Source organism: Mus musculus, chromosome 7 (assembly GCF_000001635.26).
Source record: "Mus musculus strain C57BL/6J chromosome 7, GRCm38.p6 C57BL/6J".
In the NCBI taxonomy this organism is placed as follows: domain Eukaryota; kingdom Metazoa; phylum Chordata; class Mammalia; order Rodentia; family Muridae; genus Mus; species Mus musculus.
This window is the reverse complement of record NC_000073.6, coordinates 84,614,665-84,903,022: the sequence shown is the minus strand read 5'-3', so window position 1 is coordinate 84,903,022 and position 288,358 is coordinate 84,614,665. Positions and strand designations below refer to the sequence as shown.

The following is a 288,358-nucleotide window of genomic DNA, read 5'->3' as shown; positions in this document are numbered from 1 at the left end:
GGCAGGCCTCCTGGGAGACAGGAAGACTGTGGGATGTGAGGAAGGAATAGTCACACAGATCTGCCCTGGAAAGAAGTACATACAGGAAGGTAGATCTCAGTTGTACAGAGTGGAGGCATCCCAAGTACACTGGGCTCCAAGGGTACCAGTTGGGGTTATTATTTGGGAAGGGTTTTAACATGTGTGCCTAGTTGTTGGGGAACTCTTGGGAGAGCAACAGGCTGAGGGGTAAGGAGAGAGACAAACATAGGAAACAGCCCTAGAAAAGGTGCAAGCCAGAAGACCCTCCTGTATTTCTTTAGGAATTTATTCATTTTCTCTTTGAGACCTCTACAATCATAGAGTCACTGTTTATCATAGCTGACTAGCATGTCATTGTGCAAATTTGCCACATTTTCTGTATCCATTCCTCTGTTGAGGGACATCTGGGTTATTTCCAGCTTCTGGTTATTATAATGAAGGCTGTTATGAACATAGTGGAGTATGTGTCCTTGTTATATGTTGAAGCATCCTCTGGGTATATACCCAGGTGTGATATATCTGGGTCTTCAGGTAGTACTATGTCCAACTTCCTTAGGCACTGCCAGAATAATTTCCAGACTGATTGTACCAGCTCGCAATCACACCAGCAATGGAGGATTCTTCCTCTTTCTCCATATTCTCACCAGCATCTAGTGTCAGCTGAATTTTTAATGACACCATTCTGACTACTGTGAGGTGGAATCTCAGGGTAATTTTGGTTTGCATTTCCCTGATAACTAGGTATGTTAAAGATTTCTTTATGTGCTTCTTGGCCATTCAAGATTCCTCAGTTGAGAAATCTTTGTTTTCCTCTGTATCCCATTGATAATAGGGTTATTTGGTTCTCTGGAGTCTAGCTTCTTGAGTTCTTTGTATTATTTGGATATTACCCCTCTATCAGATGTAGAGTTGTAAAGATCTTTACCCAATCTGTAGATTGCTGGATGAAACTAGAATATATCATCCTGAGTGAGGTAACCCAATCACAAAAGAACACACAATGTATGTACTCAAAGACCAGTGGATATTAGAAGCAATACTTAAAATACTCATGATACAACTCACAGAACATATGAAGCTCAAGACGAAGGAAGACCAAATGTGAATGTTTGAGTCCTCTTTGGAAGGGGGAACAAAATAATCAAGGAAGGTAGAGGGTGGGAGGGACTTGGGAGTAAGAAAGGAGGGGAAGGAAAAAGGGGGCAGGATCAGGTGTGGGAAAACACAGGGGACAGATATACAGAGGGTCAAGAAATTGAATAGATGTGTGTAGAAATGGTAGATGGTGAAGTGGGGGTAGCCACCAGAAAGTCCCAGAAGTTAGGAAAGCAAGAGGCTCCCAGGATGGAACAGGATGACACTAGCTGAAATATCCAACAAAAGAAAGAAAGATCTTGCAGAGATTATATCCAGTGTTTAGGCATGGCCCCTGGTTGAGGGATGGGGCCCCACACTCATCTCAAAAATTTTAAGCTCCTGTCTAAAGGAAATCCAGGGAAAAACAGTGGAGTAGAAACTGAAGGAAAAGCCATCCAGACACTGCCTCACTAGGGGATCCATCCCATATGCAGATACTAAAATCAGACACTATTGCTGATGCAAAGAAGTGCTTTCTGACAGAAGCCTGATATAGCTGTCTCCTGATAGGCTCTGCCAGACCCATACAAATACAGATGCTTTCATACAACCACTGGACTGAGCACAAGGACCCCGTGGTGGAATTAGGGAAAGGACTGAATGAGTTGAAGGTGTTTGCAATCCCATGGGAAGAACAGCAATATTAATCAACCAGACCCACAGAGCTCCCAGGGACTAAATCACCAACCAAAGACTACATATGTAGGGACCCATGGCTTTCACAGCATATGTACCAGAGGATGGACTTATCTGGCAGTAATTACAGGGTAGGCCTTTGGTCCTATAAAAGCTTGTTGTCCCAGTGTAGGGTAATACTAGGGCAGTGAGGCAGGAGTAAGGTCTGGGGGAAAGCACCCTCATGGAAGAAGAGGAGGGAGGTTGGGATTGGGGATTTGGTGAGGGGAAACCGGGAAGATAGATAACATTTGAAATGCAAATAAATAAAAATAACCAATAAATACCTCTTTGATCTTTAAAAGATTAGATTTAAGGTCCTTTTCTCCTGATTCATATGTGTTAGTATATGCTGGCTTTGCTGTGTCCTGGATGTTCTTGATTATGTTCTATTGAGAGTCTTTAGGCTTCTGGATGTTTTCAGTGTCAGGATCCACTTCATGCATGAGAAGGGGGTGAGCCTTGATGGTCCTGTTTTGGCCTTCCTCTGATGGATATGCTTGGGCTGTGGATCCAGATCTAAAGTTCTCTATGGTTCAGGAGCCTCAGGTCCTATGAAGGTGGGAAAAGAAGTGCGAGGAGAATGCATGTCCCCTGGGATGGCAGGCTGATCAGGACAACTTGACTTATCCCAGAGCATTCAGAGAGCAGAGAAGATCGCTGGGGGAAGGAAAGCTTACCTATATGGCTCAGAAGTCTCATAGAAGTAGAGAAGAATCAGCAAGATAATGGAGGTTCTGTTGTAGTAACAGGATGCTCAGGGCCAAATATGCATCCTTTAACTGGACTGCTAATGGATCATTAAATTTATGTAGACATGGCACACATAAGAATAGATATATGAGAAAGAGAGAGGTATGAAATTACTGAAACTCGACAAATTAAATGCATACAAGTAAAGCTATATTGCTTCTACTTTGCAACATAAAAAGAATAGCAAACACAAATGTTAAGATAATGTTGGATACTGCTATCTCTATTGTGCATCATAAATCATATACCTATGGGAGTGTGTGCTTATATCTGAAATCTAAACACATTTACACACTACAGTCTTACTCCTGCATGAATTCTTTCCTGTAGTTTTAGGCAAGATTTATATGTAAAGCTTTACCATTGCTTACATTCACAGGGTTTTTCACCAGTATGAGTTCTTTAATCACTTTGAAAATTATAATAGCATGTAAATGCTTTACCACATTGACTACATTGATAAATCTTTTCTCCTGTGATAGTTTTCATGTAATTGATATTAATATGGACATAAAAAGGCTTTATCATAAATTTTCATTCATAGACTTTCCTCCTAAATGATTTATTTAATGTAAAATATGGATATATTCTTTTGGAAAGATTTTACCACAACATTTATATTCATGTGGTATCTCAATAATATGATTTCCTTCATCCCTTAGAACACAACTGTAACTTCTGAAAGCTTTCCCATATTGTTTATACACAAAGGGATTGACTTCTAAATAAATTCTTTCAAATTGAATATAAGTTTTACATACAACATTGTTTACATTCCTAAGGCTTCTCCCCAGTATGAGTTCTCCCGTACCTTAGAAGATGTGTCGGATATATAAAATCTTTATCACATTGTTTACACAAAAAAAAATGTTTTACTTCTATATGAATTCTGTTATATAATTAAAGGTAAGCTTTACACACACAGGTTTTATCACAAAATTTGCATTCATATGGTTTTTTTTCCCTTGGTGAGAAGAACCCCTCCTTCATGTTTCTGAAGAAGACTGGCACATATAAATTCTATATCACAATGTTTACACTGGTAAATCCTTTTTTCCTGTTTGAAGTCCTTCATAAATCTGAGTCTAAAGGAAATTTGATGTGTAAGGGATTTACTACACTGTTTATATTCGCAGCCATTTCCTTCTCTATGAGTTCTTTGTTATAATTGTAAATATTCACATGGTTCCTCTTCACTCTGACTTCTTTTGTTTGTTTGAAGATAACTTTTGTTTCTTCTAGAACTTTGACAAGGTTCTTCAATATTGCAATCTTCCTATTCATGTCAATGTTATTCATTCCAAGCTTACCAATTCTTCCCTCACAGATCTGGGCAGCAGCAGTCACAGCTCAATAATTATACCTGCTCATGCTGCCCTCTGCCAATTTGTAAAAACAGCAGATTGGATCCTCAATTCTATTACATTGATTAATGTATCTATTTTTTCTTCAAGTAGCATGCTGTTTTATTATTGTAGATAAATATTATCCTTGAAATCAAAATGTTTATAGCTCCAGCAGAAATTTTATTGTCCAGGTTAATTTTCACTTTTCTGAATCTTTCTGTTTCCATATGAAATGTAAGCTATTTTTCATATTTCTATGAATAATTTTATTAGACCTTCTATGGATATTGTATTAAATCTGTATATTGATGTATTGTGACAATTTTCAGGTATAGCTACTATGGAAATTAGTGTGAAGTTCCTCTGCTATATGTCCCACTTGTACAACAACTGGGTATATACCCAAATGGCTCTATCAAAAGTATCAAAGATACTTGCTCATCCATGTCAACTGCTGTTTACGTCTTAGTACTCAAAAGTGAAAACTGCCTACATGTCCATCAAATGGTTGACCAATGATGAAACACAAATGCCAAATGTTCTCTCTCACATATGTATTTTTTAATTTTTTAATATATATGTTTAAATTAGAGTTTCTGTGGAAATTGAGAAACATTGAAGGACATATGTAGAGGAGATTTAAAGGACACTGGTGAGAGTGTGGAAGGAAGGGGTAAAAAAACAATGGAATAGGAGAGGTTACATTGGGTAAAGGATGAAACACTCGTGTAGAATATAGAGTAAAAGGACAGTTATCATTACATACCTTTGAAAATTCTACATGAACACATATTTTAGAGGCTTCCTAAAGTAAGTATGTAACCAAACATAAAAATAAGTTTCAATGGAATAGTCCCCTAGTGGGAAGACAATATCTCCCAGAATTCATAAATTCCCTTGCTCAAACTTCTCAGGCTATTGTCATTGCTCTTGGTTTCCCTCCAGAAGTGGATAGTAAGACTCTGTTGACAAAGACATCACATGTTTGGTTCATGGGGAATCAAGCTGGTACTGACTTGAAAACCTCACTCCTTTTTCTAGCTTTCGTGGGCCCAAAAGATGTTATAGCCAACATAGGACATGCTAAGACCTAGCAGGTGACCTTCCTGAAATGGCATACCTTGGATTTAAAAAAAATCCCTGATGGATTTGCTCTGATAGACAAGGCCCTGTAGAAAATAATTTTGGGAAATATTCCAGCTATTAATATGTTATCCTGGCATTATTAAGTATATTAGGTTATTATTAAGTATTATTAAGTATATAACAATCACTAGGTATTTGCCCACCCTTTTGAGCAGATCTCTGCAGAACAGTGAAGATATACTGTCTTGTAGTGATGTATAGATAAATAGATAACTTCTTAAATTCTAATGATTCTATAAGAATTCCTAAAATTATATCATTATTTACTGAGCTTTTTTATAGTAGAACTGATATTAGGTTCTCTATGATAATTCTAACTACAATGAGAACTCTGCCAGTCTCCAACCATCACCAGTTAATCCCTTCTAAGATAGTAAGCAGGCATTCTACTACTCAGAGCACATTTTTAAAGGTTGTAAAACCATTAACCAAAGGTCATAACAAAGGAACTAATGATTTACCACAGGTGCTACGACAGAAGATAGAATATTGACTGGGTTTATCTATACAAAACTGTACTAATAATTTAGGTATGGTTTTTAATTCACCATGAAACTTGGAGTTGTGGCAGAAGATGAATGTTTGGCTACATAATTACTTCTAAAGAATATGCAAGTAAACATTCTCTGTTGTATACATCATATTCAATTTTTGATTTGAATTTATGTGTAAACTTGTGATGAACTTTTTACCATTTGATCATGTATGCTAAAAGATATGTGAATGCTGAGGACAAAGAGCTCTCTCTCTCTCTCTCTCTCTCTCTCTCACACACACACACACACACACACACACACACACACACACCTTATCACCATTTTCCTTAGCCTAGTTCCCTTTTTCTTAGAGTTTTCACACGAAAGTTTTTACAACTTAGAAATAAAGACTAAAATCACTTTTCAAAGTGCCCCTTTTTCTCCCTGTGACTTCAACTAGCAGGCTCAATTTTAGACCCTCACAGTTTCTCAGAGGCTACTGTGTGTGTGTGTGTGTGTGTGTGTGTGTGTGTGTGTGCATATATGAGTACACTGTAGCTGTCTTCAGAACACCAGAAGAGGGCATATGATCCCATTAGAGATGGTTGTGAGCCACCATGTGGTTTGCTGGGAATTGAACTCAGGACCCCTGGAACAGCAATCAGTGCTCTTAACTGCTGAGTCATGTCTCCAGACTAATCTCTTGCTGTTTTAGGGTAAGGTGCTAAACAGTTTCTCACCTCAGAGTAACTCAGAAGGCATGTCAGCTACTGAAGCAAAGTGACTTAGAACTGACATAGGAAAACATTTTATTATACAGCAACCCTAAATTTCTTGTATGACTAAGTCTTATCCATGCCAATGTTCTTTCCCCTCTGCTGCCTCAAGAAAAATGGATGAGAAAGAAGACCCCTGCACCTCCACGCCTCACCCTTTACTACCCAACCTCCACCCCCAGAAAAATGTTTTGTTTACAAACTGGTAGATAAATGTAATCATCAATCTTGTCTGGAAGTGAAACATAACAACAATTGGCCTATCAACATATGTCCATTGGTGAAACAGTGGCACAAATGTTATGGAAATAACCTTTCCCTTTGTTTGGATTTAAAGCCAACATGAAACTTGTGCCTGGTACTGTGAAATGACTCAAACCCAAGACTAAATCAGTTATAGCTCTTTGTTCAAAAGTCTAGTAGAATTCTGCACTAAAAATATCTGGCCCTTGGCTTGTTTGTTTGTTTTTTGTTTGTTTGTTTGGAGATTTTGGAGATTTTGATTACTGCTTCTACTTCCTTAAGTGTTATAGGACTGTTTATATAGTTTATGTGGTCTTGAGTTAACTTTAGTAAGTGGTATCTCTCTAGAAAAACAATCCATTTTGTTTAGATTTTCCAATTTTGTGGATTACAAGCTTTTGAAGTAAGATTGGATGGATTTTTGAGTTTCCTCGGTGTTTGTTGTTATGTCTCCCTTTTCATGTCTGATTTTGTAAATTTGAATACTGACTTTGCCTTTCAGGTAGGTTGGCTAAGTTTTTGTCTATTTTGTTGATTTTTCTCTAAGAACCAGCTCTTGGATTTGTTGATTCTTTGTATAGTTCTCTTTGTTTCTAATTGATTGATTTTAGCTCTGATTTTGACTATTCACTGCTGTCTTCTCCTCTTGGGTGTATTTGCTTCTTTTTGTGCTAGAAATTTCAGGTGTACAATGAAGTTGCTAGTATGAGATCTCTCCAATTTCTTTATGTAGGTAATTTTTGATTGTTTGTTTGTTTGTTTGTTTCTCATGGATTGATTTCTGCTCTGATTTTGATTATTATTTACCTTCTACCACTCTTTGGTGTGCTTACTTCTTTTTTTCTAGAACAGTCAAGAGTACTTCAAATTACTGGTAAGAGAACTTTTTAATTTCTTTATGGAAATAATTAGTGCCATGAACTTTCCTCTAAGTAGTGCTTTCATTTTATCACATAAATTTGGGTATGTTGTGCCTTCATTTCCATTGAATTATGGAAAGCCTTTCCTTTCTTTCTTTATTTCTTCCCTGACCAAGAGATGATTGCGTATAAGATTGTTCAGTTTCCTTGAGTATGTAGGCTTTCTGGTGTTTCTGTTGCTGATGATCTCCAGCTTTCCTCATTGGTGGTCTGATAAGATACAGGCATTATTTCAATACATTTGTATCTGTTGAGACTTTCTTTGTGCCTGACTATATGGTGAGTTTTAGAGAAGGATCAGGAGGTATTAAGAAGAAGGTATATTCTTTTCTGTTTGCATGAAATATCCTGAAGCTGTTTGTTAAGTTCATGTGATCATAATGTCAGTTAGTTTCATCACTTCTCTGTTTAGTTTTTGTCTGGAGGACCTGTCAGTTGGTGAGAGTGTAATGTTGAAGTCTCCCACTATTAATGTGTGATAAAGGAGATAAAGGAGAAAACGTGTGATAAGGGAGAAAATTACAATAATTGTAGTTAAAGTAATACAACTGAACTTTCTGTGACATAGATAATAAAATGATTACTCTCATAAATGATGTTTACTAAATCTGAAATTAAATACCATTTTAGCATTTACCATTTAAAGGAAGAGTAGTACAAGCCACTCCAAATAACCACTTATACCAGAAATGACCCTAGAACTTGGTGTGCTTTAACAATACGGCTCCTGATAGACCAACAATGCTCCAATGGATGGTTCCACGTGCAGAAATATATGGATAGCACACTTACTAATTTTTCACTAAATCAATTCATTTTGTTCTTAATATAAGACATAAATTAAGAAGAGGAAATGGTGATATAGTTGATTTGGGACAAGCCAAGGGGAGAAGTTTGTGTTAATATGGTCAAACTGTACTGAGAAAAATCCCAGAGGATTGGTAAGCATGCTTTAAAATAGTTCTCTAAATAACATAAATTCACTAATGGTGTCTGTTATAAAGAAAAGGAGATGGGGGGTCTGAATTCCACCTCACTGTTGCGGTGTAGGACATGCTGCTTGGGCAGGCAGAATTTGGAGGAGTGCTTGACTGCTTTCCCTGTACTGCAGCTGTCAGATGCTGGGCTTTAGGGAAGTTCTCAGGGGTGAGGGAACACAATCTAAGATAATAGGGACAAAGTTGGGGTTTCCCAGCCCCCAGGCACCCAGTCACCACCGAGGTGCCACACTGAGGAATCAGGAATGAAGGCTCAGGGGTCCACAAGCCCATAATGAGGCCGGGGCTATTGAGGAACTGTGGGCTGAGGACTAGCCTGGAGCTGGGAGAAATGGAAACTCTGACTTAGCTCATTGGGGATTGTCCTTAGCTTGGTGTCAGTTGTCTGGAAGCACAAAGATGCCTTCTATATGAGAGTTAGGCTGTGGATTTGTAGACAAAGGCCTTCTCTCTGCTCATCATGCTGGTTCTTGATGAAAGAAAGAGTCCATGTTTTTCTATACCGTTTATTGACTGTTATCATGGAAAATGGATGCATACCAACTTCTCAGAGTGGAATAGAGTTTAAATACCTTTTGCAGGGAGAAAGATCTGGGAAGGGAAGCTAAACCTTCAGGACCTCTAGATATCCCATTAGCTGGAAAACTCGGTTTTGACCTACATGACCGAAGTGGGGAGTGTGGACACGTGTTCAAGGCCAGGAATTTGTCAGGGACCTAGGAGGTACCTACCATCTCACATGTGTAGAGGAGTGCCAGGAACTCAGACCCACTTTACCTCATCAGGTTTCCTGATCTGGTTCATTGTCCCACAGGAGGGCACTTTACCTCAACTTCAATGGGCTTCTATTAGTGAAGGACTCAATTAGACTGAAATACTGAATGTGTCTGATAGCCCTGTACATTATTCACTACATATGGATCAGTGTGAGAAGTTTCCAGATCATCAGTATGCCAATAACCAACTTTTTAAAAGTTTTAAAAAACAACTGATTAGAAATGTCTGTCATGGGACTGGTTTAGTGGGTAAGAACACTGACTGCTCTTCCTAATGTCCTGAGTTCAAATCCTAGCAACTGCATGATGCCCTCTTCTGGTGTGTCTGAAGACAGCTACAGTGTACATATTTAAAATAATAAATAAATCTTTGGACCACAGCGAGCAGGGACTGAGCCAGCAGAGTTGACTAGACTGAGCTGGGATCCAAAAAATAAAATAAAATAAAATAAAATAAAATAAAATAAATCCAGTTCCCACAACCACATGAAGTATATATAGAGCTATATTGTACTCATATACATAAAATAAATAAATGAATCTTTAAAAACAAAAATCCTGTCACTTTCATACCTTATGAAGACTCCCTGGAAAGGATTTGGCTTGGAACAGCCCTGAGTTTACTGTTCTCACAGCTGCTGTACTTGGGTATATTCCCAAGAGTGGTACTGCGGGGTCTTCAGGTAGATCTACTTCCAATTTTCTGAGGAACCTTCAGATTGATTTCCAGAGTGGTTGTACCAGTTTGCAATCCCCCCAGCAATGGAGGACTCTTTCTCCACATTCTTAACTACATGTGCTGTCACCTGAGGATTTGATTTTAGCCATTATGATTGGTGTAAGGTAGAAGTTCAGAGTCATTTTGAACATTTACTTAGGTTCTTCTCAGCCATTTAATCTTCCTCTGTTGTGAGTTCTCAGTTTAGTTCCATACACCATTTTTTAATTGGGTTGTTGTTTTTTTTTGTTTTTTTTTTTTTTGTTTGTTTGTTTTTTTGGTGGTTATGTTGGAGTCCTGTGGGCTGCAGTACTAACTTGTGTGGCGCACCTCAGGGTAAAGCAAGCATGCCAGTGATCTCTGGTGAGGACTGCTCCACAACCTTAGTTGGGCCCTCTGGGGCTTCGGAGCCAGCAGGCATTGGCAGCCTGCCTTGGTTCTCTTGTCAGCGGAGGCTTGGAGGGGGGCAGGCTGACTTTTCAGCACAGAGGCAGTGGCGAGTGGCAAGTGGGGGTGGCTGTGTGCTCTGTTCCCCTTGCCTCACTCTTCTTGCTAGCAGCACAGCCCAGAGGTGCGTGCTAGGGGGATGGGAATGGGGGCGGGGCCGCCCAAGAATATGGAGGAGCATGGTGCCTGCTGAGATGGGCCACTGACATCTCAGGGACCGCTCCTCATCTACAACTGGTCCCTGCACTAGCAGTGCTCAAAACTGGCTGTGCTTAAGCACCTTGGTGTAGGTGGCGTGGCTCCACCTCAGTCTGTTCCCACATGCCACACAGCCCTAAGAGGAGCACAAAGGGGATGGTACCAGAATTTCTGGCAAGTTCTGGGGGTATGGGAGAAAAGGGGGAAGACCAGGAAGACCCTGTGATCACCTGGGGTTCCAAAACCCCAGGCAGGCTGGGCAGGATGCAGGGAAAAGTGAAGCATCATTAGGCAAGTATGAGAAGCAGCCAAGGCGATGAAAGAAGACAGGGTAGGGCAGGGCAGGTAAGAGACAGACACCCCCCTGTCCCCCCCCCCCAAAAAAAGAGCAATATGACGAATTCCTGCCTAGTAGGGTCAGTAAGGGTCCAAGTCTCTCACCAGAATGCTTCATTCAGCACCAGGCACCATAGGACACTCCTGGCCAGCCACACCAACACCAGGGCTGCCTGCATCCAGCTCAACAGAGGCTCATAAGAGCCCAGCACCTCCACCAGCACCTGCTGTGCCGCCTCAACCTGCCAACCCCGAACCTGGGTCCAGGGCCGCAGTCACCGCTTGTGGGAAGCCACATGTGCCTTTGCAGGGTGGCGCTGGCTTCCACTGGCCACCACACATACACAAGCAGTAAAGTTTTCTTGCCAAGATGAGGTTTTGAGAATTAACCAATCAGATGAGAGACAAGTTAACCAATCAGATGAGAGACAAGTTAACCAATCAGATGAGAGACAAGTTAACCAATCAGATGAAGGCATGCAAATGAGGTGGTAAGCATAACCCATGCATAACCAATCCGGGTGTAAGACACACCTCTCCTAGGCCTACATAAGCAGCACCAGTTCTGGGCTTGGGGTCTCTTCGCCTCTGCAATCAAGCTCTCCCAATAAACGTGTGCAGAAGGATCCTGTTGTAGCATCGCTCTTGCTGGTGAGTCAGGCGTGCGCAAGAAGTGGTGCCGAAACCCGGGAAAATAAACATCTTCAGGCACTAGCAAAGACCCCCTGCTACAGGGAGGATTCAGAACTGCATCACGGGGAAGAAGTGGTTAATAAAGTGTTCCCGTAAAACATACTGCTGAAAAGGATCCGGCATGGATTCAGAACACTTCATCTGGGGAACAGTGGTAATGAAGTGTTCCTGCAAAACAGACTGCTGAGAAGGATCTGACTGCATGGATTCAGAACTCTTCAGCTGAGGAACGGTGGTACCGGTAAGTCTCCCAAATTGATCCCCGGGTTAAAGGGGGATATGCTTTTTAAGAAAAAGGAAAAGAAAAGAGAGGAAAAATAAAAGGAATCAGGGATAAAGAAAAGGAAATAGTGAAGGAAAGGAAAAGTGAAAGGAAAGGAAAGGAAAGGAAAGGAAAGAAAGGAAGGGAAAGAAAGGAAGGGAAGGGAAAGAAAGGAAAGGAAAGAAAGGAAGGAGAGAAGGGAAAGAGAGAAGAGAAGGAAAGAAAGGATTGAGACGATAAGGTTCCCGGCTTTGGGACAAGTTAAGGTTCATGAGTTATGCTTTTTTTCTCCCATTGACCATTTGTGGGAAGGTCTGATAGTTTTGGTCTTGTTTGTTCTGATATATGGACTCTGTTACTGTTTGAAACTGTGTGTAGAGGCAGTCAAGACAGGTCAGAAAATCCTTACAGAGCAACAAGAGAGTATGTCAGAAGAGGAGAAGGGCTTAAAAAGAAAAAAGAAAAAGAAAGGAGACACGGTGTTATCAGGTGGACAGAAAGGAAAAAATAAAAGAGCCGAGGCAGAAGAGGAAGGCGAATTAGCTTCTGCGCCCCCTCCCTATGCCTCCTTGGCAGCCACCTATAGGCAGACCTTCTGTTCGGAGGTTTGGAGACAGATTAGATTCTCCTTGCTGGGATGTCCTATTTTCACCGACCAAGCAGGGCGGAGATATCATGAGCCTCTAGATTTCAAAGTAATCAGTTATTTGGTTGAATCCATGTGGACGTAAGGCTTAACTGCCTCCTATATTGTGGCTCAAGTAAAGGCCTTGAATAGCTGCATGACGCTGTCCGATTGGGCAGGCTTGGTAAAGGCATCCTTTCACCTGGGCAGTATTTAGATTGGAAAGCCTTCCTTAATGAATTTGCAAATGAAAAGGCAGTGGCTAACTCTGCTGCAGGAAATCCAGCATGGGATAGAGATATGCTGCTTGATCAAGGTCTCTTTGCACAACAACAGACAGGATATCCAGTGCAGGTGTTTGAGCAGGTGAATCAGATTGCCATAAGGGTGTGGAAATCATTGCCCACCGGTGTTGACAGTGTTGCAGAACTCCAGAGAGACAATGAGGCACTGAATCAGGTAAGAGGAGCACTCTCGATTGGTTTGGGAGAGAGGGTCTGTTTGTGTTTCCCCAGGATCACCGACAACTGCTGCAGGTCCTGGAGTGGCTGACCAGAGCAATTCAAAACAAGCAGAGCTGAGGACATGGATGTTCCTGTGGCTGGGGTGCTCCTGCTAGTGAGAACTGAAGAGCTCTGTGTTCCTGAAACCATGCTGTTGACTTATTCGGGTGTTTCCTCAATTTTTTGGTATTCAAGGCCCATACCAAAACATAATAAAAGCAATATACAGCAAACCAGTAGCCAACATCAAACTAAATGGAGAGAAACTTGAAGCAATCCCACTAAAATCAGGGACTAGACCAGGCTGTCCACTTTCTCCCTACCTATTTGATATAGTACTCGAAGTCCTAGCCAGAGCAATTCAACAACAAAAGGTGATCAAGGGCATACAAATTGGAAAGGAAGAAGTCAAAATATCACTATTTGCAGATGATATGATAGTATTTATAAGTGACCCTAAAAATTCCACCAGGAAACTCCTAAACATGATAAACAGTTTCAGTGCAGTAGCTAGATATAAAATTAACTAAAAAAAAAAAAAAAAAAAAAAAAAAAAAAAAAAAAAAAAAAAAGACAGTGGTCTTTCTCTACACAAAGTGTAAACAGGCTGTGAAAGATGTTAGGGGAACAACACTCTTCACAATAGTCACAAATAATATAAAATACCTTGGTGTGACTCTAAGGAAGTGAAAGATCTGTATGATAAGAATGTCAATTCTCTGAAGAAAGAAATTGAAGGAGATCTCAGAAGATGGAAAGATCTCCCATGCTCATGGATTGGCAGGATTAATATAGTAAAAATGGCTATCTTGCCAAAAGCAATCTACAGATTCAATGCAATCCCCATCAAAATTTCTTCAAAAAATTAGAAAGAGCAATTTGAAAATTCATCTGGAATAACAAAAAACCTAGGATAGCAAAAACTCTTCTCAAGGATAAAAGATCCTCTGGTGGAATCATCATGTCTGACCTCAAGCTGTACTACAGAGCAATTGTGATAAAAGCTCCATGGTACCTAGACAGACATGTAGATCAATGGAATAGAATTTAAGACCCAGAAATGAATCCACATACCTATGGTCACTTGATCTTTGACAAAGGAGCTAAAACCTTCCAGTGTAAAAAATGCACCATTGTCAACAATTGGTGCTGGCACAACTGGTGGTTATCAAGTGGACGAATGTGAATTGATCCATTCTTATCTTCTTGTACAAAGATCAAGTCTAAGTGGATCAAGGAACTCCACATAAAACCAGAGACATTGAAACTTATAGAGGAGAATGTGGGGAAAAGCCCCGAAGATATGGGCACAGGGGAAAAAATTCTGCAACAGAACAGTAATGGTTTGTGCTGTAAGATGAAGAAACTGCAAAGCTTCTATAAGGCAAAAGACACTGTCAATAAGACAAATAGGCCACCAACAGATTGGGAAAGACTTTTTAACAATCCTAAATCAGAGAAGGGGATAATATCTAATTCATATAAAGAACTCAAGAAGATGGACTCCAGAAAATCAAATAACCCTATTAAAAAATGGGCTACAGAGCTAAACAAAGAATTCTCAACTGAGGAATACCGAATGGCTGAAAAGCACCTGAAAAAGTGTTCAAAATCCTTAATCATCAGGGAAATGCAAATCAAAACATCCCTGAGATTCCATCTCACACCAGTCAGAATGCCTAAGACCAAAAATTCAGGTGACAGCAGATGCTGGAGAGGATGTGGGGAAAGAGGAACACTCCTCCATTGTTGATGGGAATGCAAGCTTTTACAACCACTCTGGAAATCATCTTGGCTGTTCCTCCAAAAATTGGACATAGTATTACTGGAAGATCCCAGCAATACCACTCCTCAGCATATACACAGGAGATGTTCCAACTGGTAATAAGAACACATGCTCCACTATGTTCATAGCAGCCTTATTTATAATATCCAGAAGCTGGCAAGAACCCAGATGTCCCTCAACAGAGGAATGGATACAGAAAATGTGGTACATTTATACAATGGAGTACTACTCAGCAATTAAAAACAATGAATTTATAAAATTCTTAGGCAAATGGATGTATCCAGAGGATATCATCCTGAGTGAGGTAACACAATCACAATAGAACACACATGATATCCAATCACTGATAAGTAGATATGAACTCAGAAACTTACACTACCCAAGATACAATTTGCAAAACACATGAAATTCAAGAAGAAGGAAGACCAAAGTGTGGATACTTCGTTCCTTCTTAGAATGGGGAACATAATACCCATGGAGTGTGTTACAGAGAGAAAGTTTGGAGCTGAGATGGATGAAAGGACCATACAGAGACTGCCCCAACCGGGGATCCATTCCATATACAACCACCAAACCCAGACACTAGTGCATATGCCAGCAAGATTTAGCTGACAGGACTTTGATATAGCAATCTCTTGAGAGTCTATGCCAGTACCTGGCAAATACAGAAGTGGATGTTCAAAGTCATCTAGTGGATGGAACACAGAGCCTCCAATGAAAGAGCTAGAGAAAGTACCCAAGGAGCTAAAGGGGTCCAGAAGGGTCAACAATATGAACTTACCATTACCCCCCCAGCACTGTGTCTCTAGTTGCATATGTAGTAGAGGATGGCCAGGTCGTCCATCAATTGGAGGAGAGGCCCTTTGTCTTGTGAAGATCATATGCCCCAGTACAGGGGAATGCCAGGGCCAGGAAGTGGGAGTGGGTGGGTTGGGGAGCTGGGCGGGGAGAGGGTATAGGGGACTTTCGGGATAGCATTTGAAATGTAAATGAAGAAAATATCAAATAAAAATGCCTTAATTAAAAAAAATAAACCAAACAAAGCATGGAAAGAATCTCATCACGGAAAGTGTAGTGTGTCACAGTGTGTCCTACAGCATACCCCTGTGTCCATATATCTTCTTTTGCCATGTTCATTACAATGAGTTTGGTTCAAGGTCTGTTGGACCATCAATATTGGAGCCTTACCAAGACTCCTCTGGGTTATCCTGTTGTTGTCATGTGTCATGGAGATACTGCAGTTTTTGATAACTGGACCACCCTTTTAACATGTTCCAACAGTTCACAGATGATGTAGATTTGGGAGTGGAGCAATTTAGATTCCTGGATCTGGGTCTGCGTGTTCCCTGAACTGAACAGCTCTCCGCACCACCAGGATGAACTCTCCACCACTAACCAAGCTGGCCACCCAGTGCTGCCACCAGTGAGAGGCAGGGTCAGCTCTTCTGCTCTCTTGACCTCAGGGCCAGCTTACCGACACCTATACATCCAAAGTCAGCTCCAGTGTGCTGCCCAATAAAAGCATGAGGCCCAATCTCCTAAGTGTTGCAGCTGAAAACAAACTGGACCAGCTGCCGTGCTCTCACAACCTCCACACTCTCTTGTTTGGCAGCAAAAAAGGCTCTCCCACAACCATGTCCATAAAGCCAGGTCACCTGCACATTCAACTTCAGGGCCAGCTCCACTATTCTGCCCAGGAAAGATGGAGAGCCAGCTCTCCCAAGTGCTGCTGCTGCTGAAAGATAGGGCCAGCTCTTCAGAGCATTGCACCCAGTGAAGGGTGAAGCAAGTTCTGTATAGCCCCTGGAGATCCATGTGATCCCTGGTAGCTGCCCAGACTAGGGATGTCCCATGATCTAGTAATGTGAGCCACAGACTTCAATACCAACCACTATTATTGCACAGTAGGCATGATCCTGAGTGGTAGCAGTGGTTGGGACTTCACCATGTCCTCAGGTATTGGGGTTGGCTACTAGTAACAGGCTATTCCTCTACAACCTTGGTCTCCAGTTCTATCTCTCTGCTTAATGTTCAAACTGTTCCACTTCTTTTTCTCTCCTATATGTCCACCACATACTTGCACATTGTAGTGGTTCCTCTGCTGCTGGCAAGCTATTCAGCTCTCTGTGCTCCATGTGCAAGTGCGTGTGCATGTGTGTGTGTGTGTGTGTGTGTGTGTGTGTGTGTGTGTGACTGTCAGCGGCTGTAGGTGTTTGTAAGCTGCCCATGTGGCATGGGGGTGGGTCTATGCACATCACAGAAACACCCACACATACACACCATTCTGTGCCATGTAGCATGACAATCTGTAGGCCTATGACTGAACTTGGGATTGCCTTTTCTATTGGTTATTTTATTTATTTACATTTCAAATATTATTCCTCTTCCCCCTTTCCCCTCCACAAGCCCCCTATTCCCCACTCCCTCCCATTGCCTCTATGAGGATGCTCCCCTGCCCACCCACTTCTGCCCAAGCAGCCTAGTGTTCCCCTACCCTGGGTCATCAAGACTCCACAAGAGCAAGGGGCTCCCCTTCCTTTGATGCCAGATAAGGCTACATATCCAGCTGGAGCCTCAGGTACCCCTGTGTACTCTTTGGTTTGTGGTTTAGTCCCTGGGAGCTTTGGGGAGTCTGGTTGGTTGATATTGTTCTTCCTTTGAGGTTGCAAACCCTTTCAGCTCCTACAGTCCTTGCCCTAATTCCCCATTGGAGTCCCCACACTCAGTCCAATGTTTAGCTGTGTACATCCATATCTGTATTGGTCTGGGTCTGGCAGAGCCTCTCAGGGGACAGATATACTGGGCTCCTGTCAGTAAGCACTTCTTGGCATCAGCAATAGTGTCTGGGTTTGGTTTCAGCAGATGGGATGTATCTCTAGGTGGGTCAGTCTCTTGGCGGTCTTTCCTTCAGTTTCTGCTCCACTCTTTGTCCCTGCATTTCCTTTTGACAGGAGGAATTCTGGATTAACATTTTGAGGTGGGTGGGTGGCCCCATCTCTCAAGTGGGAGGCAAGCCTGTCTACTGGATATGGTCTCTACAGGTTCTATCTCCCCTTTGTTGGGTATTTTGGCTAAAGTCCTCCCTGTTGTGTCCTGGTAACCTCTTGGGTCCCTGGTATTTGGGACTTTCTAGTGGCTACTCCCAGTCCCCCCTCCCCTACTGCTACACACCTACTTTCAAATTCCTGACCCTCTGTACTTCTCCCCTATCTCCTTCCATATCTAAAATGGTCCTCTCTTTTTTCCTCCCCTTCCTCCCTCCCTCCTAGATCCCTCACTCCCTCTACTTCCCAGAGATTATTCTCTTCCCACTACTGAGTAAGACTGGCGCATCCACATTTTGGTGTGATCTTCTTTCTTCCTGGTTTCATATGGTCTGTGAGTTGTATTCTGGATATTCAGGATAGCCTTTTAAATAGATGATTTCACTTACCTGTTGTAATAGGTGGGACAGACTGCCACCTAGTGGCTTTACTTTACCCAACTCCAAACAAAAGAGTGAAAAGGAATGTTGGCTTAGAAGTCAGCAAGAAATTCAACCTGTGCTTACACCTCAGATGTAATAAAAAAAAAGCTGATGAATTGGCTTCTGAATTTGTTGAAAGTTTTTCAGAGTCTGAAGCACAACAATAGCCCTTGTTTCTCCACCATCAATCATGAGAATCTGAATTCCTGTTCCTTTCACTGGAACTACATAACAAATTAAGGTAAAATTTTCCCTAAAATGCAGCCTGAAGATTTTCATCCTTAATTTGTCTCATCCTAACTTCATGATGAATATGCAATATTTTTTTCCATAAAAGCCAATCTTGTGTGTGTGATTCGGGAAATTCTAGAAGATGAAAAGTCAGTTCTTCAACCCTAGTAATACAGAGATTTGTGTCTGTTGTTGTTAAGGCCTGAACTAGGACTCTAGTTCTGTTACCAATATTCTCTCTTGCAATAATCTTTACTGATGAATACACATGTGCTTTTTCTCCTGTGTCTTCTTGTCAGTACTCACGGCTTGTTTAGTTTTAGCAAATCCCCCAGTGTAACCACCAACTAAGGCTTGTACACCTTGTGTGGGACAATAAAGAAGGTTAGCAATACTATATTTTGCAAGCATACAGGTAAGGCTGAAAGGTTTGTCCCAACATCTAGGGGAGATCCTGAGTTTGGTCTGTCTGTCAGCATGTCAGGGCCAGGAGAACTGAATTTTCCTTCCATCTTAGTTAGGGTTTTATTATTTTGAAGAGACTTCATGACCAAAATGCTTATGTAAGCAAACATTTAACTGGGGCTGGCTTACAATTTCAGTCCATTATCATAATGGTGGGATGCATGGGCATCGTGCAGGCAGACTTGGCACTGGAGGAGCCAAGAGTTCTACATCTTGAACCAAAGGCAGCCACAAGGAGACGTTCTTCCCCACTAGGGCAGAGACTAAGTACTATAAGACCTCAAAGCACCACCGCCACAGTGATATGCTCCTTCTAACAAGGCCATGCCTCCTGATAGTGCCACTTTCTATGGGCCAAGCGTATTCAAACCACCATACCTTCTTCAAGGTCTAATTTCTCCTGAGAATGTTTATCTTCCTTTATTTGAGACACTGTTTTCTCCTTACACTTGAAGTATGAATTGAAATGTAAAATGTCACTAAAATGTATAATGACTCTCCAAATTTGGTGATCACACCGTATGTGTAATGGGAAAGGCTTTGATTCACCTGTCTGCTCTTTTTTTTTTCTTTTCTTTTCTTTTTTTTTTTTTTTTTTTTTTGGTTTTAAATATCTTTATTGGAACAGAAGCACAGGCTGAAGACAGGTCCATCTGAGGTCACCTTTCCTCTTGGATTGTCCATGGCATGGCATTCTGGTCACATCCATGCCAGTTAACTACAGCTAGAGGTATAAAGTGACAGGCCAGCATCTGCAGTGCACTTTCAAGGCTAAAGCTACAGTGGCAAGCTGCATGTGGCTGGCATGTTGAAGCCCGGCAGTACTCAGTGAGCTTCAGGATGCTCATCTGTTTAAAGGCATGCACTTTTAAAACACAACTATTTAGTCCCTTTTAAACAGAGACAGGATGATAGAAACCCAACACCATGACTTCTGGAAGGGGCTAGCTTATGTTATGAGAGTAAACTTGTGGGCCTAGGAAAACTGCTGTATCAACACAACCTGGATTAATTTATAAAGTGTGATTCTCAGTAAAACATATTCATAGATATGTAAGTTCACTAGGAGCTGCCAGGAAGACTGTCTTTCTTAGTGACTGTCTGCTGGCTGCTATTGTATTCAGCTTTAAAAAAAAATGGGCTGAATTTTAAAATACAGCACTTGATGGGGAGAGTTAATATATGTACATGTGCAGAAGGCACTCACTGCACTCAGATGTATTCAACAGTCTACACAGCACATGTGAGCAGGTACATTGTGCTCAGCATGATGGAGGGAGAACATGGAGTTACAGAAGGAACACTGGTATGGGGGCAGCTGAATCTGCCTTTGTAAGATCATGTTGCTAAGGTGTCCAATATCCAACTAGATATACATAATCCACTTGACTATTCTAACCAAACACATAATGGGATAATGCCCTTGTTCCCTCCAGCCAGTGGGTGTCATGTGGTGGCACATGGAATCCCCATCACCTTGGTTTCCTGGGACACAGTTGTCTAGAAACCTATCTTATCCCTGGTCATGTAGTTGCCCAGGTTGGCTTCCTTGTTAATGAAGGACATCAACCCTACGGAGGTCTTGATGAGGAAAGGGCTCTGTAGCACTAGCACTGCCCTGGCAGTGGGCTTTCCTTCTGGGCTTTCTTGGCAGCTTGGATTAGGAGAGCCTTAAAGCTTTCCAACTTTAAAGAGAGAATAAACATGGAACCTTAACCTCAAGCTAAGACAATAGTACTCCACGGGGAAATGAAGATTCTGATATCAAATCTTTCCAAACATCACATACTGATGATATCACTGATGACAAGATGGGTCCTACAAGCTGTGTCATCAGGTGGTTCATCCTGCACAAACATCATGATGGGACATGCTTTAAGCTCAATCTTGAGAGTACCAGTCTATTTCTAAAGATGAAGACAAGGAACTTGGCAGCCTGAGACAAGGTGCTGCCCGTGCAACAGGCATTAAATCTTTTTTACAGACACACATGCTGTGAACTTGAACCTCACTAAGCATGTGAGGTTTTAACAGCACATACTGCCTGCACTGATGTGCTGAATGACAGGTAGCATCACAGATGGAGGAATTTATGAGAACTATGGTGTAACCAAGTGACAGGGCTTTCTCAGCCCTACTGTAACTGTCCAGAGTGCTCAGTGCTCCCTCAGCACCTCTCCCTAGTACTTCCAGAGTACCTGTGCCACCAGCAGCACCTGTCAAGCCCCACCAGCACTGTGGGCTTTTCCCATGCTCACTCATTCACCCAATCCAGACCGAGCATCCTGCAATGGAATAGGGACTCTCTGTTCTTTTTTTTTTTTTTTTTTTTTTTTGGTTTATGTAATATAAATAATTGGCTTTTATTTTTATTTTTTAATATTTTTATTACATATTTTCCTCAATTACATTTCCAATGCTAACCCAAAATTCCCCCATACCCTCCCCCTCCACTTCCCTACCCACCCATTCCCATTTTTTTGGCCCTGGCGTTCTCCTGTACTGGGGCATATACAGTTTGCGTGTCCAATGGGCCTCTCTTTCCAGTGATGGCAGTCTAGGCCATCTTTTGATACATATGCAGCTAGAGTCAAGAGCTTTTTGGTACTGATAGTTCATAATGTTGTTCCACCTATAGGGTTGCAGATCCCTTTAGCTCCTTGGGTACTTTCTCTAGCTCCTCCATTGGGGGCCCTGTGATTCATCCAATAGCTGATTGTGAGCATCCACTTCTGTGTTTGCTAGGCCCCGGCATAGTCTCACAAGAGACAGCTACATCTGGGTCCTTTCAATAAAATCTTGCTAGTGTATGGAAGCTGATTATGGGGTGGATCCCTGGATATGGCAGTCTCTAGATGGTCCATCCTTTCATCTCAGCTCCAAACCTTGTCTCTGTAACTCCTTCCATGGGTGTTTTGTTCCCAATTCTAAGGAGGGGCATAGTGTCCACACTTCAGTCTTCATTCTCCTTGAGTTTCACGTGTTTAGCAAATTGTATCTTATATCTTGGGTATCCTAGGTTTTGGGCTAATATCCACTTATCAGTGAGTACATATTGTGTGAGTTCCTTTGTGAATGTGTTCTTAAACAGCACCGTCTAATTTCCCACTGTCAGGAGTTGCAGTTCCAGGCTTCACACTTGATAGTGGCCTACAGCTGTCACTGCTGGGGCTACAGGCCTTGGTCTGCTTACATGTCCCAGAGACACTGTCTTCTGGTCCATGCCTGCCATCAGGTGTTCTATGAAAGTGGCATAGGGCATGTTTGTAAACCAGGGGTTCCATTTGTTGATGAAAGAAGGGCAGTTCTGCTTATCCCACTGAATGTGAACCCCCAAATCTCCTTGCGTGATGAGGGAGGGGGTGAAAAACCTTTACATACCACAGAAATACAACATTGCTCCCAGTATCAGGGATGGCTGGGGAAGTTGTGGTTTGGTGTAACAATGAGCTCCACTAACAGCTTCTTACACTTTAATTCGTAAAAAGTTAATGCCTTGGTGATGCTGAGCCTCATTATAATCTTGAAACACAGGCATAGTTCAATATGACCAAATTATGGCTATTTGTTCGTAATGTTATTGAATGATGCTTAAGTCTGTAGCCATTAGCTTCCTGGAGGTTCTATTCAAATAATTCTTTTATAGCAAGTTCACTAGCCCCTGAAGACTGACTGTTAGGTCTTTTATGATGTATCAAATTTTTAGTACTACTGAACACATGCCCTGTTGTCTCCCTCCTCCTGGAGGTGAAATTCCCAGAGTCCTTACAAAGCTTTTGACAGTGTGCTCTGCTTCCATGTATCTTATCGGTATTTAAATGAATGGTTTTCAGTGAGGGAAGAGTGACCGATTGTGCTAGCATCTCTTTCAAGAAGGTACTGGCCCACTCTGAAATCACGAGCCTTTAAGGTCCTTTCCCCTGGTCCTTCAAAATGAGACCTTTACCTCACAAGAGAGTGGAACAATATTACTTACAGGATTGGCTGGGGCCCTCATGTGTAATGCACGGTTGCACCTATTTGTTGAGCGACTTTGGAGGAAACTGAAATTCTCCACAGGAGATGGTGTCTACTGAGCTGAGCACCACCCTGACCACCTGCTGGCACTAATAGTTGATGAAATCATATTTGCAGATGAGCAACCATTGTTAGGTGACCAGCACCAGCTGCTCCTTCTCGTTGTCTAGTGGTCCACCTTGGTCAGCAGCCACAACCTCTGGATCGCCCCATCCTCCACTGGCCTTACCACAGTGCAAATCTCCTCCACTGCCTGCACGATGGTACAGGGCCAGAACACTAAGTACTCCTTGATGGGGGCGTGGTGTGTAGGGTCATGGAGGACCAGTGGCTACAGGGTCTTAAGTAGCTGCATGCCTGCTAGTGGCTGGCCCTCACCTGCATCCTCGCCAGCTGCTAGCAGCGCCATAGGACTAATTCCAGCAGAGTCCACCCTGTCGCGCAGCTACAACATCTCACTGCCACCAGCGGGCTCCAGCCCAGCCACTCCCTGCCCCCTGTCTGTTCTTCTTTATCTGCAAGGCAACATTTTTGTTCCCTAAAGAATTCTTTTCTGCGGATTCATCACTATAGTTTTTCAGAGATTCAATGGCTTATTTAACACTTTATGTTTGCTTTAACTAGCCCCTATCTGGTATTTGACAACTTGGCTAAATTGGCTAATCACAAAACACTTTCAATTTGACTCCCCAAAATAGATTTTGAAACAGGATCAAAAGTGCTTTTAATGAATAATATATGAATACTCACTTTTATACGTACCTTGGGAGCAGAAGTGCTAAGTTTCAAAATTCCAATATGTAAGTCATGCTTGGAGAGTATCAGTGCTTACTGGAATGGGCTTCACTTTTTTACTTGAATGAAAACCCTGTGCACATTGATATGCGTGCCCATGAAGGCTGGAACAGGGTGTCAAATCCCCTGGAACTTAAAAGCTGTTGTGAGCTGTCAAATATCTCATATGACCTTCACTGTTCTAAAATCAACTGGTCATAAGATGTAATAAATCCTCTTGAATTTAGAAGAGCAATCTGTGGGAGCTATTTGCTAATTTAAAAAAAAAAAAAACCTGGCTGATTTTGTGTCAACTTGACACAGCTGGAGTTATCACAGAGAAAGGAGCTTTGGCTGAGGAAATGCCTCCATGAGATCCAACTGTAAGGCATTTTTTCAATTAGTAATTAAGGAAGGTGGGCCCCTTGTGGGTGGTTCCATCTCAGGGCTGGTAGTCTTGGGTTCTATAAGAAAGCAAGCTGAGTAAGCCAGTAAGTAACATTCCTCCATGGCCTCTGCATCAGCTCCTGCTTCCTGACCTGCTTGAGTTCTAGTCCTGACTTCCTTTGCTGATGAACAGCAATGTGGAAAGTGTAATTTGAATAACCCTGTTTTCCCCCAACTTGCTTTTTGCTCATGATTTTTTGTCCAGAAATAGAAACCCCGACTAAGACAGAGGTTATATTTGCTTATTGAAGTGAATTCTATATTGAGATGTAATATCTAAATTGAAAAGTGATACAGATTTGCTACATTTGTTCCATGTAGTTCCATGTGTAGGAAACACAAAACATTAATATGAATATACTCTATTTCATCTAGTGTGAGTTTTATCTCTGAGTTCAGGCAAAGATTTCCTGACTTAAAATGATATAGTACTTAGGTAAAAAGATAGACTTTAGTACATTTCACTGGAGACCAAGATTAAGGATACTTCTGTGGCCACCATGAACTTTTTTTTGGTGTGATAGACAGTGAGGAAAGTAAATGAGACACTACAGAACTCTAGCATGCTTAATGTCAGAATCTTGACTTCATCTTGGGGTAACTCTAGCCAAACAAATTAAAGACCTTTATGACAATAACTTCAAGTCTCTCAAGAAAGAAATCAAATAAGATCTCAGAAAATAGAGAGATATCCCATGCTCATGGGTCAGCAGAATTAATAAAATGGCCATCCTCCTAAAGGCAATCTACAGATTCAACACAGCCCCCATTAAAGTTCCAACACAATTCTTCAAAGACATGGGAAGAGCAGTTCTCAAATTCATCTGGAAAGGCAAAAAGCCCAGAATAGCAAAAACAATTCTTAACAATAAAAGAAGTGCTGGGTAAATCACCATCCATGACCTCAAGCTTTACTACAGAGCAGGTGTGATAAAAACTGCATGGTATTGGTACAGAGACAGACATGTTGATCAATGGAATAGAATTGAAGACTCAGAAATAGAACCACACACTTACAGACAATTGATCTTTGACAAAGAAGCCAAAAATATACAATGGATAAAAGAAAGCATCTTCAGTATATGGTACTGGTCTAACTGTCTGTTGGTATGTAGAAAAATTAAAATAGACCCATATTTGTTCCCTTGCACAAAGCTCAAGTCCAAGGAGATCAAGGACATCAACATAAAATCAGATACAATAAAAAATACAGATCTAATAAAAGAGAAATTGGGAAAGAGCCTTGAACTCATTGGCACAGGGGGAAATTTCCTAAGCAGAACTCCAATGGCTCAGGGTCTGAGATTAAGAATTGATAACTGGGACCTCATGAAACTGGAAAGCTTCTGTCAGGTAAAGGACATAGTCATTAAGACAAATCGGCAACCTACAGATTGGGGGAAAAAATCACTGCACATTCGATAGAGGGCTAATATCCAAAATATATAAGAAACTCAAGAAGCTAACTGTAGAATCCAAAATAAGCTTAAGACCACCCAGCCCCTTCCCCCTTTGAAGGGATTTCCAAACTATATAGTTTTAGCAGTCAGAATGACCATGACTTTTGTGTTTTGGTTCAGATAGTGCCTAGATTATCATTCCATCCTTATGTCTAAGTTTATTGATCCTGAATAATGACCAGACTAAGCTGCAGCTGCCAAAACAATATTAACAGTTCCCAGAAAAATTCTCCTGCCCTGCCTCACACTAAAGACCACAAATGACCCTGACCTTGTCGCTAGAATTCCCCTGACATTAATAGTCATGATGTTAATAGTTCTGAACTTAATAGCTGACCCATAAGTTCAAAACCACAAGGGAATGCAGAGTGAGGGACTAAGCCAAAGGATTACTTACTCACCCTATACAAATCAACCAATGCCTAAAAAGGTTACTTGCTACACCAATTAGAATAAGCCAGCTAGTCCTGTTGCCTAAATCCTCACAGGGTATAAAAAGTGTGTTCTTTGTTCATTAGGGGTCTATCCTCTTGCCTGCGTGCTGAGGGGGAGGGTGGTTCCCAATGCGTTGGAATAATAATAATAATAATAATAATAATAACCCTCCTGAGGTTTGTAGCGATGCTGGTCTCTGTGGTCTTTGTGAATGAGGGTCTTTTGGTGGCCTCCAACATTTCGTGTGTTGGCCGGGAAGAACCTCCTCAAGAGGACCCAGACACCGTGCATCAGAGAGCTGCTTGAGCAAGGTAAAGTGTGTCTGTCTGTTTGTGTCTGTCTGTCTTGTTCACTTGTGTATCCTCCACTAGACTGCCTTCTGATTCTGCTTTCAGTTTGTCTGTCTGTGTCTGTTAGGTCCTGGGAGGGGACAACTGGTTTAAGGTTTCAGGTTTGATTTTGGACAAGTCCCAGGTTCTGAGGTTCTCGTAAGAGACCCCATCTGGGTGGTTGCTGTGATGGGCAGATGTACTGGGGAGCTACAGGCCACAGGAAACTGGAGGATGCTCCAGATTCCCGCTGGGAGGGTGGATCAGAAGCTGTCCTCCTGGTCCGAGCAGTAGTTCAGAGTGGGCTACTGCCTGGTATGGTCGTATCATGCTACTGTGGGAATTTCTTCTAGGACGCTCTGTATTGGTTTGGTTTTGTCATTTTCTGTGGTATTACTGTGATTCTGTGGTGGTTGCCTTGAGGACGGTTTCTGTGTGTGTCTTGTGTGTCTCTTTGTGTTCAGACTGACGACTGTTTTGAGAATCCTCTGTCGCTGCCCTACCTATCTGCCTTTTATTATTGTGACTTCTGGTCTGGCCGTGGCCCTGGATTTTGTGGCTGCTGAAGGTGAGATGGAGGAGGCTGAAGGGTGTCACTGTTCTCACCGCCCACAGGGACAAAAACGACATGGACACCAAGGCGGGTTCACAAGGCAACTTGTTTACTTGCGGCAATATTCTTTACAGCTCTCTCCCCCAGCAGCTTCTTCTTCTACTCCTTCTTGCAGCTTTTTCTTTCCAACAGCCCCTTCTACTTAGGGCAAGGCTATATTCCTATACTCGTGGCGCTGACCTCATCTCCTGCCACCCTACCTCATCCAATCAGAAATCACACATGCTCCTGGCACAAGCTCAGGTCGTCATGATAGGCTGACAGGTCCGGATCAGGAATAGGCATGCTTTTTTACTGTGCAGGCTCAGGCAAGGCAGTAAACATGTGGGGTTCACGGGCCTGGCTTCCTGCAGAAGGGGCTCTTGTGCGCGCCCTGACTCACCAGCAAGAACAACACTGCAACAGGATCCTTCTGCACATGTTTATTGGGAGAGCTTGATTGCAGAGGCGAAGAGACCCCCAAGCCCAGAACTGGTGCTGCTTATATAGGCCTAGGAGAGGCGTGTCTCACACCCAGATTGGTTATGCACGGGTTATGCTTACCACCTCATTTGTATGCCTACATATGATTGGTTAACTTGTCTCTCATCTGATTGGTTAACTTGTCTCTCATCTGATTGGTTAATTTTGGTTAATTCTCAAAACCTCATCTTGGCAAAAAAAAACTTTACAGCCAATGTATGCATGGTGGCCAGCAGAAGCCAAGGCACCCTGCAACGGCACATGTGGCTTCCCACATCTCCCCCCTTTTGTTTTAATAAAATGAGGCTGGACTAGGCCTGTGCAATTATGTCCATCCGCCGTGGCTCCTGTTTTAGGTCGTTCCTCTAATGTCACAGCCTTACCCGTCATAGGGTAACCCTATCACCACAGGGCCCCATGTCTTAGGTTGGTCTGTGCATGAGGAAAGTTGCCCGTCTCTGGATACCACGGTGCTGTGTGACAGTAACTGCTAAATGACCTAGGGTGAACTCTACAAAAGAGGCCAGCCAAGTTTTAAAAATGAATTAGTGGGGAAATCATGATCACCCTATCACGTGCAATGAGGAAAACTCAGCGATGTGCAAGGGCTGATCAATGATCCTTGAGTCTCTCTCATCCCAGTGCAATGGATCCATAAATCCTTGGGGTGCAAGAGCAGAGAACTCAGATGCCGACTAATTCTTGAGCATAGATAACCAAACTTCAGGGGAGGCGCCATTTTCAATAGCTAAAAGTGCCTGAGTTATAATCACCTTGACACGTTTTTGTTGGGTTCTGAATTTCCATACCAACCAGAGCATGAACACCAGTCCACAGCATATGGCAGCACCAAACAAAAACACTCCCACCCATTCCTTAAAGTAAGAAAAAGCAGAGGTAAGCCAAGAGGAAAAATTGCCAACAATGATGGGTCCTATTCGAGTTCCATTAAGGCTTAAAATCTGGCATTAGATGTAAAGAATTGAGGAAACACCTGAATTCATCAACGGCATGGTTTCAGGAACACAGAGCTCCTCAGTTCTCACTATCTGGAGCACCCCCAGCCACAGGAACACCCATGTCCTCATAGTTCTGCTTGTTTTGAATTGCTCTGGTCAGCTGTTCTGGGACCCACAGCTGTTGTCAGTGATCCTGGGTAAACACACAAACAGACCCTCTCGCCCATGTCAACACCACTGGTGGGCAATGATTTCCATGCCCTTATGGCAATCTGATTCACCTGCTCAAACACCTGCACTGGATATCCTGTCTGTTGTTGTGCAAAGTGACCTTGACCGAGCAGCATATCCCTATCCCATGCTGGATTTCCTGCATCAGAGTTAGCCACTGCCTGTTCATTTGCAAATTCAATAAGGAAGGCTTTCCAATCTAAACACTGCCCAGGTGAAAGGCATGCCTTCACCAAGACTGCCTAATCGGATGGTGTCATGCAGTGTCTATTCAAGGCCTCTACTTGAGCCACAGTATAAGAGGCAGTTAAGCTGTACATCCGCACTGACTCAGCCAAATTCCTGATTACTTTGAAATCTAGAGGCTCATGATATCTCTGCCCTGCTTGGTCAGTGAAAATAGGACATCCCAGCAAGGAGAATCTAACCTCTCTCCAAACCTCCAGACAGAAGGTCCACCTATAGGTGGCTGCCGTGGAGGCATAGGGAGGGGGCGCAGAAGCTAATTTGCCTTCCTCCTCTACCTCGGCTCTTTTATTTTGTTCTTTCTGTCCACCTGATAACACTGTGTCTCCTTTCTTTTTCTTTTTTCTTTTTAAGCCCTTCTCCTCTTCCTACATACATTCTTGTTGCTCTGTAAGGATTTTCTGACCTGTCTTGACTGCCTCTACACACAGTTTCAAACAGTAACAGAGTCCATATATCAGAACAAACAAGACCAAAACTATCAGACCTACCCACAAACGGTCAATGGGAGAAAAAAGCATAACTCATGAACCTTAACTTGTCCCAAAGCCGGGAACCTTATCGTCTCAATCCTTTCTTTCCTTCTCTTCTCTCTTTCCCTTCTCTCCTTCCTTTCTTTCCTTTCCTTTCTTTCCCTTCCTTTCCTTTCTTTCCCTTCCTTTCCTTTCCTTTCCCTCTTCCTTTCCTTCACTGTTTCCTTTTCTTTATCACTGATTCCTTTTATTTTTTCCTCCCTTTTCTTTTCCTTTTTCTTAAAAAGCATATCCCCCTTTAACCCAGGGATCAATTTGGGAGATTTACCGGTACCACCGTTCCTCAGTTGAAGAGTTCTGAATCCATGCAGTCGGATCCTTCTCAGCAGTCTGCTTTGCAAGAACACTTCATTACCACCGTTCCCCAGCTGAAAAGTTCTTAATCCACACCAGATCCTTCTCAGCAGTCTGTTTTACGGGAACACTTTATTAACTGCTCCTTACCTGCAATGCAGTTCTGAATCCTCCCTGTAGCAGGGGGTCTTTGCTCATGCCTAAAGATGTTTCTTTTTCCCGGGATGCAGTTCTCAGATTTAGGCACCATTTGTGAGCGCCTGACTCACCAGCAAGAACGACGCCACAATAGGATCCTTCTGCACACGTTCATTGGGAGAGCATTGAATGCATAGGCGAAAGACCCTGAGCCCAGAAATGGTGCTTATATAGGCCTAGGAGTAACGTGCCCATACCTGATTGGTTATGCTACCAGTACCTCATTAATATGCGTCGGGCCAGGCAGTGACTCAGCAAAAAAACTCTTATGCACATGTGCACATTGGTTGTTTACCCATAATCATGGGCGGTGGTCAGTGGTAGCCAGTGCCATCTTGTGATGGTATTTGTGGCTTCCCACATGCCCCGGCCAGGAGGATTTTGCCTCAGGATCGGCGGGAGACATCTTGGTTCTGAGACTCAGCCAAAAGTAATCTGCACAGGTGAGAATGTGGACTACAGAATCTAACAGCTTCTGTGACAGGCCAAAGCAACACGGCTTCTGGGAAAGGTCTTGTTTTGGGCCATCATCTTTGGTCAGGAGGAGGTCCAAATGCCAGATATCTGTGCACCTTCCCTGTAAGAGGAGAGCTTGCCTGCAGAGAGTGCTCTGACCACTGAAACTCAGAGGAGAGAGCTAGTGTCACAGGTCTGCTAATAGAGGGTAACAGAATCACCAGAGGAACAATCTCTAAACAGAGACAACTATAAAAACTAACTCCAGAGATTACCAGATGGCAAAAGGTAAACGTAAGAATCTTACTAACAGAAACCAAGACCACTCACCATCATTAGAACCCAGCACTCCCACTTCGCCCAGTCCAGGGCACCCCAATACACCCGAAAAGCTAGACCCTGATTTAAAAGCATATCTCATGATGATGGTAGAGGACATCAAGAAGGACTTTAATAACTCACTTTAAAAAATACAGGACTTCATTAACTAGGGAAACAGATAAAACGGCCTGATCAGGGGCACAAGTCCCTTCTGGTCCACTCCAGCACCGGGGTGCCTTGCCCGCGGAGTATCCGGATACCTGCAAGAACCCGCACAGGATCCCCCACGGGATCCTAAGACCTCTGGTGAGTGGAACACAGTGTCTGCTCCAATCCATTCGCACAGGACCTGAGACTGCATTAACTATGGAAGCAGAAAACCCGGCCTGATCAGGGGCACAAGTCCCTTCCAGTCCACTCCAGCACCAGTGTTCCTTGCACGCAGAATTTCCAGATACCCCCAAGGTTCTCACAGGACCCTCCACGGGATCCTAAGACCTCTGGTGAGTTGAACACAACTTCTGCACCGAAGCAGGTTCAAACACCAGATATCTGGGCACCTTTCCTGCAAGAAGAGAGCTTACCTGCAGAGAATACTCTGACCACTGAAACTAAGGAGAGAGCTAGTCTCCCTGGTCTGCTGTTAGAGGCTAACAGAGTCACCTGAGGAACAAGCTCTAACCAGAGACAACTATAAAAACTAGCGTCAGAGATTACCAGATACCGAAAGGCAAATATAAGAATCCTACTAACAGAAATCAAGACCATTAACCATCATCAGAATGCAGCACTACCACCCAACCTAGTCCTGGGCACCCCAACACACCCGAAAAGCAAGACATGGATTTAAAAGCATATCTCATGATGATGGTAGAGGACATCAAGAAGGACTTTAATAACTCACTTAAAAAATACAGGAGAACACTGTTAAAGACTTACAAATCCTTAAAGAAAAACAGGAAAACACATCCAAACAGGTGATGGAAATGAATAAAACCATACTAGACCTAAAAAAGAGAAGTAGACACAATAAAGAAAACCCAAAGTGAGGCAACGCTGGAGATAGAAACCCTAGGAAAGAGGTCTGGAACCATAGATGTGAGCATCAGCAACAGAATACAAGAGATGGAAGAGAGAATCTCATGTGCAGAAGATTCCATAGAGAATATCGGCACAACAATCAAAGAAAATAAAAAACTCAAAAAGATCCTAACTCAAAACATCCAGGAAATCCAGGACACAATGAGAAGACCAAACCTACAAATAATAGGAGTTGATGAGAATGAAGATTTTCAACTTAAAGGGTCAACCAATATCTTCAACAAAATTATGGAAGAAAACTTCCCAAACCTAAAGAATGACATGCCCATGAACATACAAGAAGCCTACAGAACTCCAAATAGACTGGACCAGAAAGGAAATTCCTCCTGACACATAATAATCAGAACAACAAATGCACTAAATAAAGAGAGAATATTAAAAGCAGTAAGTGAGAAAAGTCAAGTAACATATAAAGGCAGGCCTATCAGAATTACACCAGACTTTTCACCAGAGACTATGAAAGCCAGAAGAGCCTGGGCAGATGTTATACAGACACTAAGAGAACACAAATGCCAGCCCAGGCTACTATACCCGGCCAAACAATGAATTAGCATATATGGAGAAAACAAAGTATTCCACGACAAAACCAAATTCAAACATTATCTTTCCACGAATCCAGCCCTTCAAAGGATAATAACAGAAAAAAAAAATACAAGGACGGAAATCACACCCTAGAAAAAGCAAGAAAGTAATCCCTCAACAAACGAAAAAGAAGACAGCCAGAAGAACAGAATGCCAACTCTAACAACAAAAATAAAAGGTAGCAATAATTACTTTTCCTTTATATCAATGGACTCAACTCCCGAATGAAAACACATAGACTAACAGACTGGCTCACAAACAGGACCCAACATTTTGCTGCTTACGGGAAACTCATCTCAGAGAAAAAGATAGACACTACCTCAGAATGAAAGGCTGGAAAACAATTTTCCAAGGAAATGGTATGAAGAAACAAGCAGGAGTAGCCATTCTAATACCTAATAAAATCAACTTCCAACCCAAAGACATCAAAAAAGACAAGGAGGGGCACTTCATACTCATCAAAGGTAAAATCCTCCAAGAGGAAGTATGAATTCTGAATATCTATGCTCCAAATACAAGGGCAGCCACATTCATTAAAGAAACTTTAGTAAAGCACAAAGCACACATTGCACCTCACACAATAATAGTGGGAGACTTCAACACACCATTTTCACCAATGGACAGATCATGGAAACAGAAACTAAACAGGGACACAGTGAAACTAACAGAAGTGATGAAACAAATGGTTCTAACAGATATCTATAGAACATTTTATCCTAAAACAAAAGGATATACCTTCTTCTCAGCACCTCATGGTACCTTCTCCAAAATTGACCACATAATTGGTCACAAAACAAGCCTCAACAGATACAAAAATATTGAAATTGTCCCATGCATCCTATCAGGTCACCATAGACTAAGGCTGATCTTCAATAACAAAATAAATAATAGAAAGCCAACATTCACGTGGAAACTGAACAACACTCTTCTCAATGATACCTTGGTCAAGGAAACACTAAAGAAAGAAATTAAGGACTTTTTGGAGTTTAATGAAAATGAAGCCACAACATACCCAAACTTACGGGACACAATGAAAGCATTTCTAAGAGGAAAACTCATAGCTCTGAGTGCCTCCAAAAAGAAACAAGAGAGAGCACACATTAGCAGCCTGAAAACACACCTAAAAGCTCTAGAACAAAAGGAAGCAAATTCACCCAAGAGGAGTAGACAGCAGGAAATAATCAAACTCAGGGGCGAAATCAACCAAGTAGAAACAATAAGAACTATTCAAAGAATCAACCAATGGAGGAGCTGGTTCTTTGAGAAAATCAACAAGATAGATAAACCCTTAGCCAGACTCACTAGAGGGCCCAGGGAAAGCATCCTAATTAACAAAATCAGAAATGAAAAGGTAGACATAACAACAGATCCTGAAGAAATTCAAAACACCATCAGATCCTTCTACAAAAGGCTATACTCAACAAAACTGGAGAACCTGGATGAAATGGACAAGTTTCTAGACAGATACCAGGTACCAAAGTTAAATCAAGATCAGGTTAATAATCTAACCAGTCCTATATCCCCTAAAGAAATAGAAGCAGTCATTAATAGTCTCCCAACCAAAAAAAGCCCAGGACCAGATGGTTTTAGTGCAGAGTTCTATCACAACTTCAAAGAAGATCTAATCCCAGTTCTTCACGAATTATTCCACAAAATAGAAACAGAAGGTACTCTACCCAACTCATTCTATGAAGCCACAATTACTCTGATACCTAAACCACAAAAAGACCCAACAAAGATAGAGTACTTCAGACCAATTTCCCTTATGAATATCGATGCAAAAAAAGCCTCAATAAAGTTCTTGCTAACCGAATCCAAGAACACATCAAAACAATCATCCATCCTGACCAAGTAGGTTTCATCCCAGGAATGCAGGGGTGGTTCAATATACAGAAATCCATCAATGTAATCCAATATATAAACAAACTCAAAGACAAAAACCACATGATCATCTCCTTAGATGCAGAGTAAGCATTTGACAAAATCCAACACCCATTCATGATAAAAGTCTTGGAAAAATCAGGAATTCAAGGCCCATACCTAACCATGATAAAAGCAAACTACAACAAACCAGTAGCCAACATCAAAGTAAATGGAGAGAAGCTGGAAGCAATCCCACTAAAATCAGGGACTAGACAAGGCTGTCCACACTCTCCCTACCTATTCAACATTGTACTTGAAGTCCTAGTCAATTAGACAACAAAAGGAGATTAAGTTGGAAATTGGAAAGGAAGACAAATTGGAAAGGAAGAAGTCAAAATATCACTTTTTGCAGATGATATGATAGTATATATAAGTGACCCTAAAAATTTCACCAGAGAACTCCTAAGCCTGATAAACAGCTTCAATGAAGTAGTGGATATAAAATTAACTCAAACAAGTCAATGGCCTTTCTCTACACAAAGGAGAAACAGGCTGAGAAAGAAATTAGGGAAACAACAACCTTCTCAATAGTCACGAATGATATAAAATACCTTGGCGTGACTCTAACTAAGGAAGTGAAAGATCTGTATGACAAGAACTTCAAGTCTCTGAAGAAAGAAATTAAAGAAGATCTCAGAAGATGGAAAGATCTCCAATGCTCATGGATTGGCAGGATCAATATAGTAAAAATGGCTATCTTGACAAAAGCAATCTACAGATTCAATGCAATCCCCATCAAAATTCCAATTAAATTCTTCAACGAATTAGAAGGGGCAATCAGCAGGTTCATCTGGGATAACAAAAAACCTAGGATAGCAAAAACGCTTCTCAAGGATAAGAGAACATCTGGTGGAATCACCATGCCTGACCTAAAGCTGTACTACAGACCAAATTGATAAAAACTGAATGGTACTGGTATAGAAACAAACAAGTAGACCAATGGAACAGAATTGAAGACCCAGAGATGAACCCACACACCTATGGTCACTTGATCTTTGACAAGGGAGCTAAAACCATCCAGTGCAAAATAGACAGCATTTTCAACAAATGGTGCTGGCACAGCTGGTGGTTATCATTGTAGAAGAATGCGAATTGATCCATTACTATCTCCTTGTACTAATGTCAAATCTAAGTGGATTAAGGAACTCCACATAAAACCAGAGACACTGAAACTTAAGGAGGAGAAAGTAGGGAAAAGCCTCGAAGATATGGGTACAGGGGAAAGATTCCTGACTAGAATAGCAATGGCTTTTGCTGTAAGATCGAGAATCGATAAATGAGACCTCATAAAGTTGCAAAGCTTCTGCAAAGCAAAAGACACCGTCAATAAGACAAAAAGACCACCAACAGATTGGGAAAGAATCTTTACCTATCCTAAATCAGATAGGGGACTAATATCCAATATATATAAAGAACTCAAGAAGGTGGACTCCAGAAAATCAAATACCCCATTAAAAATGGGGCTCAGAGCTGAACAAAGAATTCTCACCTGAGGAATACCAAATGGTTGAGAAGCACCTGAAAAAATGTTCAGCATCCTTAATCATCAGGGAAATGCAAATCAAAACAACCCTGAGATTCCATCTCACACCAGTCAGAATGCCTAAGACCAAAAATTCAGGTGACAGCAGATGCTGGAGAGGATGTGGAGAAAGAGGAGCACTCCTCCATTGTTGGTGGGATTGTAAGCTTGTACAACCACTCTGGAAATCAGTCTGGTGGTTCCTCAGAAAATTGGACATAGTACTACCAGAGTATCCCACAATACCTCTCCTGGGCATATATCCAGAAAGTGTTCCAACTGGTAAGAAGGACACATGCTCCACTATGTTCATAGCAGCCTTATTTATAATAGCCAGAAGCTGGAAAGAACCCAGATGCCCCTCAACAGAGGAATGGATACAGAAAATGTGGTACATTTACACAATGGAGTACTACTCAGCTATTAAAAAGAATGAATTTATGAAATTCCTAGCCAATTGGATGGACCTGGAGGGCATCATCCTGAATGAGGTAACCCAATCACAAAGGAACTCACACAATATGTACTCACTGATAAGTGGATATTAGCCCAGAAACTTAGGATACCCAAGATATAAGATACAATTTGCTAAAAGTATGATACTCAGGAAGAATGAAGACCAAAGTGTGGACACTGTGCCCCTTCTTAGAATTGGGAACAATACACCTCTGGAAGGAGTTACAAAGTTTGGAGCTGTGATGAAAGGATGGACCATCTAGAGACTGCCATATCCGGGGATCCATCCCATAATCAGCTTCCAAACGCTGACACCATTGCATACGCTAGCAAGAGTTTGCTGAAAGGACCCTGATATAGCTGTCTCTTGTGAGACTATGCTGGGACCTAGCAAACACAGAAGTGTATGCTCACAGTCAGCTATTGGATGGATCACAGGGCCCCCAATGGAGGAGCTAGAGAAAGTACCCAAGGAGCTAAAGGGATCTGCAATGCTATAGGTGGAATAACATTATGAACTAACCAGTACCCCAGAGCTCTTGACTCTAGCTGCATATGTATCAAAAGATGGCCTAGTAGGCCATCACCGAAAGAGAGGCCCATTGGACAGGCAAACTTTATATGCCCCAGTACAGGGGAATGCCAGGGCCAAAAAGTGGGATTGGTTGGTTAGGGGGTTGGGGGGAGGGTATGGTGGACTTTTGGGATAGCATTGGAAATGTAAATGAGGAAAATACCTAGTAAAAATATTTTAAAAAAGAAAAAAAGAATGGAGAACAAAATACCCATGAAAGGAGTTACAGAGACAAAGTTCGGAGCTGAGACAGAAGAAAGGACGATCCAGAGACTGCCTCTCCCAGGGATCCATCACATATACAACCACAAAACCCAGACATTATTGCATATGCCAGAAAGATTTTGATGATAGGGCCCTGACATAGCTATCTCTTGAGAGGCTATGCCAGTGTCTGGCAAATACAGAAGTGGATGCTCAAAGTCATTTATTGGATGGAACACAGGGCCCCTAATGAAGGAGCTAGAGAAAGTACCCAAAGAGCTGAATGGGTCTGCAACCCATTTAGGAGGAACAACAATGTGGACTAACCAGTACCCCCCACCTCCCGAGCTGTATCTCTAGTTGCATATGTAGCAGAGGATGGCCTAGTTAGCCATCAATGAGAGGAAAGGCCCTTGGTCTTTTGAAGATCATATGCCCTGAGTACAGGGGAATGCCAGGGCCAGGAAGTGGGTGTGGACAGGTTGGGGAGAAGGCCAGGAGGAGGGTATAAGGGGCTTTGAGGAAAATAATTCTTAATATTTAAGAACTTCTGGGGGATTTACCATCCCTGACCTCAAGCTGTACTACAGTCCAATAGTGATAAAAACTTCATAGTATTGGAACAGAGACTTCTTCTTTAACACCCCCCCAACCCCTACCAGCTCAACATCTTAGCTGAAGTTTAGTGCCAAAATACTAAACGAGCTAGACACTAGGTGGAGCCCTAGAATTTTCTTTTTTTTTTTCAATTTTTTATTATTTTCCTCATTTACATTTCAAATGCTGTCCTGAGAGTCCCCTAAACCCTCCCCCTGCCCTGCTCCCCTACCCACCCACTCCTACTTCTTGACCCTGGCATTCCCCTGTACTAGGGCATATGATCGCAAGACCAAGGGCCTCTCCTCCCATTAATGGCTGACTAGGCCATCCTCTGCTATATATGCAACTAAAGAACTGGTTAGTTCTTATTGTTGTTCCCCCTATAGGGTTGCAGACCCCTTCAGCTCCTTGGGTACTTTCTCTAGCTCCTCCATTGGGAGCCCTATGTTCCATCCAATAAGTGACTTTGAGCATCCACTTCTGTATTTGCCAGGCACTGGCATAGCCTCACAAGAGACAGCTATATCAGGGTCCTTTCAGCAAAATCTTGCTGGCACATGCATATGATCAGTGTCTGCATTTGGTGGCTGATTATGGGATGGATCCCCAGATAGGCTAGTCTCTGGATGGTCCATCTTTTCATCTTAGCTCCAAACTCTGACTCTGTAACTCCTTCCATGGGTGTTTTGTTCCCTATTCTAAGGAGAAATGAAGTATCCACGCGTTGATCTTCCTTCTTCTTGATTTTCGTGTGTTTTGAAAATTAAATCTTGGTTATTCTAAGTTTCTGGGCTAATCTCCACTTATCAGTGAGCGCATATTAAGTGAGTTCTTTTGTGATTGAGTTACCTCACTAAGGATGATATCCTCCAGATCCATCCATTTGCTTAAGAATTTCATAAATCCATTTTTTCAATAGCTGAGTAGTACTTCATTGTGTAAATGTACCACATTTCTTGTATCCATTCCTCTGTTGAGGGACATCTGGATTCCTTCCAGCTTCTGGCTATTATAAATAAGGTTGCTATGAACATAGTGAATCATGTATTCTTATTACCAGTTGGAACATCTTCTCGGTATATGCCCAGGAGAGGTATTGCTGGATCTTCCGGTAGTACTATGTCCAATTTTCTGAAGAACCACCAAGCTGATTTCCAGAGTGGTTGTACAAGCTTGCAATCCCAGCAGCAATGGAGGAGTGCTCCTCCTTCTCCACATCCTCTCCAGCATCTGCTGTCACCTGAATTTTTGATCTTACCCATTCTGACTGGTGTGAGGTGGAATCTCAGGGTTGTTTTGATTTGCATTTCCCTGATGATTAAGGATGCTGAACATTTTTTCAGGTGCTTCTCAGCCATTCGGTATTCCTCGGGTGAGAATTCTTTGTTTAGCTCTATACCCCATTTTTAATGGGGTTATTTGAATTTCTGGAATCCAACTTCCTGAGCTCTTTGTATATATTGGATATTAGTCTCCTATCATATTTAGGATTGGTAAAAATCCTTTTCCAATCTGTTGATGGTCTTTTTATCTTATTGACAGTATCTTTTGCCTTACAGAGGCTTTGCAAATCTATGAGGTCCCATTTGTCGATTCTTGATGTTAGAGCACAAGCCATTGCGGTTCTGAAATCAACATGTCTGACCTCAAGCTGTACTACTGAGCAATTGTGAAAAAAAAAAAAAAAAAACAAACTGCATGGTACTGGTACACCGACAGACAAGTAGATCAATGGAATAGAATTTAGACCCAGAAATGAATCCACACACATATGGTCACTTGATCTTTGACAAGGGAGCTAAAAATCATCCAGTGGAAAAAAGACAGCATTTTCAACAAATGGTGCTGGCACAACTGGTGGTTATCATGTAGAAGAATGTGAACTGATCCATTCTTATCTCCTTGTACAAAGCTCAAGTCTAGGTGGATCAAAGAACTCCACATAAAACCAGAGACACTGAAATTAATAGAGGAGAAAGTGGGGGAAAGCCTCCAAAATATGGACACAGGGGAAAAATTCCTAAACACAACAGCAATGGCTTGTGCTATAGGATTTTCTAAGACAGACAAAGACTAGACTGTTGTTCTGTACTGAACTTGCTGTTTTTTCTATTAACTCTCCAGCTTGGTCTTTCTGGCTTTTCAGGGAAGGAGGGAGGATCCTCCTGGTTTTAAAATGCCTTGAAATTCGTCCCTACTAAAGTAGAAAAAGAAGTCTCAGGTTCCTGATATAATTTTTCTGATATCTATACATATTATTTGGCTTATAAAATATGCACCCAAGATGGCCTGACCTTCTTAACTCTCAAGGTCTAGCTCAGCATAATTGCAGATGGATCCACTATACTGGACCAAAAAAGAGGAGGTTTTCAGAAGCTCCCTGTGTTATCTTCCATGCTTGTCATAATTAGCACACTAATAGTAGACTTTTTATGTCCTCTAATAGACCAGTTACTGTATAGTCTAAATTGCTTCTTCCTACTGTAATTTTCTACATGAGGGGCCTGGTAGGAACATCAAAGTATTATCTCATCAAGTCCAAAGAAATCTCCACTTCCCCAAACTCTAAAAGGCAGAAGGGACAAATGGTGATCTGTGGTGCCTAGTAGCACACCAAATCTTCTGCTGGCCCCTAGGCTCATTCAGTGTCACAAGCACCTGTTACACATTTCAAAGTCCATGCTTCTTCTCACCCCTCCAAAACTCCTTCTAGTTTACAGGCTTCCCCACCATCAGCTACTCATTCTCCTTATAACCCTGATATTTTAGCTATGGTTCTTTCTATCTATCTATCTATCTATCTGTCTGTCTGTCTGTCTGTCTGTCTGTCTGTCTATATATCATATGTACAATAAAAACCTTCCCTTTATCAGTTCCATGAAGTATTCATATCATCAATCTATACATATCTAAGACACTTGGATCCTGGGCAAGTTGTAGTGGGTTACAGACTTGTGTTAGCAGCTATGGCCACAATGATATGGATGCCTGGTCATTTAGGGTCAAAGGTCCCAGTAAGCCTTTTTAATTCTTTAAAGTATGTGGAATACCCAGAGACCAGGTTTATATTGTATTTGGAACAGGTCAGATATGAAGAAAAGTGTTTTTGTTGTTTGAATTAAAAATGACCTCCATAGGCACACATGTTTGAGCACTTAGTCTCTGGTTGTTTGTAACCTCAAAGGAATGGAAATTACTAGTACCACAAATAGAGTGGAGATAAGTGCTATGCAGGAGGAAATAATGAATGACCAGCTTGGGGGTGAACTGTTTTCCTCCTAAGAACAATCCCTGAATTTAACATTTGCTGGCCTTTTATGTAACACTTATATTTGGCATATCTTAAACAATACAATTCTGCCTTCCCAGATACATTAGCAAATCCTTGAGTATTGGAACCTTACCTCTGCAGGCCTAAAGTAGTATCTAAAGTGAAATAGTAGCTCAGAAAATGTCTGAGGCAGAAGCATGAGAACTAAGAATCTGAGGAAAGTCTGAGATACAAATACATCAGATCTTATTTTTAAAAAGAAAGGAGAGAGGGGAGGAGAGGAAGAAAGAAAGAGAGAGGGGGGAATATTGAGAGAGAGAGAGAGAGAGAGAGAGAGAGAGAGAGAGGGAGAGAGAGAGAAAGTGAGAGAGAGAGAGAGAGAGAGAGAGAGAGAGAGAGAGAGAGAGAGGAAATATTTATCAACCCAGAGGAAGAACAACATCAACCAACCAGACATTCCATAGCTACCAGGAACTAAATCACCAACCAAAGAGTACACATAGAGAATCCCATGGCTCTGGCCACATATGCAGCAGAGGATGGCCTCGTCAGACATCAATGGGAGAAGAGGTCCTTGATCCTAGGAAGTCTCCATGCCCCAGTGTAGGGGAATGCCAGGGATGGTTGCCAGGAGTGTGTGGTTGGGTAGGTGAGCACCCTCATAGAAGCAGGGGGAGGGAGGATAATATATAGGGTTTGTGAAGGGGAAATCAGGAAAGGGGCTAACATTTGAAATGTAAATAAATAAAATATTCAATAAAAATATAAAATATTCAATGAACAAGGAGAATATCTCAAAATAATAAATTTGCCTTCCTTGCTTAAACACATTAGTTACTTTCCTACTAACCATCTCCTGTGTGGCAATGATGTCCTTAAAGCCCACACATAGATGATTTTTCTAATTGACTTGGACGGGATTTATATCAACTGGAAGCCCCACTCAGAAAAAAGTTTGAATTCACTCTTCACCCTGAGGAGCTTGGAGCTAAGCAGATGCAAAAACAATGGAAAGGATCATGTTTTAACACAATTCAGGAGGATCCTTACAGAGGTAGGAATGTTCTGAAAGGAGTAGTTTCCTCTCAAATAAGTGCTTTCAGAGAAAACAAGGATTCCCTGGGAATCTCTGGCTGGTGGTGCACTGAGATGGACACATGGTATTAAAAGATGAATGTCATCATGATTCAATATCAAATGTGGTGCCCGCTTAGTGTGGTGTGGTGTGTATGTGTGTGTGTGTGTCCATGTAACAGCTAAGTAGAAACAATTGGAATTTCAACTAACACACATTATAGAATTATGTAAGTGAATTCAATAATAATTAGGATAATAATATAGGCTCTGCTGCCAAGCCAGAGAATCTAAGAGAAATGCATTAAATTTAAGCAATGCTACAGCCTATAGCTTCCTCTGTTCCTCATTCCTAAATCTCAGCTGTCCCTACTTTTTAAGACAAGCCACTTTTCTCATTGTTGCACTAAACTGAAATGCTTGAATATACAAAAATCTCATAATGCTGGCATGTTTTTTGTCTGCTGATTAAGGCTTGAAGGGGTTATATCTGTGTGTACTTATGGTTCCTAAACATCCAAAAAATTCCATTTTAGAAAAAATGAAAAATTAAAGCAGCAAAATAGATAATAAGTTAAGTCTGTTCCTCTCACTCCATCTACTGATTTTCTAGGTTATAGCATTTTTTGGAAGAGACAGAAGTGGGGCTAAGACTGCAGATTGTTGTGTTGGGAGTTCAAATTTTAATTAATATCATCCATATTGAATATGAAATGAGTCAGTAACATATAAATATTGAAGGGTCCTCAGAGTTGGCACAAAACACACTAAGATACCAACTTCTCAGATAAGTGGGCAGCCTCTGGATCCCACAAAGACAGCAGCAGGAGGCTCTGCAATAGTGGCTTTTAAGGAGAAACTAGGATGAGTTGGTTAATTCTGATTGGTCATGTTGGTCATTGTAGCCAAATATGTATTTTGATAACTGGACTATGATGGTCAGATTTAGGAATAAGGATATGGCCAAATAAGAGAGTCTAGTGGTTTAACAAAGGGATTGGGGGTGGGTAGAACCTGTAAGCACCATGTTTTGCCCTGTTAGAGCCATTTATTCCCACCCTTTTGTTTTATTTTTGGGTCACTGTGTATTGTTCTTCTGGCTACTTCCTGTTGTTCAGGGGCAAAGATCAAGGACAAGGATTATTAGTCTAAAGGGATTGAAGGTGGGTCTAGTAGGGAAGGAGGAGGTAGGAAGAGTAAATGGCTCAAGAGGAAAGAATAAAATTCAATGAGCTCTGGGTTGAAGAGCTTGAAGGACTCACAGATCAGTAATTGCCTCATAAAATCAGTAAAAGCCTATAGCTGTGATAAAAACACTTACTACAACAAACTTGGGATGGAATGGCATTTATTTCATTTTACAGTTAACAGTTCATAATCAAGAAAACCCAGAACAGGAACTCAAGTCAGGAACCCAGAGTTAGGAAATGAAGCAGAAACTGTAGATAAATGCTACCTATTGATTTATTCCTCATGGCTTTCTTGTCTTAATTCCTTTTACAACCCAGGATGACCAGCTCAGTAGTGGCACTTCCCATTGTGAGTTACAAATAGCTACACCAAACATTAATTAATAAAACATCTGGTGAGTCTTCCTGAAACTCTATCCAAGGCATCTCCCCAACCTATGAGATCTCACCTGGGTCTAGATCCTCAATCAAATCTGGCATCCACTGCCTGTACCACAAATAATCTCTAGGCTTCTAGTAAGGCATGCTTTACCTTTTCCCAACAAAAAGGCCATTTAACACAACATTCAACCTATCCACATAGGTATATATACCTACACACTGTGGGAAATGCATCCTGTTCAGAGGTCAATATGCCCACCTGACTTCATTAACCCAAGTTGTTTCCAACATATAGGCCCAGCTTGCCCATGAATCTGCTCTTCTAACTGAATCTGATCTGTCTATATCAGACTCAAAACTAATAAAAGAAGTTTACATACCCTAATTTCATCACAAAATACCAACAATATGTCAAATTAGGCCACTATCTTCTCTCCAAAATGTACCAGTACTATAGAAATGTTTGCCAAAGAAGATTATTTAGATAGGCACCAGAAGACAGAATTTAAAAGAGCAATCATGAATGTGATCAAAGATTAAAAGTAATTTAAAGAAGACACAAAGAAATACAAAAATGATTCTTAGAAAGAGAACAAAATACTCACAGGAGCAAATATAAAGTGTTGAGCAGAGACTGAAGGAAAGGACACCCAGAGACTGTCCTACCTGGAGATTCATCCCATATACAGTTACCAAACTCAGACACCATTGTGGATGCCAAGGAGTGTATGCTGAAAGGAGTCTGATTTGGCTGTCTCCTGAGAGACCCTGCCAAAGCCTTACAAATACAGAGACAGATATTGGCAGCCAACCATTGGAGAGTGGGGTCCCAAAGAGGAGTTAGAGAAAGAACTGAAGGAGTTGAAGAGATTTGAAATCCCACAAGAAGAACAACAATATTAACCAACCAGACCTCCCAGAGCTCCCAGGGACTAAACCACCAACCACAGAGTACACATGACCCCGGGTGCATACACTGCAGAGGATGACCTTGTCATGCATCAATGGAAGGAGAGGTTCTTGGTCCAATGAAGGCTCGATAGATGCCCCAGTGTAGGGAAATCAAAGGTGGGGAGGTGGGAGTGGGTAGGTGGGTGGGTGGAGTAACATCCTCATAGAAACAGGGGCAGGGAGGATGTGATAGGTTGTTTCTGGGAGGGAAGGAAACTGGGAAAAGGGATAATATTTGAAATGTAAATAAAGAAGATATCCAATTAAAAGAAAAAGAAGAAATAGAACAATGAAATTAAAGAGAATGACCTTGTTGGACATAAATGGAAGGAGAGGCCCTTGGTCCTGGGAATGCTAGATGCCCCAGTGTAGGGGAATCAAGGGTGGGGAGGCAAGAGTAGGGGGGAGGGAGCAACACTCATAGAAGCAGAGGGAGGGAGGATAGGATAGCTGGTTTCTGGAGGGGAAACCTCCAGAAGAAAGAAGATAACATTTGAAATATAAATAAATAAAATATTCAATAAAAATAGTTTTTAAAAAAGGAATTAAAGAGAAATAATTTGCATAGAACAAATGTGTAAATGATACCCAAGAAAAACACAACAATAATACTGATAGAAATGACAAAAACAACATAGAATTTAAGAGCAAAATTCCATGAGGATAACAAAATAACAGCAATTAAGTTGATATAAAAATTAAATTAGAAAATTCAATTAAGAACAGTCAGAGAAAACCCTTTCAAGTAGAATGAATCGAGCAAAAGATAATTATCAGGACTTGATAATAATGTACAGGATCTAGATAAAATGAATATGTAATATGGAAATTGGTTTTTTCTTATTTTTTGGAAATTGATTATAAAATAAAACAAATCAAATTAGAAGAGCACACAAAAAATGTGGATACACAGTTGATAACACAAACAACAACCAAAAATTAACAACAGAATGACTACAGACAACACACACATTTCAAAAACTTTAAGCACAAATGACCTCAATTTACTAATCAAAAGACACAGATCAATTGCATGAATCAAGAAACAAGATCCATCTGTCTTGGATCTACAAGGAATACATCTTAGCTTGAGAAGTCTTACATCATGCTGTCTGTGAACATATCCGAAGATGTAAAACTTTTCTTAGAGCTCCTTTGACTTCTGTGTTTCTCAGGCTGTAGATAATGGGGTTTAACATGGGAGTAATGACCCCATACAACATAGAGATGAGTCTGTCTCTTCCAGGAGAGTGTTGACTGGAGGTTGGGCGCATATAGGTAAATATAGTTGTACCATAGAACAAGAAGACTACAAGAAGATGGGAAGCACATGTGGAGAAAGCTTTGCGCTTTCCTTCTGCTGACCGGATCTTTAGGATGGTGGAGACAATGTATATGTAGGAGATCAAAGTGATCAGAAAAGCACCAACCCCAAAGATACTTGCTATCACTAAAAGAAGCACTTCTGCCATATAGGTGGATGAGCATGACAGGGCCACCACAGGTGGAATATCACAATAATACTGGTTAACTCTATTAGACTTGCAGAAAGAAAGGCTAAAGGTGGACATTGTGTGGACAAAAGAGTTCAGAAACCCAGCTGCCCAAGTCCCAAACAACAGCTGCACACAGCGAACCTTGGTCATAATGAGAGAGTAACGTAGAGGAAAGCATATGGCCACATACCGGTCATAAGCCATCACAGCCAGCAAGAAGACTTCAGTCCCAGCTAGGGCCACCAGGAAATAGAGCTGTAAAGCACACCCAACAAAGGAAATGCTGTGATCCTCAGTCAAGAGATTCTTGAGCATCTTGGGGACAGTAGCTGATGGGCAGAATATGTCCAGTAAGGACAGATTTGCCAACAAGTAATACATGGGAGTTTGAAGCTTTTTCTCAGTCACAATGGCCAAGAGGATGAGCCCATTTCCCAGTAAAGTGATCTGATAGATGATGACAAAGGCCACAAAGAGTGGATAGCGCACTTCAGGGAGGTCAGAGAGCCCTATGAGGATGAACTGAGTCACTGTGGTAAGATTGTAGACGTCCATCTCCATTATCCACAGGATGTGTCTAATTGAAATGAGAGCACAGAATACAGATTAGACTGATAAAGCAGGGATCCTGCTTGTGAGAAACTAGGAATATATCAGAACATGGTTGAAGGTGGTATGTGTTACCTCTATCTTTATTGTTATTATTGCATCAGAGTGGATCATGATCTTTTTTATATGTTTTTGATTCTATTTGCAAGTATATCATTGAGTATTTTTGTGTCTATACTTTTAAGAGATATTGGTCTGTAATTCTCTTTGTTGAATCCTCAAGTGGTTTGAGGGGCCTCATAGCATGAATTGGGCAATGTTACTCCTGTTTCTATTTTGTAGAATAATTTCAGAGGTATTGGCATTAAATCTTCTCTAAATGTCTGGGAGAATTCTTTACTAAAATCTTCTGGCGCTAGGCATTTTCATTGTTGTTTATTGTTGGGGGAATTTTAATGATTGCTTCTAATTTACTAGGAGTTATAAGTCCGTTTAAATTGTATACCTGATCTTGCTTAAACTTTTAGTAGGTGGTGCCTATCAAGAAAATTATTCTTTTCTTTTAGATTTTCCAGTTTGATGGATTACATGTTTGTAAAGTACATACTCACAATTTTTTAAATTACCTTGGTGTCCATTATGTGGATTTACCTTTTAGACATTCTAAAACTTCTGTGTATTTATACTATTTCTGAATATACAAAATCCCCATTCCATCTCTGGAGGTAATTCACTGAGTAACTAAACAGACCTTGAAAATTCATGACTTTATTCATCATATAGAATCCTTAATTTTTAACTTCATAATTCATTAAAAACTGATGTAATTTTCACATTACCTTAAACATTTGTTTTACGCTTTTATGCCTTATTTTAATGTGTATAACACTAGACACTTCTTCAGTATAAATTAAGGTAGAATTACTGTATTACACAATTGCTTACTTCATATATTCTACTATATAATCATATTATATATACAAGTATATTCAATAGTAGATAAGACTTTAATGCTAAAAATTATCAAAATTATAGGAAATCATTTCACCAATGAAATCATGAGTGTATGAATGACCTATGACTTCTTCAACATATATTTTACTTGGAAGAACTAAATGCAGAAACTGTCCTATTACTTTGATACCATATCTCTAAGATATAAACAATAGCATTTTCATTAATGTATGTATAATAATGATGTTAACTAAATTGTTCAGAAGAAATTAATCAAAGTTTTAAAAATTAATATTGTGATTGGTGGTTTTGAAAACAAATTTTCTATAATTCCACATATTAGACAATTGGTAGTACAAGCTTATTAGAAAATAAATGAAAATTAACATTCTAATGTGTACTTTCTTCAGTAAGTTAAAATCCACAGAAATAGAGTATGAATTATGTATAATGGTTTTGTCCCCAAAAATGTAAAAGTTTTTTATCTTTTCCCCCATATAATAAATCTCTACATTTAGGAGGCTAAGACCAGGAAATTGTAAATTTGAGGCCAACCTGAACTACAAAGCAAAACCCTGTTTCAAAATAAAAGAAAAAGAGAAAGCACTGCAATTTGCTCCTCTTCATTCCTCAAGCAACAACAGATTTGGAACATAACTTCAGAATAAATAAACTTCTATTGCTATTCTTTTTATATCAGGAAATATGAAAATTATTGCAATCGCCACAAACATATGTTTGTCATTATAAAGTTAATGAAGGATGTTCTTAGATAAATAGCAATGAAACAAAAATTAAATCGTATCAACTATTAGTGTCTCTAATTTTCACAACCCTATGGAGCTCTTAAATTTTATCCTATGTATTAATCTTTATAAATAAAAAAAATGTGCAAATAAAATATGGCACTTTTATTGCAATAGCAACATCTTCAAGCAACAAATGTTTACTTGTACAATAACTCACTCTTTCCTCACAGAAATTTGGCTCTTTCAAACAAGAATTAAAAGAAATATATTTTAGAATATTCTGATTAAATAAACCTATCCTAATCTCCAGACTATATAATCAATGTATACACAACAAGACCTAATTATACATTTTTCTTAATTTTACACATCATTGTTTTAGTTATTCCATGAAACTAGTGATCTTTGCTACACAGAACATTGTCATTTGCTCACATGTAAAGATTTCATATATTTATCAACCTTTATATTCTAGTATTAACAAAACTTATTAACAATTTGTGATGCAATTAAAAGTGAATATTTTTATCAATTACATACTTCTCAGAAACAAGTTCAGAATCCTATGGAAGGATCGAGTGTCCTAACTAGAGATTTAGGGAAGCTCTAGTACATTCAATCTCTCCAAGTGTATTTTATGATTAGTTGATGTACCTAAAAAATATAAATATACAGATGGAAATTAATAACAATATATATGGAAAACATATATACTATATTAATTACATTTCAAATATATGTTATATTAATTACATTTCTATTTAAAATGCCTACAATTCAGACTTCCTTACCATTTCTAATGTAAACTGTGCATATGACAAATTCTAAAAATACTATACAGGAAAATATTCTCTTTTTAGAATATTCAAGTTTCTGTCACATAGGAAAATATAACAGATACAATTTAGCACATATAGACAATATATATAGCTTATATTGTAGCACTTAATGAACTGTAATTTATTAGCATATGTATCAATAGCAATAAAATATTGCATTTAAATTATACTTAAAATAGATTATGTTACCAAAAAATAGTTCGAGAAAGATAAAGTAGATGATCCAGCAACAAATTACATCAGTGGGTAAAAACTGTATTAACACTTGTTCTTAGGACTTACACCAGGGGTTAGTCTATAACTTATATATTCCCATTCTATCCTTAGGGAAGCAGGATAATAAGAACTCTAGAGAGAATAACTACATTACTATCAAGTTAGGAATAGGGACACAAAACTAAATAATTTGATATAGGTTTTAATATAATTCTATGTTATATGAGTGCCATTTTCATTCCTTATAATAGCCCGTGGACATGGCCCACCTGGAATAAACTTGGCCAATAGTAATTATGTAATAAGATATTTATTTTGTGATTTTCAAGATGTCTTCTGTAAATAACAATGACTTTCCCTGATGTAGAAGTTTGAACTTGACTATGGTAAAATAGTTTTATAGTAATCATATTGCCAAAGTAAGGAATACATTGGTGATAGAAAACTACAATTTGTGATTACAAATATCCTTCATTGAACACATCTCATTTTTTGTAATTAATCTCTTTTCATTATAGAGCAAAATGTTACTATATTTATTCATTAGCACACAAGATATCTTATGAAAACTATGTGCCATCAACATGAGAGAACTGCTGTGAACATAGACACAAACTTATTTGAATATGAAACTTTTTAACTGTATTCGTTTTATGATTTTTTTTACTTGTTCACATTACATCCAGATTACTGCACCACTTCATGTCACGCCCTTCCACAATCCTTCCGGAATTCCCCTCCCCTTCTCCTCCAAGCAAGAGGGGGTATCCCTGGGTATTCCCCCCACCCTGTCACTTCAAGTCTTTGCAATCCTAGGTGCTTACTCTCCCATTGACATCAAACAAGAAAGTTTGGCTAGTAGAACATATTCAAAGTACAGACACCAACTTTGGGGATAACCCATGTTCTAGTTGTTCAGGACCCACATAAAGGTCAAGTTGCCCATCTGCTACATGCAAACAGGGAGGCCTAGGTCCAGCACTTGTATGTTCTTTGGTTGCTGGTTCATACTCTGTGATCTCCAAGTGTCCAAGCTGACTCTGTTGGTCTTCCTGTAAAGTCCCTATCCCCTTCAAGACCTGAAATCCTTCCTCCTATTTTTCCATAAGAGTCTACAAGCTCCATCCACTATCTGGATGTAGGTGTCTGTATCTGTCTGAATCAGATGCTGGGTGGAGCCCCTCAGAGGACAACATACTCATGTCTGCAAGCAAAAGAAAGTATCATTAGTAGTGTTAGGGATTGGCATTTGCCCATAGAAAGGATATCAATTTGAGTCAGTTAATGGTTGGCCATTTCCTTAGGCTCTGCTCCCTCCTGCATGCCTGCAATACTTGTAGACAGAATAAAATATGAGTTGAAAGTTTTGTGAGGGGGTTATTGTCTCTATCCCTTCACTTGGTTTCCTGTCTGGATACAAAGGGTGGCTTCATCAGGTTGCATATCACCAGCGTAGTGAGTTACAGTTCAGGTCACCCCCATTGATTCTTGGGCACCTCTCTTATGTCAGGTCTCTGTCTCATCCTGGAGATATCCCCTACATATTCACCCTTGTCAACTGCAGATTTTCATTCATTTTCATGGTCATCTAGCAATCTATCCTGTCCTACCCAACACCAGATTCTGAATACCCCATTCCCTTCCCCATTTCAATTCCCTCCCAATTACCTCACACAACTTGCCACTAATGACTATTTATTTCCCCCTCATAAGTGATATTTAAGCTTCCTGACTTGGTAATTCATTCTGGTTTAGCTTCTCGGGATCTGTGGATACCATGTAACCTGTTATGTGTATTTTATGTCTATTATCCACTTATAAGTTAGTACATACCATAGATGTCCTTTTGGGACTCGGTTACCTCACTCAGGGTAATAGTCTCAAGTTCGATCTATTTGCCTGCAAAATTCATGATGGCCTTATTTTTAATTGCTGAACCATTTCATGGTTCAGAATACTGTTTTTTAAATTCATTCTTCAATTGAGTAACATCTAGGTTGCTTTGACTTTCTGGCTATTACGTATAAAGCTGCTATGAACACAGTTGAGCAAATGTCTTTGTGAGATGTTGGAGTATCTGTTAGGTATATTCCCAGGAGTGATGAGCTGGGTCTTGAGGTAAAACTATTCCCAGTTTTCTGAGAAAATGCCAAATTGATTCCCAAATTGGTTGTAGAAGTTTTCCTCCTACCAGCAATGGAGGATTGTTCCCCTTGTTCCACATCCTTATCAACATGTGTGATCTCTTTGAGTTTTTGATCTTAGCCATTCTGATGGGTGTAAGATAGAACCTCAGAGTTGTTTTGACTTGTGTTTCCCTGATGACTAAGGACCTTGAACATTTCTTTAAGTACTTCTCAGCCATTTGAGAATCCTCTCTTGAGAATTCTCTGTTAATTTCTGTACTGTTTTTAATTGAGTTATTTGGGTTGCCCATGTCGAATTTCTTGAGTTGTTTGTAAATTTTTATTGTTAGCGCTCTGTCAGATGTAGAGTTGGTGAAGATCCTTTTCCAATCTGTGGGCTGCCCTTTTTTTTCTATTGACAGTATCATTTTCCTTTAAAAAACAAAAAACAAAACAAAAAAAATAAAATAAAATAAAAACCTTTGCAGTTCCATGAAGTTCCTTTCATCAACTGTTAATCTTAAAGCCTGAGCCATTGGTGTTCAGTTCAGGAACTTGACCCTGTACAGATGCATTCTATTCGGTGTTATTTAGTGCATCTAGCTTTATGTTGAGGTTCTTGATCCACTTGGACTTGAGTTTTGTGCAGGGTGATAGGTATGGATCTATTTTCATTCTCCTACATGTAGATATCCAGTTAGTCCAGCACCATTTGTTGAATATGATTTTATTTTTCTTTTATGTGGTTTTGGCTTCTTTATCAAAAATCAATTGTCCATATATGTGTGGGTTTAGTTCTAGGTCTTTATTCAATTCCATTGATCAGCATGTCTATTTCTATACCAATACCAGTCAGGTTTTGTCACTGTTCCTCTGCAGTATAGCTTTAGGTGAGGGATGGAGATTCCTCTCATAGTTTTGTTGTTCAGGATTACTTTAGCTATCCTGGGGGTTTGTTTGTTTGTTTGTTTGTTTGTTTTGTCTTTGCATATGAAAATAAGAATTTCTCTTTCACCATTTATAAAGAATTGTGTTGGAAATTTGATGAGGATTGCATTAATCTGTAGATCTCTTTTGGAAGGATGGCCATTTTTACTATGGTAATCTGACCAATACATGAGTGTGAGAGATATTTCCATCTTCTAAAGTCTTCTTCAATTTTTTTCTTCATAAACTTGAAGTTCTTGTCATGCTGACCTTTCACTTGTTTGATTGAAGTTACACTAAAACATTTGACATTATTCATGGCTATTATAAAGAGAGTTGTTTCCCTATTTTCTTTCTCAGCCCATTTACCATTTGTATAAAGGAAGGCAACTGGTTAGTTTGAGTTATATTTTATGCAACCACTTTACTGAAGTTGTTTATCAGCTGTAGGAGTTCTCTGGTAGAATTTTGGGGTTTGTTTATGTATACTATCATATCATCCTAAAATAGTGATACCTAGACTTCTTTTTTTTTCCAATTGGTATCCTCTTGGTCTCCTTTTGTTTTCTTATTGTTCTAGCTAGACGTTAGAGTGCTATATTGAATAGATAAGGAAAGAGTGGGAAGGCAGTCTGATTTTAGTAGAATTGATTCATGTTTCTTTCCATGTAACTTGACATTGGCTGCTGGGTTTTTGTTTGTTTGTTTGTTTGTTTGTTTGTTTGTTTGTATATTCTTTTTATTACATTTAGGTATGGACCTTGAATTCCAAATCACTCCAAGACTTTTAACATAAAGAGGTGTTGGGTTTTGTTGAAGGTTTTTTAGCACCTAATGAGATGATCATGTGATTTTTTTTTAAGATTGCTTATAGAGTGGATTATGTTGATAAATTTTCATATATTGAATGAACCCTGCATCCATGGGATGGAACTTACTTGATCTTGGTGAATGATGGTTTTGATGTGGTCTTGGATTCGATTTGTGAGAATTTTATTGAGTATTTTTTGCATCAATATTTGTAAGGAGATTAGTTTGATATTTTCTTTCCTTGTTGAGTCTTTGTGTGGTTTCAATATGAGAGTATCTGCAACTTCAGAAAATGAATTTTGTTGTGTTCCATCTGTTTCTATTTTGTGGAATGGTTTCCAGAGTATTGGTATTAACTTTTCATTGAAGGTCTGATAGAATCCTGCACTAACATCTGGCCCTGGGCTTTTGTGGGGAGGGATTTTTAATGACTGCTTCTGTTTCATTAGGTATTATGGGACTGTTAAAATAGTTCACTTTCTCTTGATTTAACTTTGGTTTGGGTTATCTGTCTAGAAATTCATGCATTTTTATGGAGATTTCCCAGTTTTGTTGAGTATAGGTTTTTGTGATAAGATCTAAATATTTTTTGAATTGCCTAAGTTTCTGTTGTTATGTCTCCCTTTTCATTTCTGGTTTTGTTAACTTGGAATCTGTCTCTTTATCCTTTAGTTAGTTTGGCTAAGGATTTATCATCTATATTGTTGATTTTCTCAAAGAACTAGCTCTTTATTGATGCTTTGTATCATTCTTGTTGTTTCTAATTGGTTGATTACTGCCCTGAGTTTGATTATTTACTTCTGTCTACTCCTCTTGGGTATAGTTGTTTCATTTTGTTCTAGAACTTTCAGATGTAATGTCAAGTTACTACTGTAGGATCTCTCCAGTTTCTTTATAAAGGCACTTAGTGCTATGAATTTTCCTCTTAGCACTGTTTTCGTAGTGTCCCATAAGATTTGGTATGTTGTGTCATCATTTTCAATGAATTCCAGAGAGTCTTTCATTTCTTTCTTTATTTCTACTCTGACCAAGTTACTATTGAGTAGAGGGTTTTTCAGTTTCCATGAATATGTGGACTTTATGTTGCTTTCATTGTTATTAAAGTCTAGACTTAGTCTATGGTGATCTGATAGGATCTGTTGAGGCATATCCTGTTACTGATCATATGCTCAGTATTGGAGACAGTCCAATGAGATGCTGAGAAGAAGGTATATTCTTTTATTTTTTGGTGAAATGTTTTGAATATATATGTTAAATCCATTTGATTCATGACTTCTATTAGTTTCACTGAGTCTCTGTTTAGTTTCTGTTTCCATGATTTCTCCACTGCTGAGAGTGTGATATTAACATCTCCCACTATTATTATGGGAGGTTCAGTGTGTGATTTGAGCTTTAGTAAGATTCTTTTGTGAATATGCATACCCTTGCATTTGGAGCATAGATGTTCAGAATTGAGACATCATCTTGGTGGATTTTTCCTTTGACCAGTATGAAGTGTCCTTCCCAATCTCTTTGATAACTTTTTGTTGAAAGTCTATTTTATTGGATATTAGAATGGCTATTCCAGCTTGTTTCTTGGGACCATTTGCTTAGAAAACTTTCTTCCAGACTTTTACTCTGAGGTAGTGTCTGGCTTTGTCACTGAGATGTGTTTCTTTATGCACCAATATGCTGGATCCTGCTTTCATAATCAGTCTATTAGACTGTCTTTTTTTATTGGGAAATTGAGTCTATTGATGTTGAGAGATATTAAAGACCAGTGATTGTTAGTTCCTGTTGTGGACAGCCCTAGGGCTAATTATATTTGATGTCAATTCCATTCTCCTGAGGGGCTAGGAACAAGGAATGAGTCAGCACCCAGGTGATTTCCTGTAAAACTGCTTCCCAACTTAATCTGTGAAATAAAGGAGAGCTGAGGACTGGGCAGATAAAGGGAAGGTGGAGCAGAAGGTGGGAAGAGAGAGAAGAAGGAGAAAATGGAAGAGGGAAAGAATGCAGAGGAAGAGGAAGAAGAAGAAAAGCAGAGAAGAAGCACATGGCCTGGAGAAACCGCAAGTTCTAAGGGGTCTCATAGATGGAGAAGATGGTAGTGTAGTGGTAGATATGCCCAATCTACACAGCATATATTCTTATTAATTGAGTTTTTTTTCATTGTTGGGGCATATTTGTGTTAGGGATTTACAACAAAATGGTGCCCAATGTATTGATTTGACCTCAACCAACCTGTGATAAAAATTCACTACCCACCCACCACCCACCCCTGAATGGGGCTTGGGCAGTGATCTAGGCTGCAGCAGTATGGATTCAAATCTAATAGGGTTTGAGAGGCCTACGTGGCAGAAAGACATCTATGCCCATGAGAACCTTTCTGTGTTTGCTTCTCTGTATCCTTCACTCCCCACCCTTCCTCCCCACCCCCAAACAGGGACACAGACAATGCATGTCTTTCTACACTCAGCTCCTCCCTGTGAATAAAGAATCAGGAGACAAAGGTACAAAGGGCTCTAGACCAGGTAATTCATTGATATGAAGAGAGAAATAGAACTTTTTGATATTTAATTATGGGAAATGTCACCTGTGGTTTAGAACTAAATAGGGAATATTAGTCACTGACTCCAAATAGAAAGAACAGTGATAATCGCCTGCTATGAACAGGTATTAATTAATAGAAGTCAGTGGCTCTAGGTAGAGAGCATAACAGATAGATATAATAGGTATTAATTAAATAAATATCTGTGGCTCCTGGTAGAGAGCACAACAAATAGATGGTATAACAGAATGGCTGCTCTAGGCAGACAACTTAATAGTTAAAAACTATTTGCTTCCTATAGTCATATATTAGTGGAAGCTTGAATTAATTGCTTTAAAGATGGTATAAAGACATATTGCTCTAATAACTCTTACAGGATAATCATATTCTCTCTAATGTGGGCTCCACAGGAATTTTAGTTTTAAAATCTGGTTGGACAAGCTGCCTTTTATTATCAGGTTTAGAAAGAAAATGAAAGGAGAGAGAAAAAGAAAGGGAAGGGAAGGAAAGGGAAAAGGAGGGGAGGGGAAGGAAGGGGAGGGGAGGGAAGGGGAGGGGAGGGAAGGGGAGGGGAGGGAGGGGAAGGGAAGGGAAGGGAAGGGAAGGGAGGGGAAGGGAAGGGAAGGGAAGGGAAGGGAAGGGAAGGGAAGGGAAGGGAAGGGAAGGGAAGGGAAGGGAAGGGAAGGGAAGGGAAGGGAAGGGAAGGGAAGGGAAGGGAAGGGAAGGGTGAAGAGAAAAAATTAGGAAAGAGAAAGGAAAGGGAAAGGGGGAAAGGATAAAAGGAAAAGGGGGAGAGAGAAGGGGAAACTGGAAGAGGAAAGGGGGAAAGGGAAGAGGAAAGAGGGAAAAGGAAAGAGGAAAGGGAAGGGAAGAGGAAGGGGGAAAGGGAAGTGGAAGAAGAAAAGGAAAGGGGAAGAGGAAAGGGAAAAGGAAAGAGGAAAGGGAAAAGAAAGAGGAAAGGGAAAAGGGAAGAGGAAAGGAAAAGGGGAAAGGGAAGAGGAAAGGAAAAGTGGAAGAGAAAGGGAAAAGGAAAGGGAAGAGGGAAGGGAAAGGGGAAAGGGAAGAGGGAAAGGGGAAAGGGAAGAGGAAAGGGAAGAGGAAGGAGGAAGGAGAAAAGGGAAAGGGAAGAGGAAAAGGAAAAGGAAAGAGGAAAGGGAAAATGGAAGGGGAAAAGGAAAGAGAAAGGGAAAAGAAAGAGGAAAGGGGAAAGGGAAAAGGGAAGAGGAAAGGAAAAGGGAAAGAGAAGAGGAAAAGGAAAGCAAAATAAAAGTGTCAATCAATTGTTTTAAAAATGGTATAATAAAGTCTGCAGGAGACACATATTCTCTAACATGGACTCCATGGGAATTTTGGGTTAATATCCTGACATGACAAATTAGAAAGGCCTATTAGGCTAAAATGTGTGTGGTTTTTAGTATTGTGATTGTTTTATTTTTCCTCTGGGACAAAGGGCAAGCTACAGGTTTTCCTGGTTACTGGCTGAATAATATGCTGATTTGGGGGGAAAGTTTTGTCTTTGTGTTTTTGGAAAAGGTGATTAAGGAACTTACATGTTTCAGAGTTATATGGATCAAATTTGATAGACAGAGACCCCCTGACAACTAGATTCCAGAGAATCAAACAAAAAGGTTATCTTTATGATACTAAAATTTTGTTTTGAGATTTATACGTTACAGAATATACAGCTTTGGTGAATTTCATCGTCAGACATGCTGAACTGACCTGCCTGAACTCCTGATGTCTTGGTTTTTCATCTAGATGCAGTCAAGATACAGACATCAGAGACTAATACAACCATTGGTGTGGCCTTCTTAAGGCGAACCAACTCCCCCATTTCCCTACCCTTCTCCCTCCACTCAAAAATATCTCAATACCCATAGTCACCTTGAAGAAGTTATAAAGAGTCATCATCCCAGTTCCCTAAGCTTTGGGGCTGGGGCTGATTATTGTCTTTGATACTAAAAATTTTGAAATACAGGGCTTAGACCCAGTCCTTCTATTGCTCGTATTATAAACAGATCTATGATATTTAAGTCTGTGAGTTTAGAGCCAAATAAGAAATGGCTATTTCATGGCTCTGAGTTTATTGTTAGGGTGTTTTCAGTTATTTTAATCACAAATGACTGAGAGTAGATAACAGAGAATAGTCCAGATCACTTCACATAGATAGCTGGTTTCTAAAACGTCAGAAGTCCACAGAATGTGATGTTTAATGCTATTTACTCAATTGTTGTTGAGACTAGTCTGCTCCTGACAGCATTTTTTGTCTTGGATTCAAATAAGAAACTAAGCATCTTTGAGTTACTCCATTCTGGTGAAACAGCCACTAGGCAAGAATTGCCTCATTTCATCTACAGACATAATACTGTCCAATCAAAGGACACAATTACAGATTAGGACAGCTTGATTCTACTGAGACACAGTTGGCTAGTCCTTAATATTCCTGTTTCTCTAAGTCTGTCAGATGACCCTGGCCAGTAGGCTGAACTCTTCAAACCTATTGAAGTAAGGAACTGTCCAAGTGATCAGAGGTCTCTATAAATTGGCTAAGTTTTGGAAGCTGTGTTAGGCTTCCTATATGTTTTCAGTTAATACCAGTTATTGGATTTCTGATGATGGGGTTGAAAAACTACAGAGTGCCCTAGCCAACCCAGGCTTTTTACTTTGAGAGGAACATATTTAAGAGGATGGTTTTCAGATGGCGTTCAATCTAAAGCCAAGACATAGCCAGGTGCAGAACTATAGTCTTTTAAGTAAGAATAGATGACAGAGGTTCTGTTTAATTAACAAAGATGACAGACTGGGTGTTAGGTCTCTTGTACTTTATAAATTACAAAAGAGTAATAGTTATGTTCAATTGTAACTGAGATAAAATAATATTTTAATTGGACAGAAAAGGGCAAGTGTTGTGGACAGTCTTGGGACTAATTATACTTTATGTTAATTCCATTCTCCTGTGAGGGATTAGGAACAAGGAATGAGAACTGTTTCCCACCTTAATCTGTAAAATAAAGGAGAGCTGGGGATTGGGCGGATAAAGGGAAAGTGGAGCAGAAGGTAGGAAGAGAGAGAAGGAGAAAATGGAAGAGGGAAAGGACGCAGAGGAGGAGGAAGAAGAAGAACTGCAAGTTCTAAGGAGTCTCATAGGTGAAGATGGTAGTGTAGTGGTAGATCTGCCCAATCTAGGAGTACAGCATGTATTCATATTAATTGAGTTGTGTTTTCATTGCCAGGGCATATGAAGATTTGACAGGGAGATTTACTGATATTACTGTACTGATTGTACTGATTTACAAGATATGAAGATGCCAGGGAGATTTACTGCAACAAGTTCCTATATTTTTGTTGTTGGAGGTCGTAGTGTGTGTGTGTGTGTGTGTGTTTCTCTACTTTTGGGTTTGTTGTGAGATGATTAATTTTTCATGTTTTCTTTGCTGCTGTTTTCCTTCTGGAATCATCTGTAGGGCTGGACTGGTAGGAAGATATCATTTAAATTTGATTTTGTCATGGAATACCTCGATTAAGAGTTTTGCTGAGCCAGGCATGGTGGCACACTCAGGAGGCAGAGGCAGGCAGATTTCTGAGTTCGAGACCAGCCTGGTCTACAAAGTGAGTTCCAGGACAGTCGGGGCTATATAGAGAAACCCTGTCTCAAGAAAAAAAAAAAAAAAGAGTTTGCTGAGTATAGTAGCCTGGGATGAGGATGACATTTGTATTCTCTTAGGGTCCATGTGACACCTTTCCCGGATTTTCTGGCTTTCAGAGTCTCTGTTGAAAAGTCTAGTTTAATTCTGATAGGTCTTGACATTTTTCCCCTGCTACTTTTAATATTCTTTTTTTTTTTTTTTTGTTCTGTGCATTTAGTGTTTTGATTTTTTTTGCTACTGGAGAATTTTCATTTCTGGTTCAAAGTATTTGGTGTTCTGTAGGCTTCTTGTATGTTTATGGCCATCTTTTTCTTTTAGTTAGGGACGTTTTCTACAATGATTTTGTTGAAGGTGTTTTCTGGTACTTTGAGCTGGGAATTTTCACTCTCTTCTATTCCTATTATTCTTCCATTTGGTCTTGCATTGTGTCCAGAATTTCCTGGATGTCTTGGATTAGGGGCTTTTTATGCTTTGAATCTTCTTTGATCAATGTGTTGGTATCTTCTGTGACCAAGATTCTCTCATCTATCTCTCATATTCTGTTGCTGAAACTTGCATCTACAACTCATTATCTCTTCTAGATTTCCCATCTCCAGGGTTGCCTCAATTTTTTTATTGTTTATTGTTTCTAGTTCCATTTTTAGGTCTTGGATTGCTTTGTTCACATCTTTCACCTGTTTGATCGTTTTCCTGTATTTCTTTGAGAGATTTATTTGTTTCCTCTTTAAGGGCTTTTATCTGTTTGCCTGTATTTTCTTTTATTTCTTTAGGTGAGTTACTTATACCTTCCTTAAACGTTTCTATTATCTCCATGAGACCAGATTTTAGGTCAGTATCATCCTTTTCAGATGTGTTATGGTATTCAGGGATTGCTGTGGTAGAAAAGCTGGATTCTTATGGTGCCAAAACACATTGGCTGCTATTGCTTATGTTCTTGAACTTGCCTCTCACCATCTGGTTATCTCTTGTGTTAACTGGACTGGGTGTCTCTGTCTGGAGCCTGCCTCTTTGGAGGAAAGTAGTGCTGATAGAACCTAGTGGGGAAATCCCCACTCAATTCCTGATTCGACGTGCACCCAGAGAATCACGAAAAGACCATCTTGATGGAAATACAAGAAGTAGTTTAATGACGGAGCTCCAGGCCGACATGTATCCCACACAGGAGATAACAGATGTTGGCCACGAGGCTCGAAAGCTAGGAGTTTTTATGGGGTAAGGGGCTTAGGGGTGTGGAATTCAGCATAGCAACACACTATTGGCTTATTCAAACATCAGCAGAAAAATTATGTGTATGTGCAGGGTGTCAGAGTTCTGTGAGTTGTTGACTCTGTTTAGATGGCCCTGATATGTCCTCACATTCCTCTTTATCCTTATGGTCAAGCTGTTCCCAGGAATGTTTTAACTATGGGGCATGCCTGGGTTTGTTTTTCTTTTTTCTCAGCCCCAGGCAGCTTCTAGGCTCACAAACAACCAGCAATTTCTGAGTAATTTATATGACTTACAGGTCTTGAAATTTCATCTTTCATTCAGTGCTATGTGAACTGGGTCACAGCAGACCTCCCGGGAGGCAGGAAGTGCTGCCTTTAGTTGTGTGTGTGTGTGTGGGGGCGGGGGGGAGGACTTCTATGTCCCTGGTTAGAGAAGGCCTCCTGTGTCATGGTTTAAAGAAGTCCTCCTATTTTTCTGGTTATGGCAGGCCACCTGGGAGACAGGCAGACTGTGGGATGTGGGGAAGGAGCAGTCACACAGATCAGCCCTGTGCAGAGGTATAGACAGGAATGGAGATATCAGTTGTACAGAGTGGAGGCATCCCAGGTACACTGGGCTGCATGGAGATCCCAGTTGGGGTGGTTATTTGGGGGTGACTCTTACCTGTGTGCATAGTTATGGCGGATCTCCTGGGAGACCAGCAGGATGAGGAATATGGAAAAGGGCAGACACAGGAATCAGCCCTGGCAGAGGTTCAGACCAGAAGAGTTCCTTCATTTCCTTTGGGACTTTTTCATTTTCTCTCTAAAACCTCTATGATCATGAAGTCACCACTTTTAATAGTTGAGTAGCACTCCATTGTGTAAATGTACCACATTTTCTGTATCAATTCCTCTGTTGAGGGACATCTCTGTTGTTTTCAGCTTCTGGATATTATAATGAAAGCTGCTAGAAACATAGTAAAGCATGTATCCTTGTTATATGTTGGAGCATCTTTTGGGTATATGCCCAGGACTGGTATAGCTGGGTCCTCAGTTAATACAATGTCCAATTTTCTTAGGAACTGACAAATTGATTTCCAGAGTGGTTGTACCAGCTTGCAATCCCACCAGAAATAGAGGAATGTTCCTCTTTCTCCACATCCTCGCCAGCATCTGCTGTCACCTGAGTTTTTGATCTTAGACATTCTGACTGGTATGAGGTGGAATCTCAGCATTGTTTTCCCTGATAAGTAAGGATGTTGAACATTTCTTTAGGTGCTTCTTGGCTACTCAAGAATTCTCAGTTGAGAAACCTTTGTTTAGCTCTGTGCCCCATTTTTAATAGGGTTATTTGATTCTCTGGAGTCTAACTTCATGAGTTCTTTGTAAATATTGGACATTAGCCCTCTATCAGATGTAGGGTTGGTAAAGATCTTTTTCTGATCTGTAAGTTGCCGGATGAAACTAGAAAATATCACCCTGAGTGAGGTAACCCAATCACAAAAGAACACACGTGGTGTATACTCACTGATAAGTGGATATTAGGGGAAAGGCTCAAAATACCCATGTTTCAATTCACAAGCCATATTAAGCTCAAGGAGGAGGAAGACAAAAGTGTGAATATTTCGATCCTATTTGGAAGAGGGAACAAAATAATCAAGGGAGGTAAAGGGTGGGAAAGACTTGGGAGGAAGAAAAGAGGGGAAGGTAAAATGTGGTCAGGATCAGATGTAGGAAGAGACAGTGAGATGATGGAGGTCCCCATAGATATTAGGATGCTTAGGGCCAAATATGCAACCTTTAACTGTACTCTTGATGGTTCATTAAATTTATCTAGACATATATGGTACATAGACAACTAGATATATGAAAAAGAGAAAGAGGTCTGCAATTACTGAAAACAGATAAATTATATGCATACAAATAAATACTATATCGTTTGTACTTTTCTTTTTTTGAGGCACAATATTTTTTTTAATTAGGTATTTTCCTCGTTTACATTTTCAATGCTATCCCAAAGGTCCCCCATACCGACCCCCCCAAACCCCTACCTACCCACTGCCCCTTTTTGGCCCTGGCATTCCCCTGTACTGGGGCATATAAAGGTTGCAAGTCCAATGGGCCTCTCGTTGCAGTGATGACCGACTAGGCCATCTTTTGATACATATGCAGCTAAAGACAAGAGCTCCCGGGTACTGGTTAGTTCATATTGTTGTTCCACCTACAGGGTTGCAGTTCCCTTTAGCTCCTTGGGTAATTTCTCTAGCTCCTCCATTAGGGGCCGTGTGACCCATCCAATAGCTGACTATGATCATCCACTTCTGTGTTTGCTAGGCCCTGGCATAGTCTCACAAGAGAGAACTATATCTGGGTCCTTTCAGCAAAATCTTGCTAGTGTATGCGATGGTGTCAGCATTTGAAAGCTGATTATGGGATGGATCCCTGCATATGGCAATCACTAGATGGTCCATTCTTTCGTCACATCTCCAAATTTTGTCTCTGTAACTCCTTCTATGGGTGTTTTGTTCCCATTTCTAAGAAAGGGTAAAGTGTCTACACTTTGGTCTTCGTTCTTCTTGAATTTCATGCGATTGGCAAGTTGTATCTTATATCTTGGGTATCCTAAGTTTCTGGGCTAATATCCACTTATCAGTGAGTACATATTGTGCAAGTTCCTTTGTGATTGGGTTACTTCACTCAGGATGATACCCTCCAGGTCCATCCATTTGCCTAGGAATTTCATAAATTCATTTTTTTAATAGCTGAGTAGTATTCCCTTGTGTAAATGTACCACATTTTCTGTATCCATCCCTCTGTTGAGGGGCATCTGGGTTCTTTCCAGCTTCTGGCTATTATAAATAAAGCTGCTATGAACATAGTGGAGCATGTGTTCTTCTTACCGTTTGGGACCTCTTCTGGATATATGACCAGGAGAGGTATTGCTGGATCCTCCGGTAGTACTATGTCCAATTTTCTGAGGAACCGCCAGACTGATTTCCAGAGTGGTTGTACAAGCTTGCAATCCCACCAACAATGGAGGAGTGTTCCCCTTTCTCCACATCCTCGCCAGCATCTGCTGTCACCTGAGTTTTTGATCTTGGCCATTCTGACTGGAGTGAAGTGGAATCTCAATGTTGTTTTGATTTGCATTTCTCTGATGATTAAGGATGTTGAACATTTTTTCAGGTGCTTCTCTGCCATTCGGTATTCCTCAGGTGAGAATTCTTTGTTTAGCTCTGAGCCCCATTTTTTAATGGGGTTATTTGATTTTCTGGAGTCCACCTTCTTGACTTCTTTATATATATTGGATATTAGTCCCCTATCCGATTTGGGATAGGTAAAGATCCTTTCCCAATCTGTTGGTGGCCTTTTTGTCTTATTGACGGTGTCTTTTGCTTTGCAGAAGCTTTGCAATTTTATGAGGTCCCATTTATCGAACCTTGATCTTACAGCACAAGCCATTGCTGTTCTATTCAGGAATTTTTCCCCTGTACCTATATCTTGGAGGCTTTTCCCTACTTTCTCCTCTATAAGTTTCAGTGTCTCCGGTTTTATGTGGAGTTCCTTAATCCACTTAGATTTGACATTAGTACAAGGAGATAGGTATGGATCGATTCGCATTCTTCTACATGATAACCTCCAGTTGTGCCAGCACCATTTGTTGAAAATGCTGTCTTTTTTCCACTGGATGGTTTTAGCTCCCTTGTCAAAGATCAAGTGACCATAGGTGTGTGGATTCATCTCTGGGTCTTCAATTCTGTTCCATTGGTCTACTTTTCTGTCACTATACCAGTACCACGAAGTTTTGATCACAATTGCTCTGTAGTACAGTTTTAGGTTCGGCATGGTGATTCCACCAGAGGTTCTTTTATCCTTGAGAAGAGTTGTTGCTATCCTAGGTTTTTTGTTATTCCAGATGAATTTGCAGATTGCTCTTTCTAATTCGTTGAAGAATTGAGTTGGAATTTTGATGGGGATTGCATTGAATCTGTAGATTGCTTTTGGCAAGATAGCCATTTTTACAATGTTGATCCTGGCAATCCATGAGCATGGGAGATCTTTCCATCTTCTGAGATCTTCTTTAATTTCTTTCTTTAGAGACTTGAAGTTCTTATCATACAGATCTTTCACTTCCTTAGTTAGAGTCACGCCAAGGTATTTTATATTATTTGTGACTATTGAGAAGGGTGTTATTTCCCTAATTTCTTTCTCAGCCTGCTTATCCTTTGTGTACAGAAAGACCATTGACTTGTTTGAGTTAATTTTATATCCAGCTACTTTATTGAAGCTGTTTATCAGGCTTAAGAGTTCTCCGGTGGAATTTTTAGGGTCACTTATATATACTATCATATCATCTGCAAAAAGTGATATTTTGACTTCCTCCTTTCCAATTTGTATCCCCTTGATCTCCTTTTGTTGTCTAATTGCTCTGGCTAGGACTTCAAGTACCATATTGAATAGGTAGGGAGAGAGTGGGCAGCCTTGTCTAGTCCCTGATTTTAGTGGGATTGCTTCCAGGTTCTCACCATTTACTTTGATGTTGGCTATTGGTTTGCTGTGGATTGCTTTTATCATGTTTAGGTATGGGCCTTGAATTCCTGATCTTTCCAAGACTTTTATCATGAATGGATGTTGGATTTTGTCAAATGCTTTCTCAGCACCTAACGAGACGATCATATGGTTTTTATCTTTGAGTTTGTTTATGTACTGGATTACATTGATGGATTTCCGTATATTGAACCATCCCTGCATCCCTGGGATGTAACCTACTTGGTCAGGATGGATGATTGTTTTGATGTGTTCTTGGATTCGGTTAGCAAGAACTTTATTGAGGATTTTTGCATCGATATTCATAAGGGAAATTGGTCTAAAGTTCTCTATCTTTGTTGGGTCTTTTTGTGGTTTAGGTATCAGAGTAATTGTGGCTTCATAGAATGAGTTGGGTAGAGTACCTTCCGTTTCTATTTTGTGGAATAGTTTGTGAAGAACTGGAATTAAGTCTTCTTTGAAGGTCTGATAGAACTCTGCACTAAACCCGTCTGGTCCTGGGCTTTCTTTGGCTGGGAGACTATTAATGACTGCTTCTATTTCTTTAGGGGATATAGGAGTGTTGAGGTCATTAACCTGATCTTGATTTAGCTTTGGTACCTGGTATCTGTCTAGGAACTTGTCCATTTCATCCAGGTTTTCCAGTTTTGTTGAGTATAGCCTTTTGTAGAAGGATCTGATGGTGTTTTGGACTTCTTCAGGATCTGTTCTTATGTCTCCCTTTTCATTTCTGATTTTGTTAATTAGGATGCTTTCCCTGTGCCCTCTAGTGAGTCTGGCTAAGGGTTTATCTATCTTGTTGATTTTCTCAAAGAACCAGCTCCTTGTTTGGTTGATTCTTTGAACAGTTCTTCTTGTTTCCACTTGGTTGATTTCACCCCTGAGTTTGATTATTTCCTGCCTTCTACTCCTCTTGGGTGAATTTGCTTCCTTTTGTTCTAGAGCTTTTAGGTGTGTTTTCAGGCTGCTAATGTGTGCTCTCTCTAGTTTCTTTTTGGAGGCACTCAGAGCTATGAGTTTTCCTCTTAGAAATGCTTTCATTGTGTCCCATAAGTTTGGGTATGTTGTGGCTTCATTTTCATTAAACTCCAAAAAGTCCTTAATTTCTTTCTTTATTCCTTCCTTGACCAAGGTATCATTGAGAAGAGTGTTGTTCAGTTTCCACGTGAATGTTGGCTTTCTATTATTTATTTTGTTATTGAAGATCAGCCATAGTCCATGGTGATCTGATAGGATGCATGGGACAATTTCAATATTTTTGTATCTGTTGAGGCTTGTTTTGTGACCAATTATGTGGTCAATTTTAGAGAAGGTACCATGAGGTGCTGAGAAGAAGGTATATCCTTTTGTTTTAGGATAAAATCTTCTGTAGATATCTGTTAAGTCCATTTGTTTCATCACTTCTGTTAGTTTCACTGTGTCCCTCTTTAGTTTCTGTTTCCATGATCTGTCCTTTGGTGAGAGTGGTGTGTTGAAGTCTCCCACTATTATTGTGTGAGGTGCAATGTGTGCTTTGAGCTTTACTAAAGTTTCTTTAATGAATGGTGCTGCCCTTGTATTTGGAGCATAGATATTCAGAATTGAGAGTTCCTCTTGGAGGATTTTACCTTTGATGAGTATGAAGTGCCCCTCCTTGTCTTTTTTGATGACTTTGGGTTGGAAGTCAATCTTATCAGATATTAGGATGGCTACTCCAGCTTGTTTCTTCATACCATTTGCTTGGAAAATTGTTTTCCAGCCTTTCACTCTGAGGTAGTGTCTATCTTTCTCTCTGAGATGAGTTTCCTGTAAGCAGCAAAATGTTGGATCTTGTTTGTGTAGCCAGTTTGTTAGTCTATGTCTTTTTATTGGGGAGTTGAGACCATTGATATTAAGAGATATTAAGGAAAAGTAATTGTTGCTTCCTGTTATTTTTGTTGTTAAAGTTGGCATTCTGTTCTTGTGGCTGTCTTCTTTTAGTTTTGTTGAGGGATTATCTTCTTGTTTTTTCTAGGGCGTGGTTCCCGTCCTTGTATTGGTTTTTTTTCTGTTATTATCCTTTGAAGGGCTGGATTCGTGGAGAGATAATGGGTGAATTTAGTTTTGTCGTGGAATACTTTGGTTTCTCCATCTATGGTAATTGAGAGTTTGGCTGGGTATAGTATCCTGGGCGAGAATTTGTGTTCTCTTAGTGTCTGTATAACATCTGTCCAGGCTCTTCTGGCTTTCATAGTCTCTGGTGAAAAATCTGGTGTAATTCTGATAGGCTTGCCTTTATATGTTACTGACCTTTTTCCCTTACTGCTTTTAGTATTCTATCTTTATTTAGTGCATTTGATGTTCTGATTATTATGTGTCGGGAGGAATTTCTTTTCTGGTCCAGTCTATTTGGAGTTCTGTAGGCTTCTTGTATGTTCATGGGCATCTCTTTCTTTAGATTTGGGAAGTTTTCTTCAATAATTTTGTTGAAGATGTTTGTTGGTCCTTTGAGTTGAAAATCTTCATTTTCATCCACTCCTATTATCTGTAGGTTTGGTCTTCTCATTGTGTCCTGGATTTCCTGGATGTTTTGAGTTAAGATCTTTTTGCATTTTCCATTTTCTTTGATTGTTGTGCCGATGTTCTCTATGGAATCTTCTGCACCTGAGATTCTCTCTTCCATCTCTTGTATTCTGTTGCTGATGCTGGCATCTATGGTTCCAGATTTCTTTCCTAGGGTTTCTATCTCCAGCGTTGCCTCACTGGGTTTGTACTTTTCAAGTGAAAAAGAATAATAACAAACACAAATATTAAGGTAAGGCCTCTTTGTCAAAAATCATATAGCTGGCCCCAGTCACTGAGCCGCCACTGAGGACTCAGCTGCCTCCCCCTTGAGCCCCCTCACTTCCCGACACTCCGTCGTCCCCCCCCACACCTGCCTTCTCCCGCAGCCGCCTTCTGCAGACCATTTCCACCGAGGAAAAGGAATCGGAATCGTATTGTATGTCCACTATCAGAACCTCCACTCTTTCGATCCCTTTACTGATGCAAGTAAGGGTGATGACCTGCTTTCTGCTGGCACTGAGGATTATATCCATATAAGAATTCAACAGAGAAACAGCAGGAAGACCCTTACAACTGTCCAAGGGATCGCTGATGATTATGATAAAAAGAAACTAATGAAGGCGATTAAGAAGAAATTTGCCTGCAATGGTACTATAATTGAGCATCCAGAATATGGAGAAGTAATTCAGCTACAGGGTGACCAGCGCAAGAACATATGCCAGTTCCTGACAGAGATTGGGCTGGCTAAGGACGATCAGCTGAAGGTTCTTGGGTTTTAAGTGCTTGTGGCTCTCTGAAGCTTAAGTGAGGATTTCCTTGCAATGAGTAGAATTTCCCTTCTATCCCTTGTCACAAGTTTAAAAACCTCACAGCTTGTATAATGTAATCATTTGGGGTCCACTTTTAACTTGGACTAGTGTAACTCCTTCATGCAATAAACTGAAAAGAGCCATAAAAAATCATATAGCTATAGGAGTGTGTGCTTATATGTGAATATATATTACAACTTTATTATATTTCTACTAGATAGATAAAATTATAGGAGGTATTTGATTATTCAGATATCCTTTTTATTAATCATTTTAATATTTACTTTATAAAAATGTATGAAGTGAAGAGAAAACATCTCTATATCTTCTTTCTAAATATTCATGGGGATTGACACATCAGATCATAAGTTTAAATGTAGCCTTGACTAATTAATGACATCCAAGACAGACTTGAATACACATGAGACATCTCAAAACAATTTATGAGAATATAAGCAAACAATAACAACAGCTCACAATCTTTTCAAAGCACTCCTGCTTGAAAAATGATCACAAACTGTCTAATATGTACATAAACAATGAACCATTTATAGAATGAGTATTCCATTCTATACATGGTAGCTGTAAAATACCTATCACCAAATAAAAGAACAATAGAAGAGGAATGTAAAACACAGAAGGCATATAAGAATCTACAAATGAAACTCAATAGAGGAATTTGCCAAACATTGCATATGTCAATGGCTATGCCAAAAGTTTTAAAATACCAGTCACAACTCAGTGACGCCCAACATCAGACATAGCCAAACTTTAAATTATTTAATTGCTTCAAGACTATGATGCAAAAAAGATGAAACAAGAGTTCTTTTATAATTGAAGGCAATTGTAATGTCTAATGTTTTAACAAATTATTTATACAAATGGAGTCTGTCATAAAATTTATTCTCTATTTCTTGATATCAAGATGTATAAAGACATAAAATATTATTAATGGGGCTAGAGAGATGATTCTTCAACTAAGAAAAGTATACTCCCAGGACCCAAACTATGTAATTGGTAACCTCCTGTACTTCCTGATAAGATGATGTTACTATGCCTTTCGCCCCATTGGGAACACACATGTACATGTACATGACTAAAGTCAGACAAACTGATATCACATAATTAGAAGTAAAATAAATCTTTAAATATATTGCCACATTATAACTTTTTTCTCTGGTAAGAGTCCGTTTCTGTAATTCAGATGTTGTAGTATCTAAAGGCTTACTTACAGAGTTGTTCTTCATCACTAATTTTTTCATGTAATTGAAGGCATGTATGTAGGATAAAGGTTTTTATACATATCATCAAGTTTCTCGCCAACATTTTACTCACATCATTAAAAATATCAGTAACATGTAAAAATGTTACTACTCTATAAAAATTCTATTGTGGTTTGAAAGAGAAAGATATTCCACAATTTCAGGCATTTGAACAATTGGTCCACAGTGAGTGGCATTGTTTGGAATATTTGGTAAATTCCACCTTTCTGAAGGAAATTATTACTAGGGCTGGGTTTCAAGAGTTTAAAGCCTCACACCACTTCCAGTTCCCATTCTGTTTAATGGTTTAATCTGAGGAGGTATTCTCTCCACTTCATGCTTCAGCCTGATGGCTGGCACTTACTTCCATGCCTCCCTGTCATGAAAAACTCTTGTCCCTCTGGAAACATGAGCCAAAATAAACTCTTTGACAATCTGCCTAAGGCACAATGTTTTACCACCACAAAAGAAACTAGTACAAATCTGTAAAATTTATTTTCACGTGAATTATTTCAAGTAATAACCAAGCCCACTCAGTCAGTCAACAGGTTCTCCAGCGCAGGAGTGAAAATTAAAAAAGGAAAAAGACAGACAACATTGTAGTGTGACCCCAGTCAATTGTGAGACTGAAGGCAAATTTTTGTTTTTCAACCTACTTTTTATACAATTTTAATTACATGCAAGTATTTTGGGCAAGCAGTACAATAAGAAACTACTAACAAAGCAAGTAAAGTCCCTTGATTACTCCCATGACAGTTGTTAAAAAAGGGCTTGTCATAATGACCAAAATACTTGGGCCCACTTCCTCGTCCAAGCCCAAAATCTTTCCTGAAGCCTAGTTCCACCCTAAGACTAAAATTCCTGCCTTATCCTACTTCCCTATTACAGCCTAAAGTTAGATTGTTGTCAAAACTTACTTCCTTATTGTGCCCTAATGTCAGATTCCTTCCTGAGCTTATTTCCTTGTCCTTGGCCAATGTCAAATTCATGTCTGAAGCCCATTTCTTTGACCTTAGCTGTCGTGTCCCACTCGACCAGCAAGAAAGACGCAACCACCGGTTCTTCTTAAAGCAGTTTTACTCAGGCAGCTTCTTTCTTCAAATCCCCCAGCCTCTCTGGTTACAAGTGTTTTTCTCCACTCCAGCCTTACAAGTGTTTTTCTCCACTCCAGCCACAACCACGCCCCCACCAATCACCACGGATCACATCACCTCACCAGGCAGGCTTGCTCAGCCAATCAGGGATTAAGGGCGGGCCATCCACCAAACATGGGCTTGTTTACTACCTGGAACAAATTTCCATCTGGCTGGCCTGTTTACAGCCTGGAATGGCTCCCTACACTTAGCCAATGTCAGACTCCTGCCAAGCTGTAACCCAGAAGGCTTTCCACAAAGTAACAGAAGATAACTTAGACATCAAAAAGGTTTAACTTGGTTCTTCCCCATATGAGTTTATACTAGCAATCATAGCAAAGACAGATATGACAAATATTAAAAAGCTGTAGATATAATTTATCTACTTAAATAGATAAATTATATTCATCGTCTATATTCCTTCAAAAACAATCTTTCATTGAATTGATGAAAGAATCCCTTTAGTATGAGGGGCATTTTTTTGTCTACTGCAGATAGTGTGAAATATAAACACATTTACACACTACAGATTTTACTCCTGCATGTATTCTTTCCTGTAGTTTTAGGCAAGATTTACATGTAAAAGTTTTACCATTGTTTACACCCACAGGGTTTCTCACCAATATGAGTTCTTTAATGGCTTTGAAAATTATAATGGCATATAAATGTAAATATTGTGATCTTCCTATTCATCTCTATGTTATTCTTTCCAAGCTTGCCAATTCTTCTGTCACAGATCTAGGCAGCAGCAGTCACAGCTCAGCACTTATACCCACTTATACTTCCCTCAGCCAAGGAGTTAAAACTGCAGATTGTATCCTCAATTGTATTCCATTGATCAATGTGTCTACTTTTTTTTCTTCAAGTATCATGCTGTTTTGTTATTGTAGCTAAATATTAAACATGAAATCAAAATGTTGATAGCTCCAGCAGAAATTTTATTACCCAGGTTAATTTTGACTTTTCTGCATCTTTGTGTTTCCATATGAAATTTAAGCTATTTTCATATTTCTATGAATAATTTTATTAGAACTTCTATGAAGGTTGTGTTAAATTTGTATATTGAGGTATTATGGCAATTTTCTGGTATAGCTACTTTGGAAATTAGGGTGATGTTCCTCTACTATATGACCCATTGTACAACTCCTGGGTATATACTTAAATGGCTCTATATTCTACCACACAGACACTTGCTCATCCATTTCCACTGCTGTTTAGTCATAATACTCAAAAGTGAAAACAGTCTACATGCCCATCAAATAGTTGACCGGTAGTGAAATACAAATGCCATATATCCTCTCTCACATATATATTTTTAAATTATTAATAATTAAATATGTATGTTTAAATTGGAGTATCTGTCGAAATTGGGAAACAATTAAAGAACATGTGTAGGGTATATTTAAAAGTCACTGGTGAGAGTGTGGAAAGGTGAGGTAAAAAAATAGTGGAATAGGAAAGGCTAAGTTGGGTAAAGGATGGAACACTCATGTATAATACAGAGTATAAGGATAATTAACACTACATACCTTTGAAAATTCTACATGAAAATATAATTAGAGACTTCCTAAACTAAGTACATTATCAAATATAAAAATAAGTTTCAATGGAATAACCCCCTAGTGGGAAGACAGTATCTCCTAGAATTCATAGATATCCTTGCTCAAACTTCTCAGACTATTGTCATTGCTCTTGCTTTCCCTCCAGAAGTTGATGGTAAGACCCCATTGACAAACACATCACATATTTGATTCATGGGCAATCAAGCTGGTACTGACTTGAAAACCTCACACCTTTTTGTGGTTTTCTTAGGCCCACAAGGTGTCATAGCCAACAGAGGATAAGGTAAGAACTACCAGGTGACCTTCCTGAGATGGCCTGCCTTGGATTAAGAAAGTCCACAATAGATTTGCTCTGATAGGCAAGGCCCTGTAGAAAATCATTTTAGAAAATATTCCAGATATTGTTTTTCCTGTTATTAATAAATATATAACAATCACTACGTATTTGCCCACCCTTTTCAGCAGATTTCTGCAGAACAATAAATATGTACTGTCTTCTACGAATGTATAGACAAATAGATAACATCTTAAATCCCAATAATCCTATAAGAATTCCTAAAATTATATCAGCATTTATTAGAACTGATATAAGGTTCTCTCTCATAGTTCTAACTGCAATAACACTGCCAATCTCCAACTGTCACCCATTCATTGCTTCTGAGATAGTAAGCGGGCATTCTACTACTCAGATCACATTCCAAAGCTTGTAAAACCATTAACCAATGGTCATTAAAAAAGGGACTAATAATAAGGTGCTAGGATAGAAAATAAAATATTGACTGGATTTATCTATACAAAACTGCACTAATAACAGGTATGGTTTTTAATTCTCCATGAACCTTGGAGATGTGACAGATGATGAGTATTTAGCCAGATAATTACTCCTAATGGATATGCATGTAAACAATCTCTGTTGTACACATCTTATACAATTTCTGATTTGAATTTTTGTGTAAACTTGTGATGAAATTATTACCATGTGATTGTGTATTCTATCCCCTTTTTCCTTAGCCCTGTCCCCTATTTCTAAGAGTTTTCATAAAAAACTTTTTACAACTTAGAAATAAAATCTAAAATCACTTTTCAAAGGTGCCCCTTTTGAAAAAGACAGACACTACCTCAGAGTGAAAGGCTGGAAAACAATTTTCCAAGAAAATGGTATGAAGAAACAGGCTGGAGTAGCCATTCTAATATCGGATAAAATCGACTTCCAACCCAAAATTATCAAAAAAGACAAGGAGGGACACTTCATACTCATCAAAGGTAAAATCCTCCAAGAGGAACTCTCAATTCTGAATATCTACGCTCCAAATGCAAGGGCAGCCACATTCATTAAAGACACTTTAGTAAAGCTCAAAGAACACATTGCACCTCACACAATAATAGTGGGAGACTTCAACACACCACTTTCATCAATGGACAGATCGTGGAAACAGAAACTAAACAGGGACACAGTGAAACTAACAGAAGTGATGAAACAAATGGACCTGATAGATATCTACAGAACATTTTATCCTAAAATAAAAGGATATACCTTCTTCTCAGCACCTCACGGGACCTTCTCCAAAATTGACCATATAATTGGTCACAAAAAAGGCCTCAAGAGATACAAAAATATTGAAATTGTCCCATGTATCCTATCAGACCACCATGGCCTAAGACTGATCTTCAATAACAACATAAATAATGGAAAGCCAACATTCACGTGGAAACTGACCAACACTCTTCTCAATGATACCTTGGTCAAGGAAGGAATAAAGAAAGAAATTAAAGACTTTTTAGAGTTTAATGAAAATGAAGCCACAATGTACCCAAACCTATGGGACACAATGAAGCATTTCTAAGAGGGAAACTCATAGCTCTGAGTGCCTCCAAGAAGAAACAGGAGAGAGCACATACTAGCAGCTTGACAACACATCTAAAAGCTCTAGAAAAAAAGGAAGCAAATTCACCCAAGAGGAGTAGACAGCAGGAAATAATCAAACTCAGGGCTGAAATCAACCAAGTGGAAACAAGAAGAACTATTCAAAGAATTAACCAAACGAGGAATTGGTTCTTTGAGAAAATCAACAAGATAGATAAACCCTTAGCTAGACTCACTAGAGAGCACAGAGAAAGCATCCTAATTAACAAAATCAGAAATGAAAATGGAGACATAACAACAGATCCTGAAGAAATCCAAAACACCATCAGATCCTTCTACAAAAGGCTATACTCAACAAAACTGGAAAACCTGGACGAAATGGACAAATTTCTGGACAGATAATAGGTACCAAAGTTGAATCAGGATCAAGATGACCTTCTAAACAGTCCCATATCCCATAAAGAAATAGAAGGAGTTATTAATAGTCTCCCAGCCAAAAAACGCCCAGGACCAGACAGGTTTAGTGCAGAGTTCTATCAGACCTTCAAAGAAGATCTAATTCCAGTTCTGCACAAACATTTTCACAAGATAGAAGTAAAAGGTACTCTACCCAACTCATTTTATGAAGACACTATTACTCTGATACCTAAACCACAGAAAGATCCAACAAAGATAGAGAACTTCAGACCAATTTCTCTTATGAATATCGATGCAAAAATCCTTAATAAAATTCTTGCTAACCGAATCCAAGAACACATTAAAACAATCATCCATCCTGACCAAGTAGGTTTTATTCCAGGGATGCAGGGATGGTTTAATATACGAAAATCCATCAATGTAATCCATTATATAAACAAACTCAAAGACAAAAACCACATGATCATCTCGTTAGATGCAGAAAAAGCATTTGACAAGATCCAACACCCATTCATGATAAAAGTTTTGGAAAGATCAGGAATTCAAGGCCCATACCTAAACATGATAAAAGCAATCTACAGCAAACCAGTAGCCAACATCAAAGTAAATGGAGAGAAGCTGGAAGCAATCCCACTAAAATCAGGGACTAGACAAGGCTGCGCACTTTCTCCCTACCTCTTCAACATAGTACGTGAAGTATTAGCCAGAGCAATTCGACAACAAAAGGAGATCAAGGGGATACAAATTGGAAAAGAGGAAGTCAAAATATCACTTTTTGCAGATGATATGATAGTATATATAAGTGACCCTAAAAATTCCACCAGAGAACTCCTAAACCTGATAAACAGCTTCGGTGAAGTAGCTGGATATAAACTTAACTCAAACAAGTCAATGGCCTTTCTGTATACAAAGGATAAACAGGCTGAGAAAGAAATTAGGGAAACAACACCCTTCTCAATAGTCACAAATAATATAAATTTCTCGGCGTGACTCTAACTAAGGAAGTGAAAGATCTGTATGATAAAAACTTCAAGTCTCTGAAGAAAGAAATTAAAGAAGATCTCAGAAGATGGAAAGATCTCCCATGCTCATGGATTGGCAGGATCAACATTGTAAAAATGGCTATCTTGCCAAAAGCAATCTACAGATTCAATGCAATCCCCATCAAAATTCCAACTCAATTCTTTAATGAATTAGAAGGAGCAATTTGCAAATTCATCTGGAATAACAAAAAACCTAGGATAGCAAAAACTCTTCTCAAGGATAAAAGATCCTCTGGTGGAATCACCATGCCTGACCTAAAGCTTTACTACAGAGCAATTGTGATAAAAAACTGCATCGTACTGGTATAGAGACAGACAAGTAGACCAATGGAATAGAATTGAAGACCCAGAAATGAACCCACACACCTATGGTCACTTGATCTTCGACAAGGGAGCTAAAACCATCCAGTGGAAGAAAGACAGCATTTTCAACAATTGGTGCTGACGCAACTGGTTGTTATCATGTAGAAGAATGCGAATCGATCCATACCTATCTCCTTGTACTAAGGTCAAATCTAAGTGGATCAAGGAACTTCACATAAAATCAGAGACACTGAAACTTATAGAGGAGAAAGTGGGGAAAAGCCTTGAAGATATGGGCACGGGGGAAAAATTCCTGAACAGAACACCAATGGCTTGTGCTGTAAAATCGAGAATTAACAAATGGGACCTCATGAAACTCCAAAGTTTCAGCAAGGCAAAAGACACCGTCAATAAGATAAAAAGACCACCAATAGATTGGGAAAGGATCTTTACCTATCCTAAATCAGATAGGGGACTAATATCCAACATATATAAAGAACTCAAGAAGGTGGACTTCAGAAAATCAAATAACCTCATTAAAAAATGGGGCTCAGAACTGAACAAAGAATTCTCACCTGAAGAATACCGAATGGCAGAGAAGCACCAGAAAAAATGTTCAACATCCTTAATCATCAGGGAAATGCAAATCAAAACAACACTGAGATTCCACCTCACACCAGTCAGAATGGCTAAGATCAAAAATTCAGGTGACAGCAGATGGATGTGGAGAAAGAGGAACACTCCTCCAAAGTTGGTGGGATTGCAGGCTTGTACAACCACTCTGGAAATCAGTCTTGCGGATCTTCCTCAGAAAATTGGACATAGTACAGCAATACCTCTCCTGGGCATATATCCCGAAGATGCACCAACTGGTAAGAAGGACACATGCTCCACTATGTTCATAGCAGCCTTATTTATAATAGCCAGAAGCTTGAAAGAACCCAGATGCCCCTCAACAGAGGAATGGATACAGAAAATTTGGTACATCTACACAATGGAATACTACTCAGCTATTAAAAAGAATGTATTTATGAAATTCCTAGCCAAATGGATGGACCTGGAGGGCATCATCCTGAGTGAGGTAACACATTCACAAAGGAACTCACACAATATGTACTCACTGATAAGTGGATATTAGCCCAAAACCTAGGATACCCAACACATAAGATACAATTTCCTAAACACATGAAACTCGAGAAAAATGAAGACTGAAGTGTGGACACTATGCCCCTCCTTAGAAGTGGGAACAAAACAGCCTTGGAAGGAGTTACAGAGACAAAGTTTGGAGCTGAGATGAAAGGATGGACCATGTAGAGACTGCCATATCCAGGGATCCACCCCATAATCAGCATCCAAACGCTGACACCATTGCATACACTAGCAAGATTTTATCGAAAGGACCCAGATGTAGCTGTCTCTTGTGAGACTATGCCGGGGCCTAGCAAACACAGAAGTGGATGCTCACAGTCAGCTAATGGATGGATCACAGGGCTCCCAATGGAGGAGCTAGAGAAAGTACCCAAGGAGCTAAAGGGATCTGCAACCCTATAGGTGGAACAACATTATGAATTAACCAGTACCCCGGAGCTCTTGACTCTAGCTGCATATTTATCAAAAGATGGCCTAGTCGGCCATCACTGGAAAGAGAGGCCCATTGGACATGCAAACTTTATATGCCCCAGTACAGGGGGACGCCAGGGCCAAAAAGGGGGAGTGGGTGGGTAGGGGAGTAGGGGTGGGTGGGTATGGGGGACTTTTGGTATAGCATTGGAAATGTAAATGAGCTAAATACCTAATAAAAAATGGAAAAGAAAAAAAAATAAAGTGCCCCTTTTTCTTCCTGTGACTTCAACTAGCAGGTTGAAATTAAGAGCCTCACAATTTCTCAGAGGCTACTTTTCTTTTTTAAAAAAGAAATTAGATAGATAAATAGATAGATAGATGATAGATAGATAGATAGATAGATAGATAGATAGATAGATAGATAGATAGATAGATAGATTGTAGCTGTCTTCAGAACACCAGAAGAAGGCATCAGATCCTATTACAAATGGTTGTGAGCCACCATGTGGTTGCTGGGAATGAACTCAGGCCCTCTGGAAGAGCAATCAGTGCTCTTAACTGCTAAGCCATATCTCCAACCCTTTCAAAGCTACTTTTCTTAATCGACTGCTGTTTTAGTATAAGGTGCTAAACAGTTTCTCACCTCAGAGGAACTCAAAAGGATGGTCAGCTACTGAAGCAAAGTAACTTAGAATTGACGTAGGAAAACATTTTTTTATTATACAACAACCCTAAATTTCTCATAAGACTAAGTCTTACCTCTACCAATGCTCTTCCCCCTCTGCTGCATCAAGAAAACCAACAAGAAAGAAGACCCACCACCACCACCCTGGCAAAAAGGTTATATTTATAAACTGGTAGAGAAAAGCAATCGGCAATCTTATCTGAATATGAAACATAACAACAATTGGCCTATCAACATATGTCCATTGGTGCAACAGTGGCACAAATGTTATGGAAGTAACCTTTCCCATTGCTTGGAATTAAAGGCAACATGAAACTCATGTGAAATGACTCAAACCCAAGACTAGATAAGTCATAACTTTTTGTTGAAAGTCTGGTAGAATTCTGCACTAAAACCATCTGGCCCTTGGCTTTATCTGGGTTGGAGAATTTTAATTTCTGCTTCTATTTTCTTAAGTGTTATAGGACTATTTATATAGATTGTGTACTCTTTATTTAACTTTAGTAAGTGGTATCTGTCAAGAAAAACAATCCAATATTGTTTATATTTTCTAATTTGAGGGGTTATAGGCTTTTCAAGTGAGATCAAATGTTTTGTTTTGTTTTTTGTTTTGTTTTTGTTTTGTTTTTTGTTTTTTTTAGTTTCCCCAGTATTTGTTGTTATGTCTCCCTTTTTTCATTTCTGATGTTGTTAACTTGAATACTGACTGTGCCTTTCAGGTAGTTTGGCTATGGTTTTGTCTGTTTTGTTGATTTTCTCAAAGAAACAGCTCTCTGTTTTGTTGATTCTTTGTATTGTTCTCTTTGTTTCTAATTGACTGATTTTAGCCCTGAGTTTGACTATTCTGTGTAGTTTTTTCCTCTTGGGTGTATTTGCTTCTTTTTCTGCTAGAAATTTCAGGTGTTCTATGAAGTTGCTAGTATGAGATCTCTCCAGTTTCTTTACTGTGAACTTTCCTCTTAGCACTGTTTTCTTTGTGTCCCATTGGGTATGGTGTGCCTTTCTTTTGATTGGATTTGAGAAAGTCTTTAATTTCTTTATTTCTTCCCTGACCAAGTGATTATTGAAGAGTTGTTCAGTTTTTGTAAGTATGTGAGCTTTCTGTTGTTTCTGTTGTTAAGTCCAGCCTTAATCCATGGCAATCTGATATATTGCAAGGAGTTATTTCAATCTTCTTGCATTTCTGGAGATTTGCTTTGTACCTGATTATATGGTCAAATTTTATTGGGGGGAGGGGGCACCCATGAGGTGCTTTTAAAAAGGTACATTCTTTTCTTTGGGGGTTAAAGATTCTGAAGATATTTTTCTATTTTATTAGATATTGCAATAGCGACTCCAGCTTGCTTCTAGGGTCTGTTTGCTTGGAATACTTTTTCCAGCACTTTACTCTGATGTAATGTCTATTTCTATTGCTGAGGTATGTTTCTTGTATACATTAGAAGGATAGATCTATTTGAATCTATACTGTTAACCTATGACTTTTTATTGAGGAATTGAGTTCATTGGTGTGATGGTTTGTATATACCCAGCCCAGAGAGTGCTACTATTAGAAGATAATATGCCCCTGTTGGAGTAGGTGTGTCATTGTGGGTGTGAGCTTTAAGACACTCACCCTAGCTGTCTGAAAGCCAGTATTTTCCTAGCAGCCTCCAATTGAAGATGTAGAACTCTCAGCTCTTCCTGCACCATGCCTGCCTAGATGTTGCTGTGCTACCACCTTGATGATAATGGACTGAACCTCTAAATCTGTAAGCCAGCCCCAATTAAACATCATTCTTATAAGAGTTGCCTTGGTCGTGGTGTCTGTTCACAGCAGTAAAACCCTAACTAAGACAGAAGTTAGTGCCAAAAGTGGGGAATTGCTGTGATAAGGCTGACCATGTTTTTGTTTAGAAGAATATGAATTTTGAGACTTTGGATTTTGGAAAGTGGTGGAATGCTTTAAATGGACCATAATGGGCCATCCTAGTAAAATACAGGAGACTTTGTTGCTGAGAGTAACTTGAACTGTGCAGACCTGGTCCAAGAGGTTTCAGTGGAAAAGAATTTTAGTATGTGGCATAAAGACTATTTTTGTGGTATTCTGGTGGGAAATGGGGCTGCTTTTTGCCCATTGGCCAAAGAGTCTACCTGAGGCTAGGATGAAGAGATTTAGATTTGAAAAGGGAAGTCTCAAAACAGCCTTGTATAAATTCTGTCATGTGGTCACTAAAGTTCACTCTTATGAATAGCATTTTAATGAAAAGGAGCAAGCTGAATAGGGAAAAAATATAAAATATATGGTTTAAGTACTAAAGGAACAACAAGAATTAGAATGGAGCTGAATCCTATGTTCTAGGAGATAGCAGATTAAGGGAGTGGGACTTTGGAGCAAGATACTATCCATTAAAGTATAGATCCAGGCATGGTGGTATACAACTTGAATCCCAGAAAGCAGGCATGGGGATGTCTGAGTTCAAGGTCAATGTCCAGAACAAAATCCAAAACAGGCAAACTTAGGTAGTGAAGGAGTTAGAAACAGAAAGTTAGTAATACTGTAATAGAACAAGGGGACCATGTTCTAGCTCCTGCAAGCAACAGAACTCAGGAGCTGCAGCCATGTGGCTCTGTCTTTGGAATGAATAATAGAAGGGACTACTGTGACAAATGGTGCTGTTCAACTGAAGCTAAAAAAAAATAGTGATTATTAAGAAGGGACAAGCATCACTTGGGTGAAATCTTCTGGGAAGTGTTTTCTGAGAGCACAAAGAAACTGTGTTCCAGAGATAGCCTAGATTCTACCTTGTGCTGCAGCTATACTTGGTAATGTATAGAAATCACCCAAGCGGTACTGGGTTTGGAGGTATAAAGGGGTCATGGAGAGCAGCTGAGGCTTGGACTTGTAAGAGGCCAGCAAAGGCCATTGGTGAAGGTGCAACCTCAGTTGCAGTTGATGGTCCAGGACAAATGGGGTCATGCAAAGAAATTGGGGTTTTACACCATGAAGAGAATCTATGAGAGGTTATTGTTGAAGTCTGGTTGCAGCAGAAGATCCCAATGATTGGAGAAGCCAGTACTATGGGATGATTATCAAAAACAGCAGCAGCAATGGAATAGAGTCAACCAGAGCCTATAATGCTACAGAGGACAGCCTAGAGATGTGACTCAAGCGCTTTGGAAGCACTTAGAAGATCATGTGTGGAGTCCAGACATTGGAACAAGAATCTGTAATGTTGACGTTGCTTTGGAGACCTCAAGATGTTGGAGATGCCAGAGCCATGGGGCTATCTGCTGAGGAATGCTGCTAACCATGAGTAAAACCACTCCAGGAGAAAGAAATTTGTTGCATTCAACAAAGATGAAAAAAGAACTGGAGATCTGAAGAGCGCTTTGACATCAGAAATGTAGATGCAGCATTTGGAGTTTGCACAGCTGCTTTCCTGTTTTCCCTTGGGTATTTAAGTAAAGTGATTGGATGAATCTCAGAAGAGACATTATACTATGGGGATATTTGAAGATGGACTAAATGTTTTTTGCATTATGCTATGTTTGAGTATGACCCCAATAGACTCATGTTTGAACAAGCCTACAGGGGAGAGGGAGTGGTGTTTGATGGTTTATATATACCCAGACCAGGAATGGCACTATTAGAAGGTGTGCCCCTGTGTCACTATGAGTGTAGACCCTTATCCTAGTTGCTTGGAAGCCAGTATTTTCCTAGCACCCTCCAGATGAAGATGTAGAACTCTCAAGAGCCTCCTGCACTTTGCCTGCCTGGAAACTGCCATGCTCCCACCTTGGTGATAATAGACTGAACCTCTGAACCTGTATGCCAACCCCAATTAAATGTGTCATCCTTTAAAGAGTTACCTTGGTCATGGTTCTGTTATAGCAATAAAACTCTAAGACAATATTAATGACAGGTGATTTTTATTTCCTGGTTTTTTTATGTTGGTAGTGGTTGTATGTGTTTGACATTGTCTTCTTTTGGTTTCAGTGGTGTGAAATTATTTATCTCTTATGTTTTCTTGAATACAGTTATCTTCATTTCGTTGGAGATTCCCTCTAAAATCCTTTGTACTTCTGTGTGGAGAGCCGTGCCGTGAGCAATCGCCATTATAAGATGGCGCTGGCTTCCACTGTGCCTAACTAGTAAACAAGCCTTATGTGCAAGTGCAAGAGTGAACTCATGCCTAGTCACTGCCCATCTCGCGGCATAGTAATGGGGTGATGGGCGAGCAACAAATCAGGAGCTGTCACACCACATCAGGTGCTGAAACATCACGCTGCGGGCTATATAAGCAGAGCCATTTTCCCGGTTCGGGGTCTTCCCTCCTGATAAGTAAGCAATAAAAGCTTTGCTGCAGAAGATTCTGGTTGTCCTGAGTGTGTTCTTGCCGGCGGGGACAAAGGGTTGGGCAATACTTCTGTAGTCCTGGCTTAGTGTAAATATATTGTTTAAATTTGGTTTAGTCATAGAATATTTTTGTTTCTCCATCTATAGTAATTGAAAGCTTTGCTGGGTATAGTAGTGTGGGATGACATCTGTGTTCTCTGAAGTTCTGCCCAGGCCCTTGTTGCTTATAGAGTCTCTGTTGAGAAGTCAGGAGCAATTCTAATAGGTCTGCATTCATATGTTACTTGACTTTTTTCCCTTGCTGCATTTAATATTTTCCTTTGTTCTGTACACTTAGTGTTTTGATTATTATGTATTAGGGGTACTTTCTTTTCAGTTCCAGTCTATTTAGTGTTCCTTAAGCTTCTAATATGTTTATAAGCATCTATTTCTTTATGTTATGGAAATTTTCTTTTATGATTTTGTTAAAGATGGTTTTTGGTCATTTGAACTGGGAATATCTAGTTCTATTATTCTTAGGTTTGTTCTTTTCATAGTCTGCCCAGTTACCTGGATTTTGTTTTTGTTTTGTTTGTTTGTTTGTTTTTTTGTCCTGGACTTTTAGATTTTGCATTTTCTTTGGCTGATGTATCAATTTCTTCTCTCATATCTTCTATACCTGATAGTCTCTCTTCCATCTCTTGTATTCAAGGGGTGGAGGAGCTATGGTGCAAGTTTCTACACACACTATCAACAACCTCACATGAACCAGAAAGTTTTGATATCCCTCTTGAGCCTTACCTAGGGGAAATGCTTTGTCATTTTTCTATGAGTCTAATTACATAGTTCTTGACATAGCCAGCTCTTGCAATTTTGGTAGTTTCATAAATATATATATATTTCTTTTTCATATATTTCTAATCTACATACCTTTAATTTTCTTCTCTTACATTCTCTTACTTTATTGTTCTGATTGGTGCTTCCAGAACTGTATTGAAAAAGGAGTCGAGAAAATGAACAGTCATCATTTTAATGGATTGATTTAAGGTGCTTTTTTTTTCATTTAGGATGATGCTTCCTGTAGTTTTGCCATATATAGCTTTTATCATAATGGTGTATTCCACCTCCAATCATAATCTCTCTAGGACTTTTACCTTGAAGATATGTTGGATTTTGTCAAAGGTCTACTCTGCATCTATTAAGATAATAATGGGATTTTCTTACCTCAATTTATGTGCTTTATTATATTTATTCATGTTGAATCAATGTTGAAATTCCCCTATGTCTCTAGAAAACAATTGATTGTTGTGGATAATCTTTTTTAATATGCACTAGTTTTGAAAGCATGTTATTGATGATCTTGCACATTTACGCATAGGAATATTGGCCTATAAGGTTTTCTTGATGTGTTTTTTTAATGTATCTTTGCATGGTTAGGATATTAGAGTGATACTGGCTTTGTAGAGGGGTTGGAAGTGTGCCTTCTGTTTTTGTTTTTGTTTTTGTTTTTGTTTTAAATAATTTAAGTACTAATTGTAGTTCTTTAAGAGACAATTAGAATTCTATTATGAATCTATCAGAACCTGGACTTTTTGTAGTCAGAATGCTTGTTACTACTTTTTTAATCTCTTATTTATTACTCTTTTTTTCAACATGACATTTTTATTGAGTCTTTGGGAATTTCACAACATACACACCCTTCCTAGTCCTTTCATGTCTATCTCCCTACCTTTATGGACTCCTCCCAAAAATTAAAAAATAAACATAAATAATTGTAACTTTCATTTTTTCAAACCTTATTTTTAATGATGGTTCTTAAATGTTTTAACCTCCTTTGTAGCCCACAACCCACCAGAGGTAGTGGCAAAGAAAGGATATAGTAAAAGTGGACCTCTTTAGAAAGGTTCCCTGGAGCAACTCCCATCTGTGTTTTCTGGAAATCAGCACTCTGTTCACAGATTAGCAGACAGTGACAGCTCAATCCACTAGCAAACCCTTCATGGCCACCAGCAGTCCAGTTCAGTAGAGTCAGGTTAGCCACAGTGGTGACACAACCTAGCAGAGACAGCCAAACCTCAGTCTCCTCTAGAGTCATTGGGAGGGACTAGCAGGAACACCAGGAAAAGTTCTTGGCTGTTCCTCTCTCAGGAAGTGAAAATCAGCAAAGACTGAGACACACAAGTGTTGCACAGTAAGTGACTTTATCAGTAAGCCAAGATCTCTCTCCTTCACTCTGTTGAGTCATATTTGGAAGATAATATTGAGAACAGTGCAGAAGATGGAGGTCTGGTTTGTGAAATTTCAGAGGGAAAATTAAAGACTCTTTTCAGGGCCATTGCTGTTTTGATTGTGAAGATTCTGTAGTTCTGGTTAGCTGGGGCTGAAGAATCAGCTGTGATTAACAAGATACCAGAACTACTAAAGCAAAAACTTTGCATTACTGGGACTATTGATACTGGTTAGCTGGAGCTAAGAAATTAGCGGTGATTAAGAAGAGACCAGCATCATTGAGGTGACATCTTCTGGGAAGTGTTATCTGAAAGCACAAAGAGGCTGTGTTCCAGAGATGGCCAAGGTTGTACTCCTGCTGCAGCAGGACTTGGTAACATATAAGGGTCACCCAGGTGGTACTGGTTTTGAAGGCATGAAGGGGTCACGCAAAGCAGCTGAGGCTCGGCACTGTGAGAAGCCATGGAAGGCCATTGGTGAAGGTGCAGCCTCAGTTGCAATTGAAGGCCCAGGACTGAAGGGGTCATGCAGTGTTTTGGAGATGCCAGTACCATGACATGACCACCAAGAGCAGCAGCAGCAGTGGAGTACAGGCATCTGGAGCCTAGAGGATGACGCATGTGCTACAAAGGGCATGGCTGGACAAGTGACCCAAGCCCTTGGAGGAGCCCAGAAGATCGTGAGTTGGATCCCAGACATTGGACGGTTGGAGATTGATTTTTGCTTTTGATTGTGACTGTGCCCTGATATTTTCCCTCTTGAAGGAAGTAACTGTTTAAGTGGAGCCCACAGTTAAGAGATTTTTAATTGTAAAAAGACTTTGGATTTTAAAAGAGATGGATATTTTAAAGAGATTGAAATTTAAGAATATGTAAAGATTGTGGGACTTTTAAAGTTATTTAGATCTTGGGGATGAATAAGATTGTAAGGGTTGAGGCGTACTAGTGATGTTTTTGTGTGTCAAGTTGACAAGGGGTCAATTGTACTGGCTAGTTTTGTGTCAACTTGACACAGCTGAAGTTATCACAGAGAAAGGAGCTTCAGTTGAGGAAATGCCTCCATGAGATCCAACTGTAAGGCATTTTCTCAATTAATGATCAAGGGGGAAAGGCCCCTTGTGGGTGGGACCATCTCTGGGCTGGTAGTCTTGGGTTCTATAAGAGAGCAGGCTGAGCAAGCCAGGTGAGGCAAGCCAGTAAAGAACATCCCTCCATGGCCTCTGCATCAGCTCCTGCTTCCTGACCTGCTTGAGTTCCAGTCCTGACTTCCTTTGGTGATGAACAGCAGCATGGAAGTGTAAGCCGAATAAACCCTTTCCTCCCCAACTTGCTTCTTGGTCATGATGTTTGTGCAGGAATAGAAACCCTGACTAAGACACCCTCCAAATATTACATGTCCACCATGTGTCTTGCCTAAGTATGTGTCTTGCTTTAACATAGATCTTGCCTCAGCACAGGTCTTACCTTAGCATCTGAATCCAATCATTCCAAGTCTGTAGAATACTAACAAATGGAATTCAACTACACAGTGTAAGGCAGACCAATACATGTGTGTTGTTAGCAATGAATCCTTCAATGTGTGTCCTTTCACATGTTTGTTTTAGCAGAACATGCTCCCTCCTCTGTCTGCTTCAGTGAAACATTCCTTCATGAGTCTGCCTTAGTCTTTCACCTGTGTCCAATTCAGAAAAATACTTTTTCACGTGTTTGCCCAGCAAAACACCATCCAACACAACTGACTCTCCAAAGAACCCTTAAGTTTCCACTTCAAATAATTTTTTTTAAAATACAGGGTAAAAACCTCCAATTTGTGTTATTTGTATACTCACTGGAATATGGTCAAATTCTCAGTGTCCTGCCCTTAAATAAAATTAAGTCCTGCCCATCCTACACCCTCATCAGAAGTCATCAATTGTGGAGAGCTACATTTCACCATCCTTCTCACACGTTTCACACATGGTAATAAATATGGTTCTATTTGCATTATCCTACATGCAGACATTCAGTTAAACCAGCACCATTTGTTGAAGATGCTTTCTTTCTTCCATTGTATTATTTTGATTTCTTTATCATAAATCAAATTTCCATAGGTGTTTAGGTTTATTCCAGGATCTTCAGTTATATTCCATTGGTCATCTGTCTATTGCTATACCAATGCCATGAAGTTTTTATTACTATTGCTCTGTAGTACAGCTTTAGGTCAGGGATGATGATTCCTCCAGAAGTTCTTTTATTGTGCAAGATTGTTTTACTTATCGTGGACTTACTGCTTTTCCATATGAAGTAGAGAATTCTGTCAAGGTCTGTAAAGAATTGTGTTGGAATTTTTATGGTAATTGAATTAAACGTGTAAATTGCTTTTGGAAAGATGAACATTTTCATTATGTTAATCTTACCTGTCCATGCTCATGAAAAATATTTCTGTCTTCTAATATCTTCCTCAATTTCTTTCTTCAGCAACTTGAAATTTTTGTCATATACATCTTTCACTACCTAATTTCAAGTTACACAAAGATATTTTCTATCAATTGTGGTTATTGTAAGGGTTGTTCATTACCAAATTTCTTTCTCAGCCTATTTATCATGTGTTTAAAGGTGGGCTACTGATTTTCTGAGGTAACTTTTCTGAAGGTGCTTATCAGCTGTATGAGTTATCCAGTAGAATTTGGGGGGTCACACATACATTTCCATATCATGTGCAAATGAGGATACTTTCACTTCTTAGTTTTGAATTAGTATCTCTTTGAATTAGTTTATCTCTTTTAGTTGTCTTATTGCTCTATATAGAAATTCCAATACTATATAGAATAGACAGGGAAAGTGTAGACAACCTTGTCATGCCCCTGATTTTAGTGGAATTGCTTTAAGTTTTTCTCCTTTTAATTTGATGTTGACTTCCTATATTTTTTGTCATTATGTTTAGGTGTGTACCTCGTATCCCTGATCTCTCTAAGATTTTTAACATGATAGGTGCTGAGTTTTGTCAAAGACTTTTTCAGCATCTAATGAGATAATCATGTAATTCTTTTTCTTTCAGTTTGTTCATATAGTGGATTACATTGATTATTTTTATATATTGAACCATCTCTGCATCCTTGATATTAAGCCTAGTTTGGAGCATATTGGTAGGAGCTCTGCTTTGAAGGTCTGGTAGAATTCTGCACTAAAACCATCTGTCCCTAGGATTTGGGGGGTGGAGGATGCTTTTAATGATAGCTTCTATTTCCTTAGAGATTATGCAACTGTTAAATATTTTACCTGACTTTGATTTAACTTTGGTGAGTGCTTTCTGTCTAGAAAACCATCCATTTTGTTTGGACTTTTGAATTTTGTAGGTACAGGCTTTCAAAATGAGACTTAATTGTTCTTTGAATTCTTTCAGTGTCTACTGTTACGACTCCCTTTTCATTTCTGATTATGTTTATTTGGATAATGCCTCTGTCTTTAAGTTAGTTTGGCTAAGGGTTTGTCTATCTTGTTGATTTTCTCAGAGTCAGCTCTTGGTTTCATTGGTTTTCAGGGGAATGTTTTGTTTGTTTGTTTGTTTGCTTGTTTCTCATGGATTGATTTCTGCCCTAATTTTGATTATTTCCTACCTTCTACCATTCTTTGGTGTGCTTGCTTCTTTTCTTCTAGAACTTTCAGGTGTACTTTCAAATTACTGGTATGAGAACTGTCTAATTTCTTTATGGACATAATTAGTGCTATGAACTTACTTCTTAGTGTTGCTTTCATTGTGTCACATAAATTTGGGTACGTTGTGCCTTCATTCTCATTGAATTGTGGAAAGCCTTTCATTTCTTTCTTTATTTCTTCCATGATCCAGAGTTCATTGAGTAGAGGATTGATCAGTTTCCATAAGTATGTAGGCTTGCTAGTGTTTCTGTTGTTGATGATGTCCAGCTTTCATCCATGGTGGTCTGATAAGATACAGGCATTATTTCAATGCCTTTGTGTCTGTTGAGGCTTGCTTTGTGTCTGACTATATGGTTGGTTTTGGAGAAGGATCAGGAGGTGCTAAGATGAAGGTATATTCTTCTGTGTTTGTATGAAATATCCTGTGGCTGTCGTTTAGGTTCATTTGATCATAATGTCAGTTAGTTTCATTACTTCTCCATTTAGTTTTTGTCTGGATGACCTATCAATTGGTGAGAGTGGAGTGTTAAAATCTCCTGCTATCAATGTGTGATAAAGGAGATAAAGGAGAAAATGTGTGATAAAGGAGAAAATTACAGTAATTGCAGTTAATGTATTACAACTGAACTTTCTGTGACATAGATAACAAAAATAGTACTCATTATCCTTACTATCATAAATTATGTTTAACAAATATATAATGAAATGCCAATTTGGCATTTACCATTTAAAGAAAGAGTAGTACAAACCACTCCAAATAACCACTTCTACAAGAAATGACCCTGGAACTTGGCGTGCTTTAACAATATGGCTCCTGATAGATCAACCATGCTCCAATAGATGTTTCTACATCCAGAATTATATGGATAGCATACTTACTAATTTTTCACTAAATTAATTCATTTTGTCTTTAATAGAAGACACAAATTAAGAAGAGGAAATGGTGGTGAAGTAGATCTGGGACAAGATAAGGGGAGAAGTTGGTGTTAATATGGTTAAACTATACTGAAAATATTCCCAAAGGATTAATAAGCATACTTCGAAGTAGTTCCCTAAATAACATAATTTCACTAATGGTATCTAGGATAAAGAAAAGGAGGGTATTAGTCTGAGTTCCATCCCACTGTTGGGGTGTGGGACATGCTACTTGAGCAGGCAGAATTTGGAGGAGTGCTAGACTGCACTCCCTGTACTGCAGCTATCAGGTGCTGGGTTTAGGGAAGTTCTCAGAGGTAGAAGAACACAATCTAAGATAGGGGAGACAAAGTTGGGGTTTTCTAACCCGCAGGCACCCAATCACCACTGAGGTACCGCACAGAGGAACCGGGAATGATTATCAGAGGTCCACAGGCCCACAATGAGGCTGGGACAACTGGGGTCCATCGGGCTGAGGACAGTGACTAGCCTGAAGCTGGGAGAAATAGATGCTCTGGCTTAGCTCATTGGTGATCGTCCTTAGCTTGGTGATGGTTGTCTAGTATCCCGAGCTTTTGTCCCCACCAACAAGAACACGCTCAGGAAAACCGGAATCTTCTGCGGCAAAAGCTTTATTGCTTACTTCTTCAGGAGCAAGAGGAGAAGAGGGACGAATGGCAAAACCCTGTACCTTTTATGGAGGATTGTCCTCCACCTCGGACGTGTCGCTCCCTGATTGGCTGCAGCCCATTGACCAAGTTGTCGTCACGGGGAAGGCAGAGCACATGGAGTGGAAAACTACCCGGCACATGCGCAGATTATTTGTTTACTACTTAGAACACAGGATGTTGGCGCCATCTTGTAATGGCGAATGTGAGGGCGGCTCCTCACAGTCTAGAAGTACAGAGAGGCCCTCTATATGAGAGTTAGGCTGTGGATTTGTAGACAAAGATCTTCTCTATGCTCATCATGGTGGTTCATGATGAAAGAAACAGTCCATCTTTATCCATACCATTTATTGACTGTTTATCATGGAAAATGGATGCATACCAACTTCTCAGAGTGGACCAGAGATTAAATACCTTTTGCACGAAAAAACATCTGGGAAGGGAAGCTTATTGGCTAAACCCTCAGGGCCTCTAAGTATTTCATTACCATGGAAAACTCTTGTCTTGAGATACATGACTGCGGACCAGCCTCAGTCAGCCTCCCTCAATCCGTGGGAGAAATCGGGTTCAGGTTACAGGTGAGCAAGGAGTTGTCGATGAATGATAAACAGACGCAGATACAGAGAGAGTGTGTATCTGAATGTATTTTTTCCAAGCAAACACCAGGCTTTTAATACAGAACAAAAACAAGAAAGCTAGGCGAATACATATTTTTTCCAAGCAAACACCAGGCTTTTAATACAGAAGAAAAACAAGAAAGCTAGGCGAATACATCCGCCAAGGTACATCGACACAAAGCAAAGGAAATGCATACATAAAAGTCTAGGGGAAGCCAAGCCATGTTTACAACTGAGAATAGGAACAACCCTTAATTAAGATCAGCTAAACACAGGAGCCAGGTGAATGCTCTGATGCAATGCTAGTCTATTGTTAAACCCACCACCAGGGGTCCTTTAGTAAATACCTGATTATGCTATTTCTCTGGGCCTAGTGAAAAACATGCACCAGGGGAATTCGTTCTACTAACCCTTTCATGAATAATACTACAGTTCCTCCTAAAACCACAACCCACCTATTTCCTAGGACATGGTAAATTCTTGCATATGGGAATGCCAAGGTTGCAGGAGGCTAAGTTTTTGTGAAACTCTTTGCCTTGGGACTGCTTCCAAGCTTTCTAGGCCTGTCACGCAAGTCACTACTGGAGCAGTTGTAGCAATGACCAAAGTGGGGAGTGTGGACACATGTTCCAGTCCAGGAATCTGGCAAGGAGCAGGGAGGCACCTACCATCTCACATGTGTAGCCAAATGCCAGGGTCTCAGACCTGCTCTATCTCATCAGGTTTCCCGGCCTTGGTCATTGTCCCACAGGAGGGCACTTTGCCTTAACTACTTCAGTGGACTTCTATTAGTGAAGAACTGAATTAGACTGAAATACTGAATGTGTCTGATGATCATGTACATTTCTGACTAGATATGCATCAGTGTGTAAAGTGCCCAGATCATCAGTATGGCAATAACCAGCTTTTTATAAATCTCCACAAAAAAATAACTGATTAAAGATGTCTGTCTTGGGGCTGGCAAGATGGCTTAGAGGGTCAGAGCACTGAGGTCCTGAGTTCAAATCCCAGAAACCACATGGTGGCTCACAGACACCCAAAATGAGATCTGACACCCTCTTCTCAAGTGTCTGAAGAGAGCTACAGTGTACTTATTTATAATAATAAATAAATCTTTGGGACAGAGAGAGCAGGGACTGAGAATGCAGAGTTGACTGGAGAGAGCAGGGATCCTAAAAAAAGAAAATTCATTTCCAGCAACCACATGAAGGCTCACAACCATCTGTACAGCTACAGTGTACTCATATACATAAAATAAATAAATAAATCTTTTTTAAAAAAAGGTCTGTCACTTCTGTCACTTTCATAGCTTATGAAGCCTCCCTGGAAAGGCTTTGGCTGGCAGAACCCTGAGTTTACTGTTCTCACAGCTGCTATACTTGGTCTCCTTATGAAGCACCAAGACATTCTAATAGCCAAGGCCAATAAGCTGGATCTCAGTTATGTCCTGCTCATCTCCCTCATCATCTCTTTCATCTGCTCCTTTCTTTTCATTGGCCATCCCAACATGTTGATATGTATCCTACAGAAGACCACACTGCAGCTATGTTAACTATACTATCCAAAACCGTAACTGTGGTTCTTGCCTTTTAGGTCACCGTTCTGGGAAGAAGAATGAGACAATTGTTGGTCTCAGGAACACTTAAGTGCACAATCCCTATGTGCTCCCTCATCTATCTCACCTTATATGAAGTCTAGATGAGAACTTCTACCTTTATTCACATAGATGCATACTCTGAGCATGACCACACGTGGTATTGTATGACAAAGATTCCATCACAGACTTCTACTGTATCCTGGAATACCTGGTCTCTCTTACCCTTGAGATCTTCTCTGTGGCTTTCCTGGTCAGAACCCTGCCTGAAACTTTCTCTTTTTTAATATTTATTTATTTATTTATTTATTTATTTATTTATTTTACACTCCAGACCCCATCCCCCTCGCAGTCTACCCTCTGACAGTTCCATATCCCATACCTACTCCCTGGTCCCTGTCTCCACGAGGATGTCCCCACCCCCTACCCCATCTGACCTCTAAATTCCCTTGGGCCTCCAGTCTCTTGAAGGTTACGTGCATCATCTCTGATTGAACATAGTCCCAGCAGTCCTCTGCTGTATATATGTGGGGGGCCTCATATCAGCTGGCACATGCTGCCCAATTGGTAGTCCAGAATTTGAGAGATCTTGAAGGTCCATGTTAATTGAGACTGCTGGTCCTCCTACAGGGTTGCACTCCTCCTCAGACACCTCCAGCCTTTCCCCAAATCAACCACAAAGGTCAGCAGCTTCTGTCCATTGGTTGGGTGCAAATATCAGCAATGATTCTTTCAGCTGCTTGTTGAGTCTTTCACAGGGCAGTCATGATAGGTCCCTTTTTGTGAGTGCTCCATAGCCTCAGTAATAGTGTCTGACCTTGGGACCTCCCCATAAGGTGGATCCCACTTTGGGCTGGTCACTGAACTTTCTTTTCCTCAGGCTCCTCCCCATTTCCATCCCTGCAGTTCTTTCAAACAGGAACAATTCTGGGTCAGAATTTTGACTATGGGATGGCAACCCCCTCCCTCACTTGATGCCCTGTCTTTCTGCTGGAGGTGGGCTTTATAAGTCCTCCCTCCCCATGGTTGGGCATTTCATTCAAGGTCCCTCCCTTTGAGTACCAAGAGTCTGTCAACTCCCAGGTATCTGATGAATTCTGGAGGGTCCCCCCAACCTCCCAACTTCTGAGATGTCCTATTTCCATTCTTTCTGCAGGCCCTTAGGGCTTCAGTCCTTTCCCCTCACCCAATACCAGATCAGATTCCCCTCTCCCCACCCTGCCCCTCTGCTTTCCCTCCCCCATTGTGTTTGCTTTCTCCTCCCTCCCAAGTGGACTGAGGCATCCTCACTTGGGCCCTTTAACTTGTTGACCTTTTGGAGTTCTGTGGACAGTATCTTGGGTATTCTGCATTTTGGGTTTTTTGGGTTTTGGGGGGTGGGTTGGCTAATAGCCACTTATTAATGAGTAAATGCCATGGATATCTTTTTGGGCCTGAGTTACCTCACTATTCTCTAGTTCCACCCATTTGCCTGCAAAACTCAGAATGTCCTCATTCTTAATAGCTGAGTAGTATTCCATTGTGTAAATGAACCACATTTTCTGTATCCATTCTTCTGTCGTGGGACATCTAGGTTGTTCCAACTTCTGGCTACCACAAACAAGGCCTCTATGAACTTGTTGGAACACATGCCCCTTTGGCATGGTGTGGCATCTTTTGGGTATATTCCCAAGAGTGATATTGTTGAGTCTTCAGGTAGATCTATTTCCAATTTCCTGAGGAACCTCCAGATTGACTTCCAGAGTGGTTGTACCAGTTTGCAATCCCACCAGTGTAGGAAGCCGCCCTCACATTCGCCGTTGCAAGATGGCGCTGACATCCTGTGTTCTAAGTGGTAAACAAATAATCTGCGCATGTGCCAAGGGTAGTTTTCCACCCCATGTGCTCTGCCTTCCCCGTGACGACAACTCGGCCGATGGGCTGCAGCCAATCAGGGAGTGACACATCCTAGGCGGAGGATAATTCTCCTTAAAGGGGACGGGGTTTCGCCATTCTCTCTCTTGCTCTCTTGCTCTCTGGCTCCTAAAGATGTAAGCAATAAAGCGCTTGCACTCTTGCTCTCTTGCGCTCTTGCGCTCTGGCTCCTAAAGATGTAAGCAATAGAGCTCTTGCTCTCTTGCACTCTTGCTCCTGAAGATGTAAGCAATAAAGTTTTGCCGCAGAAGATTCTGGTTTGCTGCGTCTTTCCTGGCCGGTCGCGAATGCGTGTAAGACACCAGCAGTGGAGGAGTGTTCCTCTTTCTACACATCCTCACCAGCATCTGCTGTCTTTCACCTGAGTTTTGATCTTAGCCATTCTGACTGGTGTGAGGTGGAATCTCAGGGTTGTTTTGATTTGCATGTCTCTGATCACTAAGAACTTTGAACATTTCTTTAAGTACTTCTCAGCCATTTGGTATTCCTCAGTTGAGAATTCTTTGTTTACCCCTGTACCACATTTTTTAATAGGGTTGTTTGTTTCTCTAGAGTCTAACCACTTGAGTTCTTAATAAATTTTGGATATTAACCCTCTATCAGATGTGGGGTGAGTGAAGAGTTTTTCCTAATGTGTAGATTGCTGATTTGTCTTATTGACTATGTCCTTTGCCCTACAGAAGCTTTCCAGTGTCATGATGTCCTGTTTATCAATTCTTAATCTTAGACCCTGAGCCATTGGAGTTCTGTTTAAGAAATTTCCCCCTGTGCCAGTGAGTTCAAGTCTCTTTCCCATTTTCTCTTCTATTAGATTCAATGATTCTGGTTTTATGTTGAGGTCCTTGATTCACTTGGACTTGAGCTTTGTATAAGGTGACAAATATCTATTTTAATTTTTCTACATACCAACCACTATGATTGCATAGCAGGCATGACCCTCAGTGGTAGCAGGGGTTGGGACTTCACCATGTCTTCAGGTGGTGGGGTTGGCTACTCATAAAAGGCTATTCCTCTACACCCTTGGTCTCCAGTTCCATCTCTCTGCTTTATGCTCAAATTGTTCCACTTCTCTTTCTACCCCATATGGTCACCACAAACTTGTACATTGTAGTGGACCCCTACTGCTGGTCAGCCACTCAGCTGTCTGTGCTGTGTGTGTGTGTGTGTGTGTGTGTGTGTGTGTGTGTGTGTGTGTGAGACTGGCAGGGCCTGTAGGTGTTTACAGCCTGCCCATATGGCATGGAGGCAGGTCTGTGGGAATCATACAAACACATACACACCATCCTGTGTCATGTAGCACGACAATATGCAGGCCTGTGGCTGACTTCACGACAGCCTTTTTATTTGTTATTTTATTTATTTACATTTCAAATGTTATCTCCCTTCCCAGTTTCCCCTCCATAAGCCCCCTATCTCCTCCTCCCTCCCTTGCCTCTATGAGGGTACTCCACCACCCGCCCACCTGTGGGGGCCATGACAGGCAGCCTCTTTTGGTTGAATGAGGCTTTCTTCGATGACCCAGTAGAAAGCTCTACAAGAGACGGAAAAGCGAGCCACGTTCCCAGAGTCGGGTGCTTGACACCACAGAGCCCCCAACTCCATAATTCTGTGACTTTAAGTCACACAGACAATGTCCCAAGCCTCTGTCATTCTGGCTAGACTCCACCCCCACAGTTACCCGGCTGTAGCCAGGTATGCTCCTCCTCACAGTTACCTGATAGCCCAGACCACTATAAATGGAGCTGCTTGGCCCCTCCTCACTCTCTTTAAGCTTTCACCTTTCTTACTCTCATCTCTAGCCCTCCTTCTCTCTCTCTCCCTTCCCTCCTCTCTCCACGGGGCCATGGCTGGCCTCTCTCCTTCTTTCTACCTTCTCTCTTTCTCCCTGCCTTTCTACAATAAAGCTCTAAAATCATAGACTGTCTCTGCTCATCAAGGCCAGCCATGCTTGAACAATGGGATAGGCTTTCTCCTAATGAGCTGTGTCTAACCTCCTGGCAGAAGGCCTTCCTGCACTCCATCCAAGAACTCTCGCCCTCATGGGAACCACACAGTGCCCTCTCCCCCTGCCCTCTCCTCCCTTCGGCCCAAGGGCTAGCTGACCTGACCCTGGAGCCCCCATTCTGTACTCAGCTCCTCTGCAGTGTCCAGAGGTGAACGGGATGCCCGAGGCTGAGAACCTGGTACCCAGGACTGCCCCTTGTCCACTACCCACCGAGATGGGGTCCAGTGACTTCCCACAGCCAGACAACCACCTGGGGCCGCATGGAAAGTGTGCAGCAGTCCTCCAGCACTTGCCCACCCAGAGCACCAGAACTCTGGCTGGACTCAGGGTTTCACCCACTCCCTCTTTCCCCAACACCCACTGTCCAAACCCACCCACTTCTGCCTCAGCAGCCTAGTATTCTGCTGAGTCATCAAGTCTCCACAGGACCAAGGGGCTCCCTTCCCAGTGATGCCAGATGAGGCAATCCTCTGCTACATATCCAGCTTGAGCCTCGGGTACCCCCTATGTACCGTTTGGTTCTTGGTTTCGTTCCTCAGAGCTTTGGGGAGTCTGGTTGGTTGATATTGTTGTTCTTCCTATGAGGTTGCAAACCCCTTCAGCTCCTACAGTCCTTGCCCTAACTTCCCCATTGGAGTTCCCATACTCAGACCAATGTTTGGCTGTGTACATCCACATCTGTATTGGTCTGGCTCTGGCAAAGCCTCTCAGGGGACAACTATACTGGGCTCCTGTCAGTAAGCACTTCTTGGCATTAACAATAGTGTCTGGGTTTGGTGTCAGCAGATGGGATGGATCACTAGGTGGGACAGTTTTTGCTCCACTCTTTGTCCCTGCATTTCCTTGTGACAGGAGGAATTCTGGATTAATAGTTTTAAGGTGGGTGGGTGGCCCCATCCCTTAACTGGGGGCCGTGCCTATCCACTGGATATGGTCTCTACAGGTTCTATTTCCCCTTTATTTAGTCTTTCACCTAAAGTTCTCCCTGTTGGGTCCTGGGAACCTCTTGGGTCCCTGGCATCTGGGACTTTCTAGTGGCTATCACCAGTTTCCCCTCCTCCACTGCTACACACCTACTTTCAAATTCCTGACCCTCTGTACTTCTCACCCATCTCCTCCCATATCTGAACTGCCCCCCCTTCTTCCCTGCCCCTCCTCTCTCCTCCCAAATACCTCTCTCTATCTACTTCTCAGAGATTATTCTCTTCCCACTACTGAGTAGCACTGTAGCATCCACACTTTGGTGTGATCTTCTTTCTTCCTGGTTTCATATGGTCTGTGAGTTGTATTCTGGATATTCAGGATAGCCTTTTAAATAGATGATTTTACTTCCTGTTGTAATTGGTGGGACAGACTGCCACCTAGTGGCTTTACTTTACCCAACTCCAAATAGAAGAGTGAAAAGGAATGTTGGCTTAGGAGAAGTCAGCAAGAAATTCAACCTGTGCTTATACCTCAGATGTAATAAAAAAGCTCATTAGCCAGTTCATTAACTGGCTCCTGAATTTGTTGAAACTTTTTCAGAGTCCGAAGAACAACCATAGTCCTTGTTTGTCCACCATCAATCATGAGAATTTGAATCCCTCTGCCTTTCACTGGATCTACATAACAAATTAAGATAAAAATTTCCCTAAATCAGCCTGAAGACTTTCATCCTTAATTTGTCTCATCCTAACCTCATGATGAATATGGAATTTTTTTTTCATGAAAGCCACTCCTGTGTGTGTGGTTCAGGAAATTCTAGAAGATAAAAAGGCAGTTCTTCAATGCTAGCAATACAGAGCATTGGGCCTGTTGTTATTAAGGCCTGAACTAAAGCTCCAGTTTGTTATCAATGCTTTCTCTTGCAATAATCTTTACTGATGAAAAGACACATGCTTTTTCTCCTCTGTCTTCTTGTCTTTGCTCACAGCTAGCTCAGTTTTAGTAGCTCTTCCTGTCCTTCTGGCTGACCCTTTGAGTCAGATTTTGATTTGGGTACAAGTCCACCACAGTACCCACTGACTAGGGCTTGCACACCTTCAGTGGGACAATAAAGAAAGTTAGCAATGCTATATTTTGGAGGCACACATGTAGGGCTGGAAGGTTTGTCCCAACATCTAGAAGAGATCCTGAGTCTGGCCTGTATGTCAGGATGTCAGGGCCAGGAGAATTGGATTTTCCTTATTTTAATTAAGGTTTTATTGCTTTGAAAAGACTCCATGACCAAAATGCTTATGTAAGCAAACATTTAAATGGGGCTGGCTTACAATTTCAGTCCATTATCATCATAGTGGGATGCATGGGCATCCTGAAGGCAGACTTGGTGCTGGAGGAGTCAAGAGTTCTACATCTTGAACCAAAGGCAGCTACAAGGAGCCTCTCTTCACCACTAGATTGAGCACTAGGAGACCTCAAAGCCCCACCTCCACAGTGACACATGCCTTCTAACAAGGCCACACCTCCTAATAGTGCCACTTTCTAAGGGCCAAGAATATGCAAACCACCATACCTCCTTCAAGATCTAATTTGTCATGAGAATGTTTATCTTCCTTTGTTTGAGACATTGTTTTTTCCTTACACTTGAAGTATGAATTGAAATGATTCACTAAAAAATAGAATGACTTCAAACCTGGTAGTCACACTGTAAGTGTAATGGGAAAGGCTTTGATTTACCTATCGTCTCTTCCTCCTCCTCCTCCTCCTCCTCCTCCTCCTCCTCCTCCTCCTCTTCCTCCTCCTCCTCTTCTTCCTTCTTTTGGTTTTAAATGTCTTTACTAGAACAAAAGCACAGGCTGAAGACAGGTCCAAGTCGCCTTTCCTCTTAGACGGGCCATGGCATTCTGGTCACATCCATGCCAGTTAACTAAAGCTAGAGATATAAAGTGACAAGCAAGCATCTGCAGTGCACTTGCAAAGCTAAAGCTACAGCAGCAAGCTTCCAGTGGCTGGTGCGTTGAAGCTCAGCAATGCTCAGTGAGCTCCAGGATACTCATCTGTTTATAGGCATGCACTTATAAATCACAACTATTCAGTCCCTTTTAAACAGAAACAGGATGATAGAAACCCAACACCATAACTTCTGGAAGGGGCTAGCTTATGTGATGAGAGTAACTTTTGGGCCTAGGAAGAATGCTGTGTTAACACAACCTGGATTAATTTGTAAAATGTGATTCTAAGTCAAACATATTCAAAGAAAGGCAGGTTCACTAGGAGCTGCCAGGCAGACTGTCTTTCTTAGTGACTGTCTGCTGGCTGCTATTGTATTCAGCTTTTTTTTTTTTTAAAATGGGCTGAATTTTAAAATACAGCACTTGATGGGGAGAGTTAATATATGTGCATTGCAGAAGACACTCACTGAACTCAGATGTATTCAAGAGTCTAAACAGCACATGTGAGTGGGTACATTGTGCTCAGCATGCTGGAGGGAGAATATGGAGTTACAGAAGAAACACAGTGGTATGGGGGCAGCTGAATCTGCCTTTGTAAGATCATGTTGCTAAGATGTCCAATATTCAACTAGATATACATAATCCACTTGACTATTCTAACCAAACACATAATGGGACAATGCCCTTGTTCCTCCAGCCAGTGGGTGTCACACAGAGTCCCCACCACCTTGGTTTCCAGGGATGTAGCTGTCTAGAAATCTATGTTGCCCCTGGTCATGTAGTTGTCCAGCTTGGCTTCCTTGTTAATGAAGGACATCAACCCCATGGAGGTCTTGATGAGGAGGGGGCTCTCTAGCACCAGACCTGCCCTGGCAGTGGGCTTTCCTTCTGGGCTTTCTTGGCAGCTTGGATTAGGAGAGCCTTGAAGCTTTCCAACTTTAAAGAGAGAATAAACATGGAACCTTCACCTCAAGCTAACACAATAGTACTCCATGGAGAAATGTGGATTCTGAGTTCAAATCCTTCCAAACACCACATACTGATGACATCACTGATGACAAGATGGGTCCTACAAGCTGTGTCATCAGGTGGTTCATCCTGCACAAACATCATGATGAGACTTGCCTTAAGTCCAGTTTAGAGAGTACCAGTCTATCTCTAAAGATGCAAACAAGGGGCTCGGCAGCCTGAGACAAGGTGCTGCCAGTGCAACAGGCATTAAATCTTTTTTACAGACACACATGCCCTGAACTGGAACTTCACTAAGCATGTGATGTTTTAACAGCACACACTGCCTGCACTGGTGTGCTGACTGACAAGTAGCATCACAGATGGAGGAATTTATGAGGACTATGGTGTAACCAAGTGACAGGGTTTCTCAGCCCTATGTAACTGTCCAGAGTGCTCAGTGGTCCCTCAGCACCTCTCCCTGGTACTTCCAGAGTACCTGTGCCACCAGCAGCACCTGCCAAGCCCCACCAGCACTCTGGGCTTTCTGTTCTTAAACAGCACCATCTAATATCCCACTGTCAGGAGCTGCACTTCCAGGCTTCACACTTGAGAGTGGCTGGCCTACAGCTGTCACTTCTGGGGCCACAGACCTTGGTCTGCTTACATGGCCCAGAGACACTGTCTTCTTGTCCATGCCAGTCATCAGGTGTTCTGTGAAAGTGGCATAGGGCATGTTTGTAGACCAGGGTTCCATCTGCTGATGAAAGAGGGGCGGCTCTACTTTGTCCCACTGAATGTGAAAAGCTTTCTCTCCTGATAGGAGAGGGGGAGAAAGCCTTTGCTTACCACAGGAATACAACATTGTACTCAGTATCCTGAGTACAATGCTGGGGAAGCTGTGGTTTGGTGTAACAATGGGTTCCACTAACAGCTTCACACACTCTAAAAGTGTAACAAGTTAATGCTTTGGTGATGCTGAGCACGATGCAGCCTATGAAACATAGGCATAGTTCAATATGGCCAAATTATGACTGTTTGTTCTTAATGTTATTGAATGATGCATAAGTTTGTAACCATTAGCTTCCCGGAGTCCCTTTTCAATTTTTTTTTTTTTTTTTTTTTTTTTTGGTTTTTTGAGACAGGGTTTCCAAATAATTATTTTATAGCAAGTCAACTAGCCCCTGAAGACTGACTGCTAGGTATTTTTGGATGTATCAAATTTTTAGTTCTACTGAGCACATGCCTTGTGTATTGCTCCTGCTGGAGGTTAAATTCCCAGACTCCCTATATAGCTTTGGAAAGTGGGCTCTGCTTCCATGTATCTTAACAGTATTTAAATGAATGTTTTTAGGGTTGGCAGAGAGGCCGACTGTGCTAGGATCTCTTTCAAGGAGTTACTGGTCCACTCTGAAAGCAGAGAGACTTTTACCTCACAAGAGAGTGGAACAATATCACTTACAGGATCCAGTTGGGCCCTCATGTGTAATGCACTGATGCACCTATTTGTTGAGCGACTTTGGAGGAAACTGAAATTCTCCATAGGAGATGGTATCTACCGCGCTGAGCGCCACCCTGACCACCTGCTGGCACTGAAGGCTGATGAAATCCTATTTGCAGATGAGCAGCGACTGGTTGGTGACCAGCACCAGCTGCTCCTTCTTGTTATCCAGTGGTCCACCTCAGTCAGCAGCCACAACCCCTGGATCTCGCCTTCCTCCACTGGCCTTACCACAGCGCAGATCTCCTCCACCGCAAGCTCAATGGTGCAGAAAATGAAGTACTACTTGATGTGGGCGCTGTGGGTCATAGACACGTGCCCGCCCCCTAGACAGCCCACTCGTGGCCAGCCCATGCCTGCATCCTCACTGGCTGCCAGCAGCGCCCTGGGGCTCATGCCCACCCAGCCCACTATGTCCTGCAACTGCAGCATCGCACTGTAAGACCCCGACTTAAAGCATTTCTACCTGAACGGTAAAGCCCCTAAACATTCCCCCAAGCTTGTTTTCCCTGATCTCTAAAAATACAGCCAGAAATAAGCTCTTTGTTCTCTATAGCCAGCAAAAAGCCTTTTTGTTTCTATACCTTTCAACCAGAGATGCAATAATTGTAAAAAGACCTAGCCAGGCACTTGCCTGGCTCCCTGTGCCAAGGACACAGAGATAAACTCCACAAAGAGCTACAGCTCACTCCCCACTCCTCATGCCTTGTAATTTTACCAAGGACACCAGACAGAGAAGAGCTGTAGCCAAACTCCTCCCAACTCCTCCCAACTCTCCTCCCAACTCCTCCCAATTCCTCACTTTTTCCTTTAAAAGCAAGCCCCCTACTGTTATCGCTTGGGATCAAACTCCCCTGCCCTGTGCAGCGAAAGAAGTTGGTCCTCAGCTAGCTGACAATAAAGCCTCTTGCAGTTTTGCATCAGGTGTGGTTTTCTCCTAGCTTCAGCCTGGCTGCGCACCTGCCCCCTGTCTGTTCTTTATCTGCAAGGCAACATTTCTGTTCCCCAAAATAATTCTTTTCTGTGGATTCATCACTATAGTTTTACAGAGATTCAATGGCTTATTTAACACTTTTTGTTTGCTTTAACTAGCCCCTATTTGATATTCGAGAACTTGGCTAAAATTGTGCTAATCACAAAACCCTTTCATTTTGACTCCCAAAAATAGACTTTGAAAAAGAATCCGAAGTACTTTTAATGCATAATATATGAATGCTCACCTTTATACATACCTTGGGAGCAGAAGTGCTAAGTTTCAAAAATCCAATATGTAAGTCATGCTTGGAGAGTATCAGTGCTTACTGGAATGGGCTTCACTTTTTTACTTGAATGAAAACCCTGTGCACATTGATATGGGTGCCCATGAAGGCTGGAAGAGGGTGTCAAATCCCCTGGAACTTAAAAGCTGTTGTGAGCTGTCAAATATCTCATATGATCTTCACAGTTCTAAAATCAACTGGTCATAAGATGTAATAAATCCTCTTGAATTTAGGAGAGCAATCTGTGGGAACTATTTGCTAATTTAAAAAAAAACTTGTAAATGCACAGTACTAAGGTTTCTCTTGCATGGTCAGTAGATCACAACAGCAGCTCTCTCACAATTCTTTTTTTTTTTTTTTTTTTTTTTTTTTTTTTGGTTTTTCAAGACAGGGTTTCTCTGTGTAGCCCTGGCTATCCCTGGAACTCACTTTGAAGACCAGGCTGGCCTCTAACTCAGAAATCTGCCTGCCTCTGCCTCCCAAGTGCTGGGATTAAAGGTGTGCACCACCACGCCCCGGCCAGCTCTCACAATTCTTAATCCCATGTGTGTTCTTTATAAAGTCCTAAAGAAAAGCTTACAATGACCATTTACTATTGAATGCAAGCATAAGATGGATTGTATGCTAACTTCTTCTGCTAGAAATTACAGTGGAAGTCCTGGTTATGGCAGTATTGTCTTGGAAAACCAATTGTCCACCATAAAACATATTAAGAGAATTTATGATCACTAAGCCAGCTCTGCGGAAGATAATCAAAAGAAAATACCAAAAAACAACAAAATAACAGGAATTTATACATATCTTTCAATAGTAATTTGAGATTTATTTTTGGATAACCTGCAGCCAAAGTTGGTGTTGTCTTCAGCAACAGAGTCTAATAGACCAGGTAGCCCTGGTCGGATGACCAAGACAAGATCAATAGCATGTTCTTTTGTGTGCTTCTGGGGGAGTTATCCTGTGCTAGGCATGTGGAGTTTCATTAACTAACATGTGTCTTTTAGGTACAGTATTGTCCACCCACCTGAAACACTTCTTATCACACTCTTTCTTAGATTTTAATTTTCCAAACATTACCATTTAAAAATTTAGCAAATAAGTAAAAACTTCACACACCTAAATTAACCAGACCTAAAGCACATATAATTTAATGAACTTATATATACAGTTAGAATTGATGTTCTAGATGGAAGCTGTGAAGATTCACATTAAACTTTAATTATGCACTTATCCACCACTGAAATAAAAAAATCCTTGACAGAATTAGAACTGGAAAAACAATTAGTTTTATATCTTTTTAATTAACTTGCAGACCAATTCTAGTCCAAAAGTTACTATATATATATATATATATATATATATATATATAACATAAATATACAATATAAAATAATTTAAATATATAATATAAAATACTACTCGATTTCTATCAGCCTCCTTGGTACATCCCTTTAGTTAACCCACAACTTACACCTGCTCTCTTTCCCCTTCTCCCATCCCCATTTATAACTCTAACTCAGAGAATCCACCTCCAACTCTGGTTCTTTCATGTAACTTGAGTTCTACTGTCCCCTCTAGTTATACTTTTTTGTATTTGTATTCCAAGATTTTACATTTCCATGTATCTTTTTCACAATCCTTCATTTTGGTTGAGCCTTCCCCATCTCCCTCATTTGCCATCCTTGCCCCTCCGTGCCTGAACAATCCCACCCCTAATTATCCCCGTTTCTTCTTTCATTTCCCTATGTTTCACTACATCCTCTCTATTAATAGGTTCACGCTCAATGTCTTGTTTCTAATTTCCTGGCTTCCTCATCTGTGCCAAATTGAACATACAAAAGATTGGAAGCTAATATCCACACATGAGAAAGAGAAGATGAATCATTTGTCTTTCCAAACCTGGGTGCCTCTCTTAGTATAATTCTTGCAGTTCTGTCCATTTATCTCCAAGTTTCATGATGACTTTTTTTTTTTGAGCTGAGTAATAGTTCCTTGTGTGTACACACCTCCATTTTCCTTAAGAGTTCCACAGTTGATGAACATCTAATTTGATTTCATTTTCAAACTGTTGTGAATAAAGCACCAGTGAATACAGACGTGCAAATACCTCTGTGATAAGAAATACAGTATTTTCAATATACTCCTAGGAGCACTAAAACTGGGTTATACAGTAGGACTATTTAGAGTTGGGTTTTGTTGTTGCATGTTTATTTATCTTGGGAAGGGAATTTTTTGGCTTTGTTTTTGAGACTCTCTATAGTGATTTCTGGGATACCTGTAATAGTTTACATGACCAACAGGGTATAGGACTAAATTAAATTCAAGAACACATTAAGATCACAAACCATAAAAGTCAGTTTTTATTCCAAAGGCTCTAAAGTTAGATCAACATCTGCAAATCAGCATGTGTAAATTCATTACATAAAAACAGAAGCCATATATCAAAGAATAAAAGACCTTCAATAAATGTCTGTGTCCTTTCATAATAAAAAATGCCTGAAGAAATTTTAAATGGGGAGAAGAGTTGTATAGAATATAATACACACTACATGTGACACACCAATAGCAATCATTGTTCTAAGTAGGGAAAAACTAGAAGCATTTTCTCAAATTCTGGAATGAAACAAATAATCCTACTCTCTATGCTTTGTTTTATTTAATTTTTTTTAATTTTTGAGACTTTCACACATGAATACTATATTTCCATAATCTGCACCCCTCTCTCCCCGAAGCTCCTCCCATGTACACACAAACTTGTTTTTGTCTCTCTGTCTATCTCTCTATCTCTCTGACTCTCTCTTTCTCCCTCTCTCTCAATTCGTGGCCTCTTCTTTTTTTATTATATTTTTTTACACTCCAGCCATTGTCTCCCTTCCTGGTCCCTCTCCCACAGCTCTTCATCCCATCCCTCCTCCCCCATGTCTCTAAGAAGGTGCTGCTCCCGCCAGGCCTCCCCACTCCGTGGGGCCTCAAGTCTCTTCTCCCATTGAGAACAGACCAGACAGTCCTCTGTTATATACATGTCTGGGGACTTGGATCAGCTCCTGTATGCTGCCTGGTTAGTGGCTCAGTGTCTGAGAGGTCTCCAGGGTGCAGGTTAGTTGAGACTGCTGGTCTTCCTATGGGGTTGCACTCCTCCTCAGCTTCTTCCAGCCTTTCCCTAATTCAACCAAAGGGGTCCCCAACTTTAGTCTATTAGTTGACTGTAAGTATCTGCATCCATCAGCTGCTTGTTAGGTCTCTCAGAGGACAGCTCGCCTAGACTCCTGTCTATAAGCATATCCCTACTTTGGGGCATCCCAGAGTTTTCACAGGAACTAGGGCTTCCCCTTTCTTTGATGCCAGATAAGGCAATCCTCTGCTACTTAAGCAGCTGGAGTCATGGGTCCCTCCATGAGTACTCTTTGGTTGGTGTCCCCGTAAGCTCTGTTGGGGGGGTGGGGGTCTGGCTGGTTGATACTTTTGTTCTTTCTATGGGATTGCAAACCCTTTCAGCTCCTTCATTCCTTCCTCTAACTCCTCCATTGGGGTCCCCTTGCTCAGTCTTGCTCAGTTGGCTACAAGCATCCAAATCTGTATTGGTCAGGCTCTGTCAGAGCCTCTCAGAGGATAGCCATACCAGGCTCCTGTCAGCCACAAGCAATCTAAGATTCAATAAAATCCCCAAAATGTGAACTCAATTCTTCACAGAGATAAAAGGAGCGATTCTCCAATTCATCTGGCATAACAGAAGCACCAGGATAGTTCTCAACAATAAGAGACCTTCTGGGAAAATCACCATCCCTGACCTCAAGCTATACTACAGAGCAATACTGATACAAACAAACAAACAAACAAAGACAGCATGGTATTGGCACAGAGACAGTCAGATAGATCAATGGCATGGAATTGAAGACCCAGAATTAAATCTACACACCTATGGTTAAGTGATCTTTGACAAAGAAGCCAAAGCCATCCAGTGGAAAAAAAGACAGCATTTTCAACAAATGGTGCTGGTTCAACTGGTGGTTAGCATGTAGAAGAATGCAAATTGATCCATTCTTATCTCCTTGTACAAAGCTCAAGTACAAGTGGATCAAGGACCTCCACATAAAACCAGATACACTGAATCTAATAGAAGAGAAAGTGGGAAGGAGCCTTGAACATATCAGAACAGGGGAAATTTCCTGAACAGAACTCTACATACCGACTGCCCATTAGACCAGCACAATTTCCTAAAGATGCTTTCTTTTTTCCATTATATATGTTTTTGGCTTCTTTGTCAAAGACCAAGTGTCCATAAGTATGTGGGTTTATTTCTGTGTCTTATTCTATTTCATTGATCAATTTGTCTGTCCCTGTACTATCCATTAACGTAATCCACTATATAAACAAGGAAAAATTCACATGATCATCTCATTATATGATGAAAAAACATTTGCAAAATACAACAACCCTTCATGTTAAAAGTACTGCAGAGGTCAGGAATTCAAGGCTCATACCTAAACATAATAAAAGCAATATTCAGAAAACCAATATCAAATTAAATGGAGAGATATTTAAAGCAATCAGGGACAAGACAAGGCTTCCCATTCTTCCTGAATCTATTCAATATAGTACTCAAAGTTCTAGTTAGAGCAATCAGACAACAAAAGGAGATCAAGGGGAAACAAATTCGAAAAAAAGAAGTCAAGGTATCACTATTTGCAGATGATATGATATTATACATAAGCAACCAAAAAAAAATTCTACCAGAAAACTTCTACAGCTGATAAACAACTTCAGAAAAGGGACTGGATATAAAATTAACTCAAACAAATCAATAGCCTTCCTTTATACAAATGATAAACAGGCTGAGAAAGAAAATGGGGAAACACCCCTCACAATAGGCTCAAATAACAGAAAATATCTTTGTGTAACTCTAATCAAACAAGCAAAAGTTCTGTATGACAAGAACTTCAAGTCTCTCAAGAAAGAAATTGAAGAACTCAGAAAATGTAGCAATCTCCCACACTCATGTATTGGTAAGATTAACCAATAGCCAAAGTAAAAGTGGTCATACGACCAAAAACAATCTACAGATTCAATGCAATCTCCATGAAGATTCCAACACAATTCTTCACAGATGTGAAAAGAGCAAATCTCAACTTCATATGGAAAAACAGAAGACCCAAGATAGTGAAAATAATTCTTAACATTAAAAGAACTTCTGAAGGAATTACCATCCCTGACCTCAAGCTATACTGAAGACCAATAGTAATTAAAAACTGCAGAGTATTAGTACAGAGACTTCTTCTTTAACACCCCCTAACCTCCACCAGCTCAACATCTTAGCTCTAGTTTAGTGCTCAAATTCTAAAGGAGCTAGACACTAGGTGGAGCCCTAGGATTTTCTAAGACAGACAAAGACTAGACTGTTGTTCTGTACTGAACTTGCTGTTTTCTATTTAACTCTCCAGTTTGGTCTTTCTGGCTTTGCAGGGAAGGAGGGAGGATCCTCCTAATTTTAAAATGCCTTGAAATTCGTGCCTCACATTGCACCTCACACAATAATAGTGGGAGACTTCAACACACCACTTTCATCAATAGACAGATCGTGGAAACAGAAACTAAACAGGGACACAGTGAAACTAACAGAAGTGATGAAACAAATGGACTTAACAGATATCTACAGAACATTTTATCCTAAAACAAAAGGATATACCTTCTTCTCAGCACCTCACGGGACCTTCTCCAAAATTGACCACATAATTGGTCATAAAACAGGCCTCAACAGATACAAAAATACTGAAATTGTCCCATGCATCCTATCAGACCACCATGGACTAAGGGTGATCTTCAAAAACAACGTAAATAATGGAAAGCCAACTTTCACGTGGAAACTGAATAACACTCTTCTCAATGATACCTTGGTCAAGGATGGAATAAAAAAAGAAATTAAAGACTTTTTAGAGTTTAATGAAAATGAAGCCACAACATACCCAAACCTATGGGACACAATGAAAGCATTTCTAAGAGGGAAACTCATAGCTCTGAGTGCCTCCAAGAAGAAACTGGAGAGAGCACACACTAGCAGCTTGACATCACATCTAAAAGCTAGAGAAAAAAAAGGAAGAAAATTCACCCAAGAGAAGTAGACGGCAGGAAATAATCAAACTGAGGGGTGAAATCAACCAAGTGGAAACAAGAACTATTCAAAGAATTAACCAAACGAGGAGTTGGTTCTTTGAGAAAATCAACAAGATAGACATCCCTTAGCTAGACTCACTAGAGGGCACAGGAACAAAATCCTAATTAACAAAATCAGAAATGAAAAGAGAGACATAACAACAGATCCTGAAGAAATCCAAAACACCATCAGATCATTCTACAAAAGGCTATACTCAACAAAACTGGAAAACCTGGACGAAATGGACAAATTTCTGGACAGATACCAGGTACCAAATTTAAATCAGGATCAAGTTAACGATCTAAACAGTACCATATCCCCTAAAGAAATAGAAGCAGTTATTAATAGTCTCCCAAGCAAAAAAAAGCCCAGGACCAGACAGGTTTAGTGCAGAGTTCTATCAGACCTTCAAAGAAGATCTAATTCCAGTTCTGCACAAACTATTTCACAAAATAGAAGTAGAAGGTACTCTACCCAACTCATTTTATGAAGCCACAATTACTCTGATACCTAAACCACAGAAAGATCCAACAAAGATAGAGAACTTCAGACCAATTTCCCTTTTGAATATCGATGCAAAAATACTCAATAAAATTCTCGCTAACTGAATCCAAGAACACATTAAAGCAATCATCCATCCTGACCAAGTAGGTTTTATTCCAGGGATGCAGGGATGGTTTAATATATAAAAATCCATCAATGTAATGCATTATATAAACAAACTCAAACACAAAAACCACATGATCATCTCGTTAGATGCAGAGAAAGCATTTGACAGGATCCAACACCCATTCATGATAAAAGTCTTGGAAAGATCAGGAATTCAAGGCCCATATCTAAGCATGATAAAAGCAATATACAGCAAACCAGTAGCCAACATCAAAGTAAATGGTGAGAACCTGGAAGCAATCCCACTAAAATCAGGGACTAGACAAGGCTGCCCACTTTCTCCCTACCTCTTCAACATAGTACGTGAAGTATTTGCCAGAGCAATTTGACAAAAAGGAGATCAAGAGGATACAAATTGGAAAAGAGGAAGTCAAAATATCACTTTTTGCAGATGATATGATAGTATATATAAGTGACCCTAAAAATTCACCAGAGAACTCCTAAACCTGATAAACAGCTTCGGTGAAGTAGCTGGATATAAAATTAACTCAAGCAAGTCAATGGCCTTTCTCTACACAAAGAATAAACAGGCTAAAAAAGAAATTAGAAAAACAACACCCTTCTCATAGTCACAAATAATATAAAATATCTTGGCATGACTCTAACTAAGGAAGTGAAAGATCTGTATGATAAAAACTTCAAGTCTCTGAAGAAAGAAATTAAAGAAGATCTCAGAAGACAGAAAGATCTCCCATGCTCATGGATTGGCAGGATCAACATTGTAAAAATGGCTATCTTACCAAAAGCAATCTACAGATTCAATGCAATCCCCATCAAAATTCCAACTCAATTCTTCAACGAATTAGAAAGAGCAATCTGCAAATTCATCTGGAATAACAAAAAACCTAGGATAGCAAAAACTCTTCTCAAGGATAAAAGAACCTCTGGTGGAATCACCATGCCTGACCTAAAGCTTTACTACAGAGCAATTGTGATAAAAACTGCCTGGTACTGGTATACTGACAGACAAGTAGACCAATGGAATAGAATTGAAGACCCAGAAATGAACCCACACACCTATGGTCACTTGATCTTCGACAAGGGAGCTAAAAATATCCAGTGGAAAAAAAAAAGACAGCATTTTCAACAAATGGTGCTGACACAACTAGTTATCATGTAGAAGAATGCGAATCGATCCATACCTATCTCCTTGTACTAAGGTCAAATCTAAGTGGATCAAGGAACTTCACATAAAACCAGAGACACTGAAACTTATAGAGGAGAAAGTGGGGAAAAGCCTTGAAGATATGGGCACAGGGGAAAAATTCCTGAACAGAACAGCAATGGCTTGTGCTGTAAGATCAAGAATTAACAAATGGGACCTCATGAAACTCCAAAGCTTCTGCAAGGCAAAAGACACCGTCAATAAGACAAAAAGACCACCAACAGATTGGGAAAGGATCTTTACCTATCCTAAATCAGATAGGGGACTAATATCCAACATATATAAAGAACTCAAGAAGGTAGACTTTAGAAAATCAAATAACCCCATTAAAAAATGGGGCTCAGAACTGAACAAAGAATTCTCACCTGAGGAATACCGAATGGCAGAGAATCACCTGAAAAAATGTTCAACATCCTTAATCATCAGGGAAATGCAAATCAAAACAACCCTGAGATTCCACCTCACACCAGTCAGAATGGCTAAGATCAAAAACTCAGGTGACAGCAGATGCTGGCGTGGATGTGGAGAAAGAGGAACACTCCTCCATTGTTGGTGGGATTGCAGGCTTGTACAACCACTCTGGAAATCAGTTTGGTGTTTCCTCAGAAAATTGGACATAGTACTACCGGAGGATCCTGCAATACCTCTCCTGGGCATATATCCAGAAGATGTCCCAACCGTTAAGAAGGACACGTGCTCCACTATGTTCATAGCAACCTTACTTATAATAGCCAGAAGCTGGAAAGAACCCAGATGTGCCTCAACAGAGGAATGGATACAGAAAATGTGGTACATTTACACAATGGAGTACTACTCAGCTATTAAAAAGAATGAATTTATGAAATTCCTAGCCAATTGGATGGACCTGGAGGGCATCATCCTGAGTGAGGTAACACATTCACAAAAGAACTCACACAATATGTACTCATGGTAAGTGGATATTAGCCCAAAACCTAGGATACCCAAGATATAAGACACAATTTGCTAAACACATGAAACTCAAGAAGAATGAAGACTGAAGGGTGGACACTATGCCCCTCCTTAGAATTGGGAACAAAACACCCATGGAAGGAGTTACAGAGACAACGTTTGGAGCTGAGACAAAAGGATGGACCATCTAGAGACTGCCATATCCAGGGATCCACCCCATAATCAGCTTCCAAATGCTGACACCATTGCATACACTAGCAAGGTTTTATCGAAAGGACCCAGATGTAGCTGTCTCTTGTGAGACTATGCCGGGGCCTAGCAAACACAGAAGTGGATGCTCACAGTCAGCTATTGGATGGATCACAGGGCTCCCAATGGAGGAGCTAGAGAAAGTACCCAAGGAGCTAAAGGGATCTGCAACCCTATAGGTGGAACAACATTATGAACTAACCAGTACCCCGGAACTCTTGACTCTAGCTGCATATGTATCAAAAGATGGCCTAGACTGCCATCACTGGAAAGAGAGGCCCATTGGACTTGCAAACTGTATATGCCCCAGTACAGGGGAACGCCAGGGCCAAAAAAATGGGAATGGGTGGGTAGGGAAGTGGGGGGGAGGGTATGGGGGACTTTTGGGATAGCATTGGAAATGTAATTGAGGAAAATATGTAATAAAAAATATTTAAAAAAAAGAAATTTGTGCCTACTAAAGTAGAAAAAGAAGGAGTTCCTGATATAATTTTTCTGATATCTATACATATTAGTTGGCTTATAAAATGTGCACCAAAGATGGCCTGACCTTCTTAACTCTCAAGGTCTAGCTCAGCATAATTGCAGATGGATCCACTATCCTAGACGAAAAGAGAGCAGGGTTTTCAGAATCTCCCTGTGTTATCTTCCATGCTCGTCATAATTAACACACTAATAATAGACTTTTTATATCCTCTAATAGACCAGTTACTGTATAGTTTCATTAGCTTCTTCCCATTGTAATTTTCTACATGAGGGGCCTGGTAGGAACATCAGAGTTCCATCTCATTAAGTCCAAAGGAATCTCCACTTACCCAAACTCTAAAAGGCAGAAGGGACAAATGGTGATCTGTGGTGCCTAGTAGCACACCAAAGCTTCTGCTGGTCCCTTGGCTCGTTCAGTGTCACAAGCACCTGTCACACATTTCAAAGTCCATGCTTTTTCTCATTCCTCCAAAACTCCCTCTAGTTTACAGGCTTCCCTACCATCAACTACTCATTCTCCTTATAACCCTGATATTTTAGCTATAGTGCTCTCTATATCTCTCTCTCTGCCTCTCTGTCTCTGTTGTTCATAACTGCAAAGGAATGGAAATTACTAATACCACAAATAGAGATGAGTGCTATGGAGGAGGAAATAATGAATGACCAGCTTGGGGATGAACTATTTTCCTCCTAAGAACAATCCCGGAATTTAACATTTGCTGGCCTTTTATGTAAAACTTATATTTGGCATATACTTAAACAATTAACACAATTCTGCCTTCTCAGATACAGTAGAAAATACTTGAGGACCAGAACCTTATCTCTGCAGACCTAAAATCATGTCTAACATGAAATAGTAGCTCAGATAATGTCTGAGGAAGAGGCATTCGAACTAAGCATATGAGGAAAGCCTGAGATCAAAATACATCAGCTCTTATATTTAAAGAGAAAGAAGAGGGGATAGCAGAGAGAGAGAGAGAGAAAGAGAGAGAGAGAGAGAGGGAGGGAGGGAGGGAGGGAGAGAGAGAGAGGGGGAAGGGAGGGGAAGGAAGGAGGGAGGAGGGAGGGAGGGGGAAGGAAGAAAGGGAGGAAGAGAGAAATAAAAGAAAGAGAAAGAAAATATTTATCAACCCATAGGAAGAACAACAACATCAACCAACCAGATCCCCAATAGCTCCCAAGAATTAAACCACTTTAGCAAAGTAGCTGGAAATAAAATTAACCCAAACAAATCAGTGGTCTTCCTCTAAACAAAGGATAAACAGGCTGAGAAGGAAATTAGGGAAACAACAACTTTCACAATAGTCACAAATAATATAAAATAACTTTGTGTGACTTTAACTAAGGAAGTGAAAGATCTGTATAAAAACTTCAAGTCTCTGAAGAAAGAAATCAAAGAAGATCTCAGAAGATGGAAAGATCCCCCATGCTCATGGATTGGCAGGATTAATATAGTAAAAATGGCTATCTTGCAGAACGTAATCTACAGATTCAATGCAATCCCCATCAAAATTCCAACTCAATTCTTCACAGAGTTAGAAAGGGCAATTTGCAAATTCATCTGGAAGAACAAAAAACCTAGTATAGCAAAAACTATTCTCAACAACAAAAGAACCTCTGGTGGAATCACCATCCCTGTGACCTCAAGCTGTACTACAGAGCAATTGTGATTAAAAACAAAAAACAAAACAAACAAACCAAAAAAAAAAAAAAACTGCATGGTACTGGTACAGCAACAGACAGATAGATCAATAGAATAGAATTGAAGACCCACAAATGAACCCACACATCTATGGTCACTTGATCTTTGACAAAAGAGCTAAAACCATCCAGTGGGAAAAAGATTGTCTTTTCAACAAATGGTGTTGATTCAACTGGTGGTTAGCATGTAGAAGAATGCAAATTGATCCATTCTTATCTCCTTGTACAAAGCTCAAGTCCAAGTGGATCAAGGAACTCCAGATAAAACCAGAGACAATGAAACTTATAGAGGGAAGACTGGGGAAGAGCCTCTAAGATATAGGCACAGGGGAAATTTTCCTGAAAAGAACAGCAATGGCTTGTGCTGTAAGATCAAGAATTAAATGGCACCTCATAAAGTTACAAAGTTTCTATAAGACAAAGGACACTGTCAATAAGACAAAACAGCAAACAACAGATTGGGAAAAGACCTTTACCAATCCTATGTCCAATAGAAGGCTAATATCCAATATATATATATATATATATATATATATATATATATATATATATATATATATATATATATATAAAACACAAGCTGGGCATGGTGGTGCACGCCTTTAATCCCAGCACTTGGGAAGCAGAGGCAAGTGAATTTCTGAGTTCGAGGCAAGCCTGGTCTACAGAGTGAGTTCCAGGACAGCCAGGGCTACACAGAGAAACCCTGTCTCAAAAACAAACAAACAAAACAAAACAACAAAAAAACCACAAGAAGTTAGACCCCAGAGAAACAAATAGCCCTATTTAAAAAGGTGGTACAGAGGTAAACAAAAAATTCTCAACTGAGGAATACCAAATGGCTGAGAAGAACCTAAAAAAAAAAAAAAAAAAATGTTCAACATCCCTAGTCATCAGGGAAATGCAAACCAAAACAACCCTGAGATTCCACCTCACACCAGTCAGAATGGCTAAAGTCAAAAAACTCAGGTGACAGCAGATGCTGGTGAGGATGTGGAGAAAGAGGAGCACTCCTCCATTGCTGGTGGGATTGCAAGTTGGTACAACCACTCTGGAAATCAGTTTGATGGTTCCTCAGAAAATTGGACATAGTACTAACGAAAGATCCAGCAATACCACTCCTGGGCATATACCCAGAAGATGATCCAACATGTAATAAGGACATGTGCTCCACTATGTTCATAGCAGCCTTATTTATAATAGCCAGAAACTAGAAAGAATCCAGATTTCCCTGAACAGAGGAATGGATACAGAAAATGTGGTACATCTACACAGTGGAGTACTGCTCAGCTATTAAAAACAATGAGTTTATGAAATTCTTAGGCAAAATAAGAGAATGCTGACAGGAGCCTGATATAGCTGTCTCCTGTGAGGCTCTGCCAGTGCCTGACAAATACAGAAGTGGATGCTCACAGTCATCCATTGGATGGAGCACTAAGTCCCCAGTGAAGGAGCCAAAGAGCCAGGGAGCTGAAGGGGACTGAAGCCCCATAGGAGGAACATCAATATGAACTAACCAGTACCCCCAGAGCTCCTTGGAACTATACCACCAATTAAAGAAAACACATGGTGGAACTTATGGCTCTAGCTATATATGTAGCAGAGGATGGCCTAGTTGGTCATCGATGGGAGGAGAGGCCCTTGGTCCTGTGAAGGTTCTATGCCCCAGTATAGGGGAATGCCAGACCAGGACTGGGAGTGGGTGGGTTGGGGAGAGGGGGTAGATTTTTGGAGGGAAAACTAGGAAACGGGATAACATTTTAAATGTAAATAAAAAATATCTAATAAAAAATTCTTAGGCAAATGGATGGATCTAGAGGATATCATCCTGAGTGAGGTAACCCAATCACAAAAGAACACACATGATATGCACTCACTGATAAGTAGATATTAGCCCAGAAACTCAGAATACCCAAGATACAATTTGCAAAACACATGAAACTCAAGAAGAAGGAAGACCTTAGTGTGGTTACTTCTATCCTTCTTAGAATGGGGAGCAAAGTACCCTTGGAAGGAGTTACAGAGACAAACTTTGGAACAGAGACTGAAGGAATCACCATCCAGAATTTGCCCCACCTGGGGCTCTATCCTATAAACAACCATCAAACCCAGACACTATTGTTGATGCCAACAAGGTTTTGCTGACAGTATAGCTGTCTCCTGTGAGCCTCTGCCAGTGCCTGGCAAATACAGAAGTGGATGCTCACAGCCATCCACTGGACAGAGCACAGGGTCCCCAATGAAGGTGCTAGAGAAAGTACCCAAGGAGTTGAAGGGGTCTGCAGCCCTATAGGAGGAACAACAATATGAACTAACCAGTACCCCCAGAGCTCTCTGGGCCTAAACCAGCAATCAAAGAAAACACATGGTGGGACTCATGTCTCTAGCTGCATATGTAGCAGAGGATGGCCTAGTGGGCCATCTATGGGAGGAGAGGCCCTTGGTCTTTCGAAGATTCTATTCCCCAGTATAGGGGAATGCCAGGGCCAGGAAACAGGAGTGGTTGGGTTGGAGAGCAGGGGGAGCGAGGAGGGGATAGGGGATTTGCGGAGAGGAAACTAGGAGAGGGGATAGCATTTGAAAGGTAAATAATGAAAATATCTAACTTAAAAATAAAAAGAGGGTGGGTAGCAAAGAGATGGCTGAGGTGGGTTGGGTTCAGTTGAGTCTTGTAATTGAGTGTGTAGAATTTTTTTCAAGCATTTGATGTCCAAGGACACCTAGGCAGCCAATGTAGTTAGGGGAACCAGTTAGTAGTGAACATTGATTGTGGCCACAGGTGTCCAATATTTAAAGGGGTTAACTCTTTTTCCATTATAAAATGCACCTTGAATCCCATTAGCCCATCTATCTTTCCAATGGCCTTTGATGTATATTTGAAAGATGTTGACCTTGGTGCTTTGGAACAGTTCAGAGTAGATCTGCCCATTGGATGTTGTCAATGGATTTTGCACACCAAACTAGGATTTCCCTCATATTTTGTGAAGCATGCATAACTTTGGGAGGAATTGATCCAAGGTGAAGCAGGTGAAAAGTAGTTGATTGTGTTTGCTGAAATAGAGTGGGACTTAATAGAAATTGTAATAGGAGCACTGCACCCAGGTTACTGATAACTTGTATAGAGTCATTTAGGGTTATGAGGGTGTCGCTATTCTTAAATTTCCAGACGTACTAGCAGTCATGTGGGCAGAACAGAAGCTGGAGTGATAGGTGGGGGATAACATTCATCTATTCAGAAATAAGAAGCAGAGGGTAATGCATAATTTTAAGGTAACAGGGGCCGAAGGATATGGACAAATATGTAAGGTGGTAGCTAGGAGAATACTGAGGGATTGAAGGAGGAGGAGAAAAGGAATAAAAAGGGTTTAGATGAGACAGATTTCCTGGAGCCTAACCTCAGTCATGGTCGTATGCACCATGGAATAAGGCCTTTGACACTTGGGTTGGAGAGTCAGAGTTTGTTGGTTGGGGTGTACAATCTCCTGGCTATATAGGACAAGTTGGGGATGTTGTAAGAAGCCTAGAAAGGGGCCTAGACAGTGAGAATGTGTCCAGACCCATGATCTAATTGACTGTAAGAGGTAAGAGAGGAAGCAGAAGTTCATTAGAGATGGAGAAAGGGGAGGGACTTAAGTAATAGAAGGGGTCTCCTGAACATCAACTCAAAGGGAGAAAGATTGAAGGGTTTGAGAGGCACAGGGCAAAGATAAAGGAGAGCTAGACAGAGAAGTGTAATCCAACTGAGATGAGGTTCTAGGGTAAGTTTGGTTAGTATTTCTTTTAGGATACTGTTTGTGTATTCTACTTTATCAGAAGATTGTGGATCATATGGGATATGAAAATGCCAGGGGATTTGTAAATCCTGAAGCCCTGTATAACTTGAAAGGTGAATTCTGGGCTGTTATCTGAAGGGAGGGAGGAAGGGAGGGAGGGAGGGAGGGAGAGAGGGAGGGAGGGAGGGAGGGAGGGAGGGAGGGAGGGAGGGAGGGAGGGAGGGAGACTGTCTGACTCGAAAGACTGTCAGCAGAGAATTGACGAAAGGTCAATGCCCTTTTGTTTATTGTTGGGTAGTCCTCAACCCATCCAGAGAATGTATTAATGCAAAGTAACAGTATTAAAGTGTTTTACAGTGGTCACGTGAATGAAGTCAGTCTGCCAATTACAGCCAGGAATCAGTCTCCAAGGCTGTTGGGTGGGACAGGTAGAGGATCAAATAGTAGAGATGAAGTTAATATGCAGACATTCATTGTAGGTTTAGGCTAGGCTATGTAGAACAGTCTCTTATCTGCCAGGGTGAGGACCAAGTAGGTTTGGAGAAAGGAGAGAAAAGATTTAGTATTAGAGTGAAATGTATGTCATAAGTAGTAAATGATGTCCTGTGTTCAAGGAGATCTGGGTATCTTGTAATCTTAGTCATGCAGTAGAAACACTTGGGAGGAAGTTGAGTAAGTTATAGGGAACAAAAGGGAAGCCTGATGGGCTGCCATGTCAGCATGATTACTGCCTTTACTGACAAGGGAAATATCAGTCTGATGTGCTGTGCAATGAAGTCAATCAATTTGAGAGAGTAAGAAAGAAGCCTCAAGGAGGTTAAAAATATATGAAGAGTTGGTAATTGTGCTGCCTTTTGTGTTTAGAAATTCTCATTCCTTCCAGATATCGAAGTGTGTTGGCAGGATATGTAAAGCCTATTTGGAGTCTATGTACAACATTAATGATGTATTTTGGGCAATATAGAGGAAACTGGTAAGCTGTTCTGACAACCATAGTATAGCGTAAAAACATCAAATAAACAATCCTACTAATAGAGAGACTGAGACAGGGGAAGCATGATTATTTATACAGCCAAAAGAAATGTAGACAATTAATTTGGGAGGTGGCTTGTAAGAGAACAGCAAAGATTGAGACTGAAGACTTTGCTTGATATTTATAATTATTGTATCAATTTTGAAGAAGAGGACTTTATAAGTTACTCTTATTCTGAGATGAATGCTTTTCAAAATCATCACAGCCAATGAACCAGAATCTTACCCTCACCTAACGTCTGTGCCACCCTCCAAGCAGAACCATGACTTCATGGATAGACTGTCTTGATACACACACCATTTCTTAAATGAATGTAACCTGTTCCCTGAGGGCAGAGAATGATAACAATCAGCCAAGGTAAATAGCTTTGACCATAGCAGGAAATCTGTATCCAAAAATTGTGCCTACAATTCATTCCTTGCACAGCAGTACTGTCAACTCTTAGCTTACCTACTATGGGGGTAAAATCCTTTGGTAATGTGAGGAACATTGAAGTACAGCCTTATTACAATGAACTCCAATGTCCAAAAATTGTTCTTATTTTGTGTTTGTACCACAGTAAGAGCCAAGATTTTAAGCTCTACTAAAAACAAAACAAACAAACAAACAAACAAACAGTTAATATATTTGGAGTGATTTAAATTTATATTGAGAAAAACATGTATTTTCAGTATTGCTGTAGACAAGCATCTACATAAGACTGTTCAATTGACTTGTTTTATATAAAACAACTTTTATAATACTCATTTTATTGTTACAATATTTTACAAATTTTAAAGAATATGATAAGAAAACAAGAGGTATTGCATGTTTTGAAGGGATCTCCAGGAGGAGTTGGGGTACAAAAGGGAAAGAAGAATGTGATGTAAGTCTATTTACTCAAAATATGTTTTTAAATGTTAACAAATTCAGATAAATTGAAATTATGTATCTTTTCTCATCATAATACGATAAAATTTAAATTAAAAAATAATTTAAAAGACTATAGTAAACCAAAATAAAATTAAGAGCAAGAGCTTAATGCATGAGGCACTTTGGCAAGTGAATGCAGGAGCCATTTAGAAGAAAAGATATACCTTAGATTTCTAGGGAGTTCTAAACAGAAAAAAATGAAATGAAAAAGAGTTAATGTTGAATATATACAGTTATTTAAACACCTAAAATGCCAATTAAGCAACGATGGGTTATTTACTTTTAGAAAACATATTACATATCCAAAATGGCATAATAGAAAAAATAGCAGAGAGGATAGTATAAGGGTTGGGGACCACCTGGTGTAGAGGGATAATGGCAACATTAATTGAGTGAAGGTCCTAGACCAAGTGAAAACTTCTCTTAGGATTTTTGACTGCCAATATGGGGATATTGTAGGGTAAAGAGGTAGGGCATAGAAGCCATTTGGATTTACAAACAAATGAATGATAGGTTTGAGGCCTTTGAGGCTGGTTGGGGGTAGGGAGTATTGAGGTTTTGAGATGTAGGCAGAAGGGTCTTTGAATATAATTGAAGGGGTTTGTGATGTGTAGCAAGAGAAGAACACGTGGTATCCCAGGTGGCAGGATTGACTAAAAAAGGGAACAAGGGACAGGAGTGGTCTGAGGATTCAGGAGAGAGAAAGAGTACAAGTGGAGGTCAAAGAAAGGAGGATGAGGGACACAGAGTTGTGGCCAGGTTGGAAGGCATATTTATTATTTCAGAGAGGACATCTCTCCCTAGTAAAAGAATAGGGCATGAAAATATAAAGAGGAAGGAGTGGGGAAAGAAAAAGCCTTTAAAAGAACAAGTTAAGGGAGGGGTCTGGAAAGGTGGCTATGTACTCCAGCTAAGTGGGAGGGATATGAAAGAGGGAAAGGGGGTGAGTGGACCCCCCAGAATTCCATCATGACTGAGAAAGTGGACCCAGTATACAGGAGGAATGTGATGAGGCAACCTGACAGAAGTGAGACCCTAGGCTCCTAGAGTTTAATGGACGTGGTCAGAGCCCAGGCCCTGTCAGTCCTCAGTTGCTAGGCCAAACAGGTCCAAGAAGAATTCAGGAAGGCTGGATGGAACCCAGGGAAGTTGTGCCCTAGTGATCCCCAGTAACCCTGTGGACACTTAGAACAAGAACAGGTAGGCCTTCAAAGATTTGAACAGGTGCAGGCACAGTGACCTTCCTTGCCACACTTGAAGCAGGGACCTAGTGGCTCCTTCTGGGAATTCATTAGAGATCCTGATCCAAGAGTTAGTACTTGTGTTGCACTCATTACAATTATGGAAGACCTTAAAAGCCAAGGCCAGAACCTTGGCTTGGGGTAAAAGTAGGCCTTGGTCATTTGAATTTGGCCCTTATGTCTGAGTAGAACTGAGCAAAACATAGATCATAAAAAGTTGTTGGTCAACTAAGGTGTCTAGGTCTATGTTTGCATGTTCAAGTAGGGACTGTGTGGTGCATCAGAGGAAATGAGAGGGATTTTCAGGCTTGCCCAATTATCTCATGGACTTTTTGAAAGTTAATTGGTTTTAGGGTAGCTCTCCTCAGGCCAGAAAGGAGACAAGTAATAAACCAGTCCCTGGCCTGATAATCATCACCGTCATTGTAATCTCAATGAGTATCTATGTTAGAGGCTGCTGCAGCTCTGGCAAGGTAGGTCCTGTGTGTTTGGTGTATTTGATCTGCATGGTCACAGGCCTTTTTCCATACATGTATGCATTACCCAGAGAGGAGGTTATTGGAAAGGAGCATAGAGACGTCATGAAAGGTATGGTCACAAGATTGTGTTATAAAATGTTTGATAAAGGTGGTAAGGTCTGAGGTAAAGGAAACTAGACATTTTTTAACCTATTAACAGGATTTTTGGACGTTTAATAACAGACACCAGATTTTGAAGGGGAATCCACAAACAATGCCAAACTCAACAGAAAATGCCTACGAATCATCCATACGAGTCTGCCCAAACCAATAAAGTTTGTGGCTCGGTGCAGTCTTTCTGGTCCCACAAGACAGAGCAGGGACAATAGAACAGAGCAGGAATGCTCAATGATCTATCAAAACCCAAAAAACCTAGGGGATGCTTGAAACAGCAAGAAATGGGGGATAAGAAGTTGAGGCAACAGAAGGACCAGAAAGTGTAGAAGGGAGGGCAGAGCTACTAGCCAATCTTAGTCACATCACCAAAATGAAAGGACCTCCAAGTCTACACAAAACACACCCATACACCAAACCCTTACTCCAAAGGAGATTTATTTACCCTAGAAGGATCAGTGGGCTGCTCTGCACCCCACAAAGACAGCAGCAGGAAGCACTGCAGGAATGGTTTTTTAAGAAGAAAGGGGGGAGGGAGTTTATGCTAAGATGAGTTGTGTACTATGTGAACTGAGATTTAATATTAAGAGTAGAATAAAAAAAAAAACTGTGTTTACTTCATCCAGGGTTGCCAAGGAAAGCAGAAATATCTTCCAAATAGCTGCCATTAAAACCTCTATACATTGTCAATTTATTGCAATAGTAATATTAATAATAAACTCTGACGTAGAAAAACACAAACATGTCCAATCATGTTTCTGACATAGTAAACCCAGACAATAGAGCTGCTATTCCAGGATGCCTGGGGCCCTAGTTTCCCATCCCTGGCAAAACAAAAACAGAAAACAAAAAGAAACAAAAGCAAAACAGAAAAGCAATCTGCTCCTTTCAGGGACTATAAGGATAACCCTGAATGCTAACTTAGCCAGTACAGGAAGAAAAAAAAAAAAAAAAAACGTTCATCCTACCTCTCTTTCCACAACTCTAACTCTCACCATGGGTTTGCAAGGGTAATTTTATCTATTATTATCTTGATAAGGAAACAGGTTCAGAATTAACCAGTACAAAGATGAAGCTAATGCAAAAGCAGAGAAGCCAGATTAAATCCAGATGTGTCTTCCAAGGCTCCATCACTCTGCTTTCCTTTGAAAACATCACTTGTTTCCCTCGTGTAAACTCACCTGATCATATTCCTTTAGAAAATGTTCCAGCTCTCCCATCTAGGTTGCCACATACATACATACATACATACATACATACATAGGTACATGGCTGTTGTTTTTGTATTCTTCGTCTTCACGATTTTCTCTTGCTTTATAGGGAAGATATCATCTTTTTTCATCCCTCGGGTACTACTAGATGTTGAATAATAAGTAACCTACATTTACCGTGCTCTATCTAAAACACTGACAAAGTCTTCCTCTTAATGGGACAAGGGTTTCATTCTGGAAAACAAAATCCACTACCAGACAGGCCAATGCTCTCAGAGGAGCTAACTACAAGTTTGTGCGCCCCCAAGTGGCCAGAGCGACCATCGGATCAAAAGCGCGCTCCCAAAATGACTACGCGTTATAAAAGAAGACTTGAGTCTCACTGTGGACGTGAGCAACACGGGAGGACCCGGCCCCACCGGATGACACGTACCCACCTGAGAGGCCGGGTGCGCGCCGGAACTGCGCCTGCGCAGATTAAGAAAAAGAAAGAAAGAAAGAGAAAAAAACGTGTGTATTGGACTTTCAAAACCGTAGTTTCTGTGATGCGAGGTACACAGGGCTTATACAATCGCCTCAGAATTTGGGACCTCCAGCCATGGGGGCTGCAGATGCTGCCTCATCTATACCCATCGCTCAGCGTCCTTCGATTCTGAAAGAACTGAGATCACAGGGGCCAACGCTATCCAGCCTCGCCTGCGGCACACGCTGTCTCCAGCAGGGGGCGATGAGGTGTCTGGTGCTGCCCACTGCTAGTGGTGCTGCAGCCCAGGTTCCTGTTGTTGGCTCCTTGAGGACTGCTAGATTGAGGTGGCAAGATAGAAAAAGACCTGCTGCCCCCAGGTACTAATTCCTATAGGTTAAAGAACAAAAGACTCCCTCGACCTACAAGGCATCTTCCTCCATTTGAGTGGGTACCTTGGCTGGTGAACCACATGGACCACATACAGAAATAGGCCCTGCCTAGAGGACGTTGTTCTCTTACCTCTGGAGAATTTAGAATTCAGAGAGAGTCATCCTGATCTTTATTGTCACAGAGTTCGGCAGTCATGTCACTGTAGAATAACTCGAACTTGGTTCTCCTGTAGGAAGTCTTCACAGAAAGCTTATTGGAAAGTGGAGAGAGACCCTGGGGTACTTCTGTGTTGGGAGAGTCTGGTAACAACACTGTCGCACATATAGAGAAGAGCACTACAGTTACCCTATATGAACAACCAGGAAATCCAGTGGATTAAGAGTTCATTTTCAGCCTATAAAGGTCTTAAATCTTTTAAATAACAAGCTGGATTCTAAAATTTTACAAGGTAATGTGAAAGTTTGGTAGACCCATGTTAACAGTGAGTTCATATGAGAATTCAAGCATTTCAAACTTTTTAAAAAAAAAGCATTGAAAATAAAGATCACAGGTGGAGATTATGGCTTCCAGATATTAAGTCAGACTGTAAAGCCTGATTTATAAGGCAGTGCTGATGCTGTAATACTCAAAGGGACTGTGGACTAACGGAAAGGCAGAAAATAGATCTAAAGCCATCTCAAACCACTGGGACATTCTTTTTTTTTAATAAATAAGTGTTGAAACAACATTCATAAGGAAAAAAACCTAAATTAATTAGAGATATAGTGTAAAAACTGACTCTATAAGTTCCAAAGAAAATAAGACAATAACCTTATTGAGAAAATCTTTTCTCAGAAGCATAGGTAGTGAAGCAAAAGGTAGATAGCTTTGCTAACAAAATACTTTAAACTGTCACAGCAAAAAACAAAATGATATCTAACAAGCTGGGGAAAAATTATAGCATATACTGCAAAGACTTGTATTTCTGTGGATAAAGGTCTAAACAACTGGCTTCCATAACAGAATACCTGTTTATAATAACCAGAAATTTATAATGGGTAATTTACAATAGACAAGAGTGTGTTCACCCACAGTTCTGGAAGCTGGCAATTAAGGGTTCTTCCTCACCATTTCTGGATAATCAATTTAATGACAAGACTGTTCAAGATAAATCTTTATATACACATATATACTTGATAGATAGATAGATAGATAGATAGATAGATAGATAGATAGATAGACAGATAGACAGACAGATAGACAGATGATACATGAAGTGGATGGCATGTGTGTGTACCACTGGCATGCAGTGCCCAAAGGGGCCAGAAGAGAGCATCACATCCTCTGGAATTGGACAGAGGCAAATGAATTGTCATATGGGTACTGGAAATTGAATCCCCATATTCAGGAAGAGTCAGGAAGAGCAACCAGTGCTCTTAACCACTGATCCATTTCTCCAGCCCTCAAGATAATTCTGTAAGGGCTAATCTTCAACAAGTGATGCCAAGACAAGTAAGTGTTCATAGGCCAAAGAGGAAAGATGGACCTCTCTCTAGCACTGTATTCACATTTTAAATCAAAATAGATGCCAAGTCTAAATATAGGAAGCAAAATAAAGCCTTTAGAAGGAAAAAAATCATAAATTTGTAAAGTTGATTCAGGAAAGACACAAGATATAAGTAAATAAAGGGAAGTTTGGACTTAGATTAAAGCATTTCATTGATTGTCAAAAGATAATCAAGAGAACAAAAGGACAAATTAAAGAATGGAAAAAATAGTTGAAAATTATATGAGAAACCTTTACCCAGATTATGTATAGAACTAATAACTAAGCAATAAATAATCAAGTTTTCCAAATGGGCAAAGGGTTTGAATACACATTTTTGGCAAGTCAAAATAGAATACAAGCACGAGCAAACTGAGGGCATTACGTTATGAATTATTAACGTGACTACAACAAACTAAGTAGCAAAGAACACAACTGATTTAAGCAACCTTGGAAAACAGTATTTTGACTGTATATGGTGCATGCTAAATAGAAAAGAATCATATGTAGATATTGTGTTTGAGCTGATATTTTTGTTTTTCACAGGAGTATAAATTATCAACAGTGAAAGAATTTTGTCTGTATTTTAGGACTGAAAAAATAAGCACTTGCATTGTGAAAAATGACAAGTTTGTTTCATGTTGGAAAAAGAACTACAAAAATAGATATGGAGGTAGAGATAAGCTAACACACACAAACTGGATTCCACTGTGAGAGGACTTGGAGCAATGACAATCCTGGCAATACAATGAGGTGTAACATCTAGATCTTAGTTCCTAAATGTCATCCTACATTCAAAAACAAAACAAACAACTCCCCCCACACACACACACAAACTAACAAACAAAAACAAACCCTGGGCTTCTGGAAGAAAGCATTCATTCAGAATTTGAGGCTAAGGGAAAAAAAAAAAAACTTTGAATAATCCATGGAGCCACAAAGAATGTTTTAAAAGGGAAGGAGTCCAGGAGCCAACTTGGGAGTCCCATGCTAGGAAATTTTGAGCAAGATAATAATGATAATCTCAATTTATAGTCCATGCAATCAAGTGTAAGTTCATTAATCAACATTAATAGGAATAAGTGTTGAGGTCCATGAAGCACTGAAGAATGATACCCCAGACACAAATGGTATACAAAAGGAAAGAGCATTTATTCTGCAGAAATCCAGCATGCAAGGGTCTACAATTCATAAAAATGGTAACCTCAAGGTGAGCTCTGTAGGCTCAATTTAAAGGTTATTAGGGGGAATTCCAAGAAGAGGTAGGTGACCCAAATGGTTGGCTCTAACTCTAGGGGTATGGGTAACTCTGGGATTGGCTAGAGTTCTGTGGGCTTTCCAAACTCATCACTGGGGGCCTGGGGACTTTACAAGAACCCTTGCTGACTAACCTTGGCAGGGCAGCTTCTGATTGGCTGTTCATGGGCTGTGGTTTTTCCAAGAACTGGTCTGCTCAGTTCTGGGAAACAGAAACTTAGGCCTAGTCTCCTGAACTGGCATCTTGCAGCCTCTCATGGAGTCAGCTTGGCGCTCATTCCCTCCTTGAATAATGGCCTAACCTGAAACCTTAAGATGGGCTGGTATTGCTGCTTGTGAATCACCAGTTGGATTCTCAATCATCAGTGGAAATCCGTTCCTTAACAAACCTGACTAAAGTATTAATAATGCATGCACCACAAGTCACCATATATAGCAGATGAATTCGTATCCCCAAACAACCCAAAAGTAATCAGAGGACCCTCCACACTTATCTCTCTGAGCCTTGATGCAGCAGTGGCCTGGGCAAACATAGAATTGGCCATTTTTGGTCCAATGGTACAATTCCAAGACCTCAAACCCAGAGAAATCATCCAACCATAGCTCAAGATCCTTTCTAGCACTTGTTTGGAGACTTGGTGAAGTATTTCACCTCTTCCAACATCTATAAGCATCCAGGTTAGACTGAAGGGTTGGTGAAGGGTGCAGCAGGCATGCATGATCAGGAGTGCCAAAGTTGCAGCCCTATTGGATCAACAAGATGTGGGTATGCTTCCATTGCTCTTGGTGGAACATCTGGAAGTCTCTCCCTGCCAGATCTCCACTGCTGTGTTGTCTCTCTTCTGTCAGGCTTAACATGGGAGTAGTGTATCCACGTCCAGATCCCATCCACCTATACAGCCATTTACATGGTCAGGATCATCGTATGAGGTTCTTTCCAGCAGAGTTCCAGAGTCTTGTGTGTATGTCTATTAATCCAAACATTGTCACCTGGTTCAAAGTAATGAGGATTAAAGGGAGTTGCAGATTGATAAACCTAGCAGATGGCAGGCTGGAGTTACTTCTGGAATCTTTGGAGGACCTTCAAAGACTCCAAGAACATGTGTTGGTCATATTCAGCTAGAATATCAGTTTGGAAGTTAAGCAGCATAGGAGAGAGCCTGCCATATAGGATATCAAAGTGGGATGAGAACACCTGAAAGACAAGCTGTACCAGAACACAAAAAACTTGAGTCAGATTTAGGACCAGGGTAGTATGCATAGGTTGAGCCCTTGAAGTACAAGCCCACTTTAGATACTGGGGGCAACCAGTATTCTACCATGATAGGGGTGTTCCTGCCCATATATAAGACATAAAGTAGGAGAGATAACCCATTACTGTCAGTTTCAAGGGTTAATTTGGTTAAGGCCTCATTCAGGGTTCAATTTATTCTCTCTACCTGTCCTGAACTCTGGAGTCTGTATGCACAGTGCAGTTTGCAATGGGTGCCTAAGACACGTACTAAAGACTGACTTACCTGAGAAATGAATGCTAGTCCATTGCTAGTCCATTGTTAGACCCAAGCAGGGTAGGTAGTCCATACCTGGGTATGATATCTTTCAGAATCTTTTTTGCCACTGCACTGGCAGTCTCCTTTGTAGGGGATGCTTCCACCCATCCTGAAAAGGTATCTATAAAACTAGCAGGTATTTTTATCCATACATTCCTGGCTTTACTTCTGTGTAAACTATCTCCCAATCGGCCCCTGGCTTTTGGCCTCTAATTCTGATTCCTGGTGTTCCTTGACTGGGGCCTGCGGTGGGTTCGCAGCTGGCAGGTTCGACAATGCAAAATTACCTGATCAACCAAGGCTCCCAAGTAAAATGTTTTGCACTTTACCCCTCAAAACATTTCCTTTAATTTTTGGTGACCTCATTGTGAGTCCTGATGGATTTAATGGATGAGTTGCCTAGCAAACTCCTTAGGTAGGATTGTACAGCCTTCAGAAGTATGAAATCATCCATCTCTTCTGTAGATTCCCTTGCATTTGGCCTGATCTTGTTTGTCTTCAGCAGCATACTCTGGGACTGGCCAGACATGCAGGAGGAGGTGGGTCGCAGGGTGACCAGGATGTGAGCAGTGGAAGCCTGGGTGGCCTCCCTTGCAGCTTTATCACCTAGTCGCTTTTCTCAGGCTATTTCTGATGTCCCTTTTTGATGCCAGGGGGAATAAATTATGGCCATCTTGATTTGGAACCATAATGTCTCTAGTAAAGCATGTATTTCATCCTTATTTTTTTTCCTTAAGCAGTCAGCAGTCCCCTCTCTTAGTATATGGACCCATGCACATGAGCTGTAGCAAAGTTATATCTGCTACCAATGTAAATGTTGGCTATGATCCCCTTCACCAGTTTGAAAACCTGGGTCAGAACCATTAGTTTAGCTTACTGTGCTGAAGTTCCTGGCAGCAAAGCAATTGCACAAATGACAGAGTCCAAGTCTACCATAGCCACCCCAGCATACTTGGGTCTGTTCTGGCTGAAGCTGCTTCCATCCATGAGGTAGATGCACTCAGCATCTGGCCACAGTATGTCAGTTACATCTGGCCTAATGTTTGGAACATGCCTCAAAACTATAGATCAATCATTGCTGTATCTGAGGATGGGTCCAGTAGCAGGGTGGCTGCATTTAGGGCAGATGAAGGGTTATATCTAATATGAGGGGTATTCAAAAGCAGAGCCTGGAAGTGCACCAGTCTAGCACTGGGTGGCCAAAGGCTGGGTGAATTCTTCAGGGTTACCTCTATAGCATGGGGAGTTGTGACAAGTTCCTGCCCCATGGTTATTTTGTTTGCATCCTTGACCAGCAGGGCAATAGCAGATATGATCCAGAGACAGGCAGGCCATCCCTGGGGCACCAGATTCAGCTTTTTAGGTAAATAGGCCATCGGTCTTTTCCATGGGCCCAATGTTTGGGTGAGCACTTCTTTTTCTATTCCCTCTCTTTCATCCACATATAGGTAGAAAGGTTTGTGAAGGTCCAGGAAGGCCAGGGCTGGCACCATCAAAGGTTTTTCTTAGGGTCTTGAAAGCCATGTGCAGCTCAGGGGTCGATTCTATTTTATCTCCTTGGCCCTTGGTAGCCTCATATACTGGCTTTGCTATCTCAGTGAACCCTGGCACCCAGAGACTACAATACCTAGTGGATCCCAGAAATTCTCATATTTGCCTCTGGATTGATAGAACTGGGATGCTGAGGATAGGTTGCTTCTGGGTGCCCAACAGCATGCATTTGCTCTCCTACCCCCCACCTTGAGTATGTACCCCAGATAAATAACTTCAAGTTGGCAAAGTTGGGCCTTCTTAGCAGACACCTAGGTCTTGTAGCAAGTAGGTCTTGTGTGGCCTCCTGGCATGTCTCCAGGTCAGTGGCCACAATCAGGAAGCCATCTATGTACTAGAGTAAAGGTGTTTGAGGGTGGTCCCACTGGTCCTCACCCAAGTCCTCATGCAGTGCCTTGTCAACGACTGTGGGTGGATTCTTGAATCTTTAAGACAGATGTGTCAAAGTCAGTTGTCCATTGAAGTCTCTCTCCAAATCTTTCCATTTGAAGGCAAATAGGTATTGGCTTTTGGATGACAGATGCAAAATGAAGAAAGCATTCTTCAGGTCGAACACAGTGTAAACAGTATGTTTGGGAAGAAGGCTTTTCACCAAGGTGTAGAGATGTGAAACTGTAGGGTGGATGTCCTCTACCCACGTGTTTACGTCCCTCAAATCCTGCACAAGTCAATAGTCACAGGAATGAGGTTTCTTAACTGGAAAGAGAAAGGTGTTACATGCCAATTGGCAAGGAATCCGAATCCCTGCTTCCCGGAACTCGTTGATATGTGAGGTGATGCTCATTGTGGCTTCTCTGGGCATTGGATAAAGCCGGATTCAAACTAGGGTTGCCCCAGACCTTAATTGGATTTGAACTGCAGTTGGATGACAAGTGAGTCCTATTGGTTTCTTTTCTGTTCATGAAAACACTCAGAGAATATCTAGAGAGGCTTTTTAAAGCCCTATAGAACCTATCTCCTTTTGACTCAGAGGTCAGAGAGAAGCAATCAGCTGTGAACATGGCTTTTGTTAACCAAGTTGCCCTAGGACATCTGTCAGAAACTTTAATGCCTAGATGGCTTTGTGGGTAAGCAACTGACTGAATTAGTAGCTATAGCTGAGAAAGTTTCCAACAATCTAGAGACTCCTGAGGACTGACAAACCAGAGGACTGGCAAAGGTGCTGCTTGCTGCTGTGAACTGTGGCTGTCCCAATGAAAGAAAACTGAAAACCCTGGTTCACAGAAGGGGCAGAGGTAATCCAGTCCCCACAAAAAGAGAAATCCACCCTCAGTTACAGCAGGACCAATGTGTCTATTACAAATAAAAAGGCCTTTGGAAAAATGAGTGACCTAAGAAAAATCCAAGAGAGGGCCCAGAACATCTGGAATTGGAAGAACTAGATAACTGAGGGAATCAGGCTCAACCCCCACTCCATGAGCCCTGATGTACTAGATTTTTTTTTCCAACATGACACAGGCTGGAGTTATCAGAGAAAGGAGCTTCAGTTGGAGAAGTGCCTCCATGAGATCCAGCTGTAAGGCATTTTCTCAATTAGTGATCAAATGGGGAGGCCCCTTGTGGGTGGTACCATCACTGGGCTGGTAGTCTTGGGCTCTATAAGAGAGCAGGCTGAGCAAGCCAGTGGAAATAAGCCAGTAAGTAACATCCCTCCATGGCCTCTGCATCAGGTCCTACTTCCTGACCTGCTTGAGTTCCAGTCCTGACTTCCTTTGGTGATGAACAGCAGTGTAGAAGTATAAGCTGAATAAACCCTTTCCTCCCCAACTTGCTTCTTGGTCATGATGTTTTGTGCAAGAATAGAAACCCTAAGACATAGAACAGCAATGGCTTGTGCAGTAAGATCAAGAATCGACAAATGGAACCTCATAAAATTGCAAAGCTTCTGCAAGGCAAAAGACACCGTCAATAAGACAAAAAGGCCACCAACAGATTTGGAAAAGATCTTTACCTATCCTAAATCAGATAGGGGAATAATATCCAATATATATAAAGAACTCAAGAAGGTGGACTCCAGAAAACCAAATAACCCTATTAAAAAATGGGGCTCAGAGCTAAACAAAGAATTCTCACCTGAGGAATACCGAATGGCTGAGAAGCACCTGAAAAAAAATGCTCAGCATCCTTAATTATCAGGGAAATGCAAATCAAAACAACCCTGAGATTCCACCTCACACCAGTCAGAATGGCTAAGATTAAAAATTCAGGTGACAAGCCGGGCGTGGTGGCGCACGCCTTTAATCCAAGCATTCGAGAGGCAGAGGCAGGCAGATTTCTGAGTTCGAGGCCAGCCTGGTCCACAAAGTGAGCTCCAGGACAGCCAGAGCTATAAAGAGAAACCCTGTCTAGAAAAAAAAAAAAAAAATTCAGGTGACAGCAGATGCTGGCAAGGATGTGGATGAAAGAGGAACACTCTTAAAACTTTTAAACACCATTTTCCAGGTTTGGATCTTATAAATGATTTTATAGCAAAAAAAAAAAAAAAAAAAAAAAGAAAAAGAAAAAGAAAGAGAAGAAAGAGGAACACTCCTCTATTGTTGGTGGGATTGCAAGCTTGTACAACCACTCTGGAAATCAGTCTGGTGGTTCCTCAGAAAATTGGACATAGTACTACCGGAGGATCCCGCAATACCTCTCCTGGGCATATATCCAGAAGATGTTCCAACTGGTAAGAAGGACACATGCTCCACTATGTTCATAGCAGCCTTATTTATAATAGCCAGATGCCCCTCAGCAGAGGAATGGATACAGAGAATGTGGTACATTTACACAATGGAATACTACTCAGCTATTAAAAAGAATAAATTTATGAAATTCCTAGGCAAATGGATGGACCTGGAGGGCATCATTCTGAGGGAGGTAACCCAATCACAAAAGAACTCACACAATATGTACTCACTGATAAGTGTATATTAGCACAGAAACTTAGAATACCCAAGATACAAGATACAATTTGCAAAACACATGAAACTCAAGAATAACAAAGACCAAAGTGTAGACACTGCGCCCCTTCTTAGAATTGGGAACAAAACACCCATGGAAGGAGTTACATAGACAAAGTTTGGAGCTGAGATGAAAGGATGGACCATCTAGAGACTGCCATACCCTGGGAGCCATCCCATAATCAGCCTCCAAACGCTGACACCATTGCATACACTAGCAAGATTTTGCTGAAAGGACCCTGATATAGCTGTCTCTTGTGAGGCTATGCCGGGGCCTGGCAAGCACAGAAGTGGATGCTCACAGTCAGCTATTGGATGGATCACAGGGCCCCCAATGGAGGAGCTAGAGAAAGTACCCAAGGAGCTAAAGGGACCTGCAACCCTATAGATGGAACAACATTATGAACTAACCAGTACCCCAGAGCTCTTGACTCTAGCTACATATGTATCAGAAGATGGGCTAGTAGGCCATCAGTGGAAAGAGTGGCCCATTGGTTTTGCAAACTTTGTATGCCTCAGTACAGGGGAAAGCCAGGGCCAAGAAGTGGGAATGGGGGGAGGGGGGGCATGGGGGACTTTTGAGATAGCATTGGAAATGTAAATGAAGAAAATACCTAATTTTAAAAAAAGAAAAAAAAAAAAAAGAAAAAAGAAACCCTAAGACATCTGGGAAATAGTAACCATGAAGAGGAAGCCCATAGACTTTCTAGTGGACATAGGTTCACAACACTCTGCTTTAAAACAACCATCAGGAGCACTGTCAGAGCAGAAAACATGGGTGCAAGGAACAATGGGCACCAAGCCCTATCCATGGACTACCTGAATAAAGGTGACCTTCAGAATGGGACAGATAACCCACTCATTTGTTGTCACCCCTGGATGTCCATACTCCCTGCTTGGAAGAGATATTCTCATCAAAATGGGAGCCCAAATCAATTTTGACCCAGAGGGAGTAAAAATTCTGGTAAGAATGGCCCCATCCATGCCCGATCTTGGCCCTAGAAGAGGAATAGAAATTGTTCCCACATCCAGCCTCATCTCTGAGCCTGCAGCTCTAGAAGTTTCTGGCAGAAGTCCCCTTGGGCTATGGCCACAGCAAGGAGGTAGGAAGAGACACAGTGCTGTGGGAGAAAACCTCTAGAGCAAGGACCAGCCTGGGCTCAGAGAGGCTCAAGGCTACCTCTGACCCCTCACCCAACTCTTACTACAGTCAGGTTCTTATTGACTATAAGCCTGTGTCTTCAACAGCAACATGGTAATAGTACCCACTTCAGTTGGCTATAATGAGGATGAGAGGAAAGATTATGTATCTTAAACTCTGAGTATGTGTAAGGCCTAGAGTCCAAAATAAAATAATAGAGTTAAAAGATTCCTCTCTTACTCTCTTGCTCTCTTACCATTTTACACTCTTCTCTCCACATCCCCTCCCCCATCTCTCTGCATATGCTCATGGCTGATCTCTACTTCTCTAACTCCTCTCTCTCTCTCTCTCTCCCTATCCCTTTAATTCCCCTCCCCATACCCTAAATAAACTCTATTCTAACTTAAAAAAAAAGATACCTAACACACAAGAAACAACCCATAATATGACACTCTCATCCATTTTCTTACTGAAAACATGGTATTCTGTTTCATCAAGCCTCACATTGCAAAAAAAAATAAAAATTAAAAATTAAAAAAATAAAAAATAAAAAAATCAAGCTTACAAGCTTAAGAGTGGCTCAGCATTGGATCATTTACATATTAACATCCAAAGTACCTAGAGCTTCTGGCTGCTGGAACAGAAAGGAAGAAATCCTTTACTGCCTATCACAAAGGATTGTATTAGGCACCACTATAACAAAAGTCAGAACAACCACAGAAACAAGATAGATTTGATCATAGTTTTTACATGACACAGTAACATTCAAGTTGAAAACACAGGACCCAGAGTGAACTATTTGTTTTGATACTTGGGTTCAACCAAGAATGCACAGCCATTGAAAAGAATGTGATCTAATTGTAACACATGGAGGGGGAGTGTTAGACTCTAGACTTTTTCTTGGCCACTCTGCAGCTTAACGTCCTTCCAGGTACACAACAGAATCTTCTTGAATTGGAGTCCTGTGACTCACAATCAAATGAGGTTAGTCTCAGAATTCATGAATATCTCTTAAAAATAAAACAGAGGAAAGATAGAATGGGGTTTAATAGCTGAATCTGGGCAAAGAAGATCCTGTTTTCTAAACCTTGGAGAAAATGAACTCTATTATCTATAATCTAAGGTTTAAGTGAAGGGTGAGCTATAGGAGATACCTTTGTCAGACACAGACTGCTAATGAGGGCTTCACTCTGGAGTATCATTTTCTGAGCTGTATAGAAGGCCAAGAAATGAGTTGGGGAGGGTAGAAAACTATAAGCATCCAAGACACTGGGAATACAACAAACATAGACCTCAGTAGAGTGATAGACCTTGGTCCCTGCGTGGTCTACACTAACCACAATAACAAAACAGATTAACTCTTGCTTGATGCATAAACCTGTTAAAAAAAAAAAGTTCATCGAAGTTTCTTAAAATTAGAAGAAATGTATATCGCAATAGTTCTCATGGGAGCAGGTCCTTTTGGTCAGTAGTATTGCTTAAGGATGAAGGCATTTCCAGATCTGTCCTGTGACTTCCAACAAAGTCAGCCAGCCAACTTAAGCTCAGACTTCTTTCCAAATTCATTTTTTTTATTAAATTTCTGTTAATTATTTTATTTGTTTGCATTTCAAATGTTGTCCCCTACCCCATTCCCCTCCCCTTTGCCTCTAAGAGGGTGCTCCCCCACCTACCCACTCTGCCTCACCTCTCTAGCATCCCCCTTCGCTGGGTCATCAAGCCTCCACAGGACCAAGCAGCTCCCCCCACTGATGCCACATAAGACAGTCCTTTGCTACATATATATGTAGTGGAAGCCATGGACTAGCCCATGTATGTTCTTTGGTTGGTGGTTTAGTACCTAGGAGCTCTGAAGGGTCCAGTTAGTCGATACTGTTGTTCTTCCTATGCCCAGCTCCTTCAGTCTTTCCCCTAACTCTTTCATTGGGGTCCCCGGGCTTAGTCCAATGGTTGGCTCTGAGTATCTACATCTGTCTTAGTCAGATGCTGGCAGAGCCTCTCAGAGGACAGCCATACCAGGCTCCTGTCTGCAAGCACATCTTGGCACCAGTAATATTGTTGAGGTTTAATGTCTAAATGGGATGGATCCCATGGTGGGGCAGTCTCTGGGTGGCCTTTCTCTCAGTCTCTTTTCCATTTTTGTCCCTGCATTTCCTTTAGAAGGAAAATTCTGGGTTAAAATTTTTGAGATGGGTGGGTGGTCCCATATCTCAACTGGGGGCCATGTCTATCTACTGGTCTCTTCAGGTTTTATCTCCCTACTGTTGGATATTTCAGTTAATGTCATCCTCATTGGATCCTGACAGCCTCTTGAATCCCTGGTGTCTAGGACTTTCTAGTGGTTCCCACATTGCCCTCTCCCCACTGCTACGTATTTCTCCTGGCCCTCTGGACTTCTCTCCTGTCTCTTTCCATACCTGATCCCAAACCCCCTTTCCCTCCCCATTCCATATCCCATCCAGTCCCCTCCCTCCCTTTCTGTCTACCCTGATCATTTTGTTCCCCCTTCTAAGTGGAATTGAAGCATCCACATTTTGGCCTTCCTTCTTGTTAAGCTTCACATGGTCTGTGAGTTGTATCATGGTTATTCTGAGCTTTTGGGCTAATATTTTTCTATGACAGGATGCATTTAACATATTTAAAAAACAGTCTAGAATAGAATTTTCCCTGAATAAGTAGAGATGTAAGTCACAAGACAGTCTCTGTTTTCCCTTTTTTTTTTCTGTTCAGATTGTCTTCATGATTATTCTAGACTCATTTGGGGCAAAATTGCATGAAAAATACTTAGTTTGAGGTACACACAAAGTATTTTTGTTTTTTGGGTTTTTTTGTTTGTTTGTTTTTTGTTTTTTGTTTTTGAGACAGGGTTTCTCTGTATAGCCTTGGCTGTCCTGGAACTCACTCTGTAGACCAGGCTGGCCTTGAACTCAGAAATCCGCCTGCCTCTGCCTCCTGAGTGCTGGGATTAAAGGTGTGTGCCACCACGCCCCGCACACATAAAGTTTTAACTTCTTAGCATCATTATGTTTGTTTAAGGCAAAAATTATTTTTATATCGAACTCAATGCATCTCTGATATATCCAAATTATTACAGTATAAAACAGTATAAACAGTATAAAATCAGCAGTGACATATTCAATTCTTTCTGTATACCAGATCTTTAAAACCCAATGAGTATTGAACACTTCCATCTTAATTCAGTTGTTTGGTGCCTACAAATAACCGCCCATTGAACTGCAAGCAAAACTTAGAAGGCAACATATCTAAATTTTTTTCTAAAAATGAAAATATATATTTATATGATAAGGTATCAAGAATTATGAGGACTCAGTGAAAGTCCAAATGAAGCCATTGTATTAGGGCCTATGGAAAAAAACAGAAAAAGAAAAGGTTTGTTCCTATTATAATTCATTGTTTTAAAGACTAGATATAGTTTTATAAAGTGATAACCTAGACAGGTGCATGTACTTGCCTAGTGTATGCAAGGTCATGGGATTGGTCCCCAGTGCTGTAAGAATAGTAATAATAAATAACAAGAAGCATTATACGATAATTAATTTCCCATTAATTACTATAAAATGTCTCTGCTGGACATTGCTTCCAAAGGTGAGCATAGTGATTCATGACTATAAGTCCAAAACTTGGGAGTCTAAGGCAAGAGGGTTAACATAAATTTGAGGCTAGACTAAGCTGTGACTCAAAAGAAAAAAAACTAAAATAAAGATATGGAGAGATAGAATCAATTAAGAATGATTTGCTATGCAATTATGAGGATCAGAGCTCAGGTCCCATCATCCACATAACAACAGGCATTCTGCAAAAAATAGAATATAATATTTTTTTAAAAAATGGACCTCAGAAAAAGCTATATGAATATGGGGTTCTTTTTTTAAAAAAGAATTATCAAAAACTAAAAGAACCGTAGACTAAGAAAGCAACTTACCATGAAACAGTCCTCCAAAATGAAGAGGGAAGGCCACTAAAAAGAAAAACATAGTCACCAGCAGGTAAGTGGGGAAGGCTTATCACGAGCAATTAAACACATTTCAGGAAATCACTGCTTTTAATCGCCCTTGTCGTGTTAAGTTTATTAAACACTAAAAGTTATATTTAGTTAGTACTGGGATGCTAAGGCTGTGACATCATCTCATCAATACAACCTTTTCCTGTAAGCAGTGCATTCTAATGCATATGAGCAGTGCAAATTTTCTCCTATCTTGTAAACCCACATGAAACACAATCCCCAGAACCAGTAGAAAAAAAGGGAGGGAGGGAAGATAGAGGAAAGGAGAGAGAAGGGAATGGGGGTGGAGAGAAACAAACATACTGTTACTCACGTGTTCTGTTTCATCAAAAAACTGTTCTAATAGGGAAAAAGAAGAAACAGATCCAGTGTCAACAGCTGAGAACTGGCTAGGTAAATTATGCTACATTAGACTAATGCTATAGGCATTAGAAATGTCAACCTGGACCATAGGAGGAAACACTGAAGATATAACAATGAAAAAGCTATTGCATACACCCTAATTATAACTGCATATAATGTCTTCGTCTGCGGAAATGAGTGATTTTTTTTCCTTCTCAGCATTTTTCAAATACATTCCTTGCAAAATATTTTTAATCATGCTATTTGCGTTTAAGGAGCATTATATAAAAATAAATATACAAATAGGATTCATCATCCTGTCAGTCATGCAGTAGTGAACACAGAAGCCCAGGCCTGCTTCTTTTGGAGATGAATGGCAGTTTGTTGAGATACTGTGGTTTCATGAAAGCATATAGCATAAGCAGTACACTGTACTTCTGTAGTCTGCCCATCTTCACAAATCACACATTTTCAGTTCCCTTTGATAATACTGGAAGGCAAGACTTAAGAGAGAATTATATATAATGCATAGCCCACAGGACTAGGTCAACACTTTTATGGCAAAATCAGTAATCAACGTGGAAAATTGGCCTCTTTTCTCCTCTCCCTTCTCTCTAATCCCTCACATATCTTCTTCACACTCTGTCTCTTCTTCATCCTCATCTTAGTTATGTTTTTATTGCTGTAATAAAACACCATAACCAGGGCAAATTATAAAAGAAAACATTTCATTTAGCACTCATGGCTCCAGAGGATTAGAATCCATGACCATTACAGCGGGGAGCATGGCAGCAGGCATGCAGGCAGGCATGATGCTGGAGCAGTAGCTGAAAACGTACATCTCAATCCATTAGGAATGGCATAAGATTTTGAAACCTCAGAACCTACCTCGAGTGACATACCTCTTCCAACAAGGACACAATTTGTGATCCTTGACAAACAGTTCTACCAACTAGGGACCAAGCATTCAAATAAATGGGTTTATGGGGACATGGCCATCCATCCTATGATTAATTCAGAGTGTAAGGAGGTGGAGAGATGAGAGTCTCTGTGTGTTACAGGTAGGAACATAAACTGGTGTATTTCCCATGAAAAAAACCTTGGCAATTCCTCAAAAGGTTAAGTATAGAATTCCCAGAACACACAGAACCACTCAGAGGTGTCAGAGAAAGAAAAGACATACATCCCAAGACATATCTCACTGTTGTAAAAACTTATCTTGAGCAGCAATCACAGGAAGAACTAACCAAGAGCCACTTGGCCTGCCTTCCTACATGCACAGAGCCAAACAAGTCTCTCTTTTTCCTGTGGTTTTTATTAGTGTCTATTAATTGAACACATAGTGGGGTTTCACTCTGATAATCTCATATATGCATATAGTGTGTGTCAACTATAGTCCACCTCAATATTCTTGCATTCCTCATTTCCCTGTTTCCCTTCTACTTCTCTTCTCCCTCCCTGACCCCCTTGCCTCAATTCCACATATGAGTGAAAATAAATGACACTTGTCTTTCTAAGTCTGGCTCCTTTTGCTTAACTTGGTAGTCTTTAGTTCTATACATTTTCCTGCAAATATCATAAACTTGTTCTTCTTTAGACTGCAATCACTCTTTGGGGATGAATATCCTTCACATACCAGGGCATCATGACATTTTTGGTTACCAGAGCCGGGCATGGGATGCCATGGGCCTAACATATTCTGAAGTATCCTGGTCATCTGCCAGCTTTTACACCATCTCACCACCTCCAGTCTCTTCGTTAATATTTACAATTTCCACTCCAGTATGGAGACTTTAGTGTGCTATCAGCCCTGCATGTATAAATTGTTATTTGTCTAAAAAAAATACAAAACCATTATGCTTCAGACATTTCCTCAAACTTTACTTGTAATGATTCCCATATACACAGAAATTTAATAATAACCTTTATTATTTTCTCTTGTAAAATGGCTCCTGTACTGTTTAGGATCCTAGATTCAGTAAGGGACACAAATAAGCAACAAAGAGAGAATAAAAGGTGTATCTGTTTTTCTTACAGCTTATGCCCAAATAACTGAAAACAGGTATTCAAAGACATACAGGAGTGTTTGTGGCAATATTATAATAGCCAATGGTTGTAAACACCTGCAATGTTCCTCAACAGATAAATACACAGGTTATTTAGGGAATACCATTCTACCATAAAAAGAGTGAAGGCCTGACATAACCACAGTGCAGACGAACCTGGAACAATATGCTGAGTGAAAGAAAACTGAAAGTCATATATGTTTTTTATATAAAAATAAGAAAACAGATGAATTTGGGGACAGAAGACATAGCGCAGCAGTTAAGATCACTGGCTACTCTTCCAGGGGACTTGAGTTCAATTCCCAGTTCAGTTCACAACTGTCTGTAACTCCAGTCCCAGGGAATCCACCACTTCCATCAGGCTTCTGTAGGCACTGCACACACTGTGAGCATATATGCAGACAAAATACTCATCCACATTAAATTAATCTTTTTCCAACACAATAATTTTATTAATTACTTAGGAACTTCATACAACTCACCTCAGTCACAGTTCCCATTCGTCCTATGACTACCCTCCCACCCTTGTACTCCCCACCTTCCAAAGTACAATTTGTGTTGCCAATCCACTCATTGGAGCATGGTCAAATTCCCAGTGGCTAGCCGCTAAAAGAAAACTTGAGACCTGCCCCACCCACTCCATACCAGAAGCCATCAACTGTGAAAAGCTACACTTCAGTATCTTTATCACAATGTTTTAGGACTCTCTTTAATAACTTCCTATCTGGATTGTTTCTTTTGAGGGTAGAAAGGGAGGTGACCAAGGAAGCCTTCAATCTCTCCCATTCTCAGTTATGAGTCTTTAGTCATTAATACCATTATAAAAGAAGCTTGCTTATCTGTAGCAACATTGACCTCCAATGCATACGGTTTCCAACAGCAGCACAGATCATGGACATCAACCTGGTCCCTGCTAGCAGCACAGATCACAAATATTAACATGCCCCTGTTGGCAGCCTCAATCATGAACATCACCATAGTCTCCAGCTATGGAATAAATCACAGACACTGTGGTGGCACATGGACCATGGATAACAATATTGGCAGCATGGATCACAGACATCAATATGTCCTCTGTGAATTGTCTTTAGAAGGATATTTTTTTAAAAATAGGTAAATAGTTAAGGAAAGCAGAAATACCATTGTCACAGGTTGAGTGGAACACCTGCTTAATGGATAAAGAGAGGCAGGCAGATCTCTATAAATTCAAGGCCAGTGTGATCTACATAGTGAGTTCCAGGCCAGCCAAGTCAACATAGTGAGGCTCTCTCAAACAAAGAGATAATCGCTGGATCACAAGCTAAGGTCATGCAATAATTTTGAGGCTCTAGGAAATACACATGTGTGACCCTGACCTATATAGCTGAAGGACAAGCTGATTGAGAAAGGGGTGATAACAGGAATGAGTCACCATATCTCTTCATAATTATCAAGTTCCTACGGTAGATGGGGGTGGGATAAGTTTAGTGATATAACCCTTGCTTAGAATACCCTGGGTTCTATCTCTAGCTCTATTGGGGGGGGGGGGGATGGAGGAACAGTAACCTGACCAATGATTTCTCCATGCTACATCATCCTGAAGTATCTATACAGAAGCATGAAGCCACAATAGGACTGAAGGAATATCTAGTATCTGTCATGAGAACATCATGACATCATGAGAACATCATGCATCATCCTTGTGAAAAATATGAGTGAGAAACTTCTTCCACTTGTGAAATACTTTGTACTTTCCTGTCAACACTGATGTCATATATGCAATCACCATTCTTGCATAAATGGCCACCTCTATACACACGTTCCATTTATCCATTGATTGTAACAAAGTACCTCCTCAGAATTCAAGGGCAATTGTGAACTTTCCTACTAGCTGTCATCTGAGCAGGTCTCTCTCTATAGGTCAGAAACCACCTGAGTACTCCCATAATCTCCCTTAGTCCTGTGGGGCCAAGACTGTCAAGAAAACTAACTAAAAAAGAAGCTAGTGGTCCAGTACTACAAAGCTCCTTATAGGAGCTTGATTTCTACCTAAAGAGACTAATCTCCAAAATATATTGTGTGTGTCACAAGCAAAGTGGAGTCTTCCTGCTGTCCTGCTGTGATCAAAAGCAGAGCTTAAGAGAGTACTAGCAAGCTGGTAGGCTGTTGTCACACACCTTTAATCCAGCACTGGGAAGCAGAAGAAGGCAAATCTCTGAGTTTGAGGCCAGCTGGGACTATACAGAGAAATCCTGTCTAGAAAAATAAAAAGGGAGGTGGGGTACTGGCAGGGCTGGAAAGATGGCTCTGGGGTACTTGGCTGCTTTTCTAGAGGACTAATGTTCATTTTCTAACACCTATAGGGTAGTTCACAACTGCCCAAAGGTTCAGACATTAGATCCCAGGATCTAATGCCCTCTTCTACACCCTGGGGGCACTAGGCATGCAAGTAATTCACAGACATGCCTGCAAAAACACATGTAAACACATAATATAATTACTATTATTCATTAATATATAAATATAATAATTGATATTTTATTGTTATTACTTTAAGAGGTTTAAGGAAAGAGGAACTAGTTGTGACCCATGTGAGCAGAGGGGCACTGGAGGAAGCTGAGATGGAAGCTGACCCGTCCAGCAGGTCCAGTTATTCGAGGGTCTCGAGGGGACCTTCTCCTAAGAACCAAATGGGGGGAAGGAGAGACGAGAACCAAGTGCAATGAACGACACACGGAAGCAGTCTGATTAGCATCAAGGTCTCACTATATTCAGGAAGGCTCAAGGCTTAAATGCACAAGCAAAAGGGGAAGCACTTCTCAGCAGGAGGAATGGGGCAGTGGAAATGCACAAGCAAAGGAGGAAGTACTTCTCAGCAGGAAGGATGGGGCAGAAGAAATTTTTCTTTTGGCGACTACACAGGGAAGCAGGAACTTGGTGGTATCAGGGTACATCTTGTGGTGAGGACATCCGGCGCTGACTTAGGGCTGGAACAATCTGTGGTTGTTCCCTTTTCTTCTCGGGGGTGGGAGGAGGCCCAATTCAGAGATCAGGACAATTGTGTTGTCTTAATAGCTCCCAACAGGAAGCCATCTTTCTTTTTCATCATGTTATCATCACGCATTCTGCTCCCAGCTCAAGAGCCTCTAAAGGCCTCGGTTTCTGAGAAGGGGAGTCCAGGCTCATTAAAGGCTCTTCAGGCTCTGACTCAGTCCCTACTCCTTCAGGTATGCCTAAGCTCAGTTCCATCCACTTCCCAGCAGTGTCCTCCTAGACACTGCCAGATGAATTCCACTGTCATTCATTCTTCCTGTTTTCTACTAAAGCTTTCTCTTTTGTTTCGGTATTTTCAAATCTCTGCTCTTAGTTCCTAGTCAAGCACTGCTGTCCCTGTTCCTGCCAAAAAGGAACGTTCACTTCCTCTGTACTAGACGAGTATAAACAGGGCAGAAAGTGTCACTTAAAAGTGTCCTTCACTAAAGCCTTTATGCTTTATCCTAGGAGGAACTATCTTGCTGACCTTTGACTCCTCCAGAAGGTCCACACAGACTGGTCAAGCAAAGGCAAGATAATGCTGCCTTAGATGTCATCATGATTGTTGCCAGTCATACTATTTTACTTCTTGCTTCATAATGGGGTTGATACTGTGGCCAAAACTATGTTAGCTTTTCTGTTAAGTTTTACTTAACAAAGCAAAAACGAGATTTCCATCTTTCCCAAAATGTCATATCCGGGAGCATACAGGAGGGAAATCTGTCTGACTAGGACCACAATCTTTAAATGATTGGGCCACAGGAAATTGAACTTTCTGGTGCCCTGAATATTGAAGAAGCAAAAGTACTCAGTGAGAGCAAATGAAATCTCGCCCCTCAAGTGCAATTCTCAGCAAAAGTCAAGGCCTCAGAACACATCAGAGGACTGACAGATACTCATTCAGTCAACTGCTCAGTCAACTCGACTGAATGCTTCCCACATCAGGGCATAGATTGAGCCGGGCTTCATGAGTCTGTAGACCAGGGTACTGTTTCACCAATAGAATGCTCCACTGGAAACCAATGGAAAGTTCAACTGCAGGACATTAATTTCTCTACTACAAATGATATGAGTAATAGCTCAGAGGAGGCAGATGTCACCCTGGACAAAGAGCAGCTGTTGAATGCACAGGTGTGTGTCAAGAAGCATGCTTTTGGTGAGCCAAAATGTGGCCTCCAGGTGGAAATGAACTGAGCAGCTTCAGGTCACAGCAACCCTGAGTACTGACACAGAAGCTTGGGACTGACTGAGGAGCTCAAGCGTGGACTCCAGTGTTGATGCATTTCAAGGACAAAACAGAATTCAGACTGAAGCAGGTTTAAGTATAGCTTTGAAGCTTAAAACTGACTAAACAAATGATGAAAGCATCTGAGGGTTTAAAGCTGGAAAATTCTAAGGCAAAATCTGCATTTAACAAAGGATGGGTTGTACACAACTTGGAGTGGATTGCATTTCTTGTTGCTGTGACCAAATAAGTGACAGGAAGCAATTTGGGGAGAAAATGTTGATTTGGGCTTACTCAGGGAGACATACTCCATCAAAGTCCTGGCTGCTGGAACAGGAGGCTAGCTAGTCACATTGCATCTATAATCAGCAAGCAAGTGAACAAGACATGGCAGAGGAAACCTCAGGTGCTACCCAGCAGTGACACACTTACTCCAGTATGGCCCCACTTCCTAAAGGTTCCACAATCTTTCCAAACAGAGCCATCAGCTAGGGGACGAAGTTTTCAAAATCACAAGCCTATGGGAGACACCACAACACTAGGGGAACTGGAATCAGGATTAACAACTTTTTAATATATATTATTGGGATATAATTTCCAAAGCTAAAATCTAATGAAGGGTACCATACAAGAGGCTTTGACAAATGTAAAAACATATTTAAACATCCTCACCAAAATACAAATTATTTCTACCACCCCCCAAAAAAGTTCTCTTATATCCCTTTATAGTCACTCTTTCCCATCCCCTGACCATAAGCAACTTCTGATCTGCCAAGGATCAGAAGTTTCCCATACTAGAATTCAATGTAAAGGAAACCCAGCAGTATGACCTCTTCTGTCTAACTTTTGTTTAACATAGATTTCAAGATTCATCCATGCCTCTGCTTACTTTGTAACTGAGTGGTATCTATTATTGTATGGCTCTTCCATAGTTTACTTATTCATTCTCCCATTGATAAGACTGGGGTTGTCCACAAAATGGGTATTTAGGTGCTGTGTATATAAATACCTGACAAGAAACACATTACAGAAGAGGCTTTCTTCTTTTATTCTCATTGTTTCAGAAAGCATGATCCAGTGAAGGCAGGAAGGCATGGCACCAGAAGCTCCGTGGTGGCAGGAACATGAGACAGATTCTTGCCCATAGCTCAGAGTACCAGGAAACAAAGACCAGATGAAAAGCAGGGCCAGTCTATACAACCTTTAAGACCCCTAGAGATCCACTTTTCTCCACTAGGCTTTTCCTCCCAAAGGTTCCACAACTCACAAAACAGCTCTACAGCTAGGGACTAGGTATTCCAATGCATGGTTTGTGGGACAGGTTTTACATACAAACTATAGCAACTATACTACAATGATACTGCCTGATGGTTTCCTCAGAACCCAACACCAATGCTTCAGTGTCACACCTACCAGTTTGCAGATCAAGTGTAACAGTAGTGCTTCAAGCTCCAGAGCTGTGGGTCACCTTGCCTTGCTATGTTCCACATGTATCTCACTCCTGTGGCACTAGCATCCCACTACGGACATGTTTCTTTCATGGAGACATCAAAGATAGAAGATCAAAAGCCCAATGACAGAATCTCACTCAGGTCTCCAACTGAATCCCACCCATTAATATCCACCTTGTATGAAGCAGTCACCGGATAAAACTAGGCAAAAGAGGAGTGTATTTTTGTTGAATAACCCAAATTATTATGATAGCCACCAAGAAAGTCCTTCCCTTGGTAAATAAAGAATGGGTCTTCCCTGTCTGGCTATTGTTAGCATATGTACTGTTTGTCTTCTCTGCTCTTTCCCTTAATTTAGACACAGCACTTGTGTTTTTATGACAAAACTCCCATTCACTAATTCCAACAATAGAGCTCTCACTCCTCATCAAAGAAGCTTCTTTTAGCAGTAGATGGAAAAACTATTACAGAAAAGCCTCAACTGGCCAAAATGCACAGAACATCTGACTATAAGGTTATGCAAGTACCGGCAGACATGTGGCTTACATTGAAATACTGCCTGACTAATATTTGAACACCTGTCATGTACACCAAAGGTGTGAAAAGTAAACACGATATATGTACTTTAGGCTAAGAGGAGCTCTCTACAGAAGCTTGCCTTGAGGTTAGTGGCATGATGCACACCTTGAGGTATTACATGTCAAACAGACATGCTAGGACTGGCTGTCAGCAAAGCTTTTCAAGCAGAAGAGCTATTTGACGTTTGTGGCAAAATATACAAAATACAAAATTTAGAGGGTTAGCCATGTAATTCAGTGATGGAGTGTTTACCTGTCATGTGTGAGCTCCCAGGATTGATTCCCCAACCCCCCGTGCTATACCACTGCAGCCATTTTCAGGAAACCCCATAGCATTAAGTAAACACACACATTGTTGTGCAACAATCATTACCATCTCTTCCTGGAACATGCTGTCATGCTAGACTGAAATTCTGTGCCTCTTACATAAAAATCCACATACTGCTTACATTGGTCCTTTGTAACCATGATTTTGTTTTGTTTAGTGTCTCTGGGTTCTACTATTTCAGATACTTCCTATACATAGAATCATAAAAGTACTTGCTTCTCTGTTTGGTGTATTTCACCTACCAAATGTCCTCCAGGTCTGTGCAAGTTGTGGCATGTCATTTTAAGCCTAGTTGAGTCCTGATACAGGGATGTTCCAGTTTCTGTCACCTAGTGTCTTCTTATGTGTACTTGAGTTGCCTCTGCTCAGGTTGTTATGGGCAAGCACTGGGCACATCTCTGCCTCCATTTTCATTGGTAAGTGTGAGCCCAGGCCTCTATCTATTTCATATGCAGCTTTTGACTCCTTTGAGCAATTATCTAGCAACTGAATTACGGGATCATACCCATTTTAATTTATAGAGGACATTTCACTGGAAGAGGAGACTAACTTTTTTTTTTAGATGTTTTCTTCATTTACATTTCAAATGCTATCCCCTTTCCTAGTTTCCTCTCCGAAAATCCCCTATGCCCTCCCCCAACCCACCCACTCCCACTTCCTGGCCCTAGCATTCTCCTATACTGGGGCATAGAATCTTCGCAAGACCAAGGGCCTGTCTCCTGTGAGGCTATTCCAGTGCCTGGCAAATATAGAAGTGGATGCTCACAGTCATCTCTTGGATGGAACACAGGGTCCCAATGAAGGAGCTAGAGAAAGCACCCAAGGAGCTGAAGGGATCTGCAGCCCTATAGGAGGAACAACACTAGGAACTAACCAGTACCCCCAGAGTCTCTAGCTGCATATGAAGACTAACCTTTTAAAGGAGGGCAGTATGCTTTAGTGAGTTCTTCTGCCTGTGCTGTCTCTCTGTGTCTTTCTCTCTGACTCTCTATCACATAGAGAAAGCGCTCTTCCACAGTTTTGTACTAACATTCTACATCAAGGAATAAGGATTTCTGCCTGGGATCACATTTGTCATTGGCATTACTGGAAGGCAAAGATTATATTGAGACTCTACCTTACTAATGTTTGAACACTTGCTATGCAAACCTTAGGTGCCACAGACCAGGCTCAGTCAGCTGTGGGAATTAGGGATTCCGACAGGTGGGCATGGAGTTAGCAAGAATTGATAAACGGACACAAGGGAGTAGTGAATCTGAATGTAATTTTTCACAAAGGGAACACCAGTCTTATGTAATACAGAAAACAAAGGAGTAAGGTGTCACAGTAGGCAAGGTACATTAAAGTATCTGACACAAAACAGAGGAATACCTACAAAGGACTGACAGGAAACAGGTAATGTTTACAGTAAAGATAAAACAGCCCTGCCTAGGATCAGCTAATGTCAGGTAAGAATTTCACACACTAGTCACAATTTATGCTACTCCTTTGAGCCTTGTGAAAACTAGCACCAGGGGTTCTGCTCTAGCAGACCTTATCATAAATAATGCAATACCACAACCCATCTATTTCCTAGGCCTTGGTAAATTCTTGCATATGAGAGTAACTTGGCTGTTCTTTTAAGTATCTGTGGGGAGTCTCCATTTGTCAGAAGAATTCACCAACTTTCTTCTAATATGCAATGTAGTCTGCCATACCTGACTGTAGTGAAGATTCTAAGTATACTTTGCTAAGCTTGCCTTGAGATTTCTAACTCTTATCCAGTAAAATACTGTAAGAAAGCATGCAAGACCCTCCACAATATCGCAGGGACAAATCTGGGGCATTCTAGCTATGGGAATGCCAAGGTTCCAGGAGGCTAAGTTTCCTTGAAACTCTTTGCCTCGTGACTGCTTCCAGGCTTTTAAACCTGTCACACAAGTCACTACTCGAGTGGGTGTAGCAATGATGTATGAAAAATAAATTGGATTATACCCATTGCATTTCTGAAGTGCCCTATGTATAAAAACAGCCAGCGTTGATGTGCTGAAAGAAGTGCTTGCTGGTATACAGGAAGCCCAGCACTACATGAACTCACCCACTCTCTCTTTTCTTCTCTCTGTCATAGAGACTATTTGCAACTTTGCTGATATCTCATAGTGAGGAAGTCAGAGAGAAGGGTTTACCTTAAACATAATAAGAGGTAGACCTTGACCTGAGAGTGTAATAGGGGAAATGTACTTTACTGGCTTGTTATGTTTCTGTGCATCTTTGGGAATCAATGTGGTGGCCCAGTTCCTTCATCTTCGCAGGCAGTCTGCCTGATAATGACTACTTGCAACTTTGCTGACATCAATCTTGACTACTCAAGGGGAGGGGAGGTCCACAGCTAGTTTAATCTGGCCTCAAAGTAAGGAATAAACACTTGGTCACTACTAGGTAGATTTAAAAAAAATCAAATTAGAAGATGTCAATTTCATTTCTACAAAGCTGACTTTAAAGTCTTCAGTACATCATTTAATAAAGCCCCCCCCTCAATTTATGTGTATGTGTGCATGTGTACCACATGTGTATGGGTACTTCAAGAGGCCAGAAGAGGATACTGGATCCCATGTAGCTTGGCCTTGGCAGGAGATGCCTTGGGCAAGAGAAGGCCAGAAGCATGGAGCTGGTGGCTCTGTCTAGCCCCAGTGCAGTAACCTGAGAATACAGGCATGGAGGAACTCCAAATTCTGTCCCAGCATTACTTCTTTGATGCTAACTTTAGATTTCCGTAAGGGCTTTGCAGCCTTCTAAGTCATGTTAAGAGTTGCTTATGATCTAGAAAATAATATGTAGAAGGTGGGAGAGAACAAAATAATGGGTCAACATGTTGGCAATTGATGAAGGAGGTGAGTTGGCCAGGAGCTGATACAATTCTATTTTGAGTATGTTACAATTTCTCCATAAGTCTTTTTTAAAAAGAAATTCCCCAAAGATACAATATCTTCTATGAATTCAAATACCTTTAGAGTCTGTTTTCCAGTGCCACTGGGAAGCTTCCATCTGTCTAGTAACTTGTCACTTTCAAGGGAAAGCCCCTCTCTTTGTGATCGTTGATGTCCCTGCTCCATCCTCATATACACTTTCAACACCCACTCTATTCTAAAACCTTAGGTTTTAGAAGCTTCTTTTAGAACCTACCTTTCATTCTCAGACTCCAGCTATTGAGTGACAACACTCAGAGTTCCATCAGTTGCCTTGCTGGCAACCATGAAAGGCTTCTCACAGTGAGCCAAGCCCCATCTGTGGAACCCTGCAGGAGTCACCCTTACCACCTTAATGCAGAGGAGTTGAAGGTCAAAGGCTGATCTTCTTTCTCCTGTCCTGCAACCTCTTCTCTCATCCCCTCCCCTCCTCCTTCTTAATTTTCAAATAGGGTATAGTGTATCTCTAGCTGTCCTTAAACTGCCTTTATAGCTGAAAATGACCTCAGACAAACCTCTGATCCTCTGCCTCTGCCTCCCGAATGATGATATTGCATGTGCTACCATAGTTGATTTACATCGTGCTGGATATCAAATTCAGGGCTTCTGATATACCAGGCAAGCACACTATGAACTAGTCCACATCCCAGATTCTCTCATTCCATCAGGAGGATTATGCTGTCATATGTGGGATCTCAGGCAGAAGTGAAGGGGCCCAAGATGAAGCCAAAATGAAGGGCTCCAGGTTTGCAAAGCACCGGCAGGTCCTTGTATTCCAAGAGCAGCCCCCTGGGCACAGTCCACACTTAAGACCCTAAGCAAATCTCCTGGTAAGTAGCAGCAATTGTCTCTGATTTCTGACTGAGGGTCCTGCATGACCTTTCGTCCCTGCTGACGTGACATCCCTGTCTTAGTGAACTGTACTCTCTGAGCAAAATAAACTTTTCCTTCCTCAATCAGCCTTTAACACTGAGAAGAAAAGCTAAACAGAGTCACTTCAGGCTCTTTTGAGGGAGTGGTGTTTGGTTGTTTTTTTTGAGACAAGGTTTCTCCATGTAGCACTGGCTGTCCTGGAACTCTCTGTAGACCAGACTGGCATGGGATTCAGAGATTCACCTGCCTCTGCCTTCTGAGTGCTGTGACTAAAGTCATGAACCAACATTCTAGGTGGGGTTTTTCCCCCTCTTTTTTGTGAAGAATATTTTTTTTTATTAAATAGCATTAACTCTTTGGAGGGAAGAATGAACAAATACCTACTCATTCCAAACGGCACCAACAACAGACCAAAAAAATTATTCCATTCAAGCCTAGATGGGTGAGACAATGAGCTAATTGGGTTTACTTACAGGGTGATGGAATTATCTACAGTAGTGGTTCTCAACCTGTGAGTCTTGACACTCTGGAGGCAGAGGATACACATCAGATATCTTGGATATTCGATATTTACATTACAATTCGTAACAGTAGCAAGCTATGAAGTAGCAATGAAAGTGATTTTATGGATGGGCTCACCACAATGTGAGGAAGGTTCACAGCGTAAGGAAGGCTAAGAACCACTGATCTACAGGGAATCCAACAACTTATCTACGGCTATACCAGTTTATACATCCTCAGGGAAAGGCAGGGTCCTGTTAAGACCTCCTTGTCCTCATAAAAAAGGGTTAGTGGGCCCAATGTTTGGTGTAGATAATCACAGGTGCTCTGACAGCAAGACTCCAATACCCATGTGTATTAGTCAGGGTTCTCTAGAGTCACAGAACTTATGGATAATTTCTAAATAGTAAAGGAATTTATTGATGACTTACAGTCGGCAGCCCAATTCCCAACAATGATTCAGTCGCAGCTGTGAATGGAAGTCCAAGGATCTAGCAGTTACTCAGTCTCACGCAGCAAGCAGGCGAAGGAGCAAGAGCAAGAGCTAGACTCCCTTCTTCCAATGTCCTTATATTGTCTCCAGCAGAAGGTGGAGCCCAGATTAAAGGTGTGTTCCACCACACCTTTAATCCCAGATGAAAGGCGTAGCCCAGATTAAGGGTGTGTTCCTTAAACTCGGAGATTCAATCTTCTGGAATCCATAGCCACTATGGCTCAAGATCTTCAAACCAAGATCCAGATAAGGATCTCCAAGCCTCCAGATAAGGGTCACTGGTGAGCCTTCCAATTCCGGATTGTAGTTCATTCCAAATATTGTCAAGTTGACAACCAGGAATAGCCACTACACCATGCTTAGAGAGCAAAGTTTCACAGCACAGAGTTTTAATTTTAGCTTTTAAGCAAAAATAACTCTTTAGAGCTAGATAGCTCAGGTTTTCTTTTGTACAGGAAGAGGATAGAAAGTGAGTTTAGGGAGAGAGAAGGGAAGGTGTCAGAATAAATTGTGGTTCATCATCTCAAATTAGTTGCATATAGACTAATCCAGAAAAGGAAAAAAGAAAGAAAGAAAGAAAGAAAGAAAGAAAGAAAGAAAGAAAGAAAGAAAGAAAGAAAGGAGGAAGGGAGAAAGAAAGAGAGAGAAAAGAAAGACAGAAAGAAAGAACGAGAGAGAGAGAAAGAGAGAAAGAAAGAAAGAAAGAGAAAGAAAGGAGGAAGGGAGAAAGAAAGAGAGAGAAAAGAAAGACAGAAAGAAAGAACGAGAGAGAGAGAAAGAGAGAGAGAAAGAAAGAAAGAAAGGGAAAGAGAGAGAAAGAAAGAAAGAAAGAGAAAGGAAGAGAGAAAGAAAGAGATAAGAAAGAAAAAGAAAGACAGAAAGAACGAGAGAGAGAACGAGAGAAAGAGAGAGAGAAAGAAAGAAAGAAAGAAAGAAAGAAAGAAAGAAAGAAAGAAGGAAGGAAGGAAGGAAGGAAGGAAAGAAAGAAAGAAAGAAAGAAAGAAAGAAAGAAAGAAAGAAAGAAAGAAAGAAAGAAAGAAAGAAAGAAAGAAAGAAAGAAAGAAAGAAAGAAAGAAAGAAAGAAAGAAAGAAAGAAAGAAAGAAAGAAAGAAAGAAACTGTCCAGGGCCAGCCTAACAGCTCTTCCTCTTCACGGGTGCCATCTCGTGTTCTCAAGTGGAAGTGCATTAGAAGAGCGCAACCTTTTCAGATCAGGGTCCTTTTCAGTAAGAATTCCTGAACGCCGGACTGGGAAATGCTTCAGGTCAACACCAAATGCTTGGTCGGGAACAAAAATCCAGAGAAGACAACTCTTCTCTGGAAACACCTGCAGGCCAGTGAGGGCTGTGTCTGCAACAAACGTCCTCCGTCACAAAGAGCTCTTTCACTGGAATTTGGGGAGGGACGGTACAGCCCTTGAATTACTCCCTCTAGTGAAGGAGACAGGAAAATGCCTGAAAATCCTATCCGCGTGTGCCAAGTTAGCTGATAGCCAGGAACACCTTGGGCGAGTTGGAAAGCTTCTCGGAGGAGATTACAGGGAGCTGACGCTTCAGCTTGTGTAGGAGTTTGCCAGGCTGGAAGCGGGCATGGATAAATGATCCAGGCATACGGATGAGGGAGGAAAGCAAACAGAATCTGGGGGGAAAAAAAAACGCCCTGTTTCAAATTGAGTAGAATGTAATCAACAAGCAGGCAGAAAGGGAGCGGGTGGAAGACTGGCAGGACAGGTCACTGAGGGTCATTCAAAGGCTCAGTAAACCCCAGCCTGTGAGCCCTGGGGCTTGAGGCAAGGCAAGTCTATTCTTTAGAAAGAGCCGCCTGGACTCGCTCAGCTCACCTCTGGCATATTTCCAAGCTCATTTGTTTCTGTTTCCTTAATAAACTATCCTTTTTCCTACTGGGAAAAAAAAAAGTGGAAAGACGGGAATGGGAGACAGAGAGGATGGGAGTGGGGAAGAGTGAGAGAGGGAGGGAGAATGGGAAATGAACATGAAAAGAATCTGTCTGCCCGCAGTAACCAGTGGTCCGTGAATGGGGAACCTCAGAAGTAAGTAGGTGAGAGACACAATGGCTCTGGTAAGAAACACTAGAGAGACATGTTAAATGCCAGATAGCCAAGGATCCTGCGGCTTGAGATGCATTCTTTCCAGGGAGCCAAGGCAGTAGGGCCGGAACATTGGCAAGGTGTGGGCTGGAGGTAGGGAGTCATGAATCTTTTTATGGCCCTGCAGTCTTGGAAGAGGTTGAACTCAGTCCTGAAGGGTGGGGGTAAAAGATAGTAAGTAGATGGGCATTGGACAGTCCTAACCCAAATCCTAGATTTTGACTTTAAGCTTCTAACAGTGGACCCTGCAATACCATGAAGAAGTGCCAAGGACTTCTTATAAAAGCCAGGTGCAGATATAACCCAAGCTTGTAAGGGTACTAAGACATTCCACTAAACCCTAGAGGGTCCCCACGCAACTTGTTTTGTCATGCCTGTGAATGAGCCAGTGTATAAAAAGCTGAATAGTAGTTTTCTTTTCCCGTGTTCTACTCCACATCTGAACATCTTGATATCTTCCCTTAGAGGCCTGGAACTTTCTGGATGCCAAAGCAAAAGAGAGTTCCCTGTTTGAGCACACACCAGGATGACACTAGGAACCAGTCAAATAATAAGTGGATAATCATCAAAAGCAATTTTGTCATTATGGGAAGTTTTCAGGGTTTTTGGTTTTTGACAGATTATCAATTAAATATAACAAAACTTCCATTCTTGTTTCCTTATTTAGTTTTTTAAAAAAATCTCACTGCTGATCATAAAAAACAGAATGAGAATTTATGCTAAACCCTAGCAAAAAAATTAAAAACTTTACCCATGGACATATAAGTAAATAAAATATTAATAATGTTTACTGTTCCACCTATCTCATTCAGAGATGTATTTCCAATAAATATGCATTTTATAGTAGAGATATGCTAAGAATAATTGTAATGAATCAAAAATTTTTTATTGTGATTGTGTGTGTGTGTGTGTGTGTGTACAAGTGTACACATATGAGTACCACAGTGCACACATGGAGGTGAGGGTATAAACTGTGGGAGTTAGTTCTCTCCTTCCACCTTTATGTGAATTCTGAGAACAGAGCTCAGATCATCAGGCTTATACTGCAAGAGGTTTTACCTGCTGAGCCTTTGTTCTGGCCCCCAAAGAAATGTTTACCTTAGTGAGTTATTGTAGGAAATGCAGATAGATGCCAGGTATTTCAAGGATTTACTTGTGAGCCCACATCCTCAGAGTGTCAGACCAAACCTCAGGGTGACTCAGACTTGGTGTGACTGGTCAGGGGAAGATGGCAAGGGAAGCAGTGCCAGAGTTCTGAGAAGCCAGCTGCTTGTTTACACTGGACAGAAGCAGCGTGATCCCTGAACTGAATCAGTTATCTTAAGGCAGACAGTCTGCATACAGCAGGTTTTCCCAACTTCCCTGTTCCACCCCAACCTGCCTGCCTCAGGACAGAGAGCAGAGGCTCAGAGCATCAGTGAGTCAGCCCCAGGCACAGGACAGGAGCTATGGTGTTCTCGCCCCCCAGGATGGATTGCCTCTTTCTCCTTATGCCTCCACATTATTGAGGACAGGACTACTACCCTAAACAGATTGTTGTCTTCATTTTGACTCTTCATGGCCTGACAGTTGAGAGTATGGGCTTCTGACTTTTTCCAGTTCCTCTTCCTGCCCTCGGCTTCTCATCCTTAGCCTTTTTACTTCACTTTTCATACTATTCACTCTCCACAGGTAATAGATGAGCCCTTAGTTCAGTCGCTGTTTGGCTTGGGTGGGGTGGGGTGGGGCTCCCTAATCTACAACACTAGGCGAGATCTAGAACCAGGACTATCCATGGGTTCTGTATAGCAACCAACCTACCCTCTGCTGGGATATTACTATGGTTGAGTTTCACATATAGTATTGTGGTAATAATGGGGAAGCCTTGGTGTGTTCAGGACTGTGGGTCTTAGAAAATAAGAAGTTAGGCTTTGTCTAATTAGTTGGCAACATCTACTCTCAAGAGTACTTTTTGTCTGGTTTTTTGGTCTCTTGAAACATCATCTCCTATAGCCTAGCCTAGCCTTGCACTGACTATGCAACTGACAATATCCTTAAACTTCTGCTGCCCCGGCTTCCCCAGGGATGACATACACAGCACAAGATTAGTTTTGATCATTTAAAAGTTTTACTTCCTTTATAAATTCATTATAAATTAGTGTTTGTCCATCTGGCTTTTGCCTCTGTCAAATAATCACTTTGCTAAGTCACCGCCACTGTTGTAGAAAGACCCATGTCTTAGAAACAATGCATCTTCTTATGGGCTTTTTAAGACAGGGTCTTGAGTAGCCCAGCCTGGCTACTTGCTGTATCCCTGAGAATGACCTTGAACTGATCCTGCCATCACCTCTACTTCCTGAGTTCTAAACTTACAGGAATGTACTACCAGTTTCATGAAGTCCTGGGGACCACATCTGGGGCTTTGAGACTGGTGGGTGTATCTTTCTGACTTCTACATTCTCAGTCAGCATCGTTTTTTTCCCCCTGTACTTTGTATGGTTTGTTTGTTTGTTTGTTTGTTTTTTCTGTACTACTATAGAGATATGAGCCTTTTTTCTGGGGTCACTGCTAAACAATAACATGTACCAGGCATCCCTCCCCAAACCAGACTTCGTCCGTGGGTGTGTGCAGTGCTTCCCTCTAACACAAACTAGGATGCACTGGAAGGAAGACACAGAACCTCTCTGACATATCTGCCATCCTTCCAACTGCCTGGTGTACAGTGTGCCTGAGAGGGCTCCTTACACAGTGCAGACTGCCTGGCTCCAGGCTTGTTTTCAGCACCATTACCAAGGCTGGGTCATGGCTGGCAAAGGACCCAACAATTATGGTCATTATCAAGATGAGGCAATCTCACAGGTAAGACAGGTTCCAGCTGCTTCAAAATATAGAAATGTCAGATTGTTTACAGAGGTTTCCCCTAGCTTTGTGATGGCAGTGTCAAACAAGATGACAAATGCCTTTGGCAGTCCAGGTGGCTTTTTTTCATCCCTCCTCCCTCTCCACACCTAACTCTTTATAACTAAGTGCTTGGACTAGCTAGCAATCTTGGGAAACCTCCTCCTATTCAGTAAGAAGATGTAATAAAAACAAAGAAAGGAAAACAAATATCCCTCGAACATGCTGACAGGTGAGCTAATGCAGGAACATGTAACAGGAAGCAGGAAGTTCTATCTCAGTGACCATTTGTCTTTTGGGTACATAAGCCACAGTGCTCCTCCTTCCCAATACTCCTTTGGTATGAGAATGGTTCTCCGGCTTCAGTATGCAGGCTTTTCTCTATACTATGCTCCAAGACAAGAGACAGGCAAGGAACCACTGAAAACAGGACCTCTGTAATAAGGCTCCTTGGTTGTTGGTCCCTGGGTTACAGAGGCGTGGATCCCTTTGTGTCTGCTCCTCTGTCCTGATGGCCTGCCTGGATTTCAGGGTAGAGCTAGTCTGATCTTCCCATGCTGGTGTGCTTCACTGGTACAGAATTCTTTCTGTTTCTTATAGGCTTTCTTTGGCAAACTATGATGTCCAGAACTTATCTCTGCTTTCAGTTTTCACCCTGACTGAATTTAAACAGAAATTTGGAACTGTTACAGTGACCAGCAGGTAAAGGTGCTTGGTGACTGTTAACAGGTGCAAAAGCCCAAGACCCCATACAGTGGAAAGGGAGAATCAACTTTGGCAAGTTGTACTCTAGGCGCCACATGAATGGCATAGTACAAATATACACACACACATACACTAATGAAAAACAAAAAATGGGTCATTTTCACTGTAGTTAATACCACTATCCAGCTGCATGTTGAGATATCATATCCTATCATATTTATGTCTAACCACATTCTTTGCCAATACACTCCATCCCTGTTCTAGAAATCAGGCTATTGGTGTGGAATGGATAAACTAATCTGAAATATTGAGAAAGCCATGTTACTATATGGATCTGGATATGTGAAGCCTGTCGCTGTCATTCCACTCATCCCAGAGGCCCACCACTCATCTGAAGCTACCCATGGATATACACTAGGAAACACCCTCTCAAGTTTCTCAGCCTGGTGTCCAGTAAGCCTATCTAATTGCAGACTCTCTGTGCTTCTGACCTGCTCCACTTAGTTGGAGTTAATTGCTCCCTACTCAATCATGTCACAAGAAAACCCAAGGTGGTATTTACTGTACCCTTCCTAATTTGATGCACTAATGCATTTTGAATAACACTGGGCACAAATGGCTCCTAGGTGGTTCAAAATGAAACTCAGTTGAATATAATCAGCAAAAAGAATATAATTCAAAACTATTAAATTTTTAATTATTGACCACACTTAAAAGTTAAGGATCTTCCATTTAAGATAAATCTTAAAAACATATGAGTTAGGATGGCTTTGGGAGTCTTGCTTAAACCACATCAAACTGACTTCCACTAAAAGTTCAACCAAGTTGTGTCAACTCTTTGACTTAGTAATGTTTTCCGTGGCTCGTTGTTCTCATTTTGAGTCCTTGAGATTTCAGCCCAGTCAAAGTATTTTTTAACCTTAGATCTTTGACGCGAACTTACTAATGATATGCAATCAGTTTCCAGTTCCTAAGGGTCTAGTCTCTCTGTTATCATCAGCAGTATGGCTGCAAACCTTTAGACATGCCTGTTCTGCGATGAAGAAGCAGTCAGATCCCATTTGACACTCTGAAGATGACTAAGCTCAAAAGGTACCCATTTTTCTTATAAGTTAAGAGGTAACAGAGTTGGGGGTGTAGATCACTGGTGTTTGCTTAAACCCCATGAGGCCCTGAGGCCTTGGCACACTCAAAACAAGATAAAAAGTTTTCTTTCCTCCAGTGATCTTTTGAAATATGTTCACCAGGCCCCATGTTTTCAGCTTTTGTAAAGAGAGGCTGGAAACTTAGCTCATTAGGTACAGCACTTACCTAACAAGAACTAACTCCTGAGTTTTATTTCCAACTTCATTAAAAACTGGTTCATTCTTGGCTACCTGTTGATTTTGAGGCCAACCTGGGGCTATAAGAGACCCAATCTCAAAAAAAAAAAAAAAAAAAAAAAAAAAGCTTTAAAAACAAGCAACTTAGCTGGGCGTTGGTTTCAAAGGCCTTTAATCCCAGCACTCGGCAGGCAGAGGCAGGCGGATTTCTGAGTTCGAGGCCAGCCTGGTCTACAGAGTGAGTTCCAGGACAGCCAGGACTACACGGAGAAACTCTGTCTGGAAGGGAAAAAAAAGCAACTTAACCTATTGAAATGGAAATGCAAAATCTATCTGACATCCACTTGCTTCTCCCAGCTTTCAGTCTCAGGTAGTGAGTAATGAGTTGAAAGGTTCCAAGGAGGTATCCCAAGACTGGAGGACAAAACAAAGACAAGGGGACAAAATGTCATTTAAGGGCAGGGCATGCATGGAGCAGGAGGCAGAAGACACAGGGGTGCTATGTCCAGGACTAAGGGAGGGACCTAGCAGGAATAGGAATATTCCTATCCAGAATTCTTTATTTCTGGAGAACAGATATCCAAATTCTCATTTTTTTTTTTTTATCTTTCAAGGGCCTTGGAGTTCATAAAAGAAAGAATGTGTTCACTTTAACAACAGCAACAAAGTCAGCTCATTTCATAATCTGTAAATGAAAACAAAAGAAAAATTGGGGTTCATAAAAATTTAAATATTCACAGGAACCTATCAAAAAGAAAGAAAAAGAAAAGAAACCATAAATGAGATATGGCTGTGAGAACAGAAAATCATGGCACACAAGACGAAGGAGCTGAGCCTGGAATGTATAATGTACTCTTTTTTAAATTTTTTATTAGATATTTTCTTCATTTACATTTACTATCCCCTTTCCTAGTTTCCACTCCTAAAGTCCCCTATACCCTCTCCCCGCCCTGTCCTCAACCCACCCACTCCTGCTTCCTGGCCCTGGCATTCCCCTGTACTGGGGCATATATAATCTTCGCAAGACCAAGGTCCTCTCCTCCCATTGATGGCCAACTAGGCCATCCTCTGCTACATATGCAGCTAGAGACATGAGCTCTGGGGGTACTGGTTAGTTCATATTGTTGTTCCTCCTGTAGGGCTGCAGACCGGTCCCTTTAGCTCCTTGGGTACTTTGTCTAGCGCCTTCATTAGAGGCCCTGTGTTCCATCCAATAGATGACTGTGAGCATCTACTTCTGTATTTTCCAGGTACTGGCATAGCCTCACAAGAGAAAGCTATATCAAGGTCCTGTCAGCAAAATCTTGCTGGCATATGCAATAGTGTCTGGTATGTACTCTTAAAATTCAGTAACAACATAAACCAACTCCTACAAATGGACAAAGAATTTCAATGCCATTTTAAATCCTGTCATGAAATAAGTCAATTTACAAAGCTTACTATCATGAACATACAGGGAAACATTTATTAAAAACGCATGGAAAGGCTACCTGGTGGCAGAATCTAAATACGCAGACACCATCAAGTGCAAAGAAAATGGAGCAACTGGAACTGTCAACTGTAGTGGCAGAAAGTAGAGTGGCATGGTCACTTTTTAAGAATCCAGGGTTTCTCATCAATATAAATATAAAACTCCCCATATAGTTCACAATTCTAGAATTAGCACTGTAGTCAAGGTAAATATGTCTTTCTAAGGAAGTATATTCAAACTTCATAGCAGGTTCACTCACAATAACTCAAAGCTAGAAAGAACCCAAATGCCTTTCAGAGGGGAATGATGGATAAATACCCAAATATCCACAAGTGGAACCCTAATCTATAAGGAAGGAATTACTGAGATAGGAAACAGCATGGGAAACTGTAAAACATTACACCAAGTAAAAGAAGCCAGACACAAAAACAGTCTGTGCCTCATAACCTGATTATGTGAAATTCTTGTGCAGGCAAAGCCAGTCTTAGAAGGGCAGGAAAAAGGAATCAGTGGCTTCCAGGGCTGCAATCTGTAAAGTGCTGCCCTGACAGAGTGGGAGGGGAGTGTTCAGGGGGCAAGAATATCCTTTATCTTCAACCTGCCGGCTTGTGGTTAGAGATGGGGATTTCAACTGCAAAAATCTCATCAAACTGAAAACAACCCAAAAACACCTCATCAGATGGTGCATTTAAAATGGGTGCAAACTTTATCCCAATAAAATTTTTTAAAACAACTATCCCCTTTGCCTTGCAATAGAAAAAAAAATATGTATTTGCATTTTGAGAATGGGATAACTTGGTAACGGAGAGGAAGGGGTTGGGTGTAGCAGACATAGAGTATTTGGGTAGCATATAAAAAGCCTGAATCTGCAGATATTTCCAATTTAGTCTCTGTCCCCCACAAACAGGCAGTATCCCCACCCCATCAGCACCCATCATGACACATTCCACTTGTGAAAACTCATGAATCAGAATGGAAATATCACTGTCACCTGAAGTTCACATCAAGTCCTGGTACTGGACACTTTATGGGTTTGTACAGATACACAGTGACATGTACCTAGACCATTAGGACATCACTCAGAGTGTTTTCACTGCTCTAAAATACCTCTGTACTTCATTCTCTTATCCATCTCTATTTACACCTTAAACCCCCCCTCCCCCCACTGCAGTCATTGATGCGTGATTTCCCTTATCAAAGTTCATGGAGTTGAAATTGCACAACCTGCAGAGTATGCAAAATGGATTCTTTCAATTAGTCACAGTTAAGGTGCCTCATCTTTTCATCAGCTGGTAGAACCTCTTTTTTTAATCGATGAAGTGTCAACTTATCTAGATGTGCTACAGTTATCATTTATCCATTTACTATTGCATTCACCTACGTCTTATTTTTGCTGCTGTGACAAAATATCCCACAAAAGCAACTTAAAGGAGGGCTTATGTTGGCTCTCTTCTCATGAATAAAGTGCATGGAGGTGGGAAAGACCTGATGGTGGGAGTACTAGGGAGCTGGTTTCATTGTCTGCAGTATGGAAGCAAAGAGATAGGAATGTAGACCTCCTAGCATTTTCTCCCCTTAACTTGGTCTGGAAACTGAGCCCATGAAAAGGTACTCTCCATATTCAGAGTGGGTATCCCTTCCTTAATTAAGCACCTTCTTAGAATGCTCAGTGGTATGTCTCCTAGATGATTCTCACTCCCACCAAACAGAAAATGACAATGGACTATCACTTTTATTCAAAGGTATCTTGGCTTTTCTCAAAGCTATGGCCATATGAATAAGGCTGCAAATATTCATGTGCAGATTTTTGTGATTTGTTATTTGGGGATTTGTCTTCTTTTTCCTGATGCTGGGAATCAAAGTCACACCCTCACAAATGGTAGGCAAGCAACCTACTACACCCCAGCCCAATTGTGAAGAGTTTTGTGATGACACAGTTTTTAATCAAGTTGGATAAACATCTAGGGGGATGGGGATTCCCTGTGACTGAATCTAACAATGTTAGTCATCAGACCTGCCTACTCGGAGTCTACAGTAATTCTTCAATTGTGGTTCTAATATTCCTACTTTTGTATTGAATCATATGATAAGTACCTGGTCTTGGAGTGATTGTGGCAATAAATAGAAGAGGCCAGAAAAGAAGAGAATTGAAGATCTAGATGGGATAGCTTGTATTTATATAACTCTGAGAGGACAGTAGCTCTAGACCCAGAAAAGCTTCAAGATGTCTATCAGAATGCAGAAATCAAAAGAACATGACTAAAAACAAGGGGTGAGGCTCAGTGTTTAAGCTGTAACATTCCCCAAGAGTATAATTGTTTGTGCGCACACAGACACACACACAGACACACAGACACACACACACACAGTGTATTCTAAAGAACTTGGAATCAGAGAAAATGGCCATTGGGTCAACAATAATGAAAAAGACGCTCAAACCCAACCCTCTACTTTCCAGGAGCAGAGTAGACAGCTCTCTCCTTTTTCCTTTCTCCCAGGGTTATTAGGAACAGCATCCACCTATAAGATCCAGCTAGCTCTCAGCAGCTGGACTTCTTCATCTGTCAAAAAATAGTGAGTATTGTTCTGGCACCAAAATAGTTGTATATCCCGATCCCAGTAGAGGGCAGCAAGCCAACTTCTACTATGATATGAGTGACTGGGAAGAGCCCAGCTACAGACACGAGATATTAGTCAGATTTCTCAGCTATAGACCACAGGATCTACCCCAGCTAGTATAAACAGAAAGGTGCCTATTAAGGGTTAAAGACAGATGACAGAATCATTGAAGGCACAAAGGAAGCAAACACTAGCAGAAGCCTCCCAGAAGGACTCTCAAAACCACAACAGAGACCTGTGTATTAGAGTCATCTCCTGCTTCTATGTGATCAGGAAGCTTCAGAAGCAGGAAGAAGCCACCCCTGTCACCTACTGGAAGCCATCTCTTAAATCAGGAAGCCATTGGCAACCTCCAATTTTATACAACCCTACTATCTTTTGCTCTACAAAATTCACTACTACATGCAAAATAAGCACACATACACACACACACACAATTTATGGAAAATAATTCACATCTTCTCTAGCAATACAGGAATCTGAAAAAAATAGCATTTGTAACTCTCAATTCTTAGAATAGAAGGCAAACATACCAATCTATAGGTCCTCTATTTTTACTGGTCCCTCAACAACCAGAACATGTTTATGATTTTTGTTTTTGTGTTTGGAGACAGGGCCTCACTACATAGGCCTGGCTGGCCTGAAACTCACAGAGTTCTGCCAGCCTCTGCCTCCCAAGTGCTGTAACTAAAAGCATACACCACCACACCTTTACTATTTATGCTAGTTTTTTGTTTATTTATTTATTTGTTTATTTATTTATTATTAACATTTTTGGTTTTTCAAGACAGAGTATCTCTATGGAGTCTTGCTGTCTTGTAACTTTATCTGAGACCATCTGGCCTCAAACTCAGAGATCCATCTCCCTCTGCCTCCTAAGAGCTGGTATTAAAGGTATATGCTGCTGCTGCTGCTGCTGCCTCCGCCACTGCCACTACCACTTGTTTTTTGTTTGTTTGTTTGTTTTGATTGTTTTTAAAACATTGTGAGTTGCTGAAATTTTTGTTTATAAAACTTTGTGTCTATAGCAATGGCTTACAGTGCCCCATCCCATAGGCTTCATAAGTATGTCTACTTATCTGTATTACTCAGAAAATTATAATAGTTCTTTTTCTTCCATCTCTGTTCTAAGAATGCTTTCTCTGGTATTTGGGGCTAACTTACTGTCTCTCTGAAGCCCCCTATCTACCCTGTAAAGTTTATCTATCATGTGCTTTAACTCAGCATTATTTCTTCTTTTGCTTGCCTTCCTTAATATAATATTTTATTAATTTTTGGAGAGTTTCATACAAGGTATTTTAATCATATTCACCTCCAACTCTTCCCTCAACTTCTCCAAACAGGAATTGTAGACCATCTTCCCACCTTCCCACTGAGAGGCTAGAAGTTAGACAGATTCCATGGTAAGCAGACAGATAGGGAATTGGGCCTATGGCTAGGTAATAAAGATGGCAATGTGCCAAGATGTCTAGCTTCTTCCTCACCCTACTGACTTGCAACAAAGCTGGACAGCTTATAACAAAGGCTTTGTAGGCTTTTGTCTCCCACCAGCAGGCACCCTGCTGATGGACTGGCTCAACAAGTTCAAGGCCTGCTCAGGAAATGCCACACAAGTTCTGGCTATTCAAGTACCCTAGTTCAATTTTTGTTGCCCATATAGTCATCATGAGTGTGAGGCTATCCACTGGAGGATGATTAACCACAATGACCACACGCTGACAGAACTATTGATAGTTGATAGCTAGGGGTCTGGGACCATGATCTAAAATGGACTTGTGCAGGCAAAGCACCTGCTATGGTTTTATAAGTGCAGAAGTCCTGACGTGTTCAAAGATACTGTTTCACTCTGATCCTCCCTGACCTCTGGATGTTATATCTTTTTGTTCCCTCCTATAAGATAGTCCCTGAGCCTTGGTGGGAGAGTGAGAGTTGGCATAAATGTCCCATTTGTAGCTGAGCCCAAGAATGACTTTTTTTTTTTTCTCCTAGTGTCCATTTTCCTCCTCTGAGCAGCTGATGTGATCTACAGCTTGCTTGCCCTGGGATTTTTCTTTTAAACTCTAATAAAATTGTCCTTGACTAAAAATAAAATAATAAAATAAAACAAAACACCATGGCACTGCTTGCTATGATACAATTTTTCAGAGGCTCAAGACCCTCTGTAGGGAAAGTGAAAGATTACTTGCTTACTTCGCTATGGGCCGATACTCATGGCTTCTTAGACTATAGCACAAAATCTTTGTCCTAACTTCAACAGAGATTTCAAGATGTACCCATTTTACCTAGAGCACCACAGTTCCCACTTACAACAACCATTATTCTCAAGCAGGCCAGCTCAGGAGATTTAGCAACTACTCTGACTTTTTCTGTTCCTTGAAATTCATTAAGCACTTCTTATAATCTATATGATACATGGGTGAATAATATATTATTGACAGAGATAAAGAGTTTGGATTTATAACCAAGAGACCTAAGTTCAAGTTCTAACCTTGGTAATTTATATAGGTAATTTTGATCAACTAATTCACTTAACTCCTTGAGATACTAGTTTTCTCACTGCTAAAGCAATCCTGCTATCAAATGAGTCAGTCAACCCTCCATGTCTGTGCATTCCACATTTACTGATTTAATTAACCACAGACTTAAAATATTAGAAAAAAATGTATAAGTCTGATATGGTGATACATGCCTATAATCCCAGCACTGAGAAGGATAGGGCAAGAGGATTACTGTGAGTGGCCAAATTGGTTACATAGCAAGGTCATATCTCCAAAAACTAAAATAAATAAAAGTAGCAAACATGTACAGGTTTCTTACCTTGCCATTACATCATGTATAGTATTAAGAGTAATCTAGAGATAACTTGTAATAACAGAATATAGGAGGATGTGCTTAAGCCAAATGCAAAGACAATGCAGTTTTATATAAGGGACTGAACATCTACAGATCTGGCCAATTTTAGAAATCCCAAACCCAAGCTCTAAGGATACTGAAGAAAGACTAAATTACACAAAACTAGCAAGAAAAGTAAAGGCAACATACACTGAAATATTGTATAAGCTGGACCTGTAGCACAAGCCTGGAGTTCTAGCTACCAAGTAAGCTGTTCTAGGAGGATTCTAAATTGTGATAGCTAATCTTGGTTGTCTACTTGACATACCTTGGAAAAAGGAACTTCAGTTGAAGAACTGTCTCCATCAGACTGGCCTGTAGGCATATCCATGCGACATTTTCTTGATTGCAAATTGATACAGTAGAGCCCAGTCCACTGTGGGCATTACCATCCACAGATGGGTAGGCCTAGGCTAAGATAAGATAAATAGGGAAAGTAAGTGAACATAAGCCTCAGAGCAAGCCAGTGAGCAGTGTTCCCTTGTGGTCTCTGTTTCCAGTTCCTGCACTTCTGGCTTTCTTTCCCAGTCTGACTTTCTTCAGTGATGGATTGTAATCTGCAATATGAAATAAACCCTCCAACACCTCCCGAAGTTATTCTTGGTCATGGTATTAATCACAGAAAAAAAAAAAAAAAAAAAAGAAGAAGAAGAAAGAAAGAAAACCAGGACACAAGTTACGCAGTACTAAGTGAGTTCAAGGCCAAGGAGAGTATCTGAGTAAAAGTTTGATCAAATTAAGAAGCAAAGCCGGGCAGTGGTGGCACACGCCTTTAATCCCAGCACTTGGGAGGCAGAGGCAGGCAGATTTCTGAGTTCAAGGCCAGCCTCATCTACAAAGTGAGTTCCAAGACAGCCATACCTACACACAGAGAAACCCTGTCTCAAAAAAAAAAAAAAAAAAAAAAAAGGAAAAAAGGAGATAATGATGTAATTATATTTTAATTTTTAAAAATATTATTTAATTTTATAAAAAGCAGAACGGAATCTGGAGATGTAGGTCAATGATAGATGCTTGTTAGAATCTGTAAGACCTTGAGTTGAATCTTTGAGATCACAAGCACAAAAATAAAAAGTTGGGTGAACCTAAAACCATTGGCCAGAGCTAGTTAGCAAGATACACTTCATGAGCTAACTCATGATCTATCAAGACTAGAACAGCATCTCATGAGTTAATTGTGATGAAATTATCCAGGACTGTTTGCAAACTGGGTTGAGAAGGATTCTGAGTTCACTGAGAAAAAAAACAATTGTTTGGTGGAAATGCCTGTTGCAAACTATGAAAGGCTGATCACATCAGAAGGGCATTGATTAGTAAGGAGGGTGCCACTGATGGCACATACTTGACATTACTCTTCTGAACAGGTAGGTGTTGTAATTGTCATGATAATGTCAGATGTCATCTGCAGCAGCCTTAAGAAGACAAGGCCATTTTGCTTAAAGGAGCCAAATAGAGCTGTCTCTTGTGAGACTATGCCGGGGCCTAGCAAACACAGAAGTGGATGCTCACAGTCAGCTATTGGATGGATCACAGGGCCCCCAATGGAGGAGCTAGAGAAAGTACCCAAGGAGCTAAAGGGATCTGCAACCCTATAGGTGGATCAACATTATGAACTAACCAGTACCCCGGAGCTCTTGACTCTAGCTGCATATGTATCAAAAGATGGCCTAGTCGGCCATCACTGGAAAGAGAGGCCCATTGGACTTGCAAACTTTATATGCCCCAGTACAGGGGAACGCCAGGGCCAAAAAGTGGGAGTGGGTGGGTAGGGGAGTGGTGGGGAGGGTATGGGGGACTTTTGGGATAGCATTGGAAATGTAAATGAGGAAAATACCTAATTAAAAAAAAAGGAAAAAAAAAAAAAGAAGAAGACAAGGCCAGTGCATTTAAGAAGCAACAGGGCAGCAGCCCAAGAAGAATGGGGCTTGAAGACGCAATGGACTTACTTGTTGGACTAGGAGTTAGTTTCCTAAACAGCAAACTCTAGACAAGGCAGGGACCTCCACTGGCTGGAACTAGAGGTCTACTACTCTCGCTCCTTGTGCAGAGTTCCTGTCTATATGTCTTGCCTCCTGCATTGCAAAATAAAAACTTGCAGCACAATATACTCCCCTGATGTTAGCCTCCTCCATGATCTCTGTGGCCTAGATCTCCTAAGTCCTGCTCCTGTCAGTCCAGGTGGAATCTGATCTATACTTGGAGGTTTATATAGGACCAAGTGCCTAGCTAAAAGCAACAGAAGACATCACTGATGAGTTTGTGCAGGAAAAAAAAAAAAGGCTATTCTCTTCTTGATTGTTATATATTAAGTAGTTCACAGAATATGAGAAACCATCAAGAACAGCAAAGAACAATGTGAAAGAGCACTCCACAGAGCTGGAACCAGTGGACAAAAGGGTAGAATGGGGCTATTGATACCATGGGTAAGATATGCTACAGCCTATTCAGCTGTCACTCTAACCTCTACTGGCTGTGGAGGACATTGCCACTGCCTCCCTCTGCTGACTGGATTCTCAGAGCCTATTGATTCTTTATGTCATTTGTTTCCAAACCAAAGTCAGAAAGAAAAGCAACTAAATGACACAGGTGTAGCCAGGCACCCAAGCCTTGAAGTTTGGAAAATGTGTGAGCCTTGAATGTTTAGCCTTATGGTAAGATATAAACGATGTCACATCAGTTTAGGATAGGGATTAAACACGACACAATTTTGGGCTACAGTAATAATAACAGATGCGAGGAATCAGGGACCATTAAGTCACCATGTCAGATATTGCTGTGCTAATTCCAAACACTTACAATTAGACCATGGTGTGGTCCACCAAAAGAAAAGAGAAAATAAAGCAAACAAACAGAAAAAAACAACTTAAAATTTCACTTCTTTGCTCCAACAGAGACTTCCGATTCACAGGGTCATCTTTTTTATTCTATACCTTCAGACTACTCTCTCTTATTTTCAGTCTTCCAGCCATCAGTGAGAACCGTGACTAACACCTGTCACTCATTCCTTCCTCTCTTTCACTCCTGAAGCAGGCCACATCCTGCAACCACAGACCAAATCGGGCAGACCATCTCCTGCTAAACCTTCCTTGGCTTTGCTTCTTTTCCACTGGGGCCTATTTCCTAATCCTCAACTAGCTCTAACTTGATACTAGATCAGTCTTTTAACTGGCCTTCATTCTGCCTTTGCTCTAGTGCAAACATCCTTCATCTCGACACTCATGCATCCACCCATTCATCTACCCACACAACCAGCTATCTAGTCAGCAAACCACCCACCCACCCAGCAACACTGCCTACCCATTCATCTACTACTTCAACTTATGTTACTGAATGCATTGCTCTGTGCTAGACAGCATAAATACTATAATAAATGAGTCCCTGGCAGACATGATGGACACTAGTAAAATAGTTCCTCTTATAAATACAAAATCAAAGATGCTATGAAAGAAAATTACAGGGTGCTATGAAAGCATCACAATGGGGCCCAGCATTGGTGAAGAGGCCAGGGAAGCTGTCCTTAAAGAGATGACCTTTGAGGAGGGTTAAAGAATGAAGGAAATAACCTAACCTAGGTGGATAGGGCTAAGCTAACCAAAGGAACCAGTGAGTATGGATGTTGTCAGATAGGAAGAAGCAGAATACATTTGGGAAACCAAAAGTTTGGTAGAAGAGAGGAGCCTATTCTTTGTATCATAATTCCAGGACATAATGCCAGTACAGCATGCCTGGCATTCAGTGAGGGTCCCAATAGTTACTGAAGGAGAAAATGGACTGATAGGTGGATGGATGGTAAAACTATATGGTCAAGGGGATAAAGCTGTAATTCATGGCACAACCTACAGCTGAGAAGCAAAACTGCAGCTCTCCTGTTCATCTGCCACCTTTAATCTCTACCTAACCTTACAGCCACTTATGCCACACAGGCACTTATCACATTGTACATAATTGACTGGTTATTGTCTCCTCTTCCTCCATAATGAGTGTTTATAGGCCTTTGTCTTGTTTACCAAGAAGCCCAGCACCTAGCCCATTGCCTGCACAGAGGAAGTATTGCAATATAAACATTTAATGAGTTGGTAGGCATCAAAGTCAGGAGGGCAGGAGAGGGTGGAGTTGAGAGTGAGTAAGAAGAGTCAGTGCCAGCACAGGAGAGGCTGAAAGCCAAGTGGAGCACACACATGCCAGCAGCATCCAGCATTCGTGTCTGGAGACAGGCCCAGAGCCTGCAGGTGAGCAAGGAAGCAGGTGCACAGGACTCAAGGAGGAGCCACAGGGTGGATCCATGCCATCCAGGTTATGGCATCCTTCTTGCTGCTCTACAGTACCTGGTTTATAGCTTTCAGGTTATACCACAGCCTTCAGGAGGCCTCAGCATTGACATTTAACCTTCTGCACAGACAGAGGGGGATGGAAGAGATTGCGTGTGTACACACATCTATGTGCAGACCAAACTCCCCTCACGCTCATGTATGAGTGTCCAGATCTTCTTGACCTGTGCTGCTACTGCCCAGCCAGGTGACTGGCCTATTGGAGGAGTGAGCAAGTATGTACTATAGAACCTTGAGCCATGGAGCAGTGGCCTGTCCACCTAGATAGAGACCCCCTTCCCCAAACAAATTGAACCTTGCTGGGAAAGATAGCAACACCAAGTTCTGCAGATGGTTGTGACTTGTCTGGATGCTTCCTGTTGGGTTGCTGGAAACCAGATTCCCTATGCTGCCTATTGTGGCCCTCTTGTTTTGAATTAATGGCTTTCAAAATTACCAGTCCCACCTATTTCATGCTGCCCTTTTGGCTCCTTGTTTCTGCAAAGACTACCCTGACTCTTCATGTGCTATTTAATAAGTATTTAGTAGGAGTCCCGAGTATGTCTTAGGTACTAAGTCACCATATAGGGTTTTGTTTGTTTGTATTATGGGTCTCACTACTGAGCCCAGACTGGCTTGAACCTCACAATCTGTCTGCCTCAGCCTCCCTTGAGGCTGAGTTTACAGATATGATCTACTCTACTCTGCCTGTACTATTTCATCTTAATGTTTTCCTTCCATGGATTTCCTCATAGATGAAAATGACTAATGAACCAGAATTGGAGGTATTTAGGTCAGAGATGCTGCTAATTAATTGCTTCTGAAATGCCCAGCCATGTGGTCCTTCAGAGGAGCTAGACACAAACACCAGCTTGGCCTCATTTGCATGGATGATGAAGCCCTAGGGCTTCAACTTGGCACCATGAATAGATCACTTTACACTTGGCCACTCTTTACTCTTGTCAAGGATCTCAATCCTTGAACCGCATCATTTTATTCTACAGAGGTTTCTAGGGATAGTGATAAAAACCAGGCCAGTCCCAGGTAAACTGAGACAGTTGGTCAAATTCAAGTCTGTGTTCTTTCTAAGGGGTTCTTCTGGTGTTGCTTCTATTTAAATGCTAAATAATGTGGCTCCCAAGATCTGGTTGTCCCCAGATGAGCAGATCCTCATATACTACACCAAGTGATACTATGTAAACCTTGCTCCCCAATTTAAAACCATTGGTTAAATAAAACTGGTGGCATACAATAACTGTGGGGACTACAGAGAGGTGGAGTTCGAGTTATCCAGTTGGGAGTCGTAGGTAGGCACTGAGGAGGAGGTGAGGAAGGAAAAGGAGTACAGAGAAGAAGATGGGAGAACAGAAGGTCTCCAGGAGTCATCATGGACTAACAGTACGTGCCAGAATGATATGCCTCCCGAGGACACCAGACTGCTGCAGCAGAAATAACCCAGAGGATTTCAAACAGCAAGTATATGAAGAGCAGAGTTGAGCCAGTAGATAGACTAGCATTAAGAGATTTTGATAAGGGGTAATCCCCGAGTAATTATGCAAAGCTGAAATTTTATAGTTTGGGTCTCATTTATTTAAAGTTTGATGGGGATAAGTTTAACAAATATTATTTTACCTTCTTTGTTGCAACATGTTCAATAGGCAGTTTGGACCTGTCAGAGAGGGAGAGACAGTGTCTGCTGCTCAAAGGAACTGGCTCGTCAATCAGGCACTCAGTCCACCCCTATATCCAGGCCAGGACACTCACACCTTGGGACCTGCTGACTCAGCCACACCTGGGCTGCCAAGTCAGTCATTCAGCCAGCAACAGGAAAGGCAGCTTCAAGCTCTGGAGAGTGGAGACAGACCGGCTACTCTGGTTTATTGCTGAGTGCCTCACTGTAGCAGAGACCAGCAATCGAGCAGGCAATGACCCTAGTCTCTTTCTAGTGAGAGGCTTAGAGTAAATCCTTGAACCATAGCCTCACATGTCACTCTCCTCAATTCTCCTTTCCTATCATTAAGCCTCATGACAATCCTCTTCCATCCCTACCTCAAGGGTCAGCCTAGGAATTCCTTGTTGCCTAAAACCCAGGCCACCATAATTGTCATAGGGACTCCTTAAGGCTCTACCCAGGCCCTTTCAGCCAGTATCCAACAATATCCCATTGCCTTTTACCCATGAAGTGATTTGCTCTGTGTCAGCCAAACTTCCTGTGACCCAGGGCTGGTATTTTTACATCCTTGTCAGACCTCTAGTGGGTGGTCGCCTTCCTCACTCTTGGCTTCAGGATCTGCTTCTAGGCTATGCATGCCTAGGAAATCTACATGTTGACTTTTCTGAATCTCTGAGCTGTCATCATTTGTAGATTCTATCCCAACCCCCACCCAGCTACATCCACAGGGTCAGTCACAGTTAGCCAAGTCAAGTGGTGAAAATGAGGCCCCAAAGGAAGGGCCAATATTTCCTCTTCCTAATTAATACATTTACCACCAGCTAGCTGCTCCACCCCACACAATCAATCAATCAATCAATCAATCTCTCTCTCTCTCCCTCATCCTTCATCCCTCTCCCTCATCCCTCTCCCTCTCTCCCTTCCCTTCTCTCACTTTCAGAGGGTGCAAAATGTCTAGATCCTATTGACCTGTGCTGCTACTGCCCAGCCAGGTGACTGAGAAGTGAGCAAGTATGTACTAGAGAAGCCTGAGCCCTGGAGCAGTAGCCTGTCCACCTAGATGGAGACCCCCCCCCTTCCCCAGACAAGTGAACCTTGCTGGGAAAGATAGCAACACCAAGTACTACAGATGGTTGTGACTTGTCTGGATGCTTCCATTCAGACAAATAATAAAACCCTGTATAGTAACTTAGTACCCAAGACACACTAGGGACTCTTACTAAATACTTACTAAATAGCCGGAGCTGTTTGCAGCCTCACAGCTTCAAAGCTGGAAGGAACTGGGTGGGTCACTGATCTGCTTCTCAGTTGTATAGGAATTTTGCTATTCTGTACTATGCACACACCAAAGGGCTTCAGCTTTTGCTCACCTCTGCTTGGAGGAATGTTCCTTTCTTTTCCCATGGCTAGCTGATATTTGGGGAAACCTCCAACATCCCATATTCATCTCTTTGAAGGAGACAGCTCTTTGTGGTATGTGCTGTGTGATCCAATGCTTGATTCAGATATGCCTTGCCCTATTGATACCATTGAGAGATAGGGTGACATCTCTCTCCCATGATACAACCATCTCCAGCTATATGAATCAGGGTCCCAACATGGCTCACTCAAGATAAGACAATGTGAGGTAGGGTCTTATTACAGTTCTATTACTATGAAGAGACACCATAACCAAAGGATCTTAGAAAGGAACACATTTAATTAAAGTCTTGCTTATAGTTTTAAAGAGTGAGTCCATGATCATAGCTGCAAAGATGGTTGCAGGCATGGTGCTAGAGGCATAGCTGAGAGCTTACATCTGATCCACAACCACTTGACAGAAAAGTGGAGGGGGGAAGGTTTGGCCTAGTTTAGGCTTCTTAAAACTCCACCCGCACAACACACCTCCAACAAGCCCATACCTCCTAATCCTTCCTAAACAGTCCACCACTGGAAACCAAACAGTTAAATATATGAGCTTATATGGACATTCTCATCCAAACCACCACAGGTAGATTTATTTTCAAAATGAATACTGTTGAGAGAAGACTATAATGAAAGCTCAGCTACCTTCCTGAAGTAGCAGTACTCCTTAGGTATGAAACTAGAGGAGGCTGGTTACAAAGCCTAGAAAGTGGGTTAGAGCGCTGGAGATGGGCTAGTAGTACATTCCAAGGGCTTTCAAATATACTCTCTCTCCACCAGTCCCACCACCCAGAGTCAGAAGACAATGCTATGGTGGATCTTAGCAGGGAAGGAAGGCCTTTCTGGTAGAGTTTTTCTAAACCAACTGTACACCAGGGGCTGTGCTCCAGGGGCTATGGGGCAGGGAGATTGAATTTTTGGCATTAGCTCTAAAAGCTGAGTGGGGAAAAGCAAGAGAATTGTGAGCTTTAATTAATTCCCAATGTGCCTGGCTAGGGCAGGAAGTCTGGAAGGAGGGCACAGAAAGGTCCCTGCCTTTGAGAAGAGTGCCCAGGGCTGATGGCCTTCAGCTGTGGTCTGTCTGTGTCACTCTCCAGGATTTCTTAGCTGCCTCAGGCTGAGGACCCATTTCCTCACAGAAAGAACCTGTTTTACTGGTCTCGCCCATGTCAGAGTAGATGATGACTCTGAGCTGCTGAAGTTTCTTTGAGCCTGGAGCCTTGTTGAAGGGGTCTATACACGGTACTTGGGAGGCAGATCCCTGAGTTCAAGGCTAGTCTGATCTACAGAGAGAGTTTCAGGGCTATGCAGAGAAATCCTGTCTTGAAAAACAAGACAAGCTTGAGCCCAAACTCTGCAGCCAGTCCCACAACACCCAGAGACAGCTCCACTCCCAGGCTCTCTAACATGCCCAGGATCATAGTATCAGAGGTGAGGACACAACATCTGTCCCAACACCACTGGGAATATCTGGGAGCAGCAGATTCAGGGAAACAGGAACCCTGCCTGACCAATGGCACAGGTTCCTTCTGGTCTGGGCTAGAGCCCTGAGCAGACCTTGGGCCCAAACTCTACAGCTAGCCCCACAACACCCAGAGGAAGCTCCACTCCCAGATGTTCTAACACACCCAGGATTCCAGGGGCTTGGTCACACCAGAATCCCAAGAGTCCCAAAGGCAGCTTTTCTCCCAGGAGCTCTGACACACCCAGTATCTCAGGAACACAGGATCACAGGATCACAGAATCACAGGTTCCCAAAATCACAGGATCACAGAGACATCTGGACTCGGAGGAGTTTTGACACAACCAGGATCACAGGAAGGACAGGCTACAGTCAGATATAGCCAGGGCAGGTAGCACTAGCGAGAACCAAATGACAGGAGGCAAGCATAAGAACATAAGCAACAGAAACCAAGGTTACTTGGCATCATCAGAACCCAATGCTCCCAAAATAGCAAGTCCTGGATACACAATCACAATTGAAAAGCTAGATTCAGATCTAAAATCACTTCTCACAATGATGATAGAGGACTTTAAGAAGGACATAAATAACCCCCTTAAAGAAATAACAGGAGAACACAGGTAAACAGCTAGAAGCCCTTAAAGAAGAAACACAAAAATCCCTTAAAGAATTACAGGAAAACACAATCAAACAGGCAAAAGAAAGGAACAAAACCATCCAAGATCTAAAAAAAAGGAAATAGAAACAATAAAGAAATCACAAAGGGAGACAGCCCTGGGGTAAGAAAACCTAGGAAACAGATCAGGAGTCAGAGATGCAAGCATCACCAACAAAATACAAGAGTAGAAGTGAGAAACTCAGATGCAGAAGATACCATAGAAAACATGGACACCACAGTCAGAGAAAATGCAAAAGGCAAAAAGCTCCTAACCCAAAACATCCAGGAAATCTAGGACAAAATGAGAAGACCAAAGGGCCCCAACCTAAAGGGCCAGTAAATATCTTCAACAAAATTATAGAAAAAAACCTTCCTAACCTAAAGAAAGAGATGCCCATGAACATACAAGAAGCCTACAGAAATCCAAAGGGACTGGACCAGAAAAGAATTTCCTCCCATCATATAATAATCAAAACACTAAATACATTAAAGAAAGAAAGAAAGAATATTAAAAGCAGTAAGGGAAAAAGGTCAAGTAATATATAAAGGAAGACCTATCAGAATTACACCAGACTTCTCCCAAGAGACTGTGAAAGCTAGAAGTCCTGGGCAGATGTCATGCAGACCCTAAGAGAATATAAATGCCAGCCCAGACTACTACACATAGCAAAACTCTCAATTACCATAGATAGAGAAAACAAGATATTCCACAGTAAAACCAAATTTACACAATATCTTTCCACAAATCCAGCCCTACAAAGGATAATAGATGGAAAACACCAACACAAGGAGGGAAACTACACCCTAGAAAAAGCAAGAAAGTAATCTTTCAACAAACCCAAAGAAAGATAGCCACACAAACATAATTCCACCTCTAACAACAAAAATAACAGGGAGTAACAATCACTTTTCCTTAATATCTCTTAACACCAATGGACTCAACTCTCCAATAAAAAGACATAGACTAACAGACTGGATCCGTAGTCAGGACCCAGCATTTTGCTGCATACAGGAAACGCACCTCAGTAACAAGAACAGACACTACCTCAGAGAAAAAGGTTGGAAAACAATTTTCCAAGCAAATGGTTCCAAGAAACAAGCTGGAGTAACAATTCTAATATCAAACAAAATCGACTCAATAGAAACAGATATATAAAAGTTGGGGTCATTGACAGATGCACTTAGCACTTAAAATCAGCAGAATGCATAGAAACAAACACGTATCTAGGACTAATTAGCTGTTCTGGGCCTTTTGTTGTTCCATATCAAATTGAGGATTTTCTTTCTACTTATGTGAAGAATGAGATGAGGATATTGATTTTTGTTTTCCTTGAATCAGTAAACTGTTTTGGTAAGAATGTCTTTTTTCACAAAGTTAATTCTACCAAGCTATATGCTTGGGAGGTCTTCAAATTCTAGTATGTTTCTTAATCTCTTTCTTCACACATTTAAAGTTTTCATTGTAGAGGATTTTTACCTCTTTTGTTATGTATATTTTATTTTATTTGAATAACTGGGGAGAGGAGCGTGTCCATGATCTTTCTCAGCATGCTTGTTACATATATGTGTTAAGACTGGTGAATTTTGTAAGTCAATTATGTATCATAACACTTTGCTGAAATTATTGATAATTTCTACAATTTTTCTAGTCAAATTTTGGGAACATTGGATATAAGATAATATAATCTTCAATTGAAAATAATTTGACTTAATATTTTCCCATTTGTATCCCTTCTCTTGCTTTATTGCTCCAACTAATGCTTCAATCACATTATGGATGAGCAGTAGGGACAGTGGGCAGCCCTCTCCCATTCCTTATTTTAATGGGGTTTAATAATGGTTTTATTCATTTAGGATGATACTGGCTATGAGTATTTCAGACACAACCTTTATTATGTTGGAATATGTTTCTTAAAATCCTACTTGTTCTAGGGCTTTTATTAAGAATGCATGTTCAGTCTTATCAAAGACTTTTTCTTTTTCTGTGCTTCCATTGAGATGATCATATGATTCTTATATTTTTTTGTAAATGTATTTGGTTTATTACATTTATTTCTCATATATGTTAAAAAAGAAAAAAAATATAAATAAAAACAAAACAAGAGCAACAACAACAACAATAGAAGTCTATACACTGTCTAATCAGCAACTCAAGCCCCACATGTCTCAAAGTAGAAGGTACATAAAAATCCCCTAGGGGTCTTGTTAAAATGACAGTACTGATCCAGCAGGTCCTGGTAGACTGGGACAAACTCCCTGATGGTACTGATGCTTCCTGGCCATAAGCCATACAAGCAGCAAGGCTTTAACATAGCAGTTCTCCAATTAGATAGACTCCAAACCTCTTGGAGCTTTAAGGGAGTGGAATGCAACCAGTGTAGGATACTAGGCTAAGCTATAGCTAACAAACCTTTGATAGTAGTCCCTTGCAGGAACTCTTCTCCTTTGGTATCCACTGATATCCTCCTTACAGCCTTCCTTCCTGTCTCCATGACAGCACAGAGAGAGCTGGACAACAATCTTGGACCATAGTTGCTTTTCACATGAAATAAACATTCTGCTTGCCCACTGATGACTAAGATTCTCAAGTACAATGCTATGATCAGCAAAGACAGTGGGAAGGGAAAAAATGAAAGGAAGAAGCCCAGAAGTGGGTGGCAAGGCACCCACTATCCTCTTCCACATCACTGAACCCCAGGTGGGATGCACAGAAAGAGCTTTAGAGTTCTTTCCAGGCTTCTGCTCAACAAGACCAGAGCATCACTGCCATGAACAACCTTCTGGGATGTGGCAAACAACCTTACTCTGGGACTTGGTTCAATCCAAGGCTTTTGCTGAGGGACTCGACTTGATTTCATGAATCTCCCACAATACTTCTTGTCGCCCTCTAATTCTGGTTTCCCTCCTCCAAAGGTCTAGCTTAATGCTGACACTGGTAGTCCCCACTACCTAGAGCAGAGCTGACATGCAACAGTCCACAGGCCAGATTCATTCAGCTACTACTAAAAGCATGGGCATGAGGAAATATAATTTCACATTCTATTATTTTGAACCTCAAAGGTCATCCCTAATTTATTATGTCTTTTGTGGCTTTATTATTATTGTTATTAAATTATTACTACTATTATTATTACTATGTTGTGGTATTTAAACTCATGCTTTTTATTTAAAAGTCTAACAACAAAACTTACATGAGAATAAAGCAAAGTAAGCTTTTATCAAGATTTTTATGGTAGGCATGTGTGTGTGTGTGTGTGTGTGTGTGTGTGTGTGTGAAGGCCAGAGGTTGATGCTGGGTATCTTCCCCAATTTTTCAATTGTTTTGAGATAGTGTTTTTCAAGAACTGGCAGCTTCCTGATTCTACTAGATTGGCTAGCTAAAAAGACCAGGGACGCTCCACCTCCCCGCCCTGAGATTTCAGGAGCACAATACTAAAGCTTAAGGTTGTTTATTTGTTTGTTTGTTTGTGTAAAAGGTGTGTGTGTGTGTGTTTACACATACTAGGAACTGAACACAGGGCTTCATGCACACTAAGCATATGAGCTACTATTGATCTACACGCTTAGCTACTGAAAATTTTTCTTTCTTTAAAAAAAGACATTGAGGAACTGAGGAGATGGCTCAGTGCATGGAGTACTTGCTCTGCAAGCATCAGAGCCTGATGTGCTATCTCCAGCACTCAGATTAAAAAAAAGCTGGACATGTCTGGAATGGTGACACACACCTTTAATCCCCGTACTTAGAAGGGAGAGGTACATGGATCTCTATCAATTTGAGGCTAGCCTCCTCTAGTTCCAGGATAGCCAGGGCTACAGGGAAGGACCCAAGTCCTGTCTCAAACAAAACAAAACAAAACAAAACAAAACAAAACAAAACAAAACAAAGGCTCAGTGTGACTTCATGTACTTCTAACCCCAGCACTGGAGGGTAGAAGAACTTGAACCCTAAAAGTGCTCTGGCTAGCCAACATAACCCAAACAGTAGGCTTCCAGTTCTATAAGAGCTCCTGACTTAAGGTGATAAAGTAGAGAACATTAGAGAAAGAAAGCTTGTATTTGGCTTCCACATGTGCATGCATAGGTATGTACACTTGTATATACTCACATGTAACACACATGTATATACACAGACATACAAACAAATAAAATTATATACATTAAAAAAAAAAAAGTATTGCTGGTAGCTGCCCCTTGAGAAGCTCACAACTAGACTGAGGTATGTGCTATTCTTTTCTTAAGCAAGTCTCACTCACACTAATAATGCCCATGTTAAAAACTATTCCTTGGTCTTTGCTTGATAAATTCCAAGTTGGCTTCATAAAAAAAGAAGAGCAGTGTTATAGCAGCTTTAAATACTATCAGGACAGTCTTCTAGTTTTGGAGGAGAGACATGAATACTGTTCTTCTAGTTCCACTTTCTTGACTAATCAGCAAGGTTGAATAAATTTACAATTTGTTTTGCCAACTTTTTTCTTTTGGGACCCATGCCTCACATATACTAAACCAACTGTTTTGGTTGCTCATCAACTATCTATTTAAAAGACAAGCAAATTTTAGCTATGACTGAGCTGTATAAAACTGATAAGCACTGTTCTGTGGTCCCGCCAGTGCTAAGCACTTGGTAGAGATTGTTCACATTTAATCAACCAAGGGAAGAAGATATCCCTATCTGCACTTTAAATTTAAGGAACTAAGTCTTAGAGAATTCACCTGGGAAGTTGAAAGACCCACACTGTGAGCCTAGCCCTGGCAGTCCACTACTCTAACCACTTAGTAACAGTGTTACAAGGGTCTTCTAATTTGAATTCTCTGAAGTTCATTGGCTGACACATTCATTTAGCAAATATTGAAGGCCCATGGGGGCAAGCACCTATCTGCCTCGTGGCCAGGGTAATGGTGAGGTTGCTAGGGAGACAGTGATAAACTCTCGCCACGGTGCTGAGCAGGAGCTGTGCTAAGACTGATAAGGGCCACCATACTAGGGGAGTGAGCGCCTAGTGGATCATGGAAGCAGTAGATGAATGGAGAGGACTGCTGATACATGCTGTGGCTTTCGTAGGAGAATGTCCGCAACCTCCTGTGAGTTAGCAGAGTTAGATGTGAGAATAAACAAGCCAACTTTACACACACACACACACACACACACACACACACACACACACACACACGAGTCTTTTCTGTAGACCAGAACTGGAGGGCAAAGGTCATGAGTGTTCACTGAAGAACTCCACGTGGTTCAGCCTCTCAGAGAAGTTTTTGGGGAAAAGGGCATGGAAAAGTTACCTAAAGAGATGATCAGAAAACGACAGAAAATGCTGTCTTTTGCACATGAGCACTAGGTTCACAGCACTGGCTGGGTATCTATGTGTCTTTTTAAATGTAAAGCAGCATTCATTAGCTTGAGACTACACATCTGTAGGAGACAAAAATGTGTTAATGGTGTTTGAGGTGTCCCGTAAATGAGTGAAATAAATGCATTCTTAAGTGAAAATTTTATTTTAGAGTAGCTTATATATTGAAATTTATTTTGTAGTTCTAAATTTATAGAAAAAAATGATTATATAGCATTCACATTTAACCTATTATTAGTATCTTGTTGTACATTTGTCACAACTAATGAACCAGCATTGGCACATTATTAACTGGAGTTACACATCATTTAGATTTCCTCAGTGTCTATGTAACATCACTCATCTGTTCTTCAGTGTCTACCCCAGGACACCAAGCTATATTTCTCCATCAGTGCAACATCAGGGTCTCCCAGAGGGTAAAGATTCTTTCTTCTCTTGTCTTAGATGACCTTAACAGTTGTCAATATCAGTCAGAAATATAGTAGAACATCTTTTGTTGGGATTGATTTTATTGTTTTCTAGTGATTAGAAGAGGAAAGCTATGGGTATGAAGCCTTCTCAGAGGACAGACTACCAAATGTGACTTTCCTGATAGACCTTGGTCCATGGGTTTGACTCAAGGCTGCCCATTGTGATTTCCCCAAGACTCATATGCTGTGTGACATAGCACATATGAGAACATAGGAATCCCACTTGATGATCCTAATAGTCAAATATCTCTATAACTGGTTTGGAATGTTTGCATGGGAGATTTGTCCATTTTCTATCATTTGTTTATTTAATCATTTATTTTTATTAGTGTGGACTTGTGAATATCTTCTACTTTGGTTCTAATTCAATTCTATATCATTCACTTTGTTACTTGAATTGTTCTTTTCTTGGCTGCTGATAACTCTTTCAGTTAGCCCTGTGTTCCTTTAATACTCCACTAAGATGGGGATTTTTAAAAGTACTTTACTTTCTGATAATTCAAAGTAATCTACAAGTACTCTGTATACTTCTGGCCTCAAGCTTTAAAGAGCCCTATTTCCTATTCTCTTGCTTCCTTTCTTGGGAAAAGCACTAAAAACTAAGATCTAGTGGTTATCAGGGTGTCATGACTTTTAGGTCTTTTCAGGTAAGAGAGCAAGAAAATATGTGTATGCTAGTGAACATTATTTTTCTCCTAGAAGTTTTATGTAATGGGTTTTACATATAGGTCTATGATCCATTATAAGCAAAGTTTGTGAAGGGCACCTGATATGTACCTAGGTCCATTTCCCTGGCAGATTCTCCATTATTCCACCAACATCTGTTGAAAAACTCTTCTACCTACACTTAATTACTTTTGCACATCTGGCAAAAATAGTTGATTATAATTGTGTGGGCATTGAGATTGCTTTATCAAAGAATATAATGAATATAATAAAAATATTTATAATATAAACACAAGAATACATCAGGTTTAGGGCTTGATTTAGACTAACCAATTAGTATAGTGTTGGATTTTACTACTCAATGAGTCCTATCTCTTTGGCAGTGTTTTCAAATTACAATAGAATAATAAAATAAACCATGATACATATGGGTGATATTTGGCCAGATCCCATTTTGGACATGCTATAAAACTATTTGTAGAAAGGTGAAGGCTAAGAGGACAGGAACTCCACAATAGGACCAACTGAGTCAACTAACTTAGACCTTTGGAGCTCCCAGAGACTGAACCACCAATCAAAGAGCAAGGATGGGCTGGACCTAGAATCCCACACATATGTAGCTGAAGTGAAACCTGGTCTTCATGCTGGTTGCCCAACAATTGGAGTAGGAGCTGTCTCTGAATCTGCCTATGGATTCCTTTCCCCTATCTGGGCTGCTTTATCTGGCCTCAGTGGGAGAGGAAGCAACTAGTCCTGCAGTGACTTAATGAGTGGAGTTCTGGGGAGGGAATACTGGGTTGGGGAAAATAGGGGAAGAATCTGTGTGAGGGGGTACTGGGAAGAGAGGGGGATTGATATTGGTATATAAAGTAAATAATTAGTTAATTAAAAAATCAAGAGCTGATACACATATATAAAAAGTAAATTTAGGGAACTTAGGAAATTAGTCTGAACAGGTGAGAGGGTGCTCCAGAGAACCTGACAGCTTCTGGAACAGGCGGAAGCACAGAGGCGCTGAGGCAGCACCCTGTGTGGGCCGGGGACAGCCGGCCACCTTCCGGACCAGAGGACAGGTGCCCACCCAGCTGGGGAGGCGGCCTAAGCCACAGCAGCAGCGGTCGCCATCTTGGTCCGGGACCCGCCGAACTTAGGAAATTAGTCTGAACAGGTGAGAGGGTGCGCCAGAGAACCTGACAGCTTCTGGAACAGGCGGAAGCACAGAGGCACTGAGGCAGCACCCTTTGTGGGCCGGGGACAGCCAGCCACCGTCTGGACCGGAGGACAGGTGCCTGCCCGGCTGGGGAGGCGGCCTAAGCCACAGCAGCAGCGGTCGCCATCTTGGTCCGGGACCCGCCGAACTTAGGAAATTAGTCTGAACAGGTGAGAGGGTGCGCCAGAGAACCTGACAGCCTCTGGAACAGGCAGAAGCACAGAGGCGCTGAGGCAGCACCCTGTGTGGGCCGGGGACAGCCGGCCACCTTCCGGACCGGAGGACAGGTGCCCACCCGGCAGGGGAGGCGGCCTAAGCCACAGCAGCAGCGGTCGCCATCTTGGTCCGGGACCTGACGAACTTAGGAAATTAGTCTGAACAGGTGAGAGGGTGCGCCAGAGAACCTGACAGCTTCTGGAACAGGCAGAAGCACAGAGGCGCTGAGGCAGCACCCTGTGTGGGCCGGGGACAGCCGGCCACCTTCCGGACCGGAGGACAGGTGCCCGCCCGGCTGGGGAGGCGACCTAAGCCACAGCAGCAGCGGTCGCCATCTTGGTCCGGGACCCGCCGAACTTAGGAAATTAGTCTGAACAGGTGAGAGGGTGCTCCAGAGAACCTGACAGCTTCTGGAACAGGCGGAAGCACAGAGGCGCTGAGGCAGCACCCTTTGTGGGCCGGGGACAGCCGGCCACCTTCCGGACCAGAGGACAGGTGCCCACCCGGCTGGGGAGGCGGCCTAAGCCACAGCAGCAGCGGTCGCCATCTTGGTCCGAGACCCGCCGAACTTAGGAAATTAGTCTGAACAGGTGAGAGGGTGCGCCAGAGAACCTGACAGCTTCTGGAACAGGCAGAAGCACAGAGGCGCTGAGGCAGCACCCTGTGTGGGCCGGGGACAGCCGGCCACCTTCCGGACCGGAGGACAGGTGCCCACCCGGCTGGGGAGGCGGCCTAAGCCACAGCAGCAGCAGTCGCCATCTTGGTCCCGGGACTCCAAGGAACTTAGGAATTTAGTCTGCTTAGGTGAGAGTCTGTACCACCTGGGAACTGCCAAAGCAACACAGTGTCTGAGAAAGGTCCTGTTTTGGGCCTTCTTCTTCGGCCAGGAGGAGGTCCAAATACAAGATATCTGCGCACCTTCCCTGTAAGAGAGCTTGCCAGCAGAGAGTGCTCTGAGCACTGAAACTCAGAGGAGAGAATCTGTCTCCCAGGTCTGCTGATAGACGGTAACAGAATCACCAGAAGAACAATCTCTAAACAGAGTCAACTATAACTACTAACTCCAGAGATTACCAGATGGCGAAAGGTAAACGGAGGAATCTTACTAACAGGAACCAAGACCACTCACCATCACCAGAACCCAGCACACCCACTTCGCCCAGTCCAGGGAACCCCAACACACCTGAGAACCTAGACCTAGATTTAAAAGCATATCTCATGATGATGGTAGAGGACATCAAGAAGGACTTTAATAAATCACTTAAAGAAATACAGGAGAACACTGCTAAAGAGTTACAAGTCCTTAAAGAAAAACAGGAAAACACAATCAAACAGGTAGAAGTCCTTACAGAAAAAGAGGAAAAAACATACAAACAGGTGATGGAAATGAACAAAACCATACTAGACCTAAAAAGGGAAGTAGACACAATAAAGAAAACTCAAAGCGAGGCAACACTAGAGATAGAAACCCTAGGAAAGAAATCTGGAACCATAGATTTGAGCATCAGCAACAGAATACAAGAGATGGAAGAGAGAATCTCAGGTGCAGAAGATTCCATAGAGAACATCGGCACAACAATCAAAGAAAATGGAAAATGCAAAAAGATCCTAACTCAAAATATCCAGGAAATCCAGGACACAATAAGAAGACCAAACGTACGGATAATAGGAGTGGATGAGAATGAAGATTTTCAACTCAAAGGTCCAGCAAACATCTTCAACAAAATTATTGAAGAAAACTTCCCAAATCTAAAGAATGAGATGCATATGAACATACAAGAAGCCTACAGAACTCCAAATAGACTGGACCAGAAAAGAAATTCCTCCCGACACATAATAATCAGAACATCAAATGCACTAAATAAAGATAGAATACTAAAAGCAGTAAGGGAAAAAGGTCAAGTAACATATAAAGGCAAGCCTATCAGAATTACACCAGATTTTTCACCAGAGACTATGAAAGCCAGAAGAGCCTGGACAGATGTTATACAGACACTAAGAGAACACAAACTGCAGCCCAGGCTACTATACCCAGCCAAACTCTCAATTATCATAGAGGGAGAAACCAAAGTATTCCACGACAAAACCAAATTCACGCATTATCTCTCCACGAATCCAGCCCTTCAAAGGATAATAACAGAAAAAAACCAATACAAGAACGGGAACAACGCCCTAGAAAAAACAAGAAGGTAATCCCTCAACAAACCTAAAAGAAGACAGCCACAAGAACAGAATGCCACCTTTAACAACTAAAATAACAGGAAGCAACAATTACTTTTCCTTAATATCTCTTAACATCAATGGTCTCAACTCGCCAATAAAAAGACATAGACTAACAAACTGGCTACACAAACAAGACCCAACATTTTGCTGCTTACAGGAAACTCATCTCAGAGAAAAAGATAGACACTACCTCAGAATGAAAGGCTGGAAAACAATTTTCCAAGCAAATGGTATGAAGAAACAAGCAGGAGTAGCCATCCTAATATCTGATAAGATTGACTTCCAACCCAAAGTCATCAAAAAAGACAAGGAGGGACACTTCATTCTCATCAAAGGTAAAATCCTCCAAGAGGAACTCTCAATTCTGAATATCTATGCTCCAAATACAAGAGCAGCCACATTCACTAAAGAAACTTTAGTAAAGCTCAAAGCACACATTGCACCTCACACAATAATAGTGGGAGACTTCAACACACCACTTTCACCAATGGACAGATCATGGAAACAGAAACTAAACAGGGACACACTGAAACTAACAGAAGTGATGAAACAAATGGATCTGACAGATATCTACAGAACATTTTATCCTAAAACAAAAGGATATACCTTCTTCTCAGCACCTCATGGTACCTTCTCCAAAATTGACCACATAATAGGTCACAAATCAGGCCTCAACAGATTCAAAAATATTGAAATTGTCCCATGTATCCTATCAGATCACCATGCACTAAGGATGATCTTCAATAACAAAATAAATAACAGAAAGCCAACATTCACATGGAAACTGAACAACACTCTTCTCAATGATACCTTGGTCAAGGAAGGAATAAAGAAAGAAATTAAAGACTTTTTAGAGTTTAATGAAAATGAAGCCACAACGTACCCAAACCTTTGGGACACAATGAAAGCATTTCTAAGAGGGAAACTCATAGCTATGAGTGCCTTCAAGAAAAAACGGGAGAGAGCACATACTAGCAGCTTGACAACACATCTAAAAGCTCTAGAAAAAAAGGAAGCAAATTCACCCAAGAGGAGTAGACGGCAGGAAATAATCAAACTCAGGGGTGAAATCAACCAAGTGGAAACAAGAAGAACTATTCAAAGAATTAACCAAACGAGGAGTTGGTTCTTTGAGAAAATCAACAAGATAGATAAACCCTTAGCTAGACTCACTAAAGGGCACAGGGACAAAATCCTAATTAACAAAATCAGAAATGAAAAGGGAGACATAACAACAGATCCTGAAGAAATCCAAAACACCATCAGATCCTTCTACAAAAGGCTATACTCAACAAAACTGGAAAACCTGGACAAAATGGACAAATTTCTGGACAGATACCAGGTACCAAAGTTGAATCAGGATCAAGTTGACCTTCTAAACAGTCCCATATCCCCTAAAGAAATAGAAGCAGTTATTAATAGTCTCCCAGCCAAAAAAAGCCCAGGACCAGACGGGTTTAGTGCAGAGTTCTATCAGACCTTCAAAGAAGATCTAACTCCAGTTCTGCACAAACTTTTTCACAAGATAGAAGTAGAAGGTATTCTACCCAACTCATTTTATGAAGCCACTATTACTCTGATACCTAAACCACAGAAAGATCCAACAAAGATAGAGAACTTCAGACCAATTTCTCTTATGAACATCGATGCAAAAATTCTTAATAAAATTCTCGCTAACCGAATCCAAGAACACATTAAAGCAATCATCCATCCTGACCAAGTAGGTTTTATTCCAGGGATGCAGGGATGGTTTAATATACGAAAATCCATCAATGTAATCCATTATATAAACAAACTCAAAGACAAAAACCACATGATCATCTCGTTAGATGCAGAAAAAGCATTTGACAAGATCCAACACCCATTCATGATAAAAGTTCTGGAAAGATCAGGAATTCAAGGCCAATACCTAAACATGATAAAAGCAATCTACAGCAAACCAGTAGCCAACATCAAAGTAAATGGAGAGAAGCTGGAAGCAATCCCACTAAAATCAGGGACTAGACAAGGCTGCCCACTTTCTCCCTACCTTTTCAACATAGTACTTGAAGTATTAGCCAGAGCAATTCGACAACAAAAGGAGATCAAGGGGATACAAATTGGAAAAGAGGAAGTCAAAATATCACTTTTTGCAGATGATATGATAGTATATATAAGTGACCCTAAAAATTCCAACAGAGAACTCCTAAACCTGATAGCTTCGGTGAAGTAGCTGGATATAAAATTAACTCAAACAAGTCAATGGCCTTTCTCTACACAAAGAATAAACAGGCTGAGAAAGAAATTAGGGAAACAACACCCTTCTCAATAGCCACAAATAATATAAAATATCTCGGTGTGACTCTAACGAAGGAAGTGAAAGATCTGTATGATAAAAACTTCAAGTCCCTGAAGAAAGAAATTAAAGAAGATCTCAGAAGATGGAAAGATCTCCCATGCTCATGGATTGGCAGGACCAACATTGTAAAAATGGCTATCTTGCCAAAAGCAATCTACAGATTCAATGCAATCCCCATTAAAATTCCAACTCAATTCTTCAACGAATTAGAAGGAGCAATTTGCAAATTCATCTGGAATAACAAAAAACCGAGGATAGCAAAAACTCTTCTCAAGGATAAAAGAACCTCTGGTGGAATCACCATGCCTGACCTAAAGCTTTACTACAGAGCAATTGTGATAAAAACTGCATGGTACTGGTATAGAGACAGACAAGTGGACCAATGGAATAGAATTGAAGACCCAGAAATGAACCCACACACCTATGGTCACTTGATCTTCGACAAGGGAGCCAAAACCATCCAGTGGAAGAAAGACAGCATTTTCAACAATTGGTGCTGGCACAACTGGTTGTTATCATGTAGAAGAATGCGAATCGATCCATACTTATCTCCTTGTACTAAGGTCAAATCTAAGTGGATCAAGGAACTTCACATAAAACCAGAGACACTGAAACTTATAGAGGAGAAAGTGGGGAAAAGCCTTGAAGATATGGGCACAGGGGAAAAATTCCTGAACAGAACAGCAATGGCTTGTGCTGTAAGATCGAGAATTGACAAATGGGACCTAATGAAACTCCAAAGTTTCTGCAAGGCAAAAGACACTGTCTATAAGACAAAAAGACCACCAACAGACTGGGAAAGGATCTTTACCTATCCTAAATCAGATAGGGGACTAATATCCAACATATATAAAGAACTCAAGAAGGTGGACCTCAGAAAATCAAATAACCCCCTTAAAAAATGGGGCTCAGAACTGAACAAAGAATTCTCACCTGAGGAATACCGAATGGCAGAGAAGCACCTGAAAAAATGTTCAACATCCTTAATCATCAGGGAAATGCAAATCAAAACAACCCTGAGATTCCACCTCACACCAGTGAGAATGGCTAAGATCAAAAATTCAGGTGACAGCAGATGCTGGCGAGGATGTGGAGAAAGAGGAACACTCCTCCATTGTTGGTGGGATTGCAGGCTTGTACAACCACTCTGGAAATCAGTCTGGCGGTTCCTCAGAAAATTGGACATAGTACTACCGGAGGATCCAGCAATACCTCTCCTGGGCATATATCCAGAAGAAGCCCCAACTGGTAAGAAGGACACATGCTCCACTATGTTCATAGCAGCCTTATTTATAATAGCCAGAAACTGGAAAGAACCCAGATGCCCCTCAACAGAGGAATGGATACAGAAAATGTGGTACATCTACACAATGGAGTACTACTCAGCTATTAAAAAGAATGAATTTATGAAATTCCTAGCCAAATGGATGGACCTGGAGAGCATCATCCTGAGTGAGGTAACACAATCACAAAGGAACTCACACAATATGTACTCACTGATAAGTGGATACTAGCCCAAAACCTAGGATACCCACGATATAAGATACAATTTCCTAAACACATGAAACTCAAGAAAAATGAAGACTGAAGTGTGGACACTAGGCCCCTCCTTAGAAGTGGGAACAAAACACCCATGGAAGGAGTTACAGAAACAAAGTATGGAGCTGAGATGAAAGGATGGACCATGTAGAGACTGCCATATCCAGGGATCCACCCCATAATCAGCTTCCAAATGCTGACACCATTGCATACACTAGCAAGATTTTACTGAAAGGACCCAGACGTAGCTGTCTCTTGTGAGACTATGCCGGGGCCTAGCAAACACAGAAGTGGATGCTCACAGTCAGCTAATGGATGGATCACAGGGCTCCCAATGGAGGAGCTAGAGAAAGTACCCAAGGAGCTAAAGGGATCTTCAACCCTATAGGTGGAACAACATTATGAACTAACCAGTACCCCTGAGCTCTTGACTCTAGCTGCATATGTATCAAAAGATGGCCTAGTCGGCCATCACTGGAAAGAGAGGCCCATTGGACACGCAGACTTTGTGTGCCCCGGTACAGGGGAACGCCAGGGCCAAAGGGGGGGAGTGGGTGGGTAGGGGAGTGGGGGTGGGTGAGTAAGGGGGACTTTTGGTATAGCATTGGAAATGTAAATGAGCTAAATACCTAATAAAAAATGGAAAAAAAAAAAGTAAATTTAGAAAACAAAAAAAAAAATAAAAAAAAATAAAAAATCAAGAGCTAACCTATAGAGATGTCTAAATCAGTTAAGGTGTATGCTATGCTGGAGTTCAGACCACCAAAGATAGACATACATATCTGTAACCCCCAAGCTTGGAGTGGTGACAGGCAGATTCCCTGGAGCTTATTGTCCATCAAGTGCAGCTAACTGGTGACTTAAGGGTTCAGTTTCTCAAAGGTAAGTTGAGAGCAATTATGGAGAAGCCTCATGTAAACCTCTGGCAGCCACATACTTATGAGAACGTATGTACATTCATACTTGCATGCACATACCACACACACACACACACACACACACACACACATACACGCACATGCACTTAGTATGATGTTTATTTGTAATGGTCAGCTTGATGAGATCTAGAATTGTCTGGAAGTTAGACAAGCCAAGTGGTGTTTCTGTTTGTCATACAGTTGAGTGCTACAGAGATGACAATATCTCAGGTCAATCCTAGTATCTGCAACTATCTTTTTTTCCCCAGCAACTTATTTATTTATTCACTTTACATCCCTATCACATCCCTCCCACTCCTCCCAGTCCCCCCCCCCACATACACAGCCCCTCCCTTACCCCTTCTTTTTCCTCTGAAAACATAAAGACCTCCCCTGTATCACCCCACCCTGGCACATCAAGTCACTGCAGTACTAGGCACACCCTCTTCTATTGAGCCAGACAAAACAGCCCAGTTAGGAGAATGGGATCCACAGACAGGTAACAGATTGAAGGACAGCCCACACTCTAGTTGTTAGGGGGATCCACATAAAGTTCAAGCTGCACATCTGTTACATATGGTTGCCAACTAAGTTTATGAGGTATACAATGCTAGGTATTTTGAAGGTTTTTGTCCAGTGAGATTTGATTCAGGAAGGTACATACTAAAAGAAATACAACTCTGAAAATACAGATGACAGGAAGTTGGTAAAGGAGGGAAAAAAGCCAACATGAAAGTCAAAGATGATCATGGGGTTTTCACACAGAAGAGACACATTCACAGTCTAAATGACTTTATAGATGAGACTGTAAGAAAAAACTTTTACTTCATCATCTCAAGAGAAGTGATCAGTGGGTACACCTTTAATCCTAGTACTAGGAAGGCCAAGGCAGGCAGATCTCTATGAGTTCAAGACCATCTTGGTCTAGACAGCCAGCCAATATAGTGAGATCCTGTCCTCCAAAAGTGGGGAATGGGGGAATATGTTCTGGTGAAAACTTTAGGAAGAAAGTAAAATTAAGTAGTACAAAAATCAATTGGAAGTCATAGAAAAGTAAAAGAAATAAATAGACACAATAAGATAACAGAAACAGGGAATCTCTAAACCCTGATTAAAACTGGTAATGATCACAACTAGAAAGAAGCACGGCCCTGTATGGGCAGAGTAGGACCATGTAGTATTGAGGATGACTAACATGACCCCAGGCTGGGCCTGGCTGGTGAGTAGAGAGGCTCCATGGAGCATCATTTCCTGCCTTTATATAAATACATCAGACTATTGTCCTTATTATTAGATCCATTTCTCATCAGCAGGCTCCTTTAAGCCAAGTTCATTAAACTGATTTATAAATCTAAGTTCCAATTTATAAATGAGAAATATAACTAAGACGAAAACAGGGCCAATCATATTAACTCAGCAACAAAAGTCTGTTAAATAAATTAGGCACGTAATAACCAAAAGAGCCTTAGAAAATTGAAATGGGGAAAACATACTAGCTAGAAAGTCTAGTGCATGTATCTATTATCAGCACTGACTCTGCTCACCCTGAGATAATACTGAATTGGCTACAACTATCCCTTCTTTCCAATTGACACATGCTATCTTCAGATATACTGTTGTATTAAAAAAGGATATATTAAGCTTAGTGGTGCATGCTTATAATCACCACAGTCTGGAGCAGTGGTTCTCAACCTATGGGTCGAAAGCCCTTTGAGGGTGGAATGACCCTTTCATAGGGATCACCTAAGATCATTGGAAAACACAGATATTTACATCATAATTTCATAACAATAGCGAAGTTACAGTAATGATGTGGCAATGAAAATAATTTTTTGGTTGAGGGTCACCACAACATAAGACTATATTAAAGGGTCACCAAATGGGGAAAGTTGAGAACCACTGCTCTAGAGAAAATTGCTACAATTTCAAAGTCAACCTGGGCTATACATGAACACCTTATCTCAGAAACAAAGTGTACGACAAGGCTAGGAGCCACTGTACTTAGTTATAGAGTCCAAAGATAGGGGTCCAAAGTGGACAGACAAGTACTCCTTGTGTTTGATGACCACTCCACTGGAAGGAATCCATATCTAGTACTGAAAACCTTATGGAAGGGGAAGTCATAAGTCTTTGTGAGGAAGTTACTGCTGTTGTTTTGTTAAATGGACATGATGTGACTATCAGCTTGCCTTCTAGATAACTATGTGTGGTCATATAGATTAGTGCTGCCATTGGCTTTGGTCAGAGAAGCTTCATTTAGCAGTATCAGTGGTAACTGCAGAGACACATAAGTGGTCAAAGTGATGATAATAAGTGGCTGTTGAAAACTCAATCCTAAGTGGGATATCTCTATCACCCTATAATGATTTTAATGAGAAATGTGCTGTAAAGGCTCTGATACTTGAACATGTATTCCCTGGTTGGGGGAGTTACTGGTGATGGGCTTTAAGAGATTTTAGCTTCACCCCATTTCCTGTTCCATCTCCCTGTTTTGGTTTCTGTTGACAATGTGATCTCTTAGCTTCCTGTGCCTACTGTCATGTCAGCTGCTTGCTGCCATGCCTCCCCTGATCTTATGGACCTTCTTTCTAGAAATGTAAGCTGAAATAAACTCTTTCTTTCATAAGTACTGTTAAGTTTATAAAAGATAAAGAGAGAGGGAATATGTGAGGCAAGGTGTGAGGAAAAGAGGTGCCTCCTCAGGCCCATGCTGAGACATCCCTTCCCCCTGAGGGATGAGCCACACAACAATATAGAATAGAATTTATTCAGGGCATGGGGATGGGAGTTGAGAAGGTAGTAGAGACAGAGAAAGGGAGGGGGAGGGGAGGGTAAGGGAGGAGGGAGAGAGGGGAGGGGAGGGGAGAGGAGAAGGGGGAGAGAGGGGAGGGGGGAGAGAGGGGAGAGGAGAGGAGGGGAGGGAAAGGGGGGAGAGAGGGGAGGAGGATAGGGGAAGGAAAAGGGGGGAGAGAGGGGAGGAGGAGAGAAGAGGGGAGGGGGAGAGGGGAGAGGAGGGGAGGGGAAGGAAAAGGGGGAGAGAAGAGGGGAGGGGAGAGGAGAGGAGAGGAGGGGAGGGAAAAGGGGGAAGAGAGGGGAGGAGGAGAGAGGAAGGAAAAGGGGGGAGAGAGAGGAGGAGGAGAGAAGAGGGGAGGGGGAGAGGGGAGAGGAGGGGAGGGGAGATAAAAGGGGGAGAGAAGAGGAGAGGGGGGAGGGAATGGGAGACAGGGGAAAGAGGGTAAGAGAGCAAGAGGAGCAAGAGAGTCGTGAGAGGGCAAGCAGCCCTTTTATTGTGAGTCAGGTACACCTGGCTGTTGCCAGGTAGGGCACAGCGTAGAAGAAATACCAAGTGCCTTTGGACATAGTCTTTTGTCACCAGATATCAACAGAAAAGTAATAAATATACACCCCACCAAGGGTCAGAGAATAGCTTGAAAGGACTGGTGAATGAAGGTAAGAGCTGTAGGAAAAGGAGAAGAAGGGTGGAAGGCTGAATTTTCCATGCAATGTGGCTGTTGTGCTCTTAAACTCACTACATTGTGATCACCTGGACAAGAGTTGGCCTGTCAACATCCTGTCATGAAGTGTGTGAGGAGTCCTGGGGCTACAGCCCTACCTGAGGGTTTATACATCATTAATAATTGATGGTAGAGGGAAAGACTTTCATTTGAAATTTTATTATTATTGTGTTTGGGTGCAGGTACAAGATTGGTGTGAACACATGTGTGCCACTGTGCACACATGAAGATCAGTGGACACCTTTGTGGAATTGGCTCTCTTCTTTCACCTTAAGTGGGCTCTAGGGATAGAACTCATGTCCTCAGGCTTATGTAGTAAGAAGCACTGGCTGACTGAGGTATTTCACTGACCCTGGGGCTTGAAGAAACACTTTCTTCAATGGCATACCATAAGGTGCTCATGCTTCTTGTAACGGCTATTCCTGGTTGTCAACTTGACTCTATCTAGAATGAACTACAATCCAGAATCAGAGGGCTCACCTGTGACCCAGATCTTGAGTCTGGAAGACATGAATTTTTGACCTGGATCTTGGCATGGAGATCTTGAGGCATAATAGCCATGAAAAGCTTAGGCCCAGGCAAAGTAGTGCATGCCTTTAATTCCAGGAGACTGAGGCAAGGAGATCTCTGAGTTCAAGGACAGCCTGCGAAAAAACAAGCCCCAGATCTAGGCTTAGTGATACACACCTTTAATCATGGGCCCCAGTTTCTGCTGGAGGCCTACATAAGGATATTGGAAGAAGGAAGACTCACTCTTCTTCAACTGTTTGCACTTATTTGCCTGCACATTTGTTAGAACCTACTTCTATGGAAGGTCAGCTGAAACAACTACTAGATTCTTGGACTTCCCATTCACAGCAGCCTATTGTTAGGTTAATTGGATTGTAGACTGTAAGTCATCACAATAAATTCCCTCAATATAGAGAGACATTCCATAAGTTCTGTGACTAGAGAACCCTGACTAATACACTCCTATAACTAACCCTAATGAAACTGATCAGATTACAAAGACAAACAAAAACTCACCTGAAAGTGGAAGGGGGTTAGTTGGGGAAGGAAAGAAGGAAATCAATAAGAATGGGGGGAGGGCAAAGGGTAATGGGAGAGGGTGGAGATGACAGCAATACATTAAACACATATATGCAAATGTCACAGTGAAACCCTTTATCATCTACAACTGATATGTGATGATTAAAACACCAAGAACAAACAGAAAATAAAGTGTGAAAACAGGTGAAGAACCTATAGAAGTCAAGGAAATCTTCATCAAGAAGCATGTGTTTACACTGGGTTTAGAAGGAAACATAGTGGGAATAAGTAGATGCAAAGCAGTAAAGTCATAAAAAAGAGCAACATCTAGAGTCTGGTGAGTGGCAAAGGGTAAGTATGAGTGAGCACCTTATTTACATATATTGCCATTTGACTATTTCAAAGCAGTATGCCAACATGGGGGCAATTTAAACCAGTGGCCCTCAAAGTGTGAGCCATATATACCAGGGGGTGGGGGGAGGTGCCTTTGAAAGATCCAAGTTAGCTGGATAAGGTGGCTCATGCTTAGAGGCATGAAAATTGGCTGTTAAAGGTTAACTGAGGCTGAAATCTATAGTATTTTCTTTTTAAGATTTATTTTATGTAAGTATTTTGCTCCCATGTATGACTATGTACCACATGAATGCCTGATACCATCATAGGTCCTAGCAGAGCATCAGATCCCCTAGACCTGTAGTTATGGACAGTTGTGAGCCACTACTGGGAATAAAACCAGGGTCCTCTGCAAGCGCAACAAGTGATCTTAATGGTGGAGCCTCTCCTTAACTCCAGAGCACTTATTTTTAAAAAAAAAGTTCACAGTTATTTTCATTATAATGTCAAGTCATCTTTTTGTTCTTTTCATCTCCAGCTATTCAATAGTGATGATCAGAGGCTACATAGTATGTGATACCATAAGAGAAGTATACCAGAAATTGTTGACTGGAGAGAAGCAGGATGGTCACTAGAACCCAGGAATTCCAGACCAGCCTGGGCAGCACATAGAGATGGTAGCTCAAAGTTAATTAGTTAATTAATAATATAAAAGCCAAGCTGTCTTATGTTAAATAGAATATGAGAGAGAGGCAGAGATGCTCCAACACAATGGCATTCTTTCTAAACATAGTCTAGAAAGTCATGGTCACTTTTCATTGAACAATGTTCCTTATGTGAACATGTAAATAGACTATCGTTACTTTTAAACTAATTAATATTTGAAGTAGAACTGATTAATATCCATTTAATAAAGCAGGGTTGTTGTTGCTTTTCAGTTCTCAATAATTTTTAGGAATGTGAGGGGATTCTGAGAGAGGAAAGTTTTAGACCTGTGGCAGAAAGCATTTGAGGAAGTGAGATTGCAAGGTAGGTCACGAAAAAGCTTTTCTAAAGGACAGCACAGGCTGAAACTATGCTCTGGCCACCTCCCTGTCCAGCCTCATTTACATTAGAAGTGGCATGCCCTTAAACTAGGCTGAACTGGAAGATAAGCAGAATACATTAACATGCGCACAACTCTGCAAACTCCTGGCTTCAAAAGGAGGGCTTCATCTCCCTGTGTCTTGAATCTGGGTCAGTCTCATGATTCTGCCATAGATGTTGGCTCACCTGAATTAGAAAAGTCTATATCCCACCTAGAAGCTCTTTAACTTCCTTAGCTGAAGTGGCTTCATAAAATCATTGAGGACTGGACCCCCATTCATAGAGCAGTGGGCTATGTCTGACATTGGGAGAACAATGGTGTTTCTATGCCAATCGCTCAGTGGTCATAAGAGAATCAATACCTTTGGTTCATAAAAGGTTACGAGATAGAAAGACAACAGGCCCAGAGCTGGTATAAGTCCTTTTTCAATTGGTTTCCATGGCTCACAACACTTGTTTCTACTTTAGTCAGACCCTTGGTCCTATGCATACTTACTCTGATATGTGGGCTCTGTGTTATTAATGTCCTAGTAAGATTTGTTAAGGAACAAGTTTCCATTGTTCAACTCATAGTCCTAAGGTCCCAATACCAGCCCTTAAACTCTACTCAAGGATTTGAGATGGACCCTTACTCAAGGGGGATATGAGAGGACCTAACTCACTCCATTTTAGAAGCAGCCAACTTAGGCTTTTTCCTAGAAAGGACAATTTCCCAGAACAGCCCAGGCTTCTCAGAAAAACCATAGCCAATCAGCAACTACCCAACATATGGCCAGGGGCTGACACTAGATACAAAAATATAAAAATATAAGCTCAGCCAATCCTGATGAAGATGACCCACAGCAACTGGAAAACCCCTAATTGGCTTTAAGAGTGGCCTGTGAGCTTCTCTTATGGTTGCCACTTTGCTTGGATGGTTGCTCCCCACCTGCTGGCTGCTTCTGCAGAATAAACACTCTTTGTCTTTGCATACTATTTGAGTCTGGGGTCTTCTTTCAGCAAATTCTCAGACCTTTACACAACAACAAACATAACCTTGAAGACTGGGGCTCTAACTCCACTGGTAAAGCACTTACCTAGCATGTACAAAACCCTGGGTTTGACCACCAGCATCATATAAATTGGGCATTAGTACCAAGGCTTATAATCCCAGGATCAGGATCAGAAATTCAAGGTCATCTTTGGCTACATTCCAGCTTGGAATACAAGATGCCTTGTCTCAAAACAAAACAGCCGGACATAATCTAACTTAAAAAGGAGCAAGATCTGAAAACACATTTCTTCGAAGGAGTTAACAAATAATCTATAGGTGAAAAGATACTGAGCATCATCATTCACTAGAGAAAGGCAAAGCAAAGCTACAATAATATGGTACCACTTCGTCCAACCACGAAGGCTAGAAAAGATTACAGAAAGTGTTGGTGAGTATGTGGAGAAGCTGAAATTGTTTTGCTGATAGAAAGTGAAAAAGGGGTTTGTGTGAGTGAGGATAAACCAAGAAGATGGGACCTATGGAGGTTTAAATATGCTTTGCCCAGGGAGTGGCACTATAAAGAGGTTTGGCCTTGTTAGAGGAAGTGTGTCACTGTGGGGGTGGGCTTTGAGACCCTTCTCCTAGCTGCCTGAGGACAGTCTGTTCCTGGCTTCCTTTGAATGAAGATGTAGAACCCTCCGTTCCTCCAGCACCATGCCTGCCTAGACGCTGCTGTGCTTCCTGCCATGACGATAATGGATTGAAACTCCAAACCTATATGTCAGCCCCAATTAAATGTTGTCCTTTATAAGAGTTGCCTTGGTCATGGTATCTGTTCACAGCAGTAAAACCCAAACTAAGGCAGTGTCCTTGATGGGTGGAGGCCAAGGTGTGCTTCTAAAAGGTAGTCATACAACAAATCTAACACATGAAGTTTATTGGGGGAGAGGGGAGTTCAAAAGGCCATCTCAGATGGAGACATGAGAGAGACAGAGACAGAGACAGAAAGACAGGAAGAAAGAGAGAATGAACAAGACAGAGAGAATCATCTGGGGTTGTCAGGACCTTTTAAGAGCACACTTGTTGCTTCATAACTCCTAAGGACAGTGGCAATGTGTCACATCTTGGGGAGGTGGGAAATGACATAAGCCCAATGAGTTACTAAAAAGCAGGCTGCAGAGTGTGCCTGACTTATAATAGTCTGGTCCTTATGGAAATCATCCTGGTAGTTCTTAAATGGTCAAAAACAATCTTACAAAAAATAAAAAAGCAGGTAGGCTAACTGCAGATCTTTACCTCCCCTCAGCTTCCTCTAATCCAATCCCCCAGCCTCATCCCCCGTACTGCAGCAGACCACATGCTATACCCCACACTCCTCCAGGGGATCTTTCCCTCCAAGTGTTCTTTCCTTGACTCATTGCTGTATTCCAGCTCCCAACTCCAAGGGGACCCTCAGGCAAGTCCAGCCAGAGAAACAGGTAGTTAACTGCACAGAACACCCAAACTTATGGGACTCTATTAAAAACAAGTTCTTTGAGGTGGGGATCAGGAGGGGGCAGCATCTGGGATGTAAAAAAAACAAACAGACAAGTAAATTTATAAATAAATAAATCAATCAATCAAGCAAGCAAGCAAGCAAGCAAGCAAGCAAGTTTATAGCACTAAGTGCCTACATTAAAAACAAAACAAAACAAACAAAAAAAAAAAAAAACCCTGGAGAGACCTCACACTAGTAATGTAGCAGCCCACCAGAAATCTCTCCAAGAAAAAGAAAAAAAAATCACCCCTAAAAGTAGATGGCAAGAAATAATCAAACTCAGAGCTGAAATCAATAAAATAGTAACAAACAACAAAACAATACCCCAAAAAGTCAAGGAAACTAAGAGTTGGTTCTTTAAGAAATTCAGCAAGATGGCAAATCCTTATCTAAATTAACTACAAGGTAGAGAGAGAACATCCAAATGAACAAAATCAGAAATGAGAAGGAGGACATAACAACACACTGAGGAAATCCTGAAAATCATAGGACATACTTTGAAAACCTGTACTCCAGCAAATTGGGAAATCTAAAAGAAATGGATAATTTTCTAGATATATAGCACTAACCAAAGTTAAATTCAGAGCAGGTAAGCAATTAAAACAAATCTATAACCCTAGTGACAAAGCAGTAATAATCAAAAGCCTCCCAAGCAAAGGGAATCCCTGGGCCAGATGATTTTTGTACCGAGTTCTATCGGACTTTCAAAAAAGAGCTAATGGCAATATTTCTTTCTTTTTTTTTTAAATATTTTTAATTAGGTGTTTTCCTCAATTACATTTCCAATGCTATCCCAAAAGTTCCCCATACCCTCCCCCCCACTCCCCTACCCACCCACTCCCACTTTTTGGCCCTGGCGTTCCCCTGTACTAGGGCATATAAAGTTTGCAAGTCCAATGGGCCTCTCTTTCCAGTGATGGCCGACTAGGCCATCTTTTGATACATATGCAGCTAGAGACACGAGCTCCGGGGTACTGGTTAGTTCATAATGTTGTTCCACCTATAGGGTTGCAGATCCCTTTAGCTCCTTGGATACTTTCTCTAGCTCCTCCATTGGGGGCCCGGCAATATTTCTTAAATTATTCTGAAAAATAGAAACAGAAGGAACATTCCCAAATTCATTTTAAGATGCCACAGTCACTCTGACCTAACTATAAATAGACTCAAAAAAAAAATTACAGGCCAACTTCCCTTATGAATATACATACAAAAATTCTCACTAAAAAGTTCCAAACTGAATCTAAGAACACATCAAAAAGATCATCTACCATGATGAAGTAAGCTTCATCCCAGAGATGCAGAGATGGTTGAAGATATGGAAGTTGTTAAATGTAATCTACTCTATAATCAAACTGACAGACAAAAACCACATGAGCAGCTCATTATATGCAGAAAAGGCCTTTGACAAAACCCAACACGGTTTCATGATAAAAGTCCTGGAGAAACTAGGGAGACAAGGGACATCCCTCAAATAATAAAGGCAAAGTACACCACAACCATAGCCACCATCAACTTAAATGGAAAGAAACTCAAAACAATTCCACTTATATCAGGAATAAAACAAGTTTGTCAACTCTCTCCACACCTATCCAGTATCGTCCTTGAAGTCTTAGCTATAGCAATAAGATAACTCAGGGAGATCCAAGGGATACAAATTGGAAAGAAAGAAGATAAACCATCTTTACTTGCAGATGCCATGATGTGTATACCTAAGTGACCCTAAAAATTCCACTGGGGAGCTCCTACAGCTAAGAAATACTGTAAACAAAGTGGCAGCACACAAAATTATCATTGTTTTTATTGGATATTTTATTTATTTACATTTCAAATGCTATTCCCTTTCCCAGTTTCCCCTCCAGAAGCCCCCTATCATATCCCCCCATCCCTGCTTCTATGAGGGTGTTCCCCCACCCACTCACTCCTGCCTCCCCACCCTGGCATTCCCCTACACTGGGGCATCAAGCCTTCAAAGGACCAAGGGCCTCTCCTTTCATTGATATCTGACAAGGCCATCCTCTACTACATATGCAGCTGGGGCCATGGGTCTCTCCAGCTCCATGTGTACCCTTTGGTTGGTGGTTTAGTCCCTGGGAGCTTGTGGGGGGTTGGGGAGTCTGGTTGGTTGATACTGTTGTTCTTCCTATGGGATTACAAACACATTCAGCTCCTTCAGTCCTTTCTCTAATTCCTCCATTGATGACCCTGTGCTCAGTCCAATGGTTGGCTGTGAGCATCTGCCTCTGTATTTGTCAGACTCTGGCAGAGCCTCTCAGCAGACAGCTATATCAGATCTGTCAGCAAGCACTTCCTGGCATTCACAATAGTGTCTGGGTTTAGTAGCTGTATGTAGGATGAATCCCCAGGTGGGACAGTCTCTGGATGGCTTTTCCCTTAGTCTCTGCTCCACACTTTGTCTCCATATTTCCTTTAGACAGGAGCAATTCTAGGTTAAAAATTTGGAGATAACACAAAAGGATCTTAAAACCCCAGTAGTCCTCCGATAAACAAATGACAAACAAACTAAGAAAGAAATCAGGGAACCAACACCTTTCATAACAGATTTAAATAATACAAAATATCTTGGGGGTAACTCTAACCAATCAAGTGAAAGTCTTGTGTGATGAAAACTTTAAGACATTGAGGAAAATTTCAGAAAACGGAAAGATTTCTTTCATGTTCACGGATCAGTAGTATTAATATAGCTAAATGACCTGGTCTGGTCTATAGAGCAGGTTCCATGACAACCAAGGCTACACAGAGAAACCCTGTCTTGAAAAATCAAATTATATATAAATAATAGCCATCCTTCTAAATGCAATCTACATATTCAATGTAATCCCCATCAAAATTTCAGCTCAATTCTTCACACATCTCAAAAGGACAATTTTCAGCTTCAAACACAAGAAACCCAAGATAGGTAAAATAATCCTGGACAATTAAGAAACCACAGGTCAACAGTATCTCTGATTTCAATTTGTACTACATAACTGTAGTAATAAAAACCAGCATTGTCTTGGCACAAAAACAGACACACTGATAAGCAGAATCAAATTGAAGACACAGACATAAATCCATATGCTTATGAACACCTGATTTTTGATAAAGAACCCAGAAATACATAATGAGAAAAGAAACAGCTTCAACAATTAGTGGTCAAACTGGATGACTGTAGGTAAAAGATTCTAAATAGTTCCATACTTATCATTCTGAACAAAATTCAACTCCAAAAGGATCAAAGACAGGAACATAAATTCAGATAGACTGAACCTGAAGGAAGAGAAAGTGGGGAATAGCTTTGAACACATGAGTGCAGGAAATGACTTTCTGAACAGAACACCATTAGCACAAGCACTAAGATCAATCCTTAATGAATGAGACCTCATGAAACTGAAAAGCATCTATAGGCAAAGGATACCATCAATTGGGGAAGGCAGTAACCTTGAGAATGGGAAATGTTTTTTTATCAATCCATATCTGATAGAGTGCTACTATCCAATATATAAACAACTCAAGAAACTAAATATCAAGAAAATAAATAACTCAATGAAATCTGGAGTACAGATCCTAACAGAATTCTCAAAAGAGGAAACTCAAATGGCTGAGAAACACTTAAAGTAATGTTCAACTTCCTTAGCCATTATGGAAACACAAATCAAAACTTCTTTGATATTCCATATTACACTTGTCAGACTAGCAAAGATTAATAAAGCAAGTGACAGCTCGTGCTGGTAAGGACTTGGTAGGAACCTGTGGACTTTCCTAAAAGAGATGAAAATAATCACCCTCAAGATTCAATGATACCACTCTTATGTATATACCCAAAAGATGTTACATCCTCCTACAGAGATAATTTCTCATCCATATTCATTGCTGCTCTATTCATATTAACCAGAAATTTGAAACAACCTCGATCTCCTTCAACATATGAGTGGGTAAAGAAAATGTGGTACATTTGCACAATGAAGTATTATTTAGCCTTTACAAAAAAATGACAACATAAAATCTGCATGTAAATGGATGAAAGTAGAAAAAAAATCATCCCAAGTGGGACAAATGTGACATTTGTTCACTTATATGTAGACATTAGCTGTTAAGTCAAAGATAATCAAGCCATAATGTATAGAACCAAAGAGATTAGGTAAAGAATAGGGGGCTAGGGAAATAGATTGATGTCATCAACAAAGGAAGATAGACAAGATATGGATAGGGGGATGGAATGTGAGGATCAAGAGGGGAGGGAAAAGTGGGACAAGAGAGGGAATATGGGGAGCTAAAATGAAGGTTTGGTATAGAAAGGTACTATGCACACTACTAAAAGAGAAATGTAAATACCAAGTCAGCCACAAACCTCTGATCTACAGTGCTGTCTTGCCTGCAAGATATGCTAGGGCAATGGTGGAACAAAGTTTGTGGGAATAACTGTCTTAGTTAGGGTTTCTATTGCTATGCAAGATACCATGACCATAATGACAGCTCTTATAAAGAAAATATTTAATTGGGACTGGCTAACAGGTTCAGAGTGTTAGTCCATTATCATCATGGGAGGAAGCATGGTGGTAAGCAAGCAGACATGGTACAAGGTAGAGTAGGAGCTGAGAGTTCTACATCTGGATTGGTAGGCAGCAGAAAGAGAAACAGAGACTGTGCTTGACTTGAGCATTTGAAACTCCAAAGCCTACCCCACAATGACACACTTCCTCCAACAAGACCACACCTCCCAATAGTGCTACTCTTAGGTGACCAAGCATTCAAATATGAGTCTATGGGGGCCATTTTTATTCAAACCACCACAATAACCAACCAATATTTGATTTAACTAAAGTCCCACTCCACAAGACTGAATCCATAACTGACATTGCTTATTTGACCATGAACCTATGACTAGATAGCCCACAGACCTAGCAAAACCAAATACTACCATTCAAACAAACAGCAACAACAAAGTAGGAATAAAATGACTGATAATGACATTCTGCTATATTCACAGATCACCACCAGCAGAGAAGATTCCTCCTGCAGCAAATACAGAGACCCACAGACAGACATTATGCAGAGAATGAGAGAACTTGCAGAGAATGAGAACACTCAGTCAACATGGGATGCCAATGTCTCTCCAAATTCCTCCCTTCAGATCTCAGGGAACAGTGTGGAAGAGGAGACAGAAAGAATATAAGAGCCAGAGGGGATGGAAGACACCAAGAAAAAAAAAAGATCCTTGAAATCAGCACAATCAAAGCTCATTTGAACTCGCAGAGACTGAGCTGCATGCACAGCATCCGCATAGGTCAACACTGGGCCCTCTGCATATATAGTAGGGCTTCTAGTTTAGTGTGTCTATGGGATCCCTGAGTGTGCCAATGAGTAGGTCTCTGATTCTTGTACCTTTTCTTGGACTATTTTCCTTCTGGTTGTTTGTTTTGCTCAATAGCAATTTGTTAGTGTTTATCTAATTTTATTATATACTTTGTTTTTTTTTTATTGGATATCTTCTTTATTTACATTTCAAATGTTATCCCCTTTCCCGGTCCCGCCCCCCAAACTCCCTATCCCATCCTCCCTCCCACTGTTTCTACGAGGGTGTTCCTCCAACCACCCACCCACTCCCACCTCCTTGCCCTCAGTTCTCCTACACTGGGGCATCTATACAGCCTTCATAGGACCAAGGGCCTCTCCTCCCTTTGATGAAGATAAGGCCATCATCCTCTGCAACATATGCAGCTGGAGCCATGTGTTCTTCTTTGTTGATGGCTTAGACCCTGGGAGCTCTTGGCGGACTGGTTGGTCGATACTGTTAATTTTCCTTCAACTCCTTCGGTTCTTTCTCTAACTCCTCTATTGGGGACGCAGTGCTCAGTCCAATGGTTAGCTACGAGCATCCGTCTCTGTATTGGTAAGGCTCTGGTAGGGCCTCTCAGGAGACAGCCAAATCAGGCTCCTTTCAGCATGCACTTCTTGGCATCCACAATAGTGTCTGGGTTTGGTAGTTGTATATGGGATGAATCCCCAGGTGGGACAGTCTCTGGATGGCCTTTCCTTCAGTCTCTGCTCTACACTTTATCTCCATATTTGCTCCTGTATTTCGTACTCCTTCAAAGAAGGACCAAAGCACCCACACTTTGGTCTTCCTTCTTCTTGAGCTTCATGTGGTGTGTGAATTGTATCTTAGTTATTTGAAGCTTTTGGACTAATATCCACTTATCAGTGAGTGCATACCATGAGTGTTCTTTTGCAATTGGGTTACCTCACTCAGGGTGATATTTTCTAGTTCTAGCCATTGGCCTAAGAATTTCATAAATTCATCATTTTTAACAGTTGAGAAGTACTCCATTTTGTAAAGGTACCATATTTTCTGTATCCATTCACCCGTTGAAGGACATCTGGCTTCTTTCCAGCTCCTGGCTATTATAAATGAGGCTGCTATGAACATAGTGGAGCATGTGTCCTTATTACATGTTGGAGCATCTTCTGGGTATATGCCCAGGAGTGGTATAGCTGGGTCTTCATGTCTGAGGAACCACCAAACTGATTACCAGAGTAGTTGTACCAGCTTGTAATCCCACCAGCAATGGAGGTGTGCTACTCTTTCTCCACATCCTCACCAGCATCTGCTGTCACCTGAGTTTTTTACTTTAGCCATTCTGACTGGTGTGAGGTAGACTCTCAGGGCTGTTTTGATTTGGATTTCCCTGATGACTAAGGATGTTGAACATTTTTTAGGTGCTTCTCAGCCATTCCGTATTCCTCAGTTAAGAATTCTTTATCTCTGTACCCCATTTTTAATAGGGTTACTTGATTTTCTGGAGTCTAACTTCTTGAATTCTTTGTATATATTGGATATTAACCATCTATCAGATGTAGGATTGATAAAGATCTTTTCGCAATCTGTTAGTTGCCTTCTTATCTTATTGACAGTGTCCTTTGCCTTTCAGAAGCTTTGCAATTTTATGAGGTCCCATTTGTCTATTGTTGATCTTAGAGTATAAGCCATTGGTATTCTGTTCAGGAATCGCCCCCCCCCCCCCCGTGCCCATGTGTTTGAGGCTCTTCCCCACTTTCTTCTCTATACGTTTCAGTGTATCTGGTTTTATATGGAGGTCCTTGATCCACTTGGAATTGAGCTTTATTACAAAGAGATATAAATGAGTAGATTTGCATTGTTCTTCATGCTGACTGCCAGTTGAACCAGCACCAATTTTTAAAAATGCTATCTTTTTTCCACTGGATGGTTTTAGCTCTTTTGTCAACTATCAAGTGACCATAGGTGTGTGGGTTCATTTTTGGGTCTTCAATTCTATTCCACTAATCTTCCATCCTGTCTCTGTACCAATACCATACAGTTTTTATCACTATTGCTCTGTAGTACAGCTTGAGATCAGGTGATTCCCCCAGAAGTTCTTTTATCATTGAGAACAGTTTTCACTATTCCTGGGATTTTTCTTATTCCAAATGGATTTTCAAGTTGCTCTTTCTAACTCTATGAAGAATTGTTTTGGAATTTTGATGGGGATTGCATTGAATCTGTAGATTGCTTTCAGCAGGATGGCCATTTTTACTATATTAATCCTGCCAATCTATGAGCATGGAAGTTATTTCCATCTTTTGAAATCTTCAATTTCTTTCTTCAGAGACTTGATGCTCTTATCATACAGATCTTTCACTTGCTTGGTTAGAGTCATATCAAGCTGTGCAATATTATATGTGACTATTGTGAAGGGTGTTGTTTCCCTAATTTCTTTCTCAGCCTGTTTATCCTTTGAGTATAGGAAGGCCACTGATTTGTTTGGGTTAATTTTATATCCAGCCACTTTGCTGAGGTTGTTTAGCTTTAGTTTTCTAGTGGAATTTTTAGGGTCACTTAAGTATATGATCCTATCATCTCCAAATAGTGATATTTTGGCTTCTTCCTTTCCAATTTGTATCCCTGTCACCTCCTTTTGTTGTCGAATTGCCTTACATAGAACTTTAAGTACTATGTTAAATAGACAGGGAGAGAGTAGGCAGCTTTGTCTAGTCCCTGATTTTAGCAGGATTGCTTTAAGTTTCTCTCTATTCAGTTTGATGTTGGCTACTGGTTTGCTGTATATTGCTTTTACTATGTTTAGGTATGGGCCTTGAATTCCTGATCTTTTCAAGACTTTTAACATGAAGGGATGCTGAATTTTGTTAAATGCTTTTTCAGCATCTAATGAAATGATCATGTGGTTTTTTTCTTTGAGTTTGTTTATGTAGTGAATTATGTTGATGGATTTTCATATATTGAACTATCCCTGCATCCCTGGGATGAAGCCTACTTGATCATGGTGAATGATCATTTTGATGTGTTCTTGGATTTGGTTTGTGAGAATTTTATTGAGGATTTTTGCATCCATATTCATAAGGGAAATTGGTCTGAAGTTCTCTTTTTTTGTTGGGTCTTTGTGTGGTTTAGGTATCAGAGTAATTGTGGCTTCATAGAATGAATTGGGTAGAGTACCTTCTGTTTCTATTTTGTGGAATAGCTTGAGGAGTATTTGAACTAGGTCTTCTTTGAAGGTCTGATAGAACTCTGCACTAAACCTATCTGGTCCTGGGCTTTTTGGGTTGGGAGACTATTAATGATTGCTTCTATTTCTTTAGGGGTTATGGGGCTGTTTAGATGTTTTATTGATCCTGTTTTAACTTTGGCACCTGGTATGTGTCTAAAAAATTGTCCATTTCATACAGATTTTCCAATTTAGTTGAGTATAAACTTTTGTAGTAGTATCTGATGACTTTTTTGTATTCCATGGTTTCCTTTGTTACATCTCCCTTTTCATTTCTGATTTTATTAATTTGGAGACTGTCTCTGTGCCCTCTGGTTAGTCTGGCAATGAGTTTTATCTATCTTGTTGATTTTCTCAAAGAACCAGCTCCAAGGTTTGTTGATTCTTTGTATAGTTCTTTTTGTTTCTATTTGGTTGATTTCAGCCCTGAGTTTATTTCCTGCCATCTACTCCTCTTGGGAGCATTTGCTTCTTTTTGTTCTAGAGCTTTCAGGTGTGCTATCAAGCTGCTAGTGTAAGCTCTCTCCAGTTTATTTTTGGAGGCACTCAGATCTATGAGTTTTCCTCTTACCACTACTTTCATTTTGTCCCATAGGTTTTAGTATGATGTGTCTTCATTTTCATTATATTATAAAAAGTCTTTAGTTTCTTTATTTCTTCCTGTGTTGTTCAGTTTTCATGTGTATGTGTGTCTTCCCTTGTTTTTGTTGGAATTTACGACCAGCCTTAGTTCGTGGTGATCTGATAGGATGCATGGGATTATTTCAGTCTTTTTGTATCTGTTAAGGCAGGCTTTGTGACCAATTATATGGTCAATTTTGGAGAGGGTGCCATGAGGTGCTGAAAAGAAGGTATATTTTTTTGCTTTGGGATGAAAAGTTCTATAAATATCTGTTAGGTCCATTTGATTGATAACTTCTGTTAGTTTCACTGTCCTGTTTAGTTTCTGTTTCCATGATCTGTCCATTGCTGAGAGTCGGTGTTGAAGTCTCGAAATAGTACTGTGTGGAGTGCGATGTGTGCTTTGAGCTTTAGTAAAGTTTCTTTAATGAAACTTTGTGCCCTTGTATTTGGAGTATAGATGTTCAGAATTGAGAGTTCATCTTGGTAGGTTTTTCCTTTGACCAGTATGAAGTGTCCTTACTTATCCTTTTCGATAACTTTTGGTTGAAAGTTGGTTTTATTCTAAATTATAATGGCTACTCCAGCTTGTTTCTTGGGACCATTTACTTGGAAAGTTGTTTTCCAGCCTTTTGCTCTGAGGTAGTGTCTGTCTTCAACACTGAGGTGCGTTTCCTGTATGCAGCAAAATGTTGGGTCCTGTTTACATATCCATTCTGTTAGTCTAGGTCTTTTTATTGGGGAATTGAGTCCAGTGATCTCAAGAGATATTAAGGAAAAGTGATTGTTACTTCCTGTTATTTTTGTTGTTAGAGGTGGCTATTTTCTTTTAGGTTTGTTGAAAGTTTGCTTTCTTGCTTTTTCTAGGGTATAGTTTCCCTCCTTGTGGTGGTGTTTTCCATGTATTATCCTTTGTAGGGCTGGATTTGTGGAAATCTATTGTGTAAATTTGGTTTTGTCATGTAATACCTTGGTTTCTCTGTCTATGGTAATTGAGAGTTTTGCTGGGTATAGTAGTCTGGGTTGGCATTTATGTTCTCTTAGGGTCTGTATGATATCTGCCCAGGATCTTCTAGCTTCCATAGTCTGGTGAGAAGTCTGGTGTAATTCTGATAGGTCTGCCTTTATATGTTACTTGACCTTTTTTTCTTACTGCTTTTAATATTCTTTGTTTAATGCACTTGGTGTTTTGACTATTATGTGACAGGAAGAATTTCTTTTCTGGTTCAATTTATTTGGAGTTTTGTAGGTTTCTTGTATGTTCATGGGCATCTCTTTATGTTAGGGAAGTTTTCTTCTATAATTTTGTTGAAGATTTTTACTGGCCTTTGAATTTGGGAATCTTCAATCTATTCTATATCTATTATCCTTAGATTTGGTCTTCTCATTGTTTCCTGGATTTCCTGGATGCTTTGGGTTAGGGGCTTTTTACATTTTGCATTTTCTATGACTGTTGTGTCCACGTTTTCTATGGTATCTTCTGCACCTGAGATGCTCTCTTTTATCTCTCATATTCTGTTGCTGATGCTTTCATCTATGACTCCTGATCTCTCTTTCCTAGGTTTTCTAACTCCAAGGATGTCTCCTTTTGTGATTTCTTTATTGTTTCTATTTCCATTTTAAAATATTGAATAGTTTTGTTCATTTCATTCACCTGTTTGATTGTGTTTTCCTGTAAGTCTTTGAGGGATTTTTGTATTTCCTCTTTAAGGGCTTCTAGCTGTTTACCTGTGTTCTCCTGTATTTCTTTAAGGGAGATATTTATGACCTTCTTAAAAGTTCCCTATCACCAACATAAGAAGTGATTCTAGATCTGAATCTTGCTTTTCAGTTGTGATGATGTGATCCAGGACTTGCTATATTGGGAGAATTGGGTTCTGATGATGCCAAGTAACCTTAATTTCTGTTGCTTATGTTCTTATGCTTGCCTCCCGTCATCTGGTTAGCTCTAGTGCTACCTGCCTTTGCTATATCTGACTGGGGTCTGTCTTTCCTGTGATCCTGGTTGCGTCAGAACTCCTCAGAGTTCATCTCTCTGCGTGATCCTGTGATCCTGAGATCCTGAGTGTGTCAGAGCTTCTGGGAGTCAAGGGCCTCTGGGACCCTGTAATCCTGGTGTGACCAAGCTCCTGGGATCCTGAGATCTTGGAATCCTATGGTGCTGAGCATGTTAGACTGCCTGGGAGTGGAGCTTCTTCTGGGTGTTGAGGGACTGGCTGTAGAGTTGGCACCCAAGGTCTATTCAGGGCACAGGCTCAGACTGGAAGGAACCTGTGCCAGTGGTCGGGGGAGTTCCTGGGTGCCTAGATCATGCTGGGCACATTTACTTTCAGTGTTGGGCCAGATGTTGTGTCTTCCTCACCTCTGATCCTCTCTTACTTGGCTTTTAAATCACTAGTTCTTTCACATTTCTGTTAACCCTTTGTGTTTGCCTTCTTTCTGCTCTTGTCTGTGAACTCTCAAACCCATGCCTAGGGCTCATCCCTTGCTTTTCTTCACAGTCATTTTTCCATATCACTTTCATAGTTTAGCTACTATGTTCTAATGACTTAGGGATTTGACTCGTCTGTGAACCCTAGTGTCAAATATCCAACTACAACACTTACCTTTCTATTTGGATGTGTGGCAATGCCCAATGCAATGTCTACAAAAAAGAAAACCTCTGTCTTGGTCTACCTCTGAGTTGCACAAGCCAAAACCCAGTTTCACCCGATTGATCTCTCTTTCATTCCACATAGAGTGAAAATGTACCATCCTATCAGGAAACACAGTTGGCTCTACCATTAAAATGTGTCCCAAATTTGATCTCTTCCTGTGGCCACCCTTGTTGCCACCTGGGTGCAAGGCACCATTATCACTTACATGGAGTCACACAGAACCTTCCATATGGGGTCTTGCTGCTAACACTGGTGTTCTTGAGACTACTTTCAACATAGAATTATCCTTTAAAATTTATGGTGTTTCATGTTTTCTGTTTAAAACCCTGTGCTGGTCCATTTAATTTATAGTAAGAGTTTTATATTACCTCACAGGTCCACCTGATTCACAACTTCATCTTCCCAGGTCACAGGATCCACTAACTTAAGCCTTTTCTATGTTTCTGGCTTGAGAATGGTCCTTATTAATCCCTCACACTGGAATCTCCACCAAGATACTCTAACCACTTATTTTATTTAAACCTACTCTTCCCCATGGGGCCTATCCTGACTACTGTCCCTGGTCCAACAGCCTTCAAGCATCTGTTTATATAGTTACCTTCTCCATCTAGGTCACATATCACCTTATAATTCACAGCATACAGATGTTTGCTATTAGGTTTATTTGCATGCCCTCCATTAGAATTACCTCTCTAGAGGTGGAAAAATCTTTTCATCACTCACTAAACTTAGGACATAGAAAGATTAGAGATGGCTCAATGTAGTAAGTCAAAAAGTGCCTGAGCAACAATTTAAACCCTAGACGAAATTCTACATTCTTCTCATATAATTTTCCTTCCCAACGGCCAGAAACTAGTGAACCCTAAAAGAATTCCAGGCTGGAAAATGATTCCTGACACTTGCAGCATCTTTTAGCTGTCAGGATCCATCCACCCTTCCTTTTCCTTCCCTCCTCATGTCTAAGAAGTTCTTATATGTTACTAAATAAAATAACTACTCGCTTTGACCTTTTAGGCCTGCCATAATTGAACCTCAAACCGTTCCCAGTCTATCTATAGCCTTGTCTCCCCTATTACAGATCATCTTCTTGGGCAAAATCCTCTCGATGTTTTAGCCCATGTTTCTAAGTGTGTGTGTGTGTGTGTGTGTGTGTTGTTGTTGTTGTTGTTGTTGTTGTTTTGGTTTTGGTTTTGTACATAGCCTTGCCTGTCTGGAAACTCACTATGTAGATCAGATGGGCCTTGAACTCACAGAGATCAACCTGCCTCTGCCTCCCTAGTATTGAGTTTAAAGGTGTGAGTCTCCACACCTGGCTTTAAAGATTTATTTTCAAGTGTATGAGTGTTTTGACAGTTGTGAGCCACCACGCAGATGCTGGGAACCCAACCTAAGACCACTACAAGAGCAGTAAGTGCTCTTAACTGCTGAATCATTACTCCAACCTTAAATATAAATTTTGAATGGGTTGAATGTGCCTCAAAAACACCCTTAGGCCCTGGGTAGGGACCTTCTGTTCTGCTCTGGTTTCGAACAGCAGGCTTAGCTTTATTTTATTTGGCCCTGGGTTTCACTACTTAGCTCTGGTCACCCTGGAACTTGCTATATCCACCAGGCTGACCTAGTACTCACAGAGGTATATTTTTCTTTGCCTCTCCATGCTGAAAGTATAAAGGCCTGGGCCACGGTGGCTGGCCAGGCTTAGCTTTGGTGATTTATTTTAGAATATCCTGCCCCAGAAACTTGTCTGTCACCTCACAAGAGCATTGTGTGTTTCTCCCAAGCCCTCTTCAGGAACACTTCCTTTCGTTTTCCATGAAGTCATAAGAATTTTTCAAATGCCACCTTTTCTTCAAAGAATTCTACCTGACCTCCACCATGTCCTCTATTCTGTCTCCTCCTTATTCTACAGGATTACAGAAAGCAGCCCAAACCACACATGGTTAGCCGTATCTCAACCTTGTGACCATGAGCCCCTATTACTGTAAAAATAGGGCAGAAATTTCAGGGAAATAGGTAAAGAGAGCACAGTGACAAAGATAAACATTGTAAAACACCAAAAGGCACAACCCCAAGACTAACAAAATAACATAATTTCAAATAAAGACAGGACTCTAGGCAATCCTGTTTGGGCTGGGGAAATCTCAGGAGAGCTGTCCCCCACTTCTCCCGCACAACCTGTGCAGGGCTGCTGGACTAGAATCTACCGCTTCCGCGAGAAGGTCCAGGGGGCTTCCCGAGTCCAGGCGTGTAGGTGTGTATTACACAAGCGAGCACACACGCCTCAGGTCTCGCTCTCTGTAAATCGTGGTTCAGGACAGGGCAGAGTTCAGACCTGGCACTTTGGGCTGGCCCTCCTGGTCTTCTAGGGGCCTGGGCAACAGAATCTCAATCTATGTCGTCTCTCAAACTACGCAGGTGGAACACCAGCTCTAGACAAGGGTAGTCTATCCCTGGGAGGATGCAGAGCCCGGAGCTACGTCATCAGACACCCCATCCCCTCGCCGTCCCCCAAGTCTGCACCAGAGCCCTCTTGCTCCTGAGGCAACATCAAAAAGCTAACCTAGCCCGCTGACCTGGCCGAGGCAGGGGCGTGGCCGAGAGAAAAGCAGCGCCTCTGTGCCACGCCCCTCAAATGCCTTGACCAATAATAGCACTCTCCGAGATCCGGCCCCGCCCCCACGCCGCCTCCGGCCCGCGGCCCCGCCCGGGCCGGTCATAATTAGGCAGCGGGCTGGGACTGCCGCGTCAGCGCGCGTTGAGAGCCAATCGCGGGCGCTCCCTTGAGGCCGCGTCACAGGCCGAGCAGCCAAACAGAAAAGTTTAATAAACAGCGGACGGAGGGCCGGCGGCGGCGGGCCGGGAGCGAGTGGGGGTTTGGCGGCCTCACCTGTCCTCACTCTCAGCGGCGGCGAGAGGCGGCGGCGGCAGCGCGTCCGGCGGAGAGGGCCGCCGCCAGGTGAGGAGTGCGGGCAGCGGTGGGCGCAGCCTCCGGGCGGCCTGGGAGCCGGAAGCGGCGGGCGGCGCAGCAGGTGGCCTCGCAGTGGCGAGCGGAGGGCGCGGTCCCGGTGGGGCGCGGTCCCGGGCTCCCCGGGCGCGCGCTGAGCTCGGGGTCGGGGTGGGCGCGCCTGGGGCCAGTCCGGAGCAGCTGCCGCACGCCGGGCAGCGTCCTCACGTCCCTTTGGTAGGCTGAGGCTAGAGAAGGCTCAGAGGGAGTCTCCGGGATTCCAAGCTCTCTGCTCCTCTGAGAGCGTTTTCAAGTTTCTCACTGTTGGATGCGTAAACAAGCTACACGGAGTGTGGCGTCTGAAGTCAATCTAACTCTATCAGAACTCAGTGATTTGCCATCATCATCCAGAATTGTCAGGCGTTTGTGGGAACTGGGGCCTTGGGGTCACCTCCAAGCCGTGCATGCTAACTAGCTTGGTAGTCAGCACCTAGTGGTTCCGAAAACCGAAATTAAACGTCACTTTCAAACTATATTCGAAATTTATCCTTTTCCTAATTAAAATGCCACGTAGGCTTTTGAGATTATTTATGAAGTATTTTATGGCAATTGCTGTTTTATGTATTATTTCCAGGCCTGCGGGGACAATTTTTTGGTAAACCATGAACATTTAAATGGAGAAAAGACATTGTCTTAATTTTTCCTTTTTCCTTTTTTTTTTTTTTTTTTTAACATTTAAAAAACACGTAAGCCGGGCGTGGTGGCGCACGCCTTTAATCCCAGCACTTGGGAGGCAGAGGCAGGCGGATTCCAGCCTGTTCTACACAGTGAGTTCCAGGACAGCCAGGGCTACACAGAGAAACCCTGTCTCGGGGTGGGGGTGGGGTGGGGCGGGGAGACAAACATGTAAGAGGGGTAATAGGCACAGATAGGAAAATTTCAGGCTTGATTGCTGTTTTGACTGCAGCCATACTTTCCTGTGTTAATGTCAAAACTCACAATATGAGTTATATCACAAAGTTTTTAAAGTAATGGTCAGTCCTGGGAGAATACACAACACAATGTACTATAAAGAGAGAAAACATAAACTTTCAGACTCCTCACTCCAGAGCCAGAACTAGAACATTACTCAAACTTGTATGTGTTCACGAGTTTCTTATCTGGCCTAACCCAGTTTACTGTTTCTTACTGAGGTAAATAAACATTCTAGACTCGGTGGATTTGCTCATTCTCTAGCCTTTTAAAAATTAGTTTTGTCACACACTAATCTCTTCAAACAGTGTCACTTTAGGTTCCTTGCCCTTTGAACTTTGGACAGATAGTGTATGGTTGTGGTTCATCCATTTCATTGTTTCTTAATGCTGTGTTCCTCCCTTCACCCCAGTGTTTCGATGGTGTTTCTTGTTTTGCTTCTAACAAGTGTACTCTGGGAACTTTTCTTCTTGCAGCTGTTGTTGCCCAAGTTGCCTGTCGAAAAGTAAATACTGTAGATCGTGGTAGAAAGTTGTAGGCAATCAGTAATAAAATAGAGATGAAAACGTTACGATTCTGCTTCCTTCCTTTAATCAGGAAGACTCACTGTTCTTGTGACTGGTTCCTAGTTGCTATGTTTGCATGAGGAACTAAGATTTCTGTTAATCTCTACACCGAATCCCTTCAAACCGGCTGTGGAAAGTTTGGCACCCTTTGGTACTTCTCAGGGCAAAACCAGCAAGTGGGAGAAAACTCCATGTTTTGTGAAGCCACCCTGTCTGTTCTCCACCACTCCTCCCCTCCCTGCAGTCTCTGGCAGGTTATTGAGGAGTCTTCTTTGCCTTAAAACCGTCCGTCTTGCAAAAGAAACTTGGAGTAAGCTTTGTCTGCCTAGTTGGCACAGGCTTTGTTGGAGGGAGAGTGTCAGAGAGCAGATCCTTTAAGGGAAACATTAGGACCCACGTGACCCTCCGCCACTTTTGAGAAGACTATGTGAGTGTACTAAGTTTTTCAAGACTTGTCAACCACACATTGAAGTATTTTTTAGGTTTAAGAATGTCCTAGGGTTTGCTCTAGACAAATGTCTTTAATTTTTTAATTTTGCTCCTTTGTGTGTGTGTGTGTGTGTGTGTGTGTGTGTGTGTGCGCGCATGTGTGTGTATGCTTTGAATAACTTGTTGAAGGCATGAGAGAGGAGCTTTTTAATTTTTTTAGATAGGGTCTCACTATAAAGCCTAGAACTCTCTATATAGACTAGGCTGGCCTGGAACTCATAGAGATTCCCCCAGTCAACTGTCTCCAGTGATAGGATTAAAGGCGTGTGCCACCACATCTGGCTAGGGGGCATTTTTTTGATGTTTGTAGCTTGCAGATGTTTTGTTTTTATAGTGTAGTTGCTTCTGCTTTTAAAACTTAGTTCTATATTTTACTACAAATCACACTGACAGAGAGTTTGGGGATTTCTCCCACATTTTGAAGATGTGTAGGAACACAAGTACTTCCACAGATAAGCATTGTTAATTAACATTTTGTCAAGCATACCTGTGGTCTTCCTGTGTATTTTGTATCTCCTAAGCTACTACATGTTTCTTTAGGATTCAGTCTTGGTACCGATGCTGAGTCAATGCACATGAACATTCATTTTAAAGTCTTTATAAGCATTTCAAATTTTTTCTTAAAATTTTTATCAAAGTGTGTAGGGTGTGTGTGTGTGTGTGTCTTGTTTATGCCACTGTAGTCCCAGCTACTCCAGAGACTGAGGCAGGATAGTGTGAGTCTAGGTGTTCTAAGGGTTCTAAATGTGGATAGGCTGGCTCCACTTTCAAAACTTACTCCAAATGTAATGTCCCCACTCCTTTGTTTTATAGAAGATGATAATCGTACTCATCTAATTGTTACCCTTCCTTCAGGTTTTGCTCCCTATAGTCTGTGCTGGTTGCTCTAGTGTCTAGAAGATGTTTGTGTGTGTGTGTGTGTGTGTGTGTGTGTGTGTGTTCTCTCTCTCTCTCTCTCTCTGGGTGTGTGGGTGTGTATGTATGTGATATGATGTAAAGTGAAGTGAAATGTGTGTATGTAGAGGTCAGAACAACTTTGTAGTTTCTTCTATGTTTACATGGGTTCTTGGGATCAAACTCAGGTCTCAGGCTTGCCCAGCAAGAACTTTTACCCACTTAAGCCATCTTGCCAGCCCTGAATGTGTTTATAGATATGATAGTCCTAGGCTCAAAGTCCTTCAGTGACTTTTCGATCCATGAGATAAAATTCAGACACAGTTTTACTGTGGTTTATATAACCTACACTGGTTGTGCCAATAGAAATGAATGCAAATTGCAAATCTGAGCCATGTTAATTTAAAATTTTCTCGTGGCCCTAGGACAAGAGAAAGGCAGTGAAATATATTTTGATTTAACCTAAGATGCAGTACTTTGAATATGCGGTGAATGTGAGAGATTATTTGTGGGCTATTTTGCACTTCTGGAGCTGATGTGTACCATCTACCTGCAGCGTGTCCTAGTTCAGATTGGCCATGATTCAGTGTTTATACTTGTAAGATCTTTTTTATTGTGCCTTTTATCTGTCTAGGATAGCAGTCTTTTACTCTGTATTGCAAATATTTTTTCTGGCTCTTCATTTCCCTTGTATTTGCTTATAGGCCTTCCTCCTTTCTCCTCTCTCCTAACCCCTGTTTACTTCATTGAATTTTTAAAATATCTTGGTTATTACTTTTACATTTTTATTTCATCTGAAAAGTAAGAGTGTGTGTGTGTGTGTGTGTGTGTTTGTGTGTGTACATGGAGTGAACACTGGTTTCTTGAGGGTGGGGAGGTGTCCAGAAATGAGTATTGAACCCCTGAGAGCTGGCATTACAGTCAAGTTGTATGATATGGCTGTTGAGATCTAAAATCAGGTCCTCTAAAAGAGCAGTATGCATTCCTAGCCACTGATCCATCTTCCAGCCCAGTACTTATATTAAAAAAAGTTAGTATTGCATGTATGTTGCGGATGATTGGTGCATGCATATGTGCATGGTATAAAACATTTATGGAGGTCAGAATATGACTTTGTGGATCTGGGGAATCAAACTCAGACAATCAGGCTTATATATGTAGTCAGTGCAACACTTACATTTTTATGACTTTACTCTGCTTTTATATTAAAGTAGTCTCATTCCCAGATAACTTTAAATTCTTTTCAAGTATTTATTTTTATTACAGTTTGGGGGGGAGGGTGTGCAGAATGTGCAGGTGTCATTGGAGGCCAGAGGCATGGCATTCTCATGGAGCTGGAGTTACAGGTGGTTGTGAGCTGCCTAGTGTGAGTGTGTATGCCCGAAACTGAACTCAGACCCTCTGTAAGAGCAGAACTGGATCTTCACGTCTCAATTCTCTCTCTAGTATCTCTTTAAAGTTTCATTTTTTTAATCCATATTTCTGTTGTTCTGAGATGTGTTGTTTACATAAATTGAAATTGAAATAACTAGATGTTTAGCTATTAAAAAATTCTGTCAAAAATATGACTGTGGGGTCAGGCCACAGAAGTCCGGTGACCAGACTTCATCGTCAGTTTCCATGTAAAGATGGAAGGAAAGAACTAGCACTGTAGTTGGCCTTTGACCTCCAGATGTGCCCTCTGGCAGATGCACCCCCAATCTCCACCTCATTGTGGATACTTTTGGATTTGCACACAAACAAAAACTTTAAATTTATCAACAACACCCTCCACCCCTGTGTTTCTCTATAATAAAAACACTTTTATTTACATGCGAAAATGAATACATACTTGATTTTGTTTTGTTTATTTAGTGGTTTGGCACTAATACTACCTCTCACTCCAAATCTTGGTTGTTGGGTGTCAGACTCTGGGTCTGACTCAGTGGGCAAAGGCTTTTCCTGGGCTTGCACTGAGCCCTGTGAGTTCCTGTACTTGCATTTTCTCCCTTGCAACACTCTGAGCACCTGATAAACAGCAGACTTTGTGTTGAGTATTGAAGGTACTGCTATGGCCAGGATGTGTTCCTTGCTTTCCTGGAGTTTGTAAGTATAAGAATGGTAGGCAATTAAAGCAACAGACAGGAAGTTTTAGGTTTTAAAGTGTTTAGAAAGAAAGATATGATAGGTACTAATTGGGTACTTTCAACATGCAACACTACAGAGGTAACAGTTGATCAGATACAATATTTGGTTTGACCTAGCTCTTGAGGGAAAATTTAGATTGACAGGAGTCTGCTGGTTGAGGGGTGAATGAGACACGCTCAGTTCTTATTTTGGAGAACTCCATTAATCAAGGATGTTATTTTGGCCCTGGGTATTTTTCGTCATCATTTCTTATGAATTACCTAGTTGTTGTTTATTTTGTTTTGTTTGCCAACTCAGACCTCTACCCACACAGTCTTTGCCTCATTGTGATTTTCTTGCGAACTCTTTCCTGTTATAGGAGATAGGCCTTAATCTTTCTGTTGGTTGTGTGGCTTACTCAGGGTAGGCATTTCTTTTGAATTCAGTTAGCACTTGGAGTCCATTAACCAAGCATGGTTCTAGTGTTTGTTTCTTGCACCAGTGCTGTGCTTCTGGTCTGCTAACTACCAACCCCTCTGGCTGTTTAAGCAGTTAAAATGACAATATTAAACTGCAGTCCCACATTTATATTGGTCACATTGTAGATGCTCAGTAGCCATTGGCTTACACTGGATAGGAGAGATAGGGAGTCTTTTGCATTAATAAAAGTTAATCTTAATTTTATAAGGGTGTGGCTTATGATCACATTATTTTAATTAAAATAGCCATGCCTAGCTTTTAAAATGTGGTAAGTCAGAATTAAACTACAAAATTGGCATTTGTTTTCAAACAAGAATAAACGTTTAAAACAAAATGTGATGGTAGGTGATTTTTAATCCCCAGCCCACAAAGGCACAGACAGGCAAATCTTTGCAAGGCCAGGCTGGTCTACATAGCAAGTTCCAGTATAGCCAGGACTACAAACAAACAAACAAACAAAAAAGTGTGTATTGAATAATGATATATTTAAATGTTAGAATTTTTACATTTTAATCTTTGACTCAGAAAATTGGAAATGCGTGCTCTAGTTAATTTTATTTGGACATGTTCTCACTCTTCTCACAAGTTTCTAAAGAGGTAGAGACTTTGTTCATTTTGTTGACCTTGGCATCCTCAGCAGGCAGTGGTACCCAGTGGTATGATGTTCAGATAGTGCTGAGGCAGTAAGTTGACAGACAAGAGACTCTTTTTAAAAGATGATTTTATTGTCTAATATGTGTATATGTGTTCAGCAGGTGGGGAAGGGTGTTGTAAATGTGTGAGTGTAGGTACCCATGGACCCTGGAAGAGGATGTTAGCTAGCTCCCCTGGAGTTACAGGCACTTGTGAGCCACCCAATTGTTGGTACTAGACACTGAATTTGGATCCTCTCCAGAAGCAAGATATGTGACAAGAGACTTATCTGTTCAGTTTCTACTTTTCAAAAATTAATTGTAAGATTGCTTTATTTGTAGCAGTGATTTAAAAAAAATAATCTTTTTGATAGCTATCTGATAATTAATCTTTGTCTTTTAGTCTTTTACTTATATTTTCTAGTTTAGGCAACCAAGTAGGTACAAGAAAACAAAAGCAGTTTCTTTTTCTCCATCTAGAAGTTTCATTTAGACCCATGGAACATTTACTTTGTGCATGTTCCTTTTTATTAAATAATTTTTGCTTCTAACCTCAACAGTACATCTTAATATGTGAAATTATGAATGTTTTTCCTTACATTTTTTCTTCTTATTTTGATCCCCATTTAATTTGTGCTTATTGGTGACCTTGTTTAATCCTTTTATAGACCTAAAACAAAGCAGGTTACTGATTCTTTTTAAAGAGTGTGTTTCTATCAGCTTGGATTATTCTTTCCTATCTGTAGTTTGCCTTAATTTTCTTAATGTTTCCTTTGTGTGCAGTTCATGGGTGAATGGGCCATGGCCAACCCCTTAAGCATACACACTTTGTGCTCTCTTCCACCCCTGGTAAGAAGATAAACCACACCAAGAGTTGCAAATTAAAGCACATCTCTCACTGCTGGAGGTTACATGTGTCTGCCAGGGGAGTATGCTTTGAAAATTGTTTTCCTTATCACTTGGATAGTTGATTTCAGACTCTATTCTCACTGATCCTCGCATGTTACACTTAAGTCGAGGGTGGTGTCTTTTTTTTTTTTTTCCCTGACTTTGTACATCACCAGCTCTGTCCAGAGAGAATGACAGGATTGCTTTTGTAAGAATGGGTACAATTCTTTTTAGGTTGTTTGTTTTTGTTTTGTTTTGTGACAATGTCTCTTGTAGTGTAGACAGGCCTGACACTATATATTAGTAGTCAAGGATGACTATAAATGTCTGATCTTCCTGTTTCCACCTTTTGAGTGGTAGGATTATCGGCATGCCTTGTATATAGTGCCTGGAAGCGAAATTCCTGTGGTTCTGGGGATCAATCCCAGGGCTTTGTGCATAGTGAGCAAGTACTTTCCAACTGTGCTTTTAGTCTCTCCCCACCCCCAGCCCTGGATAGGATTATTTTCATCAAAACAGGTCTGACCAAGTTGTTTATTTTGTTCATTGGTGGTTTATTGTCTTTTTTATTATTTATTTTTTGAGCTGATTAGGTTTGGGAAAATGTCTGGACTCCTATAAAGAATATACAGTATATTTCTCTGACTACTTGATATTTAGAAAATGGCGTAGTCACACACAAAGCTTCTCAACAGCTTCATGCAGACTCTTTGTTCTAACCATGCGATGTTGTCATGTAGTTTAGACTGCATAGCTTCTGGGTTTAATATGGCTTCCTTGTACTTGTTTTTGTGGCCATCTGCTTTTAGACATAGCCTAAAACACATTAATTTTAATCATGTACCTAAAATGATGATTATCACCTTGATGTTCTTTCTCTTCTTTTTTGTTTTTGTGGTTTTGAGATAGAATCTTGGTATGTAGTCAAGGCTGGCATTGCACTTGTGGTTATCCTCTTGCCTCAGCCTCCCTGGTGGTGGGAGTACAGGCATGTACCAACCCAGTTAGCTCACATCTTCCCTCTGTTGTCTTGGTAATAGACTAGTGTTAGTATTAGCGCTGTGCTAACATATGATTAGTGTCTTTCTTACAAGTAATTCACTTTGAAGGGAAATTGTCCCAGAGAAGTAGTTTGTTTGGTGCTCAAAATTGTCTGCTCATTCCATTCTTGCCAAATTGTAAAAAAAGTAAATGAATATTTATTTTCAGTGCATGTCAGTGTATATCTATCTTACTTAGTACATATGGAGGCAGAGTACTACTTGTAGGAGTCAGTTCTTTCCTCCCACCATGTAGGTCCTGGGGATCAGAAGGGATCAGTGGCAGGTGCCTTTGCTTGCTGAGCTCTCTTGCCAATCTGATCCTGTTTGCCAGTTTTTAACTTTTTTTTCCCTCTCACTTGTAAAAGTTTGGTCTGTCTTCCTCAGTCTGCACTGAAAATTAGATGTTTTCTTTTTGATAATTGTACCTGTACTTCTCTTCCAATGTTGTTTTTCAAGAGTGTCTCACACTAGGAAGAAAACCTGAACTTGACTCATGAAGTGCCAGGCATTCAAAGCAATGAGTTGTTGCAAAGGATCTTGGGACTAAGCTTCTGTGAATTGGCTCTTTCAGTTTGTCCACTTAAAGGGCATAATAGAATATGCAGCTGTTTGGGCTTCACCAGGGTATTGCTCCATATTCATGTCTAGTTGCAATTATGTGAATTTTTAGTTTGTTACAAAGACTTCTTTTTGTATTCAAAACAATTTTGTTGGCTTTCTGTTCAAACATAGAATTTTTCTCTGAGAAAGATTTTGAACTTTGAAAATAGTAAATTTAAATTTAAAATTCTTTAATACATAAGCTTATTGAAAACATTTTAAGACCCACTGTTGTAGCAGGCATGGTGCTACTTGCTTGCAATCCTAGAACTCAGGAGATAGAGGTAGGAGGAGGAGTTCAAGGCCAGCTTCACTTTTTCTCATAAATCAGGAAATCAGAAGAACTCCTTTAAAATGCCTTATTTTTATGTTATTTTTACCAGCTATAGTTAAAGTATTGGTAGAAGTGGAAAATGTATTTTACTAAACATCTTAAATACTAGTTATTGAATCAGGTAATGCTTAAAATGTCAGAAAAAAAGTTTGGGCTAAGCTACTAAAATGTAAGTAATTCTAATTAAACCATAAAGTACAGCAAATGTAGTCATGTATAATTGACAGTAGGAATTTTTTCTTTAAAAGTCAGAATCTCTGTAGTGTATGTCTCTTTAAGAGTCTAGTAAAAAATGCCATTATGCACAGCACCTTGGATAGTTTAAAGGGAACACACATTTCATCTACATTTGGTAATAATAATTTCCTTCCTTCCCAGCACTTGGGAATCTAAGGCAACCTCCTGCTTAGAAGACAACATAGTGACTTCTGGGCCAGTCTGAGCTATATAGTAAGGACTCTGTTCCAAACAAACCAAAAATAAGTAAAACAACTCCGGAGAGGGTGGCGGAAACCTCCCTGAACTTTCTACCTGGGACCCATGGCAGGGGGCTTGTCTAGCATATTTGAGGCTCTGGGTTAGATCCTTAACACTGTGAAATAAACAAGTTAACTTTGTTCCTGAATGTGCCATTAGACAAGTTGCCTTGTGTCTTTAGATCTCCTTTTGCCGTGAATAATCAGTTTTAACAGGAAATAGCAGTCTTTAGGGCCACTGAGAATTTTATAGTGTGTTTTGATACCCTAGACTGTTTCAGTGAATTTGACAGATAGCTTAGAAGTGGCTCTTAGCATTTAGGGTTTAGCTTAGAAATGAGTGTTTGTTTTAGCATTTAGGGTTTGTTTTTTAAATGCTGTTTCTTTTTTCTTAAGTTAATGGTTCCTCTCACTATGTCTTACAGAACACACGCAGTTTGTTCTTAGCAAAATTTATAGTGAATTTTGTGTAGATCCTCACAATTTTTCAGACAAAATTTGAACTCTGTTAAAAGGGAAAATCTGTTTAGACCATAACTTTATATCCGTGGTTCTGTGAAAATGCCACATTATTTATATTAGAAGTGTGAATCTTGCATAGCTTATCCTCAAGTAAACGAAAGTTGATTCTGTGAATTTTCATTGTATTTTAACCCAAACAAAAGAAAGCAAATTGCTTATGATGGGAAAACTGAAACATTACAGCCTGTTTCTTTAAGAAACCAGCTTATCCAGGGGTTTAGTGTGTTTAACCTAACCTGCTAGCGAGGAAAAGTTCTTTAAAATAATGGATATTAGTCGTATCCAATCACAGCTCTCAGCCTCACTAACAGGGAGGAGATTTGACTCTCTGGCCACTAGAATTGCGGGAGGTGGAGCTTGGTATTCAGGTTTGGTTGCTTTGGAGTACAGCTTCAAGTGAAGTTAATCTGAGGTGAAGCAAACAGAAAATTGTGGAGGTTTTGTTGGTAGGATTTTTGTTCTAATCTTTTAATAATCTTATACTTTATACTTTGGCTCCTTTATGCTTTTGTGTATACTCGGCTTTGTCATTGTTTCTATTTTCTGATGCAAACTGAACATTAAAATTAAGCAGGGAAGCAGAACAAAAGGGCTGTTTGAACAGGAAATAGGTGCTCAGAGCATCAAACTTGACTTTATTATTATTTTTAGTTTAGAATGTGAGTGCCAGTAAAAACCTTTGAATCAAAATCATCTTCACTAACAAGCTTTTCTCTTAAATCAGATGTTGAAGCAGTCATTTGTCAGTTTTTATAAATGACATTCTAAGGAGGTCTATTTGTCATTTTCCTTAAATCTAAACTGTTAATTTGCTAAAAGAATGAGAAATTTGTTCTTTTTAAAAAATGGAAATTCCAAGTGTTTGATTTTTTTTTACTTAGTGTACCACTCCCCCTTTATCTCCAGTTTATTTTAAATTTAGCAGTATGTTGACATTTTAATATTTCACAGTTTTAGCTTTGTCTGTAGAAAAGTCATTGATAAATGTTACATATAGTAAAATAAAACTTTCTTTAGATTTCATTTTTTTAAGGTTGAAGGGATTAGTATCCCTTTAAAACAGGAAGCGGATAGTGTTTTATTTTAAGAGCTATAGGTGGGCTATCAAAACTTGAAAAAAGTATATGTGGATCTTTTAACCTTTTTTAACCTGAATAATTGGAAGCACACCTCAGTATTCTCTCTCTCTCTCTCTTTCTTTTTTTTTAAATTTTCTTTCTTTCCTCTGTGCCTTTTGCCCTCAGAAATCAAGGTATAAAAAGTTCCCTTTAATAGTCAGGACAGGTGCCAGCCCAGCCCTCCCAGCCAGGGTGTTTGTGTCTGCTGTGCTGTTTGTTCCAGATCACTCGAAGCATTTAAAATCAATGCTTTTCTCCTGTGTCTATTGCTAAAGCAATACTGTAGTACAATCAGGAAGTCACATGTATGCTCACAGTACAATGCATGGCCTCATTTTCCTTCTACCTCTGTAGCTTATATTCCTGAATTTTACAACAATTGTGAAAAATTATGTACTGGACATCTCAAGTTAAAACTGTTTAGTTCTGATAGCTTTGCAGTCCTCTAGAGTTAGTATGGTATTAATATAGTCTTTTGTCTTTTCCTTTAGATTGTTCTTAATTTTTCAGTATTTTAAATGGTATTACAATGACTGTATATCTGTATACTTCAATGCTTTACTTTTTGCAAAATAGTAATTTATTTAGGAAAAAGTCTCCTGTGGAGTAGGCTTACATAGATAATGGATGTCAACACTCACTGGCTAAATTGCTTTCCAGGAAGATTTTGCTTTTTTCTATTGCCGCCCACAGGACATCTTCAGGGTTCCCTGAGAATAGCCCCTTAATTTTTTGTTATATTGTGCCTTTGGAGCTCTGAGTTGTTGGCTAGTTTTTGTCTAAGCGAATAGCCTATTTTAAACCCCATTTTTAAAGATATAGATGAATCTAAACCCATTTTCTTGATATTAAAATTAGCTGAAAGAAATTGGGAACATTTTTACCCACTTTAGTGAGCAATTGTATATCTCTGTTGGCTGTTTTATTTATTTATTATGAGTATTGCTCTCAGCATGTTCAAAGCTTAATATTTTATACTGGCTTTCTTGGTGCCAGCTCTCCTGAGTGTATGTTGCTTCTGTAAGCTTATACCAAAAAGACCATTTTCATCTAAGAAAATATACCAGGAACAGTTTTAGAGAAGGTCTTAAGGAGAGCAATTATTACCTGTTTCTGAACTTGTAATAAGTAAATAGCCTTTGTCACTATGTTTCTGTACTTTGAGACTTTAAAAATACATGTAAGATGAACTATACTGTGTAGTTCCAGGGTTGAAAATAATGTATTAACACTTCTCCAGCATCTACAGGTTTTCAGTGAAAGGTAAAGAAGACAATTGTATACACACAGTGGCTTCAGACATGCCTGTGCTTAGGGGCAGGCTTTGTTTTCCAGTGGTGCTGATTCTTCCTGTCAGGAGCTAGTCTCTAGGTGTGATAGGTTGTATCTGCTTGAGGAGCTGGTGAACCAGTGTTGCAGAATAAAGAACAAAGTTGTTTTAAGGCAAAATTCAAAATTACTAACTACTTAGTAAAGATAATGATAGCAGTACTATAGCACATATATGCTTGACTTAGTCGATTTCATTTTGCATTGTAAATGAACTAATTTTCCTGTAAATTTTTTTTTTAATTTACTGATGACTTAGTATCATTTTCACAGCTGCTAGTGGTATTCTTGTCTTGATGTTTGTTTCCAGAAAGTCAGAAGTGTGCTGGTGTGGGGGTTGGAGGGGGCAGTCAATGCCAACTTGTTTTGTTATGGTTGGTGAATGATTTTCCCCCCAGACATGTTTTATTTCTTCAGGTTTGCAATAGAAGAAAAAACCTTTAAATTTTTATTTCTATCATAAATATTTATTTCCCTTATTCTGAACTAGAGAAAATGTCTAATTTTCTTAAAAATTTAACCATACCACATTAAGTAGAGATGAACATAATTATATACATAATAATTTTACTAGCAGCCATTTAAGCACTGCCTATTGATTACATTTTAATAGTTACTGAGGTAAGGGTTTACTCATTTATGTGCTCTGGGGAACACTGGAACTTTGAAAAATGATTAGCCTGAATGCTTTCTCAGTTTCTCTCCTGCATCTCTGCTCCATTGGTCGCTGGTTGACAAGGACTGCCCTCTTCATTCCGTAGCTTCAGAGGAAGAGTAAAATTTTGTGACTACAGAGAAGAGAATTCTTGTATTGATTTAGATGTTGGGAAAATATCTAAAAAGCCAATAGTCATATTTTATTCTTTTAGGATAGAAGGAAAAATGTTTAAAAATGTAATTTTTTTTTCTTCAATGATAAAAGGAAAATTTTTAATGGGTAGTAAATTAGTAAAACTTGAGGCAACCTAGAAACTTGATAATTATGAGGTTTCTTTGTTATGTATTGATTTTAGAGTTTTGCAATGCTTTCCTGGGTGGCTGTGTTTTAGGAAGTAAGCTTCTTGTTGGTAACATAGGATGCATTTATTTATGAGCTGATAACTGAGTCTGCTTGATGACTGTGATTTTCTTGGTGTGGATGTATTAGAGTTCACTTGAAGCAGTTTTGTGGTCAGTGTTTTGCTAGAGAAGAGCAGATCCATCTGCTCATCTCTGTACATTCCCTTCTGCTCTATGAGGCACCTGGATCTATTTCCCCTCCTGGATTTTTACCTTCCTCGGTAACATTTAGCACTCTTGACAGCTTTGAAAACCTTCCCATGAGTTTAATGACACTATCTGAGCTATTTGTGAACTTCTGTGTCCTCTGCAAATGTGCCTCTTTGTAACCATCAAGTTATAGAGCTTCTTAGGATTCTTAACGTTTTACTCATTCTAGACCTGCGTCCTTTCTGTTATTGGTTCCAAGACCTGAGTCTTAAAAAACTGTGTGCGTGCCCGCATGTGTGTAAGTCCGTGCATAAGTCCATATGAAAGTAAGTCCGTGCATAAGTCCATATGAAGTACTTGAGGCCTCTGGCCATCCAGCTCACCAGATGTACTGCCTATGCTAGATAGAACCTGTATGTCATTCTGATCATTTGTTTTACCCAGTTAACCACCAACTTCAGCTGTAAATTATCTCTAGGATTGGTCCACCTATTTTCCTTACCTCTTTAGCACAAGCCACATTGATTTTTGCATGAATTATAAGAACAGCTACCTAGCCAACCTCTACATCATTCTTTGCACTTAGAATATACTGTTGACTGTACAATCTTGTCTAGCTGGAAATTTCTTCTTGCCTTTGGAGCTATAACTACCTAGGAATAATAATAACGCCAGATAATTCTGGGTTAAAGATTCTCTCTGACAGTCTCTAAACAACCTTAAAAGCCATGGATATTAGATGGTTAGCTATTTTGTCCAAAGTTGCCTTAGTGTGAGTAGCTAGCACAATGGGATTAAAACCAAAATACTTTCCCATCACTAAGCTGTATTCTCTTGTTTTGACTTAGTGTCTCACTGTAGCCCAGGGTATTTGTGAACAATACCTTAGCCTCCACAGTGCTTGGGGTTAAAGATGTGAGACACCATGCCCTGCTGTATATCTCTTTCTAGAGCATGTAAGTGTACCTGTCCAGACTTTTTTTCCTCACACTACTCTACTTTATTCTTTAACTAGCTATTTACACTTCTACCCTTTAGGAAAGGCTCAAAACATCCCAAGCCTAAAATTGCTTTAAAGAAAACAAACATTTTCAAAAAAATATTTTTGACATTTTTTTTTTGGCGGAACATTTACAAAAAAGACATGACATTTTAATATCTCCATAATATAAGATGAAGAAGAAAGAAAGGGGAAAAAGAGAGACAGACAGACATAGGAAAGGTGTAAAGATAGTTTTCCATATGTGGCCTGTTGAATTCCTCACATTTAATAAAGGCTTGAAACCAAGCTGTGTTAAAGGAAGATTAGGCAGAGTGTGAAAGCCCTTTATCTGAGTTGTGGAATTACTAATGACTGTTTCTGAAACTGATGGACTGGGCCTTGTGTAAAGGTTTATCATGCACCCAGGTGTGTGTAGTGTCTGCTTGGAAGCACAAGGCAAACAGCCTTACCTTACAATGTCTTATCTGATATAGAAGATTTGGTAGAAAGCCTCATTCTACCCCACCGTAAGGCATTGTCACAAACAATATCACTTTAAAAAATGGAGGCAAACTCCAAATAAATGGAATAATTTTCATTTCAAATATGTCTTTTCCTTTTACCATACTATGTCGTCTACCCTACACTGTATGTACTTAAGGCAAAACATGTATGTACTTGAGGAACAACAAAAAATAGCTTTTCTTTCCTTTGTAGTTTTGAAAGAAAATGTGAGTGGCTAGTACTTCTTTTAAAGGAAGTGATTTTCAATTATTGGAAATAATGGTATTACAGTAAATGTCCACTATGAAAGCCAAAAGGTTTTTGCTTTTACCTACTCCTTAATTTTTTTTTGAAACAGAAACTATCATACTGCTTTCCAAAATTTTAAAATAGCATGTTTACTATCCAAAATAGTATTTAGCTAGTTTTTAATAGTAAAAAAAGCAAGATAACTATGTTTTAAGAATATGACAGTATTTATGTTGTAATATTTTTTGGTTTTATATAATAAAGAGGTATGTAATTTGGAAAGAATTTTGTGTAAAATACAGAACCTATAGCTAGTTTCTTGAAGTTACAGAATTTTGTAAAAATATTTTATAATGAAAATTATTCTCAGACTGTTATCAAAAGGGGAAACTTAATGCTGCTGCCTTGTTTTCCTCTGAGTGATGGGATTGCAAGCTGCCTCACAGTGAACTCAGTAGCAGATTTGACTGAGTAGTTCCTAGAGATCTTAGGTTGTCACACAAACTCAGGTGAGTTTGCAAATTGCTAAGTTTTCCTAAGGAAGCGCATGTTGTTTGGTGACTTTGGAAGATACAAATATTTCTCATTCTGTCAGTATTATATATACTGAATTGTGGCTTTAAGTTACTGCTACAGTATCTCAGTAGAGAAGAATAGCTTTTAAGCCAAGAAGACCAGAAAATTAAAAAACAGGCAATCCAACATGCCTTGACAGTTTGTTATATCAATTTGCCACTTTCTGATATCGGGGAATCTCCTCTTTTTTATAGTTTGACTTAAAAATCACATGTTTTATTTTCTCCTGAAAAGGAGTGACCCTGAATGGATAAAAGAATAGATTGTTTTTTTTTTTGGGGGGGGGGGGAAGCTTGTTTTAGCTTATTCTATCTAAGGTCTAGTTGATTAGCAGATGCCATCTGTATTACACTTGCCCAGTAGCTTGTCTCACTCAAGCAATTCTTGGCATGGAAAGAGGCTCCTGGGGTCCTAGGGTAACGGATGCTGTGAGCCATAGTTAGCTGTGAAAGCTTCTATGCAGAAAAGTAGTAAAAACAGGATTAGGATTGGTTCAGTGATTGCAACTCCTCTGTTGAACACTGAAATAGACACATTTGTTCTGTTTTTGCATGCTTCTAATCTAACCACAGGGCTTTGAGCCTACAGGGAAGTTCTCTACCCCTAGCTACATGACCAGCCAGCCCCTGAATCTCTCTTTTTAATTTAATTTAATTTTAAAAATGTTTTCCTTTTTTTTTCTTTTATTTGATGAGTACACCATAGCTGTCTTCACACACACCAGAAAAGGGCGTCAGATCTCATTACGAATGGTTGAGCCACCATGCAGTTGCTGGGATTTAAACTCAGGACCTCTGGAAGAGCAGCAGTCAGTGCTCTTAACCGCTGAGCCATCTCTCTCCAGCTCAATTTAATTTAATTTTATGTGTGTTTTGCCTGCATGTATATGTGAAAAGTGTGCCTGTTGCCTAAGGAGTTCAGAAAAGGGCATTAAATTCCCTAGTGCTAAAGCTGCACATGGAGCCACCTTGTGGGTGCTGGGAACCCAACCCAGATGAGAGCCTCTTTAAGGATTATTAGCATTTAATTGTTAGCAGCAAGGGCTGTTAACCACAAAACCTTTTCTCCAGCTACTTGTATTAAATCTTTATGTGTATGGCATGTTCTTTGTTTTTACAATTGGAATTGCTTGGTCATATGATAACTCAGTGAGAAATTATTAAACTGTTTTTCTTTCACTTACATTAGTAATTCATTGAAATTGTTTCTCCTCATCAGTACTTGGTATAATCAAATTTAAAATTTTAATCATCCTAGTAGATATAGAGCAGATAACTCACTGTGATGCTAATTCATATTTCCTAACTATTAACAATGTTCATAGCAAATGCTAATACCCTACCTCTGGCTGGGTATAGTCTCCTGTCTTTCTAGTTTGCATTTTACTGAGACTCAAAACTTCTTGCCTCATCTTTTCCTTTAGCTTCTGATTCCCTCTTGAATCACATTTTTTCCCAGTTCTCTTGACTTTTAAAGCCTATGACCAGTTCTGCCTTCTATTCTGCTCCTAAACCTCAGCTAACAGAGGACATTTGCATATGTTTATAGTTTTTTACATAGCTATCATTTTTCTGTAATTTTTAGATATTTTACTTAAGGTTAAAATTTTGTTTTGATTTTATTTCAGACATTTATGCAGAAGTGTTCAGGAGCTCTGCTGGCCCTACTCTACCCTTATGTTCTGTCCTCTGTTCCAGTTTGGCTTGCTGTGTCATACTCAGTGTGTATGGGAATCGTTTCTCAGCAAGTTAAGAGACAAATACCCCAAGAACTTTGTGCTTCCTTTGAACAGAATATTTTCTTAGTGAGATTAAGCTATCAAAATCCATGAGTTGGTGTTTGTGAATAGTTTTACCTAACCTGCCTCTTTTCAACTTTGTCAAGTAACCCAACAATATCTTTTATAACTTACTTATTTATTTGATGTGGATCTGAAAGTAGGAAGGAGAAATATTGGGAATAAAAAAGGATCTAAATAGAGGAGCAAGATTTTGATCAGAGAGAGAAGTGGGGACATTCTGGCCAAAATACATATGTGTATGAAATGGTCAAAGAATAAATAAAAGTTACACTGTGAACTTTATAATTCACACCTCATCCTTGATCCTGCTTTTCCTGTCCTACTGTGTGGCTCATTTAAGCCATTGCTGCTTTGAAAGACTTTGACCATGTCTCTCATTTCATAGTTACTGTCCAGATTACCATGGTATTTTCTCACCTTTCTGACCCTGCCTTCCTAACTCAATACCTGTTCATCCTTTTCATGAGGGGAGATACCCATTGCTATTGGCTAAGGAAATTACATGTACAATAGGCCAGTACTATTTAACACTGTAAGTAATGATAGCTTAAATTAAAATTAATTAAAACTAAGTGAAATAAAAAATCTTCAAAACTCCATGTGGCTCGTTGATAACTAGGTTATCCATGTGTGTAGGTTCCTTTATTACCTAACATTTGAAGGCTTTTGTAAAAGGTGCACTCTGGTCTTAGGCTTTCATCTATTGTCTTCATGTGTCAAACTCTGTGTGTGTGTGTGTGTGTGTGTGTGTGTGTGTGTGTGTGTGTGTGTGTGTGTGTTTTGGTCAATGAATTACATACATTCTTTCCAAATACCCTATCCCTTGCCTTAATTATCTTTACATAGTTCTCCTTGGTGTAAATAGACCTTTCATATATTCCTGACAGAAAGATACTCAGATTTTACAACTTCTTTTCTTCACTCATCATACAGGATGGTGGTAATTCAGTACATTGCCTTTATTCTAAAGCACAGTACAATAGGGACCATGCAGTGCTTATATTTGTCTCCTCATATTTCACATTCAAATATATGTTAAGTTGAAATTAGTATCTACCGATAGGCATTTTCTTTGAGTTAATATGCCATTTGTATAGCTGTGGAATTGTAGTCTGTGGAAGTGACTAGTCGTCCCTGTAGCTGCCTAATCTCTGCTCTTTACCTAGTCTCCTTTTGCCTAATTTGAACTCTAGATGTTGATGTTTGTGTAAGGCTTGAATTGTGTTTTATTACTCTTCTGGCCAACTAGAATCTAGCCTGTAGGTATTTATCCATCAGGAGTAGCAGGCCACTGTCACTCTGCTTACACTCAGTTGAATCATAGCATTGTCCTTTCTTAAGCCCAGAATGTCTGTTTTGGTTTAAAATACTAACCAGGCTGCAGCCATCATAAAATAATCCTCTCCTGCAGCATAACAAGTCATGTTCTGCAACTTCCCTTCCTTGGTTAGGTTTATGTGGGTTTGCTTGTTTGTTTGGTCTGTTTTTGTTTTTCATACTCTATTGTGGTTTGCTAACTTTCTTATCAGAAGATAATTGTGGCTATTTCTTATTCAAGTTATACAGCTCTGGAACTTTTTATAGGTTGCTTATCTATTAACTGGTAGAGCAAGAATTAGAAGAAATGCTTGTGTGCACACACCCTCATTGGTGTGTGTTTGTGTGTGTGTCTACAATCAACCCAGGTATGCTTAATATTTGATCTTGAGTGAAATGTCTCTTGAAATGAATAATTAGTGACCATGATTCATATATCAGAATCTGTCTCCTTCTGTCATTGCTTGGTCATTTAGATGGAGTCTGTTTGCTTTACCCCTGTAGTGGTTAGACTATTGCTTGAGCTCTACAGAGGTTCAAATGTGAGAAACGTAAGTGTATGTACTGAGAAGTGTTAGATTCTTTAGAAATGATGGCTTTGTACAAAGTAATTGGGTCACTGAGGTCATAATTAGGTCAGAAGGGAGTGAATTAGTCTGTGGGAGTGAAGTCCTCTGAGGGTGGTAGTTATAAAAGAGCAACCATGGCTTCATAATCTGGCTTCCTGTCTCATCATGTGATTTTTTTTTTTTTTTTTTTTTTTTTTTTTCTGCATGGCTCCTGCCAATTGCAGTGCCATCTGTCCTTACCAGAGGTCAAACCTCTGGGGTCATCCACTCTTGGACTCAAAACAACAAGCTAAGTAGCCTCTATATAAAGTGTGCATGTATATTGTTACAAGGACAGACTACTACAGTGACTTGCCAGGTGTGTGACATGAGCCAGTTCTATGACTTCTCTAATTTCCTCACCTCTGAAGTTTCTACCTCCAAAGGTCATTGTGAAGATTAGAGGGGACAATTCAGGCAAAGCATTTCTCATAAAAGTCCTCTTCTGTTCTAATCTTGTCCTGCTGTGAGTTCACTGGCAGCTTCTTTAGTCTTTTCTACCCCATTGTCTCTTTACTGGCAGTGGCAATAAGATACCTAAGTGAATTTCCAGTAGACAGTTTTGCAGAGAGAACCCAGACAGACAAACAGACATGGAGATACACCTGTAATTCTAGTATTAGTGTTATGTAGTGAGAGACCCTCTCTCAACCTCACCCTCCCACCCCCGCCAAAAGGTTCTGGAGAAAGGACTTAATAGAGCTGTGTTGGAGAGATGTCTGTTCCCAGCTGCTCATTAGAACACTGAAACCGGAGCATGGGAGCATAAAATGACAAGTGGCAGGGGAATGGGGCATTTGATTTTGTTTGTTTGTTTTTTAGTTCTAGGAGCTGTATGTCTTTGGACAGCAGTCTTTTTTGTTTATGTATATGACTACCTTGCTTGTGTATATGTTTGTGTAACATGTGTGTACCTGTTGTCAAGGTCAGAAAAAGGCATTGGATCCCCTGGATCTGCCATGTGGGTGCTGAGAATTGAACTTGGTCTCTCTGCAAGAGCAATATGTAGTCATAATCTCTGCCATCTCTCCAGTTCGAGACAGTATGTCTTCTTTTTTTCTTTTTCTTTTTTCTTTTTTTTTTCTCCTTTTAAAATTTTTGGAACACTTACAATACCTTTTTTTTTTTTGCATTCATAAACTATAAAAGCCATGTTTTCCTGGAGTAGTACCCACAATTGAAATGATCCTTTGCTAGAACTGTCAATGGTGGCAAAAGGTAAAGACAGCTCCCTGCTGTCTAAAACAGTTTGAATTGTTTGTTTGTTTTCTTGTGTTGGGTTTTTTTGTTTTTGTTTTTCAATATAATATTTTTATCAATTATCTGGGAATTGCATACCGTGCACCCTAATCACATTTACTTCCCAGTCCTTTCATGTCCTTGTCCTACCTTTGTGACCTCCTCCTCAAAAAGTAAACATAAGAATAGAAAAAATGAAAGGGGGGCAGGGCGGGAACGAAGGAAGCGAGGGAGGGAAGGGAGGGGGAGGGAAGAAAGGAAAAAAGTCAGTCTGTCCAATTTGTGTTACTTGTATACTCACTGGAGCATGGTCAGACTCCATCAGGCTGCCCTAAAAGAGAACTGAGTCCTTCCCCACCCTGCACCTGACAGATGCCGTCAGTTCTGAGTTCTTTCCATATACCGTTCAGGTAAGGCGGGATCCTTGACTGTAATGAGAAATTTCAGGATAGACTACTATGTAACTGATGGGAGTTTATTAAAAGGATGATTTTTGTTTTGTTTTTAAATGTGATTTTAAGTGCAGAGAGAGGCACTCAGGAAAGGATAAATCACACCCAAGTATATGTATGAGTTTCCCAAGGTAAAGCTGTGCTTTATTGTGTTCACAGTGATCATAAGTGTGACTCTGAGTCTCAGAGCTATGAGCTTCAAAGGGTTGCTGAGAAATGGAAATGAGGAGCCAGATGGTAGAGGTGCTTCCCGCCAAGGCCGCTAAGCTGAGTTTGCTTTTCAGGACGCACATGGTCGAACTGATTCCTCTGATTTCATAAGAATGTGCATCTACACATCAAACAAATGTAATACCTGCATACAGGAAAATTCCTGAAATAAAAGACAGGATTAGAGTCGATAAGGTCACATTCTAGATCATAGGGATGTTAGAAGTTCAGCTATCTTCACTATAAACAAAAGTCTTTGTGAGAGTTCCAGAAAATACCCAAGAATAGAGTAGTACTGTACCTGAGATCCTAAATTCCCAGACTTTAAGTGTGGCTCTGTGATTACTACTTCAACATTATTTGAAAATATATCTGTAAAACGAATGGTGTCTGTACAGCAGATTTTGTTCTGTGTGCTGGAATTCTTGATTTTCAGCTGACAATAGACTTCACATAGTCTCTGCAACGAGGGACTCCTTTTCTTTCCCTCTCCTCCTGCCCTACCTCAAACCTACCACCAAAAGATTTTGGGTTTCCACTGAAGTATTCTTTGATGTTAGGTTACACTTCAGCTGGTTTTGATTTAGAACGTGTTCTCATCTCTGACTCCCATTTGGCAAGCTGAAATGAGTTGGGATGATGGTTTTCTAGGCCCAGTAACTTGGAAGGTGAAATGGGGATTCACTTGAGTCCGGGAGTTCAACGCTGAGATTGGCAATGTAGTCCCACTGTAGAATCTATTTCAGGAATTGGAGGTAGGCTCAAAGATTTCACTATTGAATATTAATATTGTCCTAAGTGTTAGATGTTTTTATGTCAAATAAGGGTAAGAAGGTAGAGGAAAAAAGGCACTCACTGTAGGTGCCTAATGACCCACATTTTGTTACATTTGGCATAGTTTTCTTTTTTTAATTTTTAATTTAGTATAGGCTTTTTATTAGGCTGTATATTGCTTACCATTGTTTCCAAAACTCTTCCCTTATCTTCTCTATATCCCATCACATAAAGCCACATTCCTGTGATTGCTCTCATTAGAAAATAAATATGTATCAAACACATGACAAATACATACAATGCATAAAGTAAGATAAAGTACTATTAAGTAAAACAAGGTCACAAAAGATAAAACAAGCAAATGAGCAACAAAAAATTAACAAAGTTAGAGTTAAATTTCAAGAAGGTAATAAAGACAGAAAGATACATATTTGGGACTAAGCAATTCCCATAGATGTACAAAATGTGAAGTATAATATGAACAAAACAATAATTCTAAAAAATGAACAGAGAATATAAAGATAAAATGAGAAGATAAAACAAACCTGCAAATATATAAGCGAGTTTACTCTTGTTAGCCATCTTCTTCTGGGCATGGAGTTTGGTTTTAATTGTAGTTTGTATGCCCTATGAGACTCTTGGGAAAGTTCTTAATTTTGGCATGGTTATAAGTTGTAGATATCTTATAGGTTAGGAATTGCTGAATATGCTAAATTCCCATCTCACTAATGGGAAGGCTTTTGGCTTAGAACTTGCTGCCCATGTTCAGGTGATTACAATCACTGTGAGTTCATATTAGTATCAGCCCTGCACTGTCTAGCAACTCACATTACTATTGTTATATCCCTATTGAATCTCACAGTTTCATCCTCCTCTGCAAACGTTTACTGACAAATGTGTATAGGAATTTGATGGAGATTATTTTGTCCATTTTTATAAATTATTTTACTATTATCCATCTGGAATAGTTTTCTTAGAGTAATCAAATGCCCCTTAAGAGGAAATATGTTACCAGGACCTTTTTGACCATTTGTTTTTAAGAATTCCATTTAGATAATACAGTGTTTTTATATTCAGTGTTACTTTGACAATCAAGTGATTAACAGTTAAAGTTACTGATTTGTCCTCAATATACTTGATTCATTCTTCTTAATAAGAAACATTCTAATTTTAATGCAAATTTAACTACATCCTCAGTATAATCATTAATGTTAGCAACTGATTGCATTCCTGAGTTTGAAAGTTTGTTCTTGATAGTGTAGAACTCTCAGACTACAAACAAATCATTTACAGAGTCTATGTAGTTGACAAAGTAGAAGCTATTTTGCATTTTCAGTACCTTAACTTTTTCAGAGAAAGCACTAAATAATTTAGAGTGCTTGTCAGTACAGAGAGAATGATAATCCAGCTCACTGCTGTATGGTCATTTGATCTAGATTTATGGTATTTCTTAAAATAAGTTATGGTTGGAAGAGTATTTTCTACTGGCCAGAACCTTTGCATGTTAACCGAGAGAAGGGATAATGTTGATTGATAGAGAAAGGAAAGGTGATATTGTACTGCAAGTAAATACTTTGGATACTGCCTGCTGTTTGTTAGGACCTTAAACAAAGTGAAAGAGATGAAAGATTATTGAGTAATGTTCCAGGTAAATAGAAAGTAGGTAAGATAGGCATACCCTTAGCTAACATGTTATACACAGCTCAGCATTTTTATTTGGATGTTTATGAGTGGAACCCAGGGACTTGTACATGCTGAGGAAGTACTGTGCCACTGATTTACTTCTTCAGCTGAACTGGGAATTTTTCTAAAGTCATGATCTTAAGAAATCTGGTCATTTCATCATGTGTTGGCTAGTTTTTATGTCATTTTAACATAAGCTAGAGTCATCTGAGAGGAAGGAGCCTTAATTGAGAAAATGGTCCCCTTAAGTTCAGGCTATACAGGCAAGTAATCTTTTAGGACATTTTTTTAAATTAGTGATTGATGTTGGAAAACCTTTTCATTGTGGGTAATGCTACCCTTAGCTGGGTGCTATAAGAAGCAGGCTAAGAAAGCCATGGGAAGCAAACCTATAAGCAGCACCCTTCTAGGGCCTCTGTATCAGCTCCTGACTCCTGTTTGAGTTTTTGCCCTGACTTCACTGTTCAGCACTGATGTGAAATCACAAGCCAAGCCTTTCCTCTGCACCTTGCTTTTGGTCATGGTGTTCACCACAGTAGTAAAGCCCTAACTGAGACACATCCTTTACATCCTTTACTTGATCTGCAGCTGATTGCTGACTAGGGCAAGCAACCTTCTCATGGACTTCATGGGAGTTGATTTTAAAGTTCAGAAAGATAAAAAGCAGGATAAGAAGTGACTTAAAGATAGAAGTTTTCATTTCTGCAAAGTGTGAATGTCCTGAAATAATCTGAGCACAGTCCTTTAGTAATTTTGTTCCGTAAAATTCTGATTCATTATGCCAACCAAAGAAAAATCTAGGAGAGTGGAGTACCCATGGAGCTCCCAGCCCCAGGCTGGTGTGGCAGACCTTTCTGGGCTCTTCTCCCAGTGTGGGAGAGAAGCATGGGCAGAATTCTCATGTGGATCGAGTTCACCTTTGGAAATAATTAGGGCAGGGAGAGTGAATGAGGTTTTTTCTCCCTAAGAAAAGTAGGGTGTGTGTGTGTGTGTGTGTGTGTGTGTGTGTGTGCCACAACTTTTCCACTTAACCTTAGAAGTAGGACCAAAAGTGGAGTGAAGCCAGAGAGTACTGACTTCACTGGTTATGTTATACAATAGACATTTTCATAAGTGCAGTGAACTAAATATGGACCCAAGACTTAAATGTGGCATGCTGAAAGTTGTGATTCTTCAAAATTTAGATGATTTTGAAAAATTTTCCAGATGTTTAGTTGTACTACCTTTACAGTGTAGGCTCTCAGAAAGAGTTCTTCTGTATTTTCACTAAAACCACTACCTACCTTCCCCTGGGCAGCTGATTTCACAATGGTGCTATTTGCAAGAGACCATCTCTTTTATAGTCTGTAACAGTTTCTTGGAAATATGTTTCCTTGCTCCATCTATTTTGCCCAAGAAACTTTTAAGTCCTTTCATGTGAGGAGAGCATGGTGAACAGAGGAGGGCTAGGTTTTCTCTATACGGACTTCTATTTTTCTGCATTGGAAAGGAAAAAGCACTTCCTGCACAAGCAGGAGACCCAGAAATCTGATGTCCAAGCACCACATGAAATGACAGGGTGCAACAGAGCACCTGTAGCCCCAGTGCTCTAGAGACAGAGATTGCAATCCCTGAGGTAAGTAGAATAACCAGACTACCCAAATAGGCAAGCCCTGGACTTTGCCTTAATACTAAGATGGAAAATGATCAAGAGAAGCATTCAGTGTCAGGCTTTGGCCTCCATGTGTGATGTACACAAATGCACACGTGTGTATTCATACCCAACATGCATATGCACCAGTACTTGCACATACCACATACATACACATCCAAAGGGGTTGGGGCACTTTGATTTTTTTTCTTTTTTTGACAACTTCTGAGTGTCTGTGGAAAAGGCTTACACTATTCTGGGCACCTTTCTGCTCATTCATTGGCTTACATGTGGCTTTTCTCCCTTTTGCCAAGTCATTTGCCATCCTTTTCCCTCATCATGTATGTGAATATATGTGATTATTGAAGACAACGCTTTTGCTATTATTCTGTGGCACATGTATGTGGAGGTCAGAAGATAGCTTTGTGGAATTGATTCTATCCCTTCATCTTTACTTGGGTTCTGGGGATCATAGCCAGGCTGCACTGTCACTGGCTCTCATACTTTTTATTGTCTTGTTGCATGAATTTAAAATGTGTTGGTGTCACATAGTTGTGCATAGGTTTCATATGAAAATATAAATTGTGGCCATTTTTCCTTTTACCTTTTCCTATCTTGATTCTGTGAGTTTTGAGAGCAACATTTTCCTCTATAGTATTAAAATTAGAAGTCCCTGTACCCTTTTTTATTTAATGTTACAATAATGTCTAGCAGTTTAGAACAAAAGGTAAGCAATGGACCATTATCACCTAGCAGGAGTTCAAGAGAGCCGATCGTCATAACTTCTTCATACATGCTTTAATCTCCACCTCCTTGAATTATTACCTAATTTCCCCTTAAATTTGAGTATTGTTAATTTGAGCATTACCATTAAGAGTTAGTTATCCTTTTAAATAGTAAGAAGGTGATAAATACTACTTGGTCCCTACTAGCTGTTGATAACTAATTAATAACCATAGTTTTTCAAGGAAGACTCTTAGATGCCTTCAAACTTGCTGTCTAGCCCAGGAATGACATAGAGCTTTTGGTCCTCCCCCCAAGTATTGGAGTTTTAAGTGTGTGACACTGCTCAGTTTCGTTTTGCTTGAGGTTGAGCCTAGGACTTCATGTCTCCTGGTAAGATACTTTACCATTTGAGCTACATCCCAGCCCCAGCAAACTTTGTTATATTTACCTAACCAAAAGCATTTATTAGTACTAAAATTGCAAATACTCTTTTTTTTTCTAAAGTTTACAGTGGGATCCCCCCCCCCCAACCTCTTTACAGAATCATTTGGGAATATGATGATTCTAAAACTCAAAAAAGAGACAAGTCTTAAATGCTGGCATTAGCTAGTCATGGTAATTGCATCTGTATCTCAGAACTCTAGAGGCTAAGCAGTGGTTTAGTAGTTCAAGGCCACCCTGTGGTACTTGGACATATCAAAAACAATGAAAAGTTGAAGTTTTCCTGAATCACTAAATGTGGGTTTCTTCTACTCTTTCTTTCTTCTTGTTTTTTGTTTTTGTTTAAGACAATTTCACTATGTAGCCCAAGCTGGCCACAAACTTTTGCATCTTCCTGCTTCACTCTAGCCTCCCTAGTGTGAACCAACATTCAGCAAACATCAGTTTTTGTATATTACATCTATATAAGTATGTTTGGTTTACAGTTTATTATTTTGTGATGTGTGTAATGGTGGGTGCCCAAATATCATGTGTGTGGAGGCAGAGGAGAACTCTCAAGGGTAATCACTTCTCTCTGTCCACCAAACTTGCATCCTCAGGCTTGTGCAGCAAATGCTTTTACGCAGTGAACCCCACTGCTCTGTTCCTATATTGTTTCTCAAACTAAGGATGACCAAAGGAATAAGTTTGTATTAAATGTTTTCAAGCTAAGATTATACCAAAGATATCAAAAAGGCTATCTTTTGGAGGTATACACTTTGACCTGTTTGTAGACAGAAATATTTTGAAGGTAACACCTTTACAATAATTTAAAACCAATTTCATTTCCACTGTAAATATGTATTTACTGTGTTCGGTGGTAAACATTACCTTTCCTTTTATGATTCATGAAGAGTCTTAAGCATCCCTGAGCACTAGCTAGGAAGTGCTGGCTTTGAATGCTTTTCAGGAACCAGTTCTTTAGGAATAGAGTAGGTAAGGGATTTATATCTCTGATGCTTTTGATTCTGGGCTTTGAGACACTCATCTCATGGTCACCTAGCAGAAGATGTTCAATGATCATTGCAGAAGATTCCCAGTGTTTTACATTGTATCTTGAAACTTTGACTCCCATTCTAATTTATTTTAAATAAAAAAACTTGTTTTTGACCTTTGTTTTTCACTTATTTATTGGTGGGCAGCTGTGTGTAGAGGTCAGGGCACCTTTTGGAAGTTGGCTGTTATCCACCTTCTTGAAGCAGTCTCTCTTGTTTCTGCCACTCTATACTCCAGGCTAGCTGGCCCATAAACTTCCATAGGAGTGCTGGGATTGTAGGTATATGCTATCATATCCAACTTTTAAAATGTGGGTTTCAGGGATTGAACTCATTCTTGAGACTTGTGCAGCAAACACTTTACCCACTCTTTAATCTTTGGTTCTAGCCTTGGACTTTAGCTTCCTTGTATTTAGGCCAATGCTGGAGTCCAGTGGATTTCAACTTTAAGACCAATAAAGAACTATTACTGATCCCTGTGCTAGAGAAGTAGAAATTGGGCTATAGCTGACTTGAGAAAGACCAGTACCTAGCAGTTCATTTTGCAGCTTTTCAAACCACAAACAAATCAAAAGAGAAAAGCCTGGTTTGAGGGTGACGGAGTTAAACATGTCTGGTCTTCCTATATCAGGAATTTAGGTTATCAAGGTTGTGGCCATGCAGTATAGAGGTCAGGTCAGTTTAGATCAGTCTGATTGACTGTTAAGTAGTTTCTGATTAATGTGTTTCTACTTTTTCCTCCTGATTAAAGGAAGCTTCAAAATTGGTAAAAGTGATAATGACTTTAGCATTAAAAATAGTGAAAATACACACATTGTGCATTGTAACAGATTGGGAAGGAGAGACTGCCTTGTCCCCACTTGTAATTTTTGCTAATTTCTTTACTTAAATGGCTTTTGGGTACCATTAAATTCTTGAAGAGAATATAGTATAGACCAGAAAATCTTGCCGATCAAGGACTTGTCATCTACTGTAATACATTTAGACTATCATAGTTTAACTTTCTGCTGATTACTTAATGATCCAGAAGAAAGAAAGGAGCTAATTTTGACCAGGTTAGTGTATGCTGTACTGCTACATCATTTTGCCACTGACCATACAAAAATTAACGGTGGGAAAGATGTTGGTTTTTTGAGAGTGATTGTATTTGGTGTACTTGATGTGTCAAGGGAAAGAATGTAAATTAAGTATTACTCTGTCATACAAGCCCTCCAATGTGTTTGTTAAAATGCCTATTTTAAACTGGTAGTTTAAAACACAAATGCCACAGTGACCAACAAAACAGAGTGTAGTGGGTTGAATTGCATAGGGTAGAATACAGCCTATTGACTGCTGCTTTCTTTTTGAGAAATGTCTACAATTCTACATTTCGTTTTCTCCACATATATTTATCCCACTACCAGCGCATAGCATTGTGAGAGAAGTGTCAGCCAGGATGAATGGTCAGAGGGACTTAGAACTAAAAGAAAAAAGGTTCAGTAATTGTTTTTAAGAAACCCAACCTTGCTGTTACTGCCTTCTGCTGTGCTGTTAGGTAAGTGGTAGATTTTAAAATTTATGTGGTGCCCTAACTGGCTAAGACGTGGGCGGGGGGGGGGGGGGCTTATTGTTCACATGACTAGATTGGTCTTGCAGTGTATTTACTTCTAGACTGCAAATCTTACGTAATGAGTGATTTGTGTTGTGGAAGGTGATGGACCTGGTATGTATGTATCTGGGCAATACTAATATCTATAACTCAGAGCTGAGAATAATTTTTGGACTCAAAGGCCTAGTCATTTAAAAACCAACTGTTGTGATATTTTCATTTCTTGCTTTTAACCATTTGCAGTGTTTTCTGTGTAAGTCACATTTTAAACCTTTTAAAAGACATAAAATAATGAAATTTTAAAATTCAAACATAATTGTAAAATACAAGAATTCAAATTTCAGTTTGTTTCATATAAAAAGATGGAATAACCTAATAAAACATGTATCATTACACCTTTCAGATATATGTGCTAAAAAACAGCCTCAGTTTCTTTTCTCAAAAAATTGTATTTTGAAAATTGTAATATGAGTGCTATATTTACCTATTTCCCTCCTCGTCTTCCTCCTCCAATTTTTCTGCTCCTTTCTCAGATTCATGCCTTCTTATTCTTTGATTGTTATTGTTAACTACACGTACCTTTATAAATATAACCTGCTGGGTTCATTTAGTGTTTAGCTCATGTATACGTGTTTTGGACTGATGGGTTGGGAATAGATCTGCTGTCAGAGGCTTGTCCCTTGAACAGACAGTCTCTCTCAGTCCTTAATTACCTGTAGCTTTTCAATTAGGGGTAGGGACTTGTGAGATTTCTCCCATCCACATTGGCAAAACACCCTGTTTTTAAAGTTTAGTATTAAAGATAAAACAATCTTCTCATTTAGAAATGAAGACATTCTCCTTTAGAAAGTACAACACTTGATTAGTAAAGTCCTACCTCTCCCCAATTTTATACTTTGTTTTTATTTAATTGTGAATTCGTAAGAACAAAGCTTGTCATAGCATTAAAATCTTAAGAACAACAATTTATACTTATACAATTTGATTTTGATAAAAGAATTTCCTTCCTAAATAAAAACATACTAGGAAAATGATACAGCAACAGCAACATTTCTCTTGTGAAGGAGATACATATTAGTATGCTTGGTGATTTGTTTTTTTCTTTTCCCTATTATAAAGTATTTCAGCAAAAAGACTAAGGCTTTTGTTACTGAAATCTGATTCCTTCAGTCCAATTCCTTATTTTAAGTAGAAAACCATTAGTTTGTATAGAATTTTGGCTGTTAGAACAAGCCACAGAAGAGCCCTAAATAGCTCAGAAGAGTTTTCTTGAGACATGAGGTAGATATTTTGGGTGGTGCAAATTTGAAGACATTCCTCATTGAGCTTTATCTTTGCACTCTTCAGAGTAAAGACATAATTTGGGCGTGGGAATGGCTTATTTCTAGCTGTAAGCTCAACCAGAAGGACCTCTATGTCACATTCTGCATGCTTTACTCTTAAGCTCTACAGCTCCCCCAAAAGACTTTGATCTTCTCCAGGTTGGCTCCCAGCTTGAATACCGGTCACTCTTATTAGCCCCAGAGGAGATGGTGGCAAAGCTGGAATTTGCCATCCTCTTGCCTTAGCCTCTTAGTGCTTTGGATATACAGGTATGGACCTTCATACCTGAAGAAAGAAACTGAGTGTGTGTGTGTGTGTGTGTGTGTGTGTGTGTGTGTGCGTGCGCATTTGTATTTCTTAAATATGGTCTTTTGGGTTTAAAATAGCTTAAATTTTAGGTTCGATTTGGTCTGGTATTATTCATGATGTATTTTATTCTGATTAAGACGACATCATCTACCTGCTGCATTCAAGGAAGTGATCATTAAATTTAGATCTCAGGAAAAAAAATATAAAAGTTGATAGAGAGGTCCAGAGATAGAGGATTTAACCTGCTTTTACTACCTGGGATAGGAAGAGAAGGCAGGAATTGGGATGGGAGAAAAAAGTTTTGCCCTTGAGTATTCTGTAAGAACTGGTAATATCTTATGCAATGGATACATTAGACCAGATCAGTCTGTTGTAGACCTGCGTAAAGGAAGGCAAAACATCGCTGTAAAGCAGAGGCCTGAAAGCAGCTGAGGTACTGGTAGATGCTCTTGTCCTAGATGACTTGGTGAAAGCTGGATCCAGTTTAGCCCAAGAAGTTGAATGCTTCCCCATTCTTGTTAGCCAAGTGAACTGGAGTTCTTGCATCTCCTTCGTCTATAAAACAGAGCAGGGTATGCAGTTTCCCACACTCCTGTCTACTATGTTCGTTGTGAGATTTTCCAAGTACAGAAACTGCTGTTTTACGCCTCTTACAGCAAGTTTTAAGGGAAAGGAATTACGAGCAGTGTGGCCACACATATTGTCTTTGGTCCTTAGGATTGAAGCTGCAATCTGACAAAGCAGCCCTCTACCACTGGACTACACTACCCACCCTACCCTCCTTTACTTTCACTTTTTCATTTATGTCACTGAAATGGTTGTGATTTGTCACTAGTGTTTTGATGTCAATGATTAACATTCTTTGTCTTTCTTCTCCAGATGCAGGATGCTCTGTAGTAAATGTGTGTGTCCCTCTGTCCTTACTGGTATCATACAGGGTTGTTAAGTGGAAGGTGTGTCTTGGTATTTTCCATTGGTGCTCTAGATTGATCGTTAGCTTTTGCTTTGGTTCTGCCTTGATACTGGGCAAAACAAGAAATTAGCTGAATTTGGCGTTTTAAGCAAGGAGACATGTTTGTAGATTATGAAAGGCAGTGCACTGTAGAAAGGTTTACCTCTTGAACTGTGGTGAAGTGTGGGGAAGGTTGTACCAGTTCAACAAGGAAGGAAGGGAGGGAGGAAACTCCAAATCTGAGCATCGTAACTTGTCATCATTATGGGGCATGTGTCAGTAAGCACTCACCTGTGGTGTTCTGTCCGACTGTGTCCTGTAACTCTCTGAGTGATGATCATAGTCAGCTCAACTTAGATGAGCTTGAATGCAGTTGTAAGATAGGAAATCTGGTTTTGTTTTACTAGATGCTTGGGATCATTAGAATATCAGCTTCCAATGTTTTTTTTTAATATTATGAAATTTAAGCTTATAGAAAGTTATAGCAATTACTTGTAAGTAATTGCTGTGTGCCACTTAGCGGAGTCTGACCTCCCTTAATAGTTTGTCCAAAGTATTATTGCATTATTCTAGTCAGAATGTTCTTTGATTCTGGTTGGGTTTGTTTTTGTGTGTGTGTGGTTGTATATGCTGCACAGTTGTGTGTGTGTGTGTGTACATATGTGGAGACCAGGAGACAACTTCAGAAGTAATTTCTTACCAGACACCACCATGTCTTCTGAGGCAGGGCTGATTTCCCTGACTTCAGGGCCAGCCCAATAAAAGAGGCTTTCAGGCCAGAGAAGAATAGGCGCCCTCCTGTTTGGCTTCCCAGCACTATGTTCCACTCTTTCCTGTTCTTATGGTTTGGAGATGGTTGGTTGGTTGGTTGGTTGGTTGGTTGGTTGGTTGGTTGGTTTGCATGGATTATAGGGTCTAACTCAACTACTGTGCTTGCACAGCAAGTATTTTACCAACAATTAGTGTTTTTCCTGACTTGAGAATTGACTTATGTGCATCATATTGTACATATCTTTTACTATGTATTCTTTTAGCATATGAATATTTTCATAAACACCTAAAACAAGGATATTGTATTTTATAAGAACTTTAGTGTTACCAGATTAAGAAAATATAAAACCAGTATTCTCTAACTGCTTTTACTGGTTTTCGCAATACTGTTTATTTTGAGTTTTGGGGGTTTTTTTTGTTGTTTGCTTGCTTGCTTTGCTTTTTGAGACCACATCTTACTCTTAAACACAGTCTGGCTTGAAACTCAGTTGCACATCTCCATGCAAACAAACAACAAACAAACTATTCCTAAACCAAAAATAATAGGAAACAGTGGAACACAGTGCTGGGAATCCTAGGAAGCCAGACAGGAGGATCCCTATGCTTCACTGGCCAGGCAACCCCCTTTAATGGGCTGGCCCTACATCAGGGAAACCAGCCCTGCCTTAGAAGATAAGGTGGGTGTCTTCTAAAGAATGATTTCTGAAGTTGTCTTCAACATACGTATACATATATATGCAATTGTGCAGCCCATACAACCTAGATGCTAGACATATAGGTATGGACCCCATATTCCCAGTAAATGTTCATTAGCTTATCTATTTCAGTTCAGGAAATCTAACCATATGACATTTTCTGCCACATTTCTTTGTCCTCACTCATGTTCTTAGTAACATTTCCTTAATTTGTATTTGTTTTTACAGACATTAATGTGTTTAAAGTGGGTGGCAAACTTTTTGTAGAATATTCATCAGGTTGGGCTCATCAGTGTTCATGACTGAGGTTAGGAAACAATCTATCTGTGGTATGAGCTTCTCATTGTACCATATCAGGAGGCATGTGTCCAACTGTGTATTTGTCAGGAATAAATTTTCATTGTCTGATTAGTGTGAGATCTGCTGGAGTCCTCTTCTTCAAAGTTCTAATAAGTCACCTGTGGAGATGCACCTTGATACTTGGTGTATCTCCAGCCCTCATATAACCTTCATCCATGAGCTTTAACCCTCTCTGATAATTTTGCCTGAATCATTGCAGTGACTCTGGTGATCTGTCTCAAGACTTCAATTGTGTGAGCTCAAAACTGCAAGAGGGAACCTGTTTCAGCTGCTATGTGTGTCCCTTTGCTTTAAAGAGTTTAGTGTTGGACAAGAAGCTGTCAATCAACTTGTAGTTTGTCTTAAGCACTTTCGCATCCTCTGAGATAAACCCGCTCTTTTCCTTTCTCTTTAACAGTACTTCAGTTGTCTTCCTTTTTCCTCCCCTTTCTTGAGGTTGCTCCTTCCAAGTTCCCATAATTGTTATCCCAAAGAGATAGCTTTCTGAATTTATAAGCATCCTGTCATGTTCCTGATAAAGCTTATTTACTTACTAGTGTTGTACTTGACTATATGATACACAATTCCAGAAATGGCTTGCTGTTAATACTGTGGATCACTCTAGCCTGTCATTTAATCAAGCCTGAGGCCAAGAGTACTGGGTTTAGGAGACAAAGATCCAGACTCAGTTCCATAGTCTGCAAAGAGTGTGTAATGTATAGATGCTTATAGGAAGGAGGGTGGAATGCATCTGCAAAATTCTGTGTAAAAGGTTTTCTAGGAAGTTACAAACTTTGTGAAAACTTGGATTATTTCTTAGATCTTTTGTGTTTATATATGTAGATTATAAATATTTGTTTTGAATAAACTAAGTCATTTTTATAGCATAGCATATGTGCAGTATTTTGGCTTAGACAATGTAAAGTATTCAAAATAATTGTAAAATTACCAACCTTGAAAGTTATTGCTTGTGTTTTTTTTTAATCATGCAGCATCTGTTAAGTATTTATCTTATATTCATGAAATAGTAAAGCTTGCCCGAAACTTTACTATAGATAAGTATAGGTATATTGAAGCCTATCTGCATACAGAAAAAGATATTTATCTGGATTTTCAAGGACAATTTTATAGAAATTTATTTTACCTAAAGTTTATTGCCAATAAGAAAGAAAAGCATTGAGCCATCTAAGCCTAAAGTCTGCCCATATGTGTAACTCTCTGTCAAAGCCAGAATTTTTTTTAGTTCTATAATTACTAATTTTATTTATTTTTTTATTAAATTTACCTCCTGGTCACAGTTCCCCACCCTTCTCTCTTCCCAGTCCCACCCTTGCAAATCCCTTTCCGTATTGCCCCCTCCTTTTCTCTTTAGAGAAGGGAACCTCAACTTGGGTACCACCCTATCCTGGGGCATCTGGTCTCAGCAGGACTGGGTATATCCTCACCACTAAGGCCCAACCAGGCAGTAGGAGAAAGAGGATTCAGTGGCAAGGAACTGAGACCGAGACAACCCCAGTTCCACTTGTTATAAGACAACCTACATGTAGACCAAGTTGCACATTTGCTACAAATGTGCAAGGGGTCTAGGTCCAGCTCCAGCATGCTCCCTGATTACATGTTGTTAGCCCCATCCCTTCCCCACTCCCCACCCCCTGCCATGGTTCCAGGTTAGTTGACTCTGTAGGTCTTCTTGTGGTGTCCTTGACCCCTCCAGTTTGCCCAATTTCATCCCCAACTCTTCCACAGCCTCATGTTTGGCTGTGGGTCTCTGCATCTGCCTCCATCCCCTGCTGGATGAAGAATAAGGAATAAGGCTAGAATTTAAAGATAAGGGCAATAATACCACTGAAGAGCACTCTGCTTCAGTTTTCTTACATTCATTTACTTATTGTGGGGAGCATGGACTGAAGAGGGTTATACATATGTCACAACATGCATGTGGAGGTCCAAGGACAACTTGAATCAGTTCTTTGATCAGTGAATTCTGGGGATCAAACTCAAGTCTTCAGGCTTGGCTGCAAGAGCCCTTACCAGATGATTCATCTTACTAGTCTCTGCATCAAATTTTAAAGTAATGCCATTTTTATCTAGGAGAATAGATTTTTTTTTTTAATGGAATCTTCTAACTAAAATATTTCTGTTTGTTTCTGCAGTGCAAGTTGTCATTATTACTGCCTATGTATACGTTAGTGAAGTGGAGATAGGATTTTATCTTAGCTGTAATTACCTCCTAATTCGTAAACATTGTGATTTTCTTGTGTTTATTTTAACCATTCAGTATGAATAGGATTAAGTATTTCTTACAGAAATGCAGTCTTATTTTCCAGGGAAGCCTTCTCCCACCTTATTTATCCACAGCAGTGGTGGCACTGTAGGACAAAAACAGGACCTGTGCTGCAGGTCTTCATGGCGCATGTCAGACAGAAAGGTAGTAACTCCCGCTGTAAGAAAAAGACTAGGACTTCTGTCTCTTAAGAGCTGTTACAGAGCTGTCCTTGGAGCACTGAAGGCCCTTGACCACTTGTAAAGATGTAGCAGTTATTTTAAATAAACTGGTGGGGCAGTTATTCTAAATAAATTGCTAAGCTTCAGAAAAATTAAAGAACACCAGTTTAACTAACTTTGGGTCAAATGATTATACAAAGTAATTCTCGCTAACACAGCCTACAGCCCTGTGTAGAAGAAGTGTTAGGTTATGGCTATGTATTAACTACATTCTTTCATTTGTGTCAACACCCCCTTTTGTGTCCCTGAAATAATGAAAGCATTCCTTTAACTTTTAGATGATTAAAATGTTAATTTACATTATAAGTTTTAACTGTCTCAACTCTGTTTCATGTTAAATGTGTTACAGGAATGAATCTGAAGTCTGCTGCAGTAAAACACTGAAGGCTTTAAAATGTTTTCTTGCATAAAAGTCAAACTTTAAGTAGCTGCTTATGAGGATAGGGAAGGCAGGAAGCTAATGTCTGTCTCAAGACACAGGACAGCTGTTTGCTCATCAACCTCAACTGTGTGAGTAGAGACCTAAGCCTGTAACCTTATGTAAGTGGGCCTAAAACTTAGTTAAAAAGCTAAAGTTTGTGAAGATTCACCTAAGTCAGCATGATACGATACAAACGACTTCAAGGCCTCTTGTTTCTGGTGGGTAGGATTTGAGGGGTGGAGTGGCTAGGAGGTATTTAGTCATAAGATACTATTAGTAGTAACGCAATGCTAGTGATCATACATCTTTAAGAAATTATCCTAAGTTAGCATCTGCATGATTAATTTTCTTGTGAAGAAGATGATTTTTTTTAGATTGCTGTTTATTTTACAGTTAATTTCAGCCAACTATAAAACTTATTTTAGGAATTAAGTGATATTAATATGGAACTTTTTTCCTTATAATTTAGTAATATAGAAAGAGCATTACCTAAAACTAAAGGAATGTTGATTATTTCTTAAATGCAGTTTGAAATGTTTTAATATATTTTATTATTAAAGTACTTAGACAAGTTAAATTCATAGTGATGGGGAAAAGGAGTTTTCTCTCTTTTGCAAAGATTATCCCCTCAAGAATCCTCTTAGGAAGACACCTTTGTTTCCTACTTCAGTTTTTATTGTTGATGATGAATTTTAGGAATGAGGCTCTAATTTGGATTCCCCTCCCTTCAGACGAATGTGTGTTATGTGTGGATGGGTTTTTGGAAGTTTGCAGGGACTGAGCAGGCTGGTCAGCCTGTCACAGACTCAGCGTTTAACTGTGGGTGAGGCAAAGAACATCAGCAGTTGTTTGCTTAGTGTATTTGTATCTAAGGTGAGTCACTTTCTCTTTAATGTCACAAAGGGACTATCCTTCAAAGCAGTGAACAAGAAGACACAGGAGTGCTGAGTGCATACTGAATCTGGATAATTCCTTTGGAAAAAACTAAGGTTTCTGTTTGCTGATTCTGCTTTTTATTGGTTAGTCAGGTGATACACAGATGTCTGTATCTGAGAAGCTTCAAAGGAGTGATATTATAATCCCTTGTTTAAGAATGACAAGCCTCCCTGTCCTGATGCTCTGGCCTATTAAACAGGCAATTTAACTCTTTAGCCAGTTGTTGACACTTACTGGTAAAGCTAAGATAAATTATTTAGGGCTGCACTTTTAAAAGAAAGGGGAGGGATCAGAAGTCTAACACTTTTCCCTCTCATTTTAGTCAAAAATAAAGAAAGTTCAAGTTGAAAGAAGCCTTTGGAGTGTGGTCTCTAAAGCCAGACTAGGGAGAAAGGAGAAAGAATGAGTAGGAAAGGGAAGCCTCATAACTAGAAAGCATGTTGGAACAAAGTAACTAGTAAATGGGTGGCAGGTTTCCCTCTGGCTTCTGCCACTCTGGAGTGAGTCTCTCTCTGTTCAGTAGTTCTCTTATCAAGGCTATGCAGGACAGAGGTAAGGAGCGGTACAGCCTATGTCCGTGTAGATAATGTGATGCGCACATTCTTCTCTCTCTCCCCCGCCCTGCCCTTACCTTGCTTACCAGGAGGGTGTATAGGCTTGTTGATCCTGGTCTCTTACCCAGATTGATTTGCTTTTTCATTTATTATGCAGTGTGATTATGGAGTTCTGGCTACATGTGAACGAGTGGTCATTAAGTACCGAGACTAGAAAGTCAGTCAGGTTGTCCTGGTTCACATCCTAGGTATCACTTTAACAGTCACATGATACTGAGGAATCACTTAGCCTCTCCGTGCCTCTGTAAAACTCAAGGATAATTTCCCAGCTAACACAGTGGTAGAGTTAGTGATTCACAGCACTTGCAAATGACTACCATCAACACTATGAAGCCTCTGTTTCTTCTTTGAGAGGAATAATACTAGGAAATATAAATCCTCAAAGTAATAGTTAATTTTTCTTTGATTTCTGTCATGCTGAGGATTGAATCTGGAGTATCATTCATGCTAGGCATGTACTCTTTTCACAGCTACATTCCCAGCCCCCAAATAATAGACTTTGGAGGTGTGTGTGTGTGTGTGTGTGTGTGTGTGTGTGTGAGAGAGAGAGAGAGAGAGAGAGAAAGAGAGAGAGAGAGAGTGGGGGGGTGGAAATGTGTGTTTCTAGAGATCTAACTCACGTTGACTGCAAGCTCCTTTACCCACTGAGACATCTCTCAACCCAATATTAAGAATTCAGAAATGAGCATATTCAGCTAAGACACCATAAGAAACACCCCCAGCACAGTGAGTCATGACCTTTACTCACCTGTCCTCCTATTCTGAACTGCTGCCAGTATCCACCCATTTCACACTCTAGAGAGCCGCACAAGGGTTAGTGATGTACTGTTTCTGACAGTGCTGTTCTGTAGGATGACACTGGGTACAGTGCTATATAAAGCCGGATGTTTATTGGTGGTGCCATCGTGTTTGTCTTGCCTGATGTGGGTGCTGGAAACTGAATTTGTTCCTCAGCAAAAAGCAGTAGTACACCAATGCTTGTAACTTCTGAGCCATCTCTCTCTAGCCCTGCAGTAATAGTTTTTAAATATGAAATTGGTAGGTAAGCAAGCATTAGTATAGCTACTGATATAGTTTGTTAGTGACTACATTTTGGGTTAAAGTTCACCACTTCTTTGTGTTATGAAAATGAAAGCTAACTACCCCCAGGGTGGGTCTTAGGGACATACAATAGTGTTTCCAAATGTATTTTAGTCATTTGAACTCCTTTGCTCAAATAAAATCATTGCTAGAAATAGGACATTGTAAAAATACCAAAAAGGAACTGTTAGAGCAGATTTGTGGTGCGCTCTGCCCCTTTAGTTTTCTTTTTCTGCAGTCTTTTCCTCCAGCTGTGTACTTGATGAAACAAAACATACTTACATCACATAAACCTGAGGAAGATTTACCTAAGTGGTAAGATTCACAAAAACTATGTACATTGTTGTGTTTTTAATTTTTCAGTTTGTAACTCTGGCCTCTTAGTAGATGGGCTATTATCTAAAGCTAGTTATGGTACTATAAATATTAAATTGAAAAAAATGATATCAGAAAACAAGCATTGAGTTCCGTGTTTCATTTTATAGATGTTGGCCATATCATTTTTTTTTTCTACTTAGAGGCTATATTAAGTCTCCTGTGTTATCTGGGTGAAGGTTAAAGTTTATTTCTCCTAAGTAATTTGTTTTTCTTTAGAATATTGTGCCTATTAAGTATTCAAATACTCTTATTAGTTGTACTAACTGATGGAGAGGAATAACACCAGTTAGTTTCAAATTAGCAAGTAGATCATATTGACTTACTTCATTTTATTTAATGACAGTGTATTGTTGCTTTTCTCATTTCTGTGAGGAAGGGGAAAAATCCTCAGGCAGCTGTGATTGCTTAGCAGGTAAAGACACCTGCTGCCAAGCCTGACAACCTAAGTTTGATCTCCAGGACTCACATGGTAGAGTGAGAAAACTGATTTCTATGCGTGTATCCTCTGACCTCCACACATGTGCTATGGCACACGTTACTCTGTCTCAACAAATACATAAATACCATCCTAGTTAGGGTTACTATTAACTGCGATGAAACACCATGACCATGGCAACTCTTACAAAAGATAGTATTTAATTGGGGCTTACTTACATTTGGAGGATTCTTTCATTATTGTCATAGTGAAAGCATGGCAGCATGCAGGCAGACATGGCACTGGAGAGGTAGCTGAGAGTTCTATATCCAGATGGCCAGGCAGCAGGAAGACACTGGGCTAGCTTGAACAATTGAAATCCAAAGCCCAGTGACACACTTCCTTCAACAACGCCATATCTCCTAGTAGTGCCACTCCCTATGAGAGCCATCTTCATTCAAACCACCACAAATATATTTTAATATTTTAGGAAAGTAAGTTATCAAATCTTCCCATACTCCCTCCCTTCTAATTTTCTTCCATCCTCCATAACTAACTATTCCTTCCAATTTCATGTGCCCTGCCACTGATTTATTTTTAAGTGTGTGTATGGGGAAGGGTGTGGGGATGTGTATGTGCTCACAGAGAGTATTGCAGTCCCTGGAGCTGGAATTACAGGCAATAGCAGTCTGATATAGCTGCTGGGAACTGAATGGAGGAACAGTACATGCTTTTAATGATGAACCATCTCTCCCTTGTACCTTTTATTTTTTATAAACGCAATGAGTCTACTTAGTACCGCCAGTGTGTGTCTGTGTGTATGTGTGTAACATATACACATAGCCTCTTAGGGGCTACAGTTTTATAAATTGACAAAAGCAACTTAAGGGTCTATTTTGGCTGACAGTACAAGGGTACAGTTATGATGGCAGGAGTGAAGCACAGCTGTTACATTGTATCCACAGTAGGTAAGCAGAAAGCCAGTAGTGCTGGTACTCTGGTGTTTTGTTTTGTTGTTGTTGTTGTTGTTGTTTTTATTTTTATTTTGTTTGGTTTTGGCTTTATTTTTTTCCCCTTTTTATGCAGTTCGGGATGCAAGCCCATGTGATGACTTTACCCACTTTCATGATACATCTTTCTTCTACTGAAAACACTCTCGTAGGTACACTGAGAGGTATTTATATGTTCAGGGTGATTCTAAATCTAATCAAATTAACAGTGAAGTTTAACCAACACAGACACTATCTCTGACTTCGTTTTTTGATAGCCATTTTTATTTACTTTTGATGTCATGCAACATTCATTTTTATCCCTGTGAACTCTCTTCAAAACAATATGAAATTAAATGTTAAATGACAGTATATAGTGAGATGTACTTTCTAGGGCTCCTTCCAGTTATAAGTTGGGAGAATTCCCTGTTTCCTTATCATTTTACTGCAAACTCCTTGGCATGGTTAATAAGCTTTTCACAGTGTTACCTTAGTCTGTTTCTAAGGTTGTTTCCAGTGTTTGATATTCCAAGTGCATAGAATTCTTTCCCAGGAAGAATGCAGTTGTGCATCTGTTAGCTGTGGACACATTGAGCATATACTAGTGAAAACTGAGACAGCAATGGAATTGCTAGGCAATATAACCTATGGAACTACCGGCCATTTATTGAAGTGCTGTTGTGTGGAGTTTGTACTTGTTTTTATCCTTCTGCAATGACAAATGCTCACTATAAACAATTAGAAAGTTTGTATTAGCAAAATAACTGACACATTATTTTATGAGCTTGAGTTATAAACCATTCCCTGATACTGCTGGCTGAGAGAGAGAGTGGTATCATCTCAGGTAGAGGTGAGGCATTTTCAACTAATTCCTAACAAGTGATCTATTGTGTGGTAAGCAGGCCTTTGAGGCAGTGTCCTTGTTGAACCACGACTGCAGAAAAATAATCTTGGAGTAACAACTGCAGTTGCAGATGTAAAAGTCACCCAAATCTAATGTGAGTTTAGTACTGCTTTCTTTATGCTGCCGTGTGTTTTCATAGTCATTGAGTGGGCTCTTCCTAAGACTCCTGTGGAACAGAAAAGACAGGTATCGGTCGGGCGTGGTGGCGCACGCCTTTAATCCCAGCACTTGGGAGGCAGAGGCAGGAGGATTTTTGAGTTCCAGGATAGCCTGGTCTACAAAGTGAGAGAAACCCTGTCTCGAAAAACCAACCCCCCCCCCCAAAAGAAAGAAAAGATAGGTATTACACCTCCCTCTGTGTGAGGGGCTCGGACTAAGCACTAACAGGACCGTGTCATAATCAAAGCTGGTTTTAGAATTAAGCCAAGCCCATTGTTCTCTTCACTGCATTACCTTACACATGAAGTTAAGCCTTTATATTTAGTTGTTCTACTGTGAACTATAGTCAGGTCTCTTTTAGGATGTTTGTTATCCATTACTTCAAGTGACTGCATCCTCACTGAAAGAAAAATCAGCCTCTGGAATGCCATGCACCTTGTTATTTGCCTGCTTGTTTTGTGGTGCTAGGGATCAAATCCAAGGCCTTGTGCATGTTCACAGGAACTCCACTACTCCTTTTAGCTACTGATCTTTATTTTGGTCAAAAAAAAAAAAACCCTCTAAAGTTAGAATGATTATATTTCTAAATTTTGTTGAGTACTTGTTAGCACTTTGTGGTTTTATAGCTGTTTTGATTTTGAAGGTAGACGACTGTTTCTCTGTAGTTACATGAAAATCAGACATTTGTGTCTGTGTCCTTGTACCTATGGGATTGAATCCATGCCAACCATATGATATACCTTAGAACTATACTCTCAGCTCCCTACATTAACTCTTGCAAGCAGAAGCTGCGGCATAAAACTTCTATTATAGTAACCAGAAGAATAGTTGGCAGCATGGTCAGTGTATCATCCTTGAAAAAAGCTCTAATAAAAGAAAAGCTGCTTTGCTGTCAAGAAGTCTTGCTGTGTTTTTCCTAATAACATTTCTAACCAAGGAAGTTTTGAAAGCATTCATGTATTCATCTGACTTGAGTACCTAATTGTTTATACTGAACTTGAAGCAGGAGTTGGCAAACCCTGGCCCACTAACCCAATCCTTCTCAGTCACCTTTTATTGTAAGTACACTTCATTTGTTAACATTTATGTGTGGTTTCTTTTCATTACCAACGTAGAACTTGAGAGTTCCCATAGAGACTGTGTAGCTCACAAAGCCCAATATTTATTATTGGTGCTTAGAGGAAAAGTTTGCCAACCTCATTCTAGAGTAATTGAAAATACAACTCTGAGAAGAAAAGAAAGTGCTTTGTGTATTAAATCTGATTTTTCTCTTTTCTGTCCTTAAAGACAGGTTATTTGTCTATCCTTCGTCTTTCAGTTGATCCTGAAGGCACTGCTGCTGATTGCAGGCAGCTGTAGCTATAACAATCTGCCTCTGGGCTTTTAGGACTCTGTTTCCTCAGTGAGCAGGCCTGTTCTCTGAAATGAGAGCCATGAACCTTAACTCTGTCCAAAGGGACTTCTGTTGCTATCATGTGGACAGGAAACTATCATGAAGAAGACTTTATTCCAAGGTGTCATTACCCCAGAAAGGATCAAAGAGGAATAAACTACTGCAGAATCTGCACCAAGATTAAATAAAGTTAATAATTTTATTTCTAGGAACTACTGTTTATATGATTTCAGAGCTAATCATGTGGTGTCCAATAGTCAGTTTGGTGTGTTTTGCCCTGGGGAAGACTATTAGTCCTGTTGTCACCATTTCTTAGCTGAGAACTAACACAAAAGAACACAGAGTAGTTCTTTGTGTAGGATTAAGGCCTTATGTTCATGTTGGTGAGACTTTAGCTTTTGATATTACTAGGAGACAGGACAACCTCCATGATCCTCTAGCTCTTAGTCTTTCTGCCTCCTCTTCTGCAATACTTCTTGAGCTTTAGGATGCAGGAATGTTTTGTCCAGTGGGACCCTATGACTCTGCATTTTGATTGGTTATGGTTTTCTGTAATGGTTTTCATCTGAGCAACAAGTTACCCATATCTCTAGCCTCTATAAGATTAACTTTTAAGAAGAGATAAAGACCTTTCCAAGAGTTTTAGAGGTAGCCAAGTTGGTAGAGTGATTGCCTGGTATGCATGAAGCCCAGGGTTCCATCCCCAGCAACAGTTTGTAAGTGGTAGCACATGTAATCCTAGCACTTGGGAGGTAGAGAGTAACAAGATTAAAAATGTAGCCAAATAGCTACATAGGCCAGCTTAGGCTATATGAGAGCCTTAAAAATATAAAATGAATTTTTCAAAAAGAACTGCTGTCTTTCATGTTAAGAGTATAGTGATAAAGTGTATAACAACTTCTGACACAATTCAGTGCCACCTCTAAGATGTCAGCTGTTTTATCTTCGCTTTTATATTGCCGACTTAAATACCAAAAGATTGAAAAAGACAAGTTCTTTGTTGTTTTATGTTTTGAGGCAAGGCCTTACTGTGTAGCACTGGTCGTCCTGGAACTTGCTGTCTGATCTTCTTGCCTTGTCTTCTCAGTACTGTAATTCTGTCTCTGTGCTTCTGCACTGGGTGCTTTTTTGAAGTGGGGGTTTCACTATATTGTGTAGGGTGGCTTTGTACTTAGGTGGAAGTGATCTGCTTTCTTCAGCTTTCCAGTACCTAAAAGTACAGGGACATGATAGGGCTATAAATTGTTATTGCCTTGAAAGTAGTTTTGACCTCCATAAACTCAGAAAGGGTCTCAGGGAATCCCCATATGTAGGCTTTGAATACTTGGTTTAGCCAGTAGCTTGAGAGATTAGGTTGAATCCTAAGTATTTTTATCTATAATAAAATCAGCTCCTTATATAAAAATCATTGTACAAAATTCTAAAAGATTTAGAGAAAGATGTTACTGAACTGAAGAACTTAAGCAAGGCAGTCCATTCACAAAGGCGGTAAACTAAATTAGAGATTTACTTAAAGTGGTGTTAGAGATGAAGGAGGTGAAGCTACCTGTGTGCTAAATGGCTACATGGAAGTTGTGGCTGGATGGTTTAGAAGCTTTAAGGTCAAAGAGGAGGAAATGAAAGGGCTTATGGGTATGGATCCTGTGTATTACAGACTATACTTTATAGTTTGGGTTTTGTGGGGCGAGGATGTTTTGTTTTGAGAAACAGATGAAAATCCAAGAGTGAGGCGGCCATTGGAGAGCTCTGACTTGTGAAAGACAGGATATTGAGTGACTTTATGTAGGTAAGCACTGACTTATTTTGAAGACAATTGGTACAAAACCAAGATCTGTTTTGAGAGCATGCTAGCTATTGAATGGAGCTCTCAGCTGCTTTCCAATGTGCCTTCTTTATGATGCAGCAACCAGCTTTCCCCACAGTAGCAAGCATATGGATGAACATCATGACCCACAGTAAGCATAAAATGGTCTTTGGGTTAATTACAAATGAGAAAAGCGTGAATCATAATCTTGCATTATTCCACATTTTAAAAAAAAGTTAAATCCAGATAAATTGCCATTGAAAGATAAAATAACCAAGTTTAGAAGTATATAATATCTTCATGATCTTGGAATAGACAGTGGCTTGTTAAATAGCACCTAACTAAATAAGGACATTGTTAACTTAGTATCACTATGATGAGATATCTAATAGGGAAACTTTCAGGAAGAAAATTTACTTTGGCTCAGTGTCAGGGCTTATCATGGTAGGGAAGTACATGGGGTTAGAAGCGTGTTCAAGGGGTTATAGGCCCTCATATCACAGTGGACCAGGAAGCAGAGTCTAAGCCTGAAACCAGGGGCGTGGTATCACCTTCAAACGCCGGTTCCTAGGAACCATTTCTCCAGGTAGACCCTACTTCCTAAAGGTTCTGCAGCTTCCCAAAACATTGCTACCAGCCAGGGAAGACACATTTAAAGCATCAGCTTGTAGAATCAAACTAGACTTGAAATAGAAAAGACAAGCCACATAGGGGGAAACATATGTAAGAAGGTAATACAACAGAAAACAGGTAATGAAGACAGAAGAGGATGCCCAATAGCCGGTCAGAACATCCAGTGATGGGGAAGCTACAAGGTGGCTCTGAGATAAGACAGGGAGGCACAGAGTATTTACATAGGAGGGTTAATTTCTCAGAGTTTCTGAAGCCAGCTAATAGAATCCGGGTAGTAAAAAGCAAAGAAATTCATTCTCTTGATTTTAAAGTCCAGAAGTCAGAAATGAAGTTATTGCTGAGCATCTCAAAGCTTGCTGTGCCCCTTTTAAGGTTCACCTGATTAATCCAGGGTGAGATCTCCTCAGATTCTTAATCTGTTTGAGAAAGTACTTAGAGCTTGAAGGAATAGGGTATGGACATCTTTGTATTGGACTTCCAGCCCAGTTCAGGAGAAAGACAGTATTGAGGATGGGTAAGCTCAGGAATATCCTGGGACTTTTACTTCCAGGAAAGTGTAAAGATTTGTAACTGCTTGGGAAACTGTGTAGTGGTCTCTGCTGAAGTTGAAAGTTCCTCTTCCCAATGATACAACATTCCCACTCTTAGGTATATGCAGGCTAAGTATGGATGCAATTTAGCCAGAAGCTATGTAAATAATATCCCAACAGCTTTGTTTCTAGAAGTCCTAGACAAGAAAGTTTGAAAATCCCCATCAGCATTAGATAGTCCTTCACGCCATGGAGCATTGTGTGCAGGGATGAGAATAAGCACACCGCAGTTACATAAAGGGTACGGTTGAATTTCACAGTGTTAGGTGTTAGTTACATAATTCCTTTACAGAAGTTTACGAGCCAGAAAGCTACTAAGTATCGAATGTACTCAGGCATGAACACACACATACACTGGACACTTCCCCACCTTGCTCCCTTCTTTTGACCTTGAGCTTACAGAGCTGGAAGTAGGGCTATGTGTCATGTCCAGCTACAGTGGCCCATTTTGAGATTTATCATCCAGGCCTATGGAAACTTCCCTGTAGCAGTAGCAGGATAAGTGTGGATTATACTAGAACACATCTAACATTGATGTAATTATATGTAGGAATGCTATGCTTTATATATGCTAGGAAAATATCCCCAGAGATCTTATCCATATGTTAGGTAGATTCAATGGCCTTTTTGTTTTTCAGTGCAAGCAACAGCAGGAAAGACAACTCGACTTAGGGATCTGGGGACTGCTATGCAGAGAGTTATCAAGCCTACAGTACAGTAGGAACTTTAACCTAAGTCCCTGTTCTTTCATCTGAGTGAGCAGCTTTCTTCCCAAGTGCTTTCTGTCAAGGTGTGTTTTCCATTTGATTTGTGACCTTCCTGGATAGCCTGCAGAATATCTCAATAAATCTCTCTCTCTCTCTCTTCCCCCTCTCCCCCTCCCTTCTCCCCCTCCCTTCTCCCCCTCCCTTTTCCCCTCTCCTCCCCTTCCCCCTCTCTCTCCCTCTCTCTCCCATCTCCCCTTCCTCCCCTCCCTTCGCTCCCTCTCCCCTCCCCTCCCATCCTCCCCTCCCTCCCTTCCCCCACTCCCTCGTGTGTGTGTGTGTGTGTGTGTGTGTGTGTGTGTGTGTGTGTGTGTGTGTGTGTGTGTGTGTGTTCGGATTTGGAGGTGCTGATGTTCAGAACTCTAAGAATTACTATGTCAAATTGAGCATTGATATTTGGATCACTTACTGTTAAAAATTTTTATAGTAAAGGTTACTTTAGAATCTATTTTGCTTTCTCCTGGGATTCTCTCTCTTTTTTTTTTTTTAATAAAAAACAGAGAACTAGCCAACTGTGGGTGGTTAGCTTTCTAGTGATTAAAGAGAGACAGCTGGACATGGTGCTGCACACTTTAATCCCAACACTCAGGAGGCAGAAGAAAATGGATCTCTGAGTTTAAGACCAGCCTGGTTTACATTCTGAGTTCCAGGCTAGCCTGAGCTACAAAGTGAGACTGCCTCAAAAAAACAAAAGCAAAAAAAAATCAGAAAGACAGATAGGAGGGACTTCGGGAGTTTGTACCAGAATGATAGCTCACTGTAATTGGCATTTTTATTTAATTTGCTATATTGTATATGCACCCCCCACATGCCTAACTTCTTTTGAAATTACTAGTAAAGGTTCCAAATTCAGGAAATCAAATTCATGTTAAAAAACAATCTCGGATGAGGGTCATAAGAGATGACTCTGGTTCAAAAGCCTCCAGTTTGGTTCCTAGCACACATGTGACAGCTCACAGACATCTAACCCCAAGTCCAGGGGATCCAATGCCCTTCTGGCCTCTACAGGCACCAGGCACACATGTCTTTTGTGTGTGTGTGTGTGTGTGTGTGTGTGTGTGTGTGTGTCTATAATTTTTTTTTAACCACTGCTAGGAGAGGAGGAAGGGTCCAAAGAGTATGTATATAGCCTCTGGTGAGTTGAGCATGTGCCAGTGGATGGTCACACACAAAATTGTTTGGCCAGCACAAATAGGCCTTGATGAGGGTGGGGAATGACTCAAAGTTGAGTGGGGTGGACTTCAGAGGAGTTGGGAAAGGAGGGTGAATATAATCAAAACACTGTATGCAAAATTCTCAAAGAACTAAGTGTGTGTGTGTGTGTGTGTGTGAGAGAGAGAGAGAGAGAGAGAGAGAGAGAGAGAGAGAATATCTGACAAACAATAAGACTGATGAACCAGTGGGCAGACATATAGAGGTCATCCTAAAGAGTTAAGCCTGCCTAGCAAGCTTCAATTTTGAGAACATGAACTCACTCTGAGAGGTCTTCCTGTTTTACTGGAAAACCTGAAATTTTTATGTGACATTCACCAAATTTTGAGGATTAATAGCTAAGTAATTTTAATATGTGCTGGCCAACCAAATAGGGCTGAGTAAGATTAAATTGGCATTTTACAGGTTTTCTGGACTGACTCCTCACTGTAAACTATTTCTTTCTTGTTTCCTTTAGATCAAGGCAAGAAAACAATAGGAGTATGTGTGTATGCATTTCTTTTATAACCAGTTTAAGCTGCTAGGCATCTGTTCTGAATAACATTTCCATATTACTTTAATAATAATTATTTCATAAGATTCATATGGGCATAAAATGGATTTGAACAAGATTCATAGAGCTGGGATGTGAGTTGCTAGGTTGCCTATGGTAAGATTTAAGCATCCTAAAGAGTGCCATAAGCAGCTTTCTGAGAAATGCAGGAGAGACTGATTTCCTGAAATAGATAGGACATAGTGCTGCGGCAGACAGCATCTACAGGAAAGGAGAAGCAGGAGCTAAGAATGAGCAAAGAACTGGCCCTTGTACTTCTAGGCATAGCTGAGTTAGAGCAGTGATTGAGCTTTAGCTGTATGGTTGGCACTGTATGCATCATTTAATGTGTTGGGTAGGTAATGCATCTGTTCGCAGAGCATCAACCCTAGGGTAGGTTAGTGACATGTTCAAACTCTTACAAACAAGAAAAAGGCCAAGTTGGGAATTGGACTGTTGCTAACTGACTCCGAGTATTCTCATTTTACACAGTATACTTTATGTGGAAAGTAGGCTAAGCTGGGTACATTATGCAGACCATGAATGCTTGGTTGGGTATTCTTCAAGGGCATTTACTATACAATAACTCAAACTAGGTGTTCCAGGAGAGCTGAAGTCAGTAGAACTCGAAGCAAGGTAGTAAAACAGAAAAAAATAGTGCAGCTGTTGTGTACATAGAACTCAATCTCCAGGCTCCTTGTCCCTCCAAGCTTTTCGTCCCTCGTCTGCTTGAAGGGACAAAAGTCAGCATTGGAATGGGAAGTAAAATAGCATGAGATTCCCAAATGAAGTCACTGGAACTGGTAAGTTCACTGTAGGAAATGAAACAAAGGCCTGTCCTTAGAACTGTCTCTTGCCTTCGTTCATTGCTCTTCTTTTGTAGGAATTTTAATTTGTAATGAATTCTCTTGCATTCTCAGACTATGCAATCTTGAATTTTTATATAGATAAGGACTTCGTTAGAGGAAAAGACAAAATGGAAAAATTAATTATTTTGAGTACAGTAGGTTGTAGCTAGTTAAAGTTGCATATTATCTAAGACTGAACAATTAAGTAAAGTTTAAGCTGATTTTTAAGTGCAAATAATAAAAATTCTTGGATGTCTTAAAATTAGGTTTGTCTTAAATACAATCATCCTTCTAATTGTTTAATATTAGAAGACTAATTTGTAGGCTGAGGAGATGATTTTGCAGTTAAGAGCACTAGCTTGTTCTACCAGAGGTCCTGAGTTCAATTCCCAGCAACCACATGGTGGCTCACAACCATCTATAATGGGATTTTATGCCCTCTTCTGGGCACTCACTGGGGTCTCATAATAACATCTTGGAGAGTTGTTTAGAAATAAATGGCATAAGGACAAAACAACAGTCCCACAGTAAGTTCTGAATAACTGTGATGCATTAGAGAGCATAGTTTATGAATTTGACTGTGACAAGACCGTTCAATACTTTGGATTCAATTCATGAGCTGTTTTTTATCACTGTACTGTGCTAGGCAGAGTTCACTCTCAGGCCTGGCATTTTTCACTGCTCTTCTTCTTGGATTTGCAGCTGCGGAGTCCCACAGTACAGTATGAAGAATTGATCTGCCTTCTTCTCTTACCTTACCCATTTTACTCCTGGATAGTTTCAGTGCCAGATTTATGCCCTGCAAGTTATTCACCCACTAGAAAGGGCAGAAGAGTAAGGAAGAGTTGACCTGGGGTTTTCCACAGTGCCCTTGTTGTGGCACTGCCTTCCTAGAAATTGTTACTCTTTGTGGGGTTTTTTTGTTGGTGGTGGTGGTGGTGGTTTTTTTTTGGATCATTTTGAATCTTTACAAAAGGTACTTTTTCAGTGTTTTGAAAATGAATTAAGTATGGTTGAATCTATTTATAAGCAATTTCCTGTGTCTCCTGAATTCTGAAAAATTACTGTTTGCTAGCTACTGTGCAGGACAATTTGGCTTAGGAAATAATAGCCAGAGTTGGATGGTATTGAGTTTAATGTTGGTTTTGAAGTTAAATGTGGCAGAAGAGCTTGATTATCGTATTTTACTTTTATCTCTGTCTGCTTACCTAAGTATTCATAGAAATACATCCCTCTCTTTTTGGGGTGTTGTGGCTTTCATTTATACACTTATCTATATCATGAGGAAAAACACCTTTATTATACCTTACTTTAATCTGTTGTTTAGTGGCATGATATGGCATGATATAGTAACAGGTTGGACCTGTATGTTTACAATGTCTTTGTCTCTATTATGTATCCCAGGGAATCTTGTTAGGTGCTCTCCCCACCCCCAAGTGGTCTCCACTTACAAAAAATTTTAAGTCCATAGATAATGCTGTATAAGTCAGTTTTGTGCCTCTTTTCACAAAAGAAATGTATGTTAGCCCTCTTGAATGTACATTTTGCAGCAATGAATTCTCAGAATGTTGGTTCAGGGATCTTAATGCTTTCTAAAATGAATGAATGCCATGAAGAGATTTTGTTTTAAATATTGTATTTGGTACTATTTAGCATATGACAGGTAAAACTGAGGGGAAAATTTAATACTAATTGTAAATGTTTTAATGGAAAGTACACCTGTGTTCTTCCCCCCACCCACCCACCCACACACATTTTTTAGTGATAAAAGACTTAATGAAACAAGAGATTAGTGGTTGCTTTGAATTTAATATATACAGTGCCGTAAAAGAAAATCTGGGCCCTTATAGTTGAAAAAAGAATGTTTTAATAACCTTCCCAGATGATGAAAGATGGTGTTCTTTAATACTACACCAAAACTTGACAGTTGATAGTTTCTTCAGGGATGATTGCAGAGTAGACTCTGGTAGCATATAAAACCTCTTTGTCTTCTTGTTGGCGTGTCTTTCCATTTGAATGGCTCTTTTGTTCATGAATGATTTTGTGCTGACATACATTGGGTCTGATTTAAGGAGGTCTTTAAATGTTAGATCTGTATCATTCAGTTATGCCACTAATCTCACTAAAACACTCAAAATATTGGAGACTTGTTTAAGCCCTTTTCTGGCTGACTCCTTGTTAGTGACTGCTTACAGATTGTTATTTGAAGTAACAGGTACACTTACTTTGTTTTAGAAAATGTCTGCTATATACTCAAGTATTAATAATCAGTTTTTATCAAGTTGTTCTGTTAAATAAAGTTGTTCATTGAAAGAGCAATTCAGTCACCTCACAATTCAAATAGTTGCACAACCATTTTTTTCTTTAGATATATTTCTCCAAAATGTAAAAATACTTCATAGGTGACCCTCACCCCAGTTAGTCACATAAAATATTAAAAAGGTGTAGTGGCACATGCTTGTGACCCCCCAAAATTCCATTCTCAAAAAAAAAAAAAAGTGTCCTTGGGCAAGATTTAACAAATACATGGCTTTTTGCTCTGGGTGTAGCATGATGATGTCTGCTAGTACACTTTGTTCCACTGCCTGTTTGGCCCATTGAAAGGTGCTGGCTGAAACACACCCCTGCTTTTGCACCACTGCAGAAGGATCATTGACAGTATGTGTTTTGTTTTGTTTTGTTTTGTTTTTTGTTTTAAGGCAGGTAACTTGTTAATGTTGTTTTGAGGATAGTGTTGACCTCCATACAAACTCATGGACCATATTTTTAAAACCACTAGTTTAGAACCTGGACTTTGGTATAGCTAGGCTATCTGGATGAACCCCAGCTCCATTACTTGATTATTTTTATCATGATGAGCAGTCATCCTGACTTTTAAAAACTAGACAAACACAAAGAAAGAACATAGGGCTAGGGAGATGGTTCAGTGGATAAAGTGTTTGATGTACAAGCCTACGGATCCGAGTTGAGATCCCTTGCAGATACGTAAAAAGCAAAACACTGCAGCGTGCATCCTGTGTAATCCAAGTGCTAGGAATGTAAAGACAGAAGTGGCACTGGCCAGCCAGCCAGTCTAGCTGTATTGGTTCAGTGAGGAACTGTTTCTAAGTGTAGGGTTGAAAGTGACTGAGGAAAAGACGCGTTATAGTTTTAACCTCTGACCTCAACACAGGTGTGCATACAAAATGAGCATGCACATACACACTATATTAATACATACACACTCAAAAGAGAATAGACTAGTGTCCCTCAGGAACATCTACCCGTCAAACTGCTTCTCTATATTGTCTTTTAATTTGACATATGAATATACGGAACTCCAGGAAACAGATGACTGGTACAACATGATGTTGTCTCTGTCTCTTTCTTCCCCCCCCCTCCTTTTTTCCCCCTTCCTTCCCCCTCCCTTGTCTGTCTCTGTCTTTCCCTCTCCCCCACCCTCCATTTCTCTCTGACAAGAATGGGATTCTGAAAGAACTTGCCATGGAGTGAAAAATAAGCTTGTCAGAATCTCAGATTATATTCCCAGCTAACGTGTAAAGTAGCATCCCTTAACGCTTTGAGACCTTTTCTATTATTTGAGGTTTCTGCTTTTGTTTTCCTGGTTTTAGGCAGAGTCACGCTAGGTAGCCCTGGCAGGCCTGGAACTCCATGTAGTTGAGATCAGTGTCTAGGGATCCTCTTGACTCAGCCTTCCAAGTGTTGTAATTACAGGTATACATTACCTTGTCCACACCCAGCTAGGTCATTTCTTCTTTTTTTTTTCTTTCATTTTTTTCTTCCTTCATTTGTTTGTTTTGAGACGGTCTCATTATGTAACACTGACTGGCCTAGAACTTGCTATGGAGACCAAGCTAGACAGTGTCTCACAGAGATCTGCCTGTTTCTGCCTCTGAGTGCTGTGATTAAAGGAGTGCTCTACCATGGTGCTCTGAGACATTGCTTTTAATGGTAGTTAGGGGTAAGTCTGCAGCTTCTTGTAATGCAGACAGAGGAACTTGTGGTTATTGGTTATTAAATTTCATACATCTTTACCCTGAACAATCTTCAAAACATTCAGTGGAGAAAACTCTGCTCTGTGAATAGTGAATGCTTTCCTTAGATGTTTACCAAGTCAAGGCAATTTCAGTGACAAAGTGTTTTCTGTTTTGAGTACTATTCTTTTTTGGTCTGTAGTAACGTTCCTTTAGAAGGAGTTCTTTTTAATAAGCCTGCTATTACTGTTTGCTGCTGTGGGTTGTGTGTGCCAAGTCACTAGTTGCTTTCTGGGAGGAATAGCATGTGAAATTCTTCCATCTGCTTTGATTGATCATCGCCTTCAAGTGGTTCCCAAATATGTCCTGAGTCCCAGCATGCAGTCAGTGACTAGTATCTCTGTCCCAGTACATTTTAATTTTACTCTGTAAAATTATAAATGGTTTAAAAAGTAAACACTTTTCTTAATTAGGCAAGTAGAATCTTCACAATTGAGAAAAAAAAAGTCAGGCACATATCAGAGAAAGCATAGTATTGCCATTCTTGGATATGCTTTCTACTGCTCTTTTATAATTAATAGCTGTTCCTTTAGCACTTGTTTAGCAACATTTACAGTTCACTGTGTACATTTTCTCCCTGAAAAAGTCATTTAAAATGTTAGTGAGTCTGGAAAGTTTTGTCATTAATATTAGTATTTCATTTTAATGGCAGACACTCAGAGTGTTCTCAGTTTTCCTACATTATAAATATGCCATGAGCCACATCCTTGTGTATTCTTTGTTCTTTTTCTGATTATACTATAAGTATTCTATAGATTATCATGCTTAAGAAATAAAGGCAGAGTATTTGTCTTCTACAGGACTCTTGAGGTGAATTGCTAAATTACTTTCCAAAATGATTAAATCCTAGTCCTCATTTCACCAACATTCTACCCAGTTACATTAGGTGGTAATCTCTAAGCATACTAAATCACAAGTTAATGCAGACTTGAACAAAATTTTAAATAGCTAGAAATTAAATAGTGTTGCTCATTATTCTAAACGTCCAAACTGAAGTTAATGTTTGGGTAGTACAGAGTTTTCAGAAAGAGATGGCTTCCTCTGGGGAAGTTTTCTACTTTCTAAGCCAGCACAGACCTCCTTACAGAGAGTAGCTTGAAGTCGGAGCTCAGCAAGTGTCCTTCGCTCTTTACTTTGCCCTGTGTTTAGGGACAGTGTAGCATAGCTAGGAAAAAAGCATAAAGATGGTTTTCCCTTCATTATAGAAAGCAGATTTGGATAATGTAACACTGAAGTCTTGTGTTGGGATTCTTTACTAATTATTTGCAAATTTCAGGTGTGCAACAGAAGAACATGGCTCAAGAAACTAATCACAGCCAAGCACCTATGCTTTGCTCCACTGGCTGCGGATTTTATGGAAACCCTCGTACAAATGGCATGTGTTCAGTATGCTATAAAGAACATCTTCAAAGACAGAACAGTAGCAATGGTAGAATAAGCCCACCTGGTAAGTAATCCAGCTGAAACCCAGCAGTGTTTCTGACGACACATGGGAAATATGCAATACCTCCTTTCACATCTGTCATACATAAGACATTCATATCACTAAAGCAAAATTAAAAAAAAAAAAAAAGGTAGGGAATACTAAAGAAGGGAAACCTATATAGTATGTTTTGTGGGAATTGATCTTCCTTTGCATTTACCAGGCCTTAGGATGTTAGAATATTAACCTATAATGTGGTTGTGTTACAGCAGCTTCTGTCAGCAGTCTGTCTGAATCCTTACCAGTACAGTGCGCAGATGGCAGTGTCCCAGACGCTCAGTCAGCGCTAGATTCTACGTCTTCATCTATGCAGCCAGGGTAAGGTGACTTTCTGAAGCATGACTGAAACTAAAGAGTATTGATCTTACGATAGTTTTTAATCACTTCACAAAGGAATGCTTTAAAGCTACTGCAGGATTTACTGGCCTAGAATTGTATCTGACTGCTTACTACTCACTAGTTACAAGATGCTTTGTACTGTTCTTTGTTAAAGGAGAGCTCTTTCAAGTCTTCAATCCCCTTTTCAGACATCTTTTCCTTTATTCTTCACACTGCATACTGATCGCTGCCAAAGTCCCTCTAAAGTTAGTTCTTCACACTATAGTCCTTGGTCTACAAATATTAGTGCCTTGAATCGGAAGAGCCTTGGTTCAGATTCTTTGTTTTTATCATGGGGCAATACTAATTTTTCTGTTTTATAATATATGTTTGCTTTTAGCGCTGAAATTAGAGATAGAGGGATGCATACAGAAATAACATGTTTAACCTTTGAAAATCATGGTGCATGCCCATAAAATCTCTGACTTGAGAAACAGAGGCAAGAAGACTAGGCATTCAAGGCTAGGGCAAACTATACAGACAATTTAAGGCTCCTCTTGGGCAAGGGAGGAAGGAAGGAAGGAAGGAAGGAAGGAAGGAAGGAAATGCTTTTTTTCCATTTTATTATGTTATAAACTAGGCTATTACGTTTTTACACTGTTTCCTTTTTAAAAATTCATCATAGATGCTCATTTACAACTTTGTTTTCATTTCTGAAGCAAGGCTGCATCATGCTAGTTTTCATTTAGAGCATTCATGTAATATTTGGGATGTGTTAAAACGCACGCACGCACGCTGTTGCTTTGGTTTCCTAAGCATAGACTTCTGGCCGTACTTAGCCTGTGGTTTCCCAGCCCTATGATCATGGTAGGTTACAAGTGTCTCTGTTTTCTATAGGAAGTGGTATACTATGTCCTTTTAGTTTGTTTGGATATTTAGAAGGTGAACTTTTCAAACTGAAATAATATTGAGTCCAGCAGCACTTACCTGAAGGAATTAAGAGATTCTCTTGAGCCCAGGTGTTTAACACCATTCTGGGCATCAGAACAAGCCCCTATCTCTAAAATTAGAAAAGTAATTTTAAAAAACTTTATGTTAAAAAAATAAAAATATCTTTTGCTTTTCTAGCCCTGTGTCAAATCAGTCACTTTTATCAGAATCTGTAGCACCTTCCCAAGTGGACAGTACATCTGTGGACAAAGCAGTATCTGAGACAGAAGACCTGCAAGGTTTGCAAATGATAGCATGTGTTTGTTTAACACTTGAGTTTTGTAGGCCGGGCACTAGCATAGATGTGGGTATTTAGAACAGTACCTGCTTATTGTATATGCTTTGTTAGTTTTGTTATGAGAAGAGTATTTTAAATTCTCAAATATTTAAATTCTTAAATATTTAATAGTTGGGATCTACTTTCCACTTGTATATAATTAGATCAGAGTAAACAGAAGATTCAAATCTGATGTAATTAGAGTGAGCAATAGAAGTATTATACTATATGTTCTGTTGTGTTAGGCAGTTAAATCCCAAAACTCTCCTCTCCGAGCACTGGGACTACTGGCTTGCTGATTTTGGTTTTGACTGATTATCCGGGAGGCTTTTCTTCCTGCTTCCCAGGCACTCCTCTCCCCGTGTGAACTACAGAGTAGTGGTCACATCCAGCTCCTTGCATTCATAAGTGCGGCACCCCATGTTCTCACCCTGGTTCCATGGATTCAAATGATCCAAGAACTCTGAGAAACTTATCTGAAGGCACTTGCAATGGGGAGGCATTTAGGAGGTTTCATAATCTTTGCTAGGCTCTGTTATCCTGTCAGCCAAGGGAGCTTACTGTGCAAAGATAAGTTCAGGGTTGTGTGACACCATGGCATGGTTTAAGGAGACAGCACACTGACGTCTGCATCATGTATAGTGTAGGCATTCTGGTAACAGATGATCTGGAATATTCAACTTTTTCCTTGAATTTTATATTAAATAATATAGATATCCTTTACTTCTTGCCCTGTCAGTACTTGACCGGAAGAGCTGAAGTTGTATACAGTTGTGAGCTGCTTGTGTGGGATCTGGGTATTGAACTTGGGTCCTCTGCAGGAGCAGTATGTGCTTCTGACTGCTGAGCCATCTCTCTAGCCTGTTACAGAAAAATGATGTTGAGTGAGGCAGAGGTGATAATGTAAAATTTGAAAAAATATTTGGAAGGTGTAGATAGGTAAAAGGAAAGTGATGAGAATTGTTCCTGAATTTTAGATGGTCTGGTATAGACTGCTAAAGTGAGAATAGAGTTTGAAAGCAAAGCAGGAGGGAAAGGAACAGAAAACAGCCATCTGATCCTGATTAGGTTCAGGCCATAGACACAACCAAAGGGATATCCCAGGAGCAATTAGTTTTGAGAGGGAGGTTAGCAGAGAAAAGAAAAGAACAAAAATACCACTCACTCAGGAGAGTTATGGGTGTCTTAAACAGAACACATTTTAAATTTCTGTGTGAAAAGAATTTGTAAAAATTAAAGGGTGTGATGTGCATGCCTTTGATTTCTTTGAATTCAAAGCCAGTTTGTTCTGCATGGCAAGTTCCAGGACGGCAAAGGCTACATAGTGAGACCTTGTCTCAGAAAAATAAGACGACCAAAATGAACAAAGATTAAAGTTGCAGTTGAGAGTTGAACGGTTTGATAAAGGAGGGTGAGTTAATAACACAACAGCGTAGGTGCTTTACACCAATTTGATGTTTGGAGAACGTCAAAGTTTCCTTCAGCTTACCCTGAGTGCATTAGCCAAGAAAGTAGTTATGTCATATTAGGAAGGCTGCAAAATTTTTTTAATTAGGTATTTATTTCATTTACATTTCCAATGCTATGCCAAAAGTCCCCCACACTCTTCCCCATCCACTCCCACTTTTTGGCCTTGGCGTTCCCCTATACTGAGGCATATAAAGTTTGCATGACCAATGGGCCTCTTTCCACTGATGGCCGACTAGGCCATCTTCTGCTACATATGGAGCTAGAGGCACGAGCTCTGGGGGTACTGGTTAGTTCATATTGTTCCACCTATAGGGTTGCAGATCCCTTTAGTTCCTTAGTTACTTTCTCTAGCTCCTACATTGGAGGCCCTGTGATCCATTCAATAGCTGACTGTGAGCATCCACTTCTGTGTTTGCTAGGCCCGGGCATAGTCTCACAAGAGACAGCTATATCTGGGTCCTTTCAGCAAAATCTTGCTAGTGTATGCAATGGTGACAGTGTTTAGAAGCTGATTATGGGATGGATCGCCAGATATGGCAGTCTCTAGATGGTCCATCCTTTCGTCTCAGCACCAGACTTTGTCTCTGTAACTCCTTCCATGGGTGTTTTGTTCCCAATTCTAAGAAGGGGCAAAGTGTCCACACTTTGGTCTTTGTTCTTTATGAGTTTCATGTGTTTTGAAAATTGTATCTTATATCTTGGGTATTCTAAGTTTCTGGGCTAATATCCACTTATCAGTGAGTACATATTGTGTGAGTTCTTTTGTGATTGGGTTACCTCAAGATGATTCCCTCCAGGTCCATCCATTTGCCTAAAAATTTCATAAATTCATTCTTTTTAATAGCTGAGTAGTACTCCATTATGTAAATGTACCACATTTTCTGTATCCATTCCTCTGTTGAGGGGCATCTGGGTTCTTTCCAGCTTCTGGCTATTATAAATAAGGCTGCTATGAACATAGTGGAGCATGTGTCCTTCTTACCAGTTGGAACATCTTCTGGATATATGCCCAGGAGAGGTATTGCGGGATCTTCCAGTAGTACTATGTCCAGTTTTCTGATGAACTGCCAGACTGATTTCCAGAGTGGTTGTAGAAGCTTGCAATCCCACCAACAATGGAGGGGTGTTCCTCTTTCTCCACATCCTCACCAGCATCTGCTGTCTCCTGAAGTTTTTATCTTAGCCATTCTGACTGCTGTGAGGTGGAATCTCACGGTTGTTTTGATTTGCGTTTCCTTGATGATTAAGGATGTTGAACATTTTTTCAGGTGTTTCTCAGCCATTCGGTATTCCTCAGGTGAGAATTATTTGTTCAGCTCTGAGCCCCATTTTTTAATGGGGTTATTTGATTCTCTTTAGTCTACCTTCTTGAGTTCTTTATATATTTTGGATATTAGTCCCCTATCTGATTTAGAATAGGTAAAGATCCTTTCCCACTCTGTTGGTGGCCTTTTTGTCTTATTGACAGTGTCTTTTGCCTTGCAGAAGCTTTGTGATTTTATTAGGTCCTATTTGTCGACTCTCGATCTTACAGCACAAGCCATTGCTGTTCTATTCAGGAATTTTTCCCCTGTGCCCATATCTTCGAGGCTTTTCCCTACTTTTCTCCTCTATAAGCTTCAGTGTCTCTGGTTTTATGTGGAGTTCCTTAATCCACTTAGATTTGACCTTAGTACAAGGAATAGGAATGGATCAATTCGAATTCTTCTACATGATAACCGCCAGTTGTGCCAGCACCATTTGTTGAAAATGCTGTCTTTTTTCCACTGGATGTATTTTGCTCCCTTGTTAAAGATCAAGTGGCTATAGGTGTGTGGGTTCATCTCTGGGTCTTCAATTCTAGTCTATTGATTTACTTGTCTGTTGCTATACCAGTACCATGCAGTTTTTATCACAATTGCTCTGTAGTACAGCTTTAGGTCAGGCATGGTGATTCCACCAGAGGATCTTTTATCCTTGAGAAGGTTTTTTGCTATCCTACGTTGTTTGTTATTCCAGATGAATCTGCCCATTGCCCTTTCTAATTCGTTGAAGAATTGAGTTGGAATTTTGATAGGGATTGCATTGAATCTGTAGATTGCTTTTGGCAAGATAGCCATTTTTACTAAATTGATCCTGCCAATCCATTATCATGGGAGATCTTTCCATCTTCTGAGATCTTCTTTAATTTCTTTCTTCAGAGACTTGAAGTTCTTATCATACAGATCTTTCACTTCCTTAGAGTCACACCAAGGTATTTTATATTATTTGTGACTATTGAGAAAGGTGTTGTTTCCCTAATTTTTTTCTCAGCCTGTTTATCCTTTGTGTACAGAAAGGCCATTGACTTGTTTGAGTTTATTTTATATCCAGCTACTTCATTGAAGCTGTTTATCAGGTTTAGGAGTTCTCTGGTGGAATTTTTAGGGTCACTTATATATACTATCATATCATCTGCAAAAAGTGATATTTTGACTTCTTCCTTCCCAATTTGTATCCCCTTGGTCTCCTTTTGTTGTCGAATTGTTCTGGCTAGGACTTCAAGTACCATGCTGAATAGGTAGGGAGAAAGTTGGCAGCCTTGTCTAGTCCCTGATTTTAGTGGGATTTCTTCCAGTTCTCACCATTTACTTTGATGTTGGCTACTGATTTGCTGTCGATTGCTTTTATCATGTTTAGGTATGGTTGTTGAATTCCTGATCTTTCAAAGATTTTTATCATGAATGGGTGTTGGATTTTGTCAAATGCTTTCTCTGCATCTAAGGAGATGATCATGCGGTTTTTGTCCTTGAGTTTGTTTATATACTGGATTATGTTGATGGATTTCCGTATATTGAACCATCCCTGCATCCCTGGGATGAAACCTACTTGGTCAGGATGGATGATTGTTTTGATGTGTTCTTGGATTCAGATAGGGGGAATTTTATTGAGTATTTTTGCATTGATATTCATAAGGGAAATTGGTCTGAAGTTCTCTATATTTGTTGGGTCTTTCTGTAGTTTAGGTATCAGAGTAATTGTGGCTTCGTAGAATGAGTTGGGTAGAGTACCTTCTGCTTCTATTTTGTGGAATAGTTTGTGAAGAACTGGGATTAGATCCTCTTTGAAGGTCTGATAGACCTCTGCACTAAACCCATCTGGTCATGGGCTTTTTTTGGTTGGGAGACTATTAATGACTGCTTCTATTTCTTTAAGGGATATAGGACCTGATCTTGATTTAATTTTGGTACCTGGTATCTGTCTAGAAACTTGTCCATTTCATCCAGGTTCTCCAGTTTTGTTGAGTATACCCTTTTGTAGAAGGATCTGATAGTGTTTTGGATTTCTTCAGGATCTGTTGTTATGTCTCCCTTTTCATTTCTGATTTTGTTAATTAGGATGCTTCTCCTGAGCCCTCTAGTGAGTCTGGCTAAGGGTTTATCTATCTTAATGATTTTCTCAAAGAACCAGCTCCTTGTTTGGTTAATTCTTTGAATAGTTCTTCTTGTTTCCACTTGGTTGATTTCGCCCATGAGTTTGATTATTTCCTGCCGTCTACCCCTCTTGGGTGAATTTGCTTCCTTTTGTTCTAGAGCTATTAGGTGTGTTGTCAAGCTGCTAGTGTGTGCTCTCTCTAGTTTCTTTTTGGAGGCACTCAGAGCTATGAGTTTTTCTCTTAGAAATGCTTTCATTGTATCCCGTAAGTTTTGGTATGTTGTGGCTTCATTTTCATCAAAATCTAAAACATCCTTAATTTTTTTCTTTTTTCCTTCCTTGACCAAGGTATCATTGAGAAGAGTGTTGTTCAGTTTCCACGTGAACCTTAGCTTTCTATTATTTATTTTGTTATTAAAGATCAGCCTTAGTCCATGGTGATCTGGTAGGATGCATGGGACAATTTCAATATTTTTGTATCTGTTGAGGCTTGTTTGTGACCAATTATGTGGTCAATTTTGGAGAAGGTACCATGAGGTGCTGAGAAGAAGGTATATCCTTTTGTTTTAGGATAAAATGTTTTGTGGATATGTTAGATCCATTTGTTTCATAACTTCTGTTAGTTTCACTGTGTCCCTGTTTCGTTTCTGTTTCCATGATCTGTCCATTTGTGAAAGTGGTGTGTTGAAGTCTCCCACTATTATTGTGTGAGGTGCAATGTGTGCCTTGAACTTTACTAAAGTTTCTTTAATGAATGTTGCTGCCCTCGTATTTGGAGCATAGATATTCAGAACTGAGAGTTCCTCTTGGAAGATTTTACCTTTGATGAGTATGAAGTGCCCCTCCTTTTCTTTTTTCATGACTTTTGGTTGGAAGTCGATTTTTATTAGATATTAAAATGGCTACACCAGCTTGTTTCTTCAGACCATTTGCTTGGAAAATTGTTTTCCAGCCTTTCATTCTGAAGTAGTGTCTGTCTTTTTCCCTGAGATGGGTTTCCTGTAAACAGCAAAATTTTGGGTCCTGTTTTTGTAGCCAGTCTGTTCGTTTATGTCTTTTTATTAGGGAGTTGAGTCTGTTGATAGTAACAGTTATTAAGGAAAAGTAATTGTTGCTTCCTATTATTTTTGTTGTTAAGGTTGGCATTCTGTTTTTGTGGCTGTCTTGTTTTAGGTTTTTTGAAGGATTACTTTCTTGCTTTTTCTAGGACGTGGTTTCTGTCCTTGTATTGGTTTTTTCTGTTATTATCCTTTGAAGGGCTGGATTGGTGAAAAGATAATGTGTTTGGGTTTTTTTTTTTTTTTTTTTTTTTTTGGTTTTTTTGGGTTTTATTTTGTCATGGAATACTTTGGTTTCTCCATCTATGGTAATTGAGAGTTTGGCTGGGTATAGTAGCCTGGGCTGGCATTTGTGTTCTCTTAGTGTCTGTATATCATCTGTCCAGGATCTTCTGGCTTTCATAATCTCTGGTAAAAAATCTGGTGTCATTCTGATAGGCTTGCCTTTATATGTTACTTGACCTTTTTCCCTTACTGCTTTTAATATTCTATCTTTATTTAGTGCATTTGTTGTTCTGATTATTATGTGTCGGGAGGAATTTCTTTTCTGGTCCAGTCTATTTGGAGTTTTGTAGGCTTCTTGTATGTTCATGGGCATCTCTTTCTTTAGGTTTGGGAATATTTCTTCTATAATTTTGTTGAAGATATTTTCTGGCCCTTTGAGTTAAAAATCTTCATTCTCATCTACTCCTGTTACAGGTAGGTTTGGTCTTTTCATTGTGTCCTGGACTTCCTGGATGTTTTGACTTAGGATCTTTTTGCATTTTGTATTTTCTTTGATTGTTGTGCTCATGTTCTCTATGGAGTCTTCAGCACCTTTGATTCTCTCTTCCATCTCTTGTATTCTGTTGCTGATGCTGACATCTATGGTTCCAGATTTCTTTCCTAGGGTTTCTATCTCCAGCGTTGCCTCACTTTGGGTTTTCTTTATTGTGTCTACTTCCCTTTTTAGGTCTAGTATGGTTTTGTTCATTTCCATCACCTGTTTGGATGTGTTTTTCTGTTTTTCTATAAGGACTTGCAACTCTTTAACAGTGTTCTCCTCTATCTCTTTAAGTGAGTTATTAAAGACCTTCTTGATGTCTTCTACTGTCATCATGAAATATGCCTTTAAATCCGGGTCTAGCTTTTCTGGTGTGTTGGGTTGCCCTGGACTGGCTGAGGTGGGAGTGCTGGGTTCTGATGATGGTTAGTGGCCTTGGTTTCTGTTAGTAAGATTCTTACGTCTGCCTTTCGCCATCTGGTAAACTCTGGAGTCAGTTGTTATAGTTGTCTCTGGTTAGAGCTTGTTCCTCTCCTGATTCTGTTATTCTCTACCAGCAGACCTGGGAGACTAGCTCTCTCCTGAGTTTCAGTGGTCAGAACACACTTTGCAGGCAGGCTCTTCTCTTTCAGGGAAGGTGCATAGATATCTGGCGTTCAGACTTGCATCCTGGCAGAAGATGAAGGCCCGAAACAGGACCTGTCCCAGAAGCTGTTAACTTCTGTAGTCCACACTTTCACCTGTGCAGACTAGTCATGGTGGAGTCCAGGAACCAAGATGTCTCCCGCAGATGCTCAGGCAAAGCCCTCCTGAGCCGGGTGGACACCTCTCCTCTGGCAGGGAAGGTGCATGTATGTCTGGAGCCTGAAAAGGGGGCTGCCTCAGAAGCTCTGTGGCTCCTGCCTGTCCCAGAAGCTATTAGCTTCTGCAGTCCACACACTCACCTGTGCCGACTAGGCTTGGTAGAGTCTGGGAACCAAGATGTCTCCCGCAGATGGTCTGGCAAAGCCCTCCGGGCCGGTGGACACCTCTCCTCTGGCAGGGAAGGTGCCCTGATCTGCAAAATGTTTTTAAAAGTTAAAAACCTTTTTTTTTTCCTACAAGTATGCTTTGAATGACATTTAGATATTAGACAAGTATTAACTTTTAAGTTCATTAAAGACTTAGCATTCATAACTTCAGCATAACAGAATCTTCGACAAATCAGATGTAAGTTTCAGTTTCACCCAAGTTTAGGAAGGAATTAGTTTTCAACTTTTTAATTCTCTCAGTGGCATCCTTTGATGTGTGTTTGAGTTAGTGTATGTGTGAAAGCTGGGACATAGGGTGTCTGTCCTCAGATGCCATCCACTGTTCTCAAGTCTTTTTGTAGCCAGAATTTACCAAGTTGTCTAAAGTAACTGGACCAATTACAAGGACATGCCACTGGACCCAGCTCTTTTGCCAGTGTAGGTTCTGGGGGACTAATGCAGGTCTTCGTGTTTACAGAACAAGCACTTTACAGACAGCTACCTCCTCACCCTGAACAGCCTCCTAAATAAAAATAAATAAATAAGTTTAACTTACATTTTAATTTAAAATATTTTCTTTGTCAACACAAATGTAAATATGCTTCACTATACATAGATACTTAAAAGTACACACTTCCTTTAGACAGAATTTGCCTGCTGAGCAAATCAGAGAATGATGCTTCATCATTTAATCTATTCAATGACTGAAAAGAGACAGAGAAGGCCTCTGCATCACAGACACATTATACAGGAAGCTGGAACCCTGGATCAATTGTAACTGTGTCCCCTCCATAAGACAGCGTGATGGTTGTGAGCTGGGATTCACTGTGTGCATCTTGCTGGCATGTCCAAACCCCTTTGTTCCCCCAAGTAGGTAGGATCCACTGGTTAGGCAAGCTGCCTGGTATCCATGTATTCCAGTATCACTGGGGCTTTCAGAATAGCATTTCCTCTGTATATAATGTTTATTCTGGTATGATGCTATCGGGTAGGTGGTGATGCTTTCATATGGCATGTTGGCTCGAATTCTCAAGCTTAAGTGAAAATTTAGCCTATTGCTGTATGTTATCTAACTATCCTTTTAAAAAGTTTTTTAAGGATAGCAGTTTCTCAAGCTCTTAAAAACCTAAGACATTGCTGGGCAGTGGTGGCACACGCCTTTAATCTCAGCACTCGGGAGGCAGAGGCAGGTGGATTTCTGGAGTTCGAGGCCAGCCTGGTCTACAGAGTGAGTTCCAGGACAGCCAGGGCTACACAGAGAAACTCTGTCTTGAAACAAACAAACAAACAAACACCAACAACAAAGAAGACCCAAGAACAAAAAAAAAAAAAAAAAAAAAAAGACTTCTAGCTCACAAAAACTAGCTTAAAGATAAAATATATGTGCATTTTGGTGTATTCAGCAATACTGAAGTAGATTGGCTGCCTTGAAGATAGAGCTGAACTTTGGTTAGGTCTTGGGTGATGCAGACTGAAAAGAAGATGGGGTTTGATGTAGAGCTTCTGGTTTCATGTCCTCCTCTTTCCCTGACATTTCTGTGCTGCATTTTCATTAGTTTTGAATCATGTCAACCTTACAGGAAATTTAGAATTATTCAGACCATAGATCCAAAATGAACTGTACAAACAATAAAGGATATTCTGTTTTGCATATTGCCCTGTTGACTTGGGAGTTAAAGGAGGCTTAGGACGGTGGCGCACGCCTTTTTAATCCCAGCACTCAGGAGGCAGAGGCAGGCGGATTTCTGAGTTCGAGGCCAGCCTGGTCAGAGTGAGTTCCAGGACAGCCAGGGCCATACAGAGAAACCCTGTCTCAAAAAAACCAAAAAAATAAATAAATAAAATAAAAATACAAAAAACAAAAATGACTTTAAACCTTTTCAGTGTAGAATGAATCAGCTTGTGGGAAGGTTGGGCTGTCAAGGACAAGACAGGGGGAACCAGGATTCTTATGGAGTATTGTTAGATCAGTAGTTCATGACAGCCAAAGGAACTTTTGGCTAAAATGGGACTGTTATTTAGGAAAGCTTACATGACGGAGAAATCAGGGATTTCATCTGATTTAGAAGAATTATTGAAAAGAGCCAAGACAGTCTTGAAAAAGTTAGAATACTTAACAGTTCCCAGCTTCAAACTTTATTAAAAGACACAGTAATGCAGACTGAAGTATTGTTTTGAAGATACTCAAACAGATAAGTGGAATAGTATTGACAGTCCAGAAAGATACTCAAAAGCAATAGCAAACCCATAATGAGTTAACAGGTGGCCCCCAGCAGAGTGCTGCAGACAGTTTATATTAAACAGAATTCTAAGGTCATCCAGTAAGAAAATGAAAATCTGCTCAAAGAATGAATTCATTAAATAAATCACCCATAATGTATCCAGAAGCTACATAAATATAAGAACTGAGACTGTAAAAACTCTCAAGGCAAGTGTAAATTTTGTGGCCTTAGAACTTTCATAGATAAGACATCTAAAGCAGTAGCAACCGAAGAGGATAGATGGAATACTTTTGTTTTCATGAAAAGAATGAAAAAACAACACAGAGAATGTTTTACACTATCTGTTTAAGAATGGTGGATAAAGAAATAAAATTTCCTCCTGGAGATATAGCTTGGTGGTAAAGCGTTTGGGCAGCGTGCTTGGGATCCTAGTTTAAATCTGTGATAGCTATAAAAAGAAGGAAAGAGTGAAAGAAAGCAGAATAAGGCAATCCAATGAAAACATGGTTCAGTTCCCAGCATCCACATGGTGCTCGGCCACCATCCATAATCCTAGTTCTAGCTGGAACGACACAAACGTGCACGTGGTGCACATAGTACATGCAGGCAAAACACTTAAATTTAGTATGAATCTTTTAAAAATGTATGAATATAATAAAAAATTTAATAGAATTTTGGAAATTCTCAAAGAATTAATAAGATGTTTTTAAAGGAAAGAAAAATAGGCAATGGATCTGAATAGATATTTTTTTCAGAGAAGATGTACAAACTGACTGTCAGCAAATAAAACAATGCTCTGCATCAGTAGTCACCAGGGAAGTGCAATAGCAAACCGATAGAGTTAACAGGTGGCCCCCAGCAGAGTGCTGAGACAGTAGCAATAACAAGTGTTGTTTTGGTTGTGGAAGTCAGACACTAGCACATTATGGGAATTCAGAATACTATAGATGATTTGGAAAACACTCTAGAGTTTCTCAAAAAGGTAAGGATAGTTATCAGGTGACCTAGCATCTTCACATCTTCTGAAGAAATGAAAGCACGTCATTGCTTGCTGGTGTTCTTCTTGCCTTTCATTGTGTAGCTTTTAGGAATTGGACCCAGGGTATCAGGTGTGCCAGCAAGAGCCTTACCTGCTGAGCTATGTTGCCAGGCCTAGGATTGATGGTATTCCTAGAAAATAAGAAACATGACACTTGTTTCTTTTGAATGCTAGTATCAGTGCTAATGTGATTTTCTCCTAGAAGTTAATTTTTTCACATTTTACATAGAATTTTTAAACTAGGAAGAGCTTACATTTTACTTAATTTAAACCCATGTCTAAGAAAATGAGGTTCAGATTAAAAAATTAATATTATCCCAGTAGTCGGTTATAACTGTCTGCATTGAATATCTAGGGAGCATTAGTTCTATGTCTTCACTAGGTGCATAGCCGAAGTAAGCAGAAATATTTGAGTTCCTCAAAAAAATCTACTCTGATCCTTCACTTGGTTGAACTCTCTGGTAGAGTTCTCTTACATGCTTGAGTCATGAAAACACTCCATGCCAAAAAAGCGTTGTCTAATTCTTGAGAATTGCCAAGATTGTCAGAAGAAAAATATGTAGAGATACTGTATCCACTACCAAGAAAAAGTAGACATATTAAGATAGTGTTTGGTTACCTATCAATGTTATTTTAAGTTCAGTTTGGTTTTTCACTGTGTTTATGAATATGCCCCAAACAGAATAGTGAATAGTGTTTAAATTGTATTATGTACTTACTATTACATTTCTATTCTTTTTCTGTTTACAGGACCCAGAGCAGAGGGCCTTGTTCCTCTTGAATGTGATCCTCCATGTGGGTAGTAAAACCACTCTTACCTGTCCAGTGCTTTTGTGAAGTATCTTAACAGTAGTAATGGCCAGTAGACCGTGTCTAGTCAGGATTCCAGTTAGCAATCAGCTAGAAAGCATACAACACTTTATTTGCCTCTTTTATGTTGTTACATTGGCCTCCCTGAAGACCTGCATGGTCCGTGGGTATAACTAGACAGTCATGTGTTCTTGATTAGTAACAGTTGCTGTGTGTTTCTAATTCTCATTTTCCTATATAAAAACCTATCTGCTTCTGAAGAAACTGCCCTTACTTTGCCTTTAAACTCAGAAAGACTATGGTTCTTTGGCGTCTTTCCTACTACATTAGCTCTCTATTCATGATGAGTAGTTCCTTTAATATAAACAAAATTAGATAAGGCATTCTGTGGTCGTATATCTTAAATATAACCTGAGAAAACATAATTTCTTGGAATCAGTCTTCCAGATTCCTAGAATTCTGGCTTGTGAATTTATTTAACTCAAGCTGTTGATTGATTAAAGTAAGGTTATACTGAGAGTTGGGCTTGAGCAGATGTTCCCATCATCTCTTGGTGCAGTACCTAGTACTCAGCAGTCTAAATGGGACCTCTAACTCACTAGCATTTTCACACAGCTGTCCAGTCTTTAACTTCAAAGTTACATCTGCCACTGGTGATTTGTCTTAGGTCTTCAAGCTAAATGGCAAATTTACTGTTGAGGTGTGTGACACTATTTGTGTTCAGAATAAGAACATGAGTTTTTATTCTCCATTTCCAGATACTTCCCAAAGTTTGTCTCAGTAGTTAAACCAGTTTTGTTTAGAACCTGCCATCCTGTTACTGACATTTAAGAATTAATTTTTTTTGACTACCACATTTTTTAGAGAACAGATTAGATATTGTGGTTTACAAAATTTAAAGACAGTATTCTGAATAAAGTTTAAATATTTTTGAGTTCTGTTCAGAGTCAAGCCTTACCTAATATTTTTCTAGAGGTGGGGACTTAAACAAGATATTCACTCCTTGTCCATAAGTTTTGTGCCTCTATTTTGTTTGAAAAATACAATATAGTCAGATGTTGTAGCTCACATCTGTAATCCAAGCCCTTGGTTGAGGCAGGAAGATTACTATGAATTTGAGGCCAGCCTGGGCTGCAGAATTAGACCCTGTTTCAAAGTCCATAAGTAAGAAATAAGGATGTATACTAATAGAAATTTCTCTGGCCTGGTTTTAACTTGTCTAGTAGAGACTTTATATGCAGGATTCTTCAGTACCATTCATTCACTTATAATTTATGGTGTTGTATCATGTTTTTAAATACTAGATGAGTTAACATAAGTGGTTATAATCCACTCACTTATTTGAGTATCAGCTGTAAGTAGCTTTTCTAAGGGAAGCTGTACTGTGGCTATGGGAATGTTCTCCATAGATATAGTAGGTAAGTGACTAAACACAGATCCACCGACAGTTCTTCCTTGCGTGGCAGTAGCAGCAGGGTAGGCTCTCGTAACAAGAATGATGAGACAGGTTCCTGCCTTCAAAGAGTCCAGTTAGCCAGGTTAAGTCACATGGATATAGGAGCTCAGGAGAGGGTTTCCTATTCTGAAACTGCAGGCTACTTCAGGAAAGACAAGATGGAGTTAGTAGCTAAAGATCACACACAGCAAGGACCTTACAAGAGCTTACAGGTGAGAGAAAGAGATGTGTCATAGGAACTCTGGCCCTCCCGTGGCTCAAGCATATGGCAACTTAAGGAATGATGAAATATTGCCACAGAGAGTGACCGGAATGGTGAAAGTCTCTGGGCCTTAAACTGGGGAATGGTGGGGAGCCATCAGATTTTTTAAACTATTTTTGCTTTTCATCTAAAACAGACAAATAGAATGAGAATTGGGTTGGTGCCAATAGCAGGGGTAATAGAGTAGAAAGCTGCTAAGAGTGTTGATGAGGGAAGTGTATTGGATCTTGACATTGAAGAACACACATGGCTAAAATGGAAAAGCCTTTGGGGGTGGCTGATAGATTAAGCCAGAAAGATGTTCCCAGTATAGTCGGAAGAGCAGTGACTCCTGGGAGAGGCTCTGGTTGTGATTTTAAAGTGGGCAAGTTGAACTTAAACCATGATAGGCCTTTTACTATTTTGAGGTAGGTTATATACTCTATCTCTGGTGCACTCAGGAAGACCAGAATGACAAGTAACAGGAAAGGACACATTTACAGGGTTTAGTAACAACCATTCAACCTGAGTCTCAGTACATTTGCTCTTGACTGTAGGATGAAAATGCATTGATTTTTAGTTTTCATCTTAATTACATCGTTTTAAAGTTTCCATGTATCTGATTCTTTTTCCTAGCATCTTAAGTGCTTTTGGGAGCAGAAATGGTGTTAAGAAAGATTTTCATTTTATTGCTTTGGCTGGACTTTTACTTATTTTGTAAACAAGGCTCAAACAGCAATCCTCTGGGTACTGGATTAAAGGCATGTGCCACAACACTTGGCTTAAGTGATTTCACATAAAAATGTGAAACGTTCTGAGAACATTGGTATTCCTGTTTTCTGAGAAGTCTATTTAGATCAGCCTATGAGCAGTGTTAAGTTGTCTTATGGCTGTTTTCTTCTTACATGTTCCCTCAGACTTCCTGGGTGTCAGGCAGTGTCTTTCAAGAAGGAAATCTGTGAATGTTTAGAAGCACCATTTGTCTACCTGTTTTTACACACACATTTATTGAACGGGGGGGTCATGTTTATAAATAGTGGAAAGTTAGAAGTATCTTTTCTACCTATAAATCAGTTCCTCAGATAATCTTTAAATTGCAGATGCATGGGATAATATGGGATGAGGGCCAACCACCACCCAAACACCAAATCTTACTAAATAATTAAATTTGCCACCCTCCTGTTTTTGTCAGCTTCAGTATCAGATACGACACAGCAGCCATCTGAAGAGCAAAGCAAGTCTCTTGAAAAACCAAAACAAAAAAAGAATCGCTGTTTCATGTGCAGGAAGAAAGTGGGACTTACTGGTAAGGGCCTCCTTGGATGGTTTAAAGTTAAGATCATGTTTTGGAATAACTTAGGCTCACTGTTACTGACCAGTTAAGATTACTGCTGCCTCTGTGAGCATTGGTATTGGGTACATGTCAGTTCCAGGATTACTTTTTTTTATTATTATTATTTAGCTTTTAAAATTTTATTTCAGTTGGGTTTTAGAGTATTTGACCAGTTAGGCTATTGTGGTGAATGCTGGAAAAGAGCAAAGATGAATCTCTTGCCTGCAAGGAGATGGTATTTTGGGGGCCTTTGGTGAACTTTATGGTGTTTCTATAAAATGGTGCTGATCAGAGACCACACATGATCAGTGAGCTAAAAGCAAAACAGCCTGGTGCTGTATAGAAGATACCACTGGTATTACTGTCTGTAACTCAACTGTCAAAATTGTTAAAGGGGAACTATTCAAAAGTATTTAGCAAAGAATATACATTAAGCACAGTCAGACTACCCTGGACAGTCATGGACAGGAGTTCTGTAGTCAGTTTATATAAACAAAGGGAAATATAGAGGCCTGTCAAGGGGAGTGCAGATGCCACTCTGACAGGGGAACTATGGGTGAGGCCAGGGCAAGCCTGGTACTGAGATTCACTGGAAAGTGGTGCAGCTACAAATGGCTTTGCTGATTGTTTATTTAGGTATAGTGCCAAATACTTGTATAAAAATCAGGAGTGTAAACAGAAAACAGTAAGATTTTAAGTGAAAATTATGCTTCCGAGTTGGGCATGGTAGCACATGCTCATAATCCCAGCACTTGGGAAGTGGGGACAGAGGGGTCAGGAGTTCAAGTGGATGCTATATGAGATCCTAGCTCCAAAAAATAGGTAAGAAAAGGATACCTTATGCTGAAATATGGGTCGGCATTGAGGGAGGAGATTCAAGTATGATGTCTTTCCTCCAATATATATTTAACTTAAAATGGACATATTTAATATCAAATGCATCCTTTAAAATTTTCATGAAGTTTCAGACTTCATGACTACAAGGCTAGGACTTAGTTTTCATCTAATTTAGCTATTGTTTACTTTGATTTTCTATTGCATAAAGTTTCAGAATATGTTTTTAAGTTAAAATGTAGTAAAGAAAGTGGATGTCAGTTGTTGATGATTAGAGTATTGATTATTCCTGAGCTATTTTCCAATATCCATAATAACATAAAAGCCTGATTTGGAGGAGCAGCACTGTCGCTCTGACTACAGCTCTATTTGAGTTTCAACTCAAAAGGCATATCCCTAAAATTAAGTAGCTTTTATTGTGTGTTTTTTGTATATTGGACGCTCACCTGGTCAGGAGTAATTCATGACTCCTTTAAAAGTGCATGTGTGAGATCCACAGAAGCTTAGTGAGTTGTCTCTTGATACTGAGCATATTGACCCACAGAAACCTGCTTCCAGGGTCTTGGTCTCCCCAGACAGAACCATTCACATCTCCTGTAATTAGCCAAGGGGGAAATTAAAGGTGTTACGTTGTCACTCAGCAGCAGGTCTTCTGGACTCATTGGTCTGCTCTTAAATGTTACAGTTGCCTTCTGACAGTAAGCTGTTTCTACACTCTGTATTTTCAGTTTAAAAAATGGTCCATTTTCAGTTTAGCAACCTGTCCTAGGAAGAAATTGTGAGCATATCACTAGTAAGGGAATCAGCTCAGAGAAGCAGTCAGGGCTTGCTCTATTCCAAGTAAGTATATGTGTAGATGGGGGCAAGAAAGGAAGCTCTCTGATAGTTGAGAATGGAGCTCTTGGAACTAAGTATTCTTCATAGACTTAAAGATAGGTTTGCTTAGTATTAACTATGGGAAGAACTTAATAGCTCACCCTCCTGTCTAACCCATGCTGTACACATATCATCCATTTCCAGGGTTTGAATGCCGGTGTGGAAATGTTTACTGTGGTGTGCACCGTTACTCAGATGTTCACAATTGCTCTTACAATTACAAAGCTGATGCTGCTGAGAAAATCAGAAAAGAAAATCCAGTAGTTGTTGGTGAAAAGATCCAGAAGATTTGAACTCCTGCTGGAATACAAAATCCTTTGACTATCTGCAAACTAAACATTGACTTGAGGTTTTTTTTCCTAGTCCTTGGGAATGTAGAGCACCGTATCTTGCATAGACCCTTGAATCATGCATGTCATCAGAAGAATAGATTTTTGGTTTTGTTTTGAAAATGACTCTGAACATTTATTTCCATTGCAGTTTCTGTGGCTGAAAAGAAGTATTATACTTTTAAGATCATTTTAATTTTAGTTGAGTGCAGAGGGCTTTTATAACAAATGTGGAGAAATTCTGGAGGGCTGTGATTTTTCCAGTATTAAACATGCATGCGTTGATCTTGCAGTTTATTTCTCATTGTGTATGTATATATAGCTTTTCTCTGCAGCACGATTCCCTTTTGATAAGGCCCTTCTGGGTACAACTAGTTATCAGTAACTGAATGTATCTTAATCATTACGGCTGCTTCTGTTTGTTTTGTTTTCATTAACAAAGGTTATACATATGTTAGCATATAGTTTCTTTGCACCCACTATTTATGTCTGAATCATTTGTCACAGGAGAATATGTGCTGACGAGATTCTAAATTTGTGGTTTTTGGTTCCTTTTATTTTTTTTTTTAAGCAAGGGAAAGAAAAGCTGAGTGCATTTCACTGCTGACTGCAAGTTTCTTTGAGATTACTGTTCATTGGTCTGTGTGTGCACAATATGAAGAATGAGCTGGTCATTGTGCGGTATTTATGTTTATTCACCAGTCTTTGATTAAATAAAAAGGAAAACTCGAAAAAAAAAGCTACGTTTCCCTCTTCTTTCTGGTAATTACTTTTGCCCTGTTAAATCTTCTAGGGCTTTGCTTTCTAATATAATAATAATAGTGGTAAGAGCACCACTGTGATTTGTCTCAACTCTAGTCATGGATAATTGTTATGACAAATTATATTCCTGTGAGGCAAAGACCTTAGAATTTTTTCAAAACCAAGTTACTGAGATGTGTGATAATTCTGGCTCTCATCTAACTGTCCTGCACTCGTTTACACCAAATTAAAATCTAATAGGGCTTCTTTACTCCATAGGATTAGAGGCATTCACATTCTATCAGTGGGAAATTATATACTAGAAAGATCCCGCAAAGACCCACTTGTCCTCTGCTTTCCAAACTTTTCTAGAAGTTA

The 288,358-nt window shown here is 40.4% G+C and overlaps 2 protein-coding genes, 1 long non-coding RNA gene and 5 pseudogenes across 22 annotated transcripts; 3 read left to right on the top strand and 5 right to left on the bottom strand.

The window, feature by feature from the left end:
- Tprgl-ps2 (transformation related protein 63 regulated like, pseudogene 2) lies at nt 19,603-23,137 on the bottom strand (annotated as a pseudogene).
- Nucleotides 24,652-24,827, bottom strand: Vmn2r-ps63 (vomeronasal 2, receptor, pseudogene 63; annotated as a pseudogene).
- Nucleotides 45,705-49,452, bottom strand: Olfr291 (olfactory receptor 291). Its single transcript, NM_146415.2, has 3 exons — nt 49,378-49,452; nt 48,890-49,003; nt 45,705-46,674 (listed from the first exon to the last, which is right to left on the bottom strand). Exon 3 carries the CDS (start codon nt 46,656-46,658, stop codon nt 45,705-45,707), a length of 954 nt encoding a protein of 317 aa, NP_666527.1. The 5' UTR covers nt 46,659-46,674; nt 48,890-49,003; nt 49,378-49,452.
- Nucleotides 49,453-61,330: 11,878 nt separating this feature from the next.
- Nucleotides 61,331-68,664, top strand: Gm6155 (annotated as a pseudogene).
- Vmn2r-ps62 (vomeronasal 2, receptor, pseudogene 62) lies at nt 92,080-92,596 on the top strand (annotated as a pseudogene).
- On the bottom strand, nt 98,981-101,992 carry Tprgl-ps1 (transformation related protein 63 regulated like, pseudogene 1; annotated as a pseudogene).
- 2610206C17Rik (RIKEN cDNA 2610206C17 gene) lies at nt 126,474-213,383 on the bottom strand. Its single transcript, NR_038175.1, has 5 exons — nt 213,209-213,383; nt 165,884-166,028; nt 138,123-138,148; nt 137,729-137,764; nt 126,474-127,808 (listed from the first exon to the last, which is right to left on the bottom strand). It is a non-coding gene; the product is annotated as an RIKEN cDNA 2610206C17 gene (long non-coding RNA).
- Zfand6 (zinc finger, AN1-type domain 6) lies at nt 213,007-287,978 on the top strand. 20 transcript variants are annotated; one of them, XM_030242866.1, is made up of 9 exons: nt 213,084-213,277; nt 249,981-250,141; nt 260,586-260,737; nt 268,614-268,784; nt 269,030-269,138; nt 270,267-270,367; nt 282,111-282,155; nt 285,060-285,173; nt 287,055-287,978. In XM_030242866.1, the coding sequence occupies exons 4-9, from the start codon at nt 268,631-268,633 to the stop codon at nt 287,201-287,203; spliced, it is 672 nt and encodes a 223-aa protein (XP_030098726.1). In that variant the 5' UTR covers nt 213,084-213,277; nt 249,981-250,141; nt 260,586-260,737; nt 268,614-268,630; the 3' UTR covers nt 287,204-287,978. The 20 variants fall into 20 exon arrangements, with proteins under 20 accessions (XP_006508173.1, NP_001347506.1, NP_001347511.1 ...); XM_030242869.1 differs by lacking the exon at nt 213,084-213,277 and adding an exon at nt 223,631-223,713; XM_030242874.1 differs by lacking the exon at nt 213,084-213,277 and adding an exon at nt 242,558-242,683 and having other exon boundaries at nt 269,033-269,138.
- The last annotated feature ends 380 nt before the right edge of the window (nt 287,979-288,358 follow it).

Coding starts and splice junctions, on each gene's coding strand:
- Olfr291 (NM_146415.2), bottom strand. CDS start 46,658: ATGGAGATGGACGTCTACAATCTTACCACAGTGACTCAGTTCATCCTC.
- Zfand6 (XM_030242867.1), top strand. CDS start 268,631: ATGGCTCAAGAAACTAATCACAGCCAAGCACCTATGCTTTGCTCCACT. Junction 268,785..269,029: donor TGGTAGAATAAGCCCACCTG/GTAAGTAATCCA, acceptor GTTGTGTTACAG/CAGCTTCTGTCAGCAGTCTG. Junction 285,174..287,054: donor GAAGAAAGTGGGACTTACTG/GTAAGGGCCTCC, acceptor ATCCATTTCCAG/GGTTTGAATGCCGGTGTGGA.